The sequence below is a fragment of the Diospyros lotus genome, chromosome 3 (genome assembly GCF_014633365.1).
Source record: "Diospyros lotus cultivar Yz01 chromosome 3, ASM1463336v1, whole genome shotgun sequence".
Lineage (NCBI taxonomy): Eukaryota > Viridiplantae > Streptophyta > Magnoliopsida > Ericales > Ebenaceae > Diospyros > Diospyros lotus.
This window is the reverse complement of record NC_068340.1, coordinates 239,834-528,191: the sequence shown is the minus strand read 5'-3', so window position 1 is coordinate 528,191 and position 288,358 is coordinate 239,834. Positions and strand designations below refer to the sequence as shown.

General features: G+C 36.4%; 8 protein-coding genes, 1 long non-coding RNA gene and 1 pseudogene across 13 annotated transcripts; 2 read left to right on the top strand and 8 right to left on the bottom strand.

Moving 5' to 3' along the window:
- Positions 1 to 28,769: 28,769 nt before the first annotated feature.
- Positions 28,770 to 29,387, bottom strand: LOC127798376 (kunitz trypsin inhibitor 5-like). Its single transcript, XM_052331908.1, has one exon. It carries the CDS (start codon positions 29,385 to 29,387, stop codon positions 28,770 to 28,772), a length of 618 nt encoding a protein of 205 aa, XP_052187868.1.
- Positions 29,388 to 51,614: 22,227 nt separating this feature from the next.
- Positions 51,615 to 54,801, top strand: LOC127796623 (uncharacterized). Its single transcript, XR_008022039.1, has 3 exons — positions 51,615 to 51,632; positions 53,131 to 54,042; positions 54,668 to 54,801. It is a non-coding gene; the product is annotated as an uncharacterized LOC127796623 (long non-coding RNA).
- Positions 54,802 to 81,357: 26,556 nt separating this feature from the next.
- LOC127798359 (latex serine proteinase inhibitor-like) lies at positions 81,358 to 82,887 on the bottom strand. Its single transcript, XM_052331877.1, has 2 exons — positions 82,571 to 82,887; positions 81,358 to 81,721 (listed from the first exon to the last, which is right to left on the bottom strand). The coding sequence occupies exons 1-2, from the start codon at positions 82,885 to 82,887 to the stop codon at positions 81,358 to 81,360; spliced, it is 681 nt and encodes a 226-aa protein (XP_052187837.1).
- A 20,039-nt stretch (positions 82,888 to 102,926) lies between these two features.
- On the bottom strand, positions 102,927 to 103,745 carry LOC127796510 (miraculin-like). Its single transcript, XM_052328671.1, has one exon. The coding sequence runs from the start codon at positions 103,710 to 103,712 to the stop codon at positions 103,056 to 103,058; it is 657 nt and encodes a 218-aa protein (XP_052184631.1). The 5' UTR covers positions 103,713 to 103,745; the 3' UTR covers positions 102,927 to 103,055.
- Positions 103,746 to 115,942: 12,197 nt separating this feature from the next.
- Positions 115,943 to 116,646, bottom strand: LOC127798353 (uncharacterized). The gene is made up of 2 exons (XM_052331869.1): positions 116,620 to 116,646; positions 115,943 to 116,503 (listed from the first exon to the last, which is right to left on the bottom strand). Exons 1-2 carry the CDS (start codon positions 116,644 to 116,646, stop codon positions 115,943 to 115,945), a joined length of 588 nt encoding a protein of 195 aa, XP_052187829.1.
- A 32,694-nt stretch (positions 116,647 to 149,340) lies between these two features.
- LOC127798351 (uncharacterized) lies at positions 149,341 to 178,751 on the bottom strand. The gene is made up of 2 exons (XM_052331866.1): positions 178,624 to 178,751; positions 149,341 to 149,848 (listed from the first exon to the last, which is right to left on the bottom strand). The coding sequence occupies exons 1-2, from the start codon at positions 178,749 to 178,751 to the stop codon at positions 149,341 to 149,343; spliced, it is 636 nt and encodes a 211-aa protein (XP_052187826.1).
- An 11,089-nt stretch (positions 178,752 to 189,840) lies between these two features.
- On the bottom strand, positions 189,841 to 193,309 carry LOC127798114 (uncharacterized). Of its 2 annotated transcripts, XM_052331435.1 has the most exons (6): positions 193,188 to 193,309; positions 191,001 to 191,547; positions 190,819 to 190,876; positions 190,523 to 190,666; positions 190,303 to 190,422; positions 189,841 to 189,992 (listed from the first exon to the last, which is right to left on the bottom strand). In XM_052331435.1, the coding sequence occupies exons 2-6, from the start codon at positions 191,045 to 191,047 to the stop codon at positions 189,948 to 189,950; spliced, it is 414 nt and encodes a 137-aa protein (XP_052187395.1). In that variant the 5' UTR covers positions 191,048 to 191,547; positions 193,188 to 193,309; the 3' UTR covers positions 189,841 to 189,947. The 2 variants fall into 2 exon arrangements, with proteins under 2 accessions (XP_052187395.1, XP_052187393.1); XM_052331433.1 differs by having other exon boundaries at positions 189,841 to 190,422.
- An 11,785-nt stretch (positions 193,310 to 205,094) lies between these two features.
- On the bottom strand, positions 205,095 to 205,696 carry LOC127798337 (uncharacterized). The gene is made up of 2 exons (XM_052331842.1): positions 205,600 to 205,696; positions 205,095 to 205,477 (listed from the first exon to the last, which is right to left on the bottom strand). Exons 1-2 carry the CDS (start codon positions 205,694 to 205,696, stop codon positions 205,095 to 205,097), a joined length of 480 nt encoding a protein of 159 aa, XP_052187802.1.
- Positions 205,697 to 208,407: 2,711 nt separating this feature from the next.
- On the top strand, positions 208,408 to 214,448 carry LOC127798334 (uncharacterized; annotated as a pseudogene).
- Positions 214,449 to 220,296: 5,848 nt separating this feature from the next.
- LOC127797084 (double-strand break repair protein MRE11) lies at positions 220,297 to 280,419 on the bottom strand. Of its 4 annotated transcripts, XM_052329599.1 has the most exons (24): positions 280,058 to 280,419; positions 279,848 to 279,924; positions 279,701 to 279,740; positions 279,007 to 279,142; positions 278,397 to 278,554; positions 276,356 to 276,446; positions 273,128 to 273,247; positions 272,972 to 273,040; positions 272,786 to 272,877; positions 272,514 to 272,616; positions 272,327 to 272,434; positions 272,149 to 272,211; positions 271,982 to 272,053; positions 271,773 to 271,850; positions 271,606 to 271,668; positions 271,394 to 271,454; positions 260,113 to 260,195; positions 259,725 to 259,838; positions 259,273 to 259,350; positions 252,413 to 252,484; positions 252,029 to 252,282; positions 245,937 to 246,039; positions 245,307 to 245,504; positions 220,297 to 220,630 (listed from the first exon to the last, which is right to left on the bottom strand). In XM_052329599.1, exons 3-24 carry the CDS (start codon positions 279,712 to 279,714, stop codon positions 220,598 to 220,600), a joined length of 2,163 nt encoding a protein of 720 aa, XP_052185559.1. In that variant the 5' UTR covers positions 279,715 to 279,740; positions 279,848 to 279,924; positions 280,058 to 280,419; the 3' UTR covers positions 220,297 to 220,597. The 4 variants fall into 4 exon arrangements, with proteins under 4 accessions (XP_052185559.1, XP_052185558.1, XP_052185560.1 ...); XM_052329598.1 differs by lacking the exon at positions 279,848 to 279,924; XM_052329600.1 differs by lacking the exon at positions 279,848 to 279,924 and having other exon boundaries at positions 245,952 to 246,039.
- Between the last annotated feature and the right edge of the window lie 7,939 nt (positions 280,420 to 288,358).

The window sequence follows — 288,358 nt, the reverse complement described above, 5'->3', positions numbered from 1 at the left end:
TCTATGACTATATAGCTTGCTACAACTTCCTGGTAAGTTCTTTTATTTCTCATCCCCTTTGCTTTGTTCTTTTCATGAGCTAACCCTTTTTGTCTTGTAGACCTCTCTTGCTGCCATGAAAGCCAAGAAGCTGCAGGTGGATTTTGAGGGACGGCTCCAGGTAGGGAACATCTCATTTAAGGGCGAAGTAAAAAAGCTCGAGGAAGAAAAGAAGTCTCAACCTGCCGAGCTCCTTGAAGCTTAGAAGAAGATTGAGGGCTTCGAGATGCAGCTGAGAGAGGTGTATCAAAGAAATAAGAACCTTGATGAGGAGCTCCACTGGGACAAGAACATGTGGGAGTTTGCCAACTCCAAGCTCACCAGCGTGCTAAATAAAGCCAAATAGGAGCTGCAGAAGGTCGAAAACGAGCTGAAGCGGGCCGAGGCTCGAGCCGACAAATGTGAGCGAATGGCGGTCGAAGCCATCGATGAGATCAAGGCAGGTGTGGAAGCCCCGGATAAACCAAGCACGCGAAGAAGCCGTATCTGACACCTACTCAGGATTCCTCTACACCTTATGGTTGAAGCATCCAGAAATTGACTTCTCCTTCTTCGGTGAAGAGGTTGTTGAGGAGGTGAAATGGTATGTGGCTGAAGCTGCTAAGGATGCCGAGGCTTCCACCTCATTGGATCCATCTGAGGTCGTCCCACCAACCGCCGATGCCGAGGTCCAGCCAACTGAAGTAGTAGCTCCTACTAGTTAGGTTTTCTTTTTTGTTTTTTGTTTTTTTGTAACATAAGCATTTTCATCAATGAAATTGAATATTTTATGAACTTGTATCTTTTGCTTCAATTCTACCGCGAACTCAAGCCAATTAGACTCAAAGTTTAAATAAGACTTGATGAGACAATCTTGATAATATAACTTGAGCTGATCTTTGTGACTTAACTTTAAAACGAGCTTCAAGAAGCTTTCATATATTAGGATAAGCTCAAAGGTATAATTTGGAAGAAGTCTTTAAGAATATGAATTGAGAATGAATCTTCCGAACATAAGTTAAGTTAAATCCATAGAATTCCTAGCTCGCATCTTAGCAAGCTTGAAATAGCTCATCAATGATAGACGTGATAATCAATAATCAATATGTGTCTGATAAGTTGCGAACAACCATACTTGGACAAAGCACGACAACCCTTAGTTAACACATCTTGACAACATAATATTTGAATCATAGTGAAAACCTTGCCGAGATATACGTCCATATAGATCGCCTTGCAATCTTAGCTAAAGTACCATGGCTGAACAGCTCATGATTGATGAACATGATAATTGATAATCAGGATGCATGTCCAGTAGGTCGCCAACAGCCTTACTTAGGCAAGCTAAGACGAACCTCAACTAACAGATTCTGACAAAATAACATATAAGTCATAATGAAAACCTTGCCAAGATACACTACAAAAAAACACAGTTTTAACGACGAAAATTTTCTTCGCTAAAACATAAAAAAATTTTAAACGTAAATAAAAAATAAAATTATTAAAAATTTATATAAATATAATTTTTTTTAATTGTAAAAAAATTAACAAAAAAAATTATTTTCTAAATAAATAAATTTAAAAGAAAAAATAAAAATAAAATTTGTAAACATAAATCAAAAATAAAATTTTAAAAAAATTATATAAATAAAAATTTAAATATAAAAAAAATTCATTTTTAATTATTATTCAAAATTTGTTTATTTTATATATATTTAAATAAAATTTATATATAAATAAAATGGATTATAATTAACAATTTTCATTAATTAATTAAATAAAAATTAAACTTTACTATAATCATTAATTTAAAAAAAATTAAAATTTATATAAATTTATAAAATAACAAAACTGAATTTATAATTCAAATTGATTAATTTATAAATATTCAGTTATAATCATCATCATTACAATCATCAATTTGTTCCTTATTATTAGAAAATTGATTACAAGGTCCTAGTTGAATCAACGGTCCAGGTTGCTAATAAGATGTGCTAGGTTGTCACGCTATCATCTGTTCCTGCCACTAACGTAGCTGCACATTCTTATTTCTCTCCTTTGTTAGCTTGGTCCGAGCGGAATACAACTCCTTATCCATCCGAATCCGTGCGGAATACAACTCCTCATCCATCCAAGTCCGAGCAGAATGCAGCTCATTTTGCACCTCGACCACCTGGGTCCGAGCAGAATACAACTCCTCATTCATCTGGGTGACTGTTAATCTCATTTGTTCTAATTTCGACAACAACTCATATGAACCACTAGAGCTATTATCGGATCCAACCGGGAAGAACTACCTACCTTGAGAGCTGAGACCCTTCTTATTCCTACCAGAGACAGCCTGATAAAAAATCTGACGTTCATCGACTGTAGGTAGAGAGGACAACTCACTACCGCCGGCTGATGCCGAAGATGCCTCTACACTTAATCTCTCGAACGCCTCATATATATATAAATTAAAACATTGACGTTGTCAATTAATAAAAAAAATTAAATTGTAATGTTAATTAAATTGTACATAAATACAATTACCGCGACAGCCTTTGATTTATTATCAACCCACACTTCTTGTCTTTCATCATCCTTCCGAGTGTGGGTTCTCCTGAAAATCTCAAATTCATTGGGTTCACGGTCTAATTCTCTTGCCTGCATGACAAATATATGAAGTAAATAAAAAATATATAAATCATTATATAAGTTTATAAAATTTACATTTAAGTGTAAAAATTAATTATCATCCGGCTATTGTACTTTTTGTACAATAGTTTTAATGATGAAAAACATATATTGGTTTAATCCCTAAGTCACGAGTCAAGTATGTGGTTTTCAATATATATCAATTTCAATATCAAGTTTCACTATGTGAAAATGAAAATCCTGTTTTGACTAAGTCTGGAAGGTTAGCACCTTATAAGGAGAAGTATAAGATAATGTTTTCTTTTTAGAAAACTAACTCTTGGTAATTTGATATCTAACATTCATTAGTGCTAAAACGATTTTTAATGAATTTTTCAATAAATAGAAAGTATATATTTTGGAGGCGGTATTATTGTTAATGTAATACCCCATGTTCGTATGAGGCTGCCACGTAATTTTGATAGGTTTAGAATACCGAAAAAATTGGTTTGATAGTAGTTATTAGTACCGAATCGGCTGTAGGGAATACTTCGGAGTGAAATTGTTTAAGAAAAATGATATGGTCTCGATGAGCGTTCCGAAATAAGATTTATGGTATAAAAAGAAATTGGATCGGGAACAGTTTTCGGTACAGCTAAAATACAGCTATTATTTAGGCTACAAAACCGAATCGTTATAGGAGACTCCTGAAAAATCAACGAAACCCTAGGGGGGCTCCGGTTTTGCGTAATAAGCAACCCTTTAGTGATTTCAGGATAAAACGACAGCCCGGTGAGGACATTGGAGCCAAATCATCTATATCGAGTAAAATTTAAGTTATTAATTATGAATTCTCAGTATTAAAATGCAAGTTTAATCGGTGTTTGAGGGCATAGTTGCAATAAGAAAATTCTCAAGTGATATTAAAATAAATTAGGGATTATATGTAATTTTCTTAAGTTTAAATATGTAATTTATTAGCATAATACATAATTATACATATATATATATATACGCATGTGCGCGGCCAGCTTCTGAGAAGCATTAATGGCCGCGATTTTGGGCTGCAATTGGACGATCATGGCAGTAGGATTTAAGGAAAATGGTTGCAGCGGGATTCAAGGAGATTTGGCAGCCGATTTTGAGGGATTATGCAATTAATGTAATGAAATATATATCTATATGTATGTACCATCGTGAGCAGTGGCCGACTATAAATAGAGAAGAAGCAATCGGCCATTTGCAGCAAGGAGTTGTGGTCGATAGCTGAGAGGAGAGCCGAGAGAGAGAGTCGCAAGTGAGAGGGAGGCTGATCGGTGGCTGCCCCAAAGCAGCAAGCGGCCATAGCCGCAAGCTTCAAGCGGCCATGGCCGCAAGTTCGAGCGGAACAGGGCAGCAGCGAGAAAGATGATTGCGGAGGCTAGCGACGATGCTGGGCTGCGCAAGAGGAGGCACGCGGTGACACGGGCAAACGGCGGCAAGGCTGGCAGGCGATCGGAGGAGCTGCAAGCTCGCGGCGGCAGCCATGGCCGCGAGCTCGCAGTGGCTGGGCAGCGAACCAGCGGCGGCCGCGAGCAGCAGCTCGCGGCGGTGTGGGGTGCGGCGGTCTAGAAGGCCGAAGCGGTCGGCGGTCGAGGCGCGCGGAGGCGCTGGCAACAGCGGCGGCCGCAGGCGCTGGGCGCGGGAAGTTGCAGGGAGAAGAAGGAAGAAGAAGGAGAAGGGAGGAAGAAGAGAAAGAAAAAGAAAAAGAAAAGAAAAGAAAGAAAAAGGAAAAGAAAGAAAAAATGGAGAAAAAAATAGAAAAAAATGCTAGAAAAATTCTGAAAAATAGGACTTGGGAATTTAGTAATTTTTCAAAGATTTTGGCAAGAAATATGGTTTGGGCACGCTTTTTCGAGGATATGACACGCATATCGAGGAAACCGGAGATGCTAAGTCAAGGTGAGTAAAATTCTCTAAAAAATTTCAGAAATTCCAAAATATTATTTTATGAATTTTTGTAGTGAAATATTTGAGAAAATATTTTAGAAATATTTAATCTGGATTTATTGAGGAAAAAATAGGAAGAAATAGAGAGAAAATTATAGAAAATTCCAAAAATTATGAAAAAATAGGGTTTAATGTTTATTTAAATAATTATGGTGATTAGGATACTTTGAGGCTGAAGTTGAAGAGACTCATGCAAATTTTAAGATTGGCACGCAAATCGAGGCAAGGCACGGATATCGAGATAGCCCGATAAGTTCTAGAAGGTAAGTGGTACTTCCTCAAAAATGTTTTCATCATATTGACATGCCCTGATATGTATCCATCACGTAGACTGCATACATGACTATGAAATGCATAAATACACGTTGATATCATCGCTCACACGCATATGAGGCCGTAGGGAGTACGAATTGGCGCCGCTACCTTACCAAGGGTGCACCCATACACCCCGGCTTCGAAAGAGGTGGCCGCTAAAATGGTAGGTAGCATGAGGGGTTCAGTTGACATCTACGATGAAAGACATTGCATACACTCATAACATAGCATTATGTACCCTTACTTAGATGGTTCATCATCTAACTTGGGTTCGCCCCTGGAACATTTAACGTTCCAGTTGGGACTTGCAGAGATGATTCCGAGATTGGTGATATGTGGTGACGCGAGACGTCGAAAAGCGAGCAAATGTACCATGTTATGTTAGTAGTCTAAGAATTATGTATATTGTATTTATTGTCAGACGCTTATGAATTAACTTTGTAATGAATGTCATGTCTAGTTATTATTATATGAGCAGGTTCGATTCAGCTTCCGCTTTGTATTTATTTCTAGTGTAGATATCTCGCACTAGATAAGGTCTTAGGGAATTTCAGGATAATGTAAAGATAAAAAAAAAAAAAAATAAATAAATAAATAAACCAAATTTCCTAAGGCATAACACGCCCTGAAGAAGTGGGCTGTTACAGTTAAAACTTGAGTTTGGACTAAAACTCAAAATCTACTTTCTTATTGATTTGGATTTTGATTTTTTAAGTATTTTTATTGAATCCAAATAGGGGGTACTTTGTTATTTACATTTATGTATTAAAGTAAATGGAGGTAAAATATAAATAAAAGAAAATGTGGATTGTGCTTTCAAGCAAATCATTCTAAATATCTGTCATGTTTCCATGCATGTTTTGAAACCCCTTTGAAAAGTTTTTCAATGTTTTCAGTGTATGTTATTTCGAAACATCTATGCAATGTATGTGTTCTCAATTCAGGTTTTGAACCATGTTTTGAAACCTATATGTCTATGTTTCGAAACCTCATTTCTAGAGAGGTATATCTCGAAACATATATGCATTATGTTTCGAAACCTCATTTCTAGAGAGGTACTTTTCGAAATCTATTATGTCATGTTTCGAAACCTCTGACATTCTGTCAGCAAATCATTTGAAAACCGAGATGCATTTGTTTTGCAATTGTGTTTTACTCTCTATCATTTGTTTAATCCATTCTCCATGCTCTAAGAGATTCAAATTTGAATTTGAATGTGAGTGCTTATAAAATATTCAAAGTGGGCATAAGACTTTGACTCCCACTCAATGTTGTCTCCAAGTGCTTTGTCTAGCTGGAAGCTTGTATGTTTCAAAACCTATTGTCCATGTTTCGAAACCTACTTTTTTGTCTTGTCTCCAAAGACTTTTTTGTCTATCTCTTGGTATAAATAGCAGGTATTTGAAGACAAGATGAGATCCATAGAGAGACAACAAGACATAACAAGTGAGCACACACTAGAGACACACACACAAGCACAAATAATCTAAATCCGTTTGACAAGATTTCAAAGAAGATCCATCCATTCCTAGATGTGTATTGTGATGTGAAAAAAGGAGAAGCAAGTGCAAACAACGAGTATCATCCTCCAGCTCTCCTCACCTCAAGTTAAGAGGTTTGTACAACCATATTAGTAAGATATTCATTGCTATACATTCCATTGGATTGTAAAGATAAACTTTAGTTATCATGATTATTGTAAGGTTTGAGTTTAGCTTAAAAACTCATTTGGTGTAAAGGTTTGAGTTGAGCCTAAAACTCATTGTGTCAAAGGTTTGAGTTTAGCCTTAAAACTCACTTGGTATAAGGTTTGAGTTAATCCCGTAAAAACTCACTTGGTGCTAGATTTGAGTTAAGCCTGTAAAAACTCACATTGTAAGGTTTTGGATGAATCGTGATAAAACCCTTGTTGTGGTGATCACTAGTAAAAGTGATTGGGATTGCAAATCATTCAAGTGGGTAAGCTTGAAGGTAGTGGAGTAGGCGGGTGTCGAACCACTATATATCTTGTGTGCAAAGTGTTCTTTAGCTTTCATGTATCATTATTGCCTATTGCACATGCTTGCATAAGTTTTGTTATCAAAGTCTAAAATAGTTTTCTTGAGAACAAGTTTATATATATACATAGAAAACCTATCTTTGATATACAAACATCTTTGGTATACTCTTACTTATGTAAATCATCATTGCTAAAGATCATTAGTTTGAAATATAAGGTAAAAAATTTCGAATCAAGCAAAACAGTAAAGTATATTTCGAAACATATGAAGTAGGTTTCGAAACCTACTTAACAGAAAGGTTTATTTCGAAACATATATCCTATATTTCGAAACATAGTGTTTTGCCATCAATCAAAGTTTTAAAGTATCAAAAATTTACCTAATCCCAATTCACCCCCCCTCTTGGGATATATTTGCCATCATTAGGAACCAACACATCCTTCTTCGGCTCTCGGTGAAAGTAATGGATCCGCCTGTGTGGACTGACCCATCAGTCTCGGAGGCGCGATTCTTCTTCTTTTGTTCTACTCGCTTCTTGTATTCGTTTTCATCCCACTTACCCTGTAATGCTCGCTGCATCATCGGATCCATCCACTCGCCCTTATCTGCACTTCCTTTAATTTTATTCAAATTATTTCTAAAACTTCTCCGATTAGATTTATTCCAAGTGATCCATATATGATCACTCTCATCGGGTTGCCACTTAAACTCCTTCTACAAGAAATAAAAAATAAATAAACATGTATAATTTTTTTTTGAAACTTTCTATATTTAATAATTACAATTATACTTATGCTAAATTCGTCCAGCCACATCCGTCGTGTTAATTCAGGCACGTCATCCCAATGAAGCCAAGCTTTAGTGTACCGTCTCTTCTAAAGCTTTGATTGTACACCTGGTGGGCCAACCTCAAAGAAAAAACTTTAAAACCAATATTTATCAAGTAAGAAATTGCATTTTTGTGTATAACAATCACAAACAAATAATTAAAAATAATATATATAAGATACTCACTGATCACAATTCTAATTGCACGATAAGTCTACTCGGTGATCAGCTCGGTCGGTATTAACTGGCTCAGATGGAGTGGGGTCAACATTCTGCGCAAGAAAAAATGTCGAAGGATGTGCATGTGGTGTAGGCATAAATGAGCATGGGTTACCTCCTAGGGGATGAAAGTAGACCCATGATAGAGAACAAAATGTGGTGCACTCTCAAGTGGGTGGGATGTGGATGAGACTGTAGTATAACCCATATGATATGGCATAGAGGGAAATGATTGTTGGAACTAAGGCATGGGAACAAAAGCATGTGGGTGCGATGGTTGAGGATATAAAGGAGTAGACGGAACATGTGTGGAGACAAAAGAAGAAGACTGTGAACCAGCATTACTAGGATCTGGGGAAGGTGTGTCCTTATAGGATCGATGTCTTCCTCTACCCTTACTACCCTTGCTTGGTTCAGGCAATAAATGTCCTAACATCTGTTTTTGATAATTACATGAAACATAAAAATATGGTAAAACGTACAAGGTCACAGATATTCAAAAGTACAAAAGATATTATATTATAACATATATAAGTGAATTCACATATTCATAAATATATCAATATTCTTCTACAAATTCATCAGACAATATATCAATATATAAGTGCATTCACATATTCATAAATATATCAATATTCATCAGACAATAACTCTTCTTCATCATCTTCTGATATAGATTCTTCCTCTACATCATCATCTTCTTCTTGTTGAACAATATTTGAAACATTTATTTCCTCAACTATCCCATATAAATCTTATAAACTTCCTCTAAAGTCATCATTTTGATCAATTTGCAGGAGTTCTAGTATTTCAATATCCTCCTAAAAAGGTTCTTCCATGTTAGCTTCGAGAGCCATTATTGTAGGTCGTGCCTTTGTTTTAATAACAACCATCCAATCACATTTATCACGGCAAGTGTTGGGGTATGACGCGTAATATACTTGTTTAACTTGTTGAGCAAAAATAAAATGATCATATTTCTTATACCTTCTTGACGATCGAACCTCGACAATACCATACTTTTCATGGATTTTTGGTTCCTTGAGGACTTGGATCGTACCATTCACATTTGAACATAACTACCATTTTGATTGGTAAACCTGTATATTCCAATTCAATTATGTCTACAATTTTTCCGTAATAATAGGTCTCTGAGGATCCAACCCTTGTCCGAGGAATGCAAATATCAAAATTTTTGGTAGATCTACTACTACTCCATTCGACAGTATAGAATTTATATCCATTCACGAAATACATTGGTCAATACCACACGTTTGGAGTCGGTCCCTATCCTATGTTCTGAATTAATGAATCTGTAATAACTTGAGTATTCGAATTAACCTGAAAAAACGTTTGAATCACTTAATGTATTTTTAAAATTCAATAAAAAAATAATATAGTATGAAGTAATTAACATACTTGATGATGAAACTACTTAGGAAAATCTTTCTCGATTTGTTTGTTTATTTCTGCGTTTGTGATATTTGAAGATAGCTGAAGCAATAGATTGATGTATATGCTAAAACATTTAAATGATGTATCAATCAAATAATATGAACTTATAAATATATTAATTTAAATTTTAATTCTTACTTGATATAAGGTTCGACCTCTAGAGTATTCAACAAAATATATAATTTGGCAGCTTCAAACTCTTTCCCATCCATCCACTTGATTTTCACTACTCCCGCAACACGGCCTGGATAATTGAACACGAAAATTTGTGGATATAAAGAATTTCCCCCATCATCATTTCGAGGGACTCTCATTCTTCTTAATGGAACATTTGGTGCAAAATAATACGAACTGAATGTGGACGTCTCCTTAATTAAATATGCCTCACATATAGATCATTCTACACGAGTTTTATTGCGGACCTTCTTTTTTAAAGTGTTGAGTAACCTAAATTAGTCAAAGATCTCTTCAATATATGAAAATTTTTGTATCTTTAAAAATAAACAATTCAAATGATATCAAACATACCTTTCATGGGATACATCCATCTGTATTGTGCTGGCCCCCTACTTTTGCTTCATAAATTAAGTGCACTAGGAGATGCTCCATTGGGTTAAACCATCTAGGAGGAAATACACGCTATAATTTGCATAAAATGATGGGTATATTTTGTTCCATAACATCTAGGTGTTCAATCCTCAATACCGTTGAGCAAATGTCTTTGAAAAAATGGCATAACTCAGTGACTGGATTCCAAATTCGATCTGGTAATGCTAAAAATGCCGTTGGAAGTAATCGCTCCATGAAAACATAACAATCATGACTTTTCAATCCAAATAACTTTGCGTTTCTCATATCAACGCACTTACCCAATCTGGAAGCATATCCATTAGGGAGTTTAAGTTCTTTTATCTACGTAAAAACACTTAACTTTTGTTCCCTTGTGAATGTATATTGGGCCTTGGGTTTCCAATACTTACCCCCGCCACGGTCTATTAGTTCAAGTTCTTTCCGCCTACAATATTCTTTAAGGTCCATTCTAGCCTTTTTATTATCTTTAATTTTACTCTTCAAATCTATTATTGTATTAAAAGATTGTTAAAAATATTTTTCTCAATATGCATGACATCTAAGTTATGTCAGATCGTATTATTTTTTCAATATGGCAATTCCTAGAAAATACTCCGTTTTGTCCAATTGTGCTCAACACCATACCTAGGAATCTCACAGTCCTGTAGCTGGAGGATAGATAGAAAATTACAGACTCTCTGAAAACGGTATCTCCAATTAATCGTGGTGGTGAAGAAGAATTATCTACTCTATTTTTTTCTAAATGCACTTGTATTTCTCTGAAAGGCATGATCCATGTAGCGACCCGTAAATTGCGATTTAATTTAATTATTCATTATTGGGGTAATTTAATTTAAAAGAAATATTAAAATAACTTGTTGTTATAAATAAAAATAAATTATGTGATTTTAAGGAAATAAGAAATTAAGATAATTAATTATGTTATTTTAGAAATTTTCTGGAATAAGAAAAAAATTGAAATAAGTTAAATTGTAGGATTTTTAGAAGTTTCGAGTGTTAGTGTAAATATTATAGGGGGGTGTGTGTGAATAATGGAAGTTGGAGGGTGCTGGAGCGAATTCCAAAAAGGGCCGAAAAGTCACCTTAAATATAACGTAAGGCATATATATGTTGACTCGCGTGCGGGCGCAAGTGGTCGCGCACGAGGTGGCCAGGCAGTGGACGTGGGTTCGATTTCGCGGGTGGGCAGGCGCGCGAGGCTGGAATTTTGGCTGATTTATTTCAGTTACTGGGCGTCGAAACGACATTGTTTCAATTGAGGCGGTGGCCTCCCAGCAGCTGGCCCGCGCGCTGCCACGTGACGCCCTCTCTTCCACTCCTTTTTGCACGAATTTAAAGCCTAAATCGGGCATTCTTAATGCAGTAGAATCAGCAGCAAATTTTGGAAGAAAAGCAGTGTGCGCGCGAGAGAAAAATTGGAAGATTTTGGTGGAAATTCAGGATTAAATCAAGTTTAATCAAGGAATTAATTTTCTAGGTATCTAGAGAAACTAGTAATTAATATTCTATGCGGTCAAAATTTCATTTAGAGCCCAATTTTGTTAATTTTGACAGATAATTTTGGGTATTGCAGTGTGTATAATTTTTACCGTGTTGGGTTGAAACAAGTCTAAGGATATCTTCGTAAAGGCAAGTTCTTTATACCCTATTCGTCGATTTCTTCGTTGTCGACTTATTTGACCTCCCTTCATTTGTTTCGGTTGTCAATAAATTGTGGAATTTAAAATGGTTTGTTTTAAAATTTAATTTATTAAATTGGTCTTAAGGATTTTATTTGTTGGTTGCCTACGGGGCTTTGTGCCACCCCCAAGCCTATGGGAATAATGCCGTACTCACCCAGGGTTAGGTTCTTAGCTGATCGGGTATTATTATGGATTTTGGTTGCTTATAGGCTAGAGCAGTTGAGCAGTGGGGACAAGGATCGGCGGTTCGGTGTCGGTATGACTATTGTACGGTCTATCTTAGGCAGTCGGCTGGTCTCTCCTAGTCACTGACCGTTGACCGGTGCCAAGCACTGTTGACTAGCTCTGCCGATACGTGATTATAGCATGACCGGTATCATTTTATTCTTGTTGCATGTTTTGGTGTGCACATGGGTACGGGCTGCATGTTGGGGTTTTCATGATCTGGTTATACTTGGTCACGGACATCCTAGCTTGATTATGATGCATCCAACACGAGCATATGTGTAATACCCCGAGGGCCCAGATGAGTTAATATATATCGAGGATAGTGTAAGAAAGGAAACAACACCACTTGGATACCTTTTGGGCTGAATGTTGGCAAAGAACTCCCATGTTAAGCGTGTTTGACCTGGGGTAATCCAAGGATGGGTGACCCCCCTGGGAAGTTCGTGTAGGTCCATCAGGGTAAGTTGTTCCGGTCCTTCCTATCGCTCGATACGGGATGTTACAATATGCATCGCGTGTGGTTTACTATATGGGCAGAGCATAGCCTGATGCCTGGATGTATGGGCGCCATGTATCACGTTGATGCTTACTATGCCATTGCATTGTTATGTGCATTGCATGATTACTGGTAGTATTTAGTTCTCGGACGGGAGTACCATTCCGAGGGAGCCTATGGCTCGGGTGTTGGGAGTACCGATATGGATACGGATGACGGGAGTACCGACCCGGGACAGTGCGCACAGGTTTGTTCACTAAAAAAAAATTGGGTTTTAGCGGCGATTTTTTTGTCATTTAGCGGCGGTTTTTGACAGCCGCTAAGTGTTTTAGCGGCGGTTTTGAAAATCGCCGCTATATGAGGGGTCGCGGCGGTTTTTAGCAACTGCTGGAATAACCGCCGCAAAATGAAATTTTTTGCGGCGGTTTTAAAACCACCGCTAAATGCATAATTTCGCGACGGTTTTGTTAAACTTAGCAGCGGTTTTAAATTTTAATATTTTTTATTTTTTTTATAAAATATTTTGATTTTAGCGGCGATTTTAAAACCGCCACTAAATCATATTTTAATTAAATAAAAAATAAAAATATTTTAGCAGTGATTTTAAAACCGCCGCTATTTTAAAAATAGAAAAAAAATTTAATTTTGGCTGACCGCACCAGCGCGCGGGTGCGGCCGCGCGCGCTGCTACAATTCGCATTCGAGGCTATCCTTGAATCTACATGGACCTAGTCTTGAATCTGTTGCTCCTGAGTTTCGAGCCCGGGTGGCCGGGATGCTCTGCGCGCGCGTAACCACTCGATCCAGCAAGCTCTTTCAACGTATATTCGCGCAAATAATATTTATAGTAAACAAGCCATATATATTTATATTATATTATACAATATAATTATAATATACATTATATATATATGTTTATATGTAATAAATAAATATATGATATATGATAAATAATAAATATTATATTTATATATTACATAAAAATAATATAAATATATCATAATATATAATTATTTTAATTAAAAAAAAACATATACTTTTTTTGTACTATTTTAATTAAAAAATTATTGTAATAAAATAAGAAATAGAATTAATAAAGTTAAAAAACTAATACAAATAAATAAATTCTTTTTGAATATAATATATTCAGATTTATTATTTATTTTTTAATTAATGTATAATATATATTCATATTATTTTAACTTTTTAATTATTAATTTTTTAATTATTATTAATTTAATTTTATGAATTCAGTTGGAGTCATTTTAATTTTTTATTTTTATTTTAATTATTTAATTTTTAATTTTTAATTTTTTTTTATATTTTAACGTGTTGGAGTAGTTTTTCGTTTTTTTTTGTATTTTTAATTATTTAATTTAATTTTTATTTAATTTATGCATAATATATGTTCAGATTTAATTTTTTAATTTATAATTTTTTTACTTTTTATTAATTTAATTTTTTTATTAATAATTTAATTTTTTTGTATTTTTTATTTAATGAATTTAGCGGCGGTTTCAAACCGTCGCAAAAATTAATTTATTTTTTATTTTTTAATTATTAATTTTTTTGTATTTTAGTGGCGATTTTTGAAAAATCGCCGCTAAATTTAATTTTAATTTTTTTATTTAATGAATTTAGTGGCAATTTTGAACGGTCGCAAAAATTAATTTTTTTATTTTTTAATTATTAATTTTTTTTTGTATTTTAGCGGGGGTTTTTTGAAAATCGCCGCTAAATTTAATTTTAATTTTTTATTTACTGAATTTAGCGGCGGTTTCAAACCGCCGCAAAAATTATAATTTTTTTTTATTAATTTTTTTTTTTTGTATTTTAGCGGTGGTTTTCCAAAAACCGCCGCTAAATTCTAAGAAAACTACTGCTAAATAGGCATTTAGTGGCGGTTGGAAAACCGCTATTAAATTTGGCGTTTAGCGGCGGTTTTCAAAATCGCTGCTAAAAATTCGTCGCAAAAAAACCTGTTTTTTGTAGTGGTTGGAGATCTATGTTGCCTTTCAGGATAGCGACAGGTTGGTATGGGACTTGGGTGCCAGGTGTCTTATGTGGGCCCCTAGGACCGGTATGTGCTTTTATTATATTGCATTAATGTATTGTTGCGTCACATGGTTTGTGTGTACGTGTGGGACTGTGTTGGGGTGACCTCCTCTATTTACTGTACAGCTTTCCTTTTCATATAAATTTGTTGAGTCTTGCGACTCACCTTGCTTTCCATCATTCCAGGTAAGGGTAAAGCGAAGGCCGAGGGCGAGGATCGTTCCACTTAGCAGCCAGCCGTGTCGGTAGGTGTACATTTACTGTGTTGGGTTGCTCCTTGTATCGTTTATTTGTTGGCACAGGTGTCTGTATATTTTTATATACTCCTTGCCCGCTATTCCAGCGAGATACTTGTGGGCGTGCATGTATATCGTTTTGCTTCCGCTATTGTATTTTTTTTTCTTATGTATGCATGCCAGGGTATTTTTGTCTTGCGTTTCATTTTTCTTCTCTTACGTAAGTGCTTTCGTTCGGATAGACCTGGTGGTTGTGATATCCGGGCGGGGGTGCTTACAATCCATAGGCAAGAATTGCCTGTGACAGTCAAAAAATAATGTTTTACCACCATACTTGAGGTTGAAAGCTTTAGTTTTCTCCATACAATATGGACATGATAATCTATCCAATGTCATCCAACCAGATAACATTCCATATGCAAGAAAATCATTGACGGTCCATAATAGCGCAACCTTCATGAAAAAATTATTCTTTGTTGATATATCATAAGTCAGAACACCTTCGTACCACAATAATTTAAGTTTATCAATTAGAGACTGTAAGAACACATCTATCTTGTTTTTTGGGTTTGATGGATCTGGAATAATTACAGTCAGAAAAAGAAACTTTCTTCTCAAACACAATCCAGGAGGCAAGTTATATGGCGTCACAATGATTGGCCAATAAGAATACGAGTGACTCGATTAACCATACGGGGTGAACCCATCTGCACAAAGATCAAGTCTCACATTTCTAGAATCGACGGAGAAGTTAGGATATTTCTGATTAAAATGTTTCCATGCTTCTCCATTAGATGGGTGAGACAATATAGAAGACTCCCTCCGACTTTCATGATACCATCTCATGCTCGCAACTATAACCGTAGAAGCATATATTCTTTTCATTCTTGGTATGAAAGGTAAATACCATATTTTTTTTATAAAAAAATTGTTTAAATTTTTCCTTTCCACTTCTTACAGGTTTAAAACGAGGATGGCCACAAAACTTACAACTCATCTCAGATTCATCATCCTTATAATACAACATACATCCATTTAAACAACAATCAATCTTCTGATAACCAAGGCCAAGCTGCGAAACCAACTTCTTGCTATGATAAAAATCAATTGACACACAATTACTAGTTGGGATTATTTGATGCATAAACTGCATAATTTCATTTTACCCACCTTCTGGAATGTTGTAATCAGATTTTATACTCAACATCCTAACTGCAGGAGAAAGTTCAGTTTCTACTTCGCAGTTTGGATACAATGGAGCTTGTGCAGTAGATAACATGTCATAAAATGCTTGTGCATTTTCATTCGGTGCTTCATCTATATTGTAAGTCTGATAACCACTTCCACTACTAGTATCTTGCATTATATATGACGCATTCAATGGCCCAACCGTATCCATCATACCATATGTTCATAGGAATTAAACTGATCCCTAAAATTATCTTCTCTATAATATTTATTTTCAACAACCGGAAGAGGCATAACGGACACTTTTTCACCATGATGCGTCCAATAATAATAGCCCTTCATGAATTCATGTTTGCAAATATCTCTTTTCACCTCATTGATTGATTTAAACCTTAGATACCCGCATTTCATACAAGGGAACTTTAACTTTCTTTCCAGTCTTATGAAACTTTCTTGAGTAAACGCAAATTGAATAAACTCATCGATACCCTCATAAAATTCTCTATTAATCTCGCCCTTCTTGCATTACACTATTATCAATCCACTTACGATGTGACAAAATTTCTATTTTAAATTCAATAATATGTATGACGAAAAAAACTATCATGAAAATTCACAAAACCATCTTTTAGTACTATAGACCAATGTAATTATAATTTTTACCAAGTAACAAAAGTTTTAACCAAATAATAACATTATATTTGTAGTTATAATTTTTAAATTATGTTAAATAAATAACTAACTCAACAACAATATTATTGATATTTAACTGTTATATTTAAACATATTATTTATCATTAAACTAATTATTTATTACAACTAAACTAGACTAGACCATAACTAGATCGTAAAATGCCTTAGTTTCCTCATTAGGTCTTGGTTCAATTCTAGCATCCTTTCTTCATTTTCATGTACTGGTTGATGCAATGTGCAGGCTTCTACATTCACATGGTCCCTAGATATCCCAAAAGCATCGTTGATCATATTGTGTATTGGATCATGACTGTATAAGGGATTTTGTATCGAATGTGTGCTATTAGAAGTTTCCCCTGTAGTTGACTCCCCATGCCAAAACCAAATAGTGTATGTGGTTGGAAACCCTCTACAAATCAAATGATCATACACCATTGCTCTGCTCTCCCAATTTCTAAAAACACAATCAGGACAAGGACATTTGATTTTGCCTTCAACAGACCGATGGGCAAATGCAAATTCCAAAAATCCCTGCACCCCTTCCTGAAATTCATGTATATTTCGTGGTTTTGTAATCCAAGACTTATCCATGCAGCTAAAACAGAGCTTATAGCTTGTATTATGCTTCGCTAATCTACACCTCAATATGAAAACATTACATCCATATTAGTTTTAAGTTATGTACTTCATACATAAAAGGCATTAACATTTCAGCTAGTAGCTAGCTATTGTCAAATTGGTGGCATGGCACAGAAAGATTGATTGTCACCCCCATCTTTTTTGTGCTATAATTAGTGGGTTGTGATATGAAGAATTAAAGGGTCATATTGGATGATTACAAATGATGTGAATGATTATGAATCTATTATTTTAACATTACAAAAATTGTTACATACACTAAGATTATCACTTTAAACTTAGTGAAGATGGTAATTAATACTCAAAGTAAATCTGAACCCAAAACACTGCATTTATTAACTTTATCAACTATCAATAGATTAGGAGTAATGTTATTCATCTTCGGTACAGATAAATAATAGTAATGTAACAATTTATATAAAAGTGTTTGTCTAGAAAAGATGAAAAGACACCCAATAAAATATATTTTTTATGTTCTTGAATAGATAACTAATATCAATCAAATACTTTTACATGAACTGTCACATCACTACTGTTATAAATAACATTACTCATAAACTATAACTTCAATTTATTAAAAAAAAAAATGTCCCTAAACTATTAAGATGTATCCCACATGGGTGGGATAAAGGATAGTTCAAGGGTATAAAGACCCCTCCCTAGCACTTCCAATTCGCTGAACACGATGGTTTTATGTTGCTAAGATAGTCGCCAAAGTGTACTTATCATCAACCAGGGCCGGGCCAAGGCCCAATGGGGTTCTAGGCGATAATAAATTTTTTTTAGAAAAGAGTGGCATGGTGTATTTTTTTTTTTTTTTGGGGGGGGGAGGGAGGGATTTTTTGGGGGGGATAAGAGGGGGGGGAGGGGAGAGCAATTTTTTTTTCAGGGTGCTTTGTTCTCTACTATATTTTTCTTTGAGGGTATTTTTTTGGACCCAATTTTTTTGGGTGTGCTGTTGGGGTGGGGTGGGGGGTTTGTGGGGCCCCAAATTTTGGGGGTATTTTTTTGGGGGTGCTGTTGGGGTGGGGGGGGGGGGGGGTTTGGGGGCCCCAAATTTTTGGGGGCCCTAGGCATAGACCACTAGGCCTTGGGCCGACCCTGTCGTCAACGCAAGACGATTACTATCTTTAATACAGCGCAACAGTGTGACTCAATCATTCTCCTATTTTCCTAACATTCCAGTTGTAACAATCATGATGGAGTCTTTCCAGGCATTTGCAATTTGCATCTCACTAATTCCTAGTTCGCTATTTTGATCACTTTAAATTTCTATCGATTTATTACTTCTATCAATATTAATAAGTTGGTTGGGGTTGTTTAAGATTACTGTAGTTGGTACCGAGTTCATTAAGTTCTTGTTGTAATGTTCGAGAAACACGTGCGGGTTAAAAGGTTAAAGGAAATACAGACTAATAATTTAAAAATTAAAAAAAAATTAATTCACATGAAGCTAAAAGTGACATGGGCTGAAGCCCAGTGCAACTCTCCCCAAATCTGCCTCTGAGAAGGACTGTGAAGAACTACTGCTATTCATTCGGTCATTTGTGCGTTATTGTTAAGAGGAGCAGAGAGGAGAGGGAAATATTGTCTGTGAGAAGACAATGATTTTGAATAATGAAGCTGTTTTAAGCAAAGAAACAGATATTGTTGGAAGTCTATTCAATTTTTTTTTTAATTTAATAATGAGATTATTGAATATTTATCTGAGATAATGAAATTTAATTCAGTAAAACAATAACTAAAATTATTATATAACACCAATTTAATTCAGTAATCAAATAATTCAAACTTGCTTGCAGTGCTACAGAGATACCATGAACTTGATTTTTCTCTATCCCTCAACGTATTCAGTGTATTAAGAGAAGCTAGTAAGGTAATGTACAACAGTAAATACTCAAAATATATCTTATTCGATTACAAAACCATAGAAGCCATCTAAGCAAAGCATTTGGCACTCCCGATCGATCACAAATCACCCAAGCACACCGACGACAATATTCTTTCGCATACAAAGTCTTCACTCACAATAGCAATTTCTCATCACTCATAACTCTAACCAGAGATAATAAATGATCAAGCTCAATCATATAATAACAACAAGTGAGTTTGGATATCAACAGATCAAGTTGCAAACTCAACATCGAAAGTTTGTAGGAATAGGTGCTTGTAATCTAAAGGGAAAGGTTATTAGAAGGATATTCCAGTGTGCAACCAAATCGATGACTGAAAACAATGATTATGACAACAATACGTGTAAGCAACAAAGAGGTGTGAATACAACTAGAGAGTGCTGTAGATGAAAATTCTCGGTACAAAATAGAGGAATAAATGATTTACTTGAGGCAGAGGCTGCAATGACAACTGGAGGCAGAAGCAACGACGAAGACCGAAGGCGAAGGTGGAAGCAGAGGCGGAGGCTGCGATGACAATGGGTCGCAGACGCAACGGCGAAGACCAGAGGTGGAGGCGGAGATCGCGATGACAATGGGATGCAGATGTAGCGGCGAAATTGGAGGCGGACGCTTAGGCGGAGGCCGAGGCAGATGGGTCTACGGCGAGAGAGAGAGAGAATGAGTGAGTGAGTTGGGAAAGGGGGGAATTTAGGGTTTTTTCAGAGGGGAAAGTGGGGGAATTTGGGCTAAGTTCGTGGGAATTTGAGGGGGGGGGAATTTTTTGGTTTTTTTATTTTATTTAACATATTTATTTGTAAAATAAAAATAAAATTATTTATGAAAATAATATTATTAATTATTTTATTGAAATTTATTAAAATAACTTATGAATATGATAATTAATAAATTAATAATTTAAAATAATAATCTAAAATGTGATATTAAAATAATTTAGATTATTACATCAAATTACTATATATTTATTTAAAAATATATTTATATTATAAATCTAATAATTAGTAAATTAATTTGATATATTGAATTATTTATTATTAGTTTCTCACCTCAAATAATTAATTTTTTTTATAAATAAGAATTAAATTAAACAAATATCGCAAAGCATTTACAGATTACTAAAGTAGCTAGATCTCGAGTCTCACAAATAAATAATGAAACAAAACTTGTAAATAATGAAAGTAAAAATAAACACTAGAGAAAGAATAAATTTAAAAAACTAGTAATATATGACTGTTATACAAATTAAGAGGTCAAGCGATGATTAGCAAAAAAAAACAAAGAGCTCGACACACAAAGACAATCATTGAGAGAGTTTAGAAATGATTTTGATAATACATGTGTAAAAAATAAGGAGATATTTCATGATTTTATTTTAAAAATAATTTTTTCTAATAAAAATTGCATGTTGGAGTTAACACATTATTATTATATGACAAATTTACGCTATTATAGTCAAGATATAATAATAATTTTTTTTATATGAAAAAATATCTCGATCGAGATGCAAAAAAGTGTCTCTTGACATCTCCAAAATACTTGCAAAGAGAAAAACAAGTTTAGATTGTGAACATATATTAATTTAATTAGTTGAATCACAGTTTTGTCTCTGAAATGCAATGAGGAGAAAAACAAGTTTCGTTTCTCCTTATTGCATTTTGGGCTTATGTCCTCATTGCGAGCCTATGAATTACGGTTGGCTAATTTTGAACGTCGACAATATATAATACAATCTCTCGATATTTTTCAAATGTAGTATTTGCGTACATTTAATTTTGAACACGTGCATTTAATAAATATTACTAATAATTAATTATTATATATAACATTTATACATATATAGTGTGTGTTTATTATTAATAATTGTACACATTCAAATGTATTATTTATTTTCATTTTGTAATTTAAGTAAGAAATCACATATATAACATTTATGGATAAATCACTCCAAAAACTAATTAAAAATAAATTCATTGAATTAATTTAAATAAATTTATTAAAAATTTAAAACTAGAGTTAAACATATTTTTTAAAATTTTATATATTTTTAATATAAATTTTAGATTATTTTCTAAAATTTTCTTATGGTTCTTTTCAAAATAGTTGATAAATTTTATCTTTTAATCAATAAAAAATTTTAATATTAATTAATTTTTTAATTATTATATTACCACTAGAAAAAAGGGGTTTAGTAGCGGGTTTTTTTTCGGCAGTTTAGTAAATCGTCGCAAAATTCAGGACTAAAAAAATTAAAAATTAAATTTAGCGGCGGTTGCTGCTATATTTATTAATAAAAAAATTAAAAAAAATTAAATTTTACGGCAGTTTTAAAACAGCCGCAAATTTAGCAGCGGTTTCACTCAAATCGTCGCTAAATTTAATTTTTTTATTAATAAATATAGTAGCAGTTTTCATAAAACCGCCGCTAATTTTAATTTTTAATTTTTTTAGTCCTAAATTTTGCGACGGTTCTTTAAAACCGCTGCTAAATTTAATTTTATAATTTTAGATTAATTAATTTTGCGGCGATTTTTGAGAATTGCCACAAAATGTTTGATAAACCGCCGTAAAAAACATATTTTGTGGCGGTTGGAAAACCGCCTCAAAATACTCAATTTTTTGTAGTGATTGTTTCACCACAATTTATGATATCTTGAACCAACTTGTTAAAGGCATCTAAGTTGTCATCCAGGTCCTTAAAGGGGTCAATCTTAAAAGTAAAGAAACTTTCAAGCAAATAAAGCTTATTAGTGGTGGATTTCTTAACAAATAATTTCTTCAATTTTTCCCAAAGTTCTTTAGTGATCTCAAGTTTTCCTACTTTTCTTAGAATCGACTCAGAGAGATGCAAAATTATATAAGTATAGGCAAGTTCATCCATTTCTAATTTTCGTTCAGTTGTTGTGTTTTTAGGATATTTGTCATCGATGACTTTTAATACTTTTTGTTGAACTAAAATTCATTTCATTTTTTGTTGCCAAATAGAAAAATCACCATTCCCATTGAAAATCCCCATTTCATAATGTGTAGCCATGTTCACAAAGAATATGCTCAACACACAAATAAGTAGTGCAACCTACAAAATACTAAGTTTTTCATGCTGTATCCTAAACATTGGGTATGCACAAAACAGATTCATTCAAGGGGAAGATTTTTAACAGGGATAATACTGATTTACTAGGCAGTATATTAAAGCACTAAGCAGTTAAAACAGCCACAAGTAAATCACACATAAAATATCAAAACAAAACACTGGATACCCACTAAGAGTATAAGAAATTAAACATGCAACCTAAGGAGACTTTAAAAAAAAAAAAAAAACACACAAAAGTTTTAATTTTAAAAAAAACTTAGGCAGCACATTCACAAAGAATCAAAGACTAATTAGAAACAAAATTTTCAAGCACTTAGCAATTTCAATAATCACACAGATTAACACAGGTAATCACAATTCTACCAACAAGCAATGGTTACCACCACAGGATAACCCCCAAACCTAATGGCCACCCCCACACGATGACCTGCTAGTTGTTGGAAAAGAAAATCACATAATTTAAAACCACAGAGGTTACCAGTACAGATCTCAGGGCTAAGATCTGTGAGTGATGTAGGATCAAATCTGGAATAGAAGAAGGGCATCTCGATCTCCACACACTGCCGCATGCAAGGCCACACGCTGCTGGCCGACAGGCGAGTAAGCAGCCACATGTCGTTCAAGAAGATGACCCATGACTTGCTAGATCCGGATCTGGGGTTCTTTCAACCCAACTCACAACTTGCAAAGAATAATCGAATTGAGATAAGATTTGATATGGAACTCACTCACTGTGAAATCGAATCTGAAAACGATGGGGGTTTTTTAGATCTGATTCGAACAAGCACTACCCAGGAGCCAAACGAGGCTCTGATACCAATTGTTGCGAAAAATCTCTACAAAACAAATGGGTTAGTGCAATAACATCGAATCGGATTTAATCGAAAACTAAGACAATATACAAAGTACCGATAACAGCAACAAGAAGATGAACACGAAGTAAAAAAACTCCTTGTTTAGATAACGTTCAAGGCTCAGATTTGAAGAGTTCGTTCACTACTTTGGTAACGCCAACAAATAGGAACCACAAGCCACAACGAAGCCCTCAAACCGAATGCCCAGAAAGCCTCAACACCTCTCGGTCGAACACAAACGAAGCCCTCTCTCACCCAATCGATCAAAGCCACACACAGTAGGTTACCACAGGACGTAGATCGGTCACAAGGACATAGGGTAGAAAGCACAAATTAAAGAGAAAAGCTTACCCAAGAATGGATGCCATCTCTCAACAAAATAAGGCATCCATAGGGTAGAAAGCACAAATCGAAACCCCTCTAAATAAGGCACACGCATCACCAACAAATAGGTCAAGATCAACAAGGACAGATGCGGTCTCTCAACATGGAAAGAAGCATCGGACCGACATGGAAACGAAGCCATGGAAGATCAGCCGCAAAAGGAAACCACGAAGGAAGTAATCGGCCAAGCAAGGTGTAACACCCCGCTTTCCCGGGCGCGTTATAAACTTGGGACAATTCCGGGACAGTAAAATTTTTTTTTTCTTCCAAACACTAAAGCTAAACCACATCATCCCTCGAATCCGTCCCAGAATTCCCATACATTAATCTTGAAAGAGAATCACTATACATATCAAATGCGGAAGCAATGATCGAAACCTAATATCTTAACATTGATCATAAATCAATTCTTACATCTTCATTAACCACAAGGATATACATCAACATTTCTCAAAACATTCAGAATCTAAAGTAGCAGAACTTAAATATAGGGGCTACGTAACATACATTTCATTCTTCATGCACTCTACTAAGTGTCATTTCATGCATCATTTATCCTCGAATCTGCTACAATCTCCATCTGGAACATTTGAATATTCCAGGGACAAAACCCAAGTTAGATGATGAATTATCTAAGTAAGCGTACATAATGCTATGTCATGTGTGTATGCAATGTCTTTCCTCGTAGGTGTTAACTGCACCTCTCATGCTACCTACCATGTTTGTGGCCATCTCTTTCGAAGCCGGGGTGTATGGGTGCACCCTTGGTAAAGCAGCGATGCTAGTTCGTACTCCCTACGGCCACAAATGCGCGTGATCGATGATATCAATGTGTATTTATGCATTTTATAATCATGTCATGTATGCAGTCTACGTGATGGTACATATCAGAGTATGTCAATATAATAAAAACAATTTCGAGGAATATAAACCAAGCATTTTTCATAAAACAAATTCTTACATCTTCATTAACCACAAGGATATACATCAACATTCCTCAAAACATTCAGAATCTAAAGTAGCAGAACTTAAATATAGGGGCTACGTAACATACATTTCATTCTTCATGCACTCTACTAAGTGCCATTTCATGCATCATTTATCCTCGAATCTGCTACAATCTCCATCTGGAACGTTTGAATATTCCAGGGACAAAACCCAAGTTAGATGATGAATCATCTAAGTAAGCGTACATAATGTTATGTCATGTGTGTATGCAATGTTTTTCCTCATAGGTGTTAACTGCACCTCTCATGCTACCTACCATTTTTGCAGCCACCTCTTTCGAAGCCGGGGTGTATGGGTGCACGCTTAGTAAAGCAGCGATGCCAGTTTGTACTCCCTACGGCCACAAATGAGCGTGATCGATGATATCAATGTGTATTTATGTATTTTATAGTCATGTCATGTATGCAGTCTACGTGATGGTACATATCAGAGTATGTCAATATAATGAAAACATTTTCGAGAAATATAAACCAAGTATTTTTCATAAAACTAACTTTAATCGGGAAGTACCATTTACCTTCTCAAGCTTATCGGGCTACCTCGATATTTGCGCTTGCCTTGAAATACGTGCATCGCCTCGATTTGCATGCTGACCTCAAAATTTGCATAAGTCACTTTAACTTATTCCTCAAAGCATCCTAATCACCATAATTATTTAAATAAACATTAAAACCTATTTTTTCATAATTTCTAGCATTTTCTATAATTTTCTCTCTATTTCTTCCTATTTTTCCTCAATAAATCCAAACTAAATTTTTCTAAAATATTTTCTCAAATATTTCACTACGACAATTCATAAAATAACACTCTTGAATTTTTGAAATTTTCTAGAGAATTTTACTTACTTTGACTTAGCCTCTTCGGCTTCCTCGATATGCGTGCTATATCCTCGAAACGCGTGCCCGAACTATTTTCTTGCCTAAAATCTCTGGGATATTATTGAAATATAATTTTCTATTTTTCAGAATTTTCTAGGAGTTTTTCCATTATTTTCCTATTTTCTTTTCTTTCTTTCTCTTTTCTTTTTCTTTTTCTTTTTTCTTCTCCCTCCTCCTCCTTCTTCTTCTTCCTCCTCCCCTGCTCCTACAACTCCTTCTTTCCTCTTTCTTTCTTTCTTCTTTTCTTTTTCTTTTTCATTTCTTTCTCCTTTCTTCTTCTTTTTCTTCTTCTTCTTCTCATCCTCTTCCTTTCTGCAACTTCTCTGCTCCTTCTTCTTCGCAATAGCCATGCTCGCGCACGACCTTGCTCCGTGGGCCATCACGGTCACCCCAACGGCCACCATCGACGTCATCGCCCGTCGCCATGAGCCGTCATCGCGGTCACACCCTGCTGCCATCATCGCGGCAGCTGTTCCAGCTTGATGAGCCTGCGGCCATGGCTGCCATGGCCATGGGTTTGCTGCTCTCGGCAGCCTCTCAGGCCTCCATTGCCGTCACCAACCTTGCCGGCCACTGCCAAGGCCGACACTGACAGCCTGCGTTGCCTCCTTGCTGCTATCAGCCTCCTTTACAATGCTGGCCGCATCGCCCACTTGCTGCTATGGCCGAATTTGGCCATTGCAGGTTGCTTCCATTGCCACCATTCTATCTCTCCCTCTCTCTCTCCCACTTGCTTGCTGCTCTTAATCAGCCAAAACCATTGCCAATTTATAGCCTCCACTGCCTTGGCCGCTACTCCATTTGAATGTGTATAAATATGTATATATCTATCATATTTATTGCTCCATCCCTTAAATCTTTCTGCCATATCTTCCTTAAATCCCGTTGCTCAAATCCTACTGCCATAATTTCTCCATTTTGCAGCCGAAATCTCGGCCATTAAAGCTTCACAGAAGCTTCGCAAGGCCAGCTTGCACACACGCACGATGCATATATATATATATATTTATAACTATTATATAATACACTAACATATAAGAGAAATTACACTTTTAATTCCCATAATTCATCTAATATCACTTGGGTAATTTTTTTATTGCAACCATGCCCTCAAATATCGATTAAATTTACATTTCAATGCCAAAAATACAAAATTAATAACTTCAAAGTTACTCAATAATGACGACTTTGCCCCAGTGTCCTCACTAGGCTATCGCTTCATCTTGAAACCACTAAAGGGTTGACCATCACACAAAACTGAAGCCCCCCTAGGGTTCCGTTGATTTTTTGGGAGTCCAATACGACGATTCGGTTTTACAACCTAAATGGGAGCTGTATTTTAGCTGTACCGAAAACTGTTTCTGATTCGATTTTTTTCGATACCATAAATCTTATCTCGATACGCTCGTAGAGACCATATAATTTTTCTTAGACAATTTCACTCCGAAGCACTCCCTGCAGTTGATTTGGTACTTATAATTGCTATCAAGCTAATTTTTCGGTATTCTAAACTTATTAAAATTATGTGGCAACCTTATCTAAACATGGGGTATTACACAAGGAAACGAGAGAGAGAGAGAGAGAGAGAGAGAGAGAGAAATAGGCTAGGGTTCGGTCGAAAAAACGAAACACCAAGAGAATGGGCAGAACAAAAGGGCTTTTATATGTGGACTTAGGGCTTAGGAGATAATGGGCCGAGGAAGTGGGCTTCTCCCACTTGAGCAAATGGGTTGAGGCTCATTTCTCTTCCAAAATGGGAATAGGGATTGTGGCCCAACTTCTAAAATGGATTACCTAAAAGTGATGGCGAAATTGAGTTCTTCAATCCCGGGCCAAAGCCTATGAAGATATAATCTACCTAAAAAAAATCGTCATTAGCTTGAGTCTCATTAGAAAACACAAAACCCACGCTATCCCACCTAGAATCACAAATATGATGGGACGGGTACCCACCACACCGGTGGGCCCATGTGTACAATTTTTTTATACTACACCGGCGGCTGGCCCATGTGTACATACATTTATGTTAAATATGAACATTGATGCATTAAAAATTTTGTGATAAATGCATTTTTTTATCTAATGAATAATTAATATTATGATTTGAATTAAAAAACTTCAAATTATGAGTATGAGAGGTTTATTATTGCGTTATTCTCATTTTGTTGTGATATATTAATTCTCTCGTGAAGAATTCATTGAGTTAATTTTAATTTGTAAATATCGTGATCAAATCCAATCAATTTTAATGTGATTGTTATTTTTTTAAATGAAAAATTCAATAAAAAAATGTGTGAAAAATTCAGAGTTGTGGCACTATTTCTTTTTTTCCTCAATTTTCTAATTTTTATGCCTTTTTTAATGCTTGATTTTTGAAAACAAAATCAGAAAAAAATAGTTGCACTATTCAAAAACATTAGAATTTTGTGCACATGTATTTTTCATTAAACTTTTGATTCACAAAAGAGTCATATCAAATTCATTGATATTCATTGAATTTCATATATATATATAAAGATTGTTATGGAAATTACATTAAGTCACTGTATACTGGTTTGATTACTCGTTTGTGCATTAATCAATATACATCGGATCATTACTATAAAATCATTTAGTTTGGCTGTCATTATTTTTGTAAGTTAGTTATATATATGGGACATGTGAAAGTTGTATGATCTTGTTTATAGATATGATTTAGTTTCCCCCTATCATTTTACATATAAGAGAAAATAATTATATGGGGTGTGTGGTCCAACATATACAAAAAATTTCTAATTGATGAAGTTTTATATATTATCTATATGTAAATTGAGCAACTTAGTAATCGAAATCAGTAGCTCTTACAGAAATTGTCAGAATTTGTTTACATATAATTCAATTGATTTAAGAGAGGTTATAGTTAATCTCCATTTCTTTTTCTTTCAAAAAAGATATTGTAAATTTATATATCGTTGCTTACGTTATGACCAATGTATGATTTGATTAAATAAAAATGTATAAATATAAATTTAATTACAAAGACAAGTAGTCACAACGAACAGTGAAATAATGTCATGAATTATCTAGAATTGTTACTGTTATTAATATTTTTCTTAACTAAAAGAAATAAAAATTTGAACAAATGCTGATGATATCATTGTAAAGTTTGAGAGTTATTCCGTCGTCTCACAATTCTCGGATTTGTAATAATTAAATAATAAAAGTAATCAATTTTTTTTAGCAAAATAAAATAATAATTCAATTTAATCAAATTGGAAGCAATCGTACCAAGTCCATTTATTGACCACGATTTTAAATTTATATAGTACAAGGATCTCAAACTGGTATCCTTATAATTTATTGCCAACAACAACAAGGAGGACTCGGATAAACTATTTAGATTGTGAGTGGGCACTAAACCACACTAGCAATCATTGCCTTGTTGAGTCTTGCTTCTTGAACTTGGAGAACATCTGACGCTTTGACAATCTTCAAACGCAAAGGTGAGTTATTATTTAAAGCAGGACGCCTATCGAACTCAGAAACGATCCCAACATAGCTCTTAGGTATATTCTGACAAAACTCACAAACTGAGGGATCAAAAAGCAAGACGTATTCATTGTCTCTGAATTTCTCAAACTTGAACCAAATCGGTCCTGGACCTCCTGGGAATCCTATCCTCCCACTTGCTGTAATGATCCATGCACCCACTGTGCTATCATATGGGCCAACAATCCACGCATTTGGTAAAAGCAAACAAAGTTGAGAAGGGAAGTGGATGTTCAAATCAGTGGACTCATAGATAACATTACCTACTTTATAATCATAGGTACTGTAGTTGGCACCGTAGAATACTACTGGCTGACCCAACGATGAATCTGAACTTTCTTGGTAGATATCCCCTGGGCAGAATGGACTTGTGGTATAAAAACCACCTCCATCTCCACTAAACGCTGGTAGGAGGTAGTATCGGGTGCCAGTGACGACTTTATCGCCGGAGGAGTCGTACAAGGGCTCAGGATTATCAGCCATAAGAAGGTTTGGGAGCAAGGAAAGGAGAAGGAAGGAGAGTAGTAGCAGCAGTGAGCTCTTCATTTTGTTGATGTTTTTCAAGACTTTCTTTCTCTTTTATTTTTTTGTGGGCAGAAAAGCAAAGCTGAGTGGCTTGAATTTATAGAGACGGAAGATGAGAAAAAAAAATTAAATTATGATCAGATCAATTTATTGTGAAAGCAACATTTATTTCTCTATCATCAATTTTCACGTGACTTAGGTTCACGATGTATATGTACTGTTTATGCATTATGCTTGTTTGTTTTTTTTCCTTGTCTGACTGTCCACGAAATGGATTATTAATTACTCTTCCAATATTGCCTTTGATTATCCTTTTGAATTCATTTTATTAATATTATAAAAATGTATTAGTAAATTCTATGTAAAACAGTTAAATTAAAAAATAATGTGTAAAACGAGTATGGTAGTTCTGTATATATATATATATATATCTCAACTAAATACAAAATAGTTCATTTATGTAGGACAAAACAATCAAATGGTTACAATTTATTGAGCTGCAGATTGAATTTACGAGGTTTGGCTTGAGTTTGACTGAGTTTGAGATGGCTTAACACTTGACAACAATTAATAGTTCACGTTAGTGTTCAATTATTTGTCCTCATATTTTACTCTTTTTTTTTTTTCTCTTTTTCTAGTGAGGTTCAATTTCGATCTAGTGATGAAGAAAATGGGTCCAACAAACAAAAGGAAGAAATTTTCGAGAAAGGAAGGAATGAAGTTGATCAACAATTTAATAAATGTTTAGCTAGATTTTTCTTTTTTCTTTTTTTTTTTATTTTGTAATTGAATATGAGACTAGATATTTCAAAATTTTAGATTTAGATAAACAAGTCTCAATTATTAGAATACATTTAAAATCAAAACAATATAACTTTTGTACTCACCAGAGGTTTTTTTTTTATTATTTAAGTGAAAATTCTACATTTTTACTGATCATGCTCCATATAAACTTGCTTGTTAGAAATTCTATATTTTTATGCATTAATAAATATACATCGGACCATAATGATAAAATCATTTAATTTGGTCGTCATTATTTTTGTAAGCTAGTTATATATCTAAACTTGTGAAAATTGGAATTATTTCAAGATCATCAATTTTCAGGTTTGTGTACTCGAAGATCTTCTATATAGATATGATTAAGTTTTTCATTTTATTTTACATATAAGAGAAAGTAATTATACCTAACATGAACAATAATTTTGAAGACTTAATTTCTAATTGATATGATTTTCTATGTGATCTATATGTAAATTTACACCCAGGTGGTCCAATATTAAGATAAGGATCGATTCCAAATAATTGAGCAACTTTGTAATCAAACCAGTAGCTCCACCAGAGTTAATTATCTTCTTCCTTTTTCTCCAAAATTAAATATTGTAAATTTATACATACATCAATTGGGGTGTAATACATGATTTAACTAAATAAAAAAGCATAAATAAAGATTTGATTAGAAAGACAAGTAGAGTCAGAATTTGGGAGAGAAAACTAGAGAGAACAATAGAGTAGCCTTATGTATTGTTACCCCTTTTTAAAAAAAAAAAAAAATTAGTGAGGATAATTGAGTAAATATGTAATAGGTTTCTCCTTCAATCAGGAATAGGTATTAATTTGATTCTGAGATGGGAGGAGGGAATCAAATTCCCTTTTGGTTATAAGGAGCTTGATTCATGATTTATGAATGGTACCACATGACTTAAATATTTCCAAATAATTTGTTAAACGTAAGATTACAAATTGATTTCTGAATTATGAATGAAATCTGCGTAACTTAATTTTCAAAGGTTGTGATAAATGTAAGAATTCAAAAATCAACAACCAAGTCTCCTTTCCCTAATTAAGTAGAATTACTTGTATGTAATTATTTGGTTAGAAATCAAATATCATTTTCTTGGCTTATTTACATTTCAAAGTCATTCACGAGTGGCTATTGTAATGACCCATTAGTGGGCCTAGGAGTTTATTAATATTTTATTTATGAAAATTGAAAAATTTTGCCCTATCAAATTAAATGTTAAGAAACATTTTTATGTGGCAAAATTTATGTAAATAAATTATGTATTAAATTAATGGATTGGACTTTGGAAGCTTGGGTTGAGCCCAAGAGGAGATTTTGTACATTTTAATTTTTGTAATGTTGTGAAACCCATTTGGCTTAAAAATATGTTGAGGCCCATTGAGTGGGCTAATTGAAATGGGCCATCATATGTAATTGGGCCAATGATTTGGGCTTGGGCCATGTGTATAAAATGGTGGAATTATAATTAAATGGAAATGAGAATTTGTGGCAAATGGCAAAAAAAGGCATGTTTTAGGGGAAAAAAAATTAAGGGTACTTGTGGAAATTTATAATGTGAGAGATTAAAGAAAAGAGTAAAGAAATAAGGGAAAATGAGATGAGAAATGACCATTAAGGGCTTGGATTTTCATGTGTGTTGTGAGTGAAGAGTGAGGGGCAATTATGGAAAGAGATGAAAGAATGGGTTGATGGGATTAGGTGAGATGTGCGTGCATGCCATTCCCTCCCATCCCTTGTTTCTTTTCATTTGCTTCTTTATTTCCTTCATTCTCTCCCCCCCCCCTCTCTCTCTCTCTCTCTCGTGGCTTTCCTTTCTCCTTCTTCTTCTTCTTCTTCTCATTTTTTCTTCTTTCTTCTTCTCCATTTTTTATATCCATTGAAGCTTGAAGAGAAGTTGCAGCTGGGTGCATTCTTCTTCTTGGATATTTCTTCATCAAAGGCAAGTCCTCCTTGCACTCTTGTTTTCTTATGTGCATGTAACGACCCGTTAGAGGGACTAGTATTTATTTAGAATTAGTCAATTAATTATTGAAGTAATTAATTAAGAGAATTTGTCATTTAATTTTCAATGTGGCAATTTAGAATATTTTGAATTGAGAGATAAGCATTTAATTCTTTATTTATTGTTGAAATTAAATGCAAGGACTTGAAGGTCATTTAAGAAGTTGTTATTAATTTAATTAATTAATAAAGAGTTATTATGAGATTGGGAGTCCAAGTGCGAGAGGGCTTGGGCTTAGAAGTCTCCAAGTTATAATAGGAATGAGTTATGGTGTTAGGGCTTCTCAGATCAATATATATATATATAGTTGTATAAGTCACAATTTTCTCACACCGCGGAAAGTGAAGAAGTTGTGAAGAACAGAGAGTTTGAGAAGCATTGCAGTGTTTAGATTTTCATTGAAAGCATCAATTTGATCGATCAGAGAGTTTGAAAGGCAAATATCCTATCTGTAATTCTTTTCATTACAGATTCATAATAGTCGTTCTCAGTTGTTCCAACGCTTCATTGAGTTCTCATATTGATATCAGTTTCAATGTATATATATATATATATGCGTAGAATAGTAAGTGTATGAAAAAGATATGAGTGATTCTATATAATGAATCTTTTATATATGATCTTCAGATCATATTAGCAGTGATCTCAGAATACCAAGACTGTTGTTTTGGGTTTCCAAATTAATCAGTTAGGATGTTCATGCATATATATATATTTTTCATGCGGTATATCCTTACTAGTGAGTTATGTTAAGCTATGCACAATTTCTCTTCAACATATTTCTTTCAAAAATGATTGATTTATCCATCTTGATATTATTTTATATCAATTGGGATTGTTCTCCCAATATTTCTTTTGGAATGGTGTAGTAATGTTAAGCTTTGATTCAAGATATTGTTCTGTTATCGTAAGTTTTTATGTATGATAAGATTATAGTCATTCGAATGAGTCTTGTGTCATTCGAATGAGTTTTGAAGCATCTGAATGAGTTTTCAGTGTTATCGTAAGCTTTTCCCTTATAATGTATTAGTCATTCGAATGAGTCCCTTGTCATTCGAATGAGTCATGTGTTATCGTATCATTCGTATGAAAATTTTGAGGTTTTGAGACTGTCATTCGAATGAGTTTTCTTGTCATTCGAATGAGCTCTCGAAGATTGAACAAGTTGTTGCTTTGTGTAGTCTATCATTCAAATGAATCTCTCTGTCATTCGAATGACCTGTGAGTACCCCATAAATTCATTCGAATGATGGTATTGTTGCATTCGAATGAGTCGCTTTTTGCCAGTTCAAAAGTTGGAAATTTTCAAAATTCATTCAAATGAATTTGTGAGTCATTCGAATGAGTCCTTGGTCAGATCCGAATAGCCTTGTTATAAATCATCTATCATTTGAATGAGCCTCTGTCATTCGAATGAGTTTCTGCCATTCGAATGAGCTTGCTGCAATCCATTTTTTTTTCATTCGAATGAGTTTCTGTTCCATTCAAATTGCTTTCCTATGCTTCCTAAATCATGCAAATAGTATCATATGGCATCCAAATGGCTTCCAATACATTCTTAATTCAAGTCCTAAAATTTTTATAAATATTCAATAATTCAAATATTGAATTTTATGCCAAGATATGATAAAATCCAATATGCCATACCTATATGCAGAAATTTCAGAATAATTGTGTTTCAATATGGTTGGTAAAAATCATATACCATGTCTAGTAGTTAATTATGACATGATCAGCATTATTTTGTAAGACTATGTGCATACACATTTGTATGAGCATTGAGCATGACTTTATATGGAGCACTACATTTTGTGTGCCAGCACTTATATGAGCATTGCATTATGCGCGCCAGACGGCTTGTCTGCGGGGATCCCACCAGTATCAGTTTAATTATATCTCAGTTATGAGTTGCTCGCTTGATGTTGACCAGGGAGCTAGGGGCATATTGCCCACAGTATGTGCTTATAGTTTTTATGTTTGCAGGACTCAGATCAGTCAGGTATGTATTATCGTTATGTGGGCCTACGTGCCAAAGTTGTATACCTGCATTTATTTTACAGTTATGTGCATTACATCTTATAAATGCCATCTAGTGATTATTATATCTCTCAGTACAAGTTCAGTAAGTTTTAATCAGTATTGATATTTCTTCGATTCAGCTTCAGTTATCCTTTCCAGTTTATTACTTGCTGAGCTTTATAGCTCACCTTGTACTCTTCACCATTCTAGGTCCTAGCGGGGGAGTATCAGATGTGGGGCCTAGCAGCAGTGTCCAGTAGTGTGTGTACTTGGAGCCGCTCAAGACTAAAAGATATCTGGGAGTTTATTAGTTAGTGTTTGATCAATTTAGGTTTATTTCATATTCCAGTTTAGGGATTTTTCCTTAGATGCAGTTTATGATTTCAGTTTTGTTGACTCAGAGTTTTATTACAGTTGGTTGATATATACATTATTGGTATCAGAATTCAGTTTATCAGTTAGTTTATTTTATTTTCCCTGTAGCACCTCTTCTTGGGCAGTTCTAGGAGAGGGGGTGTTACAGTGCAAATTTGTCCTTATTGTTTATTGTGATGTCAAAATGCTTCATGGCTCTTTATCTTCTCATGGTTAAAAGTATTTTTGGTATTGGTTATATATTTTCTCCCAACCGTTTGTTTTGGGATGTTTTGGGGGTCATTTCAGGTGTTTGTGTGTGATGAGTCAACTATTTTTGGGGCTTAGTCGACTCATCGGAAGCCTGTTTTCTCATGTTTTTGGTCTCAGCCTTGGCCTAGTCGACTAATAGGTGTTCATGAGTCAACTAAGCATCATTCAACTAAGCGTTTTCTTAAGTCGACTAAGTTTTAGTCGACTAATGCCTTTCAAAAGTCGACTAATCATTTTTTTTCAACATTGCCCATGTTGCGCTATTTTGACCATAATTTTTTATGTAAAACTCAGAATTGCGATCCGTTTGAAGTTTCATAAACTAGACTTCGAGAGATTTAATTTGATATATAATATCATATATTTTGGTTATGATTTAAGTTAGTCAAGACTTTTCTTAATCCAACTAAACAAGATTATTGATCTAAGTTGCCATTAATTGCTTCCTCTAGCATCACTCAACCCTCCAAAATGCTAGGATGTGATTGAAGATCTGCATATGTGCATGCATGGACTCATGAGTGAATATGTTATTGAAATGTTTAATTGTGCATGATGTATACATTTCTCCAATAGAGCATGTATGATATACTTATGTGAGATTTTATGAACATTGCATGGCATTACGATTTGTGCCCTATTTCTATTATTTTGGCGCGGCGACTATGTTTCGCAAATAGGAAAGGAAAATGATATTCTAAAAGAGCGCCTGACACGGGTGTTGTAGCCATAAACCCGGTAGGCGATACTTGAGCCAATGAGTGGCAAATCGATTTTGTATATATATATATATATATATGTATGCATTCATGCATGTGAATAAATGGCTTTAAGAGCTAATGTGAATAAAGGGCTTGAGAGCCAATGTGGAGTATGAAGATTTATATATTCATGAGAAATGAATCGATGCATAAAATGCATAATGGCAATGACATGGGAATGATTTTATTGATGGGAACTAAATGGGAAATGCTACCCATACTTGGGAAGTCGGATCTATTCCACTTTGAATGTTTCCATGCTTTAACCCTATCGCTTCATTTGTTGTAACATATGGTTGCTTATAGAATGGTTTTATTAATGAGAATTGAAGGATGGGAAATGGTATTAGGGAGTCGGGTGTACTCTATTTTGTTATCTATCATTCCATTTGTGTTCCGATATTATATATGCTTACTTGTTGAGCCTTATGGCTCACTTTGAAATATGGGTTTGATGAACCAAAAGGAAGTATATTTCTTTGAAGATGTTGTTGTTCAATGTAGAAGGCATGAACCCAATGGGTATCTAGATGTTAGGTAATGATTTTCCTTGGTTCTGAATTATTCATGCCTTCATTTATCGTTTTATGGATATTTTTTCTTTGCTATATACTTGCTGAGTCTCGTGGCTCACGTTGTTTCTTTTGTCATTCCAGGTAATGCAAGATAGATATTTTTGGGGCGAGTTCAGGTTAAATGTGTATAGGGATGTCCCGGCCTCAAAAATTTGTGGGTGTATGTTGAGGGTAAGAAATAGAGGGCTTCTTGTATTTTTTTTTTTTAAAACCTTAGTGCCTCTTTTATTTTGAAAATGTATGGGCGGTAAGTCTAAGATGACAATGTATTGAATATTATGTAACTTATTATCGCTCATATTATTGGTGAGCAAATTCGGAAAAGAAATCTTCTTTGAAAATTTTGAGTATCTGTATCCATCTTGGAAAAACCCTTCTCGGACTTCCTGTGCTAGCGAAAAAATTCAATAGCGAGCCTTGACAACTATGAAATGCTTCAATGTGAAAGATGTGTCCCCTAATGGTACATTCACAGAGTTCCTCTAGCTAGAAAAGGTTTTTTGCAGTAGAGTTTTTATAAATAATTTTTTTAAGTAAAAGGTTGAAATTGTTTAAATGTCAATTAAAATACTATTTTAAATGATAAAATTATAAAAATGACATGTAAAATAAAAAAAATACAATAGGATTATATTAGAGATTTTAGTATTTTAAAAAAGCATAAAAAAAATTCTACTTTCAAAAGTTCAAAATTTGAGATTCTCTTCGTACATATATATAAAATAAACAAAACAATTTTTTTAATTGTCAAAAAGCTTAAATGGAGTGACAACCAACGACACAAATTTGTTTGAAAAGAGTTTCTTATATTTAAAAAGCTCTTTTGTCCAATAAATAAGCTTTTCCAAATAGTCTCTAAATTATACTGAGTGTACTATTATCTTAACAATATAAATTCAAATAATTATTTACACGTACCCTTAATAGCTGGCAAAAATAAAGATATGTAACTAAAAGATCAGGAGGAGATAGAGAAAATTGCTTTAATTGACCCTTAGAAAAACTAAAAAATTATAAATAACTCATTCTAAAATTTTTTAAGTTTTTGAACCTCTAATATTGTTTTTGGACAAAAAAATACCTTTAAATAATTATTGTGAACTCTCATTAAAAAAAAATGTCTTCTCTTCTTTGCGTCTTACTCAGGGGCGGAGCCAGCAAGTGTAAGTAGGGGGCAAAAATGGTTGGGGGGGGGGGGGGGGGGGGGGGGGGCGGGACGTGGGGGGATTGGGGCAGGGGGACAAAGATTAATACACTGTACAGTGATGTACAGTAAAAATTTTGCTTGGGCAGGAGGGGCAGCTGCCCCCCTTGCCCACACCCTGGATCCGCCCCTGGTCTGACTAGTCTCTCTGATCTCCCACCATTTGTCTCCCTACTAATTTCTCTCTAGAAAGATATATAGGTAACTTGGGTTAATATAAAATGTATTTTCATTATTTATTTTTTGTGCTATTTTCATTATTTAGTGTGTTAAAAACAAAATCACGTGGGCTGATCTGTTGTAATATTCAATTTTCAAACCTGAAAACTTTACACAGAGTTTCTAATTTGTTTGTTGAATGTGTAAAGTTGAATTTATGATTGAGTTTACGAAGAGTGTTTAAAGTTGATCAGTTTGAACTCATACCTATGATTTCATATAAGAATGAGTAAGGGTAATTTGATTTCAAAGAGTAAAAACCTTAAAAAAATTTCAAGAAGGTCATTTTTAAATTTTTTACTAAATTGAGGGTCATTCAAAAGGTTGACTAAAACATATATCTGTAAATTTCAAAAATAAAGATTTATAACTAAATAAACAGATGCTTATTGAGCAATGTCGATCCATGCATGATATCATTTTAGACTTTGAGAGTTATTTCCTCGTCTCACAATATATTCTCAGATTTGTAATAATTAAATAATAAAATTAATCAACTTTTTTTTCTTAGAAAAATAAAATAATTATTTAATTTGATCAAATTAGAAGATATCGTACCAAGTCCCTTATTATATTACGATTTTAAATTTATGCAATACAAGGATCTCAAATATTGAATGAAATAGAAAAGAGAATAATGACTGAAAATCTTTTTTTTTAAATTCCAAAGTAAAAACGCTTTTCACTTTTCTGTTTTAAAAAATAATATTTCAGAATAACAAAGAGAACACGTTTTTAATGTTCTAAAAACAGATTATCAAAATAAAAAATTAAAAATAAATTCAAAACTCAAAAAGTATAACAAATTCTTAACTTTTTGTTTATGTTGAAAATCTAGCTCCTTTAAAGTGAAAAGGATGTTTGAATGAGTGTATCATGAACGATCCAAGCATGTGGATGTGGATGTGATATCATTATGGAAGAGATTTAGTGGCTAATGGTGCTTTGAATATTCAAAAAGTGCTTACTAAAGACAATTCAGTTGACATGGAAACAAATGTATTGATTGCAGTCAAGTTCAAGCATTGCTTGGACTTACTTCATGTCAAAGGTGGTTGAACTGAAGAACCAACATGAGTAGTGAAGGGGAGAATTGAAGCATGCTACACTAGTGTGTGAGAATGAGTTCACCCAGAGTTTGATGCTTTAAGGTGGAGATTGATCGTTTTAGTGAAGAGTCAAACGATGTCGTATGGGTCAGAGAATTGGAGGGCCATTTTGGCAACTGTAGTGCTGCTTATTAGCACTTGCTGGACAGCCATTTGGTAACCAACGACTGACCCATGTGGCGTCGATTTGCCTTTCCGTTATATTTGGATCGTGTTTTACAATCAATTGATGGTTGTTAATGTAACGACCCTAAAATGGGTCTAGATGTTTCATTACTTAATGTCAATTTAATGGCATTTTAAATGTGGGTTTAAGTATTTTAGTATTTAATGATAAATTGCTTTGATGGCATGAAAATAATTTGGATTGAATAATTTTATTTTATGGTTTGTGATTGTGGGAATAAGTGTATGGGCTTAATTTTAAAGAAATTGGGCAATAAGGTAAGTGCGCCACGATGAGGGCTTGAGCCCATTTGAGCAGTGGAGGTTTAAATCCAATTGAAAAATAGGTGAAATAAGAAGAGAGAAATTTAAATTTGAAATGAGTAGCCAGAAGTGTCTTGAAAATGTTATCTGTTGTGTGAGCAAGGGGCGAAATTGTCATCTTGCAAAAATAGGCATGCAGCCCTACAGCCATTTTCCCCTGATCTTTTGTACACCATATCCTCTTATTCCATTCCCTTTTTGTAGCGATTTGCCTTCCTGGTTCTATTTCCATTGCTTTCGTTCTCTTTCTCCAACTGCTACATAATCTCATTCTTCTTTGTGTTCTCCTTCTACTTCATCTCTTCTCCCATTTTTCTGTTAGCAACTGGACCTTCAGTGGAAGAGTCTCGGGTTCTTCTGTTGGGATATCTCCTCGGGTAAGTTATCCTTTCATCTCTTGATTTCACTTCGTGCAACATCTCGTTATCCTTGGTTCGTGCTTACTTGTGCATCTGTATATATATATATATAATATATAACGTCTTCTGCTCTATCAAGCCCTTCTCTGTTTGAGTACACCTATATATGCATATATTTTGTATGCAATAAATGCCAATCTATGAGTCTCTTTGTTGTCTCTAAAGGGTGGTTTAGTCACCCCTAAATTATTCAGTGAATGGCATCTTATTGGTAAAAGAAGATACAAAGCTTTGGTTGTTTCTGTATCAATGTAAGTTACTTCAGTGATCATATCCGAATGCTAAGAAACCTCCTATATTGAATACAAGACACAAGGCCTCCAACATATCTGAATGCCAAGCCTCATATTCGAATATATTAATCAAAAACAACTTATTCATCTAAATGCTACACTTAAAAGATAGCCATATCCGGATAGATCACAATAACAACAACTTCGATGACCTTAATAAAGCCAGAATCTCTCAAAACTCAAAACATAAAAGTTGTAGATAATTTTATTTTCATCCCATACCATATTGAATCATCTCAATCGGAGCCCAGATGAGAGAGTTACGCCCTAATTACCAAGTGATGTTGAAACTGCCCATAATAATCTCATTCGGATATATATAACAAACCCATCCGAATGAGTTCTTCCCACATCCGAATGAATTTCATGTAAGTTAATCAAATTATTCTAATTTTTTCCTAATATTTGGATGCTATAGTGCCCTCATCCGAATGAATTTCCCTATCATTCAAATGTGCTAGAAATCATCCAAATGTGCCATTTAAATTCATGATTTACTATAGCAAATCTAACTATACATCATTCTTTTAGGTATATCTCCTTATGATGATATCCGATTTAAGATCCGTTTGATACGTTGGAAACTAGACTTCATAGGATTCGATTCAATGTATTATTAGAATGATTTGGTTATAACCTGATTAATTTCTGCCAAGAAATTCATAGCTTACTATTTTCATGTAATCTGACCACCTGGTGTTCTTAGACCTATAACTTTCTGTTCCTATTTCCTAATTAAGATCTGTTTGTTGGGATGTAAACTAGACATTCTGGGCTTTGTTTTGATATATTACTCGTGTTATTTGGCATTATATTGAGTCTGTAATGACCCCGTTAATCTTGGACAAAAATCTGGAATTCACTATTGTGAATCACCAGTATCCCATTTGAATGCCCCATCTTATGCCTCATTCAAATGGCATAGTGTACCATTTGATAGCCCCTCTCAATACTTGTTTGACCCACCCGAATGCCTCATGCACCATTCAAATACTTTCTTGGCCATTCGAATCAACCATATATGTATTATAAACCATTCGAATCACCTCTGCCCTATTCGAATCTCCACATATGCATATTTATACCCCATTCAAATGCTGCACTCAATTTAATAAATCTATCCGGATGTGCATGCTATCCGAATATGTTTTCCCCAAAATACATATCAACTTCAACTTAGCATAATTATTGAATGACTTTAAGGAGATTATAAATAGGAGAAATAGCATATTAAATCTATAATACTCCTCAAATGGTGAACCAAGATTTTACCTTAAATAACATCTTCCAAAATTATTTATGTGTTATAATTTACATCTTATATGTGGTAAATGCTATGAAGTAAGAATTGTTGAATTTATCTGATGATGGTAAAATACCCGGTATGAGTAAATGGTGTTGAGAGTATGAATATTGAGGAAACGAGAATTTAAATGCATGTGGTTTAGGGAAAATACATACATGATGCATACATGTACATGTTATTTATATATACACATATACATATATATGTATCTTCTGCACTTACTACTTTGCGCGGAAGGAAAAGAGTACCCTAAAGCACCTGGCGCTGGACGAGGTGGCTATAGCCTAGCAGGTTGGCTCCATATTTATTTGTGAGATTTTGTTTACATGATGCACTTTGGTATGTGTTGATTGATGGCTTGTGAGCCTGCAGGATTTGATATTGACATTGAATTTATTTGCACATTTGCACAATGGTACATGGTGGCATGATACATTTAAATTGGAATTGATGAAGTCATAAATTATTAATCTTGTACATGATTGTTGAGTCTTTCATTACTCTTTTTGGTGTCACTATGTCCTTGGATCCTATTCACTGTTCATTGTTTCTCGAACTTACTGAGCCTTGTGGCTCATTTGATCTTTTTTACCATTCTAGGTAAAGGAAAGACCGTTATTGAGGGCGAGTCCAATGGGACTAAGGCCCAGAGATAGTGGTGTACGGAGACGAGTCCTAACTTGAAGATCCTGATTAGTATTTTGGTGAGGCTTGAGATGAAATGATTTTTATTTTATTAGTTAACATTAGAGCCTCTTATTTATTCTGTATAGCCTTTGAGCCCAAACTGATGAGATATTGAAAGTGTGTAACTAAATCTTAATTTAGTTTCTACTGCTAGTAATGAAATGAGTTGTCTGTTTTATTATGATTTGTTCTATATCATCTCTATGATGACCTCCTTTTGAATATCCTATGCTAGCAAGAATATTCGAGAGTAGGCCCTTATAGTAAATCCTGATGTATATCCTTCCTGCATCTTAGGTAGCAAAGGAAATGTACTTCAGTCCTTGAGTTTGACCAAAATCACATTAGGGCATTGATGTTGAGGGCTCAAATCCTAATCATTTAAGGAGTACCACTTTGCACTTTTCAACAGGCTCGTGGAGTTGAATCCATCATCAGAAGTGTACCAAAACCTTCAAGCCTGCATGAATACACAATTGGTAATCTCTTGCAGCTGCTTCTTGTTTTTTTTTCTTTACAATTCAATGATGCAGTTGATATAGGAAAGAAAAAAGTTGTTGATAGTGTTCCCCTCCATGGCCATGTGGTTTTTGTTTATGGACAGACAATTAGTTAATAACCTGGTAGCTAATTGACATGGATAACTGCCAAGATTGGGTAGCACGATGCCTTGGGGTAATCTTGTAATAAGCAACTATTGATATTGTAATACCGTGTTCTGCCTACTTTTTCTAAGTAATTAAGTTTAGGGAAATTCTATTGACAGCCCACATTATTACTCTTCACAGCCACACTCGTCAAAATTCACCAACATCTTTCAAAAATCCTATTTTACCCTTCACAGCCATAGCCATCTTCCTTCCCTTACTCTCCACAGCCACAAGTATGACCAAGCTCTCCAGGTCTTATATTTTCTGCTACATACATATATTCTACTGACTTGAGTGTCGGAGTCTACCCCAGGGGACCCTAGCCTTGCCACTCCATTGTCTTGCAGGTTACACTCCCAAGGTCGGACATCATCAAGTTTGAGGTTGCTACTCCCGAGGCTTGATTGTCAAGGTGGCATGTGGTGGTCAGTCTCAAACACCATCATTAGACCTGATGGAAAATACACCATCTGAAGCCGAAATCCATCTCAACTCTTCTTGTTGTCTAACCTTAGAAGGACCAGGCATCTGAAGCTAGATAAGAACCAATAAAGGAGAATCATACTATAACGTCTAGGCCCAACCACCATCAACAATGATATTAGAAACACGAGCCGTAATAGGAATTCCTAGTTGCGGAAGGAGTTAGTAAGAGAAATGCTTGACCAAAACCTCAAGCGGCTGCCACTTATCATACCATAGGAAGACACGACTACCATCCCCCACTCTTCAACCAAACCTATCTCTCACCACATGTTGGATAGATAAAAGTTTCCTCTAGTAGTAGGAGCAAGAATGAGGCATTGAAAGAATCCAGAAACATCTGTCCTTGATTCGGAAAGTATGTACCCATTTAACCTATAAAGACTCACTATCACCCGACAATAGTCTCCAAATCAACTTTGTCACCAAATCTTGATTCCAAACATATAGAGGCTTCAACTCAAGACCCCCTACTCATTTAGACAACACACATCCCACCACTCCACCTTAGCTTTATGGGATTCCCCATCCGTCTTACTCTAGAGGAAATTTCTAATAATGCCCTTTAACTCCTTAATCACTCGCTTAGGCAATAGAAAGACAGATGCCCAATACAAATAGATTGTAGGTAGAACTGAATGTGCAAGCTAAAGCCTACCTCGAAGAGATAGTAACCGACTATGCCATGAACACACTTAACTCCTAACCTTATCCAAAATCCCCATAGGCTAATGTCATCGATAATAATGAGACACCCAATATCTCATAGGAAGTTGACCCTGACGGAACCTCGAAGCTAGAAACAACTCATCTTCAAGACTTCATCCCGGCAAGAAACAAAACAATCACTCTTCATGGGGTTAGGACAAAGACCAGACAATAGAGCAAATTTCTTTAAACACTCTTTCAGGATTCTTATCGATGCAACATCTCCATGAGAGAACAATAAAAAATCATCTGCAAACATGAGAATCACCATCCTTTACTGCTCACATCTCCAATGGAACTTAAAGTTGGGAGATTGAGTACACCGGTTAACCATACCCTGCAACACTTATATAACCATAAACAATTAATAGGGTGAGAGGGGTCTCCTTGCCTCAATCCCCTACCTCCTAGAAAAAACCCATACAATTACCCATTTATCTTAACTGAAAATCGAGGAATGGTGACACGCTCCCTAATCAAACCACAAAATTGAGGAGGGAAATTCATCAACTAAAGAATCGCTAGAAGAAAATCCTATTCCACCAAATCATAAGCCTTTGCAAGGTCAACTTTCATGGCACAACATGACTGACCCCTATAAAGTTGGTATTGATGCACTAACTCTTGAGCTAACAAAACATTATCTCCTATAGATTGGACTAGCACAAAAGTTGCCTAGGACTCATCTACCAAACCTGAAAGCACTATCTTTAGCTTATTAGCCAATATCTTTGTAATGATCTTATACACAACAATACAACACGAAATCGGCCTAAATTGGGTAAGAGAATTCGAATGGCCAACCTTGGGAACTAAACTGACCACCGTAGCATTGACCTTTCCCAATAAACAACTATTACCAAAGAAACTCCTAACAACTTCCACCACATCCGATCCCACCATTCCCTAATCCCTCCTAAAGAACTTTATCGTGAAACCATCAGGCCTAGACGCTTTATTATATCCCATGTTGAATAGAGCTTGCCTAACTTTTTTCGGAGTCACAAGAGCCATAAGCCCCTCCCATTTATCACTAGTCACTTGCCTGTCCACATAAGGGGCAATATCGCTCAGATGAAAACCCGACACCTGAGCACTTTTACCCAAAAGATTCTTATAATAATCCACTAATGTCCTAGCCGCCTCATCACTAGAGTCCATAATGGAACCATCCTCCCTTTGCAGATTAGGAATCTGCCTATGGTCAGGACTGTAACGACCGTAAATGCTAATTTATTTAATTTTGGGGCTATTTCATTTAAAAGAAATAGTAAAATAATTGGTTGTGATTAAATAAAATAAAATTATGTGATTTTAAGGAAATAAGAAATTAAAATAATTTATTTTGTAATTTTAGGAATTTCTGGAAAAAAGAAAAAAATTGAAATAAATTTAATTGTGGGATTTTTAGAAAGTTCAGGGTGTTAGTGTAATTAAATAGGGGGGGTCAGAGTGTAATTTTTGGAAGTTGGAGGGAGGCTGGTGTGAATCGCGGAAGAAGCCAAAAGTCGCTTCAAATATAACTTAATGTATATATAGGTTGAATGAGGCGTGTGGCGCGGGTGGTCGCGGGCGCGCGTGCGAGGCAGGCGGTTGCGGGATCGAAACGCGCGGGGGGGGGGGGCAGCTGTGCGCGCGGGCTGATTTTTAATCAGCCAAGCACCCCAAAACGACGTTGTTTTAGGGTGAAGGCGGTGGCTGCCCCAGCGCTGCCACATGGCCACGCGCTGGCCACTCATTTTGGCCAATTTTGGCCGCGATTTAAGCCTGATTTCAGGCTTCTTTTTATATCAAGCAGTGAGCAAATTTTGGCAGAAAAATCAGTGAGCTCGCGAGGGAAATTTGAGGAATTTGATGCTTCAAAAATAGGATTAAACTCCGTTTAATCCCTGATTTAATTATCCTGGTATGTAATTAATTTAGTAATTAATAATCTCTGCGGTTGAAATTTCATTTGGGGCCCAATTTTATTAATTTTGTCAATAATTGGAATATTACAGTTTGTATAACTTTGACCGCGTTTGTTCAAATTGAACTTAAGGCTATCTCCGGAAAGGCAAGTTCTTTATACCCGCATTGTCGATTCTTTCGATGTCAATTTATTTGACCTCCCTTCATTGGATTTGGCTATTAATAAATTATGGAATTTAAACGGTGTGTTTAATAATTTAATTTATTAACCTGGTTTCGAGGGTATTATTCGCTGGTTGCCTACGGGGGTTTGTATCACCCCCAAGCCTATGGGAATGATGTCGTACTCACCCGGGGCTAGGTTCTTAGCTGTCGGGTATTATTATTAGATTTTCGATTATTTATTGGCTAGAGTGGTTGGGCAGTGGGGGCAAGGGTTAGTTGTACGGTGACGGTGTGATTGTTATACGGTCTATTTTAGGTCGTTAGATAGTCTCTCCTGGTCACTGACCACTGACCGGTGTCAGACACTGTTGACTAGCTTTGCCGTTATGTGATTATAGCATGCCTGATTACATTTTATTTTATCTTTGTTGCATGGTTTGGTATGCACATGGGTACGGGCTGCATGATGGGATTATCATGATTTGGTTATGCTTGATCACAGACATTTTAGATTGGTCAGATTGCATCCCGCACGGGCATATGCATCGCGTGTGATTTACTACGTGGGCGGAGCATGGCCTGATGCCTGGATGTATGGGCGCCTTGTATCACGTTGATGCTCATTACGCCTTGCATTTTATAAACATTGCATGGTTACTGGTAGTTATTAGTTCTCGGACGGGAGTACCGTTCCGAGAGAGCCTATGGCTCGACTGTCGGGAGTACCGGCAGGGATACGGGTGACGGGAGTACCGCCCCGGGACAGTGCTCACAGGTTTGCTGGAGGTATTTGTTACCGTCCAAGGTAGCGGCAGGTTGGTATGGGACTTGGGCGCCAGGTGTTTTATGTGGGCCCTGAGGACCGGTATGTGTTTTATTATTGTGCACTGTTGCGTTGTTGCGTCACATGGCTTGTGTGTACATGTGGGTTTATATTTGGGGTGATCTCCTCTTTTGTTTCATTTACGGCCTTCCTTTTGATATAAACTTGCTAAGTCTTGCGACTCACCTTGCTTTCCATCATTCCAGGTAAGGGTAAAGCAAAAGTCGAGGGCGAGGACCGCACCACCTAGCAGCCAGCCGTGTCGGTAGGGTATACAGTTAGCTGCCCCCGTTTTCTCTGATGTTTTGTTAGGAGTTCTAACTCTCATTTTTGACTGTGCCCGGTTGTCCTTGGTATCTTTTATTTATTGGCACAGGTGTCTGTATATTTTTATATACTCCTTGACTGCTGTTCCAGCAGGGTACTTATGGGTGTGCATGTATATTGTTTTGTTTCCGCTGTTGTATTTATCGTATGTATGCATGTCGGGGTATTTTTGTTTTGTGTTTGTTCCTTTTCTCTTATGTAGGCATTCTCGTTCGGATTGACTGGGCGGTTGGGATATCCGGGCGGGGCTGCTTACAATGTTGGTATCAAAGCGTCATTGAGTCAATTTGGGGGACAAGTAACTGTACACCAAGGCTGTTAGGTAGAGTTAGAGTGTTAGGTCATGTCCTTAATTTCGAAATGCGTTCTAATTAATTTTGGTTATGTAGGACTCATGGACGCACGCCGTGGACGAGGTCGTGGTAGACCACCGATGCGAGGTAGAGGGCATCTTGTTCCTACTCCTGAGGTACAAGCGACAGATACAGCAGATGAGAGACAGCCAGGGCCTCTAGACATGCAGGAGACATTGGCAGGTCTTCTATGGGCTGTAGACGTACTGGCGGCATCTCAGTTACGTCAGGAGCGCAGTCATGATGGTAGGACCGCTATGGCCCAGGCGTCACTTTCAGGTGCACCGGGAGCAGGGGACAGTTCTGGTGCCGCATTACTTAAAGACTTCATGGCCCTACGTCCACCTGAGTTTAGTGGAGGCCCGACATGGGCACAGTTTGTCGCAGCGTTCAATGAGACTTATATACAGGCTTGGGTCAGAGAGCAGAAGGTGTTCAAGTTTGTTGACTTACAGCAGGGAAGCAAGACAGTCACACAGTACGAGACTGATTTTGTGGCGTTATCTCGTTATGCTCCAGAGTTAGTGACCCCTGAGTCTCGCAGAGTCAGCAAGTTTCAGAGGGGGCTACGACTAGAGATTCGTCACGCCATGGCTGGTATCGAGGCACCCGACTTTCCTACGGCTGTACAGCGGGCCCACGCATTGGAGAGGGACCGATTGGAGGCACGATCAGATCAGTCAGTCATGAAGAGCGCCGGGAGCAGCAGTAAGAAAAGGAAGTGGGATGCGGGCAATAAGAGTTTTGGGCTTCCACAGTGCCGGCAGTGCGAACAGAGACACCAGGGTCAGTGCCGGGATGTTCGTCAGGACGTGTGTTATCGTTGTGGTCATCCGGGACATTTGAAGAGAGACTGTCCACAGGGGCCCAGACTGGTTACACCGGCCCCACCAACTACACCGGCCACAGGGCAGGATGTCATTTGCTTTCGTTGTGGACAGAGAGGCCATCGTTCGAACGTGTGCACCCAGCCAGCACAGATTGGAGGGCCACAGACGGGAGGTGTAGGGGCCAGACCAGTTCAGAGACAGTTTACGCCTAGGGCACCAGGTCCAGGAGCGCCATTACCCCTACCAGTAGCACAGCGCCCAGGGCCCACAGAGAGAGTACAAATGTAGGGGGAAGGCGTTTGCGGTGACAGTCGCCGAGGCAGCTGAGGGCAGTGATACAGTACAAGGTATACTTTCTCTTCATGGCCACGATGTACGTGCTTTATTTGATACAGGTTCTACCCACTCTTTCATAGCACCCCATTTTTTGCATAAGATCCCGATCCCGTGTACCCCCTTACCTTATGATTTATCTGTTTCGACACCGGGAGGGATGGTGTTGTTGGGGAGTGAGATGGTCAGGGATTGCGAGATAGGGATTCATGACCAGGTATTTTTAGCAGATCTTATTGTTTTGGCGATTCAAGATTTTGATTTACTGTTGGGTATGGATTGGCTCTCACGACACTATACTCGAGTTTATTGTCATCGGAAGGTAATCTCATTTGAGCACCTGCGGAGACTAGTTGTTACATACCGGGGTGTGAAGCCTGTGGTGACTAGGCCGATGATATCGGTTATGCACGCCGAGAGGCTTATACAACGTGGGTGTGAAGCTTATTTTGCATTTGTGACCGTGATAGGTGGGGAGAAGAAGGAGTTGGCTGTCTATCCTATGGTGCGAGACTTTCCAGATGTGTTCCCAGATGAGTTGCCGGGACTACCACTGCACCGGGAGATTGATTTTGTAGTCGATCTGATACTAGGTACGCAGCCTATTTCCAAGACTCCTTACCGTATGGCTGCTAATGAATTGAAAGAACTCAAGGTGCAGTTGCAAGATCTTTTGGAAAGAGGGGGTTTATTCGATCGAGCACATCGCCATGGGGGGCTCTAGTATTATTTGTGCGTAAGAAAGACGGGTCTATGCGGCTGTGTATAGACTACCGACAGCTTAATCAGGTAACAATTAAGAATGAGTACCCCTTACCCTGTGTGGATGACTTACTGGACTAGTTGCGAGGTGCATTGGTGTTTTCCAAGATAGATTTGCGGTCAGGTTATCATCAGGTGCGAGTCAGAGATGAGGATATTGCGAAGACCGCATTTCGTACACGTTACGACCATTATGAGTTTGTGGTCATGCCATTTGGACTGACCAATGCACCTGCAATATTTATGGATCTGATGAACAGAGTATTCAAGGAATACTTGGACTCTTTTGTCATAGTTTTCATTGATGACATCCTAATTTACTCACCGAGCCCTGAGATACACGAGGCACATCTGAGTGTGGTTTTGCAGAAGCTTAGAGAGGAGCAGTTATATGCCAAATTTTTGAAATGTGAGTTTTGGTAGACCCGAGTGGTATTCTTGGGACACGTGATTTCAGGTGAGGGTATCTCAGTAGACCCAGAAAAGACTAGAACCGTGATGGATTGGCCGAGACCGATGACAGTGACGGAGATTCGGAGTTTTCTTGGCCTTGCCGGTTATTATTGACGATTCATAGAAGGCTTTGCACGGCTTGCATCACCCATGACGAAGTTGACGAGGAAAGGCGTCAGATTTATTTGGGACTAGTCTTATGAGAGGTCTTTCCAAGAGTTGAAGCGGCGTTTGACTTCAGCGCTAGTACTGACGATACCCAGGTGTGGTGAGTTATTTACTGTATATAGTGATGCCTCGTATGCAGGGTTGGGATGTGTTTTGATGCAGGATGGCCGAGTGAATGCTTATGCATCCAGACAGTTGAAGAGGCACAAAGAGAACTACCCTACACATGATCTGGAGTTAGCGGCCGTAGTGTTTGCCTTGAAGATTTGGAGGTATTATCTTTATGGTGAGAGAGTCCAGATTTACACTGATCACAAGAGTCTTAAGTACCTCTTCTCACAGAGGGAACTCAATATGAGACAACGTCGTTGGTTGGAGCTGCTTAAAGATTATGATTGCGAGATCCTCTATCATCCAGGTAAAGCCAATGTGGTTGCAGATGCATTGAGTCGTCGTGGAGCATCAGCTGCAGCTATGATGGTGCAGGAGTGGTTCTTATTGGAGCAGATGAGTGATCTTACTATCTCAATGGCATCAGATAATCCTACACTCTATTGTGATGCCTTGAGTATCCATTCAGATCTTGAGGATCAGATTCGCGATCGACAGCGACAAGATGTGGAGCTTGACGCGATTATGGCTGATATGGAGAGATTTGGTCCATTGGGGTACAGCCAGAGGGACGATGGCTTGCTATTGTTCCGTGGGCAGATTTGTGTGCCGAGTGACAGTGATATTAGGCAGAGGATCCTAGAGGAAGCTCATCGTTCTCCCTATACTATCCACCCTAGGGCGACGAAGATGTATCAGGGCTTACGACGCCAATATTGGTGGAGCGGCATGAAGAGGAGTGTAGCAGAGTTTGTATCTCGATGTTTAGTGTGCCAGCAAGTCAAAGCTGAGCACCAGAGGCCCGCAGGATTGTTACGACCTTTATCTGTGCCGGAGTGGAAATGGGAGCGCATAGCTATGGATTTTGTCTTAGGATTGCCACGATCTATTCGGGGATTCGATTCGATATGGGTGATTATCGATCGATTGACTAAATTAGCACACTTTCTACCTGTCAAGAAGACCTATCCTATTCATCGACTGGCCACGTTATACATTGATGAGGTGGTGAGACTGCACGGAGTCCCAGCTAGCATTGTGTCAGACAGGGATCCTCGATTTACCTCGCGATTTTGGGAGGCGTTGCAAATTGTTATGGGGACTCAGTTGACTTTCAGTAGAGCTTTCCACCCTCAGACTGACGGACAGTCGAAGCAGACCATACGGACTTTGGAGGACATGCTTCATGCCTGTGTACTGAATTTCTATGGGAGCTGGGATGATCATTTGTCATTAGTGGAGTTTGCCTATAATAATAGCTTCCAGGCCAGCATTGGGATGGCACCATTTGAGGCTTTGTACGGGCGATCATGTAGATCACCGCTTTGTTGGACCGAGATTGGGGAGCGAGCAAATGTAAAGATCCAAAAAAAAAAAAAAAAGAATTAATTTAATTAAATTATTTATATAATAATTAATTAAAAAAATGAAAAAAAATATAAAAAAAGAAAAGGGGGAGGCGCTCGGCAGCCCCCCCCCCCCAAATCAGAATCTCTCTCTTTTATTCTCTCATTTCCCTTCTCGGATTTTCGGTGATTTTGAGCAATCCGACCGTTCGATCGACGATCCGACTTCGTTTTCACCGTTAAAGTGCCCCCGATCTACAAGGAGGTAAGTGCTTTGGCTTCATCTTCTCGATTTTTCTTGTTGTTTTCTTGAAATATGGGTTGAGGCGCGATGGGGCTTGATGGCCGAATGTTTAAGGTCAGATCTACGAAGATCCGACCGTTGGATTTCTTTGATTCTTGGATATGTTGGTCGATTTGCTTGAGGGGGTTGGGTGGCGGTCTTGGATCGCCGAAAATCACCGGCCATGGTGGCCGGCGACGTTGGCAGTTTGTTTATCCATTTTGGCCGAGACTTTGACTCTAGATCTACAAAGATCTAGCCGTCCGATCTTTCTCATTTTTGGGTATGTTTCTCTCCTTAGTGTTTCGCACCTTGGGGTAGTTTCTGATCGTCGAAAAAATGGCCAGCTGCCGGCGAACGGCGACGGCCAGATTTGCCTCTATTTTTGGCCAAAAATTAATTTTCAGATCTATTAAGATCTGACCGTCCGATTGGTTTCATTTTAATATATGTTGTTATTCGTGGCGAGGGCTTCGTATTGGTATATTGGTCGGTCGTTTTTGGCCGGCCGGCGGCGATCGCCGGCGGCGGCAGTTTGATGGCAAGGAAAAAGAAAAGAAAAGAAAAAGAAAGAAAAGAAAAGAAAAATAAAAAAATAAATAAAATATAAGGAAAAAGGAAATGAGGGCTTTTGGGGTTGGGTATGTCGGGTTAGGTTTTAGCCTAGGATGGCAGGGCCCGATTGGGTTTTAGGATGGCCCAATGTGTTGGGCATGACTGACCCAATTGTGACAACCCTTGGGCTGGCCCACTCGGCTTGTTCTCCCTTGTCGCTTGTCCGTGGACCTAGGATGACTTGGTTAGGTTGGTCCTACTCAAGATATTGAGGTTGATTTAATTTGGGTTCTCTTTAGGTCTCCTAGAATTGGCGATATGATTGGCGAGTCATTTTGTTGATCGGAGTCTTAAGAACGAAGCCCTATTAGATGACTCGAGGCCGAGCAAGACTGACCCCGAGTGCATTCTTGGCTAGCCTATGATGATGATGTGGGTTTATTTTGAATCCTGATTTCTGATGGATTCCTTCTATTTTGAGGCTAGAATATTGTAATTTATTCCTTTTAAACCATTTATTAAATTATTAATTAATTATTAAGTTTTTAAGAAAATTTATCAATTTAGTTATAAATATATATATGTATGTATTTTTGATAAATGAGGAATTTAGATAAAATATATATTATCTATATTAAAAGAAAACTAGTTTATGGGTAAATATATATATATATATTATGATATTGCAGCTTATAAGTGGGTGTGTAGTTCCACTATACACTTACGCGTAGCAAGCAAAGCGAGACATGATGATGTAGTCAATGGCTTAGCTTGACGAATTCCATGACGCCAGATTTGAATATTGTGCGGGCCAAGGTACCAAATAATCGATTCAGGGTGTTAAGTAATGGTTAGGATTTTCGATAATTTCATTACGTCGTTATTCTTGTTACCTAAATGTGACACCCCATTCTATTTATTGTAGGCTCAGATTCTCAGGATTTTGTTCGATCTTCTCCCCAGACTCGGACTTGAGTCATCGTTTCCCAGGCGAGTAGACAGGATATGTTATGTTTACCATATTTTTATGCACATATATAAATTGTTCTATGCATAACTTGTAAATGATTTCTATATTCAAATCATAGAAAATATTCTCTTTTAATTGTTCCTAAATTACATGAAATATTTTCATCCTACTAGGAGAGACATAAACAGAAAGATACCCTAACTGATTTCTTGTTTTGAGAATGTAAAATGTTGAATGATATGGTGTATTTTAGACACCACATGAAATGATAAATGATTATGACTTGTGCATAAATTAGGGTATCATTTGCATTATTATTAGAGGACTATCTAGTAGATTCCCTGGTGACTCACAGCAGGAAAAGATCATGGTACTGTGAGGCTTGGCATGCCAAGGCCATGAGAGACACGGATAGTATGTTTCAGCACTGCTATCACGTGGGCCTTTATGATGATATTGTGTGATGATGATGTATGTGCCGATATATATACTTGTGTGCATGTGTATATAGGCGTTAGGCCAGTTTCTACTAGTGTGTCCTCAGAATCAGTGCATGCATCTCATACAAAAGTATAGGGGACTTAGGTGGTTAGGGAACTACTTATGGGGGTTGTCTTTAGGCACCTATTTTTCCTACACTATGTTTTCCTTTGAAACCTCAAATTATTTAAACTTATGGTTCATATTTCCACTGTTTATACTGTTATTACGTTATTATACTCATGAAGATCATCCTAGCATTTTATTGTATACTCTCCTAGTGGGCATGACATACCTTATACTCGCGAGTCCACAAGACTCACCTCGTTTTATTAAAAATATTTTCAGGGAATTCTCCTTTTGATTATTGGTCCAGCAGATCTTCTGGTATGATATCATACCCTCTTTTGATTCCGAATGTATTATAGGATGCTCTGTGGAGACATACACGTGTTGTAGAGTCTGATGTTTTGTCTTTATTTTTGTTGGCACATAATTGTGCCAAGGGCCCGAGATACGGGATCGGGTATGTATTATTGACAGTAGTGTGATAGATATTCTTATTTTGTATAGCTGCTGTATATGAAATATTGAGATATTATGTTAGAAGGTGAATTGGTATTTTATTCATGTTCTATATCTTGTCAGTAATATTGTTTTATTCAAATCGAGCTAGAGAAGAGACTTACTAGTCCATTTTGGGGCCGCTGGGCCTAGGGATTAGTGTCGGTCATGACATACCAGATTTCAGGTCGTAACAGATTGGTATCAGAGCCTAGGTTACTCTTGAGTTAGGCTTGTGTCTTTTGATTCTATTCGATTCTCTAGCCTTGTCTAAGGTCTTGTCTCATTGAGTCCCACAGAGCCATTCTTAGTTGGGTTTTAGATCGTGGTGTGAGCCATGGCACATTATTGATCTAGCTTTTGCTAAGGGTGTTAGAGTCTAGTATCATTTGATCTTTTGCTTTCAGATTCTATTGCTACTTTTATTGACCTATCAGTACGATGACAGGGATGATACCTACTCGTTCTCGGACAGCATCCAGGCAGACAGATTCTTTAGGGGGTGATCAGGCTCCTCAGCCCTCACCTACCAGTGGTTACACGGTCAGAGGCCGTGGACGAGGTCGTGGCGAACGACGTGGCCGAGGCTGAGGCCGAGGTAGAGGCCGGGGCCGTGGTTCGGGTCGCAGTGGAGTTGACTTTGATGGTAGTACTCCGGCGAGAGATAGGGACCAGCTGATTATTGACTCCTTGGCAAACATCACGGTGTTGTTGACAAATATAGTTAATTCTTAGAGACAGCTAGAGGCGCCAGGGGGTGTGAGCCCTGATACTAGGGTTGGTGGCGGCACTAGAGATGGCACCGAGGACGGCACTAGAGGTGGCACTAGTGGCGGCACTGGCGACGGTGCTGTGGCTGGTGGCGCCAGGGGCGCCGTTAGCGGTGGCGCTGCAGGTGTTGCCGTCGGCACTGGTGATGCGGGCGAGACTAGAGGACAGCCTCCAGTGGACCTTCCAGTGGACCCTGAGGCCGTTGGGATAGATTATGAGTTTGAGCGGTTTATGGGTCTGAAGCCGCCCCAATTCAGAGGTGCGAGAGATAAGGCTGAGGAGTTTTTGGATCAGTTGGACAAACTGAAGAGAGGTTCTCGCATACATGGCTACCGGATGGTGGAGCTCACCTCTTTTTGTCTTCATGGTGAGGCGAGTGTGTGGTATGATGTACTGAGGAGACGGCGGGGTGATGCCCCGTTAGGATGGGCCGAGTTCAAGAGACTATTTTTGGCAAAATATGTCTCTAGCACTATGAGATTCCAGAGGGCCCAGCAGTTTGAGGCCCTAAGACAGACCCCAAATATGAGCGTTGAGCGTTATGATGCATTATTCACCGAGCTCTCACAGTTTGCAGCTGCTTTGGTTCCTACAGAGCAGGACAGGATTACACGCTTCATATCTCGATTGATCGAGCCGTGGTTTAGGAGTTTGCACGCCACTCGTTTTGGCACGTATGAGGAGGCAGTTGATAGTGCCTTAGCCCTTGAGGCACGTGCAGCAGAGGAGAGAGCAGCTAGAGACTTGAAGAGGGTTAGAGGCGACACTGGTACTTCCTTCTCTTCTGGGAAGAAGAGGAAGGGCACGACGAGTTTGCAGCCGTTGGCAGTAGCGCCACCATTTCCTTCATTGCCTGCGCCCCCTTCCCAGAGACAGCAGCAGCAGCGGCAGTGGCAGCAGAGACAGGAAGAGAGGCCCCTATGTCCGACATGTAAGAAGAGACACTCAGGGGTGTGCAGGTATGCGAAGCCCCCGATTACATGCTTTAGGTGTGGACAGCCAGGTCACATACAGAGGGATTGTTCACAGCTAGGGCGAGGCCTTCCAGGACGACAGGCTCCAGCACAGCAGCCGACATCTAGAGCTCAGAGCAGTGCTCCCCAGTCTCGAGGGGGACGTGGCCCACAAAGTCAGCCGAGGGTCTATCATATGACGACTCAGGATGCCTAGGCATCCAATCAGGTGGTGACATGTACGATTCATATTTGTGGTCACAGTGCACACGTGCTATTTGATCCCGGGGCGACGCATTCGTTTGTATCGCGGCAGTTTGCTCCCTGTCTGGGAGTAAGTGCCACTCCTTTGGGCGAGCCCATGTTAGTGGGAACTCCTGTGGGTGATGCCCTATAGGTAGAGCGAGAGTATCGGGCTTGTGTTGTTTCTCTCGTGGGTAGGGATACGCTAGCAGATCTTATTTTACTCGATCCTATGGAGTTTGATGCCATTTTAGGTATGGATTGGTTAGCTTCATGTCACGCTAGCCTAGACTGTCGTCAGAAACGCGTTTACTTTAATATTCCCGGTGAGGATTTGTCTTATATCTAGGGAGATAGGACTCGAGGGGCTAGCATGTTGATATCAGCTATAAAGGCGCAACGTATGTTGGGCAGAGGTTGTGAGGGGTTCTTGGCAGTCGTGAGAGAGTGTGACTGATCAGTTGGGGAGGTTAGTGGAGTCTCGGTAGTGTGTGAGTTCCCAGACGTTTTTCCTAAGGAGCTTCCAGGATTACCACCTGATCGAGAGATTGAGTTTTGTATCGACCTAGTACTGGAGGCTCGACCTATTTCGATACCCCCGTATAGAATGGCCCCAGCGGAATTGAAGGAGTTAAAGGATCAATTACAAGAACTCTTAGATAAGGGCTTTATTAGGCCTAGCACGTCGCCATGGGGTGCGCCGGTGCTATTTGTGAAGAAGAAGGATGGGAGTTTGAGACTTTGTATCGACTATCGTCAATTAAACAAAGTTACTATTCGTAACCAATATCTGTTGCCACGCATTGATGACCTATTTGATCAATTGTAAGGCGCGAGGCGATTTTCTAAGATTGATTTAAGATCAGGATACCATCAATTGAGGATCAGGAATCAGGATATTCCCAAGACTGCCTTTCGCACTCGGTATGGGCATTACGAGTTTTTGGTGATGTCCTTCGGGTTGACGAATGCTCCGACAGCATTCATGGACTTGATGAACAGAGTATTTCGACCCTTCTTGGATCGATTCGTCATCGTGTTCATAGACGACATATTGGTGTATTCGAGGAGTGATGTTGAGCATGAGCACCATCTTAGGACGATTTTGCAAGCCCTTCGTGAGAATGAGCTGTATGCCAAATTTTCAAAGTGTGAGTTTTGGCTAGAAAGTGTTGGCTTTTTGGGGCATGTTGTGTCTAGTCAAGGGATCCAAGTGGACCAAAAGAAGATAGAGGCTGTGGCTCAGTGGCCTAGACCCACTACAGTCACCGAGATACGTAGTTTCCTAGGTCTAGCAGGATACTACCGTCGCTTTGTGAAGGATTTTTCTAAGATTGCAGGGCCGATGACGCGTCTCACCCAAAAGAATGTAAAGTTTGAGTGGTCAGATGCATGTGAGCAAAGCTTCAATGAGTTGAAGCGACGTTTGACTACAGCGCCAGTGTTGACCTTACCATCAGCGAGTGGGGGTTATGTCGTGTACTGTGATGCGTCGAGGGTTGGATTAGGATGTGTGTTGATGCAGCGTGGGAGAGTTATTGCGTATGCTTCTAGGTAGTTGAAGAAACATGAGCAGAACTATCCTACTCATGACCTCGAGATGGCTGCCGTAGTATTTGTTCTCAAGATATGACGGCATTACTTGTACGGTGAGACCTGTGAGGTGTTCACGGATCATAAGAGCCTCAAGTACATTTTTGACCAGCAGGACCTGAATTTGAGACAGCGTAGGTGGATGGAACTCCTTAAGGACTATGATATCCATATTTTGTATCACCCAGGAAAGGCTAACGTAGTAGCAGATGCCTTGAGTAGAAAGTCTATGGGTAGTCTTGCTCATATTTCTAGTTGGAGGAGACCGTTAGTGGAGCAGTTACATAGTTTAGAGTGGAGTGGTGCATGTTTAGAGATATCTGAATCTCGAGGATTTTTGGTGCACATCAAGCTTAGGTCTGCTTTGATGGAGGAGATTAAGGTGGCTCAAGTTAAGGACCCTAGTTTAACCAAGATCATTAAAGATGTCGGAGAAAGTAAGGCGTTGGATTTTTCTGTTGACTCTTCTGGAGTGTTGAGATTCAAGACTCGGCTCTGTGTCTCCGAGGTGGACGAGTTGAGGAGTAGGATCCTTACGGAGGCTCATCACTCTCGATTTGCCATTCACCCAGGGACTACTAAGATGTACCAGGACCTAAAACAGTTGTTTTGGTGGCCACGCCTTAAGGAAGATGTTGCTCGTACGTGTCTAACTTGCCAAGTCTGTCAGCAAGTGAAGGCAGAGCATAAGAGGCCAGGAGGTTTGTTGGAGAGCATCCCAATTCCAGAATGGAAATGGGAGCATATTACCATGGATATGGTTACAGGATTGCCGAGGTCCCCTGCGGGACATGATTCAGTATGGGTAGTAGTAGATCGCCTAACGAAGACAGCTCATTTTATTGCTGTACGTACGTCATTTACTGCCTCTCAGTTAGCTCAGAAGTTCATTCATGAGATTGTACGGTATCACGGAGTGCCCATTTCTATTATTTCTGATCGAGGGTCCATATTTACCTCTCGGTATTGGGGCTCGTTTCATGAGGCTTTGGGTACGCAGTTAGCATTGAGTACTGCGTTTCACCCCCAGACGGATGGCCAGTTAGAGGGGACTATCCAGATACTTGAGGACATGCTTAGGGCGTGTGCCCTTGATTTCAAGGGTAGTTGGGAGAAGACTTTGTCGTATGTCGAATTTGCATATAACAATAGCTATCAATCCAGCATTCAAATGGCACCTTACGAGGCGCTATATGGTCGACGATGTAGGTCACCCTTAGGTTGGTTTGAGGTTGGTGAGAGACGACTTATTGGCCCAGATCTGGTTGGCCAAAGCATAGAGATCGTCCAGGTAGTTCGTGATAGGCTTTTGACAGCTCAGAGCCGTCAGAAGTCGTATGCAAATCGTAGGCGTCGACCCTTAGAGTTTGCAGTTGATGATTTGGTGTACCTTAGAGTATCGCCTATGAAGGGGGTAGTGAGGTTTGGGAAGAGAGGTAAGCTCAGTCCTCGGTATGTTGGACCTTTTCGCATCCTTAGGCGGATTGGGAAGGTAGCTTATGAGTTGGCACTACCACCGTCGATGGTTGGAGTGCACCCCGTATTTCATGTGTCAATGCTACGCCGAGTTATTGGAGACCCCTCTCATGTTTTGCCCCCGACTTTACCCACTATGATCCAACTAAGCTTGCAATATGAAGAGCAACCTGTTAAGATCTTAGATAGGCAGGTCAGAAAGCTTAGATCTAAAGAAATAGCTTCCGTTAAAGTTCAGTGGAGCCACCATAGTGAGGGTGAGGCCACTTGGGAGATGGAAGATGCTATGAAAGAGAAATATCCTTATTTGTTTCCGTGAAATTCGAGGACGAATTTTTATAAGGGGGGGAGAATGTAAAGATCCAAAAAAAAAAAATTGAATTAATTTAATTAAATTATTTATATAATAATTAATTAAAAAATGAAAAAAAATATAAAAAAAGAAAAGGGGGAGGCGCTCGGCAGCCCCCCCCCCCAAATCAGAATCTCTCTCTCTTTTATTCTCTCATTTCCCCTCTCGAATTTTCGGCGATTTTGAGCAATCCGACCGTTCGATCGACGATCCGACTTCGTTTTCACCGTTAAAGTGCCCCCGATCTACAAGAAGGTAAGTGCTTTAGCTTCATCTTCTCGATTTTTCTTGTTGTTTTCGTGAAATATGGGTTGAGGCGCGATGGGGCTTGATGGCCGAATGTTTAAGGTCAGATCTACGAAGATCCGATTGTTGGATTTCTTTGATTCTTGGATATGTTGGTCGGTTTGCTTGAGGGGGTTGGGTGGCGGTCTTGGATCGTCGGAAATCGCCGGCCACGGTGGCCGACGACGTTGGCAGTTTGTTTATCCATTTTGGCCGAGACTTTGACTCTAGATCTACAAAGATCTAGCTGTCCGATCTTTCTCATTTTTGGGTATGTTTCTCTCCTTAGTGTTGCGCACCTTGGGGTAGTTTCTGATCGTCGAAAAAATGGCCGGCGGCCGGCGAACGGCGACGGCCAGATTTGCCTCTATTTTTGGCCGAAAATTAATTTTCAGATCTATTAAGATCTGACCGTCTGATTGGTTTCATTTTAATATATGTTGTTATTCGTGGCGAGGGCTTTGTATTGGTATATTGGTCGGTCGTTTTTGGCTGGCCGACGGCAATCGCCGGCGGCGGCAGTTTGATGGCAAGGAAAAAGAAAAGAAAAAGAAAGAAAAGAAAAGAAAAAGAAAGAAAAGAAAAGAAAAAGAAAGAAAAGAAAAGAAAAGAAAAAGAAAGAAAAGAAAAGAAAAATAAAAAAATAAATAAAATATAAGGAAAAAGGAAATGAGGGCTTTTGGGGTTGGGCATGTCGAGTTAGGTTTTAGCCTAGGATGGCAGGGCCCGATTGGGTTTTAGGATGGCCCAATGTGTTGGGCATGACTGACCCAATTGTGGCAGCCCTTGGGCTGGCCCACTCGGCTTATTCTCCCTTGTCGCTTGTCCGTTGACCTAGGATGACTTGGTTAGGTTGGTCCTACTCAGGATATCGAGGTTGATCTAATTTGGGTTCTCTTTAGGTCTCCTAGAATTGGCGATATGATTGGCGAGTCATTTTGTTGATCGGAGTCTTAAGGACGAAGCCCTATTAGATGACTCGAGGCCGAGCAAGACTAACCCCGAGTGCGTTCTTGGCTAGCCTATGATGATGATGTGGGTTTATTTCGAATCCTGATTTCTGATGGATTCCTTCTATTTTAAGGCTAGAATATTGTAATTTATTCCTTTTAAACCATTTATTAAATTATTAATTAATTATTAAGTTTTTAAGAAAATTTATCAATTTAGTTATAAATATATATATGTATGTATTTTTGATAAATGAGGAATTTAGATAAAAATATATATTATCTATATTAAAAGAAAACTAGTTTATGGGTAAATATATATATATATATTATGATATTGCAGCCTATAAGTGGGTGTGTAGTTCCACTATACACTTACGCGTAGCAAGCAAAGCGAGACATGATGACGTAGTCGATGGCTTAGCTCGACGAATTCCATGACGCCAGATTTGAATATTGCGCGGGCCAAGGTACCAAATAATCGATTCAGGGTGTTAGGCAATGGTTAGGATTTTCGGTAATTTCATTACGTCGTTATTCTTGTTATCTAAATGTGACACCCCATTCTATTTATTGTAGGCTCAGATTCTCAGGATTTTGTTCGATCTTCTCCCCAGACTCAGACTTGAGTCATCGTTTCCCAGGCGAGTAGACAGGATATGTTATGTTTACCATATTTTTATGCACGTATATAAATTGTTCTATGCATAACTTGTAAATGATTTCTATATTCAAATCATAGAAAATATTCTCTTTTAATTGTTCCTAAATTACATGAAATATTTTCATCCTACTAGGAGAGACATAAACAGAAAGATACCCTAACTGATTTCTTGTTTTGAGAATGTGAAATGTTGAATGATATGGTGTATTTTAGACACCACATGAAATGATAAATGATTATGACTTGTGCATAAATTAGGGTATCATTTGCATTATTATTAGAGGACTATCTAGTAGATTCCCTAGTGACTCACAGCAGGAAAAGATCATGGTACTGTGAGGCTTGGTATGCCAAGGCCATGAGAGACACGGATAGTATGTTTCAGCACTGCTATCATGTGGGCCTTTATGATGATATTGTGTGATGATGATGTATGTGCCGATATATATACTTGTGTGCATGTGCATATAAGCGTTAGGCCAGTTTCTACTAGTGTGTCCTCAGAATCAGTGCATGCATCTCATACAAAAGTATAGGGGACTTAGGTGGTTAGGGAACTACTTATGGGGGTTGTCTTTAGGCACCTATTTTTCCTACACTATGTTTTCCTTTGAAACCTCAAATTATTTAAACTTATGGTTCATATTTCCACTGTTTATACTGTTATTACGTTATTATACTCATGAAGATCATCCTAGCATTTTATTGTATACTCTCTTAGTGGGCATGACATACCTTATACTCGCGAGTCCACAAGACTCACCTCGTTTTATTAAAAATATTTTCAAGGAATTCTCCTTTTGATTATTGGTCCAGCAGATCTTCTGGTATGATATCATACCCTCTTTTGATTCCAGATGTATTATAGGATGCTCTATGGAGACATACACGTGTTGTAGAGTCTTATGTTTTGTCTTTATTTTTGTTGGCACATAATTGTGCCAAGGGCCCGAGATACGGGATCGAGTATGTATTATTGACAGCAATGTGATAGATATTCTTATTTTGTATAGCTGTTGTATATGAAAGATTGAGATATTATGTTACAAGGTGAATTGGTATTTTATTCATGTTCTATATCTTGTCAGTAATATTGTTTTATTCAAATCGAGCTAGAGAAGAGGCTTACTAGTCCATTTTGGGGCCGTTGGGCCTAGGGATTAGTGCCGGTCATGACATACCAGATTTCGGGTCGTGACAGATTAGGGCTAAGATGAAGGCAACTCAGGACCGTCAGAAGAGTTATGCTGACAGACGACGCCGGGATTTGGAGTTTGAGGTGGGTGATCATGTTTTTCTTCGGGTTATGCCAATGAGGGGTGTTCGACGCTTTGGAGTATCTAGCAAGTTGAGTCCTCGTTATGTGGGACTGTTTGAGATATTTGAGCGAGTCGGACCGTTGGCTTATCGGTTAGCCTTACCGCCTCAGTTAGCCCACGTACATGATGTTTTTCATGTTTCTATGCTTCGCAAGTACGTGGTAGATCTCGGGCATGTTATTGATTATCACCCTCTCGTGGTGCAAGAGGATGCGTCATATACCGAGTTACCTGCTAGCATTATGGATCAGAAAGAGAAAGTGCTTCGCAACCGTACCATTCCCTATGTGAAGGTCCAGTGGTAGCAACATACCCCTGAGGAGGCTACTTGGGAGCTAGAGGAGGAGATGAGGTGACTTCATCCTCAGTTGTTTGCCTAGCCAGGTACGAATTTCGAGGACGAAATTCTTTTAAGGGGGGGAGGATTTGTAACACCCGTAAATGCTAATTAATTTAATTTTGGGGCTATTTGATTTAAAAGAAATAGTAAAATAATTGGTTGTGATTAAATAAAATTAAATTATGTGATTTTAAGGAAATAAGAAATTAAGATAATTAATTTTGTAATTTTAGGATTTTCTGGAAAAAAAAAATTGAAATAAATTTAATTGTGGGATTTTCAGAAAGTTCAGGGTGTTAGTGTAATTAAATAGGGGGGGTCAGAGTGTAATTTTTGGAAGTTGGAGGGAGGCTGGTGTGAATCGCGGAAGAAGCCAAAAGTCGCTTCAAATATAACTTAATGTATATATAGGTTGAATGAGGCGTGTGGCGCGGGTGGTCGTGGGCACGTGTGCGAGGCAGGCGGTCGTGGGATCGAAACGTGACTGTGCGCGAGGGCTGATTTTTAATCAGCTAAGCACCCCAAAACGACGTCGTTTTGGGGTGAAGGCGATGGCCGCCCCAGCGCTGCCATGTGGCCGCGCGCTGGCCACTCATTTTGGCCAATTTTGGCCGCGATTTAAGCTCGATTTCGGGCTTCTTTTTATATCAAGCAGTGAGCAAATTTTGGCAGAAAAATCAGTGAGCTCGCAAGGGAAATTTGAGGAATTTGATGCTTCAAAAATCGGATTAAACTCCGTTTAATCCCTGATTTAATTATCCTGGTATGTAATTAATTTAGTAATTAATAATCTCTGCGGTTGAAATTTCATTTAGGGCCCAATTTTATTAATTTTGTCAATAATTGGAATATTGCAGTTTGTATAACTTTGACTGTGTTTGGTCAAATTGAACTTAAGGCTATCGAGAAAGGCAAGTTCTTTATACCCGCATTGTCGATTCTTTCGATGTCAATTTATTTGACCTCCCTTCATTGGATTTGGCTGTTAATAAATTATGGAATTTAAACAGTGTGTTTAATAATTTAATTTATTAACTTGGTTTCGAGGGTATTATTCGTTGGTTGCCTACGGGGGTTTGTTTCACCCCCAAGCCTATGAGAATGATGTCGTACTCACCCGGGGCTAGGTTCTTAGCTGTTGGGTATTATTATTAGATTTTCGGTTATTTATTGGCTAGAATGGTTGGGCAGTGGGGGCAAGGGTTAGCTGTACGGTGACGGTGTGACTATTATACGGTCTATTTTAGGTCGTTAGATAGTCTCTCCTGGTCACTGACCACTGACCGGTGTCAGACACTATTGACTAGCTCTGCCGTTATGTGATTATAGCATGCCTGATTACATTTTATTTTATCTTTGTTGCATGGTTTGGTATGCACATGGATACGGGCTGCATGATGGGATTATCATGATTTGGTTATGCTTGATCACGGACATTTTAGATTGGTCAGATTGCATCCCGCATGGGCATATGCATCGCGTGTGATTTACTACGTGGGCGGAGCATGGCCTGATGCCTGGATGTATGGGCGCTTTGTATCACGTTGATGCTCATTACGCCTTGCATTTTATATGCATTGCATGGTTACTGGTAGTTATTAGTTCTCGGACGGGAGTACCGTTCCGAGGGAGCCTATGGCTCGGCTGTCAGGAGTACCGGCAGGGATACGGGTGACGGGAGTACTGCCCTGGGACAGTGCGCACAGGTTTACTGGAGGTATTTGTTACCGTCTAGGGCAGCGGCAGGTTGGTATGGGACTTGGGCGCCAGGTGTTTTATGTGGGCCCCGAGGACCGGTATGTGTTTTATTATTGTGCACTGTTGCGTTGTTGCGTCACATGGCTTCTGTGTGCATGTGGGTTTATATTTGGGGTGATCTCCTCTTCTGTTTCATTTACCGCCTTCCTTTTCATATAAACTTGCTGAGTCTTGCGACTCACCTTGCTTTCCATCATTCCAGGTAAGGGTAAAGCAAAACTCGAGGGCGAGGACCGCACCACCTAGCAGCCAGCCGTGTCGGTAGGGTGTACAGTTAGCTGCCCCCGTTTTCTCTGATGTTTTGTTAGGAGTTCTGACTCTCATTTTTGACTGTGCCCGGTTGTCCTTGGAATCTTTTATTTATTGGCACAGGTGTCTGTATATTTTTATATACTCCTTGACTGTTGTTCCAACAGGGTACTTATGGGCGTGCATGTATATTATTTTGTTTCCGCTGTTGTATTTATCGTATGTATGCATGTCAGGGTATTTTTGTTTTGTGTTTGTTCCTCTTCTCTTATGTAGGCATTCTCCTTCGGATTGACCGGGCGGTTGGGATATCTGGGCGGGGGTGCTTACAAGGACTAACCATCATAGACTGGAAGAAATACCGAGAACTTCGGTCTCCCTCCTCTAACCAATGCACTCGTGCTCGCACCCAAAAGAAATCCAACTCATAGGCTAATGCAACCAACAAATCCCTATTTAATTCAAGTACCCGCTGACGGAGAACATAATCACTAGGACTATCAATGAGATTCTGTTGAACCCAGGATAACTTAGCCCGAAGATCCATCATTCTCTTAGTAATATAACCATGAGAACTATTAAGGGACTTCATGGGCATTTTTACTACCCTAAGCTTAAGAAACCAAGCGATACATCGGATATCCCCGAACCACCAAACCCTAACTCTCCCCCGCCTTGTCAAGCAATAAAGGGTGATATACTAAATGATTAAGAAATCGAAATGGGACTCCCTAGGTCAGGTAGAGTCCAACAAGCTAACGACCATAGGATTATGATCGGATACCCTTGCTTGTAAGGAAACAACCTTACTATGTGGAAACCTAGTAATCCATCCATCATTAAGAAGAACTTTATCAAGCTTCCAAAAGATACAATCCTCTCCCGAGTGCTTATTATTCTGCATTAACGTGGGGTCATTATAAACCAAATCCTGTAATGGAAACCCCAAAATAAAATTATTAAACCGTCACATGCCTAGAAAGACACCAATGTTATCATCACGCATCTTCCAATGATAACGAAATACATTAAAATCACCCATGAGGACCCAATGATCATTAGAAACAACCCCACCCACTCTTCAAAGGGAACACCGTAATCTCTCCTGATCCGCCTCTCATTCCTAGCATAAACACCACTCAAGAAAAGAGGGGAAAGAAAACTATCACCAGAAACACGAAAATGGAAAAATTGATCGAATTTTTCCAAGCACACAAAATTGACAACCACAGGATCATATCCAATCCAAATTTGCCAATTCTCACAATAATCATAATCAAACACCCAATCCTAAAATGACATTATGTTATGCGAGATATCACATGCCTGATTCTCTTGAACTCGAGTCTTCAAGAACACCACTAGAGACAACTTATATTGAGCAATGAGAGAACGAACCTCCCATTTCTTCGGGGCCTGATTCTGAATCCTAATATTCCATAATGCAATCTGCATTATGGATAATCCTGATATAATTGTATAACAATGGTACCAATACCCAAGAGGGGGTGAATTGGGTTGTTATAAAAATTGATTGAACTTGAAAATGTTTTTAATAAAAAATGACATTTTAGTGAAAGTAAGGATGATTGAAATGCTTGTAACAGTAAATGAAACAAAGAGCTCAAGCAAATGAGGACACAACAATATATAGTGGTTTAGCTTAAACCAAGCTTAATCCACTACTTTAACTCCTCAATAAGGATTTTTCAAGCAATTCACTATAATCCTTCATCACTTCAGATAGACCCTATAGTAACAAATTAGGAATATACAACTTCTTGCTTAAAGAAGCAAGCCTTCTAGTAATAAACTAGGGAAAAAAATCCTCCTACAAGCAATGTAGGACCTATAGTAAAACAAGTTAAGAAAAACAAACCTCCTACTCAAACACAAGTAGGTCATCTAGCTGGATGAGCTAGGAACACGAGATTGATACAAGAAGAGAGGATCTAAGAGTATAAGCTCTTAGTTACAATTTCCCTCAAGAATGAATCCAAGACTTGAAATTAAAATTATACAAAGTGAATACAAGGTCTTGGAGAAAAAAATGAATAAGCAATGAAGCACAAAAATGAATGAGTACTTGAGAGCTTGTAATAAGATCATTTGGACCTCTTGAATCATACATCTACCCTCTATTTATAGTGCATGATGAGATCTTGTGAGAATATAGTCGTTAGAAGTGGGAAGAACACTTTGGATGAGTGGACGAACTAGCCGTTGGAGATCCTGGAACAGAAACGATCGATAGCTTCAAGGAAATGGTTGATAGATTAGTTTGAAAAATCAAACTGTTGTCGACAGTTTGATAAAGGATGTCAACAGTTTTGAAGAATTGTCAACATTTCTTGATGTAGAGACTGTCGACATTTAAAAATCGAGAACAAGCATTTTTCTTGTCAACAGCTTATAAAAGCCTGTCGACAATTTGTGTAAAAAATCATCAAAATGGTTGACAGATCAGATGAACCTGTCAACATTTTGGACCAAACCATAGAAATAATCAACATGTTTTTTGGAACTATCGACATTTTGGTTTTAGTATTCAAAAGAAATTTGGCGTAAATGCTCAATTTTTTTCACTTATTAAAAACCAATTTTGATGAGTTTCAATTGATTCAAATGATAGTTTATGGTTTAGAGAAATTATTTTGATTCTTATAGAGCTTTAGATTCATTTTTTAGAAAACTTATATCAGCTTATGCCACATATAGTCAATTTGTTTTTCATCATCAAAACCAAAACGAAGAGCAACCATCTTCCCATCTCCACTCACCTCGTCACTCCCTCGATTTGTCTCCCAATCCATAGCATCCTCTTCAAGCACCTCAATAGGCATACCACTCTCACCTTGAGAAGGAATATCCTTATCCTCCGTAGCTAAGATACATAACCTATTAGCTATAGATGCGTCAATCTCTATAGGATTATAAGGCACCGTCTTAGTGACACTATTTAAAATATCTATTGCAGAAAGGGGAATCGTATCACGCCTAACCAATTCTGCAATCCTAGACCTATCATTTCCTTTTTGAGTGCCATTAGTAGCTCTATAATTAGCATCAACCCTTCCCTTGTTAGACTTCTGAGAAACCTCCTCTCCCCCTCTAGGAACTCTCACATCATTCCCAACATCCTCCTTAGGCTTATGAGGACAATTAGTCACCGAATGACCAAATACCATGCAATGGTTACACACAGAAGGCATGCCGTAGTACTCTACAAGCATACGTAGTACCTTCATCTCACATGTGATCTCATCCAATCCTTGGTAAAGCTCAACAACCTTAGGAAATTTTGATGAAGCATGGATCTCAATGCATATTCTAACAAACCTTAGTCAAGACCTATATATCTTCTATCATAGGTTCTGCATGAATAAGATGCCTTAGCACACTTGCTAAAGTAGAAAGAACATTTCTATTCCACCCCTCCTGAAGGTGTTTGATGCAGGCCCTTACCATATTATGGGGTTTGGGGTTTCGAGTTTTGAGGGTCGACGATTTAGGGTATAGGGTTTTAGGGTTTGGGGTTAGTGTTTGAGGTTAGGATTTAGGGTTAAGGATTTTTAGGGATTTTGGGGTTAGGGTTTTGGGATTAGGTTTTAGGGTTTTTAGGGGTTTAGGGTTTAAAATTTAGGGGTTTGGGGTTGAGGGTTTTGGTTTTGGGTTTAGGGGTTTGGGGTTGAGGCTTTTGGTTTTGGTTTTGGGTTTAGGGGATTAACGGTTTAAGGTTTAGGATTTTTTTTAAAGTAAAAAAGATATGTATAGATTAAGAAAACGTCTGTACATAACCCAAACTAGGGCATACCCTGGTGTACAATATCACAAGAACACTCAAGATCCACACACAAATGGGATCAAAGCAACATAGAAAAAATAAAGGAGTAACATGAAAGAAATGTTAAGTAACAGCTCTAAATCACAATGTCAGCTCCAGAACCAAAGGCACTTTGAACACGTCTTCTGAATCAGAGAAGCTTTGCGAAGACCATGATCATGCAACGAAATGTGAAGGTAGCCACAGACAGAGCCACCAAACTAACAATGTGTACAAAGTGACAAACTAGGATCAAAGGAATGGACCAGTAAGAGTCACCAAAGATCGCTGTTAAGTAACCAACCTCGAGACACATACTAGACCAAACACTTAGGGCCATGACTGTCAATTTGAGTCCCACTCAGGAACTACCGTTTTACTATGGAGACGTATGTAACACCCGGTGTAACCAGTGTTAAGAGAATAGGAAAGGAAGTAAGTAAACTTCCAAAAATGCCCTTGAGGAAGTGATGATCCTTAAGATTGAGAATGCCCATGAGAAGGGTAATTTGGTAATTTGGATAGAGAAATCCAATAAAGGGTATTTTGATAAATTAAAAATAATTCCTATGTGGAATTAGGTGTATAAGTGAATAAAAATCCCAATTTGGTATTTATGAGGAGATATGTGGGATTAATAAATTCACAAATAGTATTTGGGAATTTTGGAGTGATTCCATGAAGGAAATTAATTTTGGAAATAGGGAAAATGGTGGATATTAATTTATTTGAGGAGAATAATTATATTTTCCCTAAGTTGGTGAATTAATGTGGTAATGCCACATGGATGACCAAGATCAAGAATTGGAAGCCAAGTTTGTGTCTTAGAGTGACACTTGGCATAATCTTGGAAATTTGAGAGAAATTATATATGTGGATTTATGAGTTGGAGAATAATTTAATTAAATGCAAAAAGAAAGGATAATTGGTCTTTCAAGCATTTAATGAGAGGCATTATGGTGTTGGATTAAAGAAAATCCAAATGAAATGGGAAAATAGTCACCATTAATGTTTGAAATTATGGTGAATTAAATAAATGTAATGGAAAATGGGAAAATGGTCACCCATTAATGCTTGAAAAATGGTGTGATTTATTTAAATGGAAAATGAGGGATTATGTCTTTCAAGTGGTCTCTCATGTGATGGTGGAAATTAGTCCCATTAAATTAAATGGGAAGAAAATTAATTATGTCTCTCAAGTGTGATGTGTTGAAATTAGTCAAAATAAATTTATGAGAAAATGTCTAATTTTGGTATTGGAAGACTAAAATGATCCAAGGGTTAGGATCAAGTCTTGAAAATGTGAGATATATCCAATGGCTTATATTTAAGTCTTGAAGATGGATACGAAAATAGTTTAATTAAGTAAATGAGAATTAAATGGAAATTTCAAGAGATCTAGTGGTTGAAATGCATTCTTGAAATAGAGAATAAATCCAATGGTGGGGATTTAAAGAAAGTAAATGGCATGGATTGCCAACATATTTAAAGGTGTGTTTTCTCTTAGAGAGGAGACTTGTTTGTTTTAAATGAATAGTTGAGATTAGTTTTCCCTTAAGCACATGGATTGTGCTTTTAGTGAGTGGCTAGGATGCATTCTTGAAAATGTGAAATCTAGTATAAAAAGGCAAGTGTGGGAGACTTGTCTCTCTTTTGGCCATTTGTAGAGAGAATGAAAGAGAGAAGAAAGGGAGAAGATGAAAGAAGAAGAAGAAGAAGAAGAGGAAGAGAAGAGAATCAAGGTAAGTTGTATTTTCTTCTTCTCTTTAATTAGTGTTCTTGTATGCAAAGTGATGTTCTTGTTGAATGCCATTTTAGATGGGAAAAAATGAAGATGGAAGCTCTCTTGAAATGGAGATTTAATATTCAAGAAGAGGTAAGGGATGGCCCCATGGGAGGGTGGCCTTGCAATGGGTTTTAAATATGTTTCATAAATGTATATGTTGCATTTGGCATGTTCTTTGTGTTCATGAGACTTATGGCCATAGGTTAGTTTGAGAACATGGTTGAAATGGTGGGTTGATGCCTCTAACCTTGGAGGGTTGTGAGGGCAAAGAAACCTAGCAACACTTGCATGCATTTGGCATCATATAACTTGTTATGTTCATATTTATTTGGTATTGCACGCTTATTAAGCTTAATAGCTCATGAGGTTTTTACCCTCACATGTAGGTTGTGAAAGCATGGTAAACTAAAGGAAATGGTGGAATGGCATGGGAAGGCATGGAAAGAAGATTCAAGTGTATGTTATGGCTTATGGAAGCCTATGTTGATGTGTTTGATTTATGAGATGTAATGTATTTCATTTTTGTAATGTTTGATTTTATGTTGAAATGAGGCATTGGCTTAAGGCATGTTGAAGCCTAGGTTGGGTGAAAGCCTCATTGTTGGTGTGTGTTGTGAGAAACACCAAGAAGTTAAATCATATGGGTTTGTTGGAAAAATTAGTGGATGTTTGATGTATGTTGTGGAAGCATCAAGAATATTGTTTAAGCCTTAATTATGGAGAATAATAGGCTAAAAATTGAAGGATGTGAAGTATTTTTCATTCATTTAAATTTCTGGAAAATTTAGGGTTTTATAGCCCAAAGAAAAAAAAAAGAAAAGAAAAGAGAGAAGTGAAAAAGGGCTGCAGGAGCAGCAGGAGGCTGCTGGAAGCAGGGCTACGCGCGCGCGCGGGCGCGCAAGGCCACGCGCACGGGAGGGTGCGCGCGAATGGCTGCGGCCGCGCGCGGGTAGGCGTGCGGGCGCGCGCGCGGGCGAGCGCGCGCGGCATGTGCAGCCAACCCGCGCGGCCAGCGCCCAACGGGGCCCCGCGCGGGCCCCGGGCGTGCCAGTGGGCCCTGTCGTCCAATTTTTCTTTTAAAAATTCAGACTTTTGGGGGATTTTGGGCCATTTCTTAATTAATTTTGGGCCCCGGAGAAATTTTCAAAATAAATGGATTTTTCGGGCATTTTTTGAGAAAATGCCGAAAATTTGGAAAATTAAAAATTTGAGTTTTTCCTCCAAAATTAGTAATCAATCAATGGATTGATTTAAATGGTGATTTATGGAGCCCGATAAAATTCTTGGATGGAAAAGAATTAAATAAAAATGAGAAAATGGCGATTGGGCGTCTAAAGGAGATTTTCTTTATAGCCTATACGGTGTGGTTAAAGCCCAATTCTGCTAGTGAATCCTGGGGTTCAGGGAAGGGAAGGACGAGCCTAGTTCCCACCTAGGGCGTTTCGTCTTGAAACTTGGTCCACCTTTCACCTAAGGCCGGGCAAGTGGACAATTCGGGTGATTGTTCACGAGTAACACCCGTAAGTGGGAGCAGGGCGTTACAACGTACAGGGGCTTTGCTGGGTTTAGGGTTTAAGGTGTAGGGTTAGGGTTTTAGGTTTAGAGTTCGGGGTTCAAGATTTTTTTTAGGATTTGGGGTTTTGGGTCTCAAGTCTAGGGGTTTTTTTAAAGTAAAAAAGATATGTATGGATAGAGAAAAATGTTTATACAAAACCCAAATCTGGGTATACCCTAGTGTACAATAACACAAAAAACAAGATAACAAGAACACTCAAGATCCACACACAGATTGGAATCAAAACACCATAGAGTAAGTAAAGGAGTAACATGAAAGAAAAGTTATGAATATCACCTCCAGATCAAAGCGTTGCTCCAAAACAACATCACTCTAAACACGTCCTCTGAGATAATAAGGCTCCGTGAAGACCGGGATTAAGTAGCGAACATGAAGGCAACCACAGACAAAGCCACCAAGCTGACAATGTGTACAAAGTGACAAACTAGGACCAGAAGGGTCATTAGTTTTTGCTACAATCACTATCTTTCACCCATAGCCATAGTTTTTTTTTTTTTTTTTTCTCATAGAGAATTATCATACTCTACCACAAAGAATACTAACACTTAGAATAAATCAATTCTAAGAATTTCACTCTGGCCCATATATGTTTAACAAACTTGCTGAAAAGTTATAGTTTAACTTTCAAGTTTGCCTTTCTTAGAAGTTTAATAGTCATTTCCATCAATTTTCACCACACACCCTACATCAATGTAAACCAATGTTTGTTCGCAAATTTGTGGACTTGCTAATATTATCACATACTTTCTCATGGAAACCTTAGAGAGTAGTAGCATATGCCATAAGGATGTACATGTGCTCCTCAAAGGAGAAACTCATAATCTCTAATAGCATTAGAGATAGCTTATTATCAGTGTCAGTATCTGGCTTGGAGTCACTTGCTGAAATTGCTCCTTTATTTTGGCAATTTTTTTTTTTAATGTATTCACACCCCAACCAGCTTCATTCTTCTCCATGAAGTTCTTCTTTTTCATTTAGATGTAAGCTACTTATGCTACAATTAATATTTACATATGGAAAATTGTTTCCATCTTTTAGCCTCTTTCTTCATAAAAAAGCTTTCCTGTAACTTCTAAAAGAACCACATTTTCCTTCCCATAAATCAATATAGATTTCATGTGCTCAAAAGAAGATGGAATCAACCATATGAGATGTAAAGCTTGTAATGCTTGATTATCATCATCAATTTTAGCTCCAATAGTCTCCAATTTAGAGACAAGCCCATTGAGAACACTCAATCAGATAATATGAGATTGTTGTACCTTCATTCATTTGTAATGTATGAAACTGCTCTTTTAAGCACACTCGATTTTAGATCACATCTTTGTTTGATACAATTCTTAAGCTTTTTCCAAATCTCCTTTGCTATAGATACTCCATGCAAATTAGAAAGGAAAATTTTCTTTTCCGGACAAAACCATATCGCACTAATTGTAGCTTTCAAATCCGAAGCATCCCATTCTTTGTCACTTTTGCTAGATTAACTATAATCACTATTGGAAACCGGGGGTTGATTTCCCCTTCAATGCCTTATGAAATCAACACATCCTTGACTTGTACTTGCCCTAAGCCAAAATTGATTCTCCGATCAAATTTCTTTATATTAAATTTAACACTTGACATTTATGCTCTATATCCACAAATAGTAATCATATCAAATAATATCATACAATTGAATTGTAACGTACACATTGAATAGGGTTTGTAGTCATGAACAATACACTATGTAATTTCTCAAAAAAGAGAGATAGATTACAAATGAACACACTTAATTACCAGTCTTTCCTAATCAGATGTTTTCTAGATGTACGCCTCCACATCACTGCATCCAATTCCAACAATGAAGTGTTCAACTAAAAGTTTTGATACCATGAGCACACCAAAGGACTTTAGCATTGATGACACTTAGGAATTTGAAGCTCTCAAGTGACTTTAGAAAAATTCAAATTCACTGCTCCAAGATCTACCTTTTTATAGGAATATCAGCCAAATAGATATATAAAATAAATACAAAAATTTACATTAAAAATTCCAAATAATAGGAAAAAAAACCACAACTGTACATTTTCTAAAATATAAACAACATGCATCGTTTATGGCCCAGGACAAGGCCCAGATTTTACACTAACGTACGTGCAGCTATTTATCCTGAAAAGGAAAGTAAAAGGCTATTTATGAAGAAGAAAAAGAAGAAGCAGCTCTTAGGGCATAGTTTGGATGGTAAGGGATGAATCATGATATGTTGGTGTCATCTTGGTTGTTGTATGAAAGTGAAGCTTCAATACAATAGCGTTTCTGGCAGGGCAGGAGGGTCATTTTGGCAACCCACATGGTTACCCAAAATGGAAGAGTTTTGGGCCTTGGGTGGAAGGCCGAAACGGCAACCGCCTTGCCGTTTCACTTGACATGCTGTGCTTTGTCTTTTAGCCTGCCTCTTCCCTGATCGTCGATGCTCTGCTTCACCTTTATATGATGCAATCTGCACCGCTTGAATCTCCTTTATATCTGCTACAGTTGCCTCGGGATACAATGGAAGATGACCTCCAATTATCTGTCTCGATTAGGGTTTGTTGATCATTCTCTGGTTTTGGATTTCTCTCTGTATAGATGCTCTGTTTGTTTTTGTTCTCTAAGTTATAAGCCTCTGATCTTAGATTGTGGTTATGGGGCTGAGTTAATTTCTGAGAGATCATTTTGTACAGTGAGATTGGAGAGTGTTTTTGGTTGTAATTGGAGGCTGTAAACATTTTTATCCCTATAGTGTAGTGAACTCCCTTTGCCGGAGCTCAACATGGACATAGCCCTCTTTAACGGGTGAACCACGGTATATCTTTGGTGTTTACGTTTTTTATTCTGTTTATGTTTTATGTACGATTCATTCCATTTATTTGCATATGAAATCGACTTGTTTGTTTAAGTTATAAAGGGTTGATTAAGGTTGAGTTCTGTCTCATCCCAACAGTGGTATCAGAGCCTTTATACTTGCAGTACCTACGACTGAGTTTTATCTCAATTAGGGTTTACTCGTGTGGTGTCATTTTTTCTGGATTACTAGGGTTTACTATAAGTCTCTCGTCGGTCTATTATTTTTGCTGAGTGAGTCTTGGTCAGTGTCTAGGGTTTCCTAGGGTACCTTCGTACAAGGTGAAAATGACATCAACCCTATTTGAAATCTGTACATTCGATGGTAAAAGCGATTTTAGTAGTTGGAAGAAGAAGATAAGAGTTCTGCTCTCTCATCATAAAGTGCTTGATGCACTTGAATCCAACAAAGAAAAATGGACAGCAGAACAGCTTGCAAGAGCTGCTGAGGTAAGGGAAGAATCATTCAATCTTATTTTTCTACATCTTGGTGATAGTGTTATACGTAAAGTAGATGGCATGAATACCCCTCTTGAACTATGGAATAAACTTGATTCGTTATACTCTATTTTATCTACTCCAAATTTAGTTTACTTAAAGGGTATGCTATTTAACTTTAAGATGAATGTTTCTAAATCTATGGATGAAATAGATGAGTTTACCAAACTTAGTTTATTGTTAAGAGGAACTGATCAAGCCCTTGGTGATACCAGTAAGGCTATGATCCTTTTAAATTAACTGCCTGATGAATATAATGTGGTCAAACATGCTTTATAATATACTGTTATTGTGCTTAGTTTAGACCTTGTTATTTCCAGAATTAAGGCAAGAGAATTAGAATTAAATTCCTCTAAGAAACCAGCTAACAAGTTGTTTGTTAAAGGTAAACTTGATAAGAGAAATAACATAGGAAATAGTAACCAAACTCTGGGTTCAGGATTTAAGGGTAAGGGTAAAAAGGGTAAGCAAAAGCCTAAATGGAAATGCTACCATTGTGGGAAAGAGGGTCACATAAAGAAATACTGTTATGACTTCCTAAAGAAACAAAAACAAGGGGGGGATGCATCAGTAACTGCAAGCAGCTCCAATAAACTAGTTGAAGTTCTTACTGTTTCTAGTTCAACTATTGCTAATGAATGGATAATGAACTCTGGTTGTTCATTTCACATGTGCCCAAACATTGAGTGGTTTCAAAATTTTAGTAACAAAGAAACAGAAACTGTTTATATGGGTAACAATCAAACTTGTTGTGTTCAAGGCATGGGTGATATATCTTTTAAAGTGCATGATAACAAAATCAAGATTCTCACTAATGTTAGATATGTGCCTGGATTAAAAAGAAATCTCATATCTCTTGGAACCTTAGATGAATTGGGTTATTCTTATAAAGTAGAAAATGAGAATATGCATGTTTTTAAGGATAAACACCTAATTCTTACTGGTACTAAAAAACATGGTCTATATGTTTTAAATGGTTATTCATTACCCCTTGTTAATTTTTCAACTACATGCATGGCTAAAGCTGATAAGACAGATCTCTGGCACTTGAGACTTGGTCACATGAGCCAGAAAGGTCTAAAGGCACTATCAAACCAAGGTTACCTTGGTTCAGTGCCTACAGATCCTTTGAACTTTTGTGAGTCATGCATCCTAAGCAAGCAACACAGGATGAGTTTCCATACCGGAACTCACCTAGCGAAGGTATGCTTAGAGTATGTGCATGCTAATTTGTTGGGTCCATCTCAAAAGCCTACTTTCTGTGGGAACAGATACTTTTTATCCATTGTGGATGATTTTACAAGGAAGGTTTGGGTTTTTCCTCTTAGAACTTAAGATCAGACTTTAGACAAATTTAAAACTTGGAAAGCCTTAGTAGAAAACCAATTTGATAAGAGGGTTAAAACCCTAAGAACTGACAATGGGTTAGAGTTTTGTAATAGAGACTTTGATGAGTTCTGTGACTCTCATGGCATTGTTAGGCATAAAACCATGAGGAACACACCCCAACAGAATGGGGTGGCTGAGAGAATGAACAAGACCTTGTTAGAAAAGGTTAGATGTCTTCCTTTTACAGCTGGCCTACCTAAAACCTTTTGGGGAGAAGCTCTCTCCACTGCTGCCCACTTGATATATCGTAGCCCTTCTACTGTGTTAAACTTAAAGTGTTCTGAAGAAAAATAGACAGGCAGAAAATTATATTTCAATTATCTCAAGGTTTTTTGTTATGAGGCATATGCCCACCAATCAATGGGAAAATTGGATCCTAGATCCATCAAATGTGTTTTTGTGGGGGTACCAAGATGGTATAAAAGGATATAGATTGTGGGATAGGAGTTCAGGTGGAGTTAAGATAATAATAAGTAGAGATGTTATATTCAATGAATCTATCTTCCCTTATAAATCAGAAAATTTGGAAGACTATCCCACACCTAGCACCCCAAATGACTTCCCTATAATTGGAAATACCCAAAATGAGGTGGAGCAACCGACAGTTGTTCCTGATCTTCCAGCTACTTCCTCCTCAGATGTTTCAAACCCTGAACTTGACCTTCCCTCTGATCATGAAAGTGATCATGAGGAGCCATCTGTAGCTACTAAATGTGAGGAAGAGCAATATGACTCTCCTCGCCAGAACCTAAGGGACTACCAGTTGGCAAGGGATAGAAGTAGGAGGACTATAAGGCCTCCTGTAAGATATTCTTACTCAGATTTGGTTTATTGTGCCTTAGTGGTAGGTCTGGAGATGAGGAGTAATGAGCTTACCTCCTATGAGGAGGCTGTTAGATCCCATGACTGTTTAAAATGGCAGCAAGCTATGGACTAAGAGATGAACTCCTTGATAACCAACAACACTTGGGAATTGGTCCCAAGACCTCAGAAGCAAAAGCTGATAAAGTGTAAGTGGCTGTTCAAAGTCAAAGAAGGTATGTTACCCTCTGATCCCTTAAGATTTAAAGCTAGACTTGTAGCTAAAGGGTTTACCCAGAGGGAAGGTATTGATTATATTGAAATATTTTCTCCTGTTGTCAAATTTAAAACTATTCGAATGGTGCTTGTAATATAGTTGCTCAGTATAATTTAGAATTAGAACAGCTGGATGTTAAAACTGTCTTCTTGCATGGGGACTTAGAAGAACTAATTTATATGGATTAGCCAGTTGGTTATGTTAACAAAAAACATCCTGATCATGTTTGTTTGTTAAAAAAGTCCTTGTATGGGTTAAAACAATCCCCACGTTAATAGTATAAAAAAATTGACAACTTTGCAACTGGGATTGGTTTTGATAGAAGTGAATAAGGTAACTATTTCTATTTTATGTTATCTGATACTCCTGTTTACTTGTTGTTGTATGTTGATGACATTTTATTAATTAGCAAGTCTAAGTTTAAAATATGTGAGTTAAAATCTATGTTAAATACCAACTTTGATATGAAAGACTTAGGGCCTGCTAGAAGAATTTTAAGAATGATTATTGAAAGGGATATGAGTAACTCTTGTCTAAAAATTCATCAACATGATTATTTGTTAAAATCTGTTCAAAAGTTTGGCATGTCTGGTTGTAAACCAGTAAATGTTCCCTTGGCTGGTCACTTCATTTTATCTAAGAAACAGTGTCCTATATCTGAGTTTGAAATGCTTAAAATGGAAAAAATCCCATGTGCTAATGTCATTGGAACCATAATGTACTCATTGATTAATACTAGGCTGATCTAGCATTTTCAATTTCTCTACTCAGTAGATTCATGTCTAACCCTGGTAAAATTCATTGGGAAGCTTTAAAGTATGTGTTGAGATACATTAATGGCTCTGCTGATATTGGGTTAATATATAAACTGAAATGTGATGTTTTTAATCTATTCGGATATGTGGACTCTAACTTTGCTGGTGACAGGGACTCTCGAAAATCTACAACTTCTTTCTTCTTTACCTTATGAGGTAATTACATCAGTTGGAAGTCTCAACTGCAGCTTCTGGTTGCACTGTCTTCCACTAAGGCAGAATATGTGGTTGTCACTGATGCCTTCAAAAAAGCCATCTGGCTCCAAGGTTTGTTAAAAGAGATTCATATGTTACAAGGTAAGGTTGTAGTATTTTCTGATAGTCAAAGTGCCATACATTTATGTAAGAACCCTGTATATCATGAGAGCACCAAACATGTAAATGTAAAGTATTATTTTGTAAGGGACCAAGTAGCCAAAGAAAATGTAATTATTCAAAAAGTCCCAACAGAAAACAACCCAACTGATATGGGAACAAAAATTATGACTGCAGCCAAGTTCAAACATTGTTTGGACTTGTTGCATGTCACAGTTGGTTGAAAAACCAAACAACATAAGTAATGATGGCATAGGTTGTAGCTTGCTGCACTGTTAGTGGATTGTCCCTTTAATGATTGGAGCTTTAAGATGGAGATTGTTGTATGAAAGTGAAGCTTCAATACGGCAGCGTTTCTGGCAGGGCAGGAGGGTCATTTTGGAAACCCCTATGGCTGCCCAAAATGGCAGTGTTTTGGGCCCTGGGTGGAGGGCCAAAACGACAACTGCCTTGCCGTTTCACTTGGCATGTTGTGATTTGTCTTTTAGCCTGCCTCTTCCCGGATCGTCGATGCTCTACTTCACCTTTATACGATGTAATCTGCACCGCTTGAATCTCCTTTATATTTGCTACAGTTGCCTCGGGATGCAGTGGAAGACGGCCTCCGATTATCTGTCTCGATTAGAGTTTGTTGATCATTCTCTAGTTTTTCATTTCTCTCTGTATAGATGCTCTGTTTGTTTTCGTTCTCTAAGTTGTAAGCCTTTGATCTTAGATTGTGGTTATGGGGCTGAGTTAATTTTTGAGAGATCGTTTTGTACAGTGAGATTGGAGAGTGTTTTTGGTTGTAATCGGTGGCTGTAAACGTTTTTATCCCTATAGTGCAATGAACTCCCTTTGCCGAAGCTCAACGTGAATGTAGCCCTCTTTAACGGGTGAACCACGGTAAATCTTTGGTGTTTACGTTTTTGATTCTGTTTATGTTTTATGTATGATTCAGTCCATTTATTTGCATATGAAATCGGCTTGTTTCTTTAAGTTATAAATGGTTGATTAGGGTTGAGTTCTGTCTCATCCCAACATTGGTGGATCGTATATTTGAACTCTAGCCTTCTCGAGACATCTTGTGATTTATGTCTCTTTACGAAATCAAGGACATGAACATAGGGAACCATGTAAGGGCGATAATCACAAAAAGACCCAAAACTAGACCAAGGCCAAGCATGCAGACCCAAAACTGGGCCAACACAACACGCATCATTCTAACATATGCTGGTAGTTTAATGTCGGCAGTAGATAAAACTTTTGTTGTTAATAGATTCTACTTATTAATTTGATTTTGAAAAACTTATCATATATACGTGCTCGCGGTGGTTAATTAAAAGAGTACTTTTGGAGCTAAATTAACTCAGTCTCACCCTCTGAACACAATATATAGATCAAAATGTAATTTCAGTATTTTGAATATAATAAGATGATGAATTGTATCATTAATTATATAGACAGCTACTGGAGTAGGAGAACATTAATAAAGCACATAATCATGAGAAAAACAAGACATATCCGAATATGTAGTGTTCATCAACATCGATGGTTACACTACAATTCTATAGCTTCAATATTGTTATAATTAATTAATTCAATCTTTAGTAAAATTATGTAACTTGAATATATATATATATATATATATACTTGACCTATCAAATAGATATTGGATCAAGAATAATAACCAAAACATAACTTTATTTATTTATATTTAATTACTGTGTCCGTGGGTGGACGGACACCAATACTGCTTTAGTTGCACTTATTTAAGTAAATTATTACAACTTCACGATAGATGGATAGATAGATAGATGTAGTTCTATCGTGATTTTTTTGGCAACTAATTAAGTAATCTTACAAGTGAAAAATTCTGTAGCGAGCATATATAGTCTGCAAGAAAATGTTTCAGGACAACTTTTTTGTATCGATATGAATTCACTTACTGAACTTTGACTTTCATGAATGAATTTATAACGATACTAATTCTGTTGTCTTGAAATTTTTTCCTGCATATATTATTCACGCTAGAGAACCTTCCATCTCGATCGGTGGGGCATATTACTCCTGTGAGTGACCACCGACTTCTCTGTTCTTGAGGATTATGAAAGTGAAAGAGGTTTTGCTCAGAACAAGGCGTCCACCATACTCATAACTGACACCAACATCATTGCAGAGAGCTGCACTGTTTCTGCCAGGGCAGTGAACCAACTTGTAGAAAGGATAATCACAGGTGCCACCAACCTTCTTGATGTAGAAGCAGTTAGGGTAGGTTTCCGGTCCGAACTCTCCTTCGATGCCGTCGATGGTTATGAACCACTTCCCTGCCCCTGGTTGGTACGTAGTCACCGACCCTCTAGACGGTCCTCTGGTTGCAGCTGAAGAGAGGTCCAGGGCCGGACCTTTCATGAGGCTCATGAGGCAACTGCCTCAAGACCCATGAAAATTTGGCTATTTGGGGGCCCATAAATTGGAAACCCCCCTTTTGGTAAGGGCCCAGCTGCCCCTCCCCTTGCAAAGCTTCATGTTCGTTGTACCCTTCTCCCCTTCTCGCTTTTGTTGCCCTCTCTCGCTCTATCACTCCTTCTCCGTTGCTCTCGTCCCCACGCTTCGCCTTTGTCGGCTCGCTTTCACCGTCGGTGGCTCGCCCTCGCTCTCGCCTCTCTTCGCCTCTCTCTCATTTCCTTGCTCCTTCGGATCGTCAATCTTCGCTTTCGCCCTCGCTTTCTCGCCTATTACTGCTCGGTCGGCAGTTGCTTGCCCTCATGGCCGGTCATTGGTGGCTCGTTGCCTCACTCATATGCTCTCCGTCACTCCAGCCTCCAGATTCAGTCTCCTGTCTCCGCTCGCGCTGCCTCAGATAATTAGATTCAGTCTTTGAAGCATATCTGCTTACTGCTTAGCTTCAATGAATCAACTTTTAGCGGTTACGGTTAGTTTCTCCTTCATGAATCATTTCGTTTTTCGTTTATGATGTATTGGGATATTTGGATTATTGGATAGCTATGTCTATTTTATTGATGTTAGCAGAACAACTGATTATGTAAACTTGATTTGATATTTTTGCTTATAGTTTAGAGTAGTTTTTAATTGATAATTTAGAAAAATTTTAATTTTATTCATTAATATGGTATAAATATTTATTTATTTTTTTGATATTTTATTATAAAAAAATAAATTTTAAATGTAGTCTATGATTTGGGGGCCCATTTTTACATTTCACCTCAGGGCCCCCATATCTCAGGTATGGCATTGGAGAGGTCCTTCGATGAACTTGATGTTGAGATTGGTGTCGGTATTGACGATGCCATTTATGTCGGTTACAGGTGAAAATCTTACTGGAATTCCTCTAAAGAAGAGTCTAGTTCCCCAGGCGACGTCAACGGGACATGTGTTATTTAGACCAGGAAGTGTTAAGACTCCTCCCTCGCCTGCACCCCAAGTAAGAGATCTGATGAAGTAATCCTGGTCGACGAGGACCTTGTTGCCATTGCCATCTCGCAAAGCAATAGGCAACGAGACTAGTGGTTTTGTAGTGAAAACAAGGAGAAAGAATGAGACATCTATTAGTGCTGATGATGGACTCTTCATGATCGAAAGGAGAGTGCTGGTATTATTATTTTATTAGCTTTGGTTGATGTGGGGAAATTGAATGGAGAAGAACTTGAATTTATAGAGATTCAAGGTGAGGTCCACTGTGCTATAACTTCATCCCATCATTCACCATTAAGCGTTAATGCTGGTATTATTAAGTTGTTTCGATCCTTCCTATCGCTCAATGCGGGATGTTACATTCTCCTTCCCTTGAGCACATGACGTTCTCGTCATACGACCTTACAACTGGTCCCAGATCTCCCCCCGATGAATGGCCGATGTGGGATTCGCCTAAGGTGCCTACAATTTAAATATTATTGCCTTGTATAATTTGTTCTTAATTGTTTGTTTGTGTCCAAGTGTAGGCAAATTATTTGTAAGCATTTAAATTATTATTGAGGATTGTATATGTTTTCTAGATCCGTTAAAATTTAGGTGAGTCTAGTTTTCAAGGTAAGTTAGGGAGAAAACCTTGGTGTAGTGGTTGCCTAAAACCCATTGTAATCTATGTGTGTATCTAGTTTTCAAGGTGACCTAGTGTAAAAACCTTGGTTATTTTGATTTAGTGGAACCCCAAGGGTGGTTAGACCTTAGGAGAGTGGACTAGGCATATGTGAAGATACCGAACCACTATAAATTGTCTTGTGCCTCATTGTATTTATTTTTGTTATATTTTGTGATTTATATTTATTATTAATCTCAAATATAATTTATTATATTTATCAAAATATATTTTTCAATAAAATCATTAATCAAGAATATATATTAAAATTGATAAAAATTTTAGTCACTCAATTTATCCCCCTCTTAAATGGCCATACCTTAAGGGACCAACATATTGAAACTCTTAGGGTGCGTTCTCTTTGCTTTTCAATTTTTAGTTTTGAGTTTTGAATTCATTTTCAGTTTTCTATTTTGGTAATCTATTTTTAGAAAATTAAAAACGCGTTCTCTTTGTCATTTTGAAAAACTATTTCTCAAAACAGAAAATTAGAAAACGCGTTCTCTTTGAAATTTTAAAAATAATTTTTAATAATATTTTATTCAATAAATTTGATTATTTAGTAAATTAAAAATATTTAATGTTTATAAGTTATTAAAAAAATTCTACATTTTAAAGTTAATGAATTTTGTAATATTTTTTTTCATTATAATAATAAAATATGAATAAATAAATAAATAAATATGTTTTGAATTTTGAGTTTATTTTGGATGAAAACACTCAAAAACAACTTTTTGTTGTTTTGAGTTTTCTTTATAAATATATTTTTTGTTTTCAAAAATGCATTTTTAAAAACAGTAAAGAGAACGCGTTTTCATTATTTTAGAAAATTGAAAACTAAAAATGACTTGAAAACAGCAAAGAGAACGCAACCTTAATTTTGCTTGAATAGTTTTGGACAAATATGAGGTGGAGTAGTTATTTTTTTAAATTAAAAATATAGTCATGATACATGCAATTGGTGTATGTAAATATAGTTTTGATTAATGCCGTCTGGTATATGAAAGTAACTTCAACTACATCTTGATTTAAGTTCAAATAATAACAGCATATAAAATCTTTTATTTTGTATGCTGTTATTAATAAAAAAAAACACAATCATATGGCCTGATAAATAAATATTCCATCCAATTCCAAATTACGCTTATTTATTGTGATGGTTATATACAAGTTACTTTTTCTTGTACTCCTGACCCATTCCTTTAACTGACGCAATTACAAAGGCCCACTGTATTTGTCATTTTTTTCATTGCTTTTTCTTTCATAAATCATTTCAAATTCACATTATTTTATTATAATATATATAATCTCAATTATGCCAATGTAAAGCAGCATTTGAGAGAATATTCAGGGGTGTAGTTCTCATTAAACTAAATTTGACAACATTATATGTACTCTAACTCTTTTAACTTAGAAAAATAATAATATACCTACATATTTAGCCTCTAACTCTGAAGATGACTAATCATGTTCGAAATGTCAATGTCGAAGATGCCAAGTCTTCATATGTCATGTTAGGACATCCAAGTTAGCTCCACAAATAACGTAATATATTGTATTATTTTCAATATGTTCATAATTTTTAATATATTGTATTATCAATAAATAATAAAAGCTTAATTATAATAGCTTAATAATTATATTCGTGCATTTACATAATTATATTAGGAATTACTTATAATAGTGTTAGTTAAATCTTAATAATTCTTTTCTGGTTAGAATTAACGAAAATAGATTCAATAAGAAAAAATTGTAAATATAACCCCAAACACAAAACAAACTAAAGATAAGAGATGAGATGAGATAAGATCATAAATAACATTAAAAGAGATCGAGATAGACTTGAAAATTACCCAGTATGAGAAACGTTGCAAAGGATGGGAAAAGGTCCAGAGTTTCGTAACTTTGTCTCTAATCTTATAGGAACTTTTTATGAGGTTAATGGAGCCGTGTATTTGTTAAAGTTTTAGCGATTTTAGAAATGAGCAGATAAATAAAAGAGCTTGATGAGCAAAAGAGATATTTTAGAAATTAGAAACTGGGTAGGAATTTAATTTTAGGGAATGCGGAATTTTAGTGTAGAGATTTAGTTTTAGGTTTATTATTTGTATGTGTAAATGAAATAAAAAAATAATTATTTTAAATTATAAAAATTAAAACAACATAATTTTATAATTTAAGTATAAAATCATTGATACGTGAATATCCACACATATATAAAATTTGTAATTATGTGTGGGTAAGTTTATAAATAATTATCCACACATATGTAACATTTATTAATATGTGTGGACAATATAATCCAAAAGATTGTCACATTAGCTAATGTGTTGGTACCTCCACATATATAACATTTATAATTATGTGTGGATAAATTTATAAATAATTACTCACACATGTGTAACATTTATTAATATGTATGGGTAATATAATCTAAAATAAATGTTACATCAGCTAACATTTTATTGGGAAATATCTTATCAATCTCTGAAAGTGGAGATAATTTTTTTTGCCAAAATAAATGTGGGTATATTAAATGTGGATAATGTAATGAATTTGTCTAATTTAATTACCCACACATATTATCATTATGTGTGAGTAAATACCCACAAATAATATGTGTGGGTAAAACATTCAAATTCTTGTAGTATCTGCATATATATATATATATATATATGAAGTTTGTAGTGTGTAAAATAAGAATTTGATGGATGGCATATATACATTGATTTGAAGGTAGCTCTATACCAGTTGTAGTCGACACAAATTTTATTAATTTGATCATCCACATATAATATCACAATAATGCTACATATATAGGAGTGGATATATTTGTAAGATTTGGATCATGTATTGATCTTTTACAGAGTTTGTTAAGATCAGAGGTTATGTGATCACTAAAAGATAGTCAATTAGAATTTACCTTTTCTATTTTGTAGGAAAATCACCAAATAAGTTCAGAACTTTTTTTTTTTATAATTCTAAATAGTTTGCTTCTTTTTCGTTTTTTATCAAATTAATCCTCTTATTGTTTGTTTAAAGTACCAAATATATTGGTTTCTTCTCTTACCAATTTTTGATGATTAATGTTCACTATTTTAAGGGTTAAATTATATTTTAATTAATATATATTACAATATCATCAACATGTGTGTATAACGTTCGATATTGTAAAAAAAATAAAACTATCAAAAATAATAATTATAAATTTATATATAATTATCAATGATTTAATTGCAAGGGGTCGAATTTGATCACATTTTAAAACATCAAACAATGATTTGGTATTTGTTAAAAATATAATATTTAGTCTTTGGGTTAAATTTGTCAAAAAAAAAAAAAATTGGCATCCTTAATTATCAACTTACTTTTTTTTTTTTTTTTTGTTAACGCACCATCACGAGCACTCCCCACAGCTTGGCCCCACGATTCTTGCGAAATATGTAAATCAGGGAACCCAACAGTCAATTCAACCCCTAGCCTTTCTCCACAAACGTGAGGAGAAAGGCATCACCTTATCTTAATTGGACCACCTAAATGCATGTGTTTAAATTTTAATAGAAATCCTTAAAACTCCATTTGAAAATATGAGAACTTAGGTATGTAAAAGTCTTTCAAACTATTATTGTATATTGAACCACATACATCATTTGATTATTTTGTCGTATATATATATATATATATATATATTATTGTACGTTTAATTGGACCACTCTATAATTATTTTTCTTGAAAAATTATATATAAAGAACTACCACACACGTTTTACATATTAATCGATATATTATTTATGAACTATTAGGTACATTGAATTTAGTAACACACATTTTAAACATTGATGTCCTATCATTTTTTTTCTTCCTTCTTAAATTGAAAAAGTGAGCACCGGTAAAGTAGTCCAAAGGCAATATTGGAATATCCATTTCATGAATAGTAAGAGAAAGCAAAAAAACAAATAACAATATTGCATATGGATCTATAAATCACGTGAAATTAATTATTTTGTCTTTATATGTATAATGACAAAAGAAATTATATCATATCAATAAAGAAAGTCTTCAAAATTAAACCATATATATGGTTTTGTCATTTCATATTCTATTCTCACTAAATTCTTTCTCGATGCAGCTAAAAAGGGTATTAGCTTAAAGTTTGTAATATATAGAATAATGGATTGGGTACATAAAATTATCTGAATAAAAATATGCTTTCAATTATTATTATTATTATGAATGAATTATTACAAATTTAGTGTTGAGGAAAGAGGACATGATTACTCGTGGACAGGGGCGGGCGGGGGGAACCTTGGCCCCCTAGAAATTTTGGAAAATTTTTATATATATTAAATAAAATTAATATTTTATTCTATCTTTAGTTATATAAATAAAAATAAATAATACATATTTGTCTTTATAAAAACTATTCATTTGAATAGTAAGATCAATTTTTTAATCTCATCTTCAAACAATTCAGAACAGCAAATACACCTAAAAATTTGTTTCCACTCATGATAAAGACCCCTACATCTCTTTGTACTAACAAATAAACAATTAAATCAATCAAATCACCTAAACTTAATTTTTTTAGCACTTTTAAGGTCATTATTCCTCTCATTTTGTTTCAATTTAGTTTTTTTATTTTAATTTATTTTCACATTTCTCTTTTTGGATGTTGGTTTTTTATGGATAATTTATATTGAATTTTTAAATGAAAAAATTAAATTTATTTGGCTCACAAAAACATGAAAAAACTAAATTTCTATTTGGTATACTTTTATTTTATATTATTTACCTTACATAAATGAAATATCAATTATGTGTTAATTAGAGTTTCCTCTTTTAATCAAAATCAAATATATTTGTATATTATTTACCCAACTAATCATTTATTAAATGTTGATCAACTTTCTTGCTTCGTTCCTCCAAACAAAAAAGAGAAAAGAAAGGGTTTTTCTTCGTTTCTTAGAACTATTTTCTTCATTACTAGAGGTTGAACCTGATTAGATGAAGAAAATAAAATAAAATATAGGGACAAATAATTAAACCTCAATAAAGTGATGAACTATAAATTGTTGATAGGTGTTGAGCTATCTCAAGCTTTGTCAAGCTCAAAGAAGCTCCTAAATTCAATATGCATCTGAAGGAACTGTAACGCATAGCCTGTAACCATTTATATGCCATATATGTATGCACCAATAGAGATACAGTATTTGTAATTCTTTTAGAGGAGCAATATTGCTTCTAATTTCTCTGTTTTTTGGTTTCATCTTTAATCTTATTCAAGCTTTCAATAGGTAGGCCGACAATACGTAATTGGTATAAAATATAGGTATAAGTCAATCTCTATCAAAAGCTTATATTTTCTCTCTTAGTCACGTCATTATCATAGTTTAGGTGATTAGAGGACATATATTCTAGGTATATGCTGGGACTAGTGAATGTAGCAATTGGTCCCTCCCCCTGGCTGTCCATGAAATGGATCAATGTGTAAATCGTGGATGGTTGTCCTATATATATAAATTAAAAAAAAAATAATTATAGGTTGGTCCAAAGTACGTTAATTAATATATGACAAAAATCAAATGGTCAAGTGGTCCAATATGCAATCGTTTCGAATATTTTTGTACAAATTTAAACGCAGGTGATCCAATGAATATAAGGATGCCAACTAATCTTTTGACAATTTTAATTGAAAAACTGAATTTTTTTTATGAGTGGGCATATACTGAAACTTTAACAATTATTGAGTAGAGTACCAAGAGTTGTTCGACAATTTTATCCTTTTTCTGGAGAAGAAGTTTAATTATGGTAATTATACATCAAGGTGTATAATCGAAAGTATATATATATATATAATTATAATTAATGAGGTGACTAAGGACGTAGCTGGTCTTTAATTAAACAGAATTACAAATACTGTATTCCTCTTGCTGCTTACATGCCATATAACATGGTTACGTACACTGATGCTTTTCCAGTTCCAACTTATGTGCACATAAATTTAAGCCATATAGATCACATATAAACTCATATTAATTAGAAAGTCTTCCACAATATTGTATATGTTGGACCACGGAGCCCATGTAAGTATCTTCTCTTATATATAAAATGCCCGAGGAAACTAAATTATATATGTAAAGAAAATCTTCAAGTGCATAAACATGAAAACTTGATAATCTTGAAATAATCCCAACTTTCATAGGTCCAGATGTATGTTTATATTGATGCATAAACATTCAGAATTTCTAACAGGCAAGTATTAAGCATGATATATGTATATTTAGATTGATGCCTCAAACTTGAACCAATTTTGTGGGGTTTGAGGTCCTAAATTTTTTACGCTAGCTATATGTCGGGGGCCAGTGGATGTTAGGATTTATTTTAAAATTATCAATATTGGTTACATTTGTGGATTTGGAAGCATATCCTCTCTTATGTTTTTTTGTTTTCCTTTGATTTTCTTCTCTGTCTATCTAGGTGCTGTTTCTTATTATAAATCTGTCCACTTGATCAGCTTTTGATTTTTCAACACGGATATATTGCTCATAACTTGATAACACAGGATGTTAAAATAACACGTGAATGGCATACTATGAGCAAGAGGGTGAATTCAATCATCAAATTGCTGGAGTAGATTTCTTGTTTTCTTAAAGTCATTTTAACACATTGGGTGGTCCAAACTTCAAACTGGCAAATTCAATCCATCCATGGAGAATTAATGTTCTTGATAAATCATATTTTGTTTTTGTTGAAAATTTGGCTAGCAAAGAGAACCAAAGTGAAACCCATGTGAATAAAGTGTCCTTAGAAGCTAGCCTGCGAATGTAGTGAGTGGAGAACCTTTATGGAGTGCATTAGATAAACCATTGGTCAATATGTTATTATCTATATATCAGTATGCATTTGTAACAATTTGATTGAAATTGGAAAAATAGATAGCAAGTCCGTTATTTTATTACGAGCTTTATTTATGCTCTATAAGGATCTCAAACTGATATCCTTATAATTTATTTCTAACAAAAAGGACTCGGACATACTATCTAGATAAATAGTTGGCACTAAGTCACAACAGCAATATCCTTGTTAAGTCTTGCTTCTTTAACTTGGTGAGCATCTGAAGCTTTGACAATCTTCAACCTCAAGGGTGGGACACTAATTAGAGTCGTACACCTCTCGGACCCAGAAGTGACACCAACATAGCTCTTAGGTAATTCCCATCCAGCCAGAGGATCAAAAAGAATCACGTATACATTTTCGTTGCAAACTTTCTCAAATTTGAACAAACTTGTTGGTGCGTTTCCTACAAATCCATATGCTGTGATGATCTATGATTCCACTGTGTTATCATAATGACTGATAGTCCAAGCATTTGAGGATTTTCTACAACATTGACCACCAAAATGGATGTTCAAATTAGTGGACTTGTAGACAACTCAGAATTGGGTTTGTGTTTCCTAACGAGGCTCAAAGCGGTGATAATGTTTTGGGCGAGTATAATCTTCATAGATTTCGGCTCACGATTAAAGCATTAACCCATATCATCACTTATTGGCAACCCAATTAGAAGTCAGGCCATAACCCTATTTACCATATCTTTGGAGGAGAAATGGGCCTTAGCCCATTTGCTCAAGAGATGGAGAAGCCCAACCTATTGCTTTGTCCAAGCCCATTTTGTTGAGATGGCCCATCTGCTTGGAGAGGCCCATTTGTTGGATACCCTAGCTGCCTCATATAAATACCTTGTTCTCTCTTTTGGAAACTCAAGTTTCTTTCTCCATCTTTTCTCTTATCGGCAGCGATGTCTCTTCCTCATTCACCGGATTTCCTTGCCGTTTCGTGCGACATCTCCTTGCTGATTTATTTCTTTGATGATGTATGCGGTGATCTCCTTGCCATTTTCTGGACTACGCCTTATCAATTTTCTTCTTTATATATTCAATATGGCCCAATCTTAGGAGGTAAGCTTTTATGATTGATTCATTCTTGCTTCTCGCCCTATCTTCGTGATTCTTGTTCCTTTGTGGAATCTACTTCGTGTAGAGCATTCTTTTAGCAAGGGAGTTTTGGTTTTGGCCAAGAGAGAGCGGCAATTTGGTTTGGGGCTAGGTTTTTCGTTGGGGCTTGGTGGCTCTGTTCTCAGTGCTGCCTAAGTGGTGGTTCTATAGCCCAGATCTGAGCCTTGATCCATTGTCTTCGTGACTGCCATTGGTTGGTCGAAACAAGAAGTTTACTTCATGTTCTTCTTATTGCTATTATTGGTTTACTTTTTTTGGTTTTGGTTTTGTGCACTAACCTTGTTTTGTAGGTGCTTCAGCTATCAACAATTGGTATTAGAGCGTGAGTTGCCTCTTGAATAGTCTCTATTGAAGCTAAGATTTGAAAAACCCCTTGGTTTTCTCGATTGATTTCGCGGTAAGGGTTTCGTTTAAAATCTGGTTCTATGTTCCTTCGATTGCTTTGTGTCGAGTTCGACTTGGGGTGATCCAACCCCATAGCTGAGATTGACCTTCGGAGGAGGTCCGTCTTGACCGGCTCGTGCAAGCCCACTCGTCGGCCAGCAGCGGTGCATGTAGTTACAGGCGGCGGCGCATGTAGGCCGGTAGGTCAGCTATTTTTCTCTAGATTTGTTCCTGCTCTGACCCATGTTCATACTAGATCTCATATTTGAGATCTAGCCTGGTAAATCAGTATTAGCTATGTTTGATATTTTTTTCTACAGTTTTTGTTCCGTATTGTTCTATGAAATTCCTTTCTGTGCATATATAATTTGTTGTGTGTAATTTATTCAGATAATCTGTTGTGTGATATTTGTTATTCTGTGCCTATATAGCTTGCTGTGTACAATCAGTTTCAGAATACTATTTTTGTTAATAAAATCAGTTCATCTGTATTTGTTTAACCCTGTTCTTATTTTGATTTGTTATCCCTTTGTGAATCTGTTACCTTAGTTAAATTTAAACTATGTGTTTGCATTAAGTTAACTAGGCTGCATATTTCCTGTGTAGTACATATACTTCGTGAATATGACCACAAATCACTTTGAGATGGGTGTTTTCAATAGGAAGGGGGATTTCTCAATATGGCAACAAAAAATGAAAGGTATCTTAGTACAGTTAAAGGTTTCTAAGGCTATAGATGAAAAATATGCTGAAAAATTCACAGCTGAACAAAAACTAGAAGCTGATGAAATTGCTTATTCTTCCATAATTTTGCATATTTCTGACTTAGTTTTAAGAAAAGTAGGAAAACTTGAGACCATTAAAGAGTTTTGGGGAAAATTAGAGAAATTATATATTAAGAAATTCACCCTTAATAAGCTTTATTTGCTTGAAAGTTTCTTTAGTTTTAAGATTGACCTCTCTAGAGACCTAGATTATAACCTAGATGTCTTTAACAAGGTGGTTCAAGATATTATAAATTGTGGTGAAACAATGTCGGAGAAATACAAGGCAATTATTTTGTTAAATGCCATTCCTGATACTTATAAAGAAGTTAAAAATGCCATTAAGTATGGTAGGAACACGTTAACACATAAAATTGTCATAGATTCTCTTAAGAGTAAGGAAATGGAATTAATGAGTGGGAGAAAATATGGTGAGATCCACACGAAGAGGGGTAGACCTCAATTTAAGAATCAAGAGAAAGGTAGCAAGAAAGGAAAAGGTATGTCAAAATCCAAAACCCAAGGGAAGGGTAAGAAGTGTTGCAGTTGTGGGAAAGCCAGACACTTCATTAAGGATTGTTATGGTGAGAAAGGCAAAAAAAAAAAATAAAAAAAAAATGAGAGAGATCATGAAGAGTCAAATGTGATTATCTCTTATGATCCAAGTGAGGTATATTAAAGAAGGATTAGAAAGATCCTTAGCCTAAGTAAGAGGATTAGAGAGACCCTCGGCTTAAGTGGGAGGATGAGTCAATGGATAAGGATTGTGTGTCTGTCATTCCGTTTTAGAGAAGGGTCAAGTATCCTTATTTCCACCATCTCGAGCAAGGTGGAGAGTCAATCCTAACCTAAGTGGTAGGCTGAGGTAGATCATGGCTTAAATAGGAAGATGAGAGAAATCTTAGCCTAAGTGGGGCGATGAGAGAGATCTTACCCTAAGTGAGAAGATTAGTGAAATCCTAACCTAAGTGAGATGGAGAGAGAGCTAGCTCAAGTTTATGCATTTGTTGCATGTTTATATGAATCTATTTCCTGTGTGGATGAATGCATTTGTTGCAAGATTTTGCATTTGTTGCATGTGCTAGTGTCTTATTGCTTGTGTGTGTTGGCCTCGTTAGGAATCAAAGTGGAGATTGTTGGGTTTGTGTTTCCTAATGAGGCCCAAGGTAGTAACGATGTTTCGGGCAAGTATAATCTTCATAAGCTTCAGCTAGTGATTAAAGCATTAACCCATATCATCACTTTTTGGCAACCCAATTAGAAGTCGGGCCATAAGCCCATTTACCATCTCTTTGGAGGAGAATTGGGCCTTAGCCCATTTGCTCAAGAGATGGAGAAGCCTAGCCTATTGCTTTGTGCAAGCCCGTTTGTTGTGTAAGCCCATTTTGTTGAGATGGCCCATCTTCTTTGAGAGGCCCATATGTTGGATGCCTTAGTTACCTCATATAAATACCTTGTTTTTTCTTTTGGAGACTTAAGTTTCTCTCAACCTCTATCCTCTTATCGGCCGTGATGTCTCCTCCTCATTCACCGGCTTTCCTTGCCGTTTCATGCGATATCTCCTTGCTGATTTGTTTCCTTAATGATGTATGCAGTGATCTCCTTTCCATTTTCTAGACCACGCCTCATTAATTTTCTTCTCTATATATTCGGTATGGCTGAATCTTGGGAGGTAAGATTTTACGATTGATTCATTCTTGCTTCTCGCCCCATCTTCATGATTCTTGTTCCTTTGTGGACTCTACTTCGTGTAGACCATTCTGTTGGCAAGGGGGTTTCGATTTTGGCCGAGAGAGAGTGGCGATTTGGGTGGTTCGGGACTGGGTTTTTCGTTAGGGCTTGGTGCCTCTATTCTCGGTGTTGCCTAAGTGGTGGTTCTATAGCCCAGATTTGAGCCTTGATCCACTATCTTTGTGACTATCATTTGTGACGCCCTGGCCCCACTACCAGGTGTCACCATAACCCATGGTTACAACCCTGGCCTATCACGAATGACGACTATGCCCCGTCAATAATATGGGCGCCTTGGGTAGGGTCCAGGCTTCGTCGCCTCTGACTGTCGAGTATTCGGGTTCAGGAACATAGGCAGCGAAAATTTACCCGACTAGGCCTTTAAATCAACATGCTCAATAAAATACTTTAATAGTCAAGCATAACTAGATTACATTCACTGAATTACTCATAGTGGGAACCTTAACTTGGTCCATAACAAGTTTTATTTAAATCAAAACCATCTTCCGTGGCCAAGTACAGAGCACACATAATTTACATTAAAGACACATCCATGACTCATATTCTCATTGCCCACAATTACTGTTAACTAGCGACTCTTCCACCACCACCGCTTTCCCTTTCTTAGACCCCAAGCCATCTGTTGGGTTAGTGGAAGTGAAGGGGGTGAGTCCGGGGACTCAGTAAAGGCAATATGCTATATAGTAAATTAATAAGCATGACATCATAGATAATAATGAAGTGCAGCGTGCATGCAAGCCTGTTGACCGCACCTATCTCAGGCTTTAAGTGGCCCCTAGTGGTTTCATCTATGACCCCGTCCTAGGACTCTCATGGTCCGAAACCCACTGCCCCATGCCTAGCCATCTCCTCAACATCATATGCAAGCCATGACAAAAGAAATTTACAAGCAAAACATATTAAATCCTTACCTTAATTTTTTTTTGCTTGGTGACCAACTCTATTTCGTTGCACTAACTGGTAGCGTACCCGCAAAGCCCTTACCACAATTATACGTATTCATGAGGCTAAGTAATTAATTAATTAACCATTGGCTAAATTTATTAGTTTAACTAATTTACCAATTCAACTAATTATCTTAACTAGTTAATTAAAATAAACTTTAACTACTAATTTAATTTAACTAACTAATTAACTAATTAATTAATTAAAACAAAATAAACTTAAACTCTAGGCCAACAGTTGGCCTTCCCAAAACGGCGCCATTTTGCTGAAAAATATCCTTATGCATGCTGACTCTTGGCTTTGATCCCAACTCTCCCGTGCCCACATGTGCGTAACCAGCTAACTTGCATGACCCTTCATTATATTATTTGCAGCTATTATTCTTAAGCTAACATTTTGGTGGCTGCCTTACTTGAAAAAGGAACTTACTGCGTTGCACCCATCAAGCCTTGATCCCTTGACCTCCTCCATACACTTGGGCACTCAACCGCTGGGCTGCCACTACTCTTGTTATAAATTAACATAACTTTTAATTTTATTCTAGTTAACTATCCCAATTCCCAACTATCCCTTTACACCCCCTAAAATACCACAAACATTCTCCAATTAAATAATTAATTGGTCATCCCTTCAAAATAATTTTTTTTTATTTTTTTATTTTCAAATTTTTGGATGTTACATCATTCGTTGGCCGAAACAGGGAGTTTACTTCGTGTTCTTCTTGTTGCTATTATCGATTTACTTTTTTTAGTTTTGATTTTTTGCACTAACCTTGGTGCTTTTGCTATCAACACAGTGCCTACTTCATAGTTGTAGTCGGTAGGATGGAATAGCATTTGCTGACCCAGTGATTAATGTTCTATCCTTATGTTTAGTTTTGATGATGAAAAATAATACTTTGTTCTATCCCCAAGTCATGAGTCAATTTATGGTTTTCAACAAAAATTAATTTTAAGTAAGTTGTTAAAATGAAAACCAAAAAGATTTATGATTTTTTATATTAGTTGGAGATTTGCAAAGTCAAGTATTTAGTTTTAAAAGAATCTCTTAAAATGATTTTCAAAATAGTTTTGAAATCGTTAGTCAAGATAGAGCTAAAATTATTTTTCGGCAAAAGATCAACTAGAACATAAATGTGTTTGATAAAAAACCAATTTTAAGTATGAAAAATCATTTATGTTAATCTCATATTTCAAAATAAGTTTTTCATATTTTGAAGCATGCATGAAAGGTTTTGGCTTGAAATTTAAATATCTGAAAAATCCTTTAGTTCATGCATCATGTTTTGAAACTCCTTTTGATAAGATTTCAATATTTTTCTAAGTCTGAAAGATTAACACCTTATAAAGAGACGTATAAGAAAATGATTTCATTTTGGAAAACTATTTCCCAATATTTTGATATCTTCTATCCATTAGTGCTAAAACGATTTTTAACGAATTTTTCAAGAAATAGAAAGTGTATATTTTGGAGGTGGTAAAATCGCAAAATCCTAAGTTTGTACTAAAACCCAAATTCTACTTTCTTATTCTTATGGATTTTGATTTTTTAGATATTTTTATTAAATCCAAATGGGGAGTACTTTTTATTTACATTTATGTATTAAAGTAAATGGAAGGTAAATTATAAATAAAACAAAATGAGGACATTTATTTAAATTAAATAAATGTAAATAAGTTGTACTGTATGCATATCCTAAAGGATGGCTTCATTTGTCAATGGATGCCTCATTATCTGTCGACCGGCCTCTTAGTTTTAGCCCATTTGTTGACCGATGCTCTTGCATCTGTCGACCGATAGAATGTCATTTCGTGGTATTTCAAGCCATCTATCAATCGATGCCTATGCATCTGTCAATCGTTCTTCTTCATCTGTCGACCAGTTTTTCAATATTTGCTAATCTGTCGACCGATGCCTTGCATTTGTCGACCGTTTGTGTAGTAGAAACCCCCAACAGCTAGTTTTTCCAATCACTCAAAGTGGCTCTTCCACTACCAACGGCAAGATTCGTGAATGGGCCCTCAAGGGACCATACATACAAGTCAAATGAGTGATTCAAACCAATAAAGAGATTACATTACAAACTCCTAAGTGTTAAGACCATTATTGTGCTTCATTGGTAAATTCGTTCTCTTTCCAAGACTTTGTATTCACTTTGTTAAATTCATTATCAAGCCTTGTATTTATTTTTGAGAGAATTTGCAACTGAGAATATTGTTTCTCAAAACCTCTCATATCTTGTATCTCTTTGTATTCTACCTAGCTTGTTTTGCTAGAGGACCTACATTGCTTGTAGCAGGATCTTGAATACCTAGCTTGTTTATAGAGGGCTTGCTTGTATAAGCAAGATGTTGTAATTTCCTAATTTGTTGTTAGAGGGCCTATCTGGAGAGACAAGAAGTTTTTAGTGAATTGATTGAAAAATTCTTAGTGAGAAGTCAAGGTAGTGGATTAGACTTGGTTTAAGCCAAACCACTATATATCGTTGTTTCTTATTTGCTTGTTCTCTTTGTATTATTTATAGTTCCAAGCATTTCATTAATCCTCACTTGAACTAAAATCTCATTTCTCATCAAAAAGATTTTCAGGTTCAATCAAATTTTTAAAATAACCCAATTTATCCCTCTCTTGATATTGGTGCTATTACTATTCAAATCTAACAGTGATGAATCCGTTCAGCATATAGACCACCATCGTGTCCAGTGAAGGTTGGTGTGAGATAATATTAGGTTCCAGTGACGACTTTGTTTCCAGAGGAGTCATACAAAGGCTCAGGATTATCGGCCATCAAAGGGTTTGCGAGGAAGGAAAGGAAAAAGAGTATGAGTACTAGTGAGCTTTTCATTTTGTTGATGCTTTCCATTGTTTTTTTTTTTTTTTTTTTTTTTTTTTTTTGTGGATTGGTAGAAAATTAACGCTGAGTGGCTTGAATTTATAGAGATGGAAGATGAGTTGAAATCTAATTATGTTTTTATTTTTATTTTTTTTCACTTGTCTGGCTGCCCATGGGATGGATCAATGGGTAAAATGTGTATGGCAATTCTATATAATATAAATTAAATAAAAAAAGTTATAAAATGGTCCAAAGTACATTAATTTATATACGACAAAATGATCAAATAGGATAGGAAGATGCCACTTTCCATTGAAGTTTAATTGTTCGGGTAGAAATTAAAGCCGAGTGGCTTGAATTTATAAAGCTTGAAGAAGTGTCATGGTACGTATGTATATTCATGCATGCAAAATATATATATATATATATATATAATATCAATTTTGCTTTGTTTTCTTGGAGGCCATTATTTTTGTCAGCTAGCTATATGTTGGGGACCGGTAGAAGTTGAATTGATTTTAAGGTTATCAATATTGTTGTCTTGTTGACATTCGTGGACTTGAAATTATATACTTTCTTATGATTTTTGTTTTCCGTTTGATTTCTTGTCTACCTATCCTATCCAGGTCCTGTTTCTTGGATTAAAAATCTGTCTGTCCACATCAGGACCACATGCATGATCAGCTTTTGATTTTTCTTTGCGGATATACTGCTCCTAACTTTGTTATTATTCTCAGCTTTTGATTTTTATGTCATTATTTTTGTCAGCTTTGGCCATCGGCCATGGCAAAACTTAAAGCCATGGCCATTCAGATATGGCCAAGCAATCGAAAAGCCGCGGTCTGAGGGATTGAAATCGGTGACAATGGCGGAGGATGAAAACAAGAGACTCATAGCGGCCATGCTTAATGACCCAAAATCGGCAGCAACCCATGGTAACCAGCGACATGAATGGCCGCGACATACGTGGTTGCCAGCGACATTCCAGCTTGTCTCAAACACAAGCAATAAACATACCAAAATTTTGCAGAAAATAACAATATATTTCCCCAATCAAAAATCATTATACAATGATATTTTCAATAAATAAGGTAGAGATACAATAGGCAATGATACCAACTCTTAGAAAAATTAAATAAAACACACTTACCTCCAACCACTATTTGTATGAAAAACCTGTATTAAAGTTGATTAGGATGCTTCCAATCAATCAGTCAAATATACAATAATGGTGTGTGCCCTCAAATTTGGACTTGATTGGGGACCCAATCCGTTTTTATTGTCTGTATAATCGTGTTATTTTTATAATAGAGGAACTCTCTATTTATAGATTGATTAAATGTCTATCTTCATTCAAACTAATCCTATCAAATTAGTTTGATTCAATTTGAAAAATAATTATTACTTTTTTCTAATAGATAAATATTGGGAGATAATTATTTAATGATTTAAATAATATTTCTCAGATAAATAAGATCATCTAATGATTAATCTAATAAAAAATTACATGCATGATCACCTTTTGATTTTTCTTTACGGATATACTGCTCATAATTTTGTTATTATTCTTTTGGTTATCGCACCATCACGAGCGCCCCCACTGTTCAGTCTCACGATTTCAGTAGAAGAAGTAAATCAGAGAACCTAGCAAGTAGGTTTTGACCCTTAGCACAATCGCAAATGTAAGGACAACAAATATTTTTCATTTTTAGAGTTATTTTTTGTCTACTGAACTATCTCCTAGATAGAACTTGAACATGAAACTTAGGGACTCATAGAGCAACACCCCAACAATTCTTCCTTTTTCACTTGATGTACGGCCAAAGCAACTTTGTTATTATTCTTATGTTGATAAGAGTTTGCGATAGTATAATATGTGACATACTGTGAGTTAAAAAAAAAAAACAAAAAAAACTTCAATCATTGATTTATTGTGGAGGAGACTATATTTGAGGAGATGTCAGGGACGAAGTGAAAGCGGCATTTATTTCTCTATCATCAATTTTCACGTGACTTAAGTTCATGATGTATATGTACTGTTTATGCATTATATATGCTTGTTTTTTTTCCTTGTCTGACTATATATCCACGAAATGGATTATTAATTATTCTTCCAAAGTTGCCTATGATTGTCCTACCGATACTGTTCAAAATTTGAATTTATTACATTAATGTGTAGAACGTGTATTGGTAAATTGTATGTAAAATAGTTAAATAGTACATTAATGTGTGAAAAATGTTATGGTAGTTCTGTATATATAAATTAAATAAAAAATAATTATAAGACGATCCAATGGAGCTGAGATTTGCTGTCCTCAAAAGATGTCTCATTCTTTGCTCATCTAATCAAATGCAGCCACATCATCCATTTTTAAATATCAAACAAAAAAATTATAAATGACATATATATTGATTATATATATGTTATTTGATTTTATAATTTTTTTTAAAAAAACAGTATTTGAAAATGGATGATGTGATTGTATTTGATTGGGTGGACAGAAAATGAGACAGACTTTGAGGACAACAAATCTCAGCTCTGATCCAACCTACATTAATTTATATAAGATAAAATAATCAAATGGGCAAAGTTTCTTGAGCTGCAGAATGAATTTGCAAAGTTTAGTTTGAGCTAGAATGAGCTTTAGATGGTTTAACACTTGTCAACAATTTAATAAATGTTTAGCTGGATTTTTCTTTATATATATATATATATATCTTTTGTAATTGAATCCAAAATTAGATATTTCAAAATTCTAAATTTAGATAAACAAGTCTCAATCATGATAATACATTTAAAATCATAACAATGACTTTTGTCTACTAATCAGTGATTATTTATTTATTTAAGTAAAAATTCTATCATCCTTTTACTCATTTGTTAGAAATTCTATCTTTTTATGTATTAATCAACATACATCGGGTCATTACGATAAAATTATTTAGTTTAGTTGTCATTATTTTTCTAAGCTAGATTACAATTCATAAATTTGAATATTTTTTTCCTTGTCTGACTGTCCATGAAATGGATTATTAATTTAACCTTTTGTTTTTGTTGAAAATTTGGCTCACAAAAAAGATCATCTAAAGTGAAAAAGGATGTTTGAATGAGGTGTCATTAGGAGCTGGCCGGTGTGTTATACTACAAGAATCATAATAGAGGGTGGGTTAAGAATGTGGCTTGTGGATATATATATATGTAGCTTTCTTTTTAAAAAAAAAAGAAAAAAAAATGATGTAGCTTGCATTTTTAGAGGTTGTATTGGATTCTTTCAATTTTATCTTTTTAAATTAAACATTATTTATTGAGTTAATGGGTCAAAATGAAAATAAGTGAGACTCAATTAAATGTTTTATTTTAATAAAATAATTCCTTTAATTATTTCTCATTTCGTCCCTACAGCTAGTCAGTAAAATTGAATTAATGCACGTGTAATTTGTGTGTTTATTGTTAATTTCTTTATTATCTCTGTATATATCAATATAAATTATAATAGTGTATTTCAAAATAATAATAATAATAATAATAATAATAATAATAGTGGAACTACAGCAATTAAATGAAGATTAGGGTGACTTCATTAATGGTTGATTGGTGCATATTTTTAATTGTCGTTATAATTCACGGTCATGCCTTGTGCCATGGCACCAATCACATGTCATCATTACCGATACAATTGATGATATTTCTAATTATTAAATTCCTAGAATATTCGTTGAGATTTTAAATTAAAATAATTTGGCCTGTCTGTTAATTTTGTGCCGTTTTTGTGAGGAAAGCTGAGAAAAAGGAGAGTGCTAACGATTGTGTTTATGCTCTTCGTTGTATTTTAAGATGATTAGAGGTGTCTAATAGTTTGAATTTATAGAGCTAAAATCCTAGAAGTAGAGCTCATCGTAGTCTGATTTCGAACCAAAGTCAATAAGAGTGCATTTGATAGAGTAGAAAATGAAAATAGAATTCATTTTTCATCTAAATTCTAGAAAATTCTATCAAATAACTTTTCAATTCTATGAAATTCGAATTTCATCTCAAAAAGTGAAAATTTTTCTTGAAATTAAGAAATTAAAATTTTTAGAAGTTAGGATGAGAATTGAAATTTCACCCTTATTTTGCACCTCTATCAAATGCATCCTAATAGTAGTGTACGGGTTTTTCACAAGTTCATATAGTGTGGGTTCAAGTTTGGTATAAACTTGTGGGTTTAAACACAAAATCAATAATTTTTACAAATTCGAATTTTAAAAAATGCAGTCCAACCCATGACCGTTATGGGTCACTCCATGTTATATACAAGCATGTAAAAAAATATTTTTATCAAATTTGTTCTCTTTTCAGTTATTGTTCACTTGGCATGTGGGGATGAAGGAATCTTATCCGTACGATTTTTTTTTTTTCATTTTTCCACGTTCAAGTCATGTCAATTACTTGGCTTATTCAAATATAGGCAAATGAGCTAGTCATTCACGGATGGCTATGAAATGCTTTAACGTGAAAGATGGGTACAATAAAATTCGACTGAGTATGCTATTATCTTGATATTGTAAATTTAAATTATTATATTATATAAAAAAATTACTTATTATGTACACCCTTAATAGCTTACAAATATATATATATATAACTAAAGAATATCTGTTAACTTCAAAAATACAAATTTGTAACTGAAAAAGAGAAGTTTATTGAACCTATATATGTCGATGAGATCATTGTAGACTTTTAAGAGTTATTTCCTCATCTCACAACCCTGATATTTAGAATAATTATTAATTAAATAATAAAATTAATCAGTTCAATTGAAAATAAAATAATAATTCAGTTTGATCAAATTGAAAGCAACGGTACCAAGTCCATTATTTAATTATGGGTTTATAATTTATGCATTACAAGGATCTCAAAAGTGATATCCTTATAATTTATTTCCAACAACAAGAAAGACTTGGATAAAATATTTAGATAAATAGTGGGCATTAAACCACACTAGCAATCCTTCCCTTGTTGAGTCTTGCTTCTTTAACTTGGCGAGCATATGAAGCTTTGACAATCTTCAACCGCAAGGGTGGGACACTAATGAGAGCTGTGCGCCTCTCGGCCTCAGAAGTGACCCCAACGTAGCTCTTAGGTAATCCTAGTGTAGTCGGAGGATCGAAAAGAATCTGGTACACATTATCGTTGCAGACTTTCTCAAACTTGAAACCATATGGTCCTGGGTTTCCTACGAACCCATATGCTGTAACGATCCATGCACCCACTGCGTCATCAAAATAACTGACAGTCCACGCATTTGGGGATTTCCTACAAGCTTGACCACTGAAATGGATGTCCAAAGCAGAGGACTCGTGGACAACAGTACCACTCACATAGGTGTAGTTGGCAGGATAGAATAGTACTGCCTGACCCAATGCTGAGTCTGAATTTTCTTGGAAGATTTCTCCTGGACAAGTTGATGGTTTGGCATATAAACCACCACCATGTCCACTGAACGCAGGCACGAGATAGTATTGGGTGCCTGTGACGACTTTATCGCCGGAGGAGTCGTACAAGGGCTCAAGATTATCAGCCATAAGAAGATTTGGGAGCGAGGAAAGGAGAAGGAAGGAGAGTAGTAGCAGCAGTGAGCTCTTCATTTTGTTGATGTTTTTCAAGACTTTCTTTGTTTTTTTTTTGTGGGCAGAAAAGCAAAGCTGAGTAGCTTGAATTTATAGAGACGGAAGATGAGAAAAAAAATTAAATTATGATCAGATCAATTTATTGTGGAGGAGACTATAGTTGAGGAGATGTCGGGACCAAGTGAAAGCAACATTTATTTCTCTATCATCAATTTTCATGTGACTTAGGTTCACGATGTATATGTACTGTTTATGCATTATGCTTGTTTTTTTTTTTTTTTCCTTGTCTGGCTATCCATGAAATGGATTATTAATTATTCTTCCAATATTGTCTTTGATTATCCTTCTGATATATATATTGCTTATAATTTTAATTTATTATACATGATTGTATGTAAAATAGTTAAATAAAAAATCAATGTGTATGACATGTAAGGTAGTTCAGTATATATAAATTAAATGCAAAATAATTATAGAGTGTTCCAACGTAAATTAAATTAATTTACGTAGGATAAAACAATCAAATGGTTATAGTTTCCTGAGTTGCAGATTGAATTTATGAGGTTTAGAGAGTTTGGGAACAAGGAAAGGAGAAGGCAAGAGAGTACCAATAGTAGTGAGCTCTTCATTTTTTTGATGTTTTACAAGGGTTTTTTTTTTTTTTTTTTATGGGTAGAGAAAATCAAAACTGAGTAGAAATGAAATTAAGCTGAGATTCACGATGTATGTGTACTGTTTATGCATTATGCTTTTTTTTTTTTTCCTTATCTGACTGTCCACGAAATGGATTATTAATTATTCTTCCAATGTAACCTATGATTATCCTACTAATATACTGTTCAAAATTTGAATTTATTAAAACATGTATTGGTAAATTGTATGTAAAATAGTTAAATAGTACATCAATGTATAAAACGTATATGGTAGTTTTATATATATAAACTAAATACAAAATAATTATAAGATGGTTCAACGTACATTAATTTATGTAGAACAAAATAATCAAATAGTTAGAGTTTCTTAAACTGCAGAATGAATTTACGAGATTTAGTTTGAGTTAGACTGAGCTGGAGATGATTTAACACTTGTTAACAATTTATAGTTCACTTTATTGAGGTTTAATTATTTGTCCTCATATTTTACTCTCTTTTTTTTCTTTTTCTAATGAAGAAAATAGGTCCACCAAAGGAAGAAATTTTCGAGGAAGGAAGGATAAAGTTGATCAATAATTTAATAAATGTTTAGCTGGATTTTCTTTATATATATATATATATATCTTTTGTAATTGAATCCAAGATTAGATATTTCAAAATTTTAGATTTAGATAAATAAGTCTCAATGATCAGAATACATTTAAAATTATAACAATGACTTTTGTCTACTAATCAAATGTTATTTATTTATTTAAGTGAAAATTCTACAATTCTACTCATCATCATTCTACTCATTTGTTAGAAATTCTAGCTTTTTATGCATTAATCAAGATATATCGGATTATTACGATAAAATCATTTAGTTTGACTATCGTTATTTTTGTAAGCTAGTTATACATTTGAGACATGTGAAAATTATATGATTTTATTTATAGATATGATTTAGTTTCCCCTATCATTTTACATATAAGAGAAAATAATTATATGGGGTGCTTGGTCCAACATATACAATAAATTTCTAATTGATGAGATTTTATATGTTATCTATATATAAATTTGCACCCAGATGATTCAATATTAAGATAAGGACGCCAAGTAATTGAGCAACTTAATAATCAAACCAATAGCTCAAGTAGCTCTTACAAAAATTGTCAGAATTTGTTTACATATAATTCAATTGATCTAAGAGAATGGTTGTAGTTAACCTCCTTTTCCTTTTCTTTCGTAGAAGATATTATAAATTTATGTCATTGCATACGTCGTGTGCAATGTATGATTTGATTAAATAAAAATTTAATTGCAAAGACAAGTAGAGTCACAAAGAAAAATAGAGTAACACTACAAGAAATTCAAGATTTAAAGATGAAAATTTTCTTTGTTATTTTGAGATAGAACAATGACAGAATTGCAACGAATTACAAAAAAAAAAATTTCATAAAATTAGGGACGGATTAGCGATGGAACAATATTCCCTTGCTAAAGTAATTAAAAATAAATAAAAACAAACAAATTTTTAATTTTTTAGTAACGGAAATAATAATCTGTCGCTAAAATTAGCGACGAATAGGTGTTTGTGTCACTAAGTTTTCATAATAAAAAAATTAAAATTAAATTTTTATCTAGCGACGGAAAGAATTTTCCGTCTCTAATTTTAGCGACGGATAATTATTTATGTCGCTAAAATTAAAAATAAAAAAATTAATTTTAATATTTGTTTAAATAAAAAAATAAAAAATATATTTAAAAAATTAATTTCCAATTTTATTTTTTTTATTTTTAGTCAATTAATTTATAAATATTTAAACTTGATATGAATATTTAAATATATAAATATTTAAATTTTATAAGAAATTAAATATATTAATGTATAAATATATTTAAAAAATTAAATATACATTTAAACATGAGATGAATATAAAAGATGTAATTTTTAAAATTTAAAATTTTTAATTTAAATAAATATATTAAGTTAAGATGAATTGAAAATGTTAATTTATAAATATTTAAATTTTTATTTTTAAATATATAAATCTATAAAATAAATATATTTATTTAAATTCTAAATATATCAATTAATATATTTCATGTGCATTGTCGACGTTTAGAATTAGCCGATCGTGATTCGCAGGCCCGCAACGAGAAAATACTTCAAAATGCAAGGAAGAGAAACAAAATAAAACGTACTCAAGAAGTTTTTACGTGATTCAGCTAGAATGATGCCTATTCTATGACTGTTCTCTGGTTATTCCGGCAGAGTCACAGTATATTATTACGATTGACCTCTCTCTTTACAATCATTTTTGTCCCCTATTTATAGTGAGGGTGTTTACAATTTACAAAAAATTCAAAATAATAGGATAATATTATGAAGACAAGATGTCATTATCAATTTCATAAAATCGGGAGTGAGCTCTGTATTACCAGGGATTTGGTTTGCATTAGATAAAGTAGGTGGATCCCTACCTTTGGTTATCCAACGGCAATGTTGTTATGTGAGCTGAACGGATAGGTCGGTGAGCTATAGATATTGCTGAGAGCTCGCTGAGAGCATTGTTGAGAGCTTGCTTGGTTTCGTGATCTGAACTTGGGTTTTAGTGATGTGCGAGCTTGTCTGATGAGCTCTTCCTGCTGGGTCGAGTCCAGCCTATAAGGAGTAGTTCGGGAGATACCTATAACACAAGCCCCCCCAGCTTGCGGTGCGATCTTCGAATTGGGAGCTGATGGATGCCAGTTATTCTAGTTGTCAATTCGCTTTTCAGACTTCTGCCCAATCGCTTCAAATCACGTTGTTTTATGCCGCACGTCTTGTCTGAGACGTGTTTAGTGTGCACGTTTTCCCATTACTTCGCGTGATCATAATTGTGAGCCCATGAGCAGTCATGCAACTGGTTAATGCGAAGCATGCCATAAGTTATTTTGATCTGACGGCTGAGATCATTCAAGCTGAAGGTATAAATAGCAAAGAAATCCTTTATTTTTCCCTTTTCATGCCATTTTGAAAATATTTGCTTTAGCTTTCTGCTCTTGAGACTTCCACTGCGACCATGTTCTTCTGATTGGAATCGTTCAGGCGCCGACCACCACTCGAGGCTTGATCCGGACTTTCATACTAGTAAGAAGTCCACTGTTTGGTGAGTTCTTCGTGATCTCTATCTCTTTCTTGAGGTTTCTTTCGTTTGGGCCATTCATCGTCATTTTTTTGCCATTGGCCCTTTGGCCTTTCTGATTTTATTGGTCGCGCTTCCCTTTTTCTGGTGCACCAATTTGAATCGGTTTATTAGGCATCTTCAAAGCCTTTTGGCTTAAAGACCTTAGGATTAGTCTTTCATGGAGTACCAGGCTTGTAGTCGTAGCCCCTCCGCCTTAGGCGGCACGCCGTTGCAAAGCGCATGACCTTTCAAATAGGCGATACTTTTACGATTTTTTTTCCAATTCTTAGAGGTTTGGTCTACGAACTGTGACCTGACTGTTCTTGCTTTTTCTGTAAATGTCTGATTCTGTTCAACAGAACTTGGGTTAAAAGAGCTGCAACCACATCATAGGAGAAGACGACACGTTAAACTCTGAAGACTGTCTCGTGATAGAGATGCATAACATTAGAGCAATGAGCTCGCGAGCTAGGGAGGTTGCAAAAGTGACGAGTTCCAAGACTGATCCGTCTGTCAGTGAGCATATCGCTAAAGAAGGCCAAGGATAAAGGTCTTTAGGTAACTCTCTTCTAAGGTCAAGTTCCACGAGGTGGGCACTTACACCCGAGAGTTCCGTCTCCCTAAGGATCGCCAAGTGTATATCCCTTTTTCGAGCTTCCATACAGCCTATCCCCCAACTGGCTTCATAGCCATTAGCCCCCTGCACCTCAAGTCTGGTTTTAGGTTTCCTTTTACACCATATCTTCTTAACCTTCTGAACGAGCTCAAGCTTGTACCCTTTCAACTGACCCCAAATTCATATACCCAACTCACTTCTTTAACTATTTTATTGCTTAGGAATAAACTTTCTCCCCCATCTTGGAAACTCATCAAGTTTCTTTTTTCTTTCAAGAGTGCCAAGGACGGGCTGTACTATTTGGCAGCTCGTCCTTCACCTTACAAAGTCATTCTTTCTCAGGGCAAAGAAAAGGGGAAGTCCAACGTGGGCGACTACAAGTCCAATTGGTTCTTCATTTCTTACCTTTCATTCTTATTGCTCAAAAACTTCATCTTTGCACTGACCCTGGGTAATAATAAATAAATAATAGCTTTGGACTCAAGCCATTCATTGATCATTCAAGAATTCAAAAATCAGAAGCACCCATTTTAAAAAATTAATTTGTAAACTTAAAAATAAATATTCAGTCTTTGGGTTAAATTTGTTGCAATCCATAATTATCAGCTTGTCTTAATTGGACCACTTGCATGCATGCGTTTAAATTTTGATAAAATGAAGTCCTTCAAACTCCATTTGAAAATCTGATAACTTAGGCATGTGGAAGCCTTTGAAACTATTATTGTATATTGGACCACATACATCATTTGAATATTTTGTTGTATATATATATATATATATTATACGTTTAATTGGATCACTCTATAACTATTTTTCTTGCAAAATTATATATAGAGAACAACCCTTTAATCCTTCTATTTATAACTGATCTTGCATTAATCCAATGGTTAAGATTTAAAGGTGTTAATTTATTACAAAAAAAATTAATAGTCCTTTTTATGCATGTTTACATATGTATGTTCTATAAGCACCCCCGCCCAGATATCCTAACCACCCAGTCTATCTAGACGAAAGCGCTTACATAAGGGAAGAGATATAGACATAAGACAAAAATACCCTGGCATGCATACATAAGAAATACAACAGCGAAAGCAAAGACTGTAAACATGCATGCCCACAAATACCTCGCTGGAACAGCGGTCATGGAGTATATAAATATATACAAACCTTGTGTCAATAAATAGGGGATACAAGGAACAACCTGGCACAGTCAAAAAAATAAAAGACAGGAACTCTAACAAAACATCAGAGATGACGAGGGCAGCTAACTGTACACTCTACCGACACGGATGGTTGCTAGGTGGCGCAGTCCTCGCCCTTGGCCTTCGCCTTGCCCTTACCTGGAATGATGGAAAGCAAGGTGAGTCGCAAGACTTAGCAAGTTTATATGAAAATGAAGGCTATAACATGAATAGAAGAGGAGATCACCGCAAATATAGACCCACATGTACACATAAACCATGTGAGGCAACAAAACAATAGTGTCGCGTAATAAAAGCACATACCGGTCCTTGGGGCCCACATAAGACACCTGGCACCCAAGTCCCATACCAACCTACCGTTGCCCTGAAAGGCAACATAAATCTCCACAAACCTGTGCGCATTGTCCCGGGTCGGTACTCCCATCACCCGTATCCCTATCGGTACTCCCGACAGTCGAGCCATAGGCTTCCTCGAAATGGTACTCCCGTCTGAGAACTAAATACTACCAGTAACCATGCAGTGCACATAAAATTCAAAGGCGTAATGAGCATCAACGTGATACATGGCGCCCATATATCCAGGCATCAGGCCATGCTCCGCCCATATAGTAAATCACACGCGATGCATATGCTTATGCTAGATGCAGCATAACCAAGCTAGAATGTCTGTGACCAAGCATAACCAAATCATGATAATCCCAACATGCATCCCGTACCCATGTGCACGCCAAACTATGCAACAAGAATAAAATATAACCAGGCATGCTATAATCACATAACGGCAGAGCTAGTCAACAGTGCCTGGAACCAGTCAGCGGTCAGTAGCTAGGAGAGACCATCTAATGGCCTAAGATAGTTCGTACAATTGTCACACCGTCACCGAACCGCTGATCCTTGCCCTTACTGCACAACCGCTTAGCCTATAAACAACCAAAAACCAATAATAATACCCGAACAGCTAAGAACCTAGCCCCGGGTGAGTACGACATCATTCCCATAGGCTTGGGGGTGGCACAAACCCCCGTAGACAATTAACGAATAAAATCATCGAGACCAGTTTAATAAATTAAATTTTAAAACAAACCACTTAAAATTCCATAATTTATTAACAGCCGAAACAAACGAAGGGAGGTCAAATAAATTGACAACGAAAGAATCAACGAGGTGGGTATGAAGAACTTGCCTTTACGAAGATATCCTTAGGCTTGATTCAACCCAACACAGTAAAAATTATACACACTGCAATATCCCCATTATTTGCCAGAATTAATAAAATTGGGCTCTAAAAGAAATTCTGACCGCACAGAATATTAATTATTAGCCTCTCTACATACCTGGAAAATTAAATCGCTGATTAAACTTGATTTAATCTGAATTTTGGCATCAAAATCTCCCACTTTCACGATCGCGAGCTCACTAGAATTTCCTACTAAAATTGCTGTTTCTATAGCAGCAAAAACGCCCGAAATCGGGCTTAATTAAAGGCAAAAGGAAGCGAATGAGAGGGCGCCACGTGGCAGCGCGCGGGCCAGCTGCTGGGGAGGCCACCGCCTCACCGAAACGACGTCATTTCGGATGTCTTTGGCTGATTAAAATCAGCCCAAAATTCAGCCCTCGCGCGCGCACGCCCCTACGTCTCAAACCCTCGCCCGCTGCCTGGCCGCCTCGCGCGCGACCGCTCGCTCCCGCACGTCTCCTTCAACATATATACAACTTAAGTTATATTTGAGGTGATTTTTGGCCTTTTCTGCAATTCGCACCAACACCCCCAAACTTCCGTTAATTACACTCACACTCCCTTAATTAATTACACTAACGCCCGAAACTTCTAAAAATCCCACAATTTGATTTATTTTACTTTTTTTTTTCTTATTCCAGAATATTCCTAAATTAATTAATCAATTACCTTAATTTCTTATATCCTTAAAATCACATAATTTATTTTTATTTAATCACAACAAATTATTTTGATATTTCTTTCAAATCAAATTACCCCAAAATTAAATTAAATTGCCATTTATGGGCGTTACAAATCCTCCCCCCTTAAAAGAATTTTGTTCCTGAAATTCGTACCTGGCTAGGCAAATAACTGAGGGTGAAGTCGCCTCATGTCCTCCTCTAACTGTTGGAAATGTATGCCCTAAAGACACGTTTTGTTTAATTTATGGTAATGATGTTTCTTTTATTCAGTTTATGGCACATATATTGTTTACATTTAATTGTTGGAAAAGTGTCCATGCTATTAAGTAAGTGATTCATGTGATGGGTCGTTCTTCACAGTTAGGCATGAATCATGGGTACTTAATAAGCAAGAAAATATTACTCTTGATCTTTTGATAGAACTGGGCATTCTATCATGATAAGATCATTGTGCAATAGATCCTAATGGAGGATGGCTTGCCTTAGCCAGTAAACAGTCCGTTTACTCTAATTGTACAAGCGCATTTGGAATGCGTAGAGTGGACCTGTGATAGAAGCTAATGACAAAGTACTAATTATCATGGAGCTAGTCTATCATTTCTACTACGTGGACGAGTACTCTAATACTTGAGTATTAGTTGGTGGTCTAGTGAACCTAGAGCTATATTCTTAGATTCATTGTAGGTGAGGTCTATCAAAGATCAATATCCTTTTGAGTTGGGAGTATGGTTTCTAATTAGTTAAGACAGACTAATACAAGATAGTTTCTGTGATTCACCCCCTTGTGATTGTCCAAGAATAATCAAATAATCCAGGGCCCTGGGAACGTGACTTAAGAGTGTGTGCTTCTGGGTAGCTCCCAGTGATAAGAAAGTACATTCGAGTAGTCACGGATTATTGGACTAGTGATCTAAGGATGGTAGAAATCATTTAGAGAGGTGTTAGTACATTATTCCTTTCTAAATGATGGGTGTTACGCAGAGGGGTATTTTCGTCATTACACTAGTAGGTCAAAGACATGGCATATGCAAAATTATTCGTGGGGTCAGTGTTACCATATGGTGATAGTTGGAACACTTAGAATGACAAAATATAGCTACTAGGTAGCAGGGATATTTTGGTCATTTTAGTAGCCGTGAATAATTTGTCTTTTGGTCCCCGGGGTAGCTCGATATAACTCATATATTATTTAATACATTTGGATTGTTGGGTGAATTACATTGAGAGAGAATTATTTTATTCAGAATGGTCCATAATTAATTGGGCTAGAATAAAATAATAGTTCATTAGTTTTTAATTAATTAATTGGGTTAACCCAATTAGAAAATTAATTAAATGGACTTGGCCCATTAGGGTTTGGCCCACTAGGGTTTTAACCCTAGGGTTCTCCCTTTATATATCTCTCTTTGGTTGTTTTTCATCAGAGGTCGTTTTTGCTCTTCTTCACCGAAAGAGAGGCCACGAGTTCGAGTCATACTTCGGAAGATCGAAAGAGTGCCTTTGAGTTCTGATGCGACGGAGCCGAAGGATTGCAGGACAGTCGTCGTCTCCACTACGAGAAGAAGTTCCCGCTCATCCTGCTCCTATCGCTCCATTCCGTCCGGTAATCCGCCGAAAAAGTAAGACTCCTAGATTCTAATCAATACGAGGAACGTTTTTTTTTAAAACCGCTTCCGTTGCATGCTATGTATCCTCGTTTATGATCCTTCACTAACTCCCAAGTAGCCTCCTTAGGGGTATGTCGCTGCCACTGGACCTTCACATAGGGAATCGTGTTACTGCGAAGCACTTTCTCTTTCCGATCCACGATACTAGCAGGCAACTCGATGTACGACGCGTCCTCTTGCACCACGAGCGAGTGATAATCAATAACATGCCTGGGATCTGCCACGTACTTGCGAAGCATAGAAACATGAAAAACATCATGTACGTGGGCTAACTAAGGAGGTAAAGCTAACCGGTAAGCTAACGTTCCGACTCGCTCCAATATGTCGAATGGTCCCACATAGCGAGGACTCAACTTGCCAGATACTCCAAAGCGTCGAACACTCATCATCGGCATGACTCGAAGAAACACATGATCACCCACATCAAACTCCAAATCCCGACGTCGTCTGTCAGCATAACTCTTCTGATGGTCCTGAGTTGCCTTCATCCTAGCCCGAATCAACTGGATCTTCTCTGTCATCTGCTCTACCAACTCCGGTCCAAACAATGCTCGCTCCCGAATCTCGGTCCAGCAAAGCGATGATCTACATGGTCGTCCGTACAACGCCTCAAATGGTGCCATCCCAATACTGGCCTGGAAGCTATTATTGTAGGCAAACTCCACTAGGGACAAATGGTCATCCCAGCTCCCATGGAAATCCAGTACACAGGCACGGAGTATGTCCTCAAAAGTCCGTATGGTCCGCTCGGACTGCCCGTTAGTCTGAGGGTGGAAGGTTGTACTGAAAGTTAGCTAGGTCCTCATAGCACTCTGCAACGCCTCCCAAAATCGTGAGGTAAACCGAGGATCCCTGTCTGACACAATATTGGCTGGTACTCTGTGTAGTCTCACCACCTCATCAATGTATAACTTGGCTAATCGATGAATAGGATAGGTCTTCTTGACAGGTAGGAAGTGAGCTGATTTAGTCAACCGGTCGATAATCACCCATATCAAATCGAATCCCCAACTAGATCGCGGCAATCCCGAGACGAAATCCATAGCTATGCGCTCCCATTTCCACTCCGGCACAGATAAAGGTCGTAACAATCCCGCGGGCCTCTGGTGTTCAGCTTTGATTTGCTGGCACACTAAACATCGCGATACAAACTCTGCTACGCTCCTCTTCATGCCGCTCCACTAATATTAATGCCGTAAGCCCTGATATATCTTCGTCGCTCCAGGATGGATAGTATAAGGAGAACGATGAGCTTCTTCTAGGATCCTCTGCCTGATATCACTGTCACTTGGCACACAAATTCATCCACGGAACAATAGCAAACCGTCATCCCTTTGACTGTACCCCAATGGCCCAAATCTCTCCATATCAGCCATGATCTCGCCAAGCTCCACATTCTATCGCTGCTGATCACGAATCTGATTCTTTAGATCTGAATGGATACTCATGGTAGCACAATAGAGTGTAGGATTGTCTGATGCCACTGAGATAGTAAGATCACTCATCTGCTCCAATAAGAACCACTCCTGCACCATCATAGCTGCAACTAATGCTCCACGGCGACTCAATGCATCGGCAACCACATTAGCTTTACCTGGGTGATAGGGGATCTCGCAATCATAGTCCTTGAGCAGCTCTGACCAACGGTGTTGTCTCATATTGAGTTCCCTCTGTGAAAAGAGGTACTTGAGACTCTTGTGATCCTTGTAAATCTGGACTCTCTCACCATAAAGATAATGCCTCCAAATCTTCAAGGAAAATACTATAGCCGCCAACTCCAGATCATGTGTAGGGTAATTCTCTTCGTGGCTCTTCAACTATCTGGATGCATAGGCATTCACCCGGCCGTCCTGCATCAAAACGCACCCTAACCCTGCATATGAGGCATCACTGTATACAGTAAATAACTCACCACTCCTGGGTATTGTTAGTACTGGTGCTGAAGTCAAACGTCGCTTCAACTCCTGGAAGGATCTCTCGCAAGACTCGTCCCAAATAAATCTGGCGCCTTTCCTTGTCAACTTCGTCATGGGTGATGCAAATCTTGCGAAGCCTTCTATGAACCGTCGATAATACCCGGCAAGGCCAAGAAAACTTTGAATCTCCGTCACTGTCATTGGTCTCGGTTAATCCATCACGGCTCTAGTCTTCTCTGGATCTACTAAGATACCCTCAACTGAGACCACGTGTCCCAAGAATACAACTCGAGTCTGCCAAAACTCATATTTAGAAAACTTGGCATACAACTGCTCATCTCTGAGCTTTTGCAGAACCATGCTCAAATACACCTCGTGTATCTCAGGGCTCGGTGAGTAGACTAGGATGTCGTCAATAAAAACTATGACAAAAGAATCTAGATATTCCTTAAACACCATATTCATCAAATCCATAAACATTGCAGGTGCATTAGTCAGCCCAAATGGTATGACCACAAACTCATAATGCCCATAACATGTACGAAATGCGGTATTCGCAATATCCTCATCTCTGACCCACACCTGATGATAACCTGACCGTAAATCTATCTTGGAAAACACCGCTGCACCATGCAACTGATCTAGCAAATCATCCACACGGGGTATGGGGTACTTATTCTTAATTGTTACCTGATTAAGCTGTCGGTAATCTATACACAGTCGCATAGACCCATCCTTCTTACGCACAAATAATACTGGAGCCCCCCAAGACGATGTGCTCGATCAAATAAACCCCCTCTCTAAAAGATCTTGCAACTGCACCTTGAGTTCTTTCAATTCATTGGCAGCCATATGGTAAGGAGTCTTGGAAATGGGCTGCGTACCTAGCATCAGATCGACTGCAAAATCAATCTCCCGGTGCAGTGGTAGTCCTGACAACTCATCTGGTAATACATATGGAAAGTCTCGCACCACAGGATAGGCAGCCAACTCCTTCTCCCCAGCTATCACGGTCACAAATGCAAAATAGGCCTCACAACCACGTCGTATAAGCTTCTCAGCGTGCATAACCGATATCATCGGCGTAGTCACCACTAGCTTCACACCCCGATATGTAACAACTGGTCACCTCGGGTTCTCAAATGAAATCACCTTCCGACGACAATCAACTCGAGCATAGTGCCGTGAAAGCCAATCCTTACCCAACAGTAAATTAAAATCCTGAATCGCCAAAACAATAAGATCCCCTAAAAATACCTGGTCATGAATCCCTATCTCGCAGTCCCTGACCATCTCACTCCCTATCAACACTGTCCCTCCCGATGTTGAAACAGACAAATCATATGGCAAGGGGTTATACGAGATCGGGATCTTATGCAACAGATGGGGCACTATGAAAGAGTGGGTAGAACTTATATCAAATAAGGCACGTACATCGTGACCATGGAGAGAAAGTATACCTTGCACCGTATCACTACCCTCAGCTGCTGTCACCGTAAATGCCTTCCCCTGCATCTGCACCCTCTCTGTGGACCCTGAGCGTTGTCCTGCTGGTAGAGGTAATGGTGCTACTGGACCCTGCGCTCTCGGTGTAGACTGTCTCTGAGCTAGTCTGGGCCCTACACGTCCCGTCCGTAACCCTCCAATCTGTGCTGGCTGGGTGCACACATTTGCCTGATGGCCTCTCTGTCCACAGCGAAAACAAATGATATCCTGCCCTGTGGCCGATGTAGCTGGTGGGGCCGGTGTAGCCGGTCTAGGCCCCTGTGGACAGTCTCTCTTCAAATGTCCCGGCTGAGCACAGCGATAACACACGTCCCGACGTACATCCCGGCATTGCCCCTAGTGTCTTTGCCTACACTGCCGGCACTGTGGAAGCCCTGAACTCTTACTGCCCGCATCCCACTTTCTCTTCTTAATGCTACTCCCTGCACCCTTCATAACTGACTGATCCGATCGAGCCTCCAATTGGTCCCTCTCCAATGCATGGGCCCGCTGAACAGTTGTAGGAAAGTCGGGTGCCTCGATACCAGCCATGGCGTGGCGAATCTCTAGTCGTAGCTCCCTCTGAAACTTGCTGACTCCGCGAGACTCAGGGGTCACTAACTCTGGAGCATAACGAGATAACGCCACAAACTCAGTCTCGTACTGTGTGACTGTCTTGCTCCCCTACTGTAAGTCAATAAACTCGAACACCTTCTGCTCTCTGACCCAAGCCGGTACATAAGTCTCATTGAACGCCGTGACAAACTGTGCCCATGTCGGGCCCTCATCACCATATCGTTGTCTGGTGGTCTCCCACCATTGCTCGGCATCTCCTCGTAACAAGAAGGTCCCCAATCGAACCCTGTGGGCCTCTGCATAGCCTATAGATCGCAAATGCTTCTCCACTGCCAGTAGCCAATCCTCGGCCTCTATCGCGTCGGCGCCTCCGCTAAACTCTGGTAGATGTAGGGCCATAAAATCTTTAAGTAATGCGGCACCGGAACTATCTCCTACTCCCGGCGTACTTGAATGTGATGCCTGGGTCGTGGCGGTCCTACCATCATGACTGCGCTCTTGACATAACTGAGATGCCGCCAGTACATCCATGGCTCGTAGAATACCCGTCAATGTCTCCTGCATGTCCGGAGGCCCTGGCTTTCTCTCATCTCCTGTACCTGTCGCCTGTACCTCAGAAGTAGGAACAACATGCCCTCTACCTCACGCCGGCAGTCTACCACGACCTCGTCTACGACGTGCGTCCATGAGTCCTACATAACCAAAATTAATTAGAACACATTTCGAAATTAAGGACACGTCCTAACACTCTAACTCTACCTAACAGCCTTGGTGTACAGTTACTTGTCTCTCAAATTGACTCAATGACACTCTGATACCAACATTGTAAGCACCCCCGCCCAAATATCCTAACCACTCGATTTATCTGGACGAAAGCACTTACATAAGGGAAGAGATATAGACATAAGACAAAAATACCTTGGCATGCATACATAAGAAATACAACAGCGAAAGCAAAGACTGTAAACATGCATGCCCACAAGTACCACGCTGGAACAGCGGTCACGGAGTATATAAATATATACAAACCCTGTGCCAATAAATAGGGGATACAAGGAACAACCTAGCACAGTCAAAAAAATAAAAGATAGGAACTCTAACAAAACATCAGAGATGACGGGGGCAGCTAACTGTAAACCCTACCGACATGGATGACTGCTAGGTGGCGCAGTCCTCGCCCTCAGCCTTCGCCTTGCCCTTACCTAGAATGATGGAAATCAAGGTGAGTTGCAAGACTCAGCAAGTTTATATGAAAAGGAAGGCTATAACATGAATAGAAGAGGATATCACCCCAAATATAAACCCATATGTACACACAAGCCATGTGACACAACAAAACAATAGTGTCGCGTAATAAAAGTACATACCGGTCCTTGGGGCCCATGTAAGACACCTGGCACCCAAGTCTCATACCAACCTGCTGCTGCCCTGAAAGGCAACATAAATCTCCACAAACCTGTGCGTATTGTCCCGGGTCGGTACTCCTGTCACCCGTATCCCTGTCGGTACTCCCGACAGCCGAGCCATAGGTTCATTCGGAACGGTACTCCCGTCCAAGAACTAAATACTACCAATAACCATGCAGTGCACATAAAATGCAAAGGCGTAATGAGCATCAACATGATACATGGTGGCCATACATCCAGGCATCAGGCCATGCTCCGCCCATATAGTAAATCACATGCGATGCATATACCTGTGCTTGATGCAGCATAATCAAGCTAGAATGTCTGTGACCAAGCATAACCAAATCATGATAATCCCAACATGCAGCCCGTACCCATGTGCACGCTAAACCATGCAACAAGAATAAAATATAACCAGGCATGCTATAATCACATAACGGTAGAGCTAGTCAGCAGTGCCTGGCACCGGTCAGCGGTCAGTGGCTAGGAGAGACCATCTGACGGCTTAAAATAGTCCGTACAACAGTCACACCGTCACCGAACCGCCGATCCTTGCCCCTACTCCACAACCGCTTAGCCTATAAACAATCAAAAGCCAATAATAATACCCAAACAGCTAAGAACCTAGCCCCGGGTGAGTACGGCATCATTCCCATAGGCTTGAGGGTGGCACGAATCCCAGTAGGCAATCAACAAATAAAATTCTCAAGACCAGTTTAATAAATTAAATTTTAAAACAAACCGCTTAAAATTCCATAATTTATTAACAGTCGAAACAAACGAATGGAGGTCAAATAAATTGACAACGAAAGAATCGACGAGGTGGGTATGAAGAACTTGCCTTTACGAAGATATCCTTAGACTTGATTCAACCCAACACGGTAAAAATTATACACACTGCAATATCCCAATTATTTGCCAGAATTAATAAAATTGGGCTCTAAAAGAAATTCTGACCGCATAAAATATTGATTACTAGTCTTTCTACATACCTGAAAAATTAAATCACTGATTAAACTTGATTTAATCTGAATTTTGGCATCAAAATCTCCCACTTTCATGATCGCGAGGTCACTGGAATTTCCTACTGAAATTGCTGTTTCTATAGCAGCAAAAATGCCCGAAATCGGGCTTAATTAAAGGCAAAAAAAAAGCGGACGAGAGGGCGCCACGTGGCAGCGCGCGGGCCAGCTGCCTGGGAGGCCGCTGCCTCACCGAAACGACGTCGTTTCGGACGTCTTTGGCTGATTAAAATCAGCACAAAATTCAGCCATCGCGCGCGCACGTCCCCGTGTCTCAAACCCTCGCCTGCTACCTGGCTGCCTCGCGCGCGACCGCTCGCGCCCGCACGCCTCCTTCAACATATATACAACTTAAGTTATATTTGAGGTGATTTTTGGTCTTTTCCGCAATTCGCACCAGCACCCCCAAACTTCCGTTAATTACACTCACACCCCCTTAATTAATTACACTAATGCCCAAAACTTTTAAAAATCCCACAATTTGATTTATTTTACTTTTTTTTTCTTATTCCAGAATATTCCTAAATTAATTAATCAATTACCTTAATTTCTTATTTCCTTAAAATCACATAATTTATTTTTATTTAATCACAACAAATTATTTTGATATTTCTTTCAAATCAAATTACCCCAAAATTAAATTAAATTTCCATTTACGGGCGTTACATGTTCTCTCTTCATGAAGTTTGTAGTGTGTAAAATAAGAATTTGATGGATGGCATATATATATTGATTTTAGCTCTATACCAGTTGTAGTGGACACAAATTTTATTAATTTGATCATCCACATATAATATTACAATAATGCTATATATGTAAGAGTTGATATATTTGTAAGATTTGAATCATCTATTGATTTTTTACACAGATTTTAAAGATTGAATGTTATGTGATGACAAAAAGATAGTCGATCAGAATTTACTTTCTCTATTTTGTAGGAAAATCATCAAATAAGTTCAGATTTTTTTTTTATAATTCTGAATAGTTTGCTTCTTTTTCATTTTTTTTTTTATCAAATTAATCCTCTTATTGTTTGTTTAAAGTGCCAAATATATTGGTTTCGCTTACCTATTTTTGATGATTAATGTTCACTATTTTAAGGGTTAAATTATATTTTAATTAATATATATTACAATATCATCAACATGTGTGTATAGCGTTCGATATTGTAAAAAAAATAAAATTATTAAAAATAATAGTTATAAATTTATATATAATTGTCAATGATTTAATTGCAAAAGGGTCCAATTTGATCACATTTTAAAACGGCAAACAATGATTTGGTATTTGTTAAAAATATAATATTAAATTTGTCAAAAAAAAATTTGGCATCCTTAATTATCAGTTTGTCTTTTTTTTTTTTTTTTTTTGTTAATGTACCATCATGAGCGCCCCACAACTCGACCCCACGATTCCTACGAGAGATGTAAATCAGGATACCTAATGGCCAGTTCAACCCCTAGTCTTTCTCTGCAAACGTGAGGAGAAAGGCATCAACTTATCTTATTTGGACCACCTGCATGCATGCATTTAAATTTGGATAGAAATCCTTGAAACTCCATTTGAAAATCTAATAACTTAGGTGTGTGGAAGTCTTTGAAACTATTATTGTATATTGGACCACATACATCATTTGATTATTTTGTCGTATAAACATATTATTGTACGTTTAATTGGACCACTCTATAACTATTTTTCTTGTAAAATCATATATAAAGAACTATCACATACGTTTTACATATTAATTGATATATTATTTATGAACTATTTAGGTACATTGAATTTAGTAACACACATTTTAAACATTGATGTCCTATCATTTTTTTTATTTCTTCATAAATTGAAAAAGTGAGCAATGTATTGGTGGAGTAGTCCAAAGGCAATATTGGAATATCCATTTCATTAACAGCCAACGAAAGAAAAAAAAAACAAATAACAATATTGCATATGGGTCCATAAATAACGTGAAATTAAATTTGATGCATCCCGTATCATTAATTATTTTGTCTTTATATGTATAATGACAAAAGAAATTATATCATATCAATAAACAAAGTCTTCAAAATTAAACCATATATATGGTTTTGTCATTTCATGTTCTAAGCTCACTAAATTCTTTCTCGATGCAGCTAAAAAGGGTATTGGCTTAAAATGCTTGTAGTGTGCATAAGGTTTGTAATAGAATAATGGATTGGGTACTTAAAATTATCTGAATAAAAATATGCTTTCAATTATTATTATTATTATTAATGAATTATTACAAATTTAGTGTTGAGGAAGGAAGACATGACTACTCGTGGATAGGAGCGAGTCGGAGGGACCCTAGCCCCCTAGAAATTTTGGAAAAATTATATATATATATTAAATAAAATTAATATTTTATTCTATCTTTAGTTAGATAAATAAAAATAAATAATACATATTTTTATTTTTAAGAACTATTTATTTGAATAGTAAGATCAATTTTTAGTCTCATCTTCAAACAATTTAGAACAACATATTTAATTGTTTATTTTTACTAACAAATAAACAACTAAATTAATCAAATCTCCTAAACTTAATTCTTTAGCACTTTTAAGGTCATTATTCCTCTCATTTTGTTTCAATTTAGTTTTTTTTATTTTAATTTATTTTTACATTTCTCTTTTCTGGATATTGGTTTTTTATGGATAATTTATATTGAATTTTTAAATGAAAAAATAAATTTATTTGGCTCACAAAAACATGAAAAAACTAAATTTCTATTTGGTATACTTTTATTTTATATTATTTACCTAACATAAATGAAATATCAATTATGAGTTAATTAGAGTTTCCTCTTTTAATCAAAATCAAATATATTTGTATACGATTTCCGATTCAATTACAAAAGATAAAACACAGAAAATATTAGAACCCAACTAATCATTTATTAAATGTTGATCAACTTTCTTGCTTCGTTCCTCCAAACAAAAAAAACAAAAAAAAAAAGGGTTTTTCTTTGTTTCTTAGAACTATTTTCTTCATTACTAGAGGTTGAATCTGATTAGAAGAAGAAAATAAAATAAAATAAAATATAGGGACAAATAATTAAACTCAATAAAGTGATGAACTATAAATTGTTGATAGGTGTTAAACTATCTCAAGCTCTGTAAAGCTCAAAAAAGCTCCTAAATTCAATATGCATCTCAAGGAACAGGAACGCATAGCCTGTAACCATTATATGCCATATATGTATGCACCAATAGAGATACAGTATTTGTAATTCTTTTAGAGGAGCAATATTGCTTCTAATTTCTCTGTTTTCTGGTTTCATCTTCAATCTTATTCAAGCTTTCAATAGGTAGGCCGACAATACGTGATTGGTATAAAATATAGGTATTAAGTCAATCTCTATCAAAAACTTATATTTTCTCTATTAGTCACGTCATTATCATTGTTTAGGTGATTGGAGGACATATATTATGTTAGAATCGAGTATCTATGGCACCAATACCCAAGATAGGTGAATTGAGTTTTTTAAAAAATTGATTGAACATGAAAATCTTTTTGATGAAAAATGAGATTTTAGTGCAAGTGAGAATGCTTGAAATAATAAATGAAAGAAATAGCACAAACAAATAAGAGACACAGCGATATATAGTAGTCTAAATTAAATCAAACCTAATCCACTACTTTATCTTCTCACTAAGGATTTTTCAACCAATCCACTAAAACTTCCTATCTCTCCGGATAGGCCCTCTAGCAAAAAATTAGGAATTTACAACCTTTTGCTTAGACAAACAAGCCCTCTAGCACCAAGTTAGGTATCTCAACCCCCTGCTTCAATAAGCAAGTCCTCTAACACAACAAGCTAGAAATCAAAATCCTTCTACAAGTAATGTAGGCTATCTAGCAAAACAAGTTAGGAAAAATACAAAGAGATATAAGATAAGAGAGGATTTGAGAAACAATATTGTCAATTACAAATTCTCTCAATAATAAAAAGCAAGACTTGATAATGAATTTAACAAAAAAACAAAAAAAAACAAAGCCTTAGAGAGAAACTACATATACCAAATGAAGCACAATAATGAGTTTAGCACTTGAGAGCTTGTAATGTAATCTCTTGGTTAGTTTGAATCATCCATTTGACTTGTATTTATAGTTCCTTGAGAGCCCATTCATGAATGTTGCCGTTTGTAGTGGAAAAACCAATTTGAGAGAGTGGAAAAACTACCCGTTATATGTTGTCTGCGATGAACCGGTCGACAGCTTCATTTAACCAATTGACAGCTTCATAATACCGATCGACAAGTTGTGATGCAGAGGCAGTCGACAACAAACAACAGAGAACATGTCGAGCAACTGGTCGACAACATGATTAGATCCGGTCAACAAGTTCATATAGCCGGTCGACAGATAGGAACAAACGGTCGATAGTTTTGCTAATGAAAAAATTAGTTTGATTGATGATTCAATCCATAGCATGTATACATCACAACATATTTACATTTCTTTAGTTTAAGTAAATGTCCACATTTTCTTTTATTTATATTTTACCTTTAATTTATTTTAATACATAAACATAAATAAAAAAGTACCATCCATTTGGATTCAATAAAAATATCTAGAAAATCAAAATCCATAGCAATAAGAAAAGTAGAATTTGGGTTTTAAAACAAACTCAAGATTTAGCAATGAAACCACCTTCAGAATACATACTTTCTATTTCTTGAAAAAATTATTAAAAATCATTTTATCACTAAAAAGAAAAATTATTGAAATATCGGGAGATAATTTTCTAAAAAGAAAATATTTTCTTATATATCTTTTTATAAGGTGTTAACCTTCCAAACTTAAAAAAATATTGAAACCTTATCAAAAGGAGTTTCAAAATATGATACATGAACTAAAGGATTTTTCAGATATTTGAATTTCAAGCCAAAACCTTTCATGCATGTCAAAATATGAAAAGCTTATTTCGAAATAAGAGATTGAGATAAATGATTTTTCATATTTTTCATCAAGCACATTTATGTTCTAGTTAGTCTTTTATCTTAGAATAATTTTAGCTCTATGTTGACCAACAACTTTAAAGCCAATTTGAAAATCATTTTAGGAGACTTTTTTAAGATTAAAAACTTAACTTTGCAAATCTCCAACTAATATAAAAAATCATAAATTATTTTGGTTTTCATTTTAACCAAGCACTTGAAATTGATTTTTCTTGAAAATCATAAACTTGACTCATGACTTAGAGATGAAACAAAGCATTATTTTTCATCTCTAAATTAAACACAAGCGTAGAACATCATATCTAGGTATATGCTGGGACCAGTGAATGTAGCAATTGTTCCCTCCCCCGAGCTATCGATGAAATGGATAATGTGTAAATTGTGGATGGTTGTCCTATATATATAAATTAAACAAAAAATAATTATAGGTTGGTCCAAAATACGTTAATTAATATATGACAATAATCAAATGGTCACGTGGTCCAATATGCAATCTTTTCGAATATTTTTGCAAAAATTTAAACGCAGGTGGTCCAATGAATATAAGGATGGCAACTAATTTTTTGACAATTTTAATTGAAAAACTGAATATTTTTTTATGAGTGGGCATATACTGAAACTTTAACAATTATTGAGTAGAGTACCAAGAGTTGTTCGATAATTTTATCCTTTTTCTGGAGAAGAAGTTTATGGTAATTATAACCGAAAGTATATATAATTATAATGAGGTGACTAAGAACGTAACTGGTCTTTAATTAAACAGAATTACAAATACTGTATTCCTCTTGCTGCTCACATGCCATATAACATGGTTACACACACTAATGCCTTTCCAGTTCCAACTTATATGCACATAAATTTAAGTCATATAAATCACATATAATCTCATATTAATTAGAAAGTCTTCCACAATATTGTATATGTTGGACCACGCAGCCCATGTAAGTATCTTCTTTTATATATAAAATGACCGAGGAAACTAAATTATATATGTAAAGAAAATCTTCAAGTGCATAAACATGAAAAATTGATAATCTTGAAATAATCCCAACTTTCATAGGGTCCATATGTATGTATATATTGATGCATAAACATACAGAATTTCTAATAGGCAAGTATTAAGCATGATATATGTATATATAAGTACATTTAGATTGATGCCACAAACTTGAACCAATTTTGTAGGGTTTGAGGTCCTAAATTTTTTACGCTAGCTATACGTCGGGGGCCGATGGTTGTTAGGATTTATTTTAAAATTATCAATAATATTGGTTATATTTGTGGACTTGGAAGCATATCCTTTCTTATGTTTTTTTGTTTCCCTTCGATTTTCTTCTCTGTCTATCTAGATCCTGTTTCTTATTATTAATCTGTCCACATGATCAGGTTTGATTTTTCAACACGGATATATTGCTCATAACTTGATAACACAGGATGTTAAAATAACACGTGAATGGCATACTATGAGCAAGAGGGTGAATTCAATCATCAAATTGCTGGAGTAGATTTCTTGTTTTCTTAAAATCATTTTAACACATATTGGGTGGTCCAAACTCCAAACTGGCAAATTCAATCCATCCATGGAGAATTAATGTTCATGATAAATCATATTTTGTTTTTGTGAAAATTTGGCTAGCAAAGGGAACCAAAGTGAAACCCATGTGAATAAAGTGTCCTTAGAAGCTAGCCTGCGAATGTAGTGAGTGGAGAACCTTTATGGAGTGCATTAGATAAACCATTGGTCAATATGTTATTATCTATATATCTGTATGCATTTGTAACAATTTGATTGAAATTGAAAAAATAGATAGCAAGTCCATTATTTTATTACGAGCTTTATTTATGCTCTATAAGGATCTCAAACTAATATCCTTATAATTTATTTCTAACAACAAAAAGGACTCAGACAAACTATCTAGATAAATAGTTAGCACTAAGCCACAACAGCAGTATCTTTGTTGAGTCTTGCTTTTTTAACTTGGTGAGCATCTGAAGCTTTGACAATGTTCAACCTCAAGGGTGGGACACTAATTAGAGCCGTACACCTCTCGAACCCAGGAGTGATACCAACATAGCTCTTAGGTAATTCCCATATAGCCAAAGGATAAAAAAGAATCACGTATACATTGTCGTTGCAAACTTTCTCAAATTTGAATAAACTTGTTGGTGCGTTTCTTACAGAACAATATGTTGTGATGATCCATGATTCCACTGTGTTATCATAGTGACTAATAGTCCAAGCATTTGAGGATTTTCTACAACGTTGACCACCGAAATGGATGTTCAAATTAGTGGACTTGTAGACAACAGTGTGTTGGGTTTGTGTTTCCTAATGAGACTTAAGGCGGTGACGATATTTCGGGCGGGTATAATCTTCATAGGTTTCGGCCCGCGATTGAAACATTAACCCATATAATCACTTATTGACAGCCCAATTAGAAGTCTGGACATAACCTTATTTATCATCTCTTTGGAGGAGAAATGGGCCTTAGCCCATTTGCTCAAGAGATAGAGAAGCCCAACCTATTGCTTTGTGCAAGCCCATTTGTTGTGTAAGCCCATTTTGTTGAGATGGCCCATTTGCTTTGAGAGGCCCATTTGTTAGTTACCCTAGCTGCCTCATATAAATACATTGTTTTCTCTTTTGGAGACTTAAGTTTCTCTCTCCATCTCTTCTCTTATCGACATCGATGTCTGCTCCTCATTCACTAGCTTTCCTTGCCGCTTCGTGCGACATATCCTTGCTAATTTGTTTCCTTGATGATGTATGCGGTGATCTCCTTGCCATTTTCTAGACTGCGCCTCATCAATTTTCTTCTCTATATATTTAGTATGGCCGAATCTTAGGAGGTAAGCTTTTATGATTGATTCATTCTTGCTTCTCGCCTTATCTTCGTGATTCTTGTTCCTTTGTCGAATCTACTTCGTGTAGAGCATTCTATTGGCAAGGGGGTTTTAGTTTTGGCCAAGAAAGAGGGGCGATTTGGGTGGTTCGAGGCTGGGTTTTTCGTTGGGGCTTGGTGGCTCTATTCTCGGTGTTGCCTAAGTGGTGGTTCTATAGCCCAGATCTGAGTCTTGATCCATTGTCTTTGTGACTACCATTTGTTGGCCGAAATAGGGAGTTTACTTCGTGTTCTTCTTGTTGCTATTATTTATTTACTTTTTTTGGTTTGGGTTTTGTGCACTAACCTTGTTTTGTAGGTGCTTTCGCTATCAACAATTGGCATTAGAGTGTGGGTTGCCTCTTGGGTAGTTTAGATTCAAGCTAAGATTTGAAGAACCCCTTGGTTTTCCCAACCAATTTCGCGATAAGGGTTTTGTTTAAAATCTAGTTCTGTGTTCTTTCGATTGCTTTGTGTCGAGTTTGATTTGGGGTGATCCAACCCCATAATTAAGATCGACCTTCAGAGGAGGTCCATCCTGACTAGCTCCTACAAGGCCACTCGCTAGCCAGCGGTGGTGCGTGGAGGCCGGTAGGTCCGCTATTCTGCTTTAGATTTGTTCCTGCTCTGACCCGTGTTCATACTAGATCTCATTTGAGATCTAGCCTGGTAAATTAGTATTAGCTGTGTTTGATATTTTTTCTACAGTTTCTATTCTGTATTTGTAATGGTCGAAAATTTACACAATGCTCTGATACCAACTTGTAACGGCCGAAAATTTTCACCTCAACTTTTACTTACAATAGCGGAAGCAAACTGATTAGAAATTACCTATTTCAGGGGTTCTTATAAATCATAGCATCAACTAAACAAATATAACGAAACACCCTATCTAGGCCCCTGTCCACGCTCACCTCCAAGAATCTTTTAGGTCGGGAGAGCCCCGTATACATCAATATCAACAAGAATCTGATACCACTAAACTTGATCTCGAACTTTTCCTTCCTTAACTTGGAATGATGCAAGCAAATGAACCACAAGGCCCAACAAGCATAACTTGAAATAAAGGCAGCATAAGAATCATGGGCATCAGAAGGTAATAGAATCATGAATGACATTTAAGGCTATTACGCCATACCTCTTACATTACTCGACATGACACTAGATGAAACATGCATTATGCTCACATGCACCCTTTTAAAACCCATAATCATGGGATCGAAATCCAAAACCATGGGACTGAAGTCCATATCATAACCTGGGACCGAAGTATATTTCTGAGTCGAAGCTTTCTCTGTGGATATATCTTGCGAACTCATCCGCTGCCCGCATAAAGTACCATATTTATTTAAAAATCAATTCACGAGTATGCATATGCAAAATGGGCACCAATTTCTTATGCATCTAATTCTCATGCTTAACATGCATCATGCCACAACTAAAATTATAACCACTCATAAAATGCATGGGACTCGTACAAAAATCATAAAACATAAAACAAGATGGTAGACTAGTAACCAGTCCATTTTCAAGATTTTACAATACCTTGCTTAAATTTGATCCTAATCAATAAGCATCATTCCAAAGCAAGCGGAGCAATACAAAGCATCGTGATTAACGTGATCAACAACTTTAAGGAATCATTAGCTTAACTTATTTCATCAACAATAGACCCATTAATAACACATAAATCATAGAATGGTTGTCATGTGAATTTACATTATTAATACGTGGAACCGAGTCACAGTAAGGGTAAGTATAAAATATAAGAACCCACAAAGACTTGTGTAAGGACTAAATAACATAAGGAGATGGTTAAAAACTTACCTTTATTCTGTCGATTCTCGATATTCTTACACCCCCGCTACGAAGTAAAACGTTTAATAGAAATGAATGAGATTGGGGGTTTCAAAATAATTAAATCTAACCATGTAAAGTCTACAATACTTCTAATAATTTTATCCACTCAATTAACTTAGCTAACTAATTAATTTAATAAATTAATTAAAATAAATTTTAACTTAATTAAGTAAAATAAATTAAATCTCCTACATATCCTTACCTTACTGATGAATCTTTCTTCAAGAGTCTCTGTTTCCTTCACAAATTACTGCTGAGCACACCTCTGATCTCCTCCAATTTATAGCCTCAATTGCCCCTTGATTTCATTCTGAAACCATAGTTTCATTCTTCAATTTCAAAGTAATAATGGTTGTGGCTTTTCCATCAAAAATTGAAAAAGGATTGGGCAATGGCGGACAGGAGTAGAGGGCAGCCCAACGGCTGCCACGTGGCGCGGCCACGTGCATGAGCGCCGCATGACGCCTCGAAACGGAGTCGTTTGGTCGCCCAAGGCTAAATAAAATTCAGCCAAAAATTCGAGCGCGCTTGTAGCCCCACTGCCTTAAACCCGTGCGTGATCGCCTGGGCCACACGCATCCTTCAACCTTTATATGCTTTTATTTTTTTTTAAGCTAGCCATTAACCCATTTTCTGAAATTGCTCCAGCGCCCAAAATTTTCAGAAACCGACCCTTACATCCCATGCCACATTTATCCTTATTTCAGTTACGCCCTAAACATTCCCATAATTCCACCAAACCAATTTATCTTATTCTTTCATTATTTCCCTAATTACACCCAAATAAAATAATTAATTACCTTAATTTTTTGTATTTTCTCAAAACATCATAAATAAATATTTTCTCTGAAATTTCTAAATATCCAATAATAACCTCAAATACCAAAATTAATAATTATCTCCAAAATTTCGTGATATTACAATATTATTCTGTGTAATTCATTTCTGTGTCTATATTATTTCTTGTGTGCAATTTATTCAGATAATCTATTGTGTGATATCTGTTATTCTATGCCTATATAGCTTATTGTGTGTAATCAGTTTCAGAATACTAGTTTTGTAGTAAAATCAGTTTATCTGTCTTTGTTTAACTCTGTTCTCATTTTGATTTGTTATCCCTATGTGAATCTGTTGCCTTAGTTAAATTGAAACTGTGTTTGCATTGAGTTAACTAGGCTGCATATTTTTTGTGTAGTACATATACTTAGTGAATATGACCACACATCACTTTGAGATGGGTGTTTTCAATGGGAAAAAGGATTTCTCAATATGGCAACAGAAAATGAAGAATATCTTAGTACATTTAAAGGTTTCTAAGGTTATAGATGAAAAATGTCTTGAAAAATTCACGACTGAACAAAAATTAATCCTCTTATTGTTTGTTTAAAGGGCCAAATATATTGGTTTTGCTTACCTATTTTTGATGATTAATGTTCACTATTCTAAGGGTTAAATTATATTTTAATTAATATATATTACAATATCATCAACATGTGTATATAGCGTTCGATATTGTAAAAAACAAAATAAAACTATTAAAAATAATAGTTATAAATTTATAATTATCAATGATTTAATTGCAAAAGGGTTCAATTTGATCACATTTTAAACATCAAACAATGATTTGGTATTTGTTAAAAATATAAGGATCAGTTTAGTAAAAAAAATGAAAAAGTCATAGACTACTTAAAATTATAAAAAAAAGTCCTACATTATTCAGTAATTACTCAAACTTTTTATCTTTTTTTTTTTCTCATAAACTTAAAACAACATTGTTTTTCTTAAAACACATTGTTAATTTACTCTTCGGTATATATATATCCAACAAAACCAACCTCAAATCTTAATTTCTTGAAGGCTATTGCTTCTCTAGCTAGCTCACATCTGCGATCTCTTACTATCCATTATTGTTGAGAGCCTTCTACACAATAATGATTTGTTTTGTTAACAACTTAATTTTCAATGGATTTTGTTTATAAAAATTAAATATTGAACAGTACTCCAGAAAGAGCCGTCATTGAAAAGCTTTACTTAATTTACTCAAAAGAAAATAAAAGAAAAGATTGAAAGCCATCGGTGGTCCATACAATCAAAAGTTAAGAGAGTAAATATTCATTTATGGGTTTAAATTCATTCATTGCTCGATCGGACTATAATAAATAAATAGTAGTTTTGAACTCAAGCCATTCATCGATCATTCAAGAATTCAAAAATCAGAAGCACCCATTTTAAAAAATTAATTTGTAAACTTAAAAATAAATATTCAGTCTTTGGGTTAAATTTGTCAAAAAATTTGTTGGGATCCATAATTATCAGCTTGTCTTAATTGGACCACCTGCATGCATGCGTTTAAATTTGGATAAAATTAAGTCCTTCAAACTCCATTTGAAAATCTGATAACTTAGGCATGTGAAAGCCTTTGAAACTATTATTGTATATTGTACCACATACATCATTTGAATATTTTGTCGTGTATATATATATATATATATATTATTGTACGTTTAATTGGACCACTCTATAACTATTTTTCTTGCAAAATTATATATAGAGAACACCCTTTAATCCTTCTTTCTATTTATAACTGATCTTACATTAATCCAATGGTTAAGATTTAAAGGTGTTAATTTATTATAAAAAAGTTTAATAATCCTTTTTATGCATGTTTACATATGTATGTTCTCTCTTCATTTATATATATATATATGAATTTTGTAGTGTGTAAAATAAGAATTTGATGGATGGCATATATATACATTGATTTGAAGGTAGCTCTATACGAGTTGTAGTGGACACAAATTTTATTAATTTGATCATCCACATATAATATCACAATAATGCTATATATATATATATATATAGGAGTGGATATATTTGTAAGATTTGAATCACCTATTGATCTTTTACACAGATTTTAAAGATCAAATGTTATGTGACCACTAAAAGATGGTTGATTAGAATTTACTTTCTCTATTTTGTAGGAAAATCACCAAATAAGTTCAGATTTTTTTTTTATAATTCTAAATAGTTTGCTTCTTTTTCATTTTTTTTGTCAAATTAATCCTCTTATTGTTTGTTTAAAGTGCCAAATATATTGGTTTCGCTTACCTATTTTTGATGATTAATGTTCACTATTTTAAGGGTTAAATTATATTTTAATTAATATATATTACAATATCATCAGCATGTGTGTATAGTGTTCGATATTGTAAAAAAAAATTAAAACTTTTAAAAATAATAGTTATAAATTTATATATAATTATCAATGATTTAATTGCAAAAGGGTCCAATTTGATCACAATTTAAAACATCAAACAATGATTTGGTATTTGTTAAAAATATAATATTCAGTCTTTAGGTTAAATTGGTCAAAAAACATTTTTGGTATCCTTAATTATTAACTTATCTTTTTTTTTTTATTAACGCACCATCACGAGTGCCCCCACAACTTGGTCCTACGATTCCTATGAAAAATATAAATCAGGATACCCAACACTCAGTTCAACCCCTAACCTTTCTCCGCAAACGTGAGGAGAAAGGCATTAGCTTATCTTAATTGGACCACCTGCATGCATGCGTTTAAATTTGGATTGAAACTCCATTTGAAAATCTGATAACTTAGTATGAGAAAGTCTTTGAAACTATTATTGTATATTGGACCACATACATTATTTGATTATTTTGTCATATATATATTATTGTACGTTTAATTGGATCACTCTATAATTATTTTTCTTACAAAATTATTTTGTCTTATATACATATTATTGTACATTTAATTGGACCACTCTATAACTATTTTTCTTGCAAAATTATATATAAAGAACTACCACATACGTTTTACATATTAATTGATATATTATTTTTGAACTATTTAGGTACATTGAATTTAGTAACACACATTTTAAATATTGTCATATTTTTTCTTTCTTCATAAATTGAAAAAGTGAGCAATGTATCGGTGTAGTCCAAAGGCAATATTGGAATATCTATTTCACGAACAGCCAACGAAAGAAAAAAAAAACAAATAACAATATTGCATATGGGACAATAAATAACGTAAAATTAAATTTGATGCATCTCGTATCATTAATTATTTTGTCTTTATATGTATAATGACAAAAGAAATTATATCATATCAATAAAGAAAGTCTTCAAAATTAAACCATATATATGGTTTTGTCATTTCATGTTCTAACCTCACTAAATTCTTTCTCGATGCAACTAAAAAGGGTATTGGCTTTAAATGCTTGTAGTGTGCATAAGGTTTGTAATAGAATAATGGATTGGGTACTTAAAATTATCTGAATAAAAATTTGCTTTCAATTATTATTATTATTATTAATGAATTATTACAAATTTAGTATTGAGGAAGGAGGACTTGACTACTCGTGGACAGGGGTGGGCCGGGGCGGGGGGAGGGTCCCTGGCCCCCTAGAAATTTTGGAAAAATTATATATATATATATTAAATAAAATTAATATTTTATTCTATCTTTAGTTAGATAAATAAAAATAAATAATACATATTTTTCTTTATAAAACTATTTATTTGAATAGTAAGATCAATTTTTTAATCTCATCTTCAAACAATTTAGAACAACAAATACACCTAAAAATTTGTTTCCACTCATGATAAAGACCCCTACATCTCTTTGTACTAACAAATAAACAATTAAATTAATCAAATCTCCTAAAGTTAATTTTTTAGCACTTTTAAGGTCATTATTCCTCTCATTTTGTTTCAATTTAGTTTTTTTTATTTTAATTTATTTTTACATTTCTCTTTTCTGGATGTTGGTTTTTTATGAATAATTTATATTGAATTTTTAAATGAAAAATTAAATTGATTTGGCTCACAAAAACATGAAAAAGCTAAATTTCTATTTGGTATACTTTTATTTTATATTATTTACCTTACATAAATGAAATATCAATTATGTGTTAATTAGAGTTTCCTCTTTTAATCAAAATCAAATATATTTGTATACGATTTTTGATTCAATTACAAAAGATAAAACACAGGAAATATTAGAACCCAACTAATCGTTTATTAAATGTTGATCAACTTTCTTGCTTCATTCCTCCAAACAAAACAAAAAAAGGATTTTTCTTCGTTTCTTAGAACTATTTTCTTCATTACTAGAGGGTAAACCTAATTAGAAGAAGAAAATAAAATAAAATAAAATACAGAAACAAATAATTGAACTTAATAAAGTGATGAACTCTAAATTGTTGATAGGTGTTAAACCATCTCAAGCTCTGTCAAGCTCAAAGAAGCTCCTAAATTCAATATGCATCTCAAGGGACCGAAACGCATAACCTGTAACCATTATGATGATGATTTTTGGGACCGACCACCACGTGCCACTTCTGCGACTGGACCTCGGGAATGAAACCTCGGAATCGGGGATGTTGGACCTCGGGTGTAGGACCTGCAAGACAATGGAGGGCCAGGGCTTGGATCCCCCGGGGTGGACTCCGACGCTCAAATCAGTAGAGTGAATGCAGGTAATAGTAAATGAGAGAGCTGTAGAGCTTGAATATACCTGACGAGAGTCCTTGTCTTTTATAGGCGAACCCGTTTTGGGGTACCCGAGATGAGCGGGCACGACCCTCGAGAATCCCGGTCAAGTTGGAACGGGTCTTGCGGTTCGGCCCGGATTTCCCGGGCTCCGCTTTGGAGTGTTGACTTGCCACGTGTCGGTCTCTCAGGTGATCCGCGTGGCAGGTGAGACTATCAGCGCGTAGAAATATTCTAGTAATTTCAGTTGGTGCCACGTCACATTATATGCCATATATGTATGCACCAATAGAGATACAATATTTGTAATTCTTTTAGAGGAGCAATATTGCTTCTAATTTCTCTGTTTTCTGATTTCATCTTCAATCTTATTCAAGCTTTCAATAGGTAGGCCGACACTACGTGATTGGTATAAAATATAGGTATTAAGTCAATCTCTATCAAAAGCTTATATTTTCTCTCTTAGTCACGTCATTATCATTGTTTAGGTGATTGGAGGACATATATTTTAGGTATATGCTGGGACCAGTGAATGTAGCAATTGTTCCCTCCCCCTGGCTGTCCATGAAATGGATCAATGTGTAAATCGTGGATGGTTGTCCTATATATATAAATTAAATAAAAAATAATTATAGGTTGGTGCAAAGTACGTTAATTAATATATGACAATAATCAAATGGTCACGTGGTCCAATATGCAATCTTTTCGAATATTTTTGTACAAATTTAAACGCAGATGGTCCAATGAATATAAGGATGCCAACTAATTTTTTTGACAATTTTAATTGAAAAACTGAATATTTTTTTATGAGTGGGCATATACTGAAACTTTAACAATTATTGAGTAGAGTACCAAGAGTTGTTTGACAATTTTATCCTTTTTCTGGAGAAGAAGTTTAATTATGGTAATTATACATCAAGGTGTATAATCGAAAGTATATATATATATAATTATAATTAATGAGGTGACTAAGGACGTAGCTGGTCTTTAATTAAACAGAATTACAAATACTGTATTCCTCTTGCTGCTTACATGCCATATAACATGGTTACGTACACTGATGCTTTTCCAGTTCCAACTTATGTGCACATAAATTTAAGCCATATAGATCACATATAAACTCATATTAATTAGAAAGTCTTCCACAATATTGTATATGTTGGACCACGGAGCCCATGTAAGTATCTTCTCTTATATATAAAATGCCCGAGGAAACTAAATTATATATGTAAAGAAAATCTTCAAGTGCATAAACATGAAAACTTGATAATCTTGAAATAATCCCAACTTTCATAGGTCCAGATGTATGTTTATATTGATGCATAAACATTCAGAATTTCTAACAGGCAAGTATTAAGCATGATATATGTATATTTAGATTGATGCCTCAAACTTGAACCAATTTTGTGGGGTTTGAGGTCCTAAATTTTTTACGCTAGCTATATGTCGGGGGCCAGTGGATGTTAGGATTTATTTTAAAATTATCAATATTGGTTACATTTGTGGATTTGGAAGCATATCCTCTCTTATGTTTTTTTGTTTTCCTTTGATTTTCTTCTCTGTCTATCTAGGTGCTGTTTCTTATTATAAATCTGTCCACTTGATCAGCTTTTGATTTTTCAACACGGATATATTGCTCATAACTTGATAACACAGGATGTTAAAATAACACGTGAATGGCATACTATGAGCAAGAGGGTGAATTCAATCATCAAATTGCTGGAGTAGATTTCTTGTTTTCTTAAAGTCATTTTAACACATTGGGTGGTCCAAACTTCAAACTGGCAAATTCAATCCATCCATGGAGAATTAATGTTCTTGATAAATCATATTTTGTTTTTGTTGAAAATTTGGCTAGCAAAGAGAACCAAAGTGAAACCCATGTGAATAAAGTGTCCTTAGAAGCTAGCCTGCGAATGTAGTGAGTGGAGAACCTTTATGGAGTGCATTAGATAAACCATTGGTCAATATGTTATTATCTATATATCAGTATGCATTTGTAACAATTTGATTGAAATTGGAAAAATAGATAGCAAGTCCGTTATTTTATTACGAGCTTTATTTATGCTCTATAAGGATCTCAAACTGATATCCTTATAATTTATTTCTAACAAAAAGGACTCGGACATACTATCTAGATAAATAGTTGGCACTAAGTCACAACAGCAATATCCTTGTTAAGTCTTGCTTCTTTAACTTGGTGAGCATCTGAAGCTTTGACAATCTTCAACCTCAAGGGTGGGACACTAATTAGAGTCGTACACCTCTCGGACCCAGAAGTGACACCAACATAGCTCTTAGGTAATTCCCATCCAGCCAGAGGATCAAAAAGAATCACGTATACATTTTCGTTGCAAACTTTCTCAAATTTGAACAAACTTGTTGGTGCGTTTCCTACAAATCCATATGCTGTGATGATCTATGATTCCACTGTGTTATCATAATGACTGATAGTCCAAGCATTTGAGGATTTTCTACAACATTGACCACCAAAATGGATGTTCAAATTAGTGGACTTGTAGACAACTCAGAATTGGGTTTGTGTTTCCTAATGAGGCTCAAAGCGGTGATAATGTTTTGGGCGAGTATAATCTTCATAGATTTCGGCTCACGATTAAAGCATTAACCCATATCATCACTTATTGACAGCCCAAATAGAAGTCAGGCCATAACCCTATTTACCATATCTTTGGAGGAGAAATGGGCCTTAGCCCATTTGCTCAAGAGATGGAGAAGCCCAACCTATTGCTTTGTCCAAGCCCATTTTGTTGAGATGGCCCATCTGCTTGGAGAGGCCCATTTGTTGGATACCCTAGCTCCCTCATATAAATACCTTGTTCTCTCTTTTGGAAACTCAAGTTTCTTTCTCCATCTTTTCTCTTATCGGCAGCGATGTCTCTTCCTCATTCACCGGATTTCCTTGCCGTTTCGTGCGACATCTCCTTGCTGATTTATTTCTTTGATGATGTATGCGGTGATCTCCTTGCCATTTTCTGGACTACGCCTCATCAATTTTCTTCTTTATATATTCAATATGGCCCAATCTTAGGAGGTAAGCTTTTATGATTGATTCATTCTTGCTTCTCGCCCTATCTTCGTGATTCTTGTTCCTTTGTGGAATCTACTTCGTGTAGAGCATTCTTTTAGCAAGGGAGTTTTGGTTTTGGCCAAGAGAGAGCAGCAATTTGGTTTGGGGCTAGGTTTTTCGTTGGGGCTTGGTGGCTCTGTTCTCGGTGCTGCCTAAGTGGTGGTTCTATAGCCCAGATCTGAGCCTTGATCCATTGTCTTCGTGACTGCCATTGGTTGGCCGAAACAAGAAGTTTACTTCATGTTCTTCTTATTACTATTATTGGTTTACTTTTTTTGGTTTTGGTTTTGTGCACTAACCTTGTTTTGTAGGTGCTTCAGCTATCAACAATTGGTATTAGAGCGTGAGTTGCCTCTTGAATAGTCTCTATTGAAGCTAAGATTTGAAAAACCCCTTGGTTTTCTCGATTGATTTCGCGGTAAGGGTTTCGTTTAAAATCTGGTTCTATGTTCCTTCGATTGCTTTGTGCCGAGTTCGACTTGGGGTGATCCAACCCCATAGCTGAGATTGACCTTCGGAGGAGGTTCGTCTTGACCGGCTCGTGCAAGCCCACTCGTCGGCCAACAGCGGTGCATGTAGTTACAGGCGGCGGCGCATGTAGGCCGGTAGGTCAGTTATTTTTCTCCAGATTTGTTCCTGCTCTGACCCATGTTCATACTAGATCTCATATTGAGATCTAGCCTGGTAAATCAGTATTAGCTATGTTTGATATTTTTTTCTACAGTTTTTGTTCCATATTGTTCTGTGAAATTCCTTTTTGTGCATATATAATTTGTTGTGTGTAATTTATTCAGATAATCTGTTGTGTGATATTTGTTATTCTGTGCCTATATAGCTTGCTGTGTACAATCACTTTCAGAATACTATTTTTGTTAATAAAATCAGTTTATCTGTATTTGTTTAACCCTGTTCTTATTTTGATTTGTTATCCCTTTGTGAATCTGTTACCTTAGTTAAATTTAAACTATGTGTTTGCATTAAGTTAACTAGGCTGCATATTTCCTGTGTAGTACATATACTTCGTGAATATGACCACAAATCACTTTGAGATGGGTGTTTTCAATAGGAAGGGGGATTTCTCAATATGGCAACAAAAAATGAAAGGTATCTTAGTACAGTTAAAGGTTTCTAAGGCTATAGATGAAAAATATGCTGAAAAATTCACAGCTGAACAAAAACTAAAAGCTGATGAAATTGCTTATTCTTCCATAATTTTGCATATTTCTGACTTAGTTTTAAGAAAAGTAGGAAAACTTGAGACCATTAAAGAGTTTTGGGGAAAATTAGAGAAATTATATATTAAGAAATTCACCCTTAATAAGCTTTATTTGCTTGAAAGTTTCTTTAGTTTTAAGATTGACCTCTCTAGAGACCTAGATTATAACCTAGATGTCTTTAACAAGGTGGTTCAAGATATTATAAATTGTGGTGAAATAGTGTCGGAGAAATACAAGGCAATTATTTTGTTAAATGCCATTCCTGATACTTATAAAGAAGTTAAAAATGCCATTAAGTATGGTAGGAACACGTTAACACATAAAATTGTCATAGATTCTCTTAAGAGTAAGGAAATGGAATTAATGAGTGAGAGAAAATATCGTGAGATCCACACGAAGAGGGGTAGACCTCAATTTAAGAATCAAGAGAAAGGTAGCAAGAAAGGAAAAGGTATGTCAAAATCCAAAACTCAAGGGAATGGTAAGAAGTGTTGCAGTTGTGGGAAAGCCGGACACTTCATTAAGGATTGTTATGGTGAGAAAGGCAAAAAATAAAAATAAAAAAAAAATGAGAGAGATCATGAAGAGTCAAATGTGATTATCTCTTATGATCCAAGTGAGGTATATTAAAGAAGGATTAGAAAGATCCTTAGCCTAAGTAAGAGGATTAGAGAGACCCTCGGCTTAAGTGAGAGGATGAGTCAATGGATAAGGATTGTGTGTCTGTCATTCCGTTTTAGAGAAGGGTCAAGTATCCTTATTTCCACCATCTCGAGCAAGGTGGAGAGTCAATCCTAACCTAAGTGGTAGGCTGAGGTAGATCATGGCCTAAATAGGAAGATGAGAGAAATCTTAGCCTAAGTGGGGCGATGAGAGAGATCTTACCCTAAGTGAGAAGATTAGTGAAATCCTAACCTAAGTGAGATGGAGAGAGAGCTAGCTCAAGTTTATGCATTTGTTGCATGTTTATATGAATCTATTTCCTGTGTGGATGAATGCATTTGTTGCAAGATTTTGCATTTGTTACATGTGCTAGTGTCTTATTGCTTGTGTGTGTTGGCCTCATTAGGAATCAAAGTGGAGATTGTTGGGTTTGTGTTTCCTAATGAGGCCCAAGGTAGTAACGATGTTTCGGGCAAGTATAATCTTCATAAGCTTCAGCCGGTGATTAAAGCATTAACCCATATCATCACTTATTGGCAACCCAATTAGAAGTCGGGCCATAAGCCCATTTACCATCTCTTTGGAGGAGAATTGGGCCTTAGCCCATTTGCTCAAGAGATGGAGAAGCCTAGCCTATTGCTTTGTGCAAGCCCGTTTGTTGTGTAAGCCCATTTTGTTGAGATGGCCCATCTTCTTTGAGAGGCCCATTTGTTGGATGCCTTAGTTGCCTCATATAAATACCTTGTTTTTTCTTTTGGAGACTCAAGTTTCTCTCAACCTCTATCCTCTTATCGGCCGTGATGTCTCCTCCTCATTCATCGGCTTTCCTTGCCGTTTCATGCGATATCTCCTTGCTTATTTGTTTCCTTAATGATGTATGCAGCGATCTCCTTTCCATTTTCTAGACCACGCCTCATTAATTTTCTTCTCTATATATTCGGTATGGCTGAATCTTGGGAGGTAAGCTTTTACGATTGATTCATTCTTGCTTCTCGCCCCATCTTCATGATTCTTGTTCCTTTGTGGACTCTACTTCGTGTAGACCATTCTGTTGGCAAGGGGGTTTCGATTTTGGCCGAGAGAGAGTGGCGATTTGGGTGGTTCGGGGCTGGGTTTTTCGTTAGGGCTTGGTGCCTCTATTCTCGGTGTTGCCTAAGTGGTGGTTCTATAGCCCAGATTTGAGCCTTGATCCACTATCTTTGTGACTATCATTTGTGACGCCCTGGCCCCACTACCAGGTGTCACCGTAACCCATGGTTACAACCCTGGCCTATCACGAAGGACGACTATGCCCCGTCAATAATATGGGTGCCTTGGGTAGGGTCCAGGCTTCGTCGCCTCTGACTGTCGAGTATTCGGGTTCGGGAACATAGGAAGCGAAAATTTACCCGACTAGGCCTTTAAATCAACATGCTCAATAAAATACTTTAACAGTCAAGCATAACTAGATTACATTCACTGAATTACTCATAGTGGGAACCTTAACTTGGTCCATAACAAGTTTTATTTAAATCACAACCATCTTCCGTGGCCAAGTACGGAGCACACATAATTTACATTAAAGACACATACATGACTCATATTCTCATTGCCCACAATTACTGTTAACTAGCGACTCTTCCACCACCACCGCTTTCCCTTTCTTAGACCCCAAGCCATCTGTTGGATTAGTGGGAGTGAAGGGGGTGAGTCCGGGGACTCAGTAAAGGAAATATGCTATATAGTAAATTAATAAGCATGACATCATAGATAATAATGAAGTGCAGCGTGCATGCAAGCCTGTCGACCGCACCTATCTCAGGCTTTAAGTGGCCCCTAGTGGTTTCATCTATGACCCCGTCCTAGGACTCTCATGGTCCGAAACCCACTGCCCCATGCCTAGCCATTTCCTCAACATCATATGTAAGCCATGACAAAAGAAATTTACAAGCAAAACATATTAAATCCTTACCTTAATTTTTTTTTTGCTTGGTGACCAACTCTATTTCGTTGCACTAACTGGTAGCGTACCCGCAACGCCCTTACCACAATTATACGTATTCATGAGGCTAAGTAATTAATTAATTAACCATTGGCTAAATTTATTAGTTTAACTAATTTACCAATTCAACTAATTATCTTAACTAGTTAATTAAAATAAACTTTAACTACTAATTTAATTTAACTAACTAATTAACTAATTAATTAATTAAAACAAAATAAACTTAAACTCTAGGCCAACAGTTGGCCTTCCCAAAACGGCGCCATTTTGCTGAAAAATATCCTTATGCATGCTGACTCTTGGCTTTGATCCCAACTCTCCCGTGCCCACATGTGCGTAACCAGCTAACTTGCATTACCCTTCATTATATTATTTGCAGCTATTATTCTTAAGCTAACATTTTGGTGGCTGCCTTACTTGAGAAAAAGGAATTTACTGCGTTGCACCCATCAAGCCTTGATCCCTTGACCTCCTCCATACACTTGAGCACTCAACCGCTGGGCTGCCACTACTCTTGTTATAAATTAACATAACTTTTAATTTTATTCTAGTTAACTATCCCAATTCCCAACTATCCCTTTACACCCCCTAAAATACCACAAACATTCTCCAATTAAATAATTAATTGGTCATCCCTTCAAAATAAAATTATTTTTTTATTTTTTTATTTTCAAATTTTTGGATGTTACATCATTCGTTGGCCGAAACAGGGAGTTTACTTCGTGTTCTTCTTGTTGCTATTATCGATTTACTTTTTTTAGTTTTGATTTTTTGCACTAACCTTGGTGCTTCTGCTATCAACACAGTGCCTACTTCATAGTTGTAGTCGGTAGGATGGAATAACATTTGCTGACCCAGTGATTGATGTTCTATCCTTATGTTTAGTTTTGATGATAAAAAATAATACTTTGTTCTATCCCCAAGTCATGAGTCAATTTATGGTTTTCAACAAAAATTAATTTTAAGTAAGTTGTTAAAATGAAAACCAAAAAGATTTATGATTTTCTATATTAGTTGGAGATTTGCAAAGTCAAGTATTTAGTTTTAAAAGAATCTCTTAAAATGATTTTCAAAATAACTTTGAAATCGTTAGTCAAGATAGAGCTAAAATTATTTTTCGGTAAAAGATCAACTAGAACATAAATGTGTTTGATAAAAAACCAAATTTAAGTATGAAAAATCATTTATGTTAATCTCATATTTCAAAATAAGTTTTTCATATTTTGAAGCATGCATGAAAGGTTTTGGCTTGAAATTTAAATATCTGAAAAATCCTTTAGTTCATGCATCATGTTTTGAAACTCCTTTTGATAAGATTTCAATATTTTTCTAAGTCTGAAAGATTAACACCTTATAAAGAGACGTATAAGAAAATGATTTCATTTTGGAAAACTATTTCCCAATATTTTGATATCTTCTATCCATTAGTGCTAAAACGATTTTTAACGAATTTTTCAAGAAATAGAAAGTGTATATTTTGGAGGTGGTAAAATCGCAAAATTCTAAGTTTGTACTAAAACCCAAATTTTACTTTCTTATTCTTATGGATTTTGATTTTTTAGATATTTTTATTAAATCCAAATGAGGAGTACTTTTTATTTACATTTATGTATTAAAGTAAATGGAAGATAAATTATAAATAAAACAAAATGAGGACATTTACTTAAATTAAATAAATATAAATAAGTTGTACTGTATGCATATCCTGAAGGATGGCTTCATTTGTCAATGGATGCCTCATTATCTGTCGACCGACCTCTTAGTTTTAGCCCATTTGTTGACCGATGCTCTTGCATCTGTCGACCGACAGAATGTCATTTCGTGGTACTTCAAGCCATCTATCAATCGATGCCTATGCATTTGTCAACCGTTCTTCTTCATCTGTCGACCAGTTTTTCAATATTTGCTAATCTGTCGACCGATGCCTTGCATTTGTCGACCGTTTGTGTAGTAGAAACCCCCAACAGCTAGTTTTTCCAATCACTCAAAGTGGCTCTTCCACTACCAACGGCAAAATTCGTGAATGGGCCCTCAAGGGACCATACATACAAGTCAAATGGGTGATTCAAACCAATAAAGAGATTACATTACAAACTCCTAAGTGTTAAGACCATTATTGTGCTTCATTGGTAAATTCGTTCTCTTTCCAAGACTTTGTATTCACTTTGTTAAATTCATTATCAAGCCTTGTATTTATTTTTGAGAGAATTTGCAACTGAGAATATTGTTTCTCAAAACCTCTCATATCTTGTATCTCTTTGTATTCTACCTAGCTTGTTTTGCTAGAGGACCTACATTGCTTGTAGGAGGATCTTGAATACCTAGCTTGTTTATAGAGGGCTTGCTTGTATAAGCAAGATGTTGTAATTTCTTAATTTGTTGTTAGAGGGCCTATCTGGAGAGACAAGAAGTTTTTAGTGAATTGATTGAAAAATTCTTAGTGAGAAGTTAAGGTAGTGGATTAGACTTGGTTTAAGCCAAACCATTATATATCGTTGTTTCTTATTTGCTTGTTCTCTTTGTATTATTTATAGTTCCAAGCATTTCATTAATCCTCACTTGAACTAAAATTCATTTCTCATCAAAAGGATTTTCAGGTTCAATCAAATTTTTAAAATAACTCAATTTATCCCTCTTATCGGTGCTATTACTATTCAAATCTAACAGTGATGAATCCGTTCAGCATATAGACCACCATCGTGTCCAGTGAAGGTTGGTATGAGATAATATTAGGTTCCAGTGACGACTTTGTTTCCAGAGGAGTCATACAAAGGCTCAGGATTATCGGCCATCAAAGGGTTTGCGAGGAAGGAAAGGAAAAAGAGTATGAGTACTAGTGAGCTTTTCATTTTGTTGATGCTTTCCATTGTTTTTTTTTTTTTTTTTTTTTTTTTTTTTTGTGGATTGGTAGAAAATTAACGCTGAGTGGCTTGAATTTATAGAGATGGAAGATGAGTTGAAATCTAATTATGTTTTTATTTTTATATTTTTTTCACTTGTCTGGCTGCCCATGGGATGGATCAATGGGTAAAATGTGTATGGCAATTCTATATAATATAAATTAAATAAAAAAAGTTATAAAATGGTCCAAAGTACATTAATTTATATACGACAAAATGATCAAATAGGATAGGAAGATGCCACTTTCCATTGAAGTTTAATTGTTCGGGTAGAAATTAAAGCCGAGTGGCTTGAATTTATAAAGCTTGAAGAAGTGTCATGGTACGTATGTATATTCATGCATGCAAAATATATATATATATATATATAATATCAATTTTGCTTTGTTTTCTTGGAGGCCATTATTTTTGTCAGCTAGCTATATGTTGGGGACCGGTAGAAGTTGAATTGATTTTAAGGTTATCAATATTGTTGTCTTGTTGACATTCGTGGACTTGAAATTATATACTTTCTTATGATTTTTGTTTTCCGTTTGATTTCTTGTCTACCTATCCTATCCAGGTCCTGTTTCTTGGATTAAAAATCTGTCTGTCCACATCAGGACCACATGCATGATCAGCTTTTGATTTTTCTTTGCGGATATACTGCTCCTAACTTTGTTATTATTCTCAGCTTTTGATTTTTATGTCATTATTTTTGTCAGCTTTGGCCATCGGCCATGGCAAAACTTAAAGCCATGGCCATTCAGATATGGCCAAGCAATCGAAAAGCCGCGGTCTGAGGGATTGAAATCGGTGACAATGGCGGAGGATGAAAACAAGAGACTCATAGCGGCCATGCTTAATGACCCAAAATCGGCAGCAACCCATGGTAACCAGCGACATGAATGGCCGCGACATACGTGGTTGCCAGCGACATTCCAGCTTGTCTCAAACACAAGCAATAAACATACCAAAATTTTGCAGAAAATAACAATATATTTCCCCAATCAAAAATCATTATACAATGATATTTTCAATAAATAAGGTAGAGATACAATAGGCAATGATACCAACTCTTAGAAAAATTAAATAAAACACACTTACCTCCAACCACTATTTGTATGAAAAACCTGTATTAAAGTTGATTAGGATGCTTCCAATCAATCAGTCAAATATACAATAATGGTGTGTGCCCTCAAATTTGGACTTGATTGGGGACCCAATCCGTTTTTATTGTCTGTATAATCGTGTTATTTTTATAATAGAGGAACTCTCTATTTATAGATTGATTAAATGTCTATCTTCATTCAAACTAATCCTATCAAATTAGTTTGATTCAATTTGAAAAATAATTATTACTTTTTTCTAATAGATAAATATTGGGAGATAATTATTTAATGATTTAAATAATATTTCTCATATAAATAAGACCATCTAATGATTAATCTAATAAAAAATTACATGCATGATCACCTTTTGATTTTTCTTTACGGATATACTGCTCATAATTTTGTTATTATTCTTTTGGTTATCGCACCATCACGAGCGCCCCCACTGTTCAGTCTCACGATTTCAGTAGAAGAGGTAAATCAGAGAACCCAGCAAGTAGGTTTTGACCCTTAGCACAATCGCAAATGTAAGGACAACAAATATTTTTCATTTTTAGAGTCGTTTTTTGTTTACTGAACTATCTCCTAGATAGAACTTGAACATGAAACTTAGGGACTCATAGAACAACACCCCAACAATTCTTCCTTTTCCACTTGATGTACGCCCAAAGCAACTTTGTTATTATTCTTATGTTGATAAGAGTTTGCGATAATATAATATGTGACATACTGTGAGTTAAAAAAAAAAAAACAAAAAAAACTTCAATCATTGATTTATTGTGGAGGAGACTATATTTGAGGAGATGTCAGGGACGAAGTGAAAGCGGCATTTATTTCTCTATCATCAATTTTCACGTGACTTAAGTTCATGATGTATATGTACTGTTTATGCATTATATATGCTTGTTTTTTTTCCTTGTCTGACTATATATCCACGAAATGGATTATTAATTATTCTTCCAAAGTTGCCTATGATTATCCTACCGATACTGTTCAAAATTTGAATTTATTACATTAATGTGTAGAACGTGTATTGGTAAATTGTATGTAAAATAGTTAAATAGTACATTAATGTGTAAAAAATGTTATGGTAGTTCTGTATATATAAATTAAATAAAAAATAATTATAAGACGATCCAATGGAGCTGAGATCTGCTGTCCTCAAAAGATGTCTCATTCTTTGCCCATCTAATCAAATGCAGCCACATCATCCATTTTTAAATATCAAACAAAAAAATTATAAATGACATATATATTGATTATATATATGTTATTTGATTTTATAATTTTTTTTAAAAAAATAATATTTGAAAATGGATGATGTGACTGTATTTGATTGGATGGACAGAAAATGAGACAGACTTTGAGGACAACAAATCTCAGCTCTGATCCAACCTACATTAATTTATATAAGATAAAATAATCAAATGGGCAAAGTTTCTTGAGCTGCAGAATGAATTTGCAAAGTTTAGTTTGAGCTAGAATGAGCTTTAGATGGTTTAACACTTGTCAACAATTTAATAAATGTTTAGCTGGATTTTTCTTTATATATATATATATCTTTTGTAATTGAATCCAAAATTAGATATTTCAAAATTCTAAATTTAGATAAACAAGTCTCAATCATGATAATACATTTAAAATCATAACAATGACTTTTGTCTACTAATCAATGATTATTTATTTATTTAAGTAAAAATTCTATCATCCTTTTACTCATTTGTTAGAAATTCTATCTTTTTATGTATTAATCAACATACATCGGGTCATTACGATAAAATTATTTAGTTTAGTTGTCATTATTTTTCTAAGCTAGATTACAATTCATAAATTTGAATATTTTTTTCCTTGTCTGACTGTCCATGAAATGGATTATTAATTTAACCTTTTGTTTTTGTTGAAAATTTGGCTCACAAAAAAGATAATCTAAAGTGAAAAAGGATGTTTGAATGAGGTGTCATTAGGAGCTGGCCGGTGTGTTATACTACAAGAATCATGATAGAGGGTGGGTTAAGAATGTGGCTTGTGGATATATATATATACATATGTAGCTTTCTTTCTTTTTAAAAAAAAAAATAAAAAAAAAATGATGTAGCTTGCATTTTTAGAGGTTGTATTGGATTCTTTCAATTTTATCTTTTTAAATCAAACATTATTTATTGAGTTAATGGGTCAAAATGAAAATAAGAGAGACTCAATTAAATGTTTTATTTTAATAAAATAATTCCTTTAATTATTTCTCATTTCGTCCCTATAGCTAGTCAGTAAAATTGAATTAATGCACGTGTAAGTTGTGTGTCTATTGTTAATTTCTTTATTATCTCTGTATATATCAATATAAATTATAATAGTGTATTTCAAAATAATAATAATAATAATAATAATAATAATAATAATAATAATAGTGGAACTACAGCAATTAAATGAAGATTAGGGTGACTTCATTAATGGTTGATTGGTGCATATTTTTTAATTGTCGTTATAATTCACGGTCATGCCTTGTGCCATGGCACCAATCACATGTCATCATTACTGATGCTTTTGATGATATTTCTAATTATTAAATTCCTAGAATATTCGTTGAGATTTTAAATTAAAATAATTTGGCCTGTCTGTTAATTTTGTGCCGTTTTTGTGAGGAAAGCTGAGAAAAGGAGAGTGCTAACGATTGTGTTTATGCTATTCTTTATATTTTAAGATGATTAGAGATGTCTAGTAATTTGAATTTATAGAGCTAAAATCCTAGAAGTAGAGCTCATCGTAGTCTGATTCCGAACCAAAATTAATAAGAGTGCGTTTGATGGGAGTAGAAAATGAAGATAAAATTCATTTTTTATCTAAATTCTAGAAAATTCTATCAAATAACTTTTCAATTCCATGAAATTTGAATTTCATCTTAGTTCAAAAAATGAAGATTTTTCTTAAAATTAAGGAATTAGAATTCTTAAGAGTTGGGGTGAGAATTAAAATTTCACCCTTATTTTACACCTCTATCAAACGCACCCAATAGTAGTTTACGGGATTTTCACAAGTTCAGATGGTGGGTTCAAGTTTGGTATAAACTTGTGGGTTTAAACACAAAATCAATAATTTTTACAAATTCGAATTTTAAAAAATGCAATCCAACCCATGACCGTTATGGGTCACTCCATGTTAAATATAAGCATGTAAAAAAATATTTTTATCAAATTTGTTCTCTTTTCAGTTATTGTTCACTTGGCATGTGAGGATGAAGGAATCTTATCCGTACGATTTTTTTTATTTTTATTTTTTTTCATTTTTCCACGTTCAAGTCATGTCAATTACTTGGCTTATTTAAATATAGGCAAATGAGCTAGTCATTCACGGATGGCTATGAAATGCTTTAACGTGAAAGATGCGTACAATAAAATTCGACTGAGTATGCTATTATCTTGATATTGTAAATTTAAATTATTCTATTATATAAAAAAAATTACTTATTATGTACACCCTTAATATATAGCTTACAAATATATATATATATAACTAAAGAATATCTGTTAACTTCAAAAATACAAATTTGTAACTGAAAAAGAGAAGTTTATTGAACCTATATATGTCGATGAGATCATTGTAGACTTTTAAGAGTTATTTCCTCATCTCACAACCCTGATATTTAGAATAATTATTAATTAAATAATAAAATTAATCAGTTCAATTGAAAATAAAATAATAATTCAGTTTGATCAAATTGAAAGCAACGGTACCAAGTCCATTATTTAATTATGGGTTTATAATTTATGCATTACAAGGATCTCAAAAGTGATATCCTTATAATTTATTTCCAACAACAAGAAAGACTTGGATAAAATATTTAGATAAATAGTGGGCATTAAACCACACTAGCAATCCTTCCCTTGTTGAGTCTTGCTTCTTTAACTTGGCGAGCATATGAAGCTTTGACAATCTTCAACCGCAAGGGTGGGACACTAATGAGAGCCGTGCGTCTCTCGGCCTCAGAAGTGACCCCAACATAGCTCTTAGGTAATCCTAGTGCAGTCGGAGGATCGAAAAGAATCTGGTACACATTATCGTTGCAGACTTTCTCAAACTTGAAACCATATGGTCCTGGGTTTCCTACGAACCCATATGCTGTAACGATCCATGCACCCACTGCGTCATCAAAATAACTGACAGTCCACGCATTTGGGGATTTCCTACAAGCTTGACCACTGAAATGGATGTCCAAAGCAGAGGACTCGTGGACAACAGTACCACTCACATAGGTGTAGTTGGCAGGATAGAATAGTACTGCCTGACCCAACGATGAGTCTGAATTTTCTTGGAAGATTTCTCCTGGACAAGTTGATGGTTTGGCATATAAACCACCACCATGTCCACTGAACGCAGGCACGAGATATTATTGGGTGCCTGTGACGACTTTATCGCCGGAGGAGTCGTACAAGGGCTCAAGATTATCAGCCATAAGAAGATTTGGGAGCGAGGAAAGGAGAAGGAAGGAGAGTAGAAGCAGCAATGAACTCTTCATTTTGTTGATGTTTTTCAAGACTTTCTTTATTTTTTTTTTGTGGGCAGAAAAGCAAAGCTGAGTAGCTTGAATTTATAGAGACGGAAGATGAGAAAAAAATTAAATTATGATCAGATCAATTTATTGTGGAGGAGACTATAGTGAGGAGATGTCGGGACCAAGTGAAAGCAACATTTATTTCTCTATCATCAATTTTCATGTGACTAATTAGGTTCACGATGTGTCTGTACTGTTTATGCATTATGCTTGTTTTTTTTTTCCTTGTCTGGCTATCTATGAAATGGATTATTAATTATTCTTCCAATATTGTCTTTGATTATCCTTCTAATATATATATTGCTTACAATTTTAATTTATTATACATGATTGTATGTAAAATAGTTAAATAAAAGATCAATGTGTATAACGTGTAAGGTAGTTCAGTATATATAAATTAAATGCAAAATAATTATAGAGTGTTCCAACGTACATTAATTTATGTAGGATAAAACAATCAAATGGTTATAGTTTCCTGAGTTGCAGATTGAATTTATGAGGTTTAGAGAGTTTGGGAACAAGGAAAGGAGAAGGCAAGAGAGTACCAATACTAGTGAGCTCTTCATTCTGTTTATGCATTATGTTTTTTTTTTATTCCTTATCTGACTGTCCACGAAATGGATTATTGATGTTTTTTTCTTTATATATATAAATATATATATATATCTTTTGTAATTGAATCCAAAATTAGATATTTCAAAATTTTAGATTTAGATAAATAAGTCTCAATGATCAGAATACATTTAAAATTATAACAATGACTTTTGTCTACTAATCAAAGGTTATTTATTTATTTAAGTGAAAATTCTGCAATTCTACTCATCATCCTTCTACTCATTTGTTAGAAATTCTATCTTTTTATGCATTAATCAAGATATATCGGATTATTACGATAAAATCATTTAGTTTGACTATCGTTATTTTTGTAAGCTAGTTATACATTTGGGACATGTGAAAATTATATGATTTTATTTATAGATATGATTTAGTTTCCCCTATCATTTTACATATAAGAGAAAATAATTATATGGGGTGCTTGGTCCAACATATACAATAAATTTCTAATTGATGAGATTTTATATGTTATCTATATATAAATTTGCACGCGCATGATTCAATATTAAGATAAAGATGCCAAGTAATCGAGAAACTTAATAATCAAACCAATAGCTCAAGTAGCTCTTACAAAAATTGTCAGAATCTGTTTACATATAATTCAATTGATCTAAGAGAATAGTTGTAGTTAACCTCCTTTTCCTTTTCTTTCGTAGAAGATATTATAAATTTATATGTCGTTGCTTACGTTTTGTGCAATGTATGATTTGATTAAATAAAAAAATATAAATACAAATTTGATTGCAAAGACAAGTAAAGTCACAAAGAACAATAGACTAACATTACAAGAAATTCGAGATTAGCAATAAAATTTTCTTTGTTATTTTGTGATGGAATAACGATGGAATCGCAACGGATTACGAAAAAAGAATTTCATAAAATTAGGGACAGATTAGCGATGGAACAATCTTCTGTTGCTAATGTAATTAAAAATAAATAAAAAATTAATTTTTTAGTGACGAAAATAATAATCTATCGTTAAAATTAGCAACGAACAGGTGTTTCTATTGCTAAGTTTTAATAATAATAAAAAATTAAATTAAATTTTTATCTAGCGACGGAATGAATTTTTCGTCTCTAATTTTAGCGACGGATAATTAATTCTATCTCTAAAATTAAAAATAAAAAAAAATAATTTTAATATTTGTTTAAATAACAAAAAAATGAAAAATTAATTTTTGCGACAGAATATTCAATCCGTGGCTAGTTTTAATTTTGTTTTATTTTATAAATATATTTTGATCATTATAAAAATATTTTTAATTTATTTTAACGATGGAGTCCGTTAATTTAAATTTCCAATTTTATTTTTTTGATTTTTAGTCAATTAACTTATAAATATTTAAAGTTGATATGAATATATAAATATTTAAATTTTATAAGAAATTAAATATATTAATGTATAAATATATTTAAAAAATTAAATATACATTTAAACATGAGATGAATATAAAAGATATAATTTTTAAAATTTAAAATTTTTAATTTAAATAAATATATTAAGTTAAGATGAATTGAAAATGTTAATTTATAAATATTTAAATTTTTATTTATAAATATATAAGTCTATAAAATAAATATATTTATTTAAATTCTAATTATATCAATTAATATATTTCATGTGCATTGTCGACGTTCAGAATTAACCGATCGTGATTCGTAGACTCACAATGAGAAAATATGCCAAAATGCAAGGAGGAAAAACAAAACAGAACGTACCCAAGAAGTTTTTACGTGGTTCAGCCAAAATGAGGCCTACTCTACGACTATTCTATGATTATTCCGACAGAATCACAGTATATTATTATGGTTGACCTCTCTCTTTACAATGATTTTCGTCCCCTATTTGTAGTAGGGGTGTTTACAATTTACATAAAATCTAAAATAATAGGATAATATTATGGAGACAAGATGTCATTATCAATTTCATAAAATCAGGAGTGGGCTCTATATTATCAGGGATATAGTTTGCATTAGATAAAGTAGGTGGATCCCTACCTCTGGTTATCCAGCGGCAATGTTATTATGTGAGCTGAACGGATAGGCCGGCAAGTTGTAGGTATTGCTAAGAGCTCGCTTGAAGCATCCCTGGGAGCATTGCTGAGAGCATGCTGGGAGTTCACTTGGTTTCGTGATCTGAGCTTGGGTTTCAGCGATGTGCGAGCTTGTTCTGATGAGCTTAGCCTGGGCCTATTAGGTTTTAGACGATTGGGCCGGCCTGCTGGATCGAGTCCAGCCCATAAGGAATAGTCTGAGAGATATCTATAACACAAACCCCCCAGCTCGTGATGCGATCTTCGAATTGGGACCTGATGGATGCCAGTTATTCTAGCTGTCAATTCGCCTTTCAGACTTTTGCCCAATCGCTTCAAATCACGCTAGTTTATGCCACACGTCTTGTCTGAGACGCGTTTAGTGTGCATGTTTTCCCATTACTTCCCGTGATCATAACCGTAGACCCACAAGCAGTCATGCAATCGGTTAACGCAGAGCATGCCATAAGTCATTTTGATCTGACGGTTGAGATCATTCAAGCTGAAGGTATAAATAGCAGAGAAATCCTTCGTTTTTCCCTCTTCATGCCATTTTAAAAATCTTTGCTTTAGCTTTCTGCTCTCGAGACTTCCACTGCGACCAAGTTCTTTCGATTGGAATCATTCATGGGCCGACCACCACTCGAGGCTTGCTCTGGACTTTCATATCGACAAGAAGTCCACTGTTTGGTGAGTTCTTCGTGATCTCTATCTCTTTCTTGAGGTTTCTTTCATTTGGGCCATTCATTATCATTTTTTTCCCATTGGCTCTTTGGTCTTTCTGATTCTGTCGGTGGCGCTTCCCTTTTTCTGGTGCATCGATTTGAATCGGTTTATTAGGCATCTTCAAAGCCTTCTGGCTTAAAGACCTTAGGATTAGTCTTTCATGGAGTACCGGGCTTGTAGTCGTAGCCCCTTTGTCTTAGGCGACACCCCGTTGCAAAGCGCATGACCTTTCAAATAGGCAGTACATTTAGGGTTTTTTCCAATTCTTCGAGGTCTGGTCTACGACCTGCGACCAGCTGACTGTTCTTGCTTTTTCTGTAGATGTTTGATTCTGTTCAAGAAAACTCGAGTCAAAAGAGCTGCAACCACTTCACAGGAGAAGACAACATGTGAAACTCTGAAGACTGTCGTGATAGAGATGCATAACATCGGAGGAACAAGCTCGCGAGCTAGGGAGGTCGCAAAAGTGATGAGTTCCGAGACTGATCCGGCTGTCAGCGAGCTTATCGCTGAAAAAGGCCAAGGATAAGAGCTCTTTAGGCAATTCCCTTCTAAGGTTAAGTTCCACGAGGTGGGGACTTGCACCCGAGAGTTCTGTCTCCCTAAGAATTGCCAAGTGTATATCCTCTCTCTGAGCTTCCATGCAGCCTATCCCCCAACTGGCTTCATAGCCATTAGCCCCTAGCATCTCGAGTTTGGTTTTAGGTTTCCTCTTGCACCATATCTTCTTAACCTTCTCAACGAGCTCAAGCTCGCACCCTTTCAACTGATCCCAAATTCATATACCCAACTCACTTCTTTAACCATTTTATTACTTAGGAATAAACTTTCTCCCCTATCTTCGAAACTCATCAAATTCCTTTTTTTTTTCAAGAGTGCCAATGACGGGCTGTACTATTTGGCAGCTCGTCCTTCACCTTACAAAGTCATTAATTCTTTCCCAAGGCAGAGTAAAGGGGAAGTCCAACGCAGGCGACTACAAGTCCAATTGGTTCTTCGTTTCTTACCCTTTGCTCTTGTCACTCAAAAACTTCAGCTTTGCAGTGACCCCTGATAATAATAAATAAATAGTAGTTTTGGACTCAGGCCATTCATCGATCATTCAAGAATTCAAAAAATCAAAAGCACCCATTTTAAAAAATTAATTTGTAAACTTAAAAATAAATATTTAGTCTTTGGGTTAAATTTGTCAAAAAAAATTTGTTGGCATCCTTAATTATCAGCTTATCTTAATTGGACCACCTGTATGCATCCGTTTAAATTTGGATAAAATTAAGTCCTTCAAACTCCATTTGAAAATCTGATAACTTAGGCATGTGAAAATCTTTGAAACTATTATTGTATGTTGGACCACATACATCATTTGAATATTTTGTCGTATATATATATATATATATATATTATTGTATGTTTAATTGGACCACTCTATAACTATTTTTCTTGCAAAATTATATATAGAGAACACCCCTTTAATCCTTCTATTTATAACTGATCTTGCATTAATCCAATGGTTAAGACTTAAGGGTGTTAATTTATTATAAAAACAAATTAATAATCCTTTTTATGCATGTTTACATATGTATGTTCTCTCTTCATATATATATATATATATATATATATATGAAGTTTGTAGTGTGTAAAATAAGAATTTGATGGATGGCATATATACATTGATTTTAGCTCTATACGAGTTGTAGTGGACACAAATTTTATTAATTTGATCATCCACATATAATATCACAATAATACTATATATATAAGAGTGGATATATTTGTAAGATTTGAATCATCTATTGATCTTTTACACAGATTATAAAGATTGAATGTTATGTGACCACAAAAAGATTGTCGATCAGAATTTATTTTCTCTATTTTGTAGGAAAATCACCAAATAAGTTCAGATTTTTTTTAATAATTCTAAATAGTTTGCTTCTTTTTCATTTTTTTTTTATCAAATTAACCCTATTATTTTTTGTTTAAAGTGACAAATATATTGGTTTCGCTTACCTATTTTTGATGATTAATGTTCACTATTTTAAGGGTTAAATTATATTTTAATTAATATATATTACAATATCATCAACATGTGTGTATAGTGTTCGATATTGTAAAAAAAAAAAATTATTAAAAATAATAATTATAAATTTATATATAATTATCAATGATTTAATTGCAAAAGGGTCCAATTTGATCACATTTTAAAACATCAAGAAATGATTTGGTATTTGTTAAAAATATAATATTCAATCTTTGGGTTAAAGTTTTTGAGCGCCCTCCGCAACTCGACCCTGCGATTGCTGTAGGAGATGTAAATCAAAGTACCTAGTAGCCAGTTCAACCCCTAGCCTTTCTCTGCAAACGTGAGGAGAAAGGCATCAACTTATCTTAATTGGACCACGTGCATGCATGCGTTTAAATTTGGATGGAAATCCTTGAAACTCCATTTGAAAATTCGATAACTTAGGTGTGTGAAAGTCTTTGAAACTATTAAGGTATATTTGGACCACATACATCATTTGATTATTTTGTCATATATATTATTGTACGTTTAATTGGACCACTCTATAACTATTTTTCTTGTAAAATTATATATAAAGAACTACCACATACGTTTTACATATTAATTGATATATTATTTATGAACTATTTAGGTACGTTGAATTTAGTAACACACATTTTAAACATTGATGTCCTATCATTTTTTTTCTTTCTTCATAAATTGAAAAAGTGAGCAATGTATCGGTGGAGTAGTCCAAAGGCAATATTGGAATATCCATTTCATGAACAGCCAGAGAAAGAAAAAAAAAAACAAATAACAATATTGCATATGGGTCCATAAATAACGTAAAATTAAATTTGATGCATCTCGTATCATTAATTATTTTGTCTTTATATGTATAATGAGAAAAGAAATTATATCATATCAATAAAGAAAGTCTTCAAAATTAAACCATATATATGGTTTTGTCATTTCATGTTCTAAGCTCACTAAATTCTTTCTCGATGCAGCTAAAAAGGGTATTGGCTTAAAATGCTTGTAGTGTGCATAAGGTTTGTAATAGAATAATGGATTGGGGGTACTTAAAATTATCTGAATAAAAATATGCTTTTAATTTGAATTATTATTATTAATGAATTATTACAAATTTAGTGTTGAGGAAAGAGAACATGACTACTCGTGGATAGGGGCGGGCGGGGGGGACCCTGGCCCCCTAGAAATTTTGGAAAAATTATATATATATATATATATATTAAATAAAATTAATATTTTATTCTATCTTTAGTTAGATAAATAAAAATAAATAATACATATTTGTCTTTATAAAAACTATTGATTTGAATAGTAAGATCAATTTTTTAATCTCATCTTCAAACAATTTAGAACAACAAATACACCTAAAAATTTGTTTCCACTCATGATAAAGACCCCTACATCTCTTTGTTCTAACAAATAAAGAATTAAATTAATCAAATCTCCTAAACTTAATTTTTTAGGACTTTTAAGGTCATTATTCCTCTCATTTTGTTTCAATTTAGTTTTTTTTATTTTAATTTATTTTTACATTTCTCTTTTCTGGATGTTGGATTTTTATGGATAATTTATATTGAATTTTAAAATGAAAAATTAAATTTATTTGGCTCACAAAAACATGAAAAAACTAAATTTCTATTTGGTATACTTTTATTTTATATTATTTACCTTACATAAATAAAATATCAATTATGTGTTATTAGAGTTTCCTCTTTTAATCAAAATCAAATATATTTGTATACGATTTCCGATTCAATTACAAAAGATAAAACACAGGAAATATTAGAACCCAACTAATCATTTATTAAATGTTGATCAACTTTCTTGCTTCATTCCTCCAAACAAAAAAAAAGAAAAAAGAAAAAAGAAAGGGTTTTTCTTCGTTTTTTAGAACTATTTTCTTTATTATTAGAGGTTGAATCTGATTAGAAGAAGAAAATAAAATAAAATAAAATATAGGGACAAATAATTGAACTCAATAAAGTGATGAACTATAAATTGTTGATAGGTGTTAAACCATCTCAAGCTCTGTCAAGCTCAAAAAAGCTCCTAAATTCAATATGCATCTCAAGGAACCGGAAGCCTGTAACCATTATATGCCATAAATGTATGCACCAATAGAGATACAGTATTTGTAATTCTTTTAGAGGAGCAATATTGCTTCTAATTTCTCTGTTTTCTGGTTTCATCTTCAATCTTATTCAAGCTTTCAATAGGTAGGCCGACACTACGTGATTGGTATAAAATATAGGTATTAAGTCAATCTCTATCAAAAGCTTATATTTTCTCACTTAGTCACGTCATTATCATTGTTTAGGTGATTGGAGGACATATATTCTGTTAGAATCGAGTATCTACGGCATCAATAGCCAAGAGGAGATGAATTGGGTTATTTAAAAAGTTGATTGAATTTGAATTTTTTTTTGATGAAAAATAAGATTTTAGTGCAAGTGAGGATGTTTGGAATAATAAATGAAAGAAATAGCACAAGCAAATAAGAGTCACAATGATATATAGTGGTTCGACTTAAATCAAGTCTAATCCACGACCTTAGCTCCTTACTAAGGATTTTTCAACCAATCCACTAAAACATTCTATCTCTCCAGATAAGTCCTCTAGCAAAAAGTTAGAAATTTACAACCTCTTACTTAGACAAACAAGCTGTAATATCCCGAAATTTGGGAATTAAATACATAATTATTAATTTATTTGGGAACAATTAATAATTGCTGCATTTTGCATTTGAAGTGATTTTGATTTATTGGAATTGAATAATCTGGTGAATGGTTGATGCTTAGTAATTGCGTCTAAGTTGATTGTTAAATATTTTTGGGGTTTAAGGGAAGGGAAATATTAATTATTAATTATTGAGGTTGTGGTGGTTATTGAATATTGGTGGGTTAAACAGGACATATTAATTTATTTGGGGTACTTAGAGATTTAAGAAAAGGTGTAATTAAGTTATTTGGAGAAGATAATTATTTATCAGAGAGTATTTAGGAAAAATAATAAAATAAATTAAATGGGTGGAATTTTGGAAATGTTAGGGCGTAAGTGGAATAAGAAAGAAATGGAACTTGGGCGTGTGTGCAATTAATGGAAGTTCTGGGTGTTGGAATGCAATTTTCGGAAAGTGGCTGAGGGTTCCTTTAAATTTAGTTTGGTGTGTTCATATGTTGAAAGGAGCAGCTGGCCGAGTGGCGCGCGGGCGCGAGGGAGGCAGGTGAGGCGCGGGATCGAGCCAAGGAGCGGACGCGCACGTTGGGAAGAAAAAATTAATTTTTGGGTAGTACAGGCAGCCCAAAACGACGCCGTTTCATGTAAGGCGGTGGGCAGCCCTTGGGTGAATGCAATGAAATTAGGATAAAAGAAAAGTTAAGGAATGCCTGGCCGTGTAAGCCTATTGGTGAAGATATGTGTATATGCTGCTAAGCAAATATATATATATATATATAGATGTTCCTATGTTTATAAGCTAAGCATATTGGTGAGTTGTTAATATTATATATTAATTAATTAATTATATATATATATATTGAGGAGGTTATTGATGTGATAAAATTTAAATCAAATATAAGATTCGTCGGGATTTTATTTATGGTGTGTCTACATGAGATTTTAGATGGTTAAATTATTTAAATTACACGATTAAATTTAATTAGTGTGAGCCACGGGTTTTATTAATAGTTATTATACGTTTTACTTCGCAGTAGGAGTACAAGGAAGAGAAGAAACGGCCGTGTAAAGGCAAGCTCCTCACCCCCTCCTCGTGTTCTTCAATTCTCGTGAAAGACCCATTGATTTCCTGTATTTTATCTTCTCCTTTACTCTAATTCGGCACCTAACCTTATTTGTTAAATTATTATTCATTTGTTTTAATTTAAATTAAATCCGAGACTTCTAGAGCTTTATTTGTTGTGTGCCTACGGGAGTTTATACCGCCCCCACTCCTTTTGAGAATGATGCTGAACCAGTTTGGGGACTAGGTTCCTAGACGTGCGGGTTTATTTACGATTTTATTGGGTTTATTTACAGTTTTTCCTAGATTTATTTATGGTTCGGTTAGAGCTATCGAGCAGTAGGGCAGGGGTCGGTTGTTGGTGATGTTGGGGTAGACTATTGTACGGCCCTGATGTGGACCGTCGGGTGGACACTTCTTGTCACTGACCGTTGACCGGTGCCGGGCACTGCTGACTAGCTCTGACAGTATGTGATTTACTGCACGTTTAGATTTATTATATTGCTGTTCATGACTTGATATACACATGGGTACGAGTTGCATATTGGGATATTCATTTACTGAGTGTGCTTGGACACGGGCATGCTAGCTTGGTTAGGTTGCATTCAGCACGAGCATATGTATCGCGTGTGGTTTACTATGTGGGCGGAGCATGGTCTGATGCCTAGATCTATGGGCGCCTTGTATCACGTTGATGCTCATTACGCCATTGCATTTCTATGTGCATTGCATGGCTACTGGTAGTTATTAGTTCTCGGACAGGAGTACCGTTCTGAGGGAGCCTATGGCTCGATTGTCGGGAGTACCGACGGGGACGGGCAACGAGAGTACCGGCCCGGGATCGCACGAGCAGGTTTGTGGAGATATTTGTTGCCTTTCAGGGCGGCGGCATGTTGGTATGGGACTTGGGTGCCGTGTGTCTTGTGTGGGCCCCAAGGACCGGTATGTACTTTTATTATGCTTTACTATTATGTTGTAGCGTCTCATGCCTTGTGTGTACCTGGGGGTTTATTTTGGGGAGAGTTTTCTGGTTATGTTCAGCCTTCAGCCTTTCTTTTCTTTATGCTTGTTGAGTCTCTCGACTCACTTTGCTTTCCATCATTCCAGGTAGTGACAGCGTGGGCCATGGCAAGGGAGTCAGCTTTAGTGGCAGAGTCGGTACGGTGTACAGGCAGTCCCGTCAATCCCTATCCACTCTGATGTCTAAGTAGAATTTACTCTATTATTTCGTACTGTGCCAGGTCTTTTCTCGAGTCTTATGTATGTTGGCACAGGAGTTTGTGTTTATTTATTTATCTTGTGACCGCTGTGTTAGCGGTAGGGGTGTGCACGGTGCGGTTTGGGCGGTTTGGGCGGTTTGGGAAGGATTTAATAAGCCAAACCGCATGTGCGGTTTGGCATTAAACCAGACCACGCGGTCTGGTTTGGTGTGCACAAACCGCACCAGACCGCACCGCATTTGCGGTGCGGTCTGGTGCGGTTTCCGCGGTTTGATGCTTTTTTATTGTTTCATTTGGTATTTCCTTCACTAACTTATAAATTTTTAATTAAAACATAAAAATCAATGCATAAAATCATAATTTTTAAATTTTTATAGTATCTTGGAGTTTAAAACTAAAATAAGTTACTATCTAATAAAAAATACAAATTTAAAAGTTTTAAATCTACAACATAACCACATGCTCATAATATAAAAATAACACAAAAATCCACAATATAATTCATGGTCAAGAAATTATATATTTTTAATTTACTTTTTTAATTTTTAAATTATTAGATATTTTTAATTTTTTTATTAATATACTACTTGGCCAGTTTGGTTTTAACCAAACCAAAAAAATCACAAACCGCAAACCGCACGGTTTGAGAATTTCTCAAACCGTGCCAAACCGCACCCCCAAAAAACCGCACGGTTTGGTGCGGTGCGGTTTGGTGCGGGCGGTTTCCGCGGTTTGACGGTTTTTTTGCACACCCCTAGTTAGCGGGGTACCCATAGTGCATGCATGTCTTGAGCTTTGCTTCCGCTGTTCTTATTTTTGTGTATGCATGCCGGGGTGGTCTTTGTCATGTGTTTTTCTCTTTTCTCCTTCTGTAGGCGCTCCCGTTCGGGTAGTCCGGGTGGTTGGGGATATCCGAGTGTGTAATAACCCAAAATTAATGAAAGTGTAAATTAAATCTACCTAGATTAAATTTAGTTAATTATTTAATGTGATATCATTTTTGTGTACTTGTGTGCGTGTGCGTGGAGGTTTAAGAATGGCCAGTGGCCATGTTTTTCAAAGAAGAGCAGAGGAACAGAGAGTGAGAGATAGAGATCAGGGGGGGCTCGAGAAATGAGCAGAGAGTGAGAGATAGGGTAAGAGAGGGAGATGGAGAGAGAGCTTAACAGAGGGAGCAAGCTGAGAGAGAGCTCGCGAGAAAGAGAGAATGAGAGACCGAGAGAGGGGGAGAGAGACACAAAGTGCAAGGCCGCCATGGGAGGCTGGCCGAGAGCTCGGCCATGGCAGCCGAGCACCTCATCGCGGCCATGGGCGATACGGAGCAGCGGTGGCGGCGGCGACGCGAGGTAGTAGCAGCGGCTGGAGCAGCGAGGGCCGTCCATGGCAGGCGGTTGTGCGCAGGCGGTTGCGCCAGGAGCTCGGCCGCGCTACTGGTGCGCTGGTTCGGGCGAGGAAGAAGGTGCGAGGGAGGCAGCGCAGGGAAGAAGAAGAAGGAGAGGAAGAAAGGAATAAGAAGAAGAAGAAGAAGAAGAAGAAGAAGAAGAAGAAGGAGAGAAAGGAAGAACAGAAGCAGCGCGCAGGAGCAGGGGCGTGGGAAGAAGAAGAAGAAGAAGAAGAAGAAGAAGAAGAAAAGGAGAAGAAAAAAAGAAGAAATGGAAGAAAAAGAAAATGAGGAAAAATAATAGGATTTTGGGATTTTTCGGCATGGGAAGTGATCAGGTACGTGGGTAAAAATTAATAGAAGCATGTTATATTTTAATTATAAATTTTTCGCGATTAAAATTAATTAATTTGGGTCCCGGTTGTGTTATTTGCTAGAAAATGATTTAATTTGCATCGGGAGCTCGAAAGAGACAGGAATCAGCTAGTTTCAGGCAAGTTCCAATCCCTTTCCTCGTATTCTTTAATTCCCGTGAGAAACCCTGTGATTTCTCGTATTTTATACCCTCCCTTCGTCTGTTTCGACTCGTTTATTAATTATGGAATTTGGAGTCGTTTGATTTAAATTTAATTTATTAAGCTGGCTTTATTAGCGTGATTTAATTTAAAATAAATATGAGACTTGTTGAGATATTAATTGTGGTGCGCTTACGTGGGATTTTAGACGGCTAAATTAATTATATTACACGGTAGATTTATTTAATTAAAGTCGCGATTTTATTTATTGCCAGCGAACGTTTTACTTCGTAACGGGTGCGCAAGAAAAGCAAGGAACGGCCGTGTAAAGGCAAGCTCTTAACCCTCTCTTCCTGATCTTTAATTCTCGTGAAACACCTCGTGATTTCCTGTACTTTCTTCTCTCCCTTACTCTAATTCGGCTCCTAACCTTATTTGTTATTCCTATTAATTTGTTTTAATTTAAATTAAATCCGAGGCTTCTAGAGTTTTATTTGTTGTGAGCTTATGGGGGGTTTGTACCGCCCCCACTCCCTTTGGGAATGATGCCGAACCAGCCTGAGAATTAGGTTCCTAGACGGGCGGATTTATTTATGATTTTATCGGGTTTATTTACAGCTTTTTCTCGGATTTATTTATGGTTCGGTTAGAGCTATTGAGCAGTGGGGCAGGGGTCGGTTGTTGGTGACGTCGGGGTAGACTATGGTACGGCCCTGATGTGGACCGTCGGGTGGACACCCCTAGTCACTGGCCGTTGACCGGTGCCGGGCATTGCTGACTAGCTCTGCCGATATGTGATTTACTGCATGATTAGATACATTGTACTACTGTTCATGATTTGATATGCACATGGGTACGGGATGCATATTGGGATATCCATTTATTGAGTATGCTTGAGCACGGACATTCTAGTTTGGTTAGGTTGCATCCACCCCGAGCATATGCATGGCGTGTGGTTTACTATGTGAGCGGAGCATGGCCTGATGCCTGGATGTATGGGCGCCTTGTATCACGTTGATGCTCATTACGCCATTGCATTTCTATGTGCATTGCATGGATACTGGTAGTATTTAGTTCTCGGACGGGAGTACCGTTCCGAGGGAGCCTATGGCTCGGTTGTCGGGAGTACCGACGGATACAGGTGACAGGAGTACCGGCCTGGGACAGCGCGCGCAGGTTTGTGGAGACACTTGTTGCCTTTCAGGGCAGCGACAGGTTGGTATGGGACTTGGGTGCCAAGTGTCTTATGTGGGCCCCAAGGACCGGTATGTGCTTTTATTTTGTTATACTATTGAGCTGTTGTGTTGTAGCGTCTCATGGCTTGTGTGTACCTGGGGGTTTATTTTGGGAAGAGTTTTTTTGGTTATACTCAGCCTACAGCCTTTCTTTTCCTTATGCTTGCTGAGTCTCTCGACTCACCTTGCTTTCCATCATTCCAGGTAGTGGCGGCGTGGGCCATAGCAAGGGAGTCAGCTTAAACGGCAGAGTCGGTGTGGTGTACAGGCAGTCTCGTCAATCCCTATCCACTCTAATGTCTAGGTAGAATTTACTCTATTATTTCGTACTGTGCCAGGTCTTTTCTCGAGTCTTGTGTATGTCGGCACAGGAGTTTGTGTTTATTTATTTATCTTGTGACCGCTGTGTTAGCGGGGTACCCATAGTGCATGCATGTCTTGAGCTTTGCTTCTGCTGTTCTCATTTTTGTGTATGCATGCCGGGGTGGTCTTTGTTTTCGTGTTTCATTATTTTTCTCCTCTCGTAGGCGCTCCCGTTCGGGTAGTCCGGGTGGTTGGGGATATCTGGGCGGGGGTGCTTACAATGTTGGTATCAGAGCGTAGTTTGAGTCAGTTTTCGGGGACGAGTTCCTGTACACCAAAGTTGTTGGGTAGAGTTAGAGAGGTCTAGACGAATCGAATAGGGTTAGGCTGTGTCCCAGTTAAGTTTTGCTAGTTCGTGTGAGAGATTGTGTCCCAATTAATATCGTGCAAAGGTGATAAGTGCACGTTAGGATAGGAATAGGAGTTTGCTTTTGGAGGTGGAGGTGGGCAAGACGAAGAGGAGTACCTCGTGAGTTATATGTATTGGCTTGACGAGTTGTTTCAAGAGTCGATTCACGAGATCTTTTGGGGACTGTCAGAGAGACAAGTCATGTTCGCCCGTGAGCACATGAAGGACATGTGGAGGCGACTGACTAAAGTAGTGATGAATGATGTGAGACTTTGTTCCCATTATGATATTTTTGCCGAAGCGGTGAGGTAACAAGTTGCCATTTGGGAGTCTTCCTAGGGACCGGTATAGGACGTGCCCAATAGTGGAGCACAACCTGGCACTTAGTTAGTCAAAGCCACCGTGAGGGTATTGTCATAGCCACCAGATGGACATATTGGACCCAGCCCCAGCGTAGCTAGCAATGAGGACTTAACGTACCTGGCAGATGAAGTTACCTCGGTTGCCAAGGGTGACGAGGGGAGTTTTAGTTAGTATGATTGGTAGGGGGCTGTAATGCAAATGTGTGGTTGTAAATTACGAGTTTTATAAGGATGAGAATTATGTGAGAAACATCATATGCAATGTTTGAGGGTATTATGTAATGAGGTCGTGGTAGAATGTGACCTGGAGGTTCATGATTGAATTTTGCCAGGAGTGATACGGGAAGGTCCCACCATGTGAAAATGTGCTATAGGAGTTCGATGGTTAATGGTAGATCCGTAGGCACCGAGATGTGTGCTTGGTGTGAATGTATTTACGATAAGGCTAGGGTCAATCTTATTCCAAGAGAGATCTATGATGGGAAGTAACCGAGGGACTATTACAGGAATTATGGACTTGGAGTTTACAGTGGTTATGTTATTTGGAGATTTAGCATCACGACCTAAATAGGGTATAGGTCTTTAGTTCTCACAGGTGAAGTAGAGTTCAGGTGACGCCGCGATTGGCGTGTCGAAAGACTAAGGTTGTGAGATTTTGTAATAAATAGGGTAAAGCAAAGGTGATAGTAGACATTTTGGATTGCTATGGAGCGTCTGTGATAAAGTGAATTAGAAATAAAAAAAAAAAAAAACCCTCTAAGCTTTGATGTGGTGGGAGATACCAAGGTGTATGGCTAGGACCGAAGTTAGTTATAGGGTTAAGTAACTGTTGGGTTTTGTTGTAAGGGTAGTGGTTGCTATGAGTACGCGCGGTACTGATTACGGACCACATGCCCTAGGGTCGGTTATTGACCGAGTGAGGAGATGAGACTCCTCTGGGTGCTGGTCAAGTGGTACATCGACAGAAGCATGAGATGACCTGTTATGCCATTCAGAGGAACGCTTAACCACATCTTTAAGTTGCTTTTTGTTTTTGAGGAGACCTATGAGATGCCTTGGGCATTAGATAGTTACTAATACGGTGAGGTGTTTTTAGTCGCTCAGGCTACAGAGCAGATAACACCGAGTCCCAGCTACCATGTAAAGTCTTGAGGAGGTCAAGGTTAGTATTTAGTAATCAAGAGGAGGTATGACCAATTAGCTATTTGGAATTAAGATCAGCAGCAAGACCAGACTAAGGTTGGGTGGTCACTAAATAAGTTATTGTGGGTAGGTCGATTCCTTTAAGGAGGGGAGAACATTTGGTGACATCTTAGATCTCGAGATGTATTGAGTGGAGAATGTCTATTCCTAGATAGTCCTGGTTAAATGATCACCCCTACTTATTAACGGAACCTCGAGCGTGCCTCGAGCGTGAGAGGCAAATTGGGGGAGAAAGTACTGCCGAGAAAATGATGTGTATCTGGTTAAGAATCAGTTGGCAAAAGTCAGACTAAAGGATATTATTGCTGAATCCTTGATTGAGTATGTCGTATCGTTTCCATGTTCCCATGGAGTGTAAGTACGTGGCAGGTTCCGGTCACGTTACCGAGTATTAGTTTCTCGACATGCAAGAGGATGGCCCCACTCCTATCGTTTCCGGTTGTAATTGAAGTTAGCCGCTCTTGCATTGAGCTTAAGGCTGCGAATTAGTTATTCATTGAGATTGAATATCTCTGAATTTTGGGATTGCTTTTAGGTTGATATGTAATTGAGATAGTACCAAACGAAAGTGCGATGGGAACGCGAGATAGTTTGGGTACACGATGATGTTATGATATTGTAATAGAAGAACCTTGATGATGTTCCTTAGGCTGGTTAAGGTATTAGTGGTCATATTGTGGTCCAATTGAGGTGATGGATTAGGGAAGTGTGCTAGTGTATTAAGTCAAGCAGGATATGTCGTGGACTTGGATTTGTGGGAATTGGAAAATGATGATATGAAATGTCCTGGAAGAGATATTGGGTAATATCAAGGGAATTGTGAGCGTATCTTGAGGATATAGACTAGACGCGAATTTCGAGGACGAAATTCTATTAAGGAGGGGAGAATTGTAATAACCCAAAATTAATGAAAGTGTAAATTAAATCTACCTAGATTAAATTTAGTTAATTATTTAATGTGATATCATTTTTGTGTACTTGTGTGCGTGTGCGTGGAGGTTTAAGAATGGCCAGTGGCCATGTTTTTCAAAGAAGAGCAGAGGAACAGAGAGTGAGAGATAGAGATCAGGGGGGGCTCGAGAAATGAGCAGAGAGTGAGAGATAGGGTAAGAGAGGGAGATGGAGAGAGAGCTTAACAGAGGGAGCAAGCTGAGAGAGAGCTCGCGAGAAAGAGAGAATGAGAGACCGAGAGAGGGGGAGAGAGACACAAAGTGCAAGGCCGCCATGGGAGGCTGGCCGAGAGCTCGGCCATGGCAGCCGAGCACCTCATCGCGGCCATGGGCGATACGGAGCAGCGGTGGCGGCGGCGACGCGAGGTAGTAGCAGCGGCTGGAGCAGCGAGGGCCGTCCATGGCAGGCGGCTGTGCGCAGGCGGTTGCGCGAGGAGCTCGGCCGCGCCACTGGTGCGCTGGTTCGGGCGAGGAAGAAGGTGCGGGGGAGGCAGCGCAGGGAAGAAGAAGAAGGAGAGGAAGAAAGGAATAAGAAGAAGAAGAAGAAGAAGAAGGAGAGAAAGGAAGAAGAGAAGCAGCGCGCAGGAGCAGGGGCGCGGGAAGAAGAAGAAGAAGAAGAAGAAGAAGAAGAAGAAGAAGAAGAAGAAGAAGAAGAAGAAAAGGAGAAGAAAAAAAGAAGAAATGGAAGAAAAGGAAAATGAGGAAAAATAATAGGATTTTGGGATTTTTCGGCATGGGAAGTGATCAGGTACGTGGGTAAAAATTAATAGAAGCATGTTATATTTTAATTATAAATTTTTCGCGATTAAAATTAATTAATTTGGGTCCCGGTTGTGTTATTTGCTAGAAAATGATTTAATTTGCATCGGGAGCTCGAAAGAGACAGGAATCAGCTAGTTTCAGGCAAGTTCCAATCCCTTTCCTCGTATTCTTTAATTCCCGTGAGAAACCCTGTGATTTCTCGTATTTTATACCCTCCCTTCGTCTGTTTCGACTCGTTTATTAATTATGGAATTTGGAGTCGTTTGATTTAAATTTAATTTATTAAGCTGGCTTTATTAGCGTGATTTAATTTAAAATAAATATGAGACTTGTTGAGATATTAATTGTGGTGCGCTTACGTGGGATTTTAGACGGCTAAATTAATTATATTACACGGTAGATTTATTTAATTAAAGTCGCGATTTTATTTATTGCCAGCGAACGTTTTACTTCGTAACGGGTGCACAAGAAAAGCAAGGAATGGCCGTGTAAAGGCAAGCTCTTAACCCTCTCTTCCTGATCTTTAATTCTCGTGAAACACCTCGTGATTTCCTGTACTTTCTTCTCTCCCTTACTCTAATTCGGCTCCTAACCTTATTTGTTATTCCTATTAATTTGTTTTAATTTAAATTAAATCCGAGGCTTCTAGAGTTTTATTTGTTGTGAGCTTATGGGGGGTTTGTACCGCCCCCACTCCCTTTGGGAATGATGCCGAACCAGCCTGGGAATTAGGTTCCTAGACGGGCGAATTTATTTATGATTTTATCGGGTTTATTTACAGCTTTTTCTCGGATTTATTTATGGTTCGGTTAGAGCTATTGAGCAGTGGGGCAGGGGTCGGTTGTTGGTGACGTCGGGGTAGACTATGGTACGGCCCTGATGTGGACCGTCGGGTGGACACCCCTAGTCACTGGCCGTTGACCGGTGCCGGGCATTGCTGACTAGCTCTGCCGATATGTGATTTACTGCATGATTAGATACATTGTACTACTGTTCATGATTTGATATGCACATGGGTACGGGATGCATATTGGGATATCCATTTATTGAGTATGCTTGAGCACGGACATTCTAGTTTGGTTAGGTTGCATCCACCCCGAGCATATGCATGGCGTGTGGTTTAATATGTGAGCGGAGCATGGCCTGATGCCTGGATGTATGGGCGCCTTGTATCACGTTGATGCTCATTACGCCATTGCATTTCTATGTGCATTGCATGGATACTGGTAGTATTTAGTTCTCGGACGGGAGTACCGTTCCGAGGGAGCCTATGGCTCGGTTGTCGGGAGTACCGACGGATACAGGTGACAGGAGTACCGGCCTGGGACAGCGCGCGCAGGTTTGTGGAGACACTTGTTGCCTTTCAGGGCAGCGACAGGTTGGTATGGGACTTGGGTGCCAAGTGTCTTATGTGGGCCCCAAGGACCGGTATGTGCTTTTATTTTGTTATACTATTGAGCTGTTGTGTTGTAGCGTCTCATGGCTTGTGTGTACCTGGGGGTTTATTTTGGGAAGAGTTTTTTTGGTTATACTCAGCCTATAGCCTTTCTTTTCCTTATGCTTGCTGAGTCTCTCGACTCACCTTGCTTTCCATCATTCCAGGTAGTGGCGGCGTGGGCCATAGCAAGGGAGTCAGCTTAAACGGCAGAGTCGGTGTGGTGTACAGGCAGTCTCGTCAATCCCTATCCACTCTAATGTCTAGGTAGAATTTACTCTATTATTTCGTACTGTGCCAGGTCTTTTCTCGAGTCTTGTGTATGTCGGCACAGGAGTTTGTGTTTATTTATTTATCTTGTGACCGCTGTGTTAGCGGGGTACCCATAGTGCATGCATGTCTTGAGCTTTGCTTCTGCTGTTCTCATTTTTGTGTATGCATGCCGGGGTGGTCTTTGTTTTCGTGTTTCATTATTTTTCTCCTCCCGTAGGCGCTCTCGTTCGGGTAGTCCGGGTGGTTGGGGATATCCGGGTGGTTGGATACCCTAGCTACCTCATATAAATACCTTGTTTTCTCGTTTGGAGACTCAAGTTTCTCTCTCCATCTCTTCTCTTATCAGCAGCGATTTCTCCTCCTCATTCACGGTTTTCCTTGCTACTTCGTGCGACATCTCCTTACTGATTTGTTTCCTTGATGATGTATGCGGTGATCTCCTTGCCTTTTCCTAGACTGCGCCTCATCAATTTTCTTCTCTATATATTTAGTATGGCTGAATCTCAGGAGGTAAGCTTTTACGATTGATTCATTCTTGCTTCTCGCCCAATCTTCGTTATTCTTGTTCCTTTGTGGAATCTACTTTGTGTAGAGCATTCTATTGGCAATGGGGTTTTGGTTTTGGCTAAGAGAGAAGGGGGATTTGGGTGGTTCAGGGCTGGGTTTTTCGTTGGGGCTTGGTGGCTCTATTCTCGGTGCTGCCTAAGTGGTGGTTCTATAGCCCAAATCTGAGCCTTGATCCATTATTTTCGTGACTTCCATTCGTTGGCCGAAATAGGGAGTTTACTTCGTGTTTTTCTTGTTGTTGTTATTGGTTTTGGTTTTGTGCACTAACTTTGTTTTGTAGGTGCTTTCACTATCAACAATTGGTATCAGAGCGTGGGTTGCCTCTTGGGTAGTCTCGATTCAAGCTAAGATTTGAAAAACCCCTTGGTTTTCTCGATCGATTTTGCGGTAAGGGTTTCGTTTAAAATCTGGTTCTGTGTTCCTTCGATTGCTTTGTGCCGAGTTCGATTTGGGGTGATCCAACCCCATAGCTGAGATCGACCTTCGGAGGAGGTCCGTCCTGACTAGCTCGTGCAAGCCCACTCGCCAGCCAGCGATGGTGCGTGTAGTTGCAGGCGATGGCGCGTGGCTCAAATTTCCACAATACTGAAATTTACACAATACTCTGATACCAACTTGTAACAACCGAAAATTTCCACCTCAACTTTTATTTACAACAGCAGAAGCAAACTGATTAAAATTTACCCATTTCAGGGGCTCTTACTTACAAATCATAGCATCATCTAAACAAATATAACGAAACACCCCATCTAGGCCCACGTCCACGCTCACCTCCAAGGATCTTTTAGGTCAAGAGAGTCCTGTACACATCGATATCGGCAAGGATCTAATACCACTAAATTTGATCTCGAACTTTCCCTTCCTTAACCTGGAATGATGCAAGCAAATGAGCCAAGCAAATGAGCCACAAACCCCAGTCAGTATAACTTGAAATAAATGGAGCATAAGAATCATGGGCATTAGAAGGCAATAGAATCATGAATGACATTTAAGGCTATTATGCCAAAGCTCTTACATTACTCGACATGACACCAGATGAAACATGCATTATGCTCACATGCACCCTTTTAAAAACTATAATTATGGGACCGAAGTCCAAAACTATGGGACCGAAGTCCATATCATAACCTAGGACCGAAGTCTATTTCTGAGCCGAACCTTTCTCTGCAGATATATCTTGTGGACTCGTCCGCTGTGCGCATCAAGTACCATATTTGTTTAAAAATCAGTTCATGAGTATGCATATGCACAATGAGCACCAATTCCTTATATATCTAATTCTCATGCTTAACATGCATCAAGCCACAACTAAAATTATAACCACTCATAAAATGCATAGGACTTGTACAAGAATCACAAAACATAAAGCAAGATGGCAGATTAGTAACCAGTCCATTTGCAAGATGTTACAATACCTTGCATAAATCTGACCCTAATCAATAAGCATCATTCCCAAGGAAGCGAAGCAATACAAAGCCCCATGACGAACGTGATCAACAACTTTAAGGAATCATTAGCTTAACTTATTTCATCAGCAATAGACCCATTAATAACACATAAATCATAGAATGGTTGCCATGTAAATTTAAAATATGAAAACCCATAAAGACTTGCGTAAGGACTAAAGAACATAAGAAAAGGGTTAATAACTTGTCTTTATTCGGTCGATTCTCAACATTTTTGCACCATCGCTACGAAATAAAACGTTTAATAGAAATTAACGAGATTGGGGTTTCAAAATAAGTAAATCTAACCATGTAAAGTCTACAATACTTCTAATAATTTTATCCACTCAATTAACTTAGCTAACTAATTAATTTATTACTAAATTAATTAAAATAAACTTTAACTTAATTAAGCTAAATAAATTAAACCTCCTACATATCCTTACCTTACTGATGAATCTTTCTTCAAGAGTCTCTGTTTCTTTCACAAATTACTGCCCAGCACACCTCTGATCTCCTCCTATTTATAGCCTCAATTACCCCTTGATTTCATTCTGAAACCATGGTTTCATTCTTCAATTTCAAAGTAATAATGGCCATGGCTTTTGCATTAACTTTTGATAAAGGAATGGGCAATGGCGGACAGGAGCAGAGGGCAGCCCAGCGGCTGCCACGTGGGGAGGCTAGGAAGGCCGGGCGGGCGCGCATGGGCGCCTCAAAACTGCACCATTTTGGGCGCCTGAGGTTAAAAAAAATTCAACCAAGAATTCGCTCGTGTCTGCAGCGTCTCTGCCTCGAACCCGTGCCAGGCCTGGCCCAGGCCAGCTTCCCATGCGGCCATCCTTCAACCCTTATATGCTTTTATTTCATTTTAAGCTAGCCATTAACCCATTTTTCGAAATTGCTCCAGCTCCCAAAATTTCAGAAACTGACCCTTACACCCCATGCCACATTTATCCTTATTTCACTTACGCCCCAAACATTCCGAGAATTCCACCAAACCAATTTATCTTATTCTTTCATTATTTCCATAATTACACCCAAATAAAATAATTAATTACCTTAATTTTTTTTATTTCCTCAAAATATCATAAATAAATATTTTCTCTGAAATTTCTAAATATCCAATAATAACCTCAAATACCAAAATTAATAATTGTCTCCAAAATTTCATGATGTTACAGTATTGTTATGTGAAATTCTTTTATGTGCCTATATAATTTGTTGTGTGTAATTTATTCAGATAATCTGCTGTGTGATATCTGTTATTCTATGCCTATATAGCTTGCTGTGTGCAATCAATTTCAGAATACTATTTTTGTTAGTAAAATCAGTTTATTTGTCTTTGTTTAACCTTATTCTTATTTTGATTTGTTATCCCTATGTGAATCTGTTGCCTTAGTTAAATTTAAACTATGTGTTTGCATTAAGTTAATTAGGCTGCATATTTCCTGTGTAGTATATATACTTAGTGAATATGACTACACATCACTTTGAGATGGGTGTTTTCAATGGGAATAGGGATTTCTCAATATGGCAACAAAAAATTAAGGGTATCTTAGTACAGTTAAAGGTTTCTAAGGCTATAAATGAAAAATATCCTAAAAAATTCACAATTGAACAAAAATTAATCTTCTTATTGTTTGTTTAAAGTGCCAAATATATTGGTTTCACTTACCTATTTTTGATGATTAATGTTCACTATTTTAAGGGTTAAATTATATTTTAATTAATATATATTACAATATCATCAACATGTGTGTATAGCGTTCGATATTGTAAAAAACAAAATAAAACTATTAAGAATAATAGTTATAAATTTATAATTATCAATGATTTAATTGTAAAAGGGTTCAGTTTGATCACATTTTAAACATCAATCAATGATTTGGTATTTGATAAAAATATAAGGATCAGTTTAGTAAAAGTAATGAAAAAGTCATAGACTACTTAAAATTATAAAAAAAAAAAGTCCTACATTTATTCAGTAATTACTCAAACTTTTTATCTCTTTTTTTTTCCTCATAAACTTAAAACAACATTGTTTTTCTTAAAACACATTGTTAATTTACTCTTCGGTATATATATATCCAACAAAACCAACCTCAAATCTTAGTTTCTTGAAGGCTATTGCTTCTCTAGCTAGCTCACATCTGCGATCTCTTACTATCCATTATTGTTTAGAGCCTTCTAAGAATAATGATTTGTTTTGTTAACAACTTAATTTTCAATGGATTTTGTTTATAAAAATTAAATATTGAACACTCCAGAAAGAGCCATCGATCATTGAAAAGCTTTAATTTACTCAAAAGAAAATAAAAGAAAAGATTGAAAGCCATCGGTGGTCCATGCAAGCAAAAGTTAAGAGCGTAAATATACAGTTATTGGTTTAAATTCATTCACTGCTCGATCGGACTATAATAACAGGCTAGAACATAAGCATGCAGTGAAAGTAAATTAAAAAATAAATAGTAGTTTTTTGGACTCAAGCCATTCATCGATCATTCAAGAATTCAAAAATCAGAAGCATACATTTTAAAAAATTTGTAAACTTAAAAATAAATATTCAGTCTTTGGGTTAAATTTTTCAAAAAAATTTGTTGGCATCCTTAATTATCAGCTTATCTTAATTGGACCACCTGCATGCATGCGTTTAAATTTGGATAAAAGTCCTTGAAACTCCATTTGAAAATCTGATAACTTAGGTATGTGTAGTCCTTGAAACTATTGTATATTGGACCACATACATCATTTGATTATTTGGTCATATATATATATATTATTGTACGTTTAATTGGACCACTCTATAACTATTTTTCTTACAAATTTATATATAGAGAACTACCATACACATTTTACACATTGATCGATATATTATTTATGAACTATTTACATTAAATTTAGTAACAATATGTGTTTTAGACATTGATGTCCTATCATTTTTTTTCTTCCTTCATAAATTGAAAAAGTGAGCAATGTAACTGTAGAGTAGTCCAAAGGCAATACTGGAATATCCATTTCATAAACAGGCAGAGACAGAAAAAAACAAATCACAATATTGCATATTTTAATATCTTCTATTATAATGATTTCTTGTTTGATGTCTTGGATTTTATACACCTTAGGATGGTCCAAAATTCTGACAGCAGAAGTATTTTTGTCATTGCATGAGAACATGAAAATCATGCACTTTTTGATTATTATTATTATTATTATTTTTTTGCGCCTTTCTGAAGTAATCACATTTTAGATTTTAATTACTTTAATTAGATGGTTGGTTTGGATGGAGGACGTTTCCTCCTTATTGTGATCGGAATTTCATTGTAGGATTACTCTCTTGATAGTTTGTAATCTTCTTTTATTAATATTTTTTTTCTCATTTTTTGTGTTTAATGATTATGTGTAGAACAATACTATAACGTACGTACGTTTCAAATTAAAACATCTTCTTGATTTAAAAACAAATTAACAATCCTTTTTATATATGCATGTTTATATATGTATGCAGTTGTCTGCATATATGAAGTTTGAAGTGTGTAAAATAAGAATTTGATGGATGGCATATATACATTGATTTGAAGGTAGCTCTATACGAGTTGTAGACACAAATTTTATTAATTTGATCATCAACATATAATATCACAATAATGCTACATATATAGGAGTGGATATATTTGTAAAATTTGGATCATCTATTGATCTTTTACATAGTTTTTAAAGTTCTGATGTAATTATGTGACCATTAAAAGATGGTCGATTAGAATTTATTTTGTAACAACCCATTAGTGGGTCTAGAGTTTTACTTGAATTATGATTTATTATGTGTGATAAATTAGCCTCAAGAATTAGATGCTATAAATATTGTGAAGTGCCTAATTTAAGGAATCGGACTTTTAAAGAAAACTTGGGTTGAAACCAAATGTATTGGATTGTGTTTTATTTAAGAATGAGGTTGTGAAGCTCTTGAGTCTAAGAATATATATTGGGGCCATTGTGTTGGGCTAATGAAATGGGTATTGGGCCCATGAGTATAAAGATTTGTGTATTTTAATTAATAAAAAAGAATGGATTATGAAAAGTCTAATGAGGGCTTGAAGTTTGTTTATTGTGTATGCAAAAAGTAAGGGTGAAATGGGAATTTCATAAATGAGTATTATTATAAATAAATGGAAAAGAAAAGGAAAATGGAAAATAGGCAAAAGACTAAAATGGAATTAATGAGTTGTGGTATGTGTCTGTGAAGAAGATGGGCAAAATGGTAATTTGGCTAAGAGGGGTGGTTGGAAAGCTTATGGAGCCCATTCCTCCCATACCTTCTCCTTTATCTTGTCTCTTCTTACTCTCTCTCCTTCATTCTTCTCCCGAGCAACCATTTCTTCTTTATCTTGTTTCTCCTTCTTTCTTATTTTTTCTTTCTTTCTTGTTTCTTCCTTCTTCCATTGTCAATCTCCATTGAAGCTTCAAGAGTGGGAAATTGTAGCTGGTTTTTCTTCTCTTTGGACCAAGCATCATAAGGCAAATTCCCTTACCTCCTTGTTTCTTTTTAGAGGCAAGTTCTCATTCTAATTGCAAGTTCTTGTTCCTTCTATGTTGTTTCAATGCAAGTCCGTGTTGGCTTTCCTTATTAATGTAAGCTTTGGTTCTTTTTCTCTTGGGTCAAGTTGGTTTCCTTCTTGGTTCCTTTGTCTTCGAATCTTCTGTTTTCTTAGAAGTTCTAATCTTGAGCCCGTATTGATTGATGGGTTACTTTCTCATTTCTTTAAACTTTGTGTTTTATTATTGATGGGTCTTCTTGAGAGTTGTCGTTAGGGTCTAGCTTACCCTAAATTCTCAAAGGAATGACACTTGATTTATTAGGAATGTTAGAGAACAAGGTTTTGGTGTATCTTGCTTGGGATGTTGAGTTTTGTGGATTGTCGTTATTTTCAAGTTTCAAGCCTCTGTTAGTCGACTAAGTGGGTGTGTGAGCTTCTGTTAGTCGACCAAATTTATGCTTATGTCGACTAAAAGGGTATTTTGGTTTTTGTTAATCAACTAAGTGTTTTAATCGGTCGACCAAGTGTTTCAATCGGTCAACCAAGTGGGTATTTTGGTTTCTGTCAGTCGACTAAGTGTTTCAATCTGTCGACCAAGTATTTTGGTTTCTATTAGTTGATCAAGTGTTCCAATCGATCGACCAAGTAGGTAATTTGGCTTCTATTTGTCATGACCCAATTTATAATAGATCCTGACCGGCACTAATCCCTAGACCCAGCGGCTCCATCGTGGATTAATAAACCTTTTCTCTAGCTTGATTCACTATAAGCATTAATAATACCGACAAAATATAGAGACATGAATTAAAACACTATATCAACTTCCTACAAGAATCTCAATATCTCATATACAACAGTTACAAAAATTCTGCTGTCATAAATACATATACAGTCCAGTCCCATATTGCGGACTTTGGAACAAATGTGCATCGCAAAAATAAAGTACAAAAGAAAAGACTCAACAATGAGTGTGCGTCTCCACAGAGCATCCTATATCAAATAAGGAATTAAAGGAGGCCTAACATCATACCAGAAGATCTGCTGGTCCAATATTCAAAAGAAGAATCTCTTGGAAATATTTTTTTTTTTTAAAAAAAAAGGGTGAGTCTTGTGGACTCGTGAGTATAAGGTATGTCATGCCGACTATGAGAGTATATAATAAAAATGCTAAGATGAACATCATGGATACAACAATATAATAGTAAGATGAACAACAAGTATCTATACTATAAGTTTACATAATTTGAGATTCAAAGAAAAACAAAGTGTAGGAAAAGTAGGTGCCTAGAGAAAACCCCCATAAGTTGCTCACCTAACCATCTAAGTCTCCTATACTTTTTATATGTGACGCATGTATCGAATCTGAGGACACACTAGTAGAAACTAGCATAGCGCTTATACACCCATGCACACAAATACATATACTGGCAGATACATCATCATGACACTATAATACCATAATAGTCCACGTGATAACAATGCTGAAACATACTATCCGTGTCTCTCATGGCTTTGGCATGCCAAGCCTCACAGTATCATGATCTTTTCCTACTGTGAGTCTCTAGGGAATCTACTAAATAGTCCTATAATAATAACGCAAATGATACCCTATTTAATGCACAAGTCATAACCATTTATCATTTCATGTGGGGTCCAAAATGCACCATATCATTCAATATTTCATATACTCAAAAACAAGAATCACTTAGGGTATCATTTATAATCTTTCTTCTTATGTCTCTCCCAGTAGGATGAAAATATTTCATGCATTTTAGAAACATTTAAAAGTGTTTTTCCATGATTTGCATATACAAATCATATATAAGTTATGCATGTAACAGTATATACGTGCACAATATAAGGTAAACATAACATATCCAGTCTACTCATATTTCATGCATTTTAGAAATATTTAAAAGTGTTTTTCCATGATCAGCATATAAAAATCATATATAAGTTATGCATGGAACAGTATATACGTGCACAATATAAGATAAACATAACATATCATGTCTACTCATCTGGGAATGAATGACTCAAGTCCGAGCCTGAGGAGAAGATCGAGTGAAATCCTGAGAATCCAAACCTTCTCAACCTTATCGGGCTACCTCAATATTCGCACCTTGTCTCGAGATACGTGTATCGTCTCGATTTGCGTGTCAATATCAAAATTCGCACAAGTCACTTCAATTCAAGCCTCAAAGCACCCTAATCATCATATTTATTTAAATAAGTATTAAAACTTATTTTTTTCACAATTTCTTGTATTTTCTTTATTTTTTTCTCTTTATTTCTTCATATTTTTCCTTAATAAATCTAAACTAAATATTTCTCAAATATTTTCTCAATTACTTCACTATAACAATTCATAAAATAACATTCTTGAATTTCTGTAATTTTCTAAAAAAATTTACTCACCTTGACTTAGTCTTTCAGGCTTCCTCGGTATGCGTGCCCTGACTTTGAAACACGTACCCGATCAATTTTCTAGTTTCGAAATACTCCTCTAGCCCCAAGATAATTCCCAGAATTATTTTGACATTTTTTTCAAAAATTTTCTCCTTTTTTTCTTCTTTTCTTCTTCTTCTTCTTAATCCTACAACGCACCAGTGCCTTCAGTACCTAGCCGCCGCCTACCTTGCCTCCACCAACCGTCGTCACGGCTAGTCCCGCCATCGTCGATCGCTTCCTGACCACCGTGTAATCGCATAGCGCCGCCCAGACCACCACGAGCCCGCTGTCATGGCCGGCCTCCCTTGCGCACGTGGTTGCTATGGCCAATGCTACTTCTACCATCATCCTCAGCCGTCTATACTGCCGTTGGTTGGGCCTCTGTTAGCCCTCGCTAACCTCACTATGCTGGCCACTACCACCACTTGCTGATTTCGGCCGCTGTTGGCCCCTGCTGTCCGCTGCAAGCTCGCAGCCATGGCCACGACTTGCTGTTGCGGCCTACTTCGGCCGTTTTCGACCACCATCTCATCTCCCAATCTCTCTCTCTTTCCATTCCTCTCAGCCACGCTCAGTCCAAGCTCTCACAACCTCCATTTTAAGATCTCAGAGATCTAAAGAAAATGCTAGTGTAGCCTTATGCGCATATACATTCATATACGTGCGTATAAATTACACATTTACTCTTACCAATTTCTTTAATTGCACTTAGGGGTTTTGATAATTACACCAGAATTTTGATAATAACTCTTGGACCCTCCAAGGACTTAAAACAATTACCCTCAAGACACACAATATCTTGATTTATCAAAATTAATAACCGGCATTTACTCGATAAATACTGATTTCGTTCATGCGCCCTCATGGGACCCTTGATTCACCCTGAAACCATCTCAAGGTTATTCCTTACGAAAAATCAGAGCCCCCTTAAGATTCTGTTGACTTTCCAGAAATCCTATAAGCATCCCCACCCGGATATCCCAACCACCCGGACTACCCGAATGGGAGCGCCTACGAAAGAAAAAAGAATGAAGCACAAGATAGGAACTACCTTGGCATGCATACATAAGAATTAAAATAACAGAAGCTAAGCTATATACATGCATGCACTACGGGTACTCCGTTAGTACAGCGGTCACATGATAAATAAATGAATACAGACTCTTGTGCTGACATACATGAGACACAAGAAATAACCCGCCATAGTCAAAATAATAGAGAAAATCCCTCTCAAACATCAAAGTTGACGGGGACCGACGGAACTGCCTGTACACCATACCGACTCTGCCCTTAGATGTTATCTCCCTTGCTCTTGACCCACGCTGCCACTACTTGGAATGATGGAAAGCAAAGTGAGTCAAGAGATTTAGTAAGAATCAAGAAAGGAAAGGCTGTAGGCTGAATATATCCAGTAAACTCTCCCTAGAAACACCAATCCCCAAGCACACATAAGTCATGAAACGTCCAACATAGTATAAAAGCGTAAAGAAAAGCACGTATCAGTCCTTGGGGCCCACACAAGACACAAGGTGCCCAAGTCTCATACCAACTTGCGCGCCCCTGTCCTGAAAGGTAACAAATACCTCCAACAAACCTGTGTGCGCTGTCCTGGGTCGGTGCTCCCATCACTCAAATGCTGATGTCGGTCCTCCCGACACCCGAGCTGTAAAATAGCCGAGCTATAGGCTCCCTCGGAAAAGTCTTCCCGTCCAAGACTTGTGAACTATCGGTAACCATGCAATGCACATAAAAATGCAATGGCGTAGTAAGCATCAACTAGATACACTGGTGCCCATACATCCAGGCATCAGGCCATGCTTCGCCCACATAGTAAACCACACGTGATGCATATGCTCGTGCCAGATGTAATCTAACCATGCTAGAATGTCTGTGTCCAAGCATACTCAATAAATGAATACCCTAACATGCATCCCGAACTCATGTGCATATCAAATCATGAACAGTAATACAACATATCGAATCATGCAGTAAATCACATACTGGCAGAGCTAGTCAGCAGTGTCCGGCACCGGTCAACGGTCAGTGACTAAGAGTGTCCACCGGACGATCCACTTCAGGGCCGTATAATAGTCTACTATAACGTCACCAAACAGCCAACCCCTGCCCCACTGCTCGATAGCTCTAACTTACTCACACCCAAGAAATCCATAATCAAACCCGTATATCTAGGAACCTAGTCCCCAAGTTGGGTTCAGCATCATTCCGAAAGGAATGGAAGATGTACATACCCCTGTAGGCACGCAACAAATAAAACCCCAACGAGTCTCATATTTAATTTAAATTAATTCAAGCTAATAAAATCCTCGTTTCGTATAATTAATATGCGAAACCAAAATGAATTAAGGAAAGGTGTGGCGTTCATAAAATGGAGGGAGATCACAAAGATAGAAGGGAGTTTGCCTCTTTTTTGTTGATTATAGCATCTTCACGCTCGTACGTCACCAAATTAATACACGCTGCAAATTAACATAATCTCCCAAAATTAACAAAATCGAACCCAACATTAAATTTCAACCGTATAGAATTATTAGTACTTGCTTCTCTACTCACTTGGCTAATTAAACGTAGATTAAACCAAGTTTAATCTTCAATTTTTCCTCAAATTTCCTCCATCCTTCGACACTAGGCGCCGCTTCTTCTTCTTCTTCAATTTTTTCTTTTAATTTTGCTGCTTTAGAAATGCCCGAAATGGGCTTTAAATTGGCCAAAAAATCATGGTTAAGGCCGTGCCATGTGGCGCAACCAGCAGCTGCGCACGCTGCCACCGCCTTAGTTGAAAATGGCGTAGTTTTGACCCTCCCCTAGCCGAATAAAATGGGCAAAAACCCCCAGCCTCGCGCACACCCACGGGGAATCAATCCCGCGTCCAACCCCTGGTTGCCCTCGCGCGCGACCACTCGCGCTACACGCCACCTTCAACATATATATGCATGTGCCTACTTTTATGGTAACCCGCAACCCATTTTTGAAAATTATTCCAGTGCCCAGAACTTTCAGAAATCGACACTTGCACCCCACATCCGACTTTTCTCTTATTCCACTCACCCCAAAATTTCCAAAAATCCCCTAATTCAATTTATTTTATTATTTTCATAAATACTCCCCAATAAATAATTATTTTCCTTAAATCCTCAAATATTCCATAATCACTTCAAATGCCAAAATTAAAGATTGCTAACTATTTCCAAAATTCGGGATATTACAAATCCCCTACGATAATTAGATTTTTCAGCCTAAATCATAGCTGTAATGAAAATCGTCTAAATTTTGATTTCTTTTAATACCATAAATCCTATCTCAGGACTCTCATCGACACTATATCATTTTCCATAGACATTTGCACTCTGGGGCATTCCTTGCAATCGATTCGGTACTAATAACTATAAGAAATTATACTTAACCCCCTAATCTTTGATAGTTTCACCTATGGCCCACGTTAAAATTACTCTTGAGCCTTTTTAAAAATCTGGGATATTACATTGTTAGTTGACTAAGTATTTTACTTGGTCAACCAAGTCCCTATTTAGTTGACTAAGTCTTCTTCATTGTTTGACTAAGTCCCTAGTTGGTTGACCAACTCTTTTATTCGGTCAACCAACTAACAGAATGCATTAATTCTTTTTTTTTTTTTTGTCCGATTCTTTTCTAATGTTTATAATTCTTCCCCAAAACTTTTGTGATGTTTTACTTGGCTTTAAAATCATCTCACAAATATGTAGGTGTTCCAAAATCGGGGAAGTTAAATTGTGGTGAGAATTGAAAAATAAAAATCATGAGACTTTAAATGATGAACTCATGTAATCAATTTGCTTAATATTATGAAATAGTATGGAAATGAATCGCAATGAATGATGCTAAATCATGTGATGAAAATATCATTGGCTCATGTGAGGATATAATCTTGAAATGTCTAAGTGCACATGATGATCATGAAGACAACATTTCTTATAATGAAACATGTTCGATATGTTTACTTGAAACCATCATGAGCATTGCATTGTATTATTATTTGCGCACCTATTATTTTGTGCGATGACTATGTACCGCGGGTTGAGAAAAAGATATCCTAAAGAGCATCTGACGTGGGTTAAGGTGGCCATAAGCTCAGTAGGTGATGCTCAAGCCAAATGAATGTCTAATTGATTTTTTCTATGTATATGTATGCATGCATATGAATGAGAGGCTTTGAGGGCCGATGTGATGCATGGGAATCTAAGTGTTCATGAAAAATGAAACGATGCATAAAATGCATGTGAATGAAAGGCTTTGAGGGCCGATGTGATGCATGAGAATCTGTGTTCATGAAAAATGAATCGATGCATAAAATGCACAATGATAATGGCATGGGAATGATTTTGATGATGGGAACTAATGGGAAATGCTACTCGTATTTGGGAATTTGGGTTTGTTCCACTTTGATTTATCTATGCCTTAATTCTATTGTTCCATTTGTTGTAATATATGCTTGCTGAGCCTTGTGGATCACCTTGTTTATTCTTGTCATTCCAAGAAAGGGAAAGGCAGTTGCTAAGGGCGAGTCCAATGATGCTAAAGCCCGAATCTAGTTGGGTACAGAGATATCCCAGTCGAAAAAGGTCCATGGGAGTGAGATGTTTTAAGGGCATGTAGAGTGAGATTCATTTTGTAAATGATATTTGCCCGTATATTTTGATTTGTATGGCCATTGAGCCAAAGGATCATGTAAGTTAAATTGTCATTGGAAATGTTTTATTTTGGCTCTTGTTGATCAGTGAGCAAGTAAAAAAAAATCGGTGTTTAATCTGAGTTATTGTTTTTGTATCTATTTATGTGATGATCTCCTTTTGAATTTTCTATGCTAGCGGGATTATCTGGGAGAGGACTGCTACATATTTTCTCTATTTTGTAGAAAATCATCAAATAAGTTCAGAACTTTTTTTTTTTATATAATTCTAAGTAGTTTGTTTCTTTTTCATTTTTTTTATCAAATTAATCCTCTTGTTTGTTTCTTTTTCGTTTTTTACATATAATTATCAATGATTATGTGTAGAACAATACTATAACGTACATACGTTTCAAATTAAAACATCTTCTTGATTTAAAAACAAATTAATAATCCTTTTTATATATGCATGTTTATATATGTATGCAGTTCTCTGCATATATGAAGTTTGTAGTGTGTAAAATAAGAATTTGATGGATGGCATATATACATTGATTTGAAGGTAGCTCTTTACTAGTTATAGACACAAATTTTATTAATTTGATCATCAACATATAATATCACAATAATGCTACATATATATGAGTGGATATATTTGTAAGATTTGGATCATCTATTGATCTTTTACATAGTTTTTAAAGATCGGATGTAATTATGTGATCACTAAAAGATGGTCGATCATAATTTATTTTCTCTATTTTATTGGAAAATCATCAAATAAGTTTAGAACTTTTTTTTTTTTTTTTATAATTCTAAGTAGTTTGCTTCTTTTTCATTTTTTTATCAAATTAATCCTCTTTATTTGTTTAAAGTACCAAATATATTGGTTTCTCTCACCAATTTTTGATGATTAATGTTCACTATTTTAAGGGTTAAATTATATTTTAAATAATATATATTACAATGTCAACATGTGTGTATAGCTAGTGTTCGATATTGTAAAAAATAAAAATAAAACTATTAAAAATAGTTATAAATTTATAATTATCAATGATTTAATTGCAAAAGGGTTCAATTTGATCGCATTTTAAAACATCAAACAATGATTTGGTATTTGTTAAAAATATAAGGATCTATTTAGTAAAAATATTGAAAAAGTCACAAACTACTTAAAATTATAAAAAAAGTCCTACATTTATTCGGTAATTACTCAAACTTTTAAATTTTTTTTCTCGTAAACTTAAAACAACATTGTTTTTCTTAAAACACATTATTAATTTAGTCTTCGGTATTTTCTTAAAACACATTTTATGTCTAGGGGGATAGGACTTGAGGGGCTAGTATGCTGATATTAGCTATAAAGGCACAACGTATGTTGGGTAGAGGTTGTGAGGGGTTCTTGGCAGTTATGAGAGAGTGTGAGCAATCAGTTGGAGAGGTATGTGGAGTCCTGGTGGTGTGTGAGTTCCCAAATATTTTTCTCTAGGAGCTTCCGGGATTACCACCTGATCGAGAGATTGAGTTTTGTATCGACCTAGTACCAGAGGCTCGACCTATTTCGATACCCCCCGTATAGGATGGCCCCAGCGGAATTGAAGGAGTTTAAGAATCAATTACAAGAACTCTTAGATAAGGGTTTTATTAGGCCTAAAACATCTCCATGGGGTGCGCCGGTGCTATTTGTGAGGAAGAAGGATGGGAGTTTGAGACTTTGCATCGACTATCGTCAATTAAACAAAGTTACTATTCGTAACCAATATCTGTTGCCACGCATTGATGACCTATTTGATCAGTTGTAAGGCGTGAGGCGATTTTCTAAGATTGATTTGAGATCAGGATACCATTAATATTGAGGATTAGGAATCAGGATGTACCTAAGACTGCCTTTCGCACTCGATATGGGCATTACGAGTTTTTGGTGATGTCCTTCAGGTTGACAAATTCCCCGACAACATTCACAGACTTGATGAACAGGGTATTTCGACCCTTTTTTGATCGATTCGTTATCGTGTTCATAGACGACATATTGGTGTACTCGAGGAGTGATGTTGAGCATGAGCACCATCTTAGGATAGTTTTGCAAGCCCTTCGTGAGCATGAGCTATATGCCAAGTTCTCAAAGTGTTAGTTTTGGCTAGAGAATGTTGGCTTTTTGGGGCATGTTGTGTCTAGTCAAGGGATTCAAGTGGACCAATAGAAGATAAAGGTTGTGGCTCAGTGGCCTAGATCCACTACAGTCATCGAGATACATAGTTTCTTAGGTCTAGCAAGATACTACCGTCACTTTGTGAAGGATTTTTCTAAGATTGCAACGCCGATGACGCATCTTACCCAAAAGAATGTAAAGTTTGAGTGGCCAGATGCACGTTAACAAAGCTTTAATGAGTTGAAGCAGCGTTTGACTACAGCGCAAGTGTTGACCCTACCATCAGGAAGTGGGGGTTATGCAGTGTACTGTGATGCGTCGAGGGTTGGATTAGGATGTGTGTTGATGCAGCGTGGGAGAGTTATTGCGTATGCTTCTAGGTAGTTGAAGAAACATGAGCATAACTATCCTACTCATGACCTTGAGATGGCTGTCGTAGTATTTGCTCTCAAGATATGGCGGCATTACTTGTACGGTGAGACCTGCGAGGTGTTCACAGATCATAAGAGGCTCAAGTATATTTTTTACCAGAGGGACATGAATTTGAGACAGCGTAGGTGGATGGAACTCCTTAAGGACTATGATGTCTATATTTTCTACCATCCAGGAAAGGCTAACGTAGTAGCAGATGCCTTGAGTATGAAGTCTATGGGCAGCCTTACTCATATTTCGAGTTGGAGGAGACCGTTAGTGGAGCAGTTACATAGTTTAGAGCGGAGTGGTGCATGTTTAGATATATCTAAATCTCGAGGATTTTTAGCGCATATCGAGATTAGGTCTGCTTTGATGGAGGAGGTTAAGGCGGCTCAAGTTAAGGACCTTAGTCTAGCCAAGATCATTAAGTATGTCGAAGAAGGTAAGGCGTTGGATTTTTCTGTTGACCCTTCTAGAGTGTTGAGATTCAGGACTGGGCTTTGTGTCCCCGAGGTGGACGAGTTGAGGAGTACGATCCTTAGGGAGGCTCATCACTCTCGATTTTCCATTCACCCAGGGACTACCAAGATGTACCAGGACCTAAAGCAATTGTTTTGGTGGCCGCACCTTAAGGAAGATGTTGCTCGTACGTGTCTGACTTGCCAAGTTTGTCAGCAAGTGAATGAGGAGCATAAGAGGCCAGGAGGTTTGTTGGAGAGCATCCCAATTCCAGAATGGAAATGGGAGCATATCCACCATGGATATGGTTATAGGATTGCCGAGGTCTTCTACGGGACATGATTCAATATGGATACTAGTAGATCGCCTAACAAAGATAGCTCGTTTTATTGCAGTACGTACGTCATTTACTACCTCTCAGTTAGCCCAGAAGTTTATTCATGAGATTGTACGGTATCACGGAGTACCCATTTCTATTATATCTGATCGAGGGTCTATATTTACCTTTTGGTATTATGGTTCATTTCATGAGGCTTTGGGTACGCAGTTAGCATTGAGTACTGCGTTTCACCCCTAGACGGATGGCCAATCAGAGAGGACTATCCAGATACTTGAGGACATGCTTAGAGCGTGTCCCATCGATTTCAAGGGTAGTTGGGAACATAATTTGTCGTATGTCGAATTTATGTATAACAATAGCTACCAATCCAGCATTCAGATGGCACCTTACGAGGCATTGTATGGTCGACGATGTAGGTCACCCTTAGGTTGGTTTGAGGTTGGTGAGAGGTGACTTATTGGCCCAGACCTGGTTGGCCAAAGCATGGAGATCGTCCAAGTAGTTCGTGATAGGCTTTTGACAGCTCAGAGTCGTCAAAAGTCGTATGCGAATCGTAGACGTCGACCCTTAGAGTTCGCAGTTGATGATTTAGTGTACCTTAAAGTATCGCCTATGAAAGGGATAGTGAGGTTTGGGAGGAAAGGCAAAGTCAGTCCCTGGTATGTTGGACCTTTCCAAGTCCTTAGGCAGATTGGGAAGGTAGCTTATGAGTTGGCATTACCACCGTCGATGGCTAGAGTGCACCTCGTATTTCATGTGTCGATGTTACGCGAGGTTATTGGAGACCCCTCTCATGTTTTGCCCCCGACAGCACCCACTATGATCCAACCAAGCTTGCAATATAAAGAGCAACCTGTTAAGATTTTAGATAGGCAGGTTAAAAAGCTTAGATCTAAAGAAATAGCTTCTGTTAAAGTCCAGTGGAGCAACCATAGCGAGGATAAGACCACTTGGGAGATGGAAGATGCCATGAAAGAGAAATACCCCTATTTGTTTCCCTGAAATTTGAGGGCGAATTTTTATAAGGGGGGGGGGAGAATGTAAAGATCCAAAATATATATATATACATATATAAAATAATAATAATAATAATAATAATAATAATAAATAATATATAAAAATATAATAAAAATAAAAATATAAAAGGAAAGGGGAGGCGCGTGGGTAGCCCCCATCCCAGAAATTTCTCTTTCTCTCTTTTTCTCTCTTGCTCTCTCTCTCTCGGATTTTTGCCGATTATTTACAATCCATCCGTTCGATCTTCGAACTAACTTTATTTCTAACATTTACGTGCCCCCGATCTACAAAGAGGTAAGCATTTTGGCTTGATCTTGTCGATTTTTCTTGTTGTTTCGAGGGTGCGTGTGTATTGAGGGCGATGTGGGTTTTTGGCCTGTTGTTTAAGGTCAGATCTACTAAGATCCGACCATTAAATTTTGATGGTTTTGGGATATGGTGGTTGGATTGCTTGAGGGACTTTGATAGAGGTCTCGGATAGTCGGGAATCATCGGCCACGTTAACTGGCGATGTTGGCAGTGGGTTTGTTCTCTTTTTGGCCGAGAGTTTAACCCTAAATCTACAAAAATCTAGCTGTTTGATCTTCTGGTATGTTGGTCGCCTAGGTGTTGTGCACCTCGTGGTAGCCTCCGATCATCGAAAAAATGCCCGATGGCTGGCGGTCGGCGATGGCCAGGTTTCGTCCCTATTTTGGCCGAAAATTAATTCTTAGATCTATTAAAATCTAACGGTCTGATGGTTCTCGTTTGGAGATATGTTGATGTTCGTGGCAAGGGCTTTGAATCGGTATGTTGGTCGGCCATTTTTCACTGGCTGGCGGTGGTCGCCAGCGGTGGCAGTCTGTTGGGAAGAAAGAAAAGAAAAGGAAAAGAAAGAAAAGAAAAGAAAAGGAAAGAAAATAAAAATAAATAAAATATAAAGAAAAATGAAATGAGGGATTTTGGGGTTGGGCATGTCGAGTTAGGTTTTGGCCTAGGATGACGAGGCCCGATTGGGTTATAGGATGACCCAATGTGTTGAGCATGACTTGACTCAGTTGTGGCAGCCCTTGGGCTGGCCCATTTGACTTGTTCTCCCTTCTTGTCGCTTATTCGTGGATCTAGGATGACTTGGTTAGGTTGGTCCTACTTAGGATATCGACGTCAGTCTAATTTGGATTCTCTTTAGGTCTCATAGAATTGGCGAGTCATTTTGTTGATCGGACTCCTAAGGACGAAACCCTATTGAATGACTCGAGACTGAGCAAGACTGACCCCGAGTGCGTTCTAGGCTAGCCTATGATGATAATGTGGCATTACAAGAAATTAGTGTTCTTGTGATAAAATATTTTGTCACAAAAAATATGTTGTGACGAAAATGTTTGTCATTATGTTAGTCACAACAAGCTTGTCTTAATAAGTATATTGTGACAATATCAATAGTTTTATTGTGACGAAACGTATTTTGTCACTTAAACCAACTTATTAAGACAAATTATTTTGTTGTAAAAGAATTTTTTTTTTGTCACAATAGGTACTATTTAGTCACAATAAATTCAAATTTTAGATAAAAATCATATGTTTTATCGTGACAAAATATATCTTGTGACAAAAAGTATTTTGTCACAATTTAAATAGTGACAGAATTTATTTGACATCATTTTTAATGCGATAAAATTAATTTTGTTAATTATTTAATATTGTGACAAATACTTTTTTGATAAAATAGAAATAATGAGAAAATAAATTTCTCAAAATTATTCAATAGTGACAAAAATATTTTTGTTAATGACCCAATAGTGACAAAAATATTTGTGTCAGTAATTAGTATATGTGACAAATTTTTTTTGTAAGAAAATATGAATATTGATGAAATTATTTTTCATAAAATTAAAAAATATGATAAAAATATTTTTCTCAAAATTATGAAAGGGTGACAAATATTTTTTTCATATTCTTAATGTCTCAATAGTGACAAAAATATTTTTGTCAATAATTCACACAAGTGATGAATTTCTTTCGTAAGAAGATATTAATACCAATGAAATTATTTTGTCATAAAATTCAAAAATATTTTGTCACAATTTAAATAGTGACAAAACTTATTTGACATAATTTTTAATGTGATAAAATTAATTTTGTCAATTATTAAATATTGTGATTAATATTTTTTTGATAAAATAGAAATATTGACAAAATAAATTTGTCAAAATTATTCAATAGTGAGAAAATATTTTTGTTAATGTCCCGATAGTGAATAGTGACAAATATTTGTGTTAGTAATTAGTTCAGGTGACAAATTTTTTTAGTAAGAAAATATTAATATTGAAGAAATTATTTTTCATAAAATCAAAAAATGTGACAAAAATATTTTTGTCATATTCTGAATGTCCCAATAATGACAAAAATATTTGTATTGATTGAATTATTTTTAAGACATATCTTATTCATCCTTATATCAAGTAAAAAATTAAAAAAAAGGCTTGAAAATATTAAAGTCAACAATGTTAAATATAATAAATAAAATCAACAATATAAATAAAAAAACTTCATATATGGAAAGTCATCATTTCTCAAATAATAATAATGCTCCAAAACAATATTACTTTCACCAAACATCATTGATCTTCATCAAACATTCTTGATCTTCACCAAACATACAAATTAAATAAAGTTGTTTGGCACCAAACATTCTTGATCTTCATCTACTTGTTGCTCCATAATTCCTCTTGTTGTTCCATAATTTCAATCTACCAAAAAGAAAATCATTAGAATAAATGAAAATTAAATGAATTTGAATTGAATAAAGCACTTAATTAATAATTAAATTATATATTTACCTTCATGAAAAGAAGTAGATGTATTTACTTCATCACTTCATTCACGTCTTAATTCATCAATCAAAAATTTAAGTTGATCATAAGATTCTTGTAAGCTACTTATTTTGATTTGTTGGCTTTGTATTTGCTCTCTTAATTTAGTATTTCGCTTTTCAAATTCAATCTTTTCAGTTTCTAAAAGAGCTTCTAGTTCCAATTCTCTAGATTTACTTGGTTTCACCTCATAACCAAGTCCATGAATATATCCAGATTTTGGCTTCAAAACCTTTTCAAGAATTTGGCGCCCAGTCATTTCAGTACCATCCTCCATTGTTTTAACCCAAAGAGCATTCATTTGCTCCTATAAAAATAAAAATAAAAGTTAATTCAAGCAAAAAAATTATATAAATTAATAGTTAAAATAATATATCATTAAAAATTAATAAAATGAAATTACTTACATAGTTTTCTTGAGCTTGTGGGTGGGTCCAAGTACCATCACTTTTACGATGTGTCTCAAAATAAAGTCTTACTTCAATAGACTGCTCAATTTTGTCTTCTTGATTTTCTTCTAAAATCTCTTTCAAATTTTCTTCAATAAGTTCCTATATTTAAAATTGGTAAAAAAAAAGAAAGCATACATATCAAAATATTTTAAAAAAAATATGAAGTACAAAGTAGTTTAAATAACTATACTTCAACTTATAACTAATTAAACATACCATTTCATACATGCGTTGGCAGTAAGACTTTGAACCTGATGTGTGTGAAACTTGTATCTTTGCTCGATTATTTGTATTTGATGCACTTTGAGCCTATAAATTTACACAATATATAATAATAAGAGAAAAAAAAGTACTATGAACAATTAAATCACAGATGAAAAAATTTGAGAAAATTTATTTGTTGTATCTAAATTTATTAGAAATAAAATATTACCTTAAATTTTTCCTCTTCAAAATGAGTACATAAAGCTTTCCAATCATCCGATTCCATGTGATCGACAGGATTTTCACGAGCTTCTTCCAGGGTAGCAAATTTCTTGTAATGCATGTGGCATTGGTATTTGTAAATCATAAAACGCCTAGCCATAATCTTATCCATTACTTTTTTTGTATGTAGATCACTCAAGTCTATATCAAATTCACTCTACAAATATTTAGTTCAAAATAAGTTATTTCTATATTATAAAACTTAATTAACATATAAAAATTCTTCAAAGAAAATAAAAAATTATAAATATATCTCACCTCGATTTTTTAGAAAAGGGCTTCTTAAGAGCATCTGTTGTAAACTTTGAATCTTTTGTGAAAACTATCACCCAAACCCAAGAGCAATCATGTCAAATCATCAAGAATAAATAAACAATAAACGGAAGCGTACCTGAAACCATAACGATTATATCTCTTTTGATCCGTGCGGCGAGCCTTCCAGATCAATACGAATTTCTGAGAGAATCCTTTAAGTTTCTCTCTGCAACTTATTTCTGATGATGAGATACAGAAATACAACTAATTCATTCGTAAGACCTAGGGATCATAACCACTGTATTTATAGAGGTAACAACCCTTTACCCTATTGATAATCATGTTTCAGCCCATCAAGAAAACATAATTATCCTTTAAGTATCTACACATTAAAGGCCCACACCCTATTAGATACATTAAAGCCCAAAACTTAACAGGTCACTTTTAATTGGGCTTAGATTATTTGACAGCCCACAATGCATAATTATTCACATATGAGCACAATGTTGGATTAAGGATCCAACACATCTGTCATTTTTTTCCAATAAAACACCCTTAATAGTGCTAACAATCTAGTGACAACTCTTATCTCCATTTTAAATATCTTTTCAACAGGGCCTATTAGTAGATGCATTGATTTTTTAATAATAACTCCTCCAATCTTTTTACCCTCTAGATGGTGGAATACCATCCAAACAAATATAAATAAATAACTAACCTCCACCTATTGTTGACTCAATTGTCACCATGTCATTTGGAGAAATTGATGAACTCCCAATGTTATTCAAAGTGGATGGTGGAATACCATCATTTGTTCTTGGTGGTGTTGAATCTTTTTTCTTTAAGTTGTGTAGTATGAACCATGATTGGCAAAGTGACGTTATTCTTGGAATTAGGTGGCAAAGTAGTGAATTTTCTTTGTGTACTAGAAACCTTTGATGGTAAAGTATTGGATTTGGATTGCACATGTGTAACAAGAACATTTAATGGTGGAGTAGTGGACTTTGATTTCAAAATAATTGTTTTTTTTTCTGACCAGGTGCCATAGCAATTAAATCTATTATATAATAGAACAAAAATATGTAAGTCATCCATAGTAATATTGTTTATCGACTATCAAATTATATTAACGTAAAACTCCATGGATCAAATACGGTGAATTCTTGTTAATTATATATGTACTTTTGGCATCTAAATTAGTTATATATATATATCCTTCAGTGCAAGCAACCAAAGTTATCATATTGGCAAACAAAGCTTGAGCATGGTAATTAACAGTAGTACGTACTGATGCCAACTAGCAGCTAATCTAAATGTTGGGTCTCAAAATCTAGTTGCAAGAATCGATTCAATTAATCAAATAGCAAGCAGCACACATATGCCCAACAATTAATGTCAATAAGTAGGAAGATTATATGTATAGTATCTATTAAATCAAATTAAATTAACGTAAAACTCCATGGATCAAATACGGTGAATTCATTTAGGATCAAATATGTTTCAGAAGGAAGGAGCTTAAGGGCCGCGGGGAGGGGTTGCTTTTCTGTTTTCATTTTGGAACTTTTATGTTGCTTAACCAAAGAGGTTTGCAAATAATTTTAGGTTATTTGAAAAACAGATAAAAGCAACAAAATTAGGCTGGCCATGCCCATCTAAATAATTGTTATTCTAAGAACTATTGAATTTGTGCTATGATCCAAACGTTATGGTATAACCATGGGAGTTGCAAGCCTTTGCAGCACACATGCTGATTTTGTACATAGTGAGCAAAAACATGAGGTGCAAGTTCCAGATGATAAATTTCAAACCTCTTCTGGAGGTCATTCTTTCTCAACTCATCCAACATATCTTTAATATAATGATATTGTACGTGGCTTACCTTCGAGGTCTTCGACAGCTTGAGTTGTTGACTAGAATCCTGTCTTTAATTTGATGGATTCGATCGGCTAGCTCTTTCAAAATTTCCTGCAAGTTTCTACCACCACCTCCTCCTAACTTTCCTTCGCGTTTATAATCTCCGAATATCAAAAGCACCCAAATTAAGTAAGACTCAATCATGGTATACATGGCCTTTGAAACATAAAGACCCATCTGGCATTTAAAAAGGAAAAGCCTCTTTCCACTTTTGGGCAGCCCGCGCAGCTGCATATAATAATAATCCACTTTCCTATAATATAATAATATCTATATTTTATGTATTTAATTTCAATCTCCTGACACAATTATTACGCATATATTAGCCAGCACTCTGACTATCCCATTGGCGTTTGGCTATATAATTTAATTATATATTATTATGTATTTAATTTGCCCTCTGCAATTTGGCTATATCCCATTCTGGCTAACAAGTGCACGCCACAATGTAGCCCACACAAAACAAAATGATGAGCTGCAAGCTGTGGTGGGTCGTGTGACATAATATATATTATTATAATATAATATCAACTCTATTAATGAAACCCACTTTCCTATAATATAATAATATCTATATGCCTTTATAAAATATTTTTTAATTACAATTGGAGAGAGGACTAATTTTTTTAATTACATATTAATTATAAAATATTTTATTTCATTCATTAATAATAAAAACAAATATTTAATATGAAAAATTTAAAAATAATGACATTTTTAAAAATAATGACATATTTAAAATATTTTCCAAACTAATGCCTGAAGACTTATTTGTTCACTAAAAATACATAAAAGATGGAGATATAGAAGAGTACCTGAAAATTTGTTGGCCATCCACTTTATTTCTATATCACTTTAAATTAATTATATTATTAATTATTTTATTGATAAATAATTAATAATTAACTAATAAAATAAATTTATTTTTTTTAAATTTAAAACAAATTAATTTTCGTCCTTATTATTCTTTTTATTATTTTTTTATCTCACTAAATGAGAATGATTCTACACACATATATATCAAAAGAGGCCTTGACAGCACGTGGGGTCTTTGCCAATTGGCCTCCTCATAGCCCCTTTTGTCCATCCACTTTATGAAATATCACTAAAGTGAGAATGATTTGGGGGGGGGGGGGGGGGGGTGAATTTGCCAATTTGGGCCTTGGAATTTGGCCAAATGGGCGGGTCATCTAAGATTAAATAACTATTTAGAGTTATTATTAAATATTAAAATTTATTAAAAACATTCAAAATTTATTAAATAACTAGGGATTTGTCACAAAAATAATATATAATAATATTTAATTAATATATAATATATAATTAAATATATTATGTATAAAATATTATGGGTGACATAATATATACCATTATAATATATACTTATATTTTATTATAATATTTTTAAATAGGGTCAATCATTCTTCTTGGCACGATTTTCACCAAACCCTCGCCCTCAAATCTCTACATCTCCACTGCTTTGCTGTTATCTTGTCTCTTCGTTGTCTCACCGATCAGATCCACATCTGTCAATCCACATCTTTGATATCTCCCTTAGTCGACTTCACGGTGAGCTCTAAATCATCAGCATTCTTACTCTTATTTAGTTATTGTTTATTTATTTCTTGTTTTCTCTCATAAATCTAATACCTCTCTTTTTAACCTGGATGTGTGTCTCACCAACATCATCATCACCAGCCCCAAACCCCAAATCCCAACTGCCAACCCTCTGTATCCTCTGTCGCTTCGAGTCCCTGAAAAATTTATATAAATATAATAATAATAATACTAGAAAAACTATGCCAAGAACCGGCTCCCCATGTGGTGCTTGCAAGTTTTTGAGAAGACAATGTATCCAAGGGTGCATCTTTGCCCCTTACTTCTTCTATGATCAAGGACACGATCATTTTGCCGCCATTCACAAGGTGTTTGGTGCTAGTAACGTTTCAAAAATCTTGGCCCAACTTCCAGAAGATGACCGTGCTTGGGCTGCATTTACACTATGGTATGAAGCCCAAGCTAGGATTAACGACCCCATATATGGCTGTGTTTCCCACATATTTACCCTCCAACAACAGATCATCTATCTGCAATCCCAACTTGCGTTGATGCAGGAGTCTTTTCTTGCTAGCTCATGTCCAGTCACGCCAGTTGTTCCAAATTGGGATCTCCTAGAAACCAGTATTGGACATCTTCCATATAGTGGTCATGAATTATTTTTCGTGAGTAATCTAGACCCTGTCAACACTAGCAACAACCCCTGGCCAGATGGAGAACTTGAAGCCGTTGATGAGCTGGGAGCTATTTTCAGGTATTCCTTATTTTTACATTTTAGTGTGTTTGAGGACAATCCACAATTCAAGTTGGGAGGTGAGGTTTAATTAAGAATTGATTCACGCTCAATTATGGTTTAATTCAAATTAATTCATGCTTAATTATGCAAACTATTTATGCATATCCGGATATAAAGTTTTATATGCGAATTTCTTGTATGGATATTCGGATGCCAAGTCCGCATATCCGAATGAGAGGGCCTATATATATCCCGATATAAACTGAAACTCTCGCTTTTTTTTAAGTTCGAGGTTGGTGATTGTAAGCACCCCTGCCCGGATATCCCGAACCACCCGGACTATCTGAACGGGAGTGCTTACGCAAGGAGAAAGAATTATACACAAGACCAAAAACCACCCTGGCATGCATACAGAAAAATAAGAACAGCGAAAACGAAGCTAAACACATGCATGCACTACGGGTACCCTGCTATCACAACGGTTACATGATAAATACATAAACACAAACTCCTGTGCCGACATACACGAGACTCGAAGAACGACCTGGCACAGTAAAAATGATAGAGTAAACCCTACTCAACCATCAGAGTTGACAGGGATTGACGGGACTTCCTGTACACTATACCGACGCTGTCGCTAGAAGCTGACTCCCTTGCCTGGACCCACGCTGCCACTACCTGGAATGATGGAAAGCAAGGTGAGTCGAGAGACTCAGCAAGCATAAGAAAAGAAAGGCTGAAGGTTACACAAAACTAGAAATCTCTCCCTAGAATAAACTCTCAGGCACACACAAGCCATGAGACGCTACAGCACAATAGCATAGCATAATAAAAACACATACTGGTTCTTGGGGCCTACACAAGACACCTGGCACCCAAGTCTCATTCCAACCTCCCGTTGCCCTGAAAGGCAACATAAATCTCCAACAAACCTGCACGCGCTGTCCCGGGTCGGTACTCTCGTCACCCGTCCATGTCGGTACTCCCAACACTCGAGCCATAGGCTTCCTCGGAACGGTACTCCTGTCCGAGAATTAATAACTACCGGTAACCATGCAATGCACATAAAAATGCAATGGCATAGTGAGCATCAACGTGATACACCGGCACCCATACATCCAGGCATTAGGCCATGCTTCGCCCATATAGTAAACCACACGCGATGCATATGCTCGTGCCAGATACAACCTAACCAAACTAGAATATCCGTGTTCAAGCATACTCAATAAATGAATACCCCAACATGCAACCTGCACCCATGTGCATATCAAATCATGAACAGTAATATAATAAATCTAAACATCCAGTAAATCACATACTGGTAGAGCTAGTCAGCAGTGTTTGGCACCGATCAACGGCCAGTGACTAGGAGTGTCCACCCGACGGTCCACTTCAGGGCCCTACAATAGTCTACCCCAACGTTATCAACAACCGACCCCTGCCCTACTGCTCGATAGCTCTAACCGAACCATAAATAAATCCGAGAAAAACTATAAATAAACCCGATAAAATCGTAAATAAACCCTCACGTCTAGAAACCTAGTTCCCAGGCTAGTTTAGCATCATTCCCAAAAGGAGTGGGGGCCATACCAACCCCCGTAGGCACTTAACGAATAAAACTCTAGAAGTCTCGGATTTATTTAAATTAAAAAAAATGAATAATAATTCAAAAAATAAGGCTAGGCGCCGAATTAGAGTAAGGGAGATGATAAAATACGAGAAACTACGAAGTCTCTCATGGGAATTAAAGAACACGAGGAGAGGGTTAGGAGCTTGCCTGAAATCGGCTGCTTTCAGCCTCTCTTGTGCTCTCGATGCGAATTAAAACATTTCCTAGCAAATAATACAACCGAAACTTAAATTAATTAATTCCAATCGGGTAAAATTTATAATTTAAACATATTACGCTTCTACTAATTTTTACCCACGTACCTGATCACTTTTCATGCCGAAAAATCCCAAAATTCTATTATTTTTCTCTTATTTTTCTTTTCTTTCCTTTCTTTTCTTTTATTTTCTTTTTTTTTTGTTTATTTTCTCTTCTTCTCCCCTGATCTTCTTCTTCCTCGCACCTTCACCCTGCGCCTTGCTTCTTCCTCTTCCTTTTTTCCTTTTTCTTCTCATTTTCTTCTTTCTTTTCTTCTTCTTCTTCTTCTCCTTGCGGCCGAGCTCCTTCCTCCAGCCGCCGCCGCCTCCAGCTCCGCCTCCCACTGTCGCGCGCGCCGCCGCTGCTACTGCCTCGTGTCGCCACCCCCGCTGCTCCGCGTCGTCCATGGCCGCGGCTTCTTCAAGCCGCTGCTGCTCCTCGTCGGCCGCTGCCATGGTCGACTGGCCTCCGAGCTCTCTCTCTCTCTCTCTCTCTTTCTCTCTCAGTTGAGCTCTCTCTATCTCTCACTCTCTGCTCGCCCTCGAGCCCCTTCTCTCTCTCTCTCTCTCTCTCTCTCTCTCGCTATTTCTTTTCGGCCACAGCTCTCAATGTGAGAGAAAATACCAGATTTTTGGCCACTTTGCTTAACCTCTAAGCACACGCACCGCCACAAAATTATGACATATCAATTGATTTAATTAATTTAATTTCATTTATTATTCTTATGATTATTTATTATCTTACTACCTCAAAAGTCTCAAATGCATAAATTGATATATATATATATATTTTTTTTCCAAAATTTTGGGATACTACAGTGATTGAGAAGGGAGAATTGATTGACTAGGAGATGGAGGAGTGTTTTATTATTAATTTATGCTTGTTTATTAATTTGTGGTGTGTAATATTAATTTATGCTTGTTTATGTTTTAAGTTGTACCCCTGAGGAGATATGGTGGGTTGTGGACCTTAATAAGGTGTAATATTAAGTTACATTATGGGGATGTGGACCCAAATGTATTTGTCTATGAGTAAAAATGTTGAGTATGGCTTCCATTATCAATATTAAGAAGAATGTGTAATGTTTTAATAGGGTTTGGCAGTTATGTCATCTTGTTGTGGGTCCCTAGCTAGGGGCGCCTACAAGATTTTTATTTTTTATGCCTAATATGATGTATTTTATGAAAAAGTAAATTTAATAAAATTATTTTTGTAACAAAAAATTAAATTTCTTCTAACGTACATATTTTTGTCATATTTTTTTTTATAATACTATGTTGTGAGAAACTATTTTTATTATAAAAATTATTACTTATTGTGACTAAAATTTTTTGTGAGAAAATTACTTTGTCATATTATCTAATTTGAATTGGTGCAAAAAATTTGGCGCCAACCTCATGTGACAAAAATTATTTTGTCATTATAAATTATCTACATCACTATATTATGACAAAATATTTTGTCAAAATATAGTTTGTCACAACTTTACTCACTTTTTGAATTTGACATGAGAAAACTCTATTTTGTCACAATTTTGTTACAAAAAAAATATTTTTCATGACAAAATTTAATCTATCACAATTACTTTTCGTGACAAGAAAGATACGCTGCAAGTTGAAAAAATAAATTTAATAAAATTATTTTTGTCACAAAAAAATTGAATTTCTTATGACGTACATATTTTTTTTATAAAAATTATTATTTATTATGACTAAAAATTTTTGTAATTACATCTTATATAATTAAATATTGTGACAATTATTTTGTCATATTATCTAAGTTGAATTGGCGCAAAAAATTTGGCGCCAACTTCATGTGACAAAATTTTGTGACAAAAATTATTTTGTCATTATAAATTATCTACATCACTATATTATGACAAAATATTTTGTCAAAATATAGTTTATCACAACTTTACTCAGTTTTTGAATTTGGCACGAGAAAACTCCATTTTGTCACAATTTTGTCATAATAAAGATACTTTTTGTGACAAAATTTTATGCATCACAATTACTTTTCGTGACAAAAAAGATACGCTACAAGTTGAAAAAATAAATTTAATAAAATTATTTTTGTCACAAAAAATTTAATTTCTTGTGATGTACATATTTTTGTCATATTTTTTTTTTATAATACTATGTTGTGACAAACTATTTTTGTTATAAAAATATTACTTATTGTGACTAAAAAATTTTGTAATTATATCTTATATAATTAAATATTGTGACAAAATTTTGTGTGACAAAATTATTTTGTCATATTATGTAAGTTGAATTGGCGCAAAAAAATTGGTGCCAATTTCATGTGACAAAATTTTGTGACAAAAATTATTTTGTCATTATAAATTATCTACATCACTATATTATGACAAAATATTTTGTCAAAATATAGTTTGTCACAACTTTATTCACTTTTTGAATTTGGCATGAGAAAACTCTATTTTGTCATAATTTTGTCACAAAAAAAAAATACTTTTCGTGACAAAATTTAATCCATCACAATTATTTTGTCACAATATACTAAATTTCTTGTAGTGTGGATTTATTCCGAATCTTGATTTCTGATGGATTCATTTTATTCTGAGGCTAGAATATTGCAATTTATTTCTTTAAAGCCATTTATTAAATTATTAATTAAATAATTATTAAATTTTTAAAAATTTATCAATTGAGTTATAAATATAATATATATGTATTTTTGAAAAAAATGAGAAATTTAAATAAAAATATATTATTTATATTAAAAAAACTAGTTTATGGGTGAATATAGAAATATATATATATTATTTTATTGTAATCTATAAGTGGGTGTGTAGCTCCACTATACACTTACGCGTAGCATGCAAGGTGAGGTATGATGATGTAGTCGATGGCTAAGCTCGACGAATTTCATGGCGCCAAATTTGAAAATTGTGCGGGCCAAGGTATAAAATAACCAATTCAGGGTGTTTGACAATGGTTAGGATTTTTGGTAATTTCATTACGTCATTACTTGTAATTTCAGGACTTTGCTCAATCTTCTCCCCAGACTCGAACTTGAATTATCGTTTCCCAAGCGAGTAGACATGATATGTTATGTTTACCTTATATTATGCATGTATATACTGTTTCATGCATAAAGATTATATAACTTGTACATGATTTTTGTATGCAGATCATAGAAAAAAACTTTTAAATATTTCTAACTTGCATGAAATATTTTCATCATACTGGGAGAGACATAAGCTGAAAGATACCCTAACTGATTTCTTGTCTTGAGAATGTGAAATATTGAATGATATGTTGTATTTTAGGCACCACATGAAATGATAAATGATTACAACTTGTGCTTTAAATAGAGTATCAGTTGCATTATTATTAGAGGACTATTTAGTAGATTCCCTGGTGACTCATAGTTGGAAAAGATCATGGTACTGTGAGGCTTGGCATGCCAAGACCATGAGAGACACGGATAGTATGTTTCAGCACTGCTATTACGTGGGCCATTATTATATTATAGTGAGAATGACGTATGTGCCAGTATATATACTTGAGCGCATGTGTGTATAGGCGTTAGGCCAATTTCTACTAGTGTGTCCTCAGAATCAGTGCATGTATCTCATTTAAAAGTATAAGGGACTTAGGTGGTTAGGGAATAACTTATGGGGGTTGTCTTTAGACACCTATTTTTCCTACACTATGTTTTTCATTGAATCTCAAATTATGTAACTTATACTACATTTACTCGTTGTTCATCTTACTATTATATTATTGTATCCATGATACTCATCTTAGCATTTTTATTGCATATTCTCCTAGTGGGCATGACATACCTTATACTCGCAAGTTCACAAGACTCACTCTTTTTTATTAAAAATATTTTTTAGGGAATTCTCCTTTTTGATTATTGGTCCAGCAGATCTTCTGGTATGATATCAGACCTCTTTTTGACTCTTGATGTGATATAGGATGCTATGTGGAGACATACACGTACTGTTGAGTCTAATCTTTTGTCTTTTATTTTTGTGGCATGTAATTGTGCTAAGGGCTTGAGATACGGGATTTGATATGTATTTATGACAGTAGTGTGATGGATATTCTTATTTTGTACAGCTGTTGTATATGGAATATTGAAATGTTATTATAGAAGGTGAAATGGTATTTTACTCCATGTTTTCTATATTTTGTCAGTAATATTATTGTTTTTAGCAAATCGAGTTAAAGAAGAGTTTTACTAGTCCATTGTGGGGCCGTTGAGCCTAGGGATTAATGTCGGTCATGACTTATCGAAATTCGAGTCGTGAAATATATGTACTGTTTATGCATTATGCTTGTTTGTTTTTTTTTCCTTGTCTGACTGTCCATGAAATGGATTATTAATTATTCTTCCAATATTGCCTTTGATTATCCTTTTGAATTTATTATATTAATATTATAAAAATGTATTAGTAAATTCTATGTAAAACAGTTAAATTAAAAAATTAATGTGTAAAACGTGTATGGTAGTTCTGTATATATATATATCAACTAAATATAAAATAACAACGTACATTAATTTATGTAGGACAAAACAATTAAATGGTTACCGTCTCTTGAGCTACAGATTCAATTTACAAGATTTGGCTTGAGTTTGACTGAGCTTGAGATGGTTTAACACTTGTCAACAATTAATAGTTTCCGTTAGTGTTCAATTATTTGTCCTCATATTTTACTCTTTTTTCTTGTTTCTCTTTTTCTAGTGAGATTCAATTTTGATCTAGTGATGAAGAAAATGAGTCCAACAAACGAAAAGAAGAAATTTTCGAGGAAGGAAGGAATAAAGTTGATCAACAATTTAATAAATGTTTAGCTGGATTTTTCTTTTATTTTTCTTTTTATATATTTTGTAATTGAATCCGAGATTAGATATTTTAAAATTCTACATTTAGATAAACAAGTCTCAATTATTAGAATACATTTAAAATCATAACAATGACTTTTGTCTATTCATCGTATGGTTTTTTATTTTTATTATTATTATTTAAGTGAAAATTCTACATTTTTACTCATTATGCTTCATATATACTTGCTTGTTAGAAATTTTATATTTTTATGCATTAATAAATATACATTGGACCATCATGATAAAATCATTTAGTTTGATCGTCATTATTTTTGTAAGCTAGTTATGCATCTAGACCTCTGAAAATTGGAATTATTTTTGTGTACTTGAAGATTTTCTATATGGATATGATTAAGTTTTTCATTTTATTTTACATATAGGAGAAAATAATTATACGAGGTGCATGTACAATAATTTGAAAGACTTAATTTCTAATTGATATGATTTTCTATGTAATATATTGTAAATTTACACTTAGATGGTCTAATATTAAGATAAGGATCGATATCAAGTAATTGAGCAGTAACTCTAGCAAAGTTAATTATTCTTTTTTTTTTTCTAGAATGAGATATTGTAAATTTATACGTACATCAATTGGGGTGTAATATATTATTTAACTAAATAAAAAAGTATAAATAAAGATTTGATTATAAAGACAAGCAGAGTAGTATTATGTATTGTTATTTTTTTTTTTTAAATGTAGTGAGGATAATTGAGTAAATATGTAATAGGTTTCTCCTTCAATTAGGAACGGGTATTAATTAGTTCCTTGTGGTTGTCCCAGTAGTTAGCAAGGAGTGGTGGACAGTTTGGGTTCTCGGGTTCAAATTCACTTTCTATACAGTTATTGTTGATTAGATTCAAATTTATTTTTTTTTGTCAAAAATCATTGGATCGAACGACTGTAGCTCTTGCGGGCATCCTAAGGAATGGGTATTAATTTGATTCTGGGATGGGAGGAGGGAATCAAATTCCCTCTCGGTTAGGAGCTTGATTCATGATTTATGAAGAGTACCACATCACTTAATTTCCAAAGAATTTGATAAACGTAATATTACAAATTGATTTCTGAATTATGAATGAAATCTACGTAACTTAATTTTCAAAGGTTGTGATAAATGCAAGAATTCAAAAATTAACAGCCAAGTTTCCTTTCCCAAATTAAGTAGAATTACTTGTATGTAACTGTTTGGTTAGAAATCAAATATAATTTTCTTGGCTTATTTGCATTTCATAGTCATTCACGAGTGGCTATGAAATGCTTCAACGTCAAAGATGTGCCACTAATGGTACATTCACAAAGTTCCTCTAGTTAGAAAGGTTTTTTTGAGTAGAGTTTTTATAAATAATTTTTTTTAAGTAAAAGGTTGTAATTGTTTAAATGTCAATTAAAATACTATTTTAAATGATAAGATTATAAAAATGACATGTAAAATAATAAAATACAATAAGATTATATTAGACATTTTAGTATTTTAAAAAAGCGTAAAAAAATTCTACTTCCAAAAGTTCAAAATTTGAGCTTCTCTTCGTACATATATATATAAAAAATAAACAAAACAATTTTTTTAATTGTCAAAAAGCTTAAATGGAGTGACAACCAACGACACAAATTTGTTTGAGAAGAGTTTCTTATATTAAAAAAGCTCTTTTGTCCAATAAATAAGCTCTTCCAAATAGTCTCTAAATTATACTGAGTGTACTATTATCTTAATAACATAAATTCGAATAATTATTTACACCCTTAATAGCTTGCAAAAATAAAGATATGTAACTAAAAGATCAGGAGGAGATAGAGAAAATTGCTTTAATTGACCCTTAGAAAAACTAAAAGTTTATAAATAACTCATTCTAAATTTTTTTAAGTTTTTGAACCTCTAATATTGTTTTTGGACCAAAATACCTTTAAATAATTGTTGTGAACTATCATTAAAAAAAAAAAACCTCTTCACACATTGTCAAATACTCTCTCTCTAATATTTCAAAACTCACATCTCTGTCTTCACATGTGAAATACTCACTCCCTCTACTAATTCAAAACTCACATCACTTTCTTCTCTTTGCATCTCACCAGTCTCTCTCATCTCCTACCATTTGTCTCTCTACTAATTTCTCTCTAGAAAGATAGGTAACTTGGGTTAATATAAAATATATTTTCATTATTTATTTTTGGTGCTATATACTTTCATTATTTAGTGTGTTAAAAACAAAATCACGTGGTTTAATCTGTTGTAATATTCAATTTTCAAACCTGAAAACTTTACACAGAGTTTCTAATTTGTTTGTTGAATGTGTAAAGTTGAATTTATGAAAAGTGAGTAAAATTGAATTTACAAAGAGTGTGTAAAGTTGATCAGTTTGAACTCATACGTATGATTTCATATAAGAATGAGTAAGGGTAATTTGATCTCAAAGAGTAAAAAACTTAAAAAAAAATTCAAGATCGTCATTTTTAAATTTTTTACTAAATTGAGGGTCATTTAAAAGGTTGACTAATATATATATCTATAAATTTTAAAAATAAAGATTTATAACTAAATAAAGAGATGCTTATTTAGCAATGTCGATTGATGCATGATATCATTTTAGACTTTGAGGCTTATTTCCTCGTCTCACAATTTTTAGATTTGTAATAATAATTAAATAATAAAAGTAATCAACTTTTTTTTTCTTAAAAAAATAAAATAATTATTCAATTTGATCAAATTAAAATCAATTGTACCAAATCCCTTATTATATTACGATTTTAAATTTATGCAGTACAATGATCTCAAATTGGTATCCTTATAATTTATTTCTGACGACAATAACAAGGACTCAGATCGATAAACTATTTAGATTAATAATGGGCACTAAACAACACTAGCAATCTTTGCCTTCTTGTTGAGTCTTACTTCTTTAACTTGGGGAACATCTGAAGTTTTGACAATCTTCAAACGCAAGGGTGGGTTACAAACCAGAGCAGGACGCCCATCGAACCCAGAAAGCATCCCAATATAGCCCTTAGGTAATGTCCCAACTGATGGATCGAAAAGCAAGACGTATACATTGTCGCTGAACTTCTCAAACTTGAACCAAATTGGTCCTGGGGATCCTACCCTCCCATTTGCTGTAATGATCAATGCACCCTGCACTCTTCTATCATATGAACTGACAGTCCACGCATTTTGAGAAAGCTTACAGAGTTGAGAAGGGAAATGGATGTTCAAATCAGTGAACTCATAGATAACATTACCTATTTCATAGTTTTAGTTGGCAGGATATATAGAATTCTACTGTATGACCTAGCGATGAATCTGAACTTTCTTGGTAAAGATCCCTTGGGCATAATTAATGGATCTGTGGCATAAAAACCACCTCCTTCTCTACTGAACGCTGGTACGAGATAGTATTGGGTGCCGGTGATGACTTCATCACCGGAAGAGTCGTACAAGGTCTCATGATTATCAGCCATGAGAGTGTTTGGGAGCAAGGAAATTAAGGAGAAGGAAAGAGAGTGCCATTACTAGTGAGCTGGCTGATCTTTTCTTCTTTTTTTTTTTGATGGGTAGAAAACCAAAGCTGAGAGTGGCTTGCATTTTTAGAGATGGAAAATGAGTCGAAATCAAATTATGATCGGATCAATTCATTTTGTAAGACACTATATTTTCGAGCTATATGCCGGCCGGGGACCAGTGAAAGCAGCTTAATTTATTTATCCATCATCCATTTTCACGCGACTTATACATTCATATATATATATATATATGTACTTGTATGCATTATGGTTTTTTTCTTTTTGTGGCCATTGTCTGGCTGCTCATGCAATGGATCAACGTGTAAGATGTGTATGACAGTTCAATATAATATAATGTGTATGATCAAAAAGGGTAGGTGGTCGTATAGATGAAATTACATAATACCCATCTCAGGTTTATTTATTTACACTCATATTTAAATTTTTCAAAAATTGATAAAGAATCTGAGTAGGTCATCTGTCAATTTTCCACAAACCTTGGGTAAGTTCTCTGTCAATTTAGGATAGTTTTTTTTTTTAATAAATTTTTGATCAATTTAAATATAAATATAAATAAATAAACTTACAATTATGTCTATATACAATAATTTTGAAGTCTTTTATTTGTCCAAATTTACACGCAAGTGGATTCCACTTTCCATTGAAGTTTAATTGGATGGGTAGAAATCAAAGCTGTGTGGCTTGAATTTGTATAGTTTGAATGTACGTGTCACGGTGTACGTGCATATATACATGCATGAAAAAAAAAATTATAGAATCAATTTTGCTTTGTTATTTTGGAGGCCATTATTTTTGTAAGCTAGCTATATGTTGGGGCCCGGTGGTCATATCAATATTATTGTCTTGTTGACTTTTGTGGATTTCGAATCATATACTTTCTTATGATTTTTCATTTCCTTTTGATTTCTTGTCTGCCTGTCCACGTCCTATTTTTCTTTGAACTATTAATATATCCACATGATCAGTTTTTTAATTTCCTAACTGACTTATTGCTCGTAACTTTATTTTTTAAACAAATATTGCTCATAACTTAATAAAATATATACTAGGATATCATAACATGTGGTATATCATGAGTTAGATCAGGATGACTTCAATCATGAAATTACTGAAGTGAATTTTTTGTTTTCTTAGTTATAATCTTTATAACATGCATGTATAGGGTGGTCCAAATGGACAAATTCAATCCATCCATGGAGAATTAAGGCAATTCATAATTTGTTTTGGATAAATTACACAAACATCCACAAGTTTAAACTAATTAATTGCACCAATATGACACTTTTACTCATAATCTGCACAAACATCCCCTGGCATGATCAGCAGTCAAACATTCAATATAACCGATCACCAACTTTTGAATGTTAAATGTCTGTATTACCCTGAGTTTAATATTTTATTGGTTTTATTAATAACTTAATATTAATTTATGCTCTAAAAAAGAAATTGATATATATATATTTATAGTTTAATATTTTAATTTTTAAGGTTAAAATATTAAGAAAAATCAATATTTTTCATTTTAACTTAAAAATAGATTTAGAAAAAACAAAGTGATGATTATTTCATTTTTTTATAAATTGCCGATTAAATAAAATTTAATAATGTACCTCAAATAAATAATAACATTTTTTGTTTGTTTGTTTGTGCTTGGATCGATGGAGGTGTTTCATTTTTTTTTTTTCCATTAATTGAAAAACTATCCAACTCAACTATCAAATTAATGCAATAAATAGTACAGCAGTCAACAATAACATCGGACAAATCTTTTTCTTTTTCATTTTTTAAAATCACAATCAACTAACTCAATCCAACTCTCAAACCCAACCGAAACAAATAGAAGAAGATACCACTATACCAAGTATCGAAAATCCAATTAATCACAACAAAAAAAAAATGCAGTTCAACTTTACAAACTAAGAATCTCTTTCCGAGATTGGAAAATATAAGAAAAATAAAGAAAGAAAGAAAATGTTTTAGTTTATCATCTTCTTTCAATAAAAAAAATCAATGTTTTAGTTTATCATTATATCAATAAATATTGATGAATAATAATAATAATATTTAGTAGATTTATGAATTGTTAATTATATAATTTTATATTTAAAGTGACAAAAGGCCTTGTCTAGCCTTCAACCGTTAATTTAATTTTGACAGAGATTATCAAATGGGAAGATATGTTTTTGCAATTACGAGAAAAGGTGGCATACGGGTACAATTTGATATAAAGAACAATTTAGGTTACGTTATTTTTGTTGTTTTTAAATTATTTTTAATTTTTAATTTTCTAAAATAATAAAAATATGTTTTCTTTACTATTTTCAATAATGTATTTTCAAAAATAAAAAAAAATTGTAAAGAAAATCTAAAACAACAAAAAATTATTTTGAGTGTTTTCATCCAAAATAAATTTTAAAGTCAAAAATACGAAAAAAATGTTCATTTTTATTTTTTGGTATTCTTTTCCTTCTCTTCGAGCAATGACCACCTGCCACCATTTCCTTTTTTTTCTCTCTTCAAGCCAAATTTGCTGCCATCACTTTATTCTTTTCCTCTCTTCAAAGCTATCACTGCCACCGGCTAGATCCATAGCAGTGACGAGCAACAATAGTGTGTGGCAAGGACGAGCAGCAGTGACAGTGGCAACGATGACGAGCCACAGAAGCCACAATAGCAAGGATGAGCAACAACAAAAAGTGGAGACCAAATTTCCATTTTGTGGTTTCTTTGTGGGTTCTGTAAGACAAATACAAAGTGGTTTTTTTGTGATTTCAATTTCCTTTGAAGTGGGTTTGTGGGATTTTGATATCTTTTTTATTTATTAATGTGTTAGATAATTGATATTGTGTATGTGTATTTAGTTATTGATTTGTATATTTAATTATTAATTTTGTGTGCATAAGTATATTTAATTATTTTGTTTATGTGTGTATATAATTATTTTGTATATTTGGTTATTAATTTATGTATTTGATTATTAATTTTGTGTATGTGTAAAAATTATAGATAAGGTAAAATAAATAGAATTAAAATTTATTAAAATAAATAAATGAAATAGTGAGTGAAGTAGAGAAGAGAATAATGAGTGAAAATCTTTTTTTTTTTTTTAAATTTCAAAGTAAACACATTTTTCACTTTTCTATTTTAAAAAATAATTTTTTAGAATAACAAAGAGAACACGTTTTTAATTTTTTTAAAAATATATTATTAAAATAAAAAATTAAAAATAAATTCAAAACTCAAAATTAAAACTCAAAAAGTATAACAAATTCTTAACTTTTTGTTTTTATTGAAAATTTGGCTCATCTAAAGTGAAAAGGATGTTTGAATGAGTGTATCATGAACGATCCAAGCGTGGATGTTCAATATCATTATGTAAGAGATTTAGTGGCTAATAGTGTTTTGAATATTCAAAAAGTACATACTGAAGACAATTTAGCCGACATGGAAACAAATGTATTGATTGCAGTCAAGTTCAAGCATTGCTTGGACTTACTACATGTCAAAGTTGGTTGAACTAAAGAACTAACATGAGTAGTGAAGGGGAGAATTGAAGCATGCTACACTAGTGTGTGAGAATGAGTTCATCCAGAGTTTGATGCTTCAAGGTGGAGATTGATGGTTTTAGTGAAGCATCAAACGATGCCGTATGAGTCAAAGAATTGGAGGGCCATTTTGGCAACCGTAGTGCTGCTTATTAGCGCTTGCTAGACAACCACTTGGCAACCAACGACTGACCCATGTGGCATCGATTTGCCTTTCCGTTTTATTTGGATCATGTTTCACAATCAATTGATGGTTGTCAATGTTACGACCCTAAAATGGATCTAGATGTTTCATTACTTAATGTCAGTTTAATGAAATTTTGAACGTGGGTCTAAGTATTTTAGTATTTAATGATAAATTGCTTTGATGACATGGAAATAATTTGGATTGAATAATTTTATTTTATGGTTTGTGTGATTATGGGAATAAGTGTATGGGCTTAATTTTAAAGAAATTGGGCAATAAGGTAAGTGGGCCATGATGAGGGCTTGAGCCTATTTGAGCAGTGGAGGTTTAAATCTAATCAAAAAATAAGTGAAATAAGAAGAGAGAATTTTAAATTTGAAATGGGTAACCAGAAGTGTCTTGAAAATGTTATCTGTTGTGTGAGCAAGTGGCGAAATTGTCATCTCGTGAAAATAGGTATGCAGCCTTGCAGCCACTTTCCCTTGATCTTCTGTACACCGTATCCTCTTATTCCGTTCCCTTTTTACAGCGATTTGCCTCCTGATTCTATTCCCATTGCTTTTGTTCTCTTTCTCTAGCTGCTACATAATCTTTTTTTCTTCGTGTTCTCCTTCTACTTCATCATCTTCTTCCTTTCCCATTTTTCTGTTAGCGACTGAAGCTTCAGTGGAAGAGTCTTAGGTTCTTCTGTCGGGACATCTCCTCAGGCAAGTTCTCCTCTCATCTCTTGATTTCACTTCGTGCAAGCATCTCGTTATCCTTGGTTCGTGCTTACTTGTGCATCTGTATATACATATATATATATATAACGTCTTTTGCTCTATTAAGCCTTTCTCTGTTTGACTACGCTTGTATATGTATATATTTTGTATGCAATAAATGCCAATCTATGAGTCTCTTTGTTGTCTCTAAAGGGCGGTTTATTCATCCCTAAATTATTCAATGAATGGCATCTTATTGGTAGAAGAAGATATAAAGCTTTGGTTGTTTCTGTATCTGCATAAGTTACTTCAGTGATCATATCTGAATGTTAAGAAACCTCCTATATTGAATACAAGACACAAGGCCTCCAACATATTCGAATGTCAAGCCTCATATTCGAATATATTAACCAAAAGCAACTTATTCATCCGAATGCTACACTTAAAAGATAGCCATATCCGGATAGATCACAATAATAGCAACTTCGAGCCCGATTTTGACCTTGATGAAGCCAGACTCTCTCAAAACTCAAAACATAAAATTTGTAGATAATTTCCTTTTCATTCATATCATCTTGAATCATCTCAATTGGAGCCGGACGAGAGAATTATGCCCTGATTACAAAGTGATGTTGAAACTGCCCAGAATAGTCTCAAGCGGATATATATAACAAACCCATCCGAATGAATTGCATGTAAGTTGATCAAATTACTCTAATTTTTTCCTAACATTCGGATGCTACAGTGCCCTTATTCGAATGTTCTAGAAATCATCCAAATGTGTCATTTAAATTTGCGGTTTACTACAGCAGATCTGACCATACTTCATTCTTTTAGGTATATCTCTTTATGATGATATCCGATTTAAGATTCGTTTGATGCGTTGGAAACTAGACTTCATAGGATTCGATTCGATGTATTATTCGAATGATTTGGTTATATTTTGAGCTTGTAACAACCCAATTAATTTCTGCCAAGAAATTCGTAGCTTACTTTTTTCGTGTAATCTGACCACCTGGTGTTCTTAGACCTATAACTTTTTGTTCCTATTTCCTAATTAAGATCCGTTTGTTGGGATGTAAACTAGATATTATGGGCTTCGTTTTGATATATTACCTGTGTTATTTAGCATTATATTGAGTCCGTAATGGCCCGTCAATCTTGGCCAAAAATTTGGAATTCACTGTTGTGAATCACCTATATATGTATATATGCCTCATCCGAATGGTACAATGTACCATTCGAATGCCCTCTCTTATACCTCATTCAAATGGCATAGTGTACCACTCGATTGCCCCTCTCAATACTTGTTTGACCCACCCGAATGCCTCATGCACCATTCGAATGCGAATACTCCCTTAGCCATTCGAATCAACCATGTATGTAATATAAACCATTCGAATCGCCTCTGCCCTATTCGAATCTCCATATATGCATATTTATACCCTATTCGAATGTTGCATTCAATTTAATAAATCTATCCGAATGTGCATGCCATCCGAATATGTTTTCCTCAAAATACATATTAACGTCAACTTAACATAATTATTGAATGACTTTAAGGAGATTATATAATAGGACAAATAGCATATTAAATCTATAATACTCCTCAAATGGTGAACCAAGATTTAACCTTAAATTAACATCTTTCAAAATTATTTCTGTATTATAATTTACATCTTATATGTGGTAAATGCTATGAAGTAAGAATTGTTGAATTTATCTAATGATGGTAAAATACCCTGTATGGGTAAATGGTGTTGAGAATATGAATATTGAGGAGATAAGAATTTAAATGCATGTGGTTTAGGGCAAATACATACATGATGCATACATGTACATGTTATTTATATATACGTATATATGTATCTTGCGCACTTACTATTTTGCACGGAGGGAAAATGGTACCCTAAAGCACCTGGCGCGGGACGAGGTGGTTATAACCCGCCAGGTTGGCTCCATATTTATTTGTGAGATTCTGTTTACATGATACACTTTGACATGTGTTGATTGATAGTTTGTGAGTCTGCAGGAATTGATACTGACATTGAATTTATATGTATTTTTGTACAATGGTACATGATAGCATGATACATTTAAATTGGAATTGATGAAGTCATAAACTATGAATCTTGTACATGATTGTTGAGTCTTTAATTACTCTTTTTGATGTCACCATATTCTTGGATCATATTCATTGTTCATTGTTTCTCGAATTTACTGAGTCTTGTAGCTCACTTGATCTTCTTTGCCATTCCAGGTAAAGGAAAGACCGTTATTGAGGGCGAGTTCAGTGGAACTAAGGCCTAGGGATAGTGGTGTACGGAGACGCATCGTAACTTGAAGATCCTAATTAGTATTTTGGTGAGCTTTGAGATGAAATGATTTTTATTTTGTTAGTTAACATTAGAGCCTTTTATTTATTTTGTATAACCTTTGAGCCCAAATTCATGAGATATTGAAAGTATAACTAAATTTTAATTTAGTTTCCACTGCTATTAATGAAATGCGCTGTCTGTTTTATTATGATTTGTTTTATATCATCTTTGTGATGATCTGCTTTTGAATATCCTATACTAACGAGAATATTTAAGAGTGGGCCTTATAGTATATCTGATGTATATCCTTCCTTCATCTTAGGCTGCAGAGGAAACGTACTTCAGTCCTTGAGCTTGACCAGAATCACACTGGGGCATTGATGTTGCGGGCACAAACCCTGATCACACTCAAGGAGTACCACTCTGCACTTTTCAACAGGCTCGTGGAGTTGAATCCATCATCAGATGTGTACCAAAACCTTCAAGCATGCCTGAAGACACAATTGGTAATCTCTTGCAGCTGTTTCTTCTTGTTTTTTTTTTTTCTTTACAATTCAATGATGCAGTTGATATAGGAAAGAAAAAAGTTGCTGATAGTGTTGCCCTCCATGGCCATGTGGTTTCTGTTAATGGACGAACAATTAGTTAATAACCTGGTAGCTAATTGACATGGACAACTGCCAAGATTGGGTAGCACGATGCCTTGAGGTAACCTTGTAATAAGCAACTATTGATTATTGTAATACGGTGTTCGGCCTACTTTTTCCAAGTAATTAAGTTTATCCAATTCCTGTATTTTTTTTTCCCTCCCCACCATCTTTCTGTTCATACTGGTTGCCTTATTGTTATTCCAGTATTTTTTATATAATAAACAATGATTATGAGAATTGATTTTTTATCTGATTGCATGGCCGCATAGAATTGACTTCCTTTTAATATAACAATTTAGGATCATGTGCTTTATGTAATGGGTGTCACATTAGAGGCATTACATTTAAACTTCTAAATATCTCCAAAACCATTTCTGATCAGCCCATCCAATAGACACCCTGTTGAACAAAATGCAAAGCATGTAATATTCTGTATCCAATAATTAATAGTTGAAATCTGAGTAATTCCTTTATCTTTGAGATATTAATAAACTTACAACCTATTAAACTAGGAATCTGAAGTAAACTAGGAAACAAAAAGGCAACATCCTAACTCCTAACTAAACTTGAAACTCAAATCCAAATTAAAATATGTACAAAAATTTAAAATTCCTAACTATCTAAATTTTTAAAACCAAAAAGCTACATAATTAAAATTATAAAATTTAGAATACTTAGGACTGTTGATCTGCATCAATGTTTACAAGACAGGAAGCTGTGGATCAATCTTTCGGCATTGTCTCCAAAATTGCTTATGTATTCCCTAAAGTTATTCTTCATAGGTACTTGAGAAAATAGGGGTGAGTTATAAATATAATTGTTGTTTTTGTTTTCTCTCTGATATCTGATAGTTATCCATCACTGATACATGAAATCAGTAAGTTCTGTAATTCTTTGATCAAGGGAAGTCACTTGCTCCAATACCTGAAGTTGAGGCAGAGCTTGAAGAAGGGGATGGAAGGCAAAGCTGAGGCTGAATCAACAAGAATTGAGGAAGAAGTACAAGAAGTAAAGGATTTGTTTGGCATGCTCAAAGGAAGGAAGAGAGCAAACGAATGAATCTAAAACGCCTTATGCTGAAGTTAGTCCATCTAAATCTCTGGGCACCAAGGAATCACCTGAACAGAATTCAAGAGGATGGCAAGCAATTCCAAAACCGAAATGACACTTGCAACTAGACTACTCAAGGTGGGACAAAGTTGAAGATGAATCTAGTGAAGATGATGAAGAGTGTCAATCCCGGTATCGGTTCCATGTGAGGACCGTTGGTGTAGGTCCTGTTAAGTGAAAGGGCAAATGTTTACTCTCTCATCCCAAAATCGTCCATGTGGTGTTGTAAATGCCTTTACCAGGGAGAAATAGGCTGTGATTCCTGACATCACTATTACACATGAAATGCTATAGAGGGTCTGACCCTTGATTTGCTCTAAGAAATGTCGTGTAGAAGAATGTGAGAGCAGTAAAAAGCAGGACATGAACATGACGATATTCAGTAGCCAAAAGACTATCACAAATAGATTTGATCTTCATTCCATAGTCACTTAGGCCCCATTTGATAGCCAACTTTTTCTAAGGAAAAGGCATTTTTTCTACCCAATTTCTCACTTGTGCAATGTTTGACAACCATTTGTTTTTAGGGAACTCATTTTTCCATTTATGGTCACGTGAGTGGATTTTCCTTCAAGAAATAAAATTCCTTGGGGGAGGGGGGAGGAGCTGGAATTTTCTTGGCAATTGAAACAACTAACTTACCGAGTAAAAGAGTCGAGAGAGCCAGAGAGGCAACAAGCGAGAGAACAAGGGGAGAGCCGACAACCAACAAGGGCGAGGGGCCAAGGGGGTGACTGGCGAGAGCGAGGCCAAGGTAGAGTCGACGTCAGTGAGCGACGGAGCCAGATAGAGACAAGAGCAACTAAGCGAGTCAAGCGAGTGGCGACTGAGGAGGGTGAGCGAGTCAACAACGATCTGAGTCGTCCGATGAAGGCAAGGAGGCCAAAAAGGAAGAAGGGCAAGGGGTGGGCGATGGCAACGAGCAAAGCAAGAGAGGGAGAAGGGCAAGGGCGTGGGTAACGACTAGGAAATGAGGGAGAAGGGCAGGGGAATGAGGAAGGGTTTGCAAAATAATTTTTTTTTATTTTTAATAATTAAAATGTATAAAAATAAAAAATTACGTATAAATTAATAAATTTGAAAAACAAAAAAAAATTAATTTTGCGGTTTTATTTTTTGGGGAAATGATTTAATTAATCTAAAATACATTATTATTTTAATTTTTCTATACAAGATTTAATATTTTTTTAATATATTTTCAACATTGAATTTCATGAAAAATGTGTCATTTTCCATGAAAATAATGCTTCTCAAACACGAAATGTCAAGAAAATGACCAAATTCTATAAAAAAAAATATTACCAATCAAATACCAAAAGATGAAAAATAATATCATTTTTCAAGTAAAAAATTATACTAATCAAACAGTTTAAACTTTTAATTTTTAAAAATTTATTTTCATTGTAATTCAATTTTTTGGAATTTAATTTTCACCTAAATTCCATCATTACAATCAAACGCACCCTTATACACAAATTATTTTTATCGAGATGCTATAATTGATTTTTCAGACGCAATATCTTTGTATTCGATTCTTGAACAAAGCTTTATTCGAAAGCTTTACAAAATTCAAGTGAAGAAGTGCATTGTGTGACCTTAGAAATGACATTCTCACTAATTAAACACCATTTCAACAAAAGCTCCATCTTCAGAAGAAAGTACACTGAGCTTTGGAGGTGGCTTAGATGAATCTGAAATGTGATGCTCCATTTAAAGCACCGATTGCTAGAACTATCTGAGTATTTCAGAAGATATATTATTGTCAAGTTTAATTGGTAAAATAAAATTGTGAGATTTCGCTAATGTATTGAAATCTATTATGGGAGAAGGCTTGATTGATTTGCATCACGATTCTTGGAATTTCTAGTTTCAAATGTTATCACTTTTGTCTAGACATATCTAAATGGGTCCCAAGTAATCTTATGTAAAATAAAAATAAGTGCAAAAATAAGGTATAAAGATAATATTTATTTACAAATTTATCAAAATAAACAAGCGAATGGGGTTAATCGGAGCCTCATTTACATTCCTAGGTAGTGCTCCATGTCATGTGAATGTATCATAGTGACAAATGAATAGAGAAAGAGGGTAGGAAAAAGAAGAAACTCTTTAAATTTATAATTGTTTCAGGAACAATGCTACTTTGCCTGATAGATGCACCAATAGGCTTAACGAAAGGTGTCAAAAAGACCAAATTCCCCTCGCCCAAGTTGCAAATTTGCAAAATCTGCCACTGCATGCTGCTTTCTCCTCTCTCCCTTCCCATGGCCACTGATGCAATCGCCGACTGCCTTGCCTTCGCCTCGTCGTCGTTGCCTCACTGCCATCTCCTTGCCCCGTTGCCATGGCCTCGCCGATCGTCGTTGCATACCAAGAATGCAACGACAGTCGATGAGGCGAGGCGAGAGCAGCGAGGCAATAAGGCGAATGAGAGGTGATCAGCGGTTGCATCAGCGGCCATGGGAAATGAGAGATGAGAGAGGAGACAATAGCAGACAGTGACAGATTTTGCAAATTTGCAACTTGGGCGATGACAATTTGATATTTTTGACACCCTTCGATAAGTCCCTCTGTACATCTATCGGGAAAAGTAGATTAATTATTATTTCGAAGAAGAATTCCCTTCCACATAGAGGCAACAATTCCCTTTCACATGGGCACTTTCCAAATCATGTTTATGTCTCGAACCCCAAGCTGGCCAAGTCGCTCAGCCTAAATTCAATATGTGTCTTTTTTTAATTGAAAGGTAAATGAATATATATCAAAGGAACTGTACAAGTACTGTAACACCCGAGATTTTTCATATTCAAAGAAATAGAATCATAGGAAGTCAGGGGCAAAATTATAATTTTGAAGCTCGGGTAGAAGTACAATTTTTGAAAAAGAAATTCGATAACAAGTATAATTTACTAAAATATCTGGGAATTGGTGGAATTCAAGAATAGCCTAGGGACCTAAATGTTATGAATTTCAAACTCTTATTAAATATAGATTTGGATTTTAAAAACTATTTAAATATGGCTTTTGATTCCAAATCCAATTTAAATCCAACTTTGGGACATGTGGCGCAAGGCAATTTGGCCGCACATGAAGGTCATCATGGAGCCTTATAATGACAAGACAAGTGACACAAAATGATTAGCCACAATTTGAAAGGTAATTATGAGTCATGATGAAGGGACAAGTGGCACAAAGTGATTAGCCACAATTTAGAAGGTAATTATGGGTCATGATGAGGGTGCTTGAGTGGCAAGATATGTGGTGAAATATGATTGATCGAAGGTGTTTATAAAAGACGACTTTGGGTTGTAGAATTGAGCATTCAAGAATTCAATGGGAAATTTTGGTGGGATTGATAGAGTAGAAAGTGAAGAGTGTGTTCTTGGGAAAAATAGCAAAGATCTGCAAAAAGAAGGTGCGGAATTGGTGAAGAAATGAGGGAGAAACGGGCTTCGCCGGGAAAATTAAAGCTTCGCCGAAGTTCGTGCCAAACCAGCCAAAAAAATAGCAAGATAAGTTTCGATCTAATTTGACATTCCTGTAGAGGGATGAAAGAGGAGTGTAGAAAAAAAAAGGGGTTGAATCGGAACTAAAATGAGAGAGTTATGGTTGAAATACGAAAACTGTGCAAGGCTTGCCAAAGAATAAGAGCGGCGTGTGAAGGCATGTGGGTCACCTTCCCAGGGCGCGTGAAGAGCCATTTTTGCCTAAAATTTTACATAGTAACTCCTTTTTTAATTATTTATAATTTTGTATAAAAATATTTGATGTTTGATTTACAGAAACTGGTGTTTCCTGCAAAAAAAACCGTTGAATCAGCCATTAAATAGGCAAGCTTCTACTCCTTTATTTCCTTTATGCAACCTTCCACTTCTTTATTTCTTTATACAAGCTCTTAACCCTTTTCTCATATTTTTGGTCCTTACGCAAGCTCTTAACCCTATCTTAAGTTTTTCGCTCTTTCGGTTACATGTAAGTTCCCGTTGCGAGTCTTTTTCGTATTATTTTCTTCGATCTGAACGATTCAGTCTGGTTTTTATTTATTTGGCATGTAACATAACTTCCAATTGAGTTATGTTTGTACTCTAAACGAGGGTTTTGAACCACCCTCAAATTCTTAAAGAATGATGCATTATTGCTAGGTTCAGAATACGCGAGGAATTGTGTCTTCTTGCAAAATGGATGGTTATGTTAAAAGTCTTAATGGGTGAGGTGTATGGGGAGTCTTGGGAAAGCTCATGAAATACTAAGTTTAAAGAATATAAGTAAATGTTAATTGTGAGTAATAAAAGGTATGGGGATACAAAATCACTGACTGTTGACCATAGGTCATGACAGTCAATGGCTGGATGTGTAAGAACCAGTTATTAGCTGTTACGATAAACAAGAGACGGGTCAGAAGAGCTGGTACTACCAAATTTCCACCTTGATTTGTGCATATTATGATATTATGTAATGCATGTGGTTTGGGTTGCATTCATTGGGGGGACATGCTTTGTGTGTGATGGGGTGTGTGAGCATTGGCATGACTCGGTTGGCCTAAGAGCCAGTTTGGGTATCTTAGGTAAGCATATGCATTTAGAGCATTTTACATGTGTGTATTCTTATGTGGATGTAGCATGGCCTGATGCTTGGTTTATAGGGGCCTTGACATCACGTTTATGTTGCAAATGTCATTGCATTTCTAATGTGTTGCATTGCATGGTGAGGAAGAGTGGCTATGAGAGGTGGGCGAGGCCCATGGCGTAAGACCGTGGAACAGGTTCACGACAATGACATGTTATGATGATATGTTATGAATGACAGGAAAGGCCAATTGTGGTGATATATTATGTATATGACAAGAAAAACATATTATGAATGTTAAGAAAAGCCAACCAAAGTCAGGAAAAGGCAAGTCAGGAATGATGATATGATAGTCTATATTGAGTTGTTCACAGGTTTGTATGTGGAACTTACGCACCAGTATGCATATCTTATGCGGGTCCCAATGACTCTCTATGTGCAGTTTACTTTATGTTTATGCATATAGAGCTAAGATATGTGTGGATCATGGCATAGTATGTTGTTGCATTGACATGAATTGCATGTGATATGGGAAAAGTTCTATTCGTACCCTGTTGCCTTTATATTATTATACTTGCGAGCCTTGCAGCTCACGTTTCGCTTACGTCATTCTAGGTAAGGGCAAGGTAGGCAGTGCTTGAGATAAGGGTTAGACATGTACAAAACAATCCCAACCATAAGGTCCTGGTGGTGTCTTCTTATTGCAGATGTAATAGGATTAGATTCAACATTGTTTAATATAATTGACCTCAATGTATACTTAGAAATGAATTAAGTGAATTGATGAGGCAATAGCAAAGCTTTGTTTTCAGAAGTAAGTATGTTAGTTGTATTTTAATTACGACTATGGGAGGTGCCAATTATTTTGACACTTTTCATTGAATTTTTCGATCGGAGTTTCAAAGGAAGAGGTCGCCATGAGTTATTGGTAGCCGTATCGGCATCGCGTCCCCAAGAAAAAATATAAATATTACCTATATAAAAATTGAGGGTGTTACAAGTACATTGGACATATCTAGGCAAAGAAATAAAAGGAATACAATCAATGACTCAAAGTGAGAACCTCAAAATGAATCAAAACATGAGGATATAAAAAAAATAACTTTATATATTTGTGTTTTGATCCTACAAATGACCGTATCCACACAAGGCCTATGGCCTTCAAAAATCTTCCTATTCCTAGCATTCCAAAGATAGTAAATAATGCAGGCAAGAGCAATCCTCTTGACTTTGGCTTGCCACAATGTTTCTCGAGCTTCCTTCTTCAGCCACTTGCCCGCAGCGGCAACCCAAACCCACGGTGGGGCAGTTGTCCTATTTCATCAATCTAAACAGCCACTCAAGTCGTTGAGGGATACCACAGACCAGCCATTCAAATTAGAGAAAACATGAGAACATAACAAAGCCATGCTATGAATTTTACAACTAATCACCTCCTGCAGCATATAATTAGATAGTCCTAGTGCTCAATAACAAATCAGTTTTAACGGTTAAGATTGTCAAGTACACCCTTTAAAGTAACATGCTTACAAATATTTGAAAACAGGATCAACAAAAGGGCAAAATGTGAGTTGGGTCATTATGTTGCTGCTACAGATGCCACGAACCCACCAAAAAAAAAAAAAAAATTGAGACTACATAAACAAAGCTGCCAAACATCTTGTTGCCTAGATAACAAGATAACACGATATCCTGGAAGAGTAATACATATACAAATGATGAGAGCTGGTACGGGTGCAAAAAGAAGTGCCTCCATGGTAGCTACCTCCGTAGGGCACCATAATTTCTTGTTACCTACACACAGAGTAGTCATCAGGCTCAACTGTAAATCGTTTAACATCAATGTCAAGGATCCCATTTGATTAGAACAAAATCCAAACAAGAACTTTTACACAATACTGGGATGGCAACATGACAAGTGATTAATGAATTTCTCTGGTACTTAATAAGTCATGTGGCAACAGACATCTTTCTTTTGACACGATAGTGATAATGCACTTGAAGGTGTTGATGTTCCATGTCCTGCCACATGATTAGTGGGCTGTGGAAAATGCATTAAGAATATTATTGCACCACCACCACCGAAACCACGCCTTACTCTTATTAGGTAGGATTTGTTATGTGAATTCGAACTCACCAATCTTTTGTGTCTGTAATCTTATCTTTTATAAAGTCATTATATTGTTTGTCTTAAAAATACATTAAGCCCATTACATAAAAATTGATAAGAGAAAACAGAATTATCATCTCGGTTAAAGCACTATGTATCATATTTTTATATACATACTATTATCCATATCCAAGTGAATTTTGGTCTCCCTTCCCCTTTATTGTTCTTAAGGTGGTACTCTCATTTTCCTAAAACTAGGTATGTTATGGCGAATGTTGTGTATCATTGTTCACTATTCATGACAAAAGATGGCATGAGAATTTCTTTATTAGTGTTCCACAAAAATGTTTTGCCCCATATCTAATTCACTAATTTTAAGACTCTCCCTTCTGCAAGAGTTGCTTAAACCAGACGAGCTCACAAGTTGCATTAGCCATAACCCAATACTCTGCCTCTGCATTGGATCTAACACTACATGTTGTTTCTTACTTTTCCAAAAAACTAGATTTTCTCTCACGAGAACACAATACCTAAAGGTTAACCTACGATTAGACAGAGATCCTACCTAATATGCATTTACATAACAACAAATATTTGTATATCCCTTATCCTCATAGAGTAGCCCTTTATTTGGTGCTCTTTTGATGTATCTCAAAATCTGAGTAATATCCTAGTGAGAATCACATGAAGAACTAAGAAACTGACTAACTACACTCGTAGTAAAAACAATGTTAGAACGAGTGATTGTAAGATAGTTCAACTTACCTACTAGTTTTCGATACTTCTAGGATCTAAAAAGACCTCCCCCTCTCCTAGCAAGAGTTTGGCATTTGGGTCTATTGGAGTGTCAACTGGTTTGCAGTTCACCATACTAGTTTTTTCTAAGATATCAAGTATATACTTCCTTTGAGAGATTGAGATACCATCTTTTGATTGTGCAACTTCAATACCCAAGAAATATCGGAGTCTATCTAGATTTTTGGTTTGAAAGTGTTGATGGCATGAGAATTTTTTATTAGTGTTCCACAAAAAAGTGTCACGATAGACAAGAGAAAGTCCTTGAATCTGTGTGATACAAGGACGGGCAGAGGGGAGTGGAAGAGAGGGAGAAGGATTAGAAAAACGTATGAGGGAGAACAATATGAAAAACAGAGAGAATAGTGGAGGAAAATTCTTAATTCATTCATGTCCTCTCTCTATCGGTGGAAGAGTTAATATACTCGCTCGGTGGGGAGAATCTCGCCCATGCAAGCGGTTACAGCCGATTACCTCAGATCCCTTTCCTAACCAATTCCTTTGTCTTTTCCTCAAGTCTTACACGTGGCCTGACATCTAACCGAATGCTAGCTGTAGCAGAAATATTCTAACGGAATAGGAAATTACAACCAAGCAGAAAATAAACTAGGCTAAGAGCAAAAAATTAAAATATCCGTGGCAGGTTCATGACAACTTTCCCCCCTTGAGACGTTTCTTGTCCTCAAGAAACGCTGAGGAGGCTAGCAACTCTCGAAAATTGTTGCAGTAAGCTTGGAAGATATTCCCAGGTGCTATGGTGAGCATCCTCCTGCCTCCATTTCACCAAAACTTGAATGAGGGGAATCCCATGGTTATAAATCACTCTTTTGTCCATGATAGCCTCCGGCTCCCTCTGCTCATCCCTCTCCTTCTCCTTAGATGTTGCTGGCAAGGCTGAATTGACTTGTTCGATTCCGGTGGATTTCTTAAGGAGAGATACATAAAAAACTGGGTGTATGTGGGTACCTTCCGGTAGCTAGAGTTTATAGGCCACTTTGCCTATTTTTTCTATGATGGTGAACGGGCCAAAGTACTTAGGGCTTAACTTAGTGACGGGCTGTTGGCTAATGGACTTCAGATGCTGGTATCTTAGCCGTAAGTATACTTGCTCTCCCACTTCAAACTCTCGGTCGTTTCTCTTTCGATCCGCGAATTGCTTCATCCTGTTCCTGGAAGAGGCCAACTCTTGCTTTAGTTGCTGCACCACTTCCCTCCTCTGCTGCAAGTAGTCATCCACTGATAATTCCGTAAAGGGTCCTCTTATAGCTGGAAGCAGCGGGGGTTTAAACCCATACAATGCTTCAAAGGGAGACATCTTTAAGGCTGAGTGATAGGTGGAATTATACCACCATTGAGCTAGGGGAAGCCACTTGTGCCAGTGCTTTGGCTGCATGATACACATGCATCTCAAGTATGTTTCTAATACTTGATTCACTCGCTCCATCTGCCCATCCGTTTGTGGATGGTAGGCTGTTGACATATTGAGCCGAATTCCCATGGACCCCATAAGCTCTTGCCAAAATCGGCTGGTAAAAACCTTGTCACGATCTGATACAATGGTTCCAGGTACTCCATACTGAGAAACCACCCTATCAATGAACAGCCAAGCCACTTCCTTGGCCGTGTAGGGGTGAGCTAACCCAATAAACTGAGCGAATTTGGTAAACCTGTCCACCACCACCATCACACTGTCTTTTCCTTCTGACTTAGGCATCCCCTCGACAAAGTCCATGTCTACGCTAGTCCAAGCTCTGTCTGGTATAGGCAGAGGTTGTAGGAGGCCCGGATGGGCCACATTTTCCAACTTGCACCTTTTGCACGTATCGCACTCTAACACAAACCTTTGGACATCTCCCCTCAAGTTAGGCCAGTGAAATATCTGTTTAATCCTCAAGTATTCTGAATGCCTGAATGCCCACCCACTGGTGACTCATGTAGAGTTTGCAATATTCTATGTTTGAGGTTTCCTCCCTTTCCTACGACAATCCTCCCCTTGTACCTCAACAGCCCATCTGTTAAGGTGTAACCGTTAGCCCCCCTTGGCGATACCACCACTTCCTCTAACGTCTTCTTCAACTGCTCATCCCCATCATAGCTATCAATTACTTCTTGACACCATGCCGGCACTACCGCAGTAATTGCTGAGGTGCTGCCCTCTTCTTGGCGCCTTGACAATGCATCAGCCACCACATTTTCTTTGCCTCTTCTGTACTGTATAGAGTAATCAAGCCCCATCAGCTTAGCCATCCCTTTTTTCTGCAGTTGAGTGTGTAATCTTTGCTGAAGTAGAAACTTGAGACTCTCATGGTCTGTTTTAATAATGAATCTGCTGCCCTCCAAATAGTGCCTCTATTTCTCCACTGCCATCAGCACTACTAGGAACTGTTTTTCACAGATACTTAGCCCCAAATGCCTTGTGCTTAGGGCCTGGCTCAGAAATGCTAGCGGTCTACCCCTCTGCAGGAGAACTGCACCAATGCCTACACCACATGCATCCGTTTCCAGTGTAAAGGGTTCGTTGAAATCAGGTAACCCCATAATGGGGACTGTCCCCATTGCTTCTTTGAGCTTTTGGAAAGCCTGCTCAGCCTCCTCTCCCCACTTAAAATTCCCCTTCTTCAAAAGTTTTGTTAGTGGCCGACTCAAAACCCCATAACCTTTTACAAACCTCCTGTAATAACCGGTTAGACCAAGGAATCCCCTTAATGCCTTAAGGGTTGTGGGTTTAGGCCAATTGAGCATAACTTCTATCTTCTTCGGATCTGTTTTCACCCCTTAACCAGAGATCAGGTGACCCAAATATTCAACTTGGCTTTGGCCGAAAGAACACTTAGATCTTTTGATGAACAGCTGATTGGATTTGAGGACCTCTAGGGTAGTTTTTAGGTGCTTTAAATGCTAGTCAAGAGAGGGACTATACACAAGAATATCATCAAAGAAGACTAGTATAAATTTTCTCAAATATGGTTCAAAAATTTGGTTCATAAGGGACTGAAAAGTGGCTGGGGCATTAGTGAGCCCAAAGGGCATCACCAGGAACTCAAAGTGCCCATGATGGGTTCTAAAAGCAGTCTTATGGATGTCTTCAGGCTTCATCTTGATCTGGTGGTATCCAGATCGAAGATCCAGCTTGGAGAATATGGTTGCATTGTGTAACTCATCTAGGAGATCTTCTATTAGGGGTATTGGGAACTTGTCTTTTATGGTGATGGTGTTTAATTGGCGATAATCCACACAAAAGCGTCAGGTCCCATCTTTTTTTTTTAACTAAGAGCACTGGTGAGGCAAATGGGCTATGGTTGGGTCTTATGAAGGACTGGTTCAGCATTTCTCTCACCATTTTTTCGATTTCTGATTTTTGGGTTGGTGAGTATCTATAGGCCCTGATGTTTATGGGTTCTGAATTTGGCTTGAGATGGATGGAGTGGTCCAGGTTGCGGGAAGGGGGTAGGGTGTTAGGCTCGGCAAACAGGTCCCCAAATTCAATAAGCAATTCATCGATAAGATACTGAGAGTGTACCTGGTCAATCCTCCCTTGTGGGCTGCAGGTCACCACATTCAGTTCCCCCACCGTTAGCTGTTCCCATCCTTCGCCCGCAGCTATCACTGAGAATAATTGGGCCAGCTTGCTCCAGTTATTTTTGAACGCCTTATGCAGCCTCTTCCCTGTTATCAGCTTGCATGTCCCAGTCTCCCTTCCTCCTTTTAAGGTCATCCTCTTTCCTCCCCTGTCAAAGGAGACTTCCATCTTGTTGAAGTCGAAACTTATGGGGCTCACTTCTTTCATCCAATCCACCCCGAGCACCATGTCACAGCCCCCCAATTGCAATAGCCTAAGATCAGCTTCAAACACCTTTCCTTGCATCTCCCACTTAAATCCATAGCAAGCTGAACTGCTCAGCATCTTACCCCCGTCCGCTACTGTCACACTAAGGGGCTGGGTATTAGAGAGCTGGCACCTCAGCTTTCTAGCGATTTCCCCATCCAAGAAGCTATGGGTGCTTCCGCTATCTATTAAGACCAGCAAGCCCTTGTCCTTCACTTTCCCTTCCACCTTGATTATCTTGTTGTCGGTCACTCCCTTCAAGGCATGGAGTGATATCTCCCCATTACTCTCATTCTCAGGTTCCTCCTCCTCCTCACTTCTATCTCCTTCCTCTTCTTCCAGTGTTTTTGAGTTTCCCTCCAATAAGAGAAGTTGGCGTTTACACTGATGCCCCAGAAAATACTTATCTCCGCACCTGAAGCACAGTCCCGGCTGTCGCCGCTGGTCATTGTGCCTCGCACTTGGTTGGGGTATCGTTAGGGGTCTCATTCCAATATTGCCCCCGGTCCACTCGCGGCTAATTCCTCTTCCGCCTTGGTGGGAGGATCCTGCCGCCATAGTTTTAGTTTGTTGCCTCTGCTTCTTCATCAATGCTTCTACTACCATCTCTTGCAACCGGGCACTCTCTACTGCTTGCTCCACCGTCCGAGGTTGGATCATTTTAACCATTGGCCTTAAATCATCACTGAGGCCGCTCAAGAAACTAGATACAAAATATGCTTCGGACAGGTGCGGATCTTGACTACTCATTAGAGACCGCAGCTCCTCAAACCTTTTCAAGTAGGTTTTTAGCTCGCCCATTTGCCTGAGTTTATTAAACTCTTCAATAACGTCGGTCATACTACGTTCCCCAAATCTCTCACACAGCTTCTCGGTGAACTCCCCCCACATAGGTTGGCCCCTCACGCTAACCCATCCTTAGTACCATGCATCCACCACGTCATCAAAGTAGGCAGTGGCTAAGGCCACTCTCCGTCCCAATGGTATGTCATACCAATTAAATATTCTTTCACACTTCCGCAACCACCAACGGGGATTGTTACCCTCGAAAACATGTATCTCCATTCAGGGCATGGGAAAACCGGCTTGTTGGCGATGCCCCTGTTCGTCACGTCCCCTATCCAGCATTATTCCTTCCCCCATGTCCTGATCATTCTCCATATCAGGAGTTTCAGGCCTATTTCGTCCCCTCTCATGATGTAAGAGAGGTTCCGTTCTGTCACGCGGGGGAAAGTCGGGGGCTAGACTGACTGGGTTTTGTCGTGTAAACATCAGCATGAATTGCTGGAGCTGGTTACCCAGCTCTTCCCTCGTCTGCACCATCTCTTCGCGCAGTTGAACCAGTGTTCCATCTAGCTTTTGATCGATCGACAAGATTGCCTCGTGGTTGCGAGTGTTTCCCAGTTCGAGCTGGTCTACTCGTCTCTGGACCTCAGTCGTGGACGAGCTAACCTGTTGCAGTTGGGTCTCCATATTTTTCATGCGAGTTCCTTCCGCCATGAGTTAGATACAAGCCTGGCCCGGAATCGAGCTCTGATACCAATTTGTCACGATAAACAAGAGAAAGTCCTTGAATTTGTGTGATACAAGGACGGGCAGAGGGGAGTGGAAGAGAGGGAGAAGGATTAGAAAAACGTATGAGGGAGAAGAGTATGAAAAACAGATAGAATAGTGGAGGAAAATTCTTAATTCATTCATGTCCTCTCTCTATCGGTGGAAGAGTTAATATACTCGCTCGGTGGGGAGAATCTTGCCCATGCAAGCAGTTACAGCCGATTACCTCAGATCCCTTTCCTAACCAATTCCTTTGTCTTTTCCTCAAGTCTTACACGTGGCCTGACATCTAACCGAATGCTAGCTGTAGCAGAAATATTCTAACGGAATAGGGAATTACAACCAAGCAGAAAATAAACTAGGCTAAGAGCAAAAAATTAAAATATCCGTGACAGGTTCGTGACAAAAAGTTCTGGCCATATCTAATTCACTAATTTTAGGACTCTCCCTCCTTTCGGGCAATATTTTCTGAATCTAATAAACATGTTACTTGCATATCATTTAAATAATGGCACAAACCATTGCATCTCTTAGAAGTGACATAATATGTTAAAAGTAGCAGGTCTAAGATCTCAAAAGAAAGAAAAAAAACATCAATCAGAAGACTTGATCTAACTAGGCGGGATAGCTATACAAGTCTAGACATCCCACTGTCTCTATCCATGGAAGATAATTATACCTCATGCCATGTCTAAAAGGGTTTCTTATCCCCACCAAGTTTTTTTTAGTCTTCCTTCATCTCTTTTACTACAAATTTTATTTTAAAGAATCAACTACACAGTTGCTTCTATCAGTTTTCTTTTCATATCTCCAAACTATCTTGATCAATACTCTTTCATCTTATCTTCAATAGGCTCCATTCCAACCTGATTATATATGATCTCTTTTATTCTTGTCTTTTCTTGTAAAGCTACAGACCCACCATAAGATTTTCATCTCAATTACATTCATGTTTTGCACACGTTGACACTTAACTACCTGACATTCTAAACCATACAAGGATGGTCCTATAGCCATTCTTTTTAGCTTTCAAAGGATTTTAGGATTGCATAAAATATTGGATGCATTTCTTCACTTTAACAATCCAAACTTGATATTATGAGTTTGATCCTCCATAATGTCCCATTCTTTTAAACAGTTGATTCAAGGTTTTCAAAATTGATCTCTAACTTGATCCCCAGGTTTTATAATAAAATAGAATCATGCTAGATGTACATCACTTTTGTACATCTTGGTCTACATAAGGAGGTATTATGATCAAAATACCCCTCGCCTCATATGCACCTCATGCGAGACTTTTTTGTCATTGGTACACCTTTATGTAGCCCAAGGTGTACCAATAGCATTTTCCAATAAAATAACCCACTTCTATTTTTAAAGACTTTACATTTCACATACTCAGTTCTTGACAAATAATTTAAACTTTTTGGATTGTAAGGTGTTTCCCCATAATTTAAATTTATTATTTATGCCTTCTTTTGTCTCCTTTATCAAGACAATATTGTCTACAAATAACATATACCAAAGAAATTCTTCTTCAAGGTGCTTTTTGAGTTCATCCATCATGCCAAGAAAAGAAGGCTCAATGCAGGTCCCTGATGTAATCTAATTGTAACAAGGAAAGCCTTAGTATCTCCGCAATAAGTCCTAATGCAAGTTTTTACTTTGATGATGCATGTCCTCAGTAACCTTACTGTAAGCAATCCAAGCTCCTTTCCTATCCAGTAACTTCCACAATACTTCTCTTAGTCTCTATTATAGTTTTTTTTTTTTTTTTTCAAGTCTGTAAATAGTATACGTAAATCCTTTTGTTTATATTTGAACCTTTCCTTTAGGGGTCTCACTAAATAGATAGCTTTCATTATGTAGCTATTAGACATAGAACCAACTGGTTTTCAGAGAGCTTAGTTTCTCTCCTTTAACCTTTTCTCAATTACCCTCTTGCAAAGTTCCATAGTGTGACTCATTTTCTTGATCCCTCTATAAAAGTTTCATAGAACCAATTGGTTTTCCTGACTCCTTTAACCTTTGCTAGAATGCTTTGGGAAGATTATTGTTTTAGACAATATGGTCTCCTTTGTTTGAATATCTTGACAATATTATTAGAATATTTTATAGATCTATATATTCTTTGTAATCTTTCTGTAATTGTTTATTACCTTTTTAGATTAGTCAGAGACTCTACACCCATTGTATACCTTCTACGTTATAATAACAAGAATAAAATATTCTCTTACTTTAATATCCTCGAAGGCCATGGGGAGGACTACACCTAACAGTTGAGCATCACTATTCATCATGTCAAGATAGAGTCTATTGTTGTTCAATGGTTAACAAAAGTATTTGAAATAAAGGAGGCTTCTTCATGTCTGGGTTAAAGGCATAGGAGATCGAGAATTTTTTTCTTGAACACATGTTGTCTAGATGTAACACCTGAATTTTTAGAAAGAGATAAATCCAAAAGGAAATTGGATTTCTAAAACCATTTTAGAATAGAATGGTTTAATCATAGTTTCATAGAAATTGGAATTGAGTTCATATTCTAAATGGAGATTGAGATAAGGGGTTATCATAGTTCAAGAAGGATTGAGATTAAAGATGTAACGTATTAGCTGGTCAGGATTTGATAAGGATTATGGTTAATTGGAAAATTAGAAATAACAGGGGAAATTGAATGTGAAACCAAAGAGGAATTGGATGGACCCTAAGAAGCCTATAAATCCAAACTTAGAGGAGGATTAAATCATCAAAACTTTAGCAATGAGAAGTAAAGTGGCTGGATATTTGTGGATTTTCTCTACAAAGGGGTTTGGTAAGTGGTTATGTCTGGAAAACTATTTTAACGTGATATAAATTCTCAATTTTGTTACTTGATATATATTTGAATTGTTGATTTGAAATTAAATTGAGAATGTAAAATTGTGAAATTACTTTGAAAAGTATGAAGAGAATATTGTGATTCTAGCATATGGAAATCCTATGTTGTGAACTATGATACGTTGGTAAGCTCTAGGAAGAAAGGGGTATTGACTAGACTCAGGAAGAGTATTGGATTACTTTGCATGTTGATGGAATCCAGGAAGAAAGGGGTATTGGCTAGATCCGGGAAGAGTAATGGGTTACCTTATACAGTTGGACTCCAGGAAGATAGGGGGACTAGCTGATTATTGACTAGATCCAAGAAAAGTACTAGGAGAACCCCTCTTGCAACAATGAATCTAGGCTGTATTGCCATGGAAATATTTATTGAGATGATTTATTTACATTATGGAAATTGAATGGATATGCCATGCAATACTACATGAGTTGATTCTTTTGTTGATATATGTTTTTGCATGGGAAATCTTGGTGAAACTTTGAAACTGAAATTTTCTTTATTATATGTATCAAAAACTTTATTATGGTTGTATTTTCATATTGTACTTGTTGGTTTCATCATGTCAACTAAGTGATGAAACACAACTATATCAATTATCTTCATTCACCACCATCTCATGAAACTTCTCCATATGAAAATGGTGTTGAAACTTTATTTCATCATTACTCTACTAGGGAATGTTATCCACTGCTGGTCCCAAGCCTAGATAAAAGAGGAAGGTTGCGTTAGGTAGTCGACGGCCAGCATAAAACCTAGTCGAATTCAAATATGAATTCTATACAAACTATCTGTTGGGGCGTAACCCACAGAAGTCTAGAATTCATGTAGCCGACCTCACACAGTGGGATAAAGGCTGGATATGTTGTTGTATCGATCCATTATATAGGGTAACCTTCATTGAACTTTAAACTCATCACTCTCTTAACATATTTTCAGGTGAGTAGGATTAGTGAGGCTGATGTGGACTTGGATGTCATGTACCTAGGGTTTGAGTAGGATCTTGGCAAGTGACTTGTCTGCTGAATGAGAGAATTAGGGTAGAATTAGAGAAAGAGAGGGAAAAACAGGAGGTGGCGGAAGAAATAGGGAGATCAAGAGGGAGAATCAGAGAGAATTGGGAGGGAGAAAGAGAAGAAGAGAAGCTAAGGGAGAGAAAGAGACAGATCCGAAAGGGAGAGAGAGTTTGGAGAGGGGAAATCAAAAGATTCAATTGATATTTCTCAATGACCCCTCTACAACAGCCCTAGTAGCTTCATATAGCTACTTCTCCTATGCTAGGATTCTATTACAAAGGCAAAACAGAAAATACAGGTAGTAAAATAACTAACTACTCCTGAGGAATAATATGCTACACCCAACACTACTGTAAGGTGAAAGCTACTATAAACCTTAGGGTCCTAACATTGGATTGGGGGATTACCAGTAGACTTAGTTTGGGTTTGTTTAATTTTTAGTCATTTTTGGGATAATATGGAAGTATATTTAGTATACATGAACTTTAAGTCTTGGTTTAGGATTCATGGCCGGTTACATAACCTGTAAAGTAGGGGTGTGATACTAGATGTGTGTTTCTCTTTAAATGAAAATTGAATGATTTACAAATTACAAAAATCAGCTTCTATAAATGAATGTAAAGGGCATTTTGGAAGTGGTCTTCCCTAATTCAAACTAGATGAAAGAAAAAAAAAATTGTAAAGTAAAAGGGAAGAAAGAATCCATAGTTTATTCTTGATATGGGTAAATGCATATTGTGCAATGCGTATCATAATCTCAGAGAAGTGTTCTGATCATTTATTGCTATCCCAGATTTTATACCCCCCACCCAAAAAAAAAAAAAAATGAAACCATCTTAAGCTAAATGTAATGTCATGGCAATATCTAAGTGAAGTTTTTGAATGTACACGTGCAATTTCAGAACTTTAACAGTTTACTCCCCAAATGTAACCAGGTTCTAAATTTATTCTGCAAACCCCTTTCAAGTCACTTTAGGCAACTGCAACTTCAATTCTTCATGAAAAAATGACCAACAATAACTTCTCTATTTTCTTTCCTTTCCCATTGGTTTTGGTGAAGTGGTTATTGGCCACGACTTAAGGTCTAAGTTACAGTACAACAATAAATTCACATTAAATTGCAGCTAACAAAAATTTGAAATGGAAGTGTTGCCTTCAGAAAGTATAAACTGCCTCAGTTTGAGAAGTCGTCCAAAAACTACCCAATTAAAAACTCAGGTATTACTATTTGTTGAGATATGTGAGATTCTTGCAAGATATTTGGTTATATTTTGAATTTGAGTTCTGAATTTGAATTTTAAATTTCTAACCCATTCCAGTATATCAGAATCTGGTTTGATGGAGTAGAAGTAAGAAATCAGTTGTCACAGCCCTAGGGTTTGGCTAGGGTTGTGATAGGAATTTGGAAGGATTTAGGGAAGAGAAAGCAGAAAGGGAGGGAGATTTAAAACTGAAACAGAGAGAAATGGGGAGGAAAGAGAAGAAGAACCGAGAGAGAGAATTAAGAGAGAGAATAGAGTTTGAAATTTCAATTCATCAATTCAAGTATATCCAATAAACTCCTAACAGCAGCCTTATATAGGCATCATTGACTTCTAACAGCCTAACCACTTGCTAACAATATATCCTAACAGTTATTATAAACCTATTACAAGATTACCCCCCTTTTATTATATTCCTATTACAACATTGACCCTCCTATACTCCTAGGTACATGACAATTCCCTCCGCCTTAAAATGTTTCTTGTCCCCAAAAAACTTATTATCATTGAGTTGCTCTTTCTTCATCCAATTCCAACCTTTTCTATTTGCTTCATTCGTCTTTCCTTCTTTCTCCTCTTAGGCCTCTTCTTCTTTGTTCTTAAGTTTGCAAGATCCATCCCAAACATAATTTGGCTTAAAGCTGCAATAGAAGCAACCTGATTGGCCTCAATGATTTCAAGTTCAAATCTGTGAGTGCTTGATGAAATAGGAGATCGAAGCTTAGAGTCCTCAACATTGTTGTCTATGTTTCTTATGAATAGAGTTCGAGATGGTTGTTCCCCATGAGGACGTTCTCCAGAAATCAAACTAATAGATCCTCCAAAATGACAATAAGGAAAGATATCCTTTCTCAAGTCCAATTCTCCAACACTGCCAAAGAAATCCAAATCTTTAGTATCATCTCCAGCCTTGGGTTGGGGCACATAATCAACCCCATCAATCACCCCCGACAGTAAGTCATCGCCATTAGGGAAAGGTTTTCCAATAATTTGTGCCTCAATTCCCTTAAGGGATTTAAAAGGTTCCTCTTCCTCATAGTGAGAAGTTGCAACACCAATAGGATGGCTACCTGGATCAGAAAGTTGAAAGAACTTCACTATCTAGGATTCCACTGACCTCGATTTCTCTAGGGCCGATGAAGCAACTGAATTTCTGTCTTATATTCCTATTCTTCCATCCATTTGCACACCAAGCTTCTGACCAGATAAGGAAAGAAGTTCAACAGAGTCATGATAATTAGGCTTTGATGCCTCAATGTTGTAATTCCTGTCATTGTATCAAGGTTCCCCAACCATTAAACCAGCTGTCCCTGGCAGTAATTCTGCCACATTTTCGTCTCGTTCCTTGGAATTTTTCTGAAGCTCACTCTCAACATTTTTCTCCTCCACATCAACAGCCCCTCCTTCCTTGTGTTTGCTGGAATTTCCCTCTAAATGAACTTCTCTTTCAACCATTTCAGATTGTTTCTTTGCCTTTGCTGCCCTATTAATCTCTTCATCACAAATTCCCTTTGGATAATGCCATTCACCACCAATATCATCACCAATGGTGCATTCCTCCTTGATAATTCTGCTGGAACCTGTACACTTCTTCCACTCCACCTTGGAAATAGGTAGTGAATCCGCTCCTCGACTTCTTGCTTTCTCCTTCGGTTGCTCTATTTTAAGGAAATCCTCTTTGTTAAAACTCCCATGATAATCCTCAAAGAATTCTTCAGGAAGCTGTAATGATACTTCTTAGTATCATTGCAAACTCCTGCAATTGTTCGTGTAGCATGCGGCCAAATTCCTTGCTCGATTCATGTACAACACTTCTTGTTACCTTGTCTGATTGGCTGATCCCCGTCTCCAACTTCTTTTCCCATGCATACGGCTCCTGGTCAAACTTCCCCTGATGTCTACCTCCAGCTGAAAATGCAGCATCCTGCTTCTGCCAGTTAGGCTCCCATGGTTTCATGTAGGCTTTGCTCGTCATGGCAGAAAAAAATCCTAAATCACGATTGCAGTAGCTGAAGTCTGCTGGTTCCGTAGCTGCTGTGAGACAGTCTTTGATCCCTTTAGAAACAAATCAGAACCAATTTGGTCACGTCGCCTTTAATTATCAGCCGACACACACCTCCTCTTGCGTCGGAATCAATTCCGAGATTTACTCAGAAATTTCCTTGTTGCTTCTCTGTCTCCAATGCCTAACTCTCTGGAATTGTTGGAATTGCACCAGAAGAATAAACCAAAGGCTAAGGAATTGCTCTAGGAGTCGCTGAAACACGTTTCCGATTGGCCTCCGAGATTCGCTCGCTCCTTTTCACTTTCAAATTCACAAGAGAAGTTATCAGAAATTCGGTATCACCAAAGCCGCCTGGCTTGTTTCGCCGCCACGATCGCTGGACTTTGCAACTTCTTGTGATATAATTGGCTCAGCTCAACCCCTTACAAATCGCCCGCTCTGTGACACCTTCCAATTCAGAATCACCTGGGCTATTTGTCTCCTTTGATCAATTGTGATGCAACCAATGGAATTCTCTGGAATTGAGAATCGATGGCTGCAGTAATCTATGAATTGGCTCCCAAATCTGTCGAAATTGCTTCGCTCATCCACTTCGAACAACTTATTGCAATTCGCAGCTGAGCGTCAACCTTCTGCTCGCTTCCAAGAAAAGTCGAACAACTCTTCCAGACCACAAGTTGTGGTCGCTTGTACCTCAACTTCCCATATCTGCTGCACTACTCTGATTTGGACTTCAAATTCAACTCGGTATCACCATCGGCCTCTCCTTCGCACACCAATTCCGAGCAAGATTTATTAAAATTCGCTGTCATTCGTCAACTTCTTCAATTCCGCTGAGTCCTGATTCCACACCCAATCACCGTCCAACACTCCAAGTCGGCCAATTGTTCGCCTATGATCGCAATTGCCGTTGATCCTTAATTGTTCAAGAATCTGGACTAGCCTCAATCGCTTGCCTCAATCACACGCCTTAACAATCTGGATCTTACGCACTGATACAAAACTTTTAGATCCTTAGCCAAAAATCATCGGAATCACTTACTGGAATGAATTGGAATTGTCGGAACTCTAGAATGCGCTTGAATCACGGCTCTGCTTCTCCGTCCTTCCTTGTTCGACTGCAACAATGTTGCTTGTTTTGATCGCAACTTTGACGTGGACTGTCGGAATTTAGTCTAGCTCGCCTTTGAGTCTCCGATAAGAATTGCCAACGTCACAACCTAGAATTGATTGAAATCACAGTCAAGGATTGACTGCTCTGATACCAATTGTCACAGCCCTAGGGTTTGGCTAGGGTTGTGATAGGAATTTGGAAGGATTTAGGGAAGAGAAAGCAGAAAGGGAGGGAGAATAAAAACTGAAACAGAGAGAAATGGGGAGGAAAGAGAAGAAGAACCAAGAGAGAGAATTAAGAGAGAGAATAGAGTTTGAAATTTCAATTCATCAATTCAAGCATATCCAATAAACTCCTAATAGCAGCATTATATAGGCATCATTGACTTCTAACAGCCTAACCACTTGCTAACAATATATCCTAACAGTTATTATAAACCTATTACAAGATTACCCCCATTTTATTATATTCCTATTACAACATTGACCCCCCTATACTCCTAGGTACATGACATCAGTTTTGTACAACTATATAAGGAGTCTCTTGTTCTGCAGTAAATAAGAGAAAGAATCTGAAAATTCCAACAAATTGTAACAGAGCATTGTGAAAAAACAAAAGGAGAGGTAAAACCAAAGAGTTTCTCCTATGGCTTGAAATAGTGCAGCCTTGCCAACACCACCTGTGTTTACAGGAGAAAATTACCATTTTTGATCAGTTAAAATGATTTTTTTTTTTTTCCCCTGGCCTATGATCTATGGGAAATGGTTGAGAGATTATGAATTGGAGGAAGTAGAGTATCCTACTCTGCAGCAAATTGGGCAACAGAAGGATTTGTCATCAAGAAATTACAAAGCATTATCTTTCCTTCAAGTAAAGTCTTAGGCGCCATTTTTCCAAGAATACCTGCTGCTACAACAGTGAAGGAGGCTTGGGATGTACTTGATGAGTTTGAAGGTTCAAAGAGAATATGAGCAATCAAACTACTCAATGTGAAGAGAGAGTTTGATATGCTGAAGATGAAGGAAAATGTCACGAACCTAGGGTTCGTGATAGGCTAAAGAGGAATTGGGGAAGAAAATCAAATTGTAGGAGGAAGAAATCAGTAGTTAGAGGGAGAGATATTAAGGGAAAGAGAGGGAGAAATAGAGAACAGAAAAGAGAGGAAGAAGAACGAGAGAGGAAGAATGGTAGAGGAAAGAAAATGGAATTTCAATTCAATAATTTTCAGCATACCATCCCCTCCATTTACATCAGCCTTATATAAGCATATTTGTCCCCTAACAGCCTTGCACATGCAGCCATGTGCACCTAATTAATTGCTAAAATATCCCTAACAAATTATTCTACCCTATTACAATAATACCCTTTTATTACTCATAGGGTCATGACAATTCCCCCCTCCTTAAGGGAGTTTTTGTCCCCAAGAACTTGTCGCAAGTAGCCATTGCTCTTCATTCAATTCCAACCTTCTCTGTGCGGATAATCCTCCTTTCTTTCTTTCTACTTCTAGGTCTCTTCTTCTTCATTCTTAGGTTTTCAAGATCAATTTCAAGTATGAATTGGCCCAGAATTTCAATAGGGAAAACTTCATTACCATCCAAAACAAGTAAGAAGGGCAGATCTTCAGCCATTGTTGTTGTTACTCTATCCCCATTCAACCCACAGCCATGTTTTGCTGCAGAAATATCAACAGCAGCCTCAAAATGCAGCAATGGAGGTTCGTATTCTTTCCTTGAATACTCATACCAAGGCTGTTTGTGAGCATTAACATTAGGAGATGCTGCAACTTCACTTCCAGCCAACAATTGCTCAATAATTGACACCTGGCCAAGTGTTTCAGCACTAGTAAGAGCGCTTGAGAGGCTGTCAATTGATTGAGTGTCATCCTCCAATCCCTTTTCCTCACTTTTTTCTTCCTCCTCCTCTTCCCCTTCTTCCTTAAAGTTGGACTGCTCTTGTTGCAGAATCCCAAAAACATCACCATCAAAAACTTCTTTTCCAAAGGAATCGGTGTGTTCCTTTAATTCTCCTTTTGCCCACACACCTTGTACCGAACCCCCGCAAAGTCTGCTATTGCTGCCAGCATTATCATTATCGTCACCTTTCTTGTCCATTCCACCTAGGCCGATATACTTCTTCCACTCTGTATTGGAGGTAGGCAATGAATCTGCTTCTTGCCTCCTAAATTTCTCCTTCAGCTGCTCCATTTTAAGAAACTCCTCCTTATTAAAACTTCCATGATAGTCATCAAAGTATTCGACAGGAAAACTGTAATGATACTCCTTAGATAGTATCATTGCAAATTCTTGCAACTTCTCGCAAAACATTCGACCGACTTCCTTGCACTCTTCATCAAACCCACTGCTGGTTCCTTTGTCCAATTGGCTAATCCCCTTCTTATGTTCCTTGTTGTTGCCAACTGAAAATGCAGCCTTCTTTGGCTGCCATTAAAGCTCCATTCCAGCTGAAAATAAAGTATTCATCTGCAGCAATTAAGGCTCCAATGGTCTCATATATGCACTGCTACCCATGGCCGAATTTTCACCAACAACATATTTCGACGGCCAAGAAATGGGAGTTCTATACATGCTTCTGGTTTTCCTTTCCACTTTGACCCAAGTTAGCCAAAAATTTACTACCAAAATCTTCCTCTTGTTTCCTCTGCTCACAGCCTCAACGTAATTCAATAGCCAAGGCAATTCGAAAGAGGTTAACAGTAATTCACAGTCGAAATTTTCCTCTTGTCTCCCCTTACTTACAGCTTAGATTTTTTTATTGGAATTTCCGCTTGCGGAATACCTCTTCACTAATTCGCTGATCAATCCCTTCGCCGGAGCCACGGACAAGTCGCCTTAAGCCTTACTCGCAGCTTCCAAAGTCACCAGTGCTTCAACACTGACTTCCGTTTCTATAAACACCTACCACAAAGCGTTCATCTTCTGCTTTTCCTCCACAATTTGAACCGAGACCATAGTTCTGAAAGGCGCAGCGAGGCGCAAAAGGTTCTAGAGCCTGAGGCGCGAGGCACACGAGGCGAGGCGTGCCTTTGCGAAGCGAGACGCACCTTTTAGAAAAAAAACTTAAAATCTTGTAAAATCATAAAAACTATCAAATTATCAATAATAAGTCATGCATATCATTAATGTTTCATTATCTTCAAATTCTAAACTAACAACATCAAAGTTGATTCATTCATCATGCAATTTGCTCATCCCTGTTATTTTTCTTCTTTTGCATGTACTCTCCAATCTCTTGTTTTATTGATGGAGGACATTTTGGAATAACTTTAGTATTCTCCACAATCAATAAACACTACAAGTCCACAATCAAGAAAATATTTTCATTATGAAAAATGCTATTTTTCTAGGTCTGGAAGATTAGCGCATTATAAGGAAACATATAAGAAAATATTTTTATTTTGAAAAACTATCTCCCGGTATTTTGATAGCTAATATTCATTGTTGTTAAAATGATTTTTAATGAATTTTTCAAGAAATAGTAGGTATGTATTTTGGGGGTGGTAAAATCGCTAAATTCTGAGTTTGTACTAAAACCAAAATTGTACTAAAACCAAAATTCTATATTTTTATTGTTATGGATTTTGATTTTTTAGATATTTTTATTGAATCCAAATGGGGGGTACTTTCTTATTTACATTTATGTATTAAAGTAAATGGAAGGTAAAATATAAATAAAAGAAAATGTGGACATTTACTTAAACTAAAGAAATGTAAATAAATTGTGATGTATGCATGCTAAAACTGAGAAAAGGGGAGGCTGGAGAGGAAAGGAAGAGAGGATGCAAGCACGGGTTTCATGAGGCGCGCCTAGGCGCACCTCGCGCCTCACCTTGCAAGGCGAGCGCCTTGCTGAAACCGCCTCACCTTGCAAGGCGAGCGCCTTGCTAAAACCACCTCGCCTCAGCCCAGGCGAGGCGCCAAATTGGAGCCTTAAGGCGCCTTGCGCCTAGGCGCGCCTTTAATAACTTTCACCGAGACTCCTCTGACTTGATCTGTCTCCTCTTCTCTTAAATTGAATTGACCCACAACCGAGGCTCAAGGATCTGCTAATGGAACTGGAATTCACGACCGAGAGTCATGGCGAACTCGTCTTCAATATTCCAACTCAAATCTACTACAATCACGAAGGCCAAGAATTAATCCTCCGCCGAGAGCCCACCCAAACTCACTGGAATGCTAGAACTCGCTGATACTGTTGAAATTGTTGCTCGATCAATCCAAGTCCAATTCCTCCTTGCACTGGTCGCCACCCAATCATCGACCAAAAGCTCCAATCGTGAATCCTCCTGGCTTGCTCACCTTCAATTCTGGACAAGATTGGAATCTTAGCCACGAGCCATCAACCTCTTGTAGTGATCGCTCTCCACACAAGATTACAGCGGATTCAAGATTGCCCAAGCTCTGTGTGCGTTTGCTGAGATTCAATGACTACCCCCACTCGCTTCCACTTCTCGCCTTCCTTTCTCGCCAGAATCAACTCCTTTGTCTCACCCAACCGTCTTTGACAGACTCCCACACCAATCATAACAACTAGCCGAGGATGGTAAGGCTCTGCTCACGATTGCTACGAATTCACAATTGCCTCCCGCTGACTTCTTCTTCTCACACAATCACCGACCACAGGCTGGAGGACCACTGCCCTCCTCGAGTTCGCCTTAATCGACAAGTCCTCGGGATCCAATTACAATCGCGGTAGGCTCCGATCGCACTACTAAAATGGTTCAACTCCGTCGCGGCTCTCCTTTAGATCCGAGTTGACACTCACCTGCTGCGCCTTCCAATTCTGAATTGAGGGAGCTTGCTGGCTTGGAGATTAACACCTTCCAACACCTAATCACCTTCCAGATCTCCAGAGTCCCTAGAACACCGCCCAGCCAAGTTGCCTCCAAATCACCAACGAAAATCACTTCCTCGTTGCTCCAGTCACTGGTTATGGGCTCGATTCTCTCTGGGTTAATTCTTCTATAATGGTCGGAATCCCCTTCTGAACAAGGTGGGCAGCTCGCCTCACCCGAACAGTCAGAATTGCTTCTCGACCCAAAAATTGCAACACCATCGTGCCTTTCGATCGACCCAAAAATTGCAGCACCATCGTGCCTTTCGATCTAGCGGCCACGCCCACAGAATTCCGAACGGAGTTCCCGATCAAAACTACCACAGCCACACCTATAGGAAGCTTACCGGTCTGGGTCGTAATGGTTTGGGCCGTCGATATCCGTCTAGCCTTAATCAGTAACGACATTCGCCGAGGAACGATGCTCTAATACCATTTGTCACGAACCTAGGGTTCGTGATAGGTTAAAGAGGAATTGAGGAAGAAAATCAGATTGTAGGAGGGAGAAATCAATAGTTAAAGGGAGAGATATTAAGGGAAAGAGAGGGAGAAATAGAGAACAGAAAAGAAAGGAAGAAGAACGAGAGAGGAAGAATGGTAGAGGAAAGAAAATGGAATTTCAATTCAATAATTTTCAGCATACCATCCCCTCCATTTACATCAGCCTTATATAGGCATATGTCCCCTAACAGCCTTGCACATGCAGCCATGTGCACCTAACTAATTGCTAGAATATCCCTAACAAACTATTCTACCCTATTACAATAATACCCTTTTATTACCCATAGGGTCATGACAGAAAATGAAAAGGTAATTGACTAAGTCACCGAACTTACTCAATTGTTAACCAAATGAAGATGCATGGTGAAGAACTTGAAGATAAGAAGAAAGTTGAAAAGGTTCTTATCAGTTTGCCAGAGAGATTTGAAGCAAAAGTTTCAGCTTTGGAGGAGAGAAAAGATCTCAATACTCTGATGCTCAGTAAGCTTATTGGATCTTTGCCATCCCATGAGCCTACATAAACCTAGGACTGTGGAAGAAAACGAAGCTGCATTCCAAGCAAGGCTAAAACCAAAACCATCATCTTCTAGAGATGGTAAGACGCGAACACGAAGGGTCACAATCAAACTAAGTTGAGCCTCAACTTGGTGAGCCAATTTCTAGGCTAGAGCTCCAGCTCGAGCCTAAGCCTTAAAGCTCGACTCGGGCTCGGCTCATCAAAAGGTTGACGAGCCAAGCTCAAGTGCCTACTAGTTCAGGCTTAAGCTTGAATTTGTTAGAATTATTTTTTAAAAACCTGATAATCTAATATGCATATAATCAACAAACATAACCTTAAACAAAACCTGATAATTAACAAATATAACCTCAACATGATAATCAACTAATAATAACTTCAAAGTACAATAAACATAATATCGTTCACTTTAATTATATATACATATATTATACCATGTTAAACGATTAAATTAATACATATAATAATTTTAAACATATTCAATTTAATTATATTATTATAATATTTTAAAGTTTGATAATTTTATATTAAATAATATATTTATATAATTATAAATACACGTATTAATGTATTTATAAATGAGCTTGTTTATGAGTTATTTGCAAACTTCTAATCAAGTATGTCTACGAGTCTCTAATCAAACCTACTACTATTCACGAGTCTCTCATCGAACATATTCGTTAGCTTTAATGAGTCGAGCTTTATTGAGTTCAAGCTCGGCTCGTTTACCTTAACGAATGAATTCAAACGAGCTTTTATTGACCTGAACACCAAGCCGCTCGCAAACGGCTTGGCTCATTTGCGACCCTACCTACAAGTGATAGATCAAGAAAGGTAAGCAGCCTGAAATTGGAAAAGGAGGTAAATTTTGTCCTTGCGGAATTTGCAAAAGGGCTAACCACCTAGAAAAAAGATTGTTGGTATAAGGGAAAACCTAAATGTAGACATTACGAAGAGGGGTTGGCCATATTGAGAGAAATTGTAGCCTGAAAGCAGCTGAACCAACAACAGGTTCAACAAGCAAATTTTACTGAAAATGAGGCTCAAGAGGAGATTTCTTTTTCATGGTTATGCAGATGAAAAGTTCTAATTCTGATCCATGGTTTCTAGACAGTGCATGTGCTCAGCGTATGACTAGGGACACAGACTTGTTTACCAAACTAGTATCACTTGAAAAGTCTGTTAAAATGGGCAACAGAGAGGTATCAGTCACTGGCAGATGCACTGTGGCTATTCAGATTGCTTCAGGTATTAAATTTACTTCTGATGTCTTATTAGTACCTGATTTGGATCAAAACTTGCTGACTGAGGGTCAAATGATGTAAAATGGTTACTTTGATGTTTGAAAACAAGCCCAGTAGAGTAATAGATCCTGCTGGAATTGAACTTGCAAATGTGCCTATGGAAGATCGAAGGTTTCCATTAAATGGTGAGATGGCTAGGTAAACAACATAGAATATCTTTCCCTACAAGTGGTGCAAGAAGAGCAAACGAGAAGCTTGAATTTGGTTCACAGTGATGCATGTGGACCAATGAGGGCTCCTTCACATGGTGGTAATTGGTATTTCATTCTTTTTATTGATGATTACACCTGGATGACCTGGGTTTATTTTCTCAAACAAAAATCTCAAGTGTTTTCAGTGTTTGGGAAGTTTGTCCTTGGTTGAATCTCAAAGTGGCTGCAAATTAAAGACATTTAGGTGGGACAATGGAAAAGAATAGACTTCATCAGAATTCAACCAAATTTATGAAGACCAGGGGTCGAGCACCAACTATCTATCAGCTATTCTCCACAACAGAATGGGTTCTCTGAAAGAAAAAATGGGGCAGTACTTGAGATGGCTAGGTGCATGATTTCTGAGAAGCAATTACCAAAAGCCTTCTGATAGAAGCGTGGAGTGGACATAAATCATCTGCGAAGAATGAGAAAGGAATCATAGTTGGCTATATAGCTCATAGTAAAAAAGGCTATACAGTTTACCATATCAAAACTGGGAAAGTGTTCACCAACAGAGATATCCAAATATATGAAGATGCTTATTAGAATTGGGAGTCACATCAAGTAGAAAGAAAGCCCATCACATTCATTTTGAAAGGTGAAAATGTTGACTCTATTCATCAATCAGATTCGAAATTTGAATCTGATGGAAGATACACCAATGTGAGGAACCAAGTCTCTTTCTGAGATTTATCGAAGGCATAACAGGACTATTGTAGAACCTACCATCTATGCAGACGCAAACAAAGTTGAAGAGTGGTATTCTGCTATGAAGAAGAAATTGCAATGATAAAGAAAAATGATACTTGGCAGCTAGTTAGCACACTCGAAATCAAACAAGCCCCTGGTGTTACAAGGGTATTCAGGATAAAATTAATTCCTGATGGTTCTATTCACAAGTATAAAGCAAGACTCGTGGTCCAAGGGTATTCACAGCAGCCAGGGATTGACTATGAGGATACTTTCGCTCCTGTGGGCCAGAATGGATAAAATCAGGATCTTAATTGCACTTGCAGCTCAAATGATGTGGGAAATCTATCATTTGGATGTCAAGTCAACGCTTTTAAACGGCCATCTAGAAGAGGAAATTTGTGGTGATCAACCTGAGTATTCAAGGCAGTGGAGATAAACTTTACAAGCTTCAAAAGGCCTTGTATGGACTGAAACAGGCTCGTAGAGCTTGGGTACAACAGATTAATTCTTATTTGTGCAACAAAGGCTTCAAAAGGTGCAAGAATAATGCTGCATCTCATGTGAAAAGATTTTCTGATGGCAGAGTACTGATTGTATCTTTATATGTTGACGATTCACTTGTAACTGGTAGTACCCCAGATGAATTGCAGAAGTTTAAAGCTGAGATGAAGAATCATTTGGAGACAATTAATCTTGGAGACATGAAGTACCTCCCAGAATTTGAAATTCATAAGGATGGAATTTATCTCTCAACAAAAATATTCTCAAGAAATTCTGAAGAAATTCAAAATGCAGGACTGTAAACCAGCTCGAATGCCACTGGTTTTGAATAAGAAATTATCCAAAGAAGATGGTGATGATGCAACCACTTATAGAAGCTAGATTGGAAACCTACTGTACCTAACAACTACAAGACCTAATCTTATGTATTTACCTAGTCTATTGTCAAGATTTTTACAAAGACCTAATCAGACTCACTATGGTGCAGCAAAGAGGGTGCTCGGATATTTAAAAGGAACATTTCAACTCGGAATCTGGTATAGGCAGTCTGAAAATGGAAATCTGCAGGGATTTGTAGATAGTGACTGGGTTGGATCAGTTAAGGATCTGAAGAGTACATCAGGTTTTGTTTTTTCATTGGGGACAGGTGCATTTTCATGGAATTCAAAGAAACAGGAGGTTGTAGCATAGTCTACTGCTGAGGCAGAATATGAAGCAGCAGCAGCTGCTGCTACCAACCAAGTTATTTGGCTGACAAAAATCAAAAATCCTAGAGGATTTGGGAATGGAGCTGCAAGAGGCAATTGAGATTAGATATGACAATAAATCAGCTATTGGAATTGTTAAAAACCCTGTTCAGCATGGGAAAACTAAGCTCATCAATGTGAAGTTCCATTGTATAAGAGAAGTTGAGAAGAATAATGAAATTAAGTTTGGTCGTGGCAATTTAGAGGCACAAGTTGCTGATATTTTGACCAAGTCTCTTTCTAAAGCAAGGTCTCAAATATTGAGAGACATGCTTGGAATTTCCAGCAAAAATCTCTAGTATTAAGATATATGTGAGATTCTTGCAGGATATTTGGTATTTTGGTTATATTTTGAAGTTTAGTTTTGAATTTGAATTTTAAATTTTGTAATCCATTCCAGTATATCAGAATCCAGTTTAATGGAGTAAAAATAGGAGAACAAAAAATCTAAAAGTTCCAACACTATTGACAGATCAGAATTAAGAAATTATTTTTTTGGCTCCTCAATCATAAAGTGGCAATAATACAAGTCATTTTTAGAACATAGCATATTCTTCCGCAAGAAGCTAAATGAGGAAACATAATTCTTTAAGAACCACTTACCCGTGGTTGAGACTTGTTCACTCTCCTTTCCATGTCATCATCATCTTCTTCATCATCTTTGCTCATAAGCATTTTATGGACTGAAGATGAAGAGTTACCTGATTTTCTTCCCTGCTTAGAAGCTGGTATAGAACTTCTACCCCTTCCCCTTGGAGCAGCTCTTTTGCGTCCTTTGCCTTGATGATTTTCGCAATTGTCCTTTTAAAAAAGATACCAAATTGGCAAGGTAAGAGCAAGAAAATAAATTGAAATTACTTCCTGTATGCTAATTGTTGGCTTGGCTTGTCTTGAATAAATTATCTGCTTTTAAAATTTAAATGATTTGATTACAAGGACAAGATTTCTCCAAAATTTTCTTTTCTCTTCTCTTGCTCAAACATTTTTTTATTTTTTTATTTTTTTTTTGTTAGCAAGGGCCAAAAGGGGTGCATGGACCAGCATGCAAGTGGTGCAAGTATAGTTGGAATAAACTAATGCATGGAAATGGAAAACAAGAATTGGCTAATGTAATACTTTAATCAAACATGGCGTCACAGGATTTGTATGAATCATGCAACTTGGTGCATGACACAAAAATTAAGACCCTCGATACACGCCCAGAAAAAATAAAACAAAGAAAGGCATTCATACTGAGCTGTCGTTGACCTCATGTACTCCATTATTCCCTGCTTCATCACTTGAACTAGAATCCACATTATCCTCATCATCACCAATATTTTGCACCGATGCAGATCTGAAATAACACAGTTAGATAAGAAATTCTCTCTGGAAAGGATGTGTAGACAATTTCATATAATTGCAAAAAGACAGCAAGTTTTAGTGCATTCCAAAATCATTCTAGTTCAGGCAAAGTCTTTGTGAAATGAGTAAATCAACACCAAGGAAACATGGTAAACCAATTAGAATTTTCAACAGAATTTGCTTCTTCTATTGCGTAGATAAATAAATAGCCAACCACTAGCACCAGAAATGACCGCAATTTTCAATTTATACTAATAAAAACCAAATTAATCTGCTCAACTGCAATGATCCTGTATCAAATTTAGGCAGGTGACTTGTCAATTCTGTACTGCCAGGACAAAAGAAATGAACACAGGCAAACAAACAAGTAACAAAAACCTTTGGATTGCCTTTCCTCTGGTTTTTTATTTCTTCCGGTTAGGTCTAGATAATTTATCTTACTCACAGTGGATATTGCTTGAACCACCATCTCATCTAAAAGCTTAAACTAATAGATAGAGAGTTCACTTATCTTTATATTATTATTTTTACTCTCAACAGATGTGTCCACAGGTATGTCAAACATAATATTCTTTTAGTTTTGCTAATCATAAAGGGAATTCTTATTGTGTTTTCCTTTTTTATCGCCATTCTTCTGGTCAATCAATAAAGATATGCAAATGTAGCACTCATCTATATTTAGTCAACATTAGAAGGAAGAACCAAAAAAAAAACTACTTAGACGTTCGCTGCAATCCCCTTTAACCATGAAATATTATTACAGGGGACCATACACTAAACAGTTACTAAAGCCATCATGCACAACCAAAATGAGAGAGAGAGAGAGAGAACACCTTCTCAGAGTACTTTTGTTAGGCCATAATGATTGTATATAGTCTCATTCCAGCCAATCCGGAAGAAACATGAATCACTAATTAAATGTTCAAATATCATAATTACAAACTAATTAAAAACACAAAAAGATACCTAAGATGTTCAATCTCATCATAACAATAAATGCATATAAAGTTTGATACAAGCTACTGGTGATGGAAGCAAACCTATGGTTGGATGGGAATGGTCTTTAGCAGGGGTTTTGAAGCAAAGAGTTTGCACTTAGCAGAGATTGTGAATTTTGAGAAAAGAAGTCAAGCTGTTTCAATCTTTTCTCTCTTTTTTTTTTTTTTCCATTATTTTTTTTTTTTTCCGCTATAAAGACTAATTTGACACCCATACAGAAAATAGATCTTTAAAAATTGTGGGTTATTTAGTAGTTTGGATAAAAATCAACATGGCCTGGTTTTTTCAGTTTTACTGATTTGCAAAGAACTAGCTAGTTTTGACTGAACTCCGCCTGAGGATGTTATCCACTGCCGGTCCCAAGCCCGAATAAAGGAGGAGGGTTGTGTTAGGTAGCCGACAGCCAACGTAAAACTTAGTCGGATCCAAAACATGAACTCTAGACAAATTATGAAAAATCATTTGGGCGTGGACGTAACCCTTCATAGCGACGCGCTACACTGCCCCTGTGTAGTATCAAGTGAGCGAGGACCGCTGCATCGGCGCCCGGATGTAGTGACAAATGAGCAAGAGTTCTCGCATTTGCTTGGACGGATGTGGGTAAAGAAGTTAATCCAAAATCAAAATCAAAATCAAAACCAAATTCAAAAACAAAATCAAATTCAAAGTCAAGGCTAAAAACAAAATCATAGATTAAGGATTGGGTCATGGAACATAAGAACATTAACAGGCAAAGCTATGGAAGTGGTAGATACGATGATTAGGAGAAAAATTAATATTATGTGCCTTCAAGAGATGAGATGGGTAGGGAAAAAAGCAAAAACTTTATCAGAAGCTGGATATAAAATATGGTACACAGGAAATCATCGAGCAAAAAATGGAGTGGGGATTATTATGGATAAAAGCTTAGTAGATGAGGTAGTGGATGTAAAGAGAATAGGGGATAGGATTATTATGGTGAAGGTTAGTCTAGGAAGAATGACTATAAATATCGTTAGTACATATGCACCACAAGCGGGGTTAAGTGATGAGGTAAAAGCAAAATTCTGGGAGGACCTAAAGGGACTCATACAAATGATACCAAGAGGAGAGAAAGTGATTATATGAGGTGACTTAAATGAGCACGTGGGTAGAGACGGAAACGACTATAGAGAGATACATGGAGGGTATGGATTCGGGGAAATTAATAATGAGGGTAAGTCTATTCTAGATTTTGTTATGGCATATGGGCTCATCATAACCAATACTAAGTTCAAAAAACGGGACGAACACTTAATCACATATAAAAATATCACATCAAGCACCCAAATAGATTATTTTCTCATGAGACAAGAGGATCGGTTATATTGTAGGGATTGTAAGGTGATACCGGGAGAGTGTTTGACTACTCAACATAGACTTCTAGTACTTGACGTCCAAGTAAGAAATTGGAAGAGAAAAAATCACATAAAACAAAATCCAAGAATCAGGTGGTGGGATTTAAAAGGGGAGAAACAACTAATCTTCAAAGAAAAACTAAAGGGTAGAAGGGAATGGAATGGAGAAGAACAGACAAACCAAATGTGGAAAGAAATGGCTAATGCCCTGAGAAGCACGGCAAACGTAGTCCTTGGAGAGACAAATGGTAGAGCCCCTAACCTTAAGGAGTCTTGGTGGTGGAATGAATAGGTACAATTGAAAATTAAAAATAAGAAAACTTGCTATAAGGCTGTATATCAATGCAACAATGAAGAAAATCAAAAAAATTATAAAGAAGTAAGAAAGGTAGCAAAAAGAGCTATTAGTGAAGCAAGGTCAAAAGCATATGAGAATCTATATAAACGACTTGATACAAAAGATGGAGAAAGGGATATATATAAATTAGCTAAAGCAAGAGAAAGAAAAACATGGGATTTAAATCAAGTGAAATGCATAAAAGATGAAAATCAAAATATATTAGTGAATGAGGGAGCGATTAAGGAGAGATGGAATGAGTATTTCACAAAATTATTCAATGATGGTGGCGACACAAGAGTTAGGTTGAGACATCTTAGTAACTCCGAAGGGAACGTGAGCTATACATTTTATCGACGCATAAATTCAAATGAAATAAAGCAAGCATTAAAAAAGATGAAAAATCATAAGACGGTGGGACCAGATAATATACCAATAGAAATATGGAAATGCATGGGAGAAGAGGGCATCTCCTGGCTAAAGCAATTATTTAACGCAATCCTTAAATCAAAAAAGATGCTAGATAAGTGGAGGAAGAGTACTTTGGTTCCTATATACAAGAACAAAGAAGATGTTCAAAATTGTGAAAATTACTGAGGAATTAAGCTAATGAGCCATACCATGAAACTCTGGGAGAGAGTAATAGAGCAGAGATTGAGAAAAGAAACAAAGGTCTCGAAAAATCAGTTTGGTTTCATGCCTGGTAGATCAACAATGGAAGCTATATACCTACTGAGGCGCCTAATGGAAAGGTATCGAGATCATCAGAAGGACCTACATATGGTGTTTATAGATCTAGAACATGTCTATGATAGGGTCCCTAGAGAAGTATTATGGAGGGTTTTAGAGAAGAAATGAGTCAGAATAGCCTATATACAAGCCCTTAAGGACATGTATCACGATGTAGAGACAAGGGTCAGAACATGTGGAGGGGATACTGAGTCGTTTACAACTACAATAGGACTGCATCAAGGTTCTGCACTAAGTCCATACTTATTTACTCTAGTAATGGATGAACTCACTAAAGATATTAAGACAGAGGTGCCATGGTGTATGCTATTTGCAGACGACATAGTGTTGGGGGATGAAACAAAAGAAATAGTGAATACTAAGCTTGAGTTGTGGAGAAGCAATTTAGAATCTAAGGGATTTAAATTAAGTAGAAAGAAAACAAAATATATGGAATGTAAATTTAGTAAGAATGCAAGAGTGGATGATGTTATAATAAAATTGGAAGACCAAATCTTACCAAGAAAAGACCATTTTCGATATTTGGGATCAGTGATTCAAAAAGATGGAGAAATTCACGAGGATGTCGCACATAGAATTAAGGCAGGTTGGCTAAAATGGAGAAATGCATCGGAGGTGTTATGTGATGGTAAAATTCCATTAAAACTGAAAGGAAAATTCTATAGGACAGCTATAAGACCAGTCTTGCTATATGGCTCAGAATGTTGGGCAATCAAATACCAACATGAGCAAAAGACAAATGTAGCGGAGATGAGGATGTTAAGATAGATGTGTGACCATACAAAGAAGGATAAGATTAGAAATGAAGTTATTCGTAATAAGGTAGGAGTAGTGCCAATCGAGGAGAAGATGAGAGAGACTAGACTAAGATGGTTTGGTCATGTAAAAAGGAGACCAATAGACGCTCCTGTGAGGAGAGTTGATGAAATGGAACAATTAGTAAAAAAAAGAGGTAGAGACAGACCCAAGAAGACTTTGGGAGAAACATTAAAGTTTGATATGAAGTGTATGGATCTAAATGAAGATATGACAAAAGACAGAAATACATGGAAGTCTAGAATTGATATAGCCGACCCCACATAGTGGGATAAAGGCTTGATATGTTTTTGTTGTTGTTGTTTAGCTGGTTTTGACTGATTTTGTTTGGTTTTTATACGTTCATGAAGTATGACATCTAGCAAGTTAAGATATAAATTTGCTAGATAACTCCTCAAATTCAAATATGATAGAGATAAAGTCTTTCAGATAAAACCCAATTTGACTGTGAATAGGAATAGGAATAGGAGACCTAATCCAATTGGAGTTATTTGCTCCACCCATTAATTATGACTCACGAAATTGGCCTGCTTGGCAAGGAGCATCTAGCCATGCCTTGGGGGCTGATTGGAATATCCATTATAATAAATATAAGTTGCCCCTTCTAATGTTTTAATTACTAGATGAATTGGTCGTAAGCATTCAATAAGAGGGATCTAACATGCAAATAGAAAGGTCTATTCTCAATTTATGAGCATGTTCCTTCATAGAGACCTTTCCTTCACACATTCCTGAAAATAGCATCACATTGACAGATAATTCTTGCATTGTTGAGGAGTTCACACAACTCTTCATCCAAAAATTCTCATCCCATGCTAAAATGATATTATGTTACTAGAGCTTATAAACTGTCAGGGAATGGGCCCAGTAAAAGTGTCAATTCGTATTACACCTTCCCAATTTCTAAACCCATTTTTTGCAAATGAAGAAACAAAATAATAAACTAAGACAACCACAGAATAAGGAGCATAGCAGGACAAAAACCATCATGTTAGAACACTGCCCTAAACAATGTTAGGGAATGGGTCCCACAACACACATCAACATATGAGATGAGGGCACAAAGAAAAAGTTGCTCAGCAAGTTCTTCCTAACTACTTCACCAATATTACTAATAATAGAGGTGTGACACATGCAAATTTTTCTAATTAATAGAGGCAGAACAAAGAAAAATAGAATTACGCATTAATGACTAATTAACAAAAAATACATAAAAAACTTATAATATTATAATGTTATAGTTCCCCTATCATAGCTTGCTCATATACATGAGTTTTATTTCATATGAAGTCACATTTCCTTTGTAAGGGCAATTATGTGTATTTTTTAATATCTAAATAATATATTTCATGAATAATATTCATATCAACTTAATTTAGTTTAAAAAGAATAAACATATAATTATAAAATTTTCAAAAATTAACCAATTCAGATGGGCCTAATTTAGTAATATAACATTTATCTTTAAGGAATGTTTCCTTTCCAATAATTTTCAATTGTCGCTTCCTGATTCCTCACCCTGCATCATAATGTAAATTGGACTTGACTGAGTTTATTAGGAATTAAAAAGATAGATTGTACAAACAATTATTGTTTAAAGACAATGATAGAAAATTAAAAAAAAAATCAAAAAATAAAACAATAAAGATAACTGCTTCTCGAATAACAATTCTATTGACTATATGTGATAGTAACATAATCACCTCTGTGAGTGGCGGATCCCAATAGCTGCATCAAGGGTGGTCTGCTTTAACTTACTAGAGCCTCTGCCTCTACCCCTGCCTCTTCCTCTTGAAGATGTCTTGGCAACTTCTGGTGGATCATGAGAGGAACTGAAAGGTATTGATGATCTTTTCCTGCCTCTAGTTGCAGACTTTGAAGTAGAGAATTGATTGGTATCGTCATCATCACTAAAGGAAACTGCACTTCCAACTCGTGTACTTTTACTTCCGAAGTCCTGAGGGGGAGGCAAAGAAAGATGCTCCAACTTTATGTACAGGCCACTATAGCTATAAAATGGATGGGAAATTTTGCCTGGTACAATAATCATCCATGCAAATGCAGCATGATAAAGGTGAAAGAATTACCCCCAAGGGATGTGCAGTATGTGTGAATTCTGGAGCTTCTTTAGAGCACAGTGACCTTTCCTTCACACGTTCCTGCAAATAGCAGTATCACATTGACAGATAATTCTTGCCCTGGCGAGGAGTTTACACAACTCTTCATCCAAAAGTTCCCATCCCACACTAAAAGGATATCATGTTACTAGAGCTTATAAACTGTCAGGGAATGGGCCCAGTAAAATGTCAACTCGTATTACAGATACCCAATTTCTAAACCCATTTTTTGCACATGAAGAAACAAAATAATAAACTAAGAAAACCACAGAATAAGGAGCATAACAGGATAATAAACATCATGTTAGAACACTGCCCTAAACAATGTTAGGGAATGGGTCCACAACACATATCAACATATGAGATAAGGGCACAAAGAAAAGGTTGCTCAGCAAGTTCTTCCTAACTACTTCACCAACATTACTAACAGTAGAGCGTGACACATGCAATTTTTTTTTAATTAATAGCAGTAGAACAAAGAAAAATATAATTACAAATTAATGACTAATTAACAAAAAATATGTAGAAAAACTGATAATATTATAATGTTATAGTTGTCCTATCATAGCTTGCTCATATGTATCCGTTTTATTTGATATGAAGTCACATTTCTTTTGCAAGGGCAAGTGTGTGCATCTTTTAATATGTAAATAAGATATTTCACGAATAATACTCATCAACTTAATTTAGTTTAAAAAGAAAAAACATATAATTATAAAAGTTTTAAAAATTACCAATTCAAATGGGCCTAATTTAGTAATAGAACATTTATCTTTATGAATTTTTCTTTTCCAATAATTTCAGTTGTAGCTTTTCTGATTCTTCACAATGCATAATAATGCAAATTGGAATTGATTGAGTTAGTTAAAAAGATAGACTGTGTAAACAATATCGTTTAAAGACAATATTGTAGTAATAAAATACTCTTCCCTGGATTCAATTTATATAAATCAGAGTTTGATGGATTGTTGGAAGTTTAGATTGATGTTTGCTCTGATACAAATTTGATGCAAAACAGCCAGAAATTTATGAAAGATTGAAGAAGAAGAGAATAATTGCAGAAGAAACAAAGAACAAGAGAAGAAGTTGCAGAAGAGGAGACCTGAGAGAGAGAGAGCTCCATGTCAATCAAAAGCCTAATATCTATCACATCATAAGCCTATTTATAGTATGAAATCCCAACTAAAAGATAATTATCCTAACAAAATAAACAAAAGTCATGAAAAACTTAAATCTAAATCTAAAATCTGAATTCCAAAAATCATATTACACTTATATCCTAATATCAAACATTAAAATTCAATAACCATAATTTCTCATCATGGACCTTCTGTATTTTATATAGTAGGTCGAAATGAAATTTCTGACCACAAAAATAGCAAAGAAAAAAGAAAAAAAAAGGGAAAATATTAAATGAGAGAGAGAGAGACGTTGGACAGGGGATGTTAAATAAATAAAAACTGGGAAAATTAATTTACAGAAAAGCAAATGCTTGCTATTAATTTTTAATTTTCCCACTCCCCTAGCTAGAGGTTACTTAGCAATACATTTACTTGATCAATTACCATAAAACCTCTCATGATTTTCACCCTTACTTACTCATACTTAACTTTAATAATAAAAAAGGATGAAAATTTGCAACAGGATACTTAACTTTAATAATAAAAAGGATGAAAATTTGCAACAGGGTCAAACCTAATTATAACATAGAAGGAGAAGCGTCAAATTGGCCACTATACTTTGGCCCAGTGGCTAAATTGGCCACTGTAGTAGTACTTTTAAAAAGGCCAAATAGACAACTATAACTTTAGACTAGGGACCACATTAGTCATTTTGGTATACGCCATTGTACTTTAAAAAGGGGCCAAATAAACCATTGTACTTTTATACGTGGGGCCACATTTGCCATTGTCGTAAACATTGTCTTGACACTATTAGGCGGCATTTGAATTTGTTGATTCCCGAAGGATGTAGATTCACGAAGGAAAGGATAAGGAAGGTTGACTAATTATCCATCCTAAGTTTGGAAGCTAATCTAAACTTTAGGTTTTAGAAATTCCTAAATCAATTTAGGATACTTTCCTAAATCTTGTATAGACAATGTTTCCTAGTTTTTTAACCATTTTAATCTCTCAACCCTATAACTAGGGATGTATTGTTTTGTGAAAATGTATGAAATTATTCCATTCTCACATGGTATCAGAGCCATCGTGATCTGCCCTCGTTATCCTCTTGGTTTGATTTAATCAGTGCGTGCCTTCATTGCCACAGTATTGTTTTCTTTTCGCACTCTTGTTCAGCCATTAATCTCTCCAAATATGTCAGAAATTCTGAAACCACTCCTTTCATGGCAATGGGAGAGGCTGTCCCATTTGATCAACCAACTGGAAATCCTCCTACCAATGAGCTACCGAGAATGCATCATTCCTATTGTCTAGATGGCAGAAAATACCTTTAGTGGTCACAACTTGTAAGAACTTTCTTAAAGGCAATGTTCGAAAATTCAGCCTAGGTGGCCACCTAGGCGATGAGCGGCCACCGACCGTGGCGATTTAGGGCTAATCGGCAGCCCTATGCGCCATGCCGGACTAATCGGCAGCCCTATGCGCCATGCCGGACTAATCGGGCCACGGCGCCGCCTAGGCGGACCAGGTGGCGCCTAACCGCCTGGGCGCCCGCCTAGGTCGAGCACGACCTGGGCCACCTAGGTCGTGCGCATCTTGGGCCAACCTTATTTCCCCCTCCCTTTCTCTATTTCCCCTTTCCCTTTCTCTCTCTGGTTGTGTTCATCGCGGCTCCTCACTCTCTCTCTCGCCTTCAATCTCCTCTTGGTTGTTCGCCGCCGCCATCGATCTCTTCTCTTGGTCCTACTCTCTCGTTGCCGCCAACCTCACATGTTGGTCGTTCTCTCTCATCACCAATCGCGTCTTGCTGCGGTATGTATCCAACTATCCATCTTCCTCCGCCAACGCAAAGCTACTCGTTGCTCGCTTGCGTATTGCTTGCTTCAACAAGCAGGAAGCAGTTGCTGCTTGCTGCTTGTTGAAGCAAGCAATACGCAAGCTTGATGTGTCAAGTAGCAAGCTTGCTGCTTCGTTGCTGCAACAGCTGTTGATTTCATTAGATGACTTTTAATTAAATTTCAATGTCAATTATTCAATACTCAAGGAAAAAAAAAAAACAGGAAGTGAAATGAATGATTCAGATAGGACTGGAAGTATGGGAGCATCGTCCGAGGCCTCCTCAATTCTTAAAAGGAAGTCAAATGATGTCGGATGGGAGTATGGAATGTTAATTGATCCGAAGAATATGGATAAAATTAAATGTAAGTTGTGTGGTAAAATTATGTCTGAAGGTGTTTACAGAGTAAAAGAACACATTAGCCACATTTCTAGAAATGTTTCTGCATGTCCAAAATCTGTTCCGACTGATCAAGCCAAATGTAAGAATGCTATTGCCGAGGCAAAGAATAAGAGGAAAAATAAGAAGAATGAGGAAGATTTGATGAGATCAACTGTTAATATCTTTGAAAGAGTGGAAGGGGATGACGAAAATGAATTGCAAGAGTTAGGTAGCAGAAAAACGTCTCGTACTCTTGGCCCTATGGATAAGTTTGCCAGCTCCATCAACCCTGAAACTTGTTTGAGTGCAAGAATGACCCAAAGGCAACAAACTATTAGTGAAGCACTATTTAAAGAGAGAACACAGTTTGTTCGTGAATATTGTGCCAGATGGGTGTATGAAGTCAATATACCTTTCAATGCTATTGACAATGATAGCTTCAAATTGTTTGTTGAGGCGGTTGGTCAATTTGGGTCGGGCTTCAAATCTCCCAATCAATACCAATTGAAGGAACCGCTATTAAAGGGGGAAGTTGACAGAATAAAAGAGTTATTGAAGAAGCATGAAGAAGAGTGGGCACGAACTGGATGCTCCATTATGACAGATACTTGGACAGATAGAAAAAGGACGAGGCTGTAATGGATGGAGTGACTATCCCAGGCAGTATACACGAAGCTTTGAGAGACCCAAACTGGAAAGAGGTTGTAATGGTGGAGATGAAGGCACTGGAGAGCAATCAAACATGGGAACTGGTTGATATACCAAAAAACAAGAAGATTATAGGCTGCAAATGGGTGTTTACTATCAAATACAAATCAGATGGAAGTATAGACCGCTATAAAGCAAGGTTAGTTGCTCAAGGGTAGTCTCAAACCCATGGGATAAATTATGATGAAACCTTTGCTCCGGTGGCAAAACTAAATTCAATTAGGGTGCTTCTATCTATTGCTGTAAATTTAGACTGGGAGTTGTTCCAATTGATATCAGGAATGCATTCCTAAATGGTGAGTTGGAAGAGGAAGTATATATGAAGATTCCACCCGGTTTCAAGGATCAAGGAGCAATTGGAAAGGTATGCAAGTTATATAAATCTCTTTATGGCTTAAAACAATCCCCTAGAGCATGGTTTAAGAAATTCAGCTCAACTTTGAAACAATTCAGCTATAAGCAAGGTGAGGCCGACCATACTCTATTCGTTAAAGCTAGAGACGGAAAAAGATGCATCTTAATAGTGTATGTGGATGATATTATCATTACAGGGGATGATATTGATGAAATGGCAGCCCTAAAACAGAAGCTAAAAGAAGAGTTTGAGGTAAAAGACTTGGGAAATATGAAATATTTTCTAGGGATGGAAGTAGCAAGAAGCAAAGAAGGTATGATAATATCCCAAAGAAAGTATACGATTGATCTCCTGAATGAGACAGGAATGATTGGGTGCAAACCAAGGTATACTCCATTAGAAAGAAATTGGAAATATGAAAAAAGAGATAATGATCCACTAGTTGATAAGGGAAAGTATCAACGATTAGTTGGAAAATTAATTTATCTCTCCTTGACACGGCCAGATATAGCCTATTCAGTGAGCATCGTAAGTTAATTTATGCATGCTCCAACTCAACAACATTTGACAGCTGTTTATCACATTTTGAGATTTCTAAAAGGCACACCAGGGAAAGGGTTGAAGTTCCAAAAGAATAATGAAAGAAGTGCTGAAGGTTTTTCTGATGCAGATTGGGCAAGCTCAGTAGTTGACAGTCAATCTACATCAGGCTTCTGTACAAAATTATGGGGAAACTTAGTTACATGGAGAAGCAAAAAGCAAACAGTTGTGGCAAGAAGTAGCGCGGAAGCAGAATTTAGAGCAGTTGCCCAAGGGATTTGTGAACTAATTTGGATAGTGAGGCTAATGGAGGATCTACAAATGCCTCTAATCAAACCAACAAGGTTATATATTGATAGTAAATCTGCCATAAGCATTGTCAACAACCCAGTACAACATGATAGAATGAAGCATGTTCAAATTGATCGAAGTTTCATCCAACAAGAAATTGAAGAAGGATATATAAGGTTATTATATATTCTTACAACAGACCAAGTGGCAGATGTTCTCACCAAATCCATGGCAAGACTGGGATTCGAGACTCTCATTGACAAGCTAGGAACGAGAGATATCTATTCCTAGGCTTGAGAGGGGGTGTTGGAGAGTCCTAGTGGTGAAAAACTCCTAGCAGCTAAGGAGTTATCAGAAGAGAAGAAGCCGCAGCCGATATGCAACAATAGAAGTCCAAATCTGGTGAAGATAAGGATCAAGAGTAGTGGAAAATAAAATTCCTAAAAATCAGGATATGGATAGCAGCTAACTTGTTTAATTTGTATTCTAAAATCTGTTGTTCTTTATCTCCTAATTAGTAGGATTAGATAGCGTAGAAACTTGTATAAATATGTGTTCCAATCTTTGAATGAAGTAATCGAGTTTTCATCTCATCTCTCAATCCAAGTCTTAGGCTCCTTGTTAGGAGCCGATTGTGTTCAATAATAATAAGGTATTGTATGTTATTATTCTATATCATCCTTGTGATAACCTCCTTTCAGATATCCTATGCTGGCGGGATTATCCAGGAGTGGACCAGTACAGCATAGACTGGATCTTCCTTCTTTGGTCTAGTTCCTATAATATAGCTAATCTTCCCTTTCCCTTTCAACTGGGACTATCTAAGATAATTTCTTCCAACCGATAGGCAACATTGATTTGTTGTAGTTCTCCAAACAGCTATAGTAGCATGGGTGTTGATGTTGCCTTTGTGTCATGGGAACTAAATTCATTACTGGTGGCTAACATTTCTGGTTAATGGGAAGGCCTAAGGAAAGAATGGGACATAAAGTACTATCGCAGCAATGAAGGCTGCTAGTGATGGTTGTAATAGCAGGCAAGGCTGGGCAACAATGAAGGCTGTTGATCGTAGGCTGTTAATAGCAGCAAAAGGGCAGTCGGCGAAGAAGGCTCGAAAAAAGAGTCCTAGGGTTTCTTAGGCTCTAATACCATGTGGAAAAATATGGCTTACTTTCTCATTGAACTAGAAGATGCATATATAGACATAGGATGTCTACTGACTATGGAAACAGATCTAATTGAGTAATCTTCTATTTATAGTAACATAGATATGATCATATCTTACTTACAACTTTTAAATCTACAGAATATTGGTCAATCACGCAAATAATCAAAGCCTTGACTCACGACAGAGAGCATTAGAATAAAGAAGATATATAGAGGGAAGATGAGAGAGAGATTTAAGAAAATGGAAGAACCTATGCAAAAGAAAGGCCTTAGGAGATCGAAAAATGGGAATAAAAAAAGCAGTAGGAAAAGAAGCAGATAAGCAACATGAAAGAAATACACACATCTTTCCATTAGAGAGAACTTTGAGTGCCATAATGATAGCTTCGCAGTAACAAATTAAAAAATAAATGTTTCAGCTGCTTGCCTCTAAGCATTCCCCAACTTTGAGAATCAGATCTTCCCCCTCAAATTTCGCAGTTCCTGAGTCCTGAGTAATTTTATTCTGCCAAGTAAAGATGATTTAGTCATTATTAGGCAAATTCATATGGATAGGCATGTCCAAACAACCAAAAGCATAGCTGTGCTTATCCATCCAAATTTAGGAGCACATATATTGGTGTTCTAATAAAGACGTTCCCAATGCATGAGGTTCCCCGCTTTACAAGGATTGGGGGGGAAGGTTGTTTTTCTACACAGCCTTACCCTTGCTCTACAAAGAGGCTGTTTTCACAACTTGAATCCATGACATTCAGTCACAAAGGAGTAACCTTACTGTCACTGACAAGGCTTGCTCTCATATATTGGTGTTCTAATATCAACCCAAAATCTGAACACAAGCTTCTTATAGCAACTCAAGGAGCCAAATAGAATACGTACACGTGTTTCTTCAAGGTTGTACTTCACACAAGAATGGAAAGCCATTTTGTCATCCTTGTTCACAAAATTTTGCAATGCAACATCCAAATCATTAACTGGAAGGATCTCCATTTTCTGTAAAATTGACTGATTAGTCAGAGATCCTGGAATAGGAACAAAAATAACTAAGCTCTGGACTGTGATCTGTAAATTTTGCATTGCTATTTCTAATTATTGCACATTCAAAACCAGAAACTCATGTGCACAGGGGAGAGGCCTAATGAGGTCCTAAAGATAACTCATGACAACATCACATGTTACTCTTCAACAAAATTATTCAGAAGAATCTAAAGGCATAAATTCTTATTGTTAAAGAAAGAAAGCGAAATATCATAAGTTAATCAAGCACCAGATTATTCTCAGCAACCAATGCCTCTATATTTTGTTGATTTAGTTCTTCTGGTCGAAGCCGTTCAGCATCATCAATTGTAGCTACAATCCAAGAAAACCACAGATGTTATTCATCACAATGTAAGAACAAAATAAAACACTGACAAGTGATAATATGAGGGGCCCTTAAAGGTAATTAATATAAACTGCACCAGAAAAACAAAATTTTAACAAGTATTTCAAATCCCTGAGGCTAGACATAGGAGAGATCAGCAGTGAGAAAGCTTCAGGTTACATGGTTCTCGTGGTAGCTAAAATTATTTTAAACAAAGTTCCACTCACTACAGTTGATTAGCTATAGGGCCTTTAGAGTCAATAAGAAGTCAAATTACTTGTAACGCCAATCTTGTGCGGGAATCAGGCTAATCCCACGTTGAAGTCATTGGAAGTTGCAGAGAGAAGTCTTTATTATGTAAGATTGAAGCAAAAGACTCAATTGTTTTAAGCCCATTTGGATGAATTCCAGTGATTCTTACTTATAGCATCCAAATCAACCCATGCAATTGATCATGTGGACAATTTTATGCGTGCACAATTTTATGCATGCACTCATCTTACATTAGAAATTCATTATTGTGAAATTTCTTCCTCTCAGAATTCTCATTGTTAAACATGAGGAGTGCCAATCTGGAAATATTTCAAGTTCTCACCAAACGCCTGGAAGTTGGGGGCTACTATGAAAGAATTCTGACCTACCCCACATCAAAAGTTGTGTACATGGAGATCTTCAATATTGTCAAATTCTTAACTATGCCTTTCAATAACATTATCAAAATTATTACATGTATTATTAGAACATATTGATGCAGAAGACCGTGTGACCAACTCACTATTCATAGATTAATCTCCATCCACATCAAAAGTTGTGGATGGAGATCTTGAATATTGTCAAATTCTTAACTACGCCTCTCAGTAACATTATCATGATTATTAAATGTAATATTAGAAAAGAGGGGAGGGTGTCTTGTCGGCAGCCTTGTCCAGGCTGAACTCTCTTAAGGATTCTCGCCGTATTTGGGAAACAATTCACTGGCAACATCCTGGATGAATACAGGCAGATTGAGATGTTGCAGAACATCAATTGGAGTTCGAATGCTTTATCCCAGATGATGCCTGATTTCCTTGGCGATTTGCCCAACATTCAGTTTCTTGATTTGTCAAGAAATGGGTATACTATAGAGATTCCATCAGCTTTGTTTAAGAATTGTGGCAAGATCAAGTTCATTTCCCTTTCACACAACAATCTTCAGTTTCAATTCCTTGTCCAGTTGCAAATTGCTCACCTAGATGCAATGCAAGGCACACAGAGGAGCAGCACTATGTGCCTCATCACCACAGTGGTGCAGTGCCTTTCATGAGGCACTGCCTAGCAACACGAGGCACATACCTCATGCACCTTGTATGTATAAGCTATTGAAACCCTATTTCTTGTTGATTTTCCATATTAGATCTTATTTCTTGTTGATCTGATTCCATGTTCTTGTATTTCAGTGACAGGCAAACCTAGTGGTGAAAGTGAGGTCCACCAGATCTCCCACTTGCCTGGAACCTTTGGAAGTAATGTTCATTTGCAGTAGAACTAGCGTGTGTGTTGGCATGTGGCCTAATCTCCAGTGTCCTGTTTCCGCCTACAAAGTTGCCAGAAGCAGGCGGCCACCTTCTTGGTGACCTTTTGTCTATTAGCCTACATGAAATTGTGCTTGTTAGTTGCATACCGTGCATTCCCTGTGTGTTCTGCTGCATTTTTCTTTCTTTCTTCTAATTTCTTTTCAATTTAGAAGAAACTAATTTTTGCTGTAATGTTTTTCTTTGTTTTCTACTCTATTTTTATTTTCTTTCTTCTAATTTGTGTTGCAATTTAGAAGAAACTGATTGCAAATGAAACAAATTGTTTTCTATAATTGTTTTTCAATGTATGCTCTACTGATTTTTTTCTCTTCTAATTACTTCTGCAATTTTAAAGAAAATAATTGCTTTTCTGTAATTGTCCTAGTTGTGTGTTTTGCTGCAATTTTTTTTCTTTCTTGTAATTGCAAAAGAAATTAGAAGAAACTAATTGTTCCTCTGTAAGTGTTTTTTGCAGTGTGTTCTACTATAATTTTTGCTTTCCTCTAATTTCTTTTGCAGTTAGAAGAAACTAATTACAAAAGAAAATAATTGGTTTTCTACAATGATATTAGTTGTTATTGTTAAATAAGATAAGTAAGGGGGTATTAGTGTATTTATCTTTAAGTAAATGTATGTATATATATGCTTATGTTGTACTCTTGAGGTATATACAAACAGTTCTTTTGTATTTATCTAACATGGTATCAGAGCCCAAACCCTAACCTAACCCTAGCCGCCGCCGTCAGCCGACGCCATCACCGCCGATCGCTTCGCCCGCCGTCGTCATCACCGCAGGTCTCTTCGTCGACCACTGGTCCCTCACTGTCGCAGCTCTTCTTCTCCAGATCGCGGCTCCTCTTCTCCAGATCCGGTCCGACCGCGCCCAGATCTCGCCTTTTCCGTCGCCGCGCCTGCGCCCTCGCCTTCACCCTCGTCGAGCCTGCGCCGTCGTCGTCGCCACGCCCGCGCCCGAGCTCCCCCTCGCCCTCCAGCCGCACCCGACCTCGCCCTCACTGTCGCCGCCTCTGTCCCGGTCATCTCTCCGTCGCCTTCACCGCACCTGTCCAGATCCAGCCACCCTCAGGCGAACTCCGGTGACAGCTTCAGCTTTTGTGCTCCAAATCTGCCCAGATCTAGTATTGCTCCAGATCTGTTCTTTCTTCTCCTTGGTCGTGTAACCCAATCTGCTCCAGATCTGTCTTCCCTCTCTTTGGTTGTGTAATCAAATCTGCTCCAGATCTGTTGTTCTTTCTGCATCATGGATTCATCTCCAGCTCACTCTTCATCCACAAGCCGCTCCACCATGTCCACACCAGTGACCATTCCCCATTTTTCGGGCACACCGGTTATTACAACGAAGAAATTGAGCGGACATAATTATCCCACTTGGTCATGTGCAGTTGAAATTTGGTTTCTTGGTCATGGCCTTGAGGATCATTTATCGAAGACTATTTCAATTGTTTCTGAGGGGGATCAACCTCTTTGGCGGAGAGTGGATGCCCAGTTATTGAGTTTATTGTGGCAGACCATTGAGCCGACCTTAATGCCGATATTTCGACCTCTTCGGGAGTGTAGTGCCCTGTGGACTCGAGCTCGTGAGCTGTATACTAGTGACATCACTCATATTTATGATGTGATTGGTGCCTTGTTCAATTTACGACAGACTGATTTGGATATGACCACATATTTGGGTAAGCTTCAAGCTTCTATTACTGACTTTAACAAGTTGATGCCCTTTGATACCGATATCAAGAAACAACAGCAACAACGCAATCAAATGTTTACTATCCTTTGTCTTCATGGAATTCGACCAGAGCTTGACTCAGTTAAGACACAAATTCTCGGCAGTGCCTCTCTTCCTCCTCTGACAGAAGTATTTGCCAGACTACTTAGAGCCTCCTCTATTATTGTTGATCGTGGCATGTCCGTTGCTGGAGATCACTCTGCCCTAGTTACGACCCCGACTGGTCGTGGTGGTCGTCCACGGCCCCAGTGCTCCTATTGTAATCGCCTTGGTCACACTAAAGAGACTTGTTATCGCCTACATGGACGTCCACCTCATGCAGCCAGTACTGCTAACATGGTTGTGGGCGTTTCAGAGGGTCAGGCATCTATCACACCCAGTGATTCCTCACCAGTGACTATCTCCGGGGGGGAGTATGCTCAGTTTCTTCAGTTCCGGGCAGCACAACAGGCTACTTCACCTGTCACATCCTTTGCTGACACTGGTAACCCTACTGCCTGCTTTACTAAGTCTTCATCTTCTCTTGGCCCATGGATCTTCGACTCTGGTGCCACCAATCACATGTCTGGTAATCGTTCTCTCCTATCTCATGTTCAAACTTCACAGTCTCTACCTCCTGTTACATTAGCTGATGGCTCTCAAGCCTCAGTCACGGGTATTGGTACCGCATTACCTCTTCCTACTTTACCATTATCATCTGTTTTACATTTACCACAATGTATCTTTAATTTGCTCTCTGTCAGTCAACTCACTCGCAGTCTTAATTGCTCTATAACTTTCTCGTCTGATTCTGTTCTTGTGCAGGATCGGGGGACTGGACGGACGATTGGCACGGGGCTTGAGTCTCACGGTCTCTACTATCTGTCTCTCCCTGCTTCTTCAGCGGCGTGCATGACAACAACTTCCCCACTACAAGTCCATTGTCGGTTGGGACACCCATCTCTTCCCAATCTCAAGAAGATGGTTCCCAGTCTCTCTAGTATTTCTTCCTTAGAGTGCGAGTCTTGTCAATTTGGGAAACACATTCGTAGTTCTTTCCCAAGTAGAGTTACTAAACGTGTTAGTTCTCATTTTTCAGTAGTCCATTCAGATGTATGGGGTCCTAGTCGTGTTAGTTCACAAGACAGTTTTCGTTATTTTGTAACATTTATTCATGATTTCTCTCGGACTACACGGTTATATTTAATGAAAACGCGTTTAGAGTTATTTTCAATCTTCACTACATTTTGTGCTAAAATTAGAACACAATTCAATTTGCCTATCCATGTTCTTCGTAGTGATAATGCTCTTGAATATTTGTCTCTCCCATTTAGATCTTATATGGCATCCAATGGGATTCTTCACCAGACTTCGTGTCCTAGAACCCCACAACAAAATGGGGTAGCTGAACGCAAGAATCGCCATTTAATTGAGACAGCCCGCACGCTTCTTCTTCATATGCATGTTCCACTTCAATACTGGAGTGATGCTGTCTTAACTGCATGTTACTTAATTAACCGCATGCCATCTTCTGTTCTTAATGACCAGATTCCTCATTCCATTCTTTTTCCTCGGGTTGACTTATATTCTCTTCCCCCTCGTATCTTTGGGAGCACATGCTTTGTTCACCATCTTGCCCCAGGTCGTGATAAGTTATCTGTTCGTTCCGTCAAATGTGTTTTTCTGGGTTATTCTCGCCTTCAAAAGGGGTATCATTGCTACTCTCCTCAATTAACTCGATGTTTTGTTTCAGCGGATGTTACCTTCTTTGAGTCATCTCCTTATTTCCCTTCTTCATCTGCGATCTCCGATTTTGTGTCTGTTGGGTTACCTTTACCTGTTCCTTCTCTTGACCTCACATCACCTCCATCTCCAACGCCTTCACCATCTCCACCATCCTTTGCCTCTCGCCTTGATCACTCTGATCTTCAGGTCTATCAACAGCGTCCACATCTCGTAGCCCAACCAGTACCGACTGTTGTCGCTAGTCCGCGGGAGCCGTCTCCTGACTCATCCCCGGTGCCAACTCGTTCTTCCTCCTCTAGTCCGTCGCCTTCGACTTTTGATCTTGACTTGCCTATTGCTCTTCGTAAAGGTACTCACCATCCTATCTCCCATTTTGTTAGCTATGATTATTTGTCTCCTGGATATTCTACTTTTGTTTCTTCTTTATCTTCTGTTTCACCTCCTAAATCTGTTCCCGAAGCTCTTTCCCATCCAGGGTGGCGGGCTGCTATGGTCGAAGAAATGTTTGCTTTACATTCCACTAGGACTTGGGACTTAGTACCTCTTCCCAAGGGTAAGTCTACTGTTGATTGTCCCTGGGTTTACACTGTTAAAGTTGGTCCTGATGGCCGGATTGATCGTCTTAAGGCTCGCCTTGTTGCTAGAGGATACACTCAGGTTTATGGTCTTGATTATGGCGATACATTCTCTCCTATTGCTAAGATCTCCTCTGTTCGCCTTTTCTTATCCCTTGCTGCTATGTTTCACTGGCCTCTTCATCAATTGGACATAAAAAATGCCTTTCTCCATGGCGATTTACAGGAGGAGGTGTATATGGAGCAACCTCCTGGCTTTGTTGCTCAGGGGGAGTCTGGACTGGTGTGTCGCCTTCAAAAATCTTTATACGGTTTAAAACAGTCTCCTCGAGCTTGGTTTGGTCGATTTAGTTCAGCTGTTCTTGAGTTTGGGTTAACTCGGAGTGAAGCTGATCATTCTATTTTTCATCGTTCTCAGTCTAGCCGCCACATTCTTCTAGTGGTGTATGTTGATGATATAGTACTTACCGCGGATGATGATGTTGGTATTACTGAATTGAAGGCACATCTTCACCAACAGTTTCAGACGAAGGATCTGGGTCCTTTGAGATATTTTTTGGGTATTGAGGTAGCTCGGTCAAAGCAAGGCATCTATATTTCTCAAAGGAAGTATGCCTTGGATATGCTAGAAGAGACAGGATTACTTGGATGTAAACCTACAGATACCCCTATGGATCCAAATATCAAGCTGTTACCGAGACAGGGGAGCCTCTTTCTGATCATGGGCGCTACTGTCGATTAGTTGGGAAACTTAATTACCTCACTGTCACTCGTCCTGATATTTCATTTGCTGTGAGTATGGTAAGTCAGTTCTTGGATTCACCTTGTGACAGTCATTGGGATGTAGTGATCCGTATTCTTCGATATATTAAGGCTACCCCTGGTCGGGGTATATTGTATCAAAATCATGGGCACAGTCAAATTGTGGGATATACAGATGCTGATTGGGCAGGATCACCTAGTGACAGGAGATCCACATATGGATACTGTGTTTTTGTGGGTGGAAACCTAGTCTCTTGGAAAAGTAAGAAGCAAACTGTTGTTGCCAAATCCAGTGCAGAGGCTGAATACAGGGCAATGGCCGTAACAACATGTGAGCTAGTGTGGTTGAAACAATTAATTGAGAAGTTAGGAGTTACGCAGGTTAAGCCTATGCAATTGGTTTGTGACAACCAGGCTACAATGCATATTGCCTCTAACCCTGTGTTTCATGAGAGAACCAAACATATTGAAATTGATTGTCATTTTATTAGAGAAAATGTGCTCTCTGGGGATGTAGTTACAACATATGTGGGTTCCAATGATCAACTGGCTGATTTACTCACCAAGTCGCTTAGAGGGTCTCGTGTGAATTATATTTGTACCAAGCTGGGCATGCTCAATATATATGCTCCAGCTTGAGGGGGAGTGTTAAATAAGATAAGTAAGGGGGTATTAGTGTATTTATCTTTAAGTAAATGTATGTATATATATGCTTATGTTGTACTCTTGAGGTATATACAAACAGTTCTTTTGTATTTATCTAACAGTTACTATAAGGTTAGTCATTTGTGATTTATTATTTTATGAGTTTGCAGCTATCTCCTTATAGGTATATATTGAAACTGTTGGTCCCTTGACACAATACAATGGCAACTCAAGAGGGTGGGGTGAATTGAGTTGATAAAAATTTACGTCTAATTTTTTTATTTGAAATCTCTTGATTAATTTTTATACATAAGAATACTTTGATATATAATTGTATAGTCCAATAGCTTTGGGATGAAAATTTAAATGCTCAAGATTCACCAAAAATAAAAGCAATAATGCACACAACACATATAGTGGTTTGGCGATCCCACGCCTACTCCACTCTTCTAAGGTATTAACAACCCTAAAGGTTCCACTATTCTCAATCACCCCGAGATTTTGCCGTAGCTAACCTTAGAAACTAATACACCTAAATTTTGTAATGGTTCTAGGAAACCAACCAACAACCACAATGATGAAGTTTAGGTATTACAACAATGTCCACCTTTGGACAACACAGTGAAGCACAATAAGATGCAAAGATACAATTGTAATATAAAATACAACTTAGATCGAACAAATACAGTTGACCTCAAGCGGATTTGCAAGATGGCTTTTCGATTCCTTGGTTGCAAGAGCTCTAAGAACAGTTGAACAGTGTAGATCTGTGAGCTTGAGTGCTTCTTGAGTAGGCTTTAAAGATTTGAGCAATTGCTTGCTTTTCTTGGAGGATGGATCTTGAGAGAGCACTTTTTCATTCGTTGTTGTTTCTCTGGACAAAAGCTATTTATTTATATGGAGCAAGAAACAAGCAGAAATCGGGCTAAAAATCCGAACATTGGACCAGGACAGTCGACTGTCCTATCCAACAGTCGACTACAACTTGAAAGGAGTCAAGGAAATCCAGAGTCGACTTCCCTTCAAAGGGAGTCAACTGTCGAAACATAGCTCTCGGCTATGCCAACTCTGTTTAATCCGAGCTTCGGCTATATCGACTATGGCTAAGCCCCAGTTGACTAGCAATAGAGGAGTCGATTTCTCCCATACGGGAGTCAACTTTTGGTCCAGAAATTTTGAAAACACTTAAAGAAAAGCTATACAAACTTTATAATACTATATAGCTTTAAATACAATATTATAAAGAAAAGCTATACAAACACTTGAGAGTCCACTCTCTCAAGGTCAAACCGACACTTGAGGTTCCACTAAAACCACCACTAGGTTTCTACACAAGAACACCTGGCAAACTTGTACACCCCGAGGTTTTCCCCTTAGCTCACCCCGGAAACTAATACAACCATACAATAACAACACCACCTATATTACAATAGGCTCTAGGATGCCACACCACAATCCAATACAAATAAATCAATCCTATGTCCAACACACTTGGACTAAAATGGATATCAATACAAGAACAATATACAAGGAAAATGAAATAATACAAGTTACCAACAAGAAGAAAACTTCTTCTTTGCCTTGAGGCTCCAATGGATAGATCTTTGAAGCTCCTTGGGCCTTGGATTGCTTTGATTGAGTGCTTGAGAGCTTGGGTGTGCTTTGGAAAGATAAGAAATGGTAGAGCATTAGTCTTCTCTAGATTTCTCTTCAAGACATATATAGTGGAGCTCCCAAACGACCTGTAACGGCTCCAAAAATCCGACCGTTGAAGTCTGGCAGTCGACTGTTCTAACCGACAGTCAACTCCGCAACACCCACAGTCGACTCTCATTGGCCGCGACACCCACAGTCAACTCTCATTGACCTACAGTCGACTGGCCAAAACCCACTCTCGGCTACCTCGACTCTGCATAAACAATGCTCGGCTATGTCGATTGATGCATATCCACAATCGACTACTATTTTGACTTACAATCGACTGTCCCTCACCGAGAGTCGACTCTCAGTCCAGATTTTCAGAAAAATAAAGATTTGCTTTGATAATACAATACATAGCATGAATTCATTACAAAATATTTACATTTCTTTAGTTTAGGTAAATGTCCTCATTTTATTTTATTTATATTTTATCTTCTATTTACTTTAATACATAAATGTAAATAAGAAAATACCCCCCATTTGGATTTAATAAAAATATCTAAAAAATCAAAATCCAAATCAATAAGAAAGTAGATTTTTGGTTTTAGAACAAACTCGGGATTTGGCGATTTTACCACTTCCAAAATACATACTTTCTATTTCTTGAAAAATTCGTTAAAAATCATTTTAACAATAATGAATATTAGCTATCAAAATACTGGGAGTTAGTTTTCCAAAATGAAAACATTTTCTTATATATTCCCTTATAGTGTGCTAATATTCTACTTAGAACAAATAATATTTATTGGTTCATTTTGATACACAAAATACTATGATACTTAAAATATGTTATCCACCATAAGATATATCAAAAATTCATTAGGAGATTTAAATACACCAAAAATAGTTTTACTAAAATTATGTTTTGTTAAACATCAAAATACACAATAGGTTGATTGGAGCAACTTGGCTCAACAAAAACAAAATGGTGTATAAGATTATTTTATAAGCATTTTGAATAAATGTGTGCCTCATGTGTGTGAGGCTTGCCCTTCACCTTATGCCTCACCCCTAGGCCCCAAGAACTCTTTGTGCTTCAGTGCACCTTGTGCCTTTGACAAATATGCTTCTTGGCATTGACTAGTTTATCAATGGTCTACTTGTCCTTGTGGAGGAATATGCTAACTGGGATGTTTGAAAGCAGCTTTCAGTGTGTGAGAGCTTTGAGAGCTTGGATCTTGGCAACAATTTGTTTACTCAGTTGGCTCCTCTGGGGTTTCTTGGGCTAACAAATCTTTCACATTTCAACATTTCTGATAATGGGTTGAGGGAGAGATTCCAGAGACAAAAAATTATAGTGAGGGATTGGAAATTTTGGATGTTTAGGGGAGTCAATTGGACGGGGAGATCCCATTGAGCTCCAAAAATTGTGGCGTGTTAGGTTATTGGACAAGGGATTAAATAGGCTAAATGGCAGTATTCCAGCTGAGTTTGGGAAGATTTAATATCTTCAGGTTCTTTATTTGCATAATCATAACATCATTGGCTACATTCCTGAAGATACTGGAAACTGGAAGTTTCTTCTTGAGCTGCGTCCAATAACACTCTTAAAATATTCGCAATTGTAAGATCTTCCTCCTTTCTTCCTTACAATACCACTGCCAGCAACTTTTCTCCAAATAAGAGAACAGATTTGCCTTCTTTTTTCATTTCTTTTGTAATTAGAGTTAGGAGTAAATTTAACTTAATTCGATTTAATTTAAAATTCTCAGTGCCAAAAACTAGCAAAGGACTGTTCAAGCAAAAATGATCCCTAGGGACAAAAACAAACCACGGGCTCTGAGGGTAATTTACCCAATATTGTAATCTAATTTAATTACTCTTAATTATTTAATTAGCCACTAATCCCACTTTCATAAACCTTAATCAAAATTAACAAAAAATTTATATCATCAGAATCCTCTCACCATCCCCAACAACATATTGAGAGTGCAACTAATTATCTTTTCATTTAAGCCCTTAAATAAAATGAGGCATGTTAAATCCTTTACTAATGGCACCTTCTTTGATCCTTGTCACACAGAAAAAAGTGGCCTTGGTGAAACTAAAAGTTGTTTTTAAAACAACTGAACAAAACAAATTGGTGTATTCAGGGTTTTGTGAAAATAGTGGAAGTGGATTCCATTTTTTAGGAAACAAAAACACTTATCCAAACAGCATTTTTTGTTTTTTCAAGATTTTGAAAAAAACTGAAATCGCAATGAATTCAAATAGGGTCTTACAAACTACAAAGTGAAATTCAGTTCGGTAGTCTACAAAAAGTAAAATTTCAGAGAAAACTGTATCAACATTTTCTTTTATTTTATTTTAACAAGTCAAGAAAGGACCAATTGTTACATAAAGTAATCACTTAGGCACAAGAATACATACCTGAATGCCCACAACAGATAGATATTAGGTTTGTGGTGAAGATTTCAACCAAATAGTCATAATCTGAACTATAAAGTACAATACTAACAGCCAGAATAACAAAGAAGTACCTTCACTGCGACCTTTCCTTGTAGCCTTTGAAAATATAAGGATATCCTGGGGATTTGCAACCTACACAATCTTGAGATAGTCATTCACCATTAGGAAAAACAGGAAAAGCGTAGAAAAATAAAAGGAGAGAAAAAAAACAGCACCCCCGTATGAAAATTAAAAAAAAAAAAAAAAGGGACAGTCTTAGCAAAATTAATAAAACATGAAGTACCTTTCCCACATACTTTTGCCCAAACCTTTGAGGATTGATTGTCATAAATCCAGAATAATCAACCTATAAAATCAAATAGAACAAGAAGGTAAAAAGAAGTGGAGGAAACACATATGCCAATGAATATCATCTTCAATGTAGCATCATTTGACAAAGGAAATGTTTACCTTCACTCGGACTAGTGGAAGCTTCAGCTCTGTTAGGTTAACAGCCTTTTGGCTAGATTTTTCTATTAGGTTTTTGACCTAAAGCAGAGTAAACGTATTAACATACAATTATAAAAAAAAATAACCCTGGCAGTAGAAAATGATAACACAAGCAATTAATATTTCTGACTAATACAAGGATAAAAAGGGGGAAGAGGAAGAAGGTTTACCACTTCATCCAAATGTTCAAGAATTGAATTTTGGTCATGAGGATCAATGTTAGGTTCGTCTTTCAACACTACCTGTATCATGAAATTAAGCCATCCAACACAAGTTATTTAATTAAGCCATTCAACACAAGTTACTTATAAAATTAAAATAAACAATGTCAATTTACCTCGGTATATTCAAAAGGCCTCACTGAGTTCAAACATATCTTGGTTGGGCGATATTGATTTCCCTGTATATAATTCATTTACAAAAACACAATTCGGTAACTAAGCCAAAAAATTCCTGAATTTTTAAGAAATAAATCAACTCCAGAATGTTTCATTTAAACATTCCCAAAAGACAACCTTGATTTCTAAAAGAAGTACATGTTTTGGCTTTGATTCTCCTTCAATTAGTGATGTTGCAACAGAAGAACCTGGTTGAGTTATGTGGAAACCCATGCCTGGAATTTCCTGTTAAGGTTCCAACAGCCTTGAATGAGATACCTCAAGGAAAATTGAATTGAAGAAGAAACAATTATATTATTGGTACCTGAGGATCAATAAGACATTCATGTTCATGCCCCCACACAACAAAGTCCAGGAACCGAGGCAGGAAATGCTCATTTATTGCATTTTTAGGATTTGTTTTAACTCTGCAAGGCACATAAGAAGCAAGATAAATAGCAGGACGCAGCAACTATAAATTTCTAATTGAAGACCACACAAGCTCCCATAAGTTGTGATATTATTTGATTTTCTAAATAAATAACAACAGGTCTCTTCATGCATGATGCAATAATATGTCAAGGAATTCAGCAAAACCTGTTCTGATGAAGTACTAAAATGTTGAACCAGTCTGATACTTGACATCCATCTTGAGCTTCAGGTCGCATCCACTGGACAGAGTGAGGTGTCTGAGGTTTAAAAAACAACACAACTAAAATTTAAGTGCTGCTGAAGTTAGTTTAGAAACATCACATTTGAAAAGCATTTCTTCCAAATGAATACCTGAAACATTCTATTAAGTCGTTCATCTCTAATGTTTCCAAGGCCATACAGAGCTACAGAAGTTGATCCCTACAATTAAGAGTTAAAAATAGCTCCCTGAAACTACTCAAGTGGTCCAAACTGATGGCATTTGACAAATAAAATCTAAATATAGACCTTCCTAATGAGAATGGGGTTGAGAGTGATTTCCCCAACACCAGAACCTCCAAGAACCATTTTGCCAAAATAGTTCACAAGATTGCATGCAGAAAGGATATCAACTGCTGAAAGGTTGTCCTGTTGCAACATCAGAAAACACCCATGAAATAGTCTAAGGAAAAAAAAAAATATGACCAATTATTAATTCCACTAAAATTTGAAAGAGAAATATTAGATGGATAGAGTGGGCAAGAAATATGGTTTCTTGTAGTTCAACTTATCTTCAAATGCACAAGTAGCAACACCAATGAGTTGAATGAGCATTGTGAAAATCAGAAACACTGTAACTTTGCGAACAGAAAGAGGATGGACCAAATAGCAAAACAAGGAAACTATGTTGAAGGCCATTGCTACAATCAGAAACAGCAGCAAGTCCTCTTCTTTAAAGACTTAATGAAAAGAGCTAAAAAATCAAACGAAATTTTCACTATCGTGACACTTGATCTACAGCTTGAGAGGGTTTAAGCAGCAAGCTCAAGCAAGGGAAACAGGTAGTAGAATGCTGCAGTCTTGCAATGTGGGAAACTAACAAGGTTATGCCAAGTGGAGTACCATGGTGTAGCAACCACAAGATGTACGCATTGCACATTTTTAGCAATATAAATATATCTTACCTATATATTTAAAACATTTCGACATTCAAGCATGTTTTGATGCATTTTGTTGATAATACAAAGTTGTAACCATGTATTGTTCCATTTACCTTTTCATAATGGCAGGTAGATATCCACAAACTTGACATCACTTGATGAAGAATTAAGTAAAAAAAGAAAAGCAAGCTGATGGGTGTAACCAAGTAGGTTAGACAGAATAGTTTAACCCATAGTTTCTAGGAACATGGTATGTTCATGGAACGGGTATGGGTTACATTAGTATGCCAATTTTGTGGTAGATGGGATAGGTTTAATTTTGATTCATTATTTCGAGCTGTTGCACGCTTTATAGCTGTACCCAGGTCGAAATTGGTTGGATTAATACTTTGCTATTACAGAAGCTATTTTGATCGTTTTGTCTTGGTTTTTTAATGTTCTTGTAAAACTTTATGCATTGAAGAATTATATGCAAACAAAGTAGGTTTTAAATATAATTCAAAATGCAGAGAATCAGGAAGAAAGTAAGGTAGGCAAGCTTTATTTTATCTAGTTTTATTTGAAAATTATTTGATTTTAAGTTTCTTTCTTAGCTTTAAATTATTTTAGCTGACTTATGCACTGTTGGGATCCCCAAACTTGGGGATCTAGATCACATTCCTCATGATCCTGAGACATGAAAGAACCACAATCTAGAATGCCTGATCTGGATCATGGTTCCAAGGGGTGAGGAGTGAACCCAGTAACTATGGTTTAACCCATTATTTCTTATTTGACGCAAAATAAACTTGTTCACTTTTCTTTAACAACAGCATGTCAAGGGAGAAAATAAGGTCATGCCATGTGTGGGAATGGTATACATAAACAAAATGGTACATATCAAAAAAATTTAATCAATATAAATATTTGTTTCCAGCATATTTGAAAAGTTTTGACACAGAATGTTTAACATATTTTTCTTGTGTCATACAAAGTTTGAACAATGGTTGTTGTCCACAAACTTGACATGAAGTCAAAAATATCAAACCAACGGGTGTCACCGAGTAGTTCCAAGGTTGGACAGTTAACCTGCTACCCCTTATTTGTTATTCCAGTGCAAGATATACCTGTCCAGTTCACTATAACTTTGTTTGGTTAAGTGAAAGTTTATAGATCTGCCTTGGGAAAGGTGGACCTGGCCAAGATCCACAAGGGTAGTGTGTTTGAGGAGAGAGAGAGAGAGAGAAGGGGGGGGGGGGGGGAGTAACTGCCCAAATGAAAGAATTTTAGGACGAATTTGGAGAGGCACTTGAAATAAGACCATGATGAACCTCAAAGTTGAATAGGTGAAGGTTCATGGTCTGTCAAAGGGACACTTGGTGAGATCCCTTGTTTTGTGTGCCAGCTCATAAGGGGACCCAAAATTCAAGGTAGTCAAACAGTATAATTTCACAACAAAATTCAAGGAGGGACTATTGAACTCAATAAAACGAAAATAGAAATGAAAAAGAGAGATTCTGAACTTGGAAATCACTCCCATCATGACACCAGCACTAGCTAACAGTGGCCAACTTCAAATTGATAAAACCCCCATCAAACGGTCTTCTGATGTCATCAAATTTGACATGCAACCTCTTTGTGCTAAAATGGAGCTATGCTTTGTCTAATTACTGAAATATTGAAAACTCCAACAAAGCTACTTGTATGATGACTCAGCAACCTGATTGCTAGGGATGGAGGCATGCTCAGTTTTCATTAAACATACATTTAAAGCAAAAGACTAAGGGGCTGTTTAGTTGTGGAAAACAACCACAGTTTTCTAGAAAATTACTCCACATAAAATGGAAAATTAGAAAACTTGTGCAAATACAAAATATTTTCAAACAGAGTGGAGATTTGGCAAAAAAGCAGTTTTCCATATTAAACTACACTGGAAAACTCCTAAAATGACTTTTATAAGTTTTCTTTAATAACATGTAGATTTGAAAATGTGGCGTTCCAAAAAATTTTCCCCAATCATCTTCATCTCCTCTTCTAATACAAGTTACACAAAAGAAATTAAAACATCTCTCCTTTTCTTGAACATATTTTTCAAATTTTTAGATTGGAAATTAGTTTTCTGTATGTCTAACATTCAAATGTGTTTTTCAAATATTCTTTGGAAAATGAAAAGTAAAGATAAATCATTTTCCACAACTAAATAGCCCCTAATATACCATGAATAATGTTAAATTGTTAACTACTATTCCATCTAAAAGCTTAAGCCGGTAGATAGAGGATTTTTATCTTTTATATTATTATTTTTATAATCAACACAACCCCTCATGTGTGCCCAAGTTTTTACTGTATAATTGATTCAAACACATGCAACTATTTAAATATTGGGTTCGCCAAGGGGTTTGAAGTCAAGACCTTTGTATACTCTAGTACCATGTTTGATTGTTAACTCCCATTCCATCTCAAAGCTTAGGTTGGTAGAAAGAGGGGTTAACTTTATCTTTTATACTATTATTTTTACTCTCAACATATAATGTATAGGAATTGTGACTAGTGGTAAAGCATGCTTAGTAAATATACTTCAGCAGAAATATGCATCCTCAAATTGCATAGTCCATACCACCCCCGCTGGATCATCATGATTTCCGTGAATACTGAACACTGGCAAGCCAACATTGAAGTGAGGGTCTTCATAATTTACATGACCAAATCTGTCAAGATAAAAAGGTTTGTTAGACCAATTCCCAAATTTTGCACAACATATATAAAATTCTACATGCTAATTTACATATAGATAAAGCAAATATATATAAATTGTATGCAAAAGCAAGGGATAAAAATAAGGGATCTGAACCAAATGAAATTGGGGTGGGGTGGGGGGTTGGGGGTGGGGGGGTTAGTGAAGGAGAGATGGAAGGAGTATTTCTCAATGGTTATTCAATAAAGGTGGAGAAACAAGCGTTAACAAGGGAGTGTTGAAGGAATTAAGGCTTGTTGACGTCTTTGTTTGTGTTGCTGTTTCAGTTTGTATTCTGTTAAGTGTTGGTTTCAGTTGTTCAGTTATACCTTAGTCCATGTGTTGTAGCTATTGTGTTTTAAGTGTTATTAGGAGGCTAAGCCTGTCATATAAATAGGCTAACCTCTCTGTTTTGTGTTTAATTGAACGAGGCATTATTCTGGAATTCACTTTCTTCTCTTATTGTTTCTTTCAAATCTTTAATCAACATTACAAGGAGCACTGGAATTCGATTCCTTGGACAGATTAAAAAACTCTCAATTGCACCCACTCACGAATGAATCAACAGAATAGAAATTACGAGAACAATAACAGAATTGAAAGTATTAAGAACAGAAAATAAACCACACAAGAACACCAATTCTTTATCCTGGTTCAGTTCATTCTTGGAATGAACCTACATCCAGCCTTCAAACACCCACCGAGAGCAGTCTTCTTTTATTGAAAACAATTAGTACACAGCCTACCCGAGTACAATCTTGCCTCTCACCCGAAATTACAAAGGACTACCAAAACTCTAGCCTTTTCTCTCAATTGAACAGAATGCACTCGCAAAAAGATATGTGTGTCAAGCGCACCTACCCTCTGCCCCTTATTTATAGACTAAGTGGGCAGACAACCCAATACAAATGACCAGGTTTGATATTATTGGTTTTACCCCTCAACTTAATAGAAATTACAATTGAAGAAAAAACAGCCCATCTAGTATAAGATGCTTGACACTTGACTGCTTTCTCCCAAATCCTAGACTTTACTCGAGGCAAACCTTTAACAACAAGTATTATGTTGGGGACTAACTCTGAAGAAAATATCATTTACATGTTTAATTGACGTATATGTCCAAATGAAATAAAGCCAGTACCAAAAAAGATGAAGAATAGTAAATCAGTTAGATCAGATTACATAGCAATAGAAAATGCATGGGAGAAAATGGCACTTTTTGGTTAATAAAATTATTTAATGTGATCCTTAAATCAAAAAAGATGCAAGATGAGCATAATTGAAGCATAGCACTTTATTGCCTATTTACAAGAATAAAGGAGATGTTTAAAGTTGTGGAAATTATAGAGGAATCGAGCTAATGAGCAGGATCTGATGGCGTCTGCTTTCAATGACAGTTCGATTCTCCCTAGTTGAAAAGGCTAGACTGGATTTCCCCGTGAGTCAACTTTGAGTTCCAGCAGTCCTTAATCACTGCTTAAACCCACAGTGAAACTGGCTAAAGCCTTGTTTTTAATCTATATCAAACTTTAGGAGAGAGTGATTAAGCAAAGATAAAGGAAAGAAATTAAGGTGTATGAAAAATCAATTTAGTTTCATGCCTGGAAGGTCAACAATGGACACTATATACTTGTTGAGACACCTAAGGGAAGTTATAAAGGTAAACAAAAGGATACATATGGTGTTTGTAGACTTAGAAAAAAAAATGAAAAAGAAAAAAAAAACTTTGACAAAACATATTTAGCAACTAAGGTACCCAGTCAAGGACACCAAGTTCTTGCTTAAGTCACAGCATCAACAGGCAGTTGAACAGCCAAAACATATTTATCAACCCAATATTGGAGTACCAAGTCAAAGCAGAAAAAAGAACATAAATTATTTACCATCAGGCATAATTCTATCAAGTGCAAAAGTAAGAAATTACGAGTTTGCAAAGTTCACAGTCTGATCGCTGACAACTTGGAATTGCACTGGTTGATCATTGAGGCAATGGCGACGAAGAATTTCAATGGCTTTCACCAATGTTGACCTTGAGGGCTTATTCTCATGGAAAAGGTCACCACCAAGGAGTAAGAGATCCACCTGATGCCAGGATCAGACAGTTTGATGTATGATTTAACATGCATAAAATTTGGATACTCAGCAACTACCATGCAAAGGTATGATAGGTAGTCTTGGAAAATAAAGCATTATATTTATAGCATTCTTTAGCCTTTGAACTTAAAATTAGAACAAGCTTGTTCAAGTGAATCAACATGAATTCTAAAGAAGAAAAAGAAGAGAAGCTGTATATAAACCTGTTGAAAATGAAACAATTATGAATTGCAGTAGAGACCTTAGAGGAGTTCATCCAACAGCATTTGAGAGAAATTGAAGGTGTGCTAGTAGATGCATGTAACCGAAAAAAACTAATAGGGTCGTGATAACAGAAAGTTGGCATATAAAAATACATCACCTAGCAAAAGGAAAATATGAAATCTGAAATCTAAATCCTTATGAAGGCCTTAAGCACAAAGGAAAAAAAAAGAAATCACCTGCTTTTGCTCTGCTAGGGAGCATATCTCTTCAAATGCCTGGAATGAGTCATGCCGGCGAATTTCATCCTTCTCCATATAACCCAGATGACAATCCGTGGCAACAAGTATCCGCAGTGTATTTGCAACATCCTCCCTAACATTTTATTTTCCATTATAAACAACAAAGGTTTTTCACGCTACATACGAACCAAACTATAAATGTGAAAACTTATTCCTGTGTACCGTAAAAAAGAAACATACACGGATGATTCAAAACACGCATGCAAATATTTTCCAGTACATCATCATTCATTAATTCATGTCCTACTATTGTTATCGGACTGGCAAGAATAGTGATATCCTAATCTCTTCTACCATTGGATGCATACAGAAAATCCAATAGTAAACAAAAGCCCTGTGTTGGTTATTCATCAACCCATGCATCGAAAAGAACATTTTTGATTATCAACAATAGCCCTTAGATAAACCAGAGATACCTATATGCTAAAATACGATCCACTTGGGTCATTTGGGCGTACTAAACATAACTCGCCACGCTAGCACAAATGCAAGAATATCTTTAAACTACTTAGTTCTTAAGTCATTGAGAGCAACATAAGAAGTAAAACATGACTGAACTCTTTCTTCAGCTTTAGCCAGCTAAATTGTAATGAATGCATTCAGGCATCTGCATTTTCACAACCAATCTTACCTTGGAGGAGCCATAACAACGAAGTTTTACCTCAATTGCCCTACAATAACATATAAGTAAAATATCATTAGCAAAATATCACTAATCATGGATTCTGAAAATTTGCAAAGTTTGAAATTATAAAAGGAAAAAGATGAAACTACAAACCGGTGAAGAAATTAGGAAATCCTTTTTATTTAGAAAGGACGGGAACTAAAATCAGAAAAACCCGGGAACAGTATGTACTAAAAATGGAAGCAATAGCAAGGGGTCAGAAGATAAACCCGTTATCCGTATATGCTATAAGCATTCAACTGACTCTGTTTGGTCGGAACGAATTCGAAAAAAATGAAAAGAGAAAAGAAAAGAAAACGGGACCTTAAACCTCAGATGAGATGAACCAATCTCACATTTACCCCTTCCGTGGAAGCCATTTGACAGGGGATCTATCTGCCTATTGTCAGTGGTCTTCCTCTGCTTTAGTTAGGTTTTTTTTGGACATAAACCTAGCTGCAACTTCTCTCGCAAAGAAATTTACTTCATTCAAAAACAAGTAACCAACGGGATTTCAATATGATTTAAGAAAAAGTAGTCCAAGGGCAAGCTCCAGAACCCTCACGATGAGTAGTATTATGGACTCTGCGATTTTCCGTAACTAAATTATGCGATCTTGGCATCCATTTGGACTCAATGAGGTTTGATCATCCAACGCCTTCAAAACAAATTTCGAAGTGCTAGCGCGACCAACACTAAACACTGGAAGCCTATTTTAAAAGATTTTATACACAAAATTATATAATAATACAAGCAAAATGAAAAAAAAAATTAGCAAGCATAAAGGGATTGTTTTACCATGACTTATTATTCTGAAATTATTTTTCACACAATCATTTTTTTGAATGAGTTAAATACCATTTATTTGCAAAACGGAAGAAAATAATACATGAAAAATATAATAAAATATATAAAAATTCTATCCCTAAACAAAGGTGAAATATTTTTCGTCCTTGATTTCATCTCTGAGTCCGTTTCCAAATAGAGGCAAAATACATTTCATCTCTAATTTTGTATCTAAATAGAGACGAAAAATATTCCGTATCTAATTTCGACTCTAAAAAAAGAAAAAAAAACTTGTCTTTGATCCCATCTCTAAATAAAGACAGAAAATATTTCGTATCCAATTTCATCTCTAAACATAGAAGAAAAACTTCTATCTCTAATTTTGTCTCTGATTCCGTCTCTAAACAAAGACAAAAAATATTGTCTTTGATTCTATCTCTAGATAGAGAAAAAGGGTTTAACATTTAAGATTTAGGATTTTTTTTTAGTAAATAATAATTGCATTAAATGAAAAATCGCAAAGCGTCTATAGCTTTAATTGGAGCATATCATGGGCCTCACAACAAGGGAAAGAGGCAAAACTACTTAACAATAAAAGAAAACCTCAACATCAGGGAGAAAAAATGGATCCCAAAACAAAGATGTACAATTGTCATAAGCAGAGGTTAGAAAATGATCAACAAGACTACAAAGACCTTTACGCCTGGAAATGAACACCAATTGCAATCAGCAAAGCAAGAGAAACCCTCAGGATTATGCTAGCTTTGGTCATCCAAAATTCATTGTTGTGTAGTCAACCCGAGATACTCACTAGAATAATCACTCAGGACCAAGAACTGTCAATTCATAAGAGCTCCCTTAGAATTAGATTAGAAAGCTCACAAGAGGTGTTGATGCAAACTGTCAACCCCCAGCTACTCCCTGAATGAAGAGTGAGGATGTATAAACATAATCAAGAGTTAACCACTATTTTATTGTGAAGGCTAAACCAAGAGCAAACTATTAGCTTCAAGTTACTATGCGATACGACTTAGCAAAGTAAGGTAAATGAGTCGGTCCGACGCTTTAAAAGTGTCACATAGCACAACTTGAAGGGAAATGGGAAAGAGGAAGGTAACCAAATCATGCCCACATGGCACACTAAACCCGATGCATTATAACACCCCACTTCGCCGAATGTGTCACTATAAGGGTATTTCTGGGAATCTCTTTTTTTTTTTTTAAATAACATTATCACGCGTGGTGCTTCATGAACAACTTACACATGCACACACAGGATCCCCAAAACCCCAGTCTTGCCTGTTTAATTTAACAAGATCAATAATCTTAACAACCAAACGAGATTTATCATAATGCAGCGGATACATTTAGATCAAACACCGTGATTCTTACACAGTATTTCCATAACGAAATTCGTAATACAGATAACCTAAATGATAACAACGTTATCGTACAACTATTCGTATACAAGTTGAAATACATATTTAAAACCCAAAAAGTTACAACATCTATCAATCTAAGCACTATTGACCTTCAACCGACCATAACCTTGCCCTCGCAGCAGTCCCTGGCTGGAACATTAAACGTTTCAGGGGCATAACCCAGGTTAGATGACAAACATGTAAATGACGGCATGGAACAGTTCACATAATGCATAAAAGACATACAAGCATGGCATACAAAGACAACGATAACAAGCAACACGTCTATATTGAGAAATCTCCTTGACATACTAAACCTTCCGTAGAAAATCCATTCCACACACCATTGGGGTTGACCTTGCAGCGACATACTTAATCTCTCGAGTGCCCTACCGTGTCACTCGTTTACCAGGATTGACCTTGTCCCATTCTCAAGAAGACCTCATCCCGTCCCATACGGATCCAAAATCGACACAAAAATCAATGCCTCGATGATATGAAAATCACATGCCATGCACTGACTCTTTTGCAAGTAAAAATAGTTGATGCAATATGCCACATGATCAATATGCAAATGATGCCATGAATACGTGAATAAAACGCATAAGCATAGCATCCCAAGTTCTGGTCTCGAGTGCCTTACCGTGTCACTCGTTTATCTGAACTCACTACACTCACACCAAGACATATCCAAAAATAAGGGTAAAATTAGAATCAAACCACTCACCTGCATGCATTCGGAATATCTCGATCCTCGTGCAATGCCTTGATTTGCATGTCAACTCTCAAATACTTGAACTTATATGCAACCTCGAGCCACAACACATCCTAAACACCATATTTAATTAAGGAAGCATTAAAATCCATTTTCCTCAATTTTTCCATAATTTTCTCAATTTTCTCCCAATTTTCATCTCGATAATTCCAAAATAATTGTCCCCTCAAATATTTTCCAAAATATTTCAACATGGTAATTCCTAAAATAAATTAACAAAAATACTGGAAGAGGAAATACCAAAAATGCCCCTATCACGGGCCCTCAAGTGCCTAGCGCATGGATGCGTGTGGAAGCTGGCGCGTGGCTACACGCGCCACCGTCTTCTTAGTTGAACCAGTATCCGGCGGTTGCTCCGATGGCCAAAACAAGGGTGCCCCCTTGTAGCCCACTTAAAGTTGATCACGTGGGTACCGGTTTTAGGCCAAAAGGCCACCGAAAAATGGCCCAAATGGCCAGTTGCAGGTAGCAGCAGGCGGTCTGCCACCCGTTCTTGGCCAAGCTTCGAACAACCTCGATTCTTGATGAAAATGCTCCCTAAACCTCCTAAAATCTTCCCCTTAATGCAAGCACCAATAGCCCCTTATCAAAGCTCTCGAAATCATCCAAAAACATGGCCAGTTTTTATGCTAAGTCTCGGCCGAAACCCTCGCTATTTATAAGCGATTTCTGGCCAACTTGCAACCAATCAGAGGCCATCGCTTGGCCCCCAAGACTCCTTGAGCCGGATACAACCAACCCCAGCCATCCCTCAGTCGTCCCATCGCTGGAAACGGCGACCAGATGCGGTGGATGGTGGCGGCAGCCGTTTTCTCCCTTGTGCGTTCACATTGCAATTTTTGATAAATTGCACTTTCACCCCTTGACTTCTTCCAATGACATTTTTGCCCCCTCCATAGCACCCCTGATAAATCCAACTATATCACTAAGTCCCACAAGTTTTGTACATCTCAATTGACCCTCGAAACTCTTGAAAAATTACCGTTTTGACCTCCATCGGGCAAAATTAGAAAATTATGCTTTGGCCCGATTGTTCGTTTTGACCTTAAATCCATTCGATTCAACTCGAAATCACTTAAGCGTTGTTCTATACATAAAATATAGGTCCTTAACACGCTCTATTGACTTTTCGGATGTCTCCTACGTCGATTCAGTTTTCTCAGCCCAGTCAACAGCTGTACCAAAAACTGTTCTCGATCCAATTTCTTTCATTACTAAAAATCATAATTTAAATCACTCGTCGTTACTATACCATTTTCCTTGGCTATCTAAGGTCTGGGGTACTCCCTCTGACTAATTCAGTAGTCTAAAACTGCGTTAGTGTGTCCTACAGCATTATTCTTTCAATAATTCCAGTTATACCCTTTATTAAATATCATTTATACTCTTAATAATTTTTTGGGTATTACATTCTCCCCCTAAATAAATTTCGTCCTTGAAATTTGGTCCGTGATAATTGTATTACTGCCATTGCTAATGATTTCCCAATTGAAATAGCATAGATACCACACCTAGTCCTTAATAATCACTCATAACTTATATCCTAACACGATCCATGCTTACCAAGCATCTTACTCATTTTTCAGAATATCCCGGTGTAGCTCTATACCAACGGCTACACGAATCACAAAATTATTTATAAAACCCAATATCTCTTCTAATTGAGTCCTCAAAACCTATTTTATTTGACTAATAATTCTCCCAACCCATTCTTATACTAAGGCATATGCCATGATAACACAGAAATTGATAACATTGTACTACCTCAACTGTCATGATTGCACAGAAATTGATAACATTGAACTACCTCAGCTGTAACGCCCCGTTCCTCTGGAAGCGTTTCTTACCCCGACGTTTATTAATTAATAATTACTTTACCAATTCTACCTCATATATATATAATTTTTTTCTTTCTCTCATTCTCCTCATTAGGGTAAGCATAGCTTATAGCAGAAACATGATAGATCGTAACCTACTACTTAACAAGCTTTTAACATCAGAATCGTAGATTCATATTCATAATAAAATCATAACTTCATTCTCAAACGTACTAGTGTTTAAACATAATCATGATCATCCCGTAATATTACATGCCGAAATATCATAATCAACATTATGGATAACATAGTAGGATATAAACATGATAGGTTATATGCATAACTGATACATTTACGCACTTCAACGAGTGCCATCACATGCCTTCATTTCCTTCGTTTCTGCCATGACTTCCATCTGGAACATTAAATATTCTAGGGGCATCGCCCAATTAGATGATCGGCCATCTAAGTAAGAGTATAATATTCATGAATGAATGTAAATGCATAATGTCTTGACATTTGTCCTGTTTGAGCCGACGGGCATCCGTACTTCATATGCCACTTACCATTTTTACGACCAACTCTTTCCAGGCCAAGGTGTATGGGTGCACCCTTGCTAAAGCAGTGATGCCCACCCGTACTCTCAAACATATGCGATGCATGAGCAATGATGGATTACATGTGAACATATGCATATCATCATCATACTATGTAAATGCATCTACGTCACATACGCACACATCATTTCATGTTAACATGTCGAAACATACTTTGAAACATACATCGTATTTAACATATAAGCATACTATCAAATCATATGACACATTTTAGAAATTACCTTTCATAGACAAATTAGGTTTGAGAAATACTAGCTTACCTTTGAAAATCGGCTTGAGTCTCGAGAAATGTGCTTTAATCTCAAAAACGTGCTCGCCTCGACTTTCGCACTAGACTTCTAGTTATATTCAAACTTTAGTCTCAATGATTCCAGGACATCATATTTATTCAAGGGGTATTAAAACTTATTTTCCTCAAATTTTTCTCAATCGCTTAAATTTCTCCCCATTATTTTCTCAATAACTCCAAAATAAATACTTCCCCAAGCATTTTTTTTTAATTTTTCTCCATGAAAATTCATAAAATAACATTTCTAATCTCCTAAAATTTTATGGGAATTTTTCATAATTTTTTCCTATTTTTCTTATATTTTCCAAGAATTCCCTTTATCCCAAAAATTACCAAGTAAAAATTTCTTTCCATATTTTTTATAAATTTCTTCTATAATAATTCATAAAATAAAACACCTGATTTTTTTTTTTTGAAATTTTTCAAAAAAGAATTAAACATAATAAGATAAAAAAAAATATTATCAACTTCCATCTATTTGAGATATTTTACACTTACCTTGTAACACTTTCCTCAAGCTTGTCTTTGATGTGCTCAAATTCCTCTTCCTTACTCCTTCCTCCCAAATCTCTTTCACAAGCTCAATTTTTCTCACACTCTTTCTTTCTTTCTTTCTTTTTCAAATCTCTCTCTTACTCTCAAATCCTTCTTTCTTACAACATTTCTCTTTCTAATTCAATTCTTCCAAGCTTTCAAGTTTTCTCTATTTATAGAGGTTGAATTAAGTTTAGTTTAATTGTAGTTATCCACTATCTTTTATTATTTTATTATTTTTTTATTTAATTTTTCACTAAATCTCACTCATAATCTTTAATTATTTGTCCATACACTACTTTATCTTCCACATTTCTCCATTAATTCACCCATTATCTTTGATTATTTGGCCACACTCTATTTTGTCTCCCACATTTCTCCATTAATTCATCCTTTATCTTTGATTATTTGTCCACACCATATTTTATCTCCCACATTTCTCCATTAATTCACCCATTATATTTGATTATTTATTCACACCATATTTTGTCTCCCACATTCTCCATTAATTCACCCATTATCTTTGATTATTTGTCCACACTTTACTTTGTCTCTACATTTTTCCAGTATTTCACCCACTATCTTTAATTATTTTTCAACTAAATCCTATTTTGAATGGACTATTCTTTCATTTAATCCATAAATTTAAGCCCACTCTACTAACTCTAAGCCCACTTATTTAACCTTTAATTTCTCAACTTAGTCCACTAACTATAAGTCCATTTACTTAGCCTTTTTTTTTTTTCAATTTAGCCCACCAATTATAAGCCCATTTACTTAATCTTTTTTTTTTTTTTAACTTAGTCCATTAACTTTAAGCCTATTTACTTAGTCTTTCTTTCTTTTCTTTTTTTTTTTTTCAACTTAGTCCATTAGTTTTCTCAATTATAATCTCCAATGGAAGTAAAAATACAAACAAAAATAATAATAACAATTATTATATTATTCTCAAAATACTAGAATATTACATTCTCCTCTCCTTATAAAAATTTCGTCTTCGAAATTTGTTTATTTTTTGATCATTCTATCTAAAGACTCCTCAAACAAAAATGGAAAATTTGTTTTCATATCTTCTTCCCGTTCCCAAGTCAACTCTTCACTTATTGGGTTTCTCCACAAAATTTGTACTAGCGGTATTGACTTGTTCCTCAAGACTTGCTCCTTTCGATCCAAAATCTTAACGGGCCTCTCTAGGTATGAGAGATTTTCTTGAACCTCGATTGCTTCTGATGGCATTACTTGAGAGGGATCCGGCTCGTGCTTTCGGAGCTTCGATACGTGGAATACATCATGAAGGTTGGATAAGGCCATAGGTAAGGCTAGTCGATAAGCAACTGGCCCAATTCTCTCCAATATATCATACAGACCTATATACCTGGGACTCAACTTGCCTTTCTTCTTGTTGCTTCGAGTGACCATTCTAAGGGGAGATAACTTCAAGTACACCTTGTTTCCAACTTGAAATTCCAAAGTCCTTCTTCTAGTGTCCGCATAAGATTTCTGGCGACTCTGAGCTTCTTTGATTCTTTCTCGAATGATTTTTATTTTCTCAGACGTTTGCTGAACTATCTCGGGTCCCAACATTTGACGTTCACCTACTTCAGTCCAACATAATGGAGACCTACACTTTCGACCATACAATGCTTTGTAAGAAGCCATACCAATGCAAATATGATAACTGTTATTATAGGCGAACTCTACCAACGGTAGATGCTCTTCCCAGGTTCCTGAAAAATCTACAGCACATGCCCGCAACATGTCTTCCAAGGTCTGAATGGTCCTTTCTAACTGACCATCGGTCTGGGGATGATATGCTGTACTTAGCCTAAGTTGAGTGCCTAAACACTTTTGCAGGCTTTCCCAAAATCTCGAAGTGAATCTTGGGTCGCGATCTGAGACAATACTTACAGGAACCCTATGCAATCTAACAATTTCATTGAGATACTGTTGAGCTATGTAATACCCAGTATTAAATATCAAGAGAAGTTTTGGAAGTTATGGGATCAAAATGAAATTTACAATAGTTTCGGGCCTAAGTGCAATATACTAACATAAACAGAAGGCGAGGGACTGTGTCAAGTGGATCAACAAAGGTCAAAATGGTTCAAATAAGCAATACTCAACACAATCAAGGGACTTTCAAAGGATTGAAGTCAAAAACACGTAATTAGGAGCACCCGGGCAAAAGTGCAATTTTTGTAAACTGCCCGAGGGAGATCAAGATGTCAAGTTTTTCAGAAATTCCAAAGGGAAATAGGAAATATACAACCTGAGGGTAATTGTGAAGGTGCTAGATAGTCTAGGGGTATCAGGAAATAAAAGAAAATTCAATTAAAAGTTGGCTGGGGGCTAAAATGCAATTTTTGAAAATTGCTTGGTGTGAAAC

What these genes read in the sequence shown, in the direction of transcription:
- LOC127798114 (XM_052331433.1), bottom strand. Translation starts at nt 191,047, where the DNA reads ATGATTGGAAAGCTTTATGTACTCATTTTGAAGAGGAAAAATTTAAG. An exon ending in TTGAAGAGGAAAAATTTAAG is followed by an intron (nt 190,877 to 191,000) that starts GTAATATTTTAT and finishes GTAAATTTATAG; the next exon opens with GCTCAAAGTGCATCAAATAC. An exon ending in ACAAGTTTCACACACATCAG is followed by an intron (nt 190,667 to 190,818) that starts GTTCAAAGTCTT and finishes TTTTAAATATAG; the next exon opens with GAACTTATTGAAGAAAATTT.
- LOC127798376 (XM_052331908.1), bottom strand. Translation starts at nt 29,387, where the DNA reads ATGGCTGATAATCCTGAGCCCTTGTACGACTCCTCCGGCGATAAAGTC.
- LOC127798359 (XM_052331877.1), bottom strand. Translation starts at nt 82,887, where the DNA reads ATGAAGAGTCCATCATCAGCACTAATAGATGTCTCATTCTTTCTCCTT. An exon ending in GACACCAATCTCAACATCAA is followed by an intron (nt 81,722 to 82,570) that starts GTTCATCGAAGG and finishes GTCTTGAGGCAG; the next exon opens with TTGCCTCATGAGCCTCATGA.
- LOC127798351 (XM_052331866.1), bottom strand. Translation starts at nt 178,751, where the DNA reads ATGGTGGTCGAAAACGGCCGAAGTAGGCCGCAACAGCAAGTCGTGGCC. An exon ending in GTAGTGGCCAGCATAGTGAG is followed by an intron (nt 149,849 to 178,623) that starts GTTAGCGAGGGC and finishes GCCTGCGTTCAG; the next exon opens with TGGACATGGTGGTGGTTTAT.
- LOC127798353 (XM_052331869.1), bottom strand. Translation starts at nt 116,646, where the DNA reads ATGTACGTCGGGACGTGTGTTATCGCT. An exon ending in TCGGGACGTGTGTTATCGCT is followed by an intron (nt 116,504 to 116,619) that starts GTGCTCAGCCGG and finishes CGCTGTGGACAG; the next exon opens with AGAGGCCATCAGGCAAATGT.
- LOC127798337 (XM_052331842.1), bottom strand. Translation starts at nt 205,696, where the DNA reads ATGGCTGATAATCATGAGACCTTGTACGACTCTTCCGGTGATGAAGTC. An exon ending in AGCGTTCAGTAGAGAAGGAG is followed by an intron (nt 205,478 to 205,599) that starts GTGGTTTTTATG and finishes ACTATGAAATAG; the next exon opens with GTAATGTTATCTATGAGTTC.
- LOC127796510 (XM_052328671.1), bottom strand. Translation starts at nt 103,712, where the DNA reads ATGAAGAGCTCACTGCTGCTACTACTCTCCTTCCTTCTCCTTTCCTCG.
- LOC127797084 (XM_052329599.1), bottom strand. An exon ending in ACTGTGAACTTTGCAAACTC is followed by an intron (nt 276,447 to 278,396) that starts GTAATTTCTTAC and finishes TTATCTTGACAG; the next exon opens with ATTTGGTCATGTAAATTATG. An exon ending in GGGATCCGCCACTCACAGAG is followed by an intron (nt 246,040 to 252,028) that starts GTGATTATGTTA and finishes GTGTTATTTCAG; the next exon opens with ATCTGCATCGGTGCAAAATA.